This window comes from Miniopterus natalensis, chromosome 3 (assembly GCF_054644295.1).
Source record: "Miniopterus natalensis isolate mMinNat1 chromosome 3, mMinNat1.hap1, whole genome shotgun sequence".
NCBI lineage: Eukaryota > Metazoa > Chordata > Mammalia > Chiroptera > Miniopteridae > Miniopterus > Miniopterus natalensis.
This window is the reverse complement of record NC_142083.1, coordinates 2,551,704-2,838,030: the sequence shown is the minus strand read 5'-3', so window position 1 is coordinate 2,838,030 and position 286,327 is coordinate 2,551,704. Positions and strand designations below refer to the sequence as shown.

The window sequence follows — 286,327 nt, the reverse complement described above, 5'->3', positions numbered from 1 at the left end:
GCAGTTCAAAGGGCTTTCTCAAAGGCAAATGAACCTGAATGTTTTTCAAACACGAGTCCTAAATGTCCTCATAGCTGTATTCTTCAAATGTTGTCAGAACTAAGAGAAATGTGTCCCAGAAAGCTAATTATTTCCTGGTCTATAGACCAGATTCCATAAAAAGCAAGAGGTTCCCATATATTTTAAAAGTTTAATCCAAATCTTACTCAAAATAATTACACAACTCTCATATTTATGCATAAACCCAAGGTCCCAAGTTGGATACAGAGCATACAACTCAATAAATTTATCCCTGTTTCTATTTGGATAATAGCAAGTCCCTTTGATTCCATTAAAAAATACCAAGTCAGTAATTTTTCTGTGAGAGAGGGTGTGGAAAAGCATAACAAAGTGTGTGGGGAAGGATTAGTCAATGACCTTAGATGCATATCTGCATAACCCACGGACAACAGTGTTGGAGAAGGCCTGGGGGTGCAGGGTGGAGGGGGTCCATGGGGGTGGGTGGGAAGGGAACATCTGTAATACTTTTAGCAATAAAGATAAATTTAAAAAATTTAAAAAGTAGAACCAGGTTTCATCATCAGAAATTATGAAGACACAGCAATAACTCGGGAAAGGATAACAAGGCCCAGCCGCCCCAGCCACAACCATGGCTGGTGCCCGTCACCCTCTCTGCAGGGAGTCATGGAAAGGGCGCCTCCACCAGGAAGAGGCTGGAGAAGGGAGGCCCCTCCTACAGAAAAGGCATTTGCGTCCTAGGGCACAGGACTTGGTGGCAGAGCACAGGCCACAGAATCATGCCCCCACCCCGCTCTCTGACCCTTTGTACCCAAACACACAACCATAAAGCAGGCTCTGCTCCCGTTGCACAGCCCCGACGGCTGTCACAACTCACACGCCCACGCCCTCCAACAAGCCCGCGGGCGCTGGGCTTCACAATGGCTCTCATTTCAGGTCTTCTCTTCAAGTGCATAGAGAGGTAGGGACCCCTCGAGGTGTTTTCTGCTGGTGGGATCGGTGTCTTCTTGTGGGAAGCCGTGGGAAGGAGAGAATGGAAAAGAAACAGCACTTTTTATGTAGAATCCATGCAAACTACATGAGTTTTGTGGACCGAATTCCACTCTTTCAGGCATATCGAATTTTATAAACTATTTACAAACATGGGCACCGCCTCTAGATGAAGAGAAACCTCGTAAACCCAAAGAGGAGGCTGTTGCTGAACAGACTGTGACCTAGAGTGAGGAGCGCGAGTGGGATGGAGCTACATGGCCACTGGGGAGGCGGGAGGAGGTAAAACAGACAGGAACTGAGTTGACTGTGAGACAGTGAGCAGGGCAGAGTTGGAGAATGATGCCCTTTTCTGGCTGCGGCGAGAGAGTAGATGGTGGCCCAGACATTGAGTATGACTGTGGATGTTACAAGTCACTGGGAGACTCTCTCCTGGAGTGTTGGGTAGAAGGTTGAACCCATGTGTCCCTCCCTCTAAGTCCAAACCTCTGCCTCTCCATTAGCATCTGAGTCTGACGATTTGCATAAATGGGAAGAGGGGGAAGGGAGCAGGGCGGCCTAAGAACTGCAGACGCATCCCAGTCGGTTTCTCTCGCCTGCTCTTCACGCCTGGCCCAGGAGCAGGCGTCAGGCCCGGGAGCAGGCGTCGGGCCCGGGGGCAGGCGTCGGGCCCAGGGGCAGGCGTCGGGCCCAGGAGCAGGTGTCAGGCCCGGGGGCAGGCGCCAGGCCCGGGAGCAGGCGTCAGGCCCGGGGGCAGGAGTCAGGCCCGGGAACCGGCGTCGGGCCCAGGGGCAGGTGTCAGGCCCGGGAGCAGGCGTCAGGCCCGGGGGCAGGCGTCAGGCCCGGGAGCCGGCGTCGGGCCCAGGGGCAGGCGTCAGGCCCGGGAGCAGGCGTCAGGCCCGGGGGCAGGCGTCAGGCCCGGGAGCAGGCGTCGGGCCCAGGGGCAGGCGTCAGGCCCGGGGGCAGGCGTCAGGCCCGGGGGCAGGCATAGGGCGCAGAAACCCGGAGCAGTGCCACACAGGCAGCTACACCAGGAGCCCTGGCACCATAGGGGGAACCATGCAATGGGCATTTTTATTGTTTCCATGTGCACAGGAGAAATATTTTACACAGCGTGTTGTGTGGCCTTCCAGGGGATGCCCCTTCAGCCCGTGTCCTCTCAGAAAGCTCGGAGGATTCGGTGTCAGGACATTTTGCCCAAGACAGAGCTCAGCTCTGAGACGGGTGGCTCAGTACTTCCCAGCTCCCTCCAGACAGGCTGCGACGAACTCACTAATGGCTTTTTTAAAGGAAGCTGCTTAACCCATTTCAAAACCCTTAACAATCACATCAGGCAGTTTATGCTTGCGCACAAGGATGGCACGGTGTAGTTTTAAAATATTTCCTGCGAGTCCAGAGACACAGCGGCGCTGCCTTCCCTTACGTGCGGGTCATGGCACCCTGTCCAATAAAGGGAGCGGTGCTTCCTCAGCACGTGTTGCTCTCTGATGAAACTATGGGGCTCGTGATAATTAACATTTTGCTTTGGGGGCGAGTGCAAACCGCTGACTTATCAGCCCGTCTAGAATTTTGCCTTGGACGGTGTTATCGCCTAACGTCCAGCCCACTCTCTTTCCCCAGCGGCATTTTACCTGCTGGTCACTCTGCATCATTTGTGCCCTGCTGAGCTCTCAGCTGAATCAGAGGCCTGAAGACCTGGGAACTACATTTCCCGGAACCCCTGGCCCCTATTCCCATCTTAGGCCTGAGAAGCACTCAGGTGAGATTTAGAAGGAAAAAAAGAAAAAAAGCAGAAGCCACATTTTGGGTCCTGTGGAAGCTGGAGGAGAGGCCGGGGACTCCAGCAGATGGGAGATCAGAGCCTCCCAGGCGTGTTTCCTGAAAAGGACCCTTTTCGGTGCTGGAAGCAGCTGGGAGCATTGTCAGCCACTTCCTGCCGTTTCCTGAGGTCAGGAGGCACCCCTCTTCCTGACGTTTCTGTGTATTACGGGCCCCTCGGTTCTGTCTTGAATTCTTTGATGCCTGAAAGAGTGGCTCCTGTTCTCCGGGTAAATTTTCCTCTCAAAACAATACAAGAGGCAGGATCACGTAAGATGAACAGAACAACTACTTTCTTTTTCCTTGTACACTTTTTCTTCTACTGTATTCCTACCTTAACCCTAAGGCTGGGAATACATCCATCAGACATGGAAAAGACATTCAGGACTGGCCAGGAGTGAATGAGCACGGCTATGTATGTAAGAAAGGGGGGAATGTCACAAGTTAACATTATTAGCAGTAATAGTGAAGGCATTCAGTCTTTCAAAGGCAAAAAAAAAAAATGACATTAAGAAAAGCCACTTTTTCTCAAAACATGGACATTTTTGACACAGATGTAAGTGGACCCCTGCCAGATTCTACTTAAAATGCCAAATCCACCCGAGAATTGTGAGCTGGGTGTTCCAGGTCACTCCTATGCCGGTCACAGTGTCCTCCACAGTGTCAGACTTGAGTCCCCATTTGGTCCTTGGGAAAACGGAAAGGATGGGAAGTTTCACAATAACTGGGGCAGACAAAATGACAATCCCCTGACTTTCAATTTTACTTTTCATTCTCAAATTCCCATTTTAACAAGCAAATCAGAGTGAGGCCTTGTGTTTTGCTTCCTAACATTTATCAGCTTTTACACATTAAGAAAAACTGCAAAATATGAAGGCACATGGCTTATTTAGAGAGGTGAGCAAAATCATTTCTCTAAGAAGCACATGGCGTGTTTTGTGGTTTGGGTTTGCTGGTGTCAATTTCCTCCTAAGGTATCATCTTCTGCAAATCTTCTTGCATATTCTGTAAAGAAATTTTTTTTTCTCCCGAAGAGAAAATAAATACTAAGAATTAATACCAAGGAGTAAACTTTATTTCTTGCAATTTGGTTATTTTTATTCTAATCTCAAGTTTAAAAGGTAATCTAGCATATTTAATTTGCTCATGTTTTTTTTAAACTAAGAGTTGTAGTTGTTGAATTTTATACTCATTTGGGATAACAGGTTTGATAATGTTCTTGTGAGTCCAGTTTCCTGGCCTAAAATCAGATACATGTAAACAAAATGGGGGAAAAAGCATTAGACTCTTTAAAGCTTTCGAGATTTCCCACCACACTCACTCCGCTTGACCCAGCAGCAAGCATGACTAATGGAGGGAGTTAGAGCACCAGACATCCCGTCAGATCGCCCTTTTTAGGAAAGCTCCCTGCAGACTACACAGGAGGCTCTGTGTCTGCCCGGGAGGCCTGGCTGGTCTGAAAGGGCCTCTTCCAGCCCCAGCAGATGGTCTGCTTTCCCCACACTCGGCTCAGCGGGGAGGATGCAGCAGCCGAGGCCCGCGGCCTTCAGGCCCATGGTCCGTTCCAGGAGCAGGCGCTGCGCCTCCCATTTCTATGTTCACGTTCGATTTAATCCACCGCTTTGGGACCCAGGTAAGCACACGCTATGGATTAAAGTAGCAACTTGTGCTGCTCTGAGGGGCCTCTCCAAGATCCCCCAAGCATCTCCATGCAGAGCTGGAGGAAAATTCAAGTTCACCTGGATCGAAGAGCAGGTGACCTCAAACATCACCTTTTAGTGGGTGTTCTCCTACATCTCAATTTAAAGCTGCCACCTCCCCACCCCCAGCACTTTCTATCCCTCTTTGCTGCTATAGTTCACATTTCTTTATGTATGGATTGCTTTCTTACAGACTATAAAAGTCCTTTTTTATTAGCTGTTTCTCTCCACTAGAATGCAGTGGGACATGGATTTCCGTGTCCATGTTGTTCATTGCTGTGTCCCCAACTGCAGACCAGAGCCTGGTCTATAAGGTTGCTCGGTCAGTATCTGCTCAGTGACCCTTGTAAATAATCTTATACTGAAAATCACTGTAGGCAGATAGCATACGGCCCATGAGCCTGAGCAGAGGAGGTAGCACCGCTGGTCTCTTTCATGGGCAATTTGCTCGAGGCAGTGGCGTGGTGTGTTGTTCACTGCATGGTGCGTGAACGTAGACTGGTTCGGGCTCCAGCTCTGCAACGACTTGCCCCATCGCTTTACCTGAACCTCTGTTTCCCTCTGAGGATGAGGCTGGGGATGTCTTAGGGCTCCCCTGCGGCGCTGTTGTGAAGATTAAATAAAATACCCGTTGCGCCAATGACAGTGTTGCTACTAGTTCTGCTTATTTCCCCTTCATGGAGTCTCAGTGTGTGGCTGGGCTATATTCGCAATGTCCCCTTGCATTCGTATTTGACTATGGAAACGGCCGGTCATTGCGGTGACTGACAGCCTCCTAGTCCCCGCCTTTACCTCAGTGGCCAGACTGACACCCGTGATCTGGGGTCAGTGATCAAGCAGGAGGTCCCTTTCCTGGTGTCCTTTATAGCTCCAGAAAAGACTAAGCTCTCTTTCTAGTAACCACCTCTCCCAAGCCACTCCCCTACCCCCAAAAAATCTAGTTATAGAATCTAATAGACAAAAAAAACTTTATTTCATTGAGGCCTTTCCCTCGCCAACCACGGTTCTCGCTGCCACTCCAGGCTGGATCCCTTCTGGAATCTCCCCGAGAAGGTGCTCGCGCGGCCCCCGCCTCAGCCCTTGCGTTTGCCCTCCACGCTTCACAAAGGTCCGTCTCACACACGGGCAGTGTGCGCAGCTAGAAATCCCTTCCTCACAGGAGATTACATCTAGCTGCTGGGTTGGTCTGACCTCCTGAGTCACCAAATAACGTGGTTCACTTTCCATGTCACTCTCGTGGGATGTTTGAAGACAACCTGGAGTCCTCTCCCTCTGGTGAAACATCCCTGGTCCTGTGACCATTTCTCGTGTGGCAAAGTTTCCAGATCATTCTTCCCCTTGCCCACTTCCTCTACATGTTGTTGGCTCCAACAGCGACTGAATTATGGTCCCCGTGACATGGCCCAAAACTATAAATGTGGCATGACCTGCACTATGCCCTAGAATTCACCCATCCAGGACTGGAAATTTCACCTTATTTAAAGGCTGAATGGGCTGGGCAGACATTTCTAGAAACGACATCACAGTGTTGGCTCAGAGGGAGGCTGTGGTCAAGGAAAACCTCCAGTTGTTTCACATGTGCTGCTATTGACTCAGGTTTTCAGGACTCTTTATAAACTTGGGTCAGTGCTCAGATTTCTCCAGATGGCCCAGAGCTTTGCTGGACTCACACTTGACTTTCTTTTGGCAGCCTGTGCACTGTGCTCCAGCTAGAAGACTGTTCTGAAGAAGCCCAGACCTGGTGTCAGAAAGAGACAGACCTGAGACACACCTGAAGGAACTGAAGGGAAGGCCTAAGTTAGCATGAAGAACTTAATAATGATTATTCATGGTCCTAAAGGGATTTGGGGAATCCTACCATACAGAAATATAAAGTTCAAAATGTCTTCTGCCCAGTCATTCTTGCCCTTAAGTCCATGAATGGACTTCACAAAGTCACTGGCCATCCTCAAAGACACACAAACCCTAGTGCAAGTATGCTCATGAATTGTTCTGAGCAGAGCATCTGCAGATTTCATCAGACTCATAATGGGGCCCAAGATCAAAAGAGAGATTAAAACTGCTATCAACCCCCCTATCTTAGAGGTGGTTGAACCCTGGAGGTGTTAGAAAATTACCCAAGGTCACAGAGCCAATAGCTAATAAGGTCTGAACTCTAATCTAGGACACCTACGTCCCACCCCAAGCTTCCTCCGATGCCACATGTAATTGCAGGAAAGTATTACTAAATAAAAGGAAAACATCTATATACATGTATATTTATATACTATATGTAAATGAATATGTAAATTTAAAGCATGTATGGGTTACATGTCTTAAACCTTATGTTGCTCTATTTTATCTGAGTTTATCCAAATTTATTGAAAAAGATCTTAGGCATTGCTGATTGACCATGGACAAAGCTGAAAACATGGCAACAGATGCCATGGAAATAAGTAGGAAATAAGTCTCCTCGTAGCTGTAGTGTAATAGCCCTCTTTGTGCTTTGCAACTGAGGGCTTGAGTGTTGTAAACTTCAAAGCAAAATGTGTACTTCAAAAGATCAAAGATATTCTTACCAAAGGAATATTTAAAAATAGCCAGCTTTGTCTACTCCTGTATACGATTTACAGAGTTGAGAACTATAAGAATAGATGTCTCATGGTTTTAAGTCAAGGTGGCTGTCTTTTCTACTGGGCAGAAGTGAACAGCAATCCTGTAGTATTTGCAATTTATTAATTTAACAAATGCTGTTCAGCTAGAAGGTGAATTTGTGTGTCCGAGTTTGATTCTCATGCTGGTTTGAGTTTTTAAATAATATATTGCATTTCATTGTAAACCTAATGTTTCTATCACCCACTTTGAGATCATAAATACCAATAATAGTATTTAATGGTACCTTAAGGCATGTTGACTTTTAAATACTAAGTTATAGTATCACATAAGAAAAAAATGTTCCAGAAAAGGCTCATAGAAATATACAATATTTGATTTGGGAAAGAATTAATAGGTATTTCACTGTGGCCTCTTCCTTCATAAGTGAGGAGACTGATACCAAAAGAAATAATGTGACCCAACTTGCCAAGATTACAGTAAAAATTAATACCAACAATGAAATGGAAAACCAGGGTGCAGTCAAGAATACAATAATTCTAACAAACAGTTGCCGTTTAGTCTTTCAGAGAATACCTGAAGAGACAGAAATAATTATATCGGAAGTAGTGGTATATATGTATATACAATGGAATATTACTCAGCCATAAAAGATGAAATCTTGCCATTTGCCACAACATGGGTGGGCCTGGAGGGTATTACACTAAGTGAAATAAGTCAGATGGAAAACGACAAAAAAAAGTATGACTTCACGCATTTGTGGAACTTAAAACAAAAGGGAACAAATGAACAAGCAAAACAAAACCAAAGCGAACTAATAGATGCAGACAACAGTTGGGTGGTTAGCAGAGAGGAGGGGCTGGGTGAAGGGGCCAAATGCATAGTGATGAATGGAAATTAGATTTTTGGGAGTGACTGTGCCATAGTATAAATGGATATTGAATTATAGTGTTGTACACCTGAAAATAAATATATAAACAAACAAATACATAAATGATAAAATGGTTGGTGTTTATCTCATCTTAGTCCTTTATTATTTTAGTGAGATATGAATTATCCAAATCTTCAAAAAGGGCTTCCTTTTCAAAGGCGTAATTAGTGAAAACAGTAAATTTTTAGTCCTTTTGATGTTGGCTCGCACATATGTGCAAAGTGTCTGAACTGTGAGTAATCTCAGATCATATGGAGAATCATAAATTAGCAGCAGTGGAAAGAATGTTAGAGACTGGTCATCCAAACCAAGGGTTTCATTTTCCAGATGTGGCAACTGAAATGTGACAGTAGAAGTGACTGAAAGTCACCCTAGCAGTGGCCCCACTCACTCACTATCACGCCCAGAAATTTGTTTGGAGGATTTGCACTCCTTGGCCCCTCAGATATGGACCCTGTAGGAAGAGAGTCATCAAAATTTAAGCTACGGCTTCCGGTCCCTTCGTCTCCTGGTTCTAAGACACCAGGGAGCAGGGAAAGGAGTCATCCTCCTGCAGCAGTGTTTGATCTGATCTCCAGGAGCTGCTGTTGCACAATGAGTGCCTGGAAGAATGCGCCTGTCACCCAGCTGATTCACAGGCCTCTCCTAGTACGACTCCCTTGTGCAATGCTGATGACGAACGGACAGATGCATCAGCAATGGCCTGAAAAGACCATGGTGATCTGGGCTTAGACCTTTCAGGGATGAGGGTCTGGGTCACCCTACAGTTAATCCACTTAGAGAAGCAGAGAGCCAGGCCAAGGGTGAGAAAAACCCAGAATGTTCAGGAGAGGAGGGGAAAGTTGAATATCAGCTGGGGCCTCGAGACCAGCTCAATGGCAGAAGCATTACCCAGAATCCAAAGGAGGTATTCCCAGAACTTATGTGAACTGGGAGTATCTGAGCAGCTCAAGGGTGGACTGGGATGAACCACACAGATTGTTCCTCAGGACTGAAGCACTCGTTTCTCCAGTTTCTGGAACTGCAAGCTGGGCCCCTCCCCAGAGACGGACCTTAACGGAAGACACCCACCTTGCCCACCGTGATTCCCCTTCCCAAGGGCAGCACACATTCAACAGGGTCCATGCAGGAGTGTAAAGACCTGCTCCCCCCTCACCCAAGTCAGAACCACTCTGCGGGGCCATCCCAGCTCCAGAGTCCCGCCATGGCATCGGCAGAGGCCTCTGCTGAGACCTCACCACAGTCTTAAGTACTTACTCAGGATAGAAGTGTGAACCCAAGTGTCTGTGTTATATACAAGTATGTTTGGGGCAGAGGAGTGATTTATCAGAAGAAAATGGAGTGGAGAAGCTGAAGAAAAACAAGTGTGGACAACTTACTACCTGATTACCGATCCCCTCTGAACAGCATCTCCCCCCATAAAACATTCACCCAATTTGCTCAGCACTAGGAGTTCTTTTTCCTAAGAGAATCTACTGACCTCTCTGTATCCTTTCTCTCCTCAAGGTGGGCTGCATAGGGGGGAAGGAGGTGTTGTGAATCTCCTAATTATTAATAATGTCGTCTCCTCATACTAGTTTTGACCAAGGTTGTAGCAGGGACTTAAGAAGATAGGGCCTTGGTCATTTTGAGAAACTCTCATCAACCAGGGTCTATTAAACCCTAATGGCCTAAGATTTCCACTGTATGTGACGAATTAACTTATCTCCTCTGCATTTGGAATGGTACCAACTACTTCCATCCTTGGAAGAATTGAGAACAGTCACTTAAAGTATTGTCTGTACCCTTAATTCTCTTATGGAACTGGTTGGGAAAGGCTGATTTTGAGAGTAGATTGAGGTTAAAAGCAATAGGTTCTCTATGCAATCCATATCATCAGGAGTCCTGACTATCAAGTTGTCACAACCCTGAGTCCCTGGTATGCAATACTGAGCGCACAGCAGTCAATAAAGATTTGTTGAACTGATGAACACACGGCACAGTATCGGTGGTCCTATCCAGATAGATCCAAGCCCCAACATTCCTAAAGTAAGCGAACAGCAGAGAGCACCCGGCAAGGATTCACTTGTGCTTTAACGTGTGCCTGGAAAAGTGTTGGTGACACCACGGTGCTCCATCCCTCTGTCTCTGCAGAAAGGTGTAGCTGTGCACCTACCTGGAAGGTATAAGAGTTCCTATCAGACAAGGAACTCTCCAAAGACTAGAGCATGAGAAAAATCCAAACCCACTGGTTTGCTTTTAACATATACTTGATTTATTTTTACCCTGCAACCTACCACATTGTGGTGGAGGCAAGGTCAATGCTAATGACTTTTCTAGACCTTGCTGTTCCCCTGCCACCACCCCCCAGCCATTAATAGCTCCCAGCAAAACTTCCTGTTGTTTCATTCGTCAAATGCAGCTTGATGAGAGCGAGGTGGGGAGTGCGGGCGGCCGCGCTCTCCTCGCCTTTGATAGGGATCCATCGCCACACAGGAGGCCATGGTTGGCAGAACAAACCATGATGAAACCGTCAAGGACTCGCTGCCATTTCTCATCCTCTGTATTTTGCAAAGTTCTCTCACTCTATTTTTGAATCACAGCCATAAATATCCTTGCCTTCTTCCTCTACTGCTCTGTTCCACCCAGCCTGTGGGCCCTTGAACTTTCAAGATGACACGGACCTGCAACAAGTGGCACACCTGGGCTCCTGCTCAAATTCAACAGCATCGGCAACGACAGGAACAGGACGCCCGATGGAAGGAAAGGCTTGAGCAGTGGGCTCCTGGGAGGCAGCCAGGCCCTCAGCCTTGAACTGCTGCCCACAGCACCGCTGTCATAGCTGGACCCAGCAGGGTCCCCACACAGCTGCTGCCCTGGAACTTTAGAGAGGGGGATGTATTCAGACTTTCCAGAAAGTTCCACTTCCAGGTGGAAAAAACAACAAAAAAACATAGTTCTTTTCAAAAAGTGAAATAGACTGCAGCTTCACACATGACTCCTAGCTGTTTAAAATTAAGCTGGGAAAAGGAATTCCATATAAGAATATTCCATAGAACTATTTCCATTAAATTAGGACCTGGGAAATTCAATCTCCCCATGGAAGCCTCAGGTGGTTAAATAAGTGTTGATAAGCATGTTGGTTATGACGAGGCTGTCCCCATTACTACAAGTGCCGACATTACTTACTTTTAAAGTTGAATATTTGTTCAGAACAAAATGCTTTACTCACCACCCAGAGCCTCTGATCACCCCCTCTGAGTGCTGGGAAAGCGGCAGCGCTTGAGCTGAGAGAAGCCGGCACTCACACCAGGACACCTGGTGGGGTCCCCAATTCCACCCGTCGGCCACCCGCACTGGGCCACATTCTCCCCCTCAGTTGTCCAACTGCGATGACGGAACTTCATGGCCACTCCAAGTCCATCCTAGCTCTCAAATTGATGATTCCATGTGTCCTGGTAGGAACTGTATTTTTAACGTATGTCTGAAAATTAAACACGTATAATTAGGCCCATCTAAGTTAGCCCATTAAACGGGTGGGGGTTTCTCCAGGCCTTCTTCAGCCCTCCTTAATGAGATACAAATCCCAATGGGACAGGGTCCTTTCTGGTTTCTCTTTGCCTGGTCTTAGAGTCTGCTCTCCCGGGGATGTTCGCTCCTTCTACCCACAAATCCCAGCACTCTTATCTCAGTCTTTGACACGAGTTCCAATTGTGGTACTTAGATTATCTCCGAGGATAACTCAAACATACTGAGCATTTTTGTAAGTTCTAATTATTCGTAGGCTATTATACAAAGTGATGCAAACATTATATGTTAAATATTGGTAGTTATTCAGCCCATAAAACTCTATAAAATATTTGTAGTGGACGCAGCCCTCCTAAACAGGCGGCTAAAAGATTTTTCTTCTTTAAAAAAAATGTCCATGTTGGATGACTTGGGCCCCCACTGCTCAGAGACCTGGGGTGAATCTAGAGCCCACAAATAAGCCCTCGTGGTTTCTGTCCCTATTTGTTCTTTAGTAAAAGAACGACCATCCATCACCTAAGGCCACGCTTCTTACCCAGAAATGCTTGTAGGTGCATGTTGGAAAAAGGGCTGGCCCAAGCCTGATGTTAAACCTGATGCATCTCCCCACACACAAAATAATTCTCAGATTTCCTGTAAGCTGCTTGAGGATACACTCCTTGGGTTAAATTATGTCCGTGGTCCTCTTGGTTCTGAAAGATCTAAGGTTGAATCACATTAAATTGCCGATACACCAACTGCTTCTGAGGAAAAAAAAGGGGAGGGGGCAATTCTATGTGCTTCCACCCCATCACGAGTTGCCAGTTCCACCTGACTTGGCTAGTAGTGCGTGTGCATGTGTATGTGTGCGTGTGTGTGCGTGTGCGTGTGCATGTGCGTGTGCACTCTGAAGCCCGGTGCTAACCTTTCAGTGCTGATGGTGCTCATCAGTGGCACCTGCATTCAGCTCATAACGAGACCCAGGCCAGTAGCCAGGCCTGTGGTGCCCGCTGTTTGTGCGCTGTGCCTGCAGAGCCCACTTCTGCTTCAGGTGCAAGCCGCTTGCAGTTTCTTCTCAGGTTACTCAAAGTGACATTTATCAGCTCTTATATAACCCCAAATGCTTCCCTAATGAGGCAGCAACTAAACAAGCTAGGGCTGGGTTAATATAGGTAAGTCAACTTCTGGAATAGTTGCTAAATCAAGAAAACGGTGTGTTCGACCAGACACACAGGCTCTTAAAACACACTCCAGGAACAGACTCTGGGTGGGTTAAGGTGTAGAATAGCTGTTCCATTGTGTGATTTTTGTATCTGATCATGAAACATCTTGTTCAGCATTTATTCAGCCTTCCAGGTATCCTGTAACACCCAGTACCCGCTGTTCAATCATTGTTATGAATTTTCAAATCTTTAGAGATACCTACTTGTACAAGACTTGATATTAAATTTTTTTTTTTTAAATCACTAAAACAAATGGAATACACCTTTCTGAGTTAACTTAATGCCATTTAACTATTGTGACAATACTTGTCTATAATTACCCCCTTGTATCACCAACAAGGTAGTTGTCTTTACCCAGGAAGAGTAAACACAAGTGTTATGTTGAGAATTTCACACCGTATTTCCCCAAGGAAATGCCTTTCACAGTGAGTAGAGTCCAGGCTATAAAGTTATTATTTTTTTTTTAAATATATCTTTATTGATTTCAGAGAGAGGAAAGGAGAGGGAGAAAGAGAGATAGAAACATCGATGATGAGAGAGTCATTGATCAAGCCCGCAACCTGGGCCTGTGCCCTGACCCAATCGAACCCAATCGAACCCAATCGCCTGGATCCTAGGTCGACGCTCAACCGCTGAGCTGCCCGGCCGGGCTGTAAAATTATTAACTACTTTTATGGGTCTGTGTTACCAAGAAAGCCAGTGGCCCAGAATTCCTTTCTAACCTTCTCTGATTCCCTTAAGTCATGGAAAATTCTGGAGAAATTTGATAAATTTATTTTCTTAAGTAAAAGGGGAAGAAATGTAGAAGCTGAGACTTATTTTCCCTTCTTGGAAAGAGCCTTGAGCAGCATGAAGTTCTGTTTGGTGAGTCTTGTGTGAGATGGGAGAGAAAGTGTGAGAAAACCCAACCTTGCAGAACCAGAAGCCAGAGCCAGAGCCAGAGGCCACCAGGACAGGGACATCGCCCCTCGTTAGCTTATCTCCCAATATGAAAGGAAGCAGAACAAAGGCCAGGGTCCCCCCTCCATCAGTGACCAGAACACCAGCTGTGGAGGGGAAGAGACACAATTACCCTGGAGGAAGATTAAAAATAGATACTGCACCAGAAAAAGGTTTAGGACACTTACTTAGAGTTTACAGTTTAAAAAAAAAAAAAGCCTCAAAACTACCAAAGAAAGCTAGGTAGGAGAGGAAAGGGTAAGACACACTCAGGCAAAAAATTAAAAATAAAATATATTTATTCCTCATCTGAACTAATGACATGAAATTGCCAAGAGATGCTGAATAAAAGAAAGAAAACGTAAATGCATAGAAATAAAAACATAAAAACAAAATGCACCATGAAGTCTTTCCCCACAGTCAACCAGGAAAACAGTAAAGAGGAAACCTAGGTCTCAAAACCACAAATCAGCAAAATAGTCTTCTCCTGAAACTGCGCAAGTCCAGCAGAAAGCATCTGAGAGCAGGAGCCTTCGGAAGCTTGGCTGCCACTGTTCCGAGCGCAGATAAGATAGGAAGCCAAAGGAAGCCTGCTCTTCCCCCAGAGCGGGCGGTCAAGGTGACAGCGCAGGGCTCTGTTTATCAAGGGTGAGCAGAAGCGCCCGCCAGCCAGACCCCTGAGATGTCAAGGGCACTGGTCACCTGGCAGCCCGTGGGGAATTCTCGTTTCCAGGTCCCTCACCAGGAGGCTATTTTGTTAGCTGAGAATGAGGCCCAGGGGCCCCCACATTTTACACTGGCACCTGGGGTGATTCAGACCAGCTGGCCCGTGCGCCCCACCTGGAGAACACTGCGTAGAAATTGCTCTCGGATGCCCTGCTCCCGTGCTGTTCTGCACAGGCCCCCGTGGTGAGCTCCAGACACCCTGGTTCGCTCCCTCAGAAACAGGGAGGGCACACGTCTAGTTTCTACATGGGGGTCAAAGACAAAATTCAAGGTGCTTTCTAGCAATCTGTGCACCTACTAGAGGACTTCTCTCTGTGAAACCCAGAAACTTCGATTAGTTCACTAGACTGCTGCTTTCACAGATCCACAGGATTACTGGGCTTTGAAAGCCACTTTCAGGTTCCTTGAGATTCTGTAAAATCGACCTACGTAAGTAAATGTATTGCATGTTTCAGACGGCAGATAGGAGCTCTTTGTCCAGGTCGCCGGATGGGGTTTGTATACCTACTGACTTGATTTGAATGGGAATTTTTATAAATAGAATCTTTAAAAATTATTTCCAAATAATCAAGATCACAAAGAGAAAGAAAAAAATGGGGCAGTTCTATATCTTGTTTCTGATAACATTCATCTTCCTAAATCTTCTTCCTGCTCTATGACCCCAGGCTTGGCAGGTAAACGCCCCCACCAGGCACAAGGGCTGTTCCCATGAATTCATGTTGTGAGACTGAACCCCCAGAAAACTGCCTTGCATTACTGCCTTGAAAGGAGCTTGGGAGAGAGTGTCCGTTTTCAAGGGGCCCCATGCGTTACCTGGCTTCTCCAGCAGAGTTAAGGTATATAATGTTGCCTCAGATTAATCTACCTTTTCAGGGATCAAAAATGGCTTTATTATCACTCTTCCGTGTTTTTTCAGCTGTGGAATCTTACAGTTTCAGTGCTCTATGATCCGCGGAGTGCTCAGTGATTGATATTTTCCATAAAATAATATATAAAGTGTTACTTGACTGATAAAGTCTTTTTTTATGGCCACCATCTCCTAGCCAAGCACTTCAGTCTTTGTTTAATATAAGATGTGTTACATTTTTTATGTTATTGTTGGAGCCATGAATCATATTAATCTCTTTTGTCGGGGACCGAGGCTTATGTTTATGGGATAAGGCTTTTGTTCTACGTAAAATCACTCTTCCCATTCTCGTTTCCAGTCTAGAGCAGCTGCAGCAACTGTGCGGCCTGGATACTCAGAGATAGTCCTGATATTAAATCTTTTTCTCCCATTGTCAGACTCTATTGCATAACGTCAACCCACCCATGACAGATTTTTCATTGGAAATCTAATTACAAAATCAATATACGCCTTAAAAATGACTGATTTAATTTGAGCCTCTTGGGGAGCCCCCTACCCCTCTCCTGCTCTTAGGATCTATTTGATGGGAATTTGCTGAGGATGACATTGATCTAACCCTCAAGGCCATGGGACACTCTTGCTCTGTAAATTACATCATCTGTTTCCCGTTTCTGCAAGAATAGGGATTTCCTGCTGAGTAGACTTGCCTTGGTTTTAAAGCTCTCTTATCTGTTGGGCATGTATCTGCTGCTGCTCCCCTGGCAATTTTTCTAACTGTGACCTGGTCCTGACATCTGGTTTTCACCTACTCGCTTGTTCCTCTTACTCAGTTGCAATCTCCTTCCTATTTTTGACCATCAGCTCTATCCGTCCCCATTGCTCGGTCTCTGCTGGTCCAAGCTTTTTGCTTTCAATCCCTGCAGCACCCTCATCGGGGACTCAGCCTAACTCCCTCCACCTGCTTTCAAACTCTCCTTCACGCGGATTCCCACTCAGGCTTTCTCATGCTCTCTCCCCCCAGCCCCATAACACCCATTCCCTTCCTTGTAGCTCCTGTTCTAAACTTTGGTCTTCTCTTCCCTGCCACTTTCCCAATATTTCCCTGACAAATTTCTGACAGTTGAAGCTACTAGTAATACAAGCAGAGACCCTCTAAGAAATGAGTCTTCCAGGAGCAATAGATGTAAACTTGGGAGGAATGTTTGTAACCGCACAGAAACTCCATTTCTTTCCCATGGCCCTTTCTCCCCTCTGCCCATCCACTCTCTTTCTAAACCATAAGCCCTTAGGACATCAGCTTCTGGTCAGTGTCAAGCTGTCTTAGGAGCAAAGCCTCGGGCCTGTTGACCCCAGAAACAGAGTTTCAGTCAAGCTAAAGATAACATCTTGACCTCAGTTGTGTTTCAGCCCAAGCCCGGGAAATTTGAATGACCTAACCTTAAAGGCCACATCCTCGGGAAACCAGACAGAACAGTGCCAGGGCTTATGTCAGAGCCTGGTAGGATGGTCAGCTACTCCCTACCTGGCCCCAACCAATCAGGGGTTACCCATGACCCTTTAGTCACCGTGATTAATGATTTTCCCCATCCCCTGGAAGCCATCTGGGAGGCAGTTTCTTTGATACAAGCTCACCTGTGTCTCCTGGTTTGCTGTTATTTCCTCAACTAATAAACTCTTACTTTCTTGGCTGCAAACTCCTGTTCGTGCTTGATAGGGCTTTGATTCGAGCAGACAAATAGACCCCATTAGTCCAGTAACATGTTGATGATTGAATTCAGCTTCAAAAAATGGAGGCTACTCATGAATAAATTGAGGTGGTTTTTTTAAATACACAAACCAGTTTAATAGTTTGATTTATTTTTTAGCAAAAAATATCAAATTGGTGAAAAGACAGTAAAGTTAATTATTTAACTAACTTAAGGTTTTTAAACCTTAAGTTGTATCTCGCAATAAGAATCAGGCAACCAAGAATCAGTCTGATATAAGGATTTTTTTAAACTATTAAATGTTAGGCAAAATTATCAGCCAGAAATAGTAATCCAGGTGCTTCACAGCTTTCTAATTATAAATAGATCCCTATGTGCACATCCTGCTTCTCTGTCCCCTTTTCATTCCCTGACCACTTCTCGCCTGACCTGGAGCTCATGCCCAAAGCGTCGACGCTGACTCCCAGCCACCTCACACGCCGCCCAGGGACTGCAGGAGCGAAGGTGCCGCTTCCAGGGAAGAAACCCGCTCACGACAGAGGGGAGGCAAACTGCACTGGGAGTAAATGCAGGAGAGATCCACCGCCTCGCCTGCCTGCCCCTGGCTTCACTGGAAACGCACGTTTTTGGACTAGGGCTTTCTCTACAGGGCTGGGACTGCTGCTCAGGCAGTTGCTAATATAGAGGTGGTAGTTGAAGTCGTGGGGTTAGAGACTGTTTCTAAGAGACACTCATTATATGGCACTAAAAGAAAATCCATGTTGGATTAGTAGGAGATAAATTTGGAACAAGCAGGACTGTTTGTGGTCTCCCTAAAATCAGGGCCAGTTCTTAAAGTCAAAGAGTCAGTCTCTAGCACCCATACACACACAAATTCCACCAACCACTTGAATTCCTTACACACGTAAAACAGTACTGCAGATTTATACAAGACTGTTGAGGAAAGAGACAAAGTCAGGCCCTCATGAACATAGGTGGAGTTACGAGTAAACATTTGTTAAAACCCCTGTGGTTATCATGGCTGCAATTTTTGGACAACATAAATAAATATGTAAATATTTGGAACAAAAAGTAAATGTTCTTGAACTCTGTGGATCTTTATATATGCTCTGTGAATGCCGCACACACAACTACACAACTGTGTTCTTAACTGCACATCGATATTTAATAGCCTTAGCCCTCAATAAAATTATAGTATGGTTAAAACACGTCCCTGGCAGTTCAGAAATATGGAATTAAAACTACTTGGACGTCACTTAATCTAAAATATTAATTCGGAGATGAGGACCCTAGGAGTCAATAGAATGGCGCAGCATCTGAAATTTCACACAGGCCACTGACTTCTCCCTCAGCCCCCGTGACAAGTTCTTTATAATGACAGGAAGCAGCTGTCTTGGGGATTTTCCTCGGATGAAGGTCACATCTGCATGTGATTTGCATACGCTCCTCTGGCCTGGAGCACTGGCTCGGGTTAAAGTCCAGCCTTGGTTTTCACAGTGACAAGATACCAAAGGTTTACATTTTCCTGGTGACTGTAGCAGTGCGGGGCATTTATTGAACAGTAAATGTGCCGGGCACCGTGCTGGGCACCTGGCTGATTCCCTCGCATTCCGTCCTGGCAGCGCTCTTGTATGCTGGCATTGCTCTCCTCCCTTCACAAGCGAGGCCAATGAAGCTGAGAAATAGATATTATTCCCATATGGCTGAGGGGGTAATAAAATCAGAACTTAAACCCAAGTCCCTCGGACTACCAAGCCTTTCTGTGCTGCTTCCATCTCTGGGTCCTACTGCCAGGGCCCAGGGAGAGAAGAGGGGAGACAGACGGCCACTGAAACCAGAGCTGCCCACCCGCGGCTGGGGAAGGCAAGTCCACGCAAGCCCACCTGCTGCAGCCACCCGCACGGTTAGAACGACAGGCTGTGCTGTTCCCGCACTAACAGCCAAGGGCCTTGGTAGGAACGTCAAAGACGCTCCCGATGCGATCACCAGGTTCAGTGCCACCAGCAGACGTCAGTGGCCTCCGTCATCAACTTGACGGGCAGAACAACATGTCCTGCGGAGGAGTCCCGGTGATCCCGAAAAGCACAGATATGAATATGCGCTGTTAGCTTATTGAAATTACTTCTAATTTGGGTATTAAATATGGTCCAGGATGGATTTTTGTAACAAATCCTCAAACCACAGAGGATTAGGAAATGTTACCCACACGTCTCTGGGGACAGCTGGAGAGAAATGATGTTTGGGGCTTGAGCAACTCCTTTGACTTGCCCCGACTTCCGGAAGCCTTGGGAAATGGATTCCGCCTTAATAAATACCAGGTGTCAACTTTACGCAGAATCTGGAAAGCAATTAAGACTAGGCAGGATGGGATCCAAGAAGTTATTTTGGTTTGTGTAGGAGTTATGAAGTTCAGTTTGCCAATATTCAAAAGTATTGGAATATGGCCGAGGGAAGGAGTCATGTTTGCCCCCAGCCCTTCCACTGAAGTTCAAGAACTCAGTCCCCCTGAGGACATCAGGCAGCTGACATGCTGGGTTCTGACACTCCCTGGCTAAAACCCCTCAGTGGTTCTTAAAATAAACTCAAACCCTTCCAAGTACATTTTATGGCTCTTCCTTCTTGCCTCATCTTTATTTTTAGCCACTAACTCGCCCTACTGTGCAGTCACAGTCCATTTCTTTCCCTAGCCCATCTCTTCTCCAAGCCTTGGTTCATGCTAGTCCCTCTTTCTGGAACACTCCCTGCTGCAGCGTTACTCTCCCCTCCTATTCTCTCCATCCCCGCACGTCACCCCTGGGCAGCTGAGTCCCCCGCCTCCTTCAGTTTCCCTCGGACATCACTTCCTCCTAGGAGCTCTTCCCTGACTCCCCAAGTCCGGCTTAAGTACCTTCCTTGAAAGCCCCTACTTTTCTCTGTATTAAATATAATTCATTATAATTGCTTGTTATGTGGTTTCTTCTGCCAGCTGCAAGTTCTACAAAATGGCAGACATGTTGCCAATTAGCAAATATTTGTTGAGTGTCCACGCTGTGCCAGACATGTGGGGTACTGTGTTAAACTAGACATGTGAAATCCTATGTCTGCCTTGCCCAATACTGCATCCTACTAAGAAAAACATACGCCTTTGTTCTCAGGTAACATGTATTTACGACGGAAGATGCCTGTAGGGATATCATGGGTTTTTTCATTCCTTCTAGGGCAACTCCTAGAAGATGGAATCTGCTCTCCTGGAAGGTGGGGTCGGAGTGCCCAGAGGGCAGCCAGTAGAGACGGCCTCCTGCCCGGGCTGGATGAGCGGTGCCGATGGGGGAGTACTTTGGTGGGCCCTTGGACGACAACATGCCAAGCTCTATGCCAGGAATGAGAAAGATACTGTCCTTGACCTCTTGGAGACAAGATGCCTCAGAATACTCAGAGCGTAAATCCTGATGGCCTTGAAGGTGCTTCTTTTTTCATTAATAATTAATTTATTAGTTAACACTAACCCATTATGTGATTACTCTCCTGTATGACAGCTAATTTACTTAACAGAACTCATGATAGGGGATACACACTCCAAGCAATCAATGAGATTAGAAATGAAGCAGCCTGGGAATGTCGGCTACCGAAGGCTGTCGTTTCTACTCAGCACCCTTACAGTCTGCTGGAGACTCGCAGTGTAGGCCCCAAATCCCTGACCTTGTAACACCTGCACTAAAGCAGGCACCTCATTCAGTTATTCAGGTGCATTGATACGTGAGTTCTGGACACAAGTAAGAATGAAGTGAGAAGATAAATGAACCGCTCAGCACTCAGGACTCTGAAGGCCCTTTCTCGCCCGGGTATATTAGGGCTACCTTAGCAGTTCACAAAACACTTCATTTGCCAGGGGTGTCCCGAACTCGGGGAAGCCATTGCCACCTGGATGGCTGGGTCTCTTGTTCTCTGCCACAGTGAATACATCTCGTGTAAGTCAGTGTCTGTCCCCATGAAGCCCACTGTAGCACTTCGCATCCTCCCCTCAACCCAAGGCCACCGGTGAAGTGAAGGGGCTGGGAGACAGCAGACGGCAGAGCCAGAGCGGAGCAGAGTCGGACGCCTGAGATGGGAACGAGCGAGCCCACCTCCCGCCGCTGGGGCACCTGTCAGCCCGCGTCCACACAGGCAAATATACGATTTAGTAGCAGAAGAATGTCGGGCTTTCTAGACATTCACGTTAACCTCCTTTGCTTCTCGAATCTCTTTGAAAGTGTAACGAGAGGAAAGAGCGAGGAAGTTACCGAGGAGATGCAGGACTGGTCACCCACTGGGTAGAGCAGACGGAGTGGCTGCTAAATACCTTCGGGCAGAAGCCCCACAGAAAGTGACTCATTTCACTCCAGCCCCATGGAAAGCGAGTCATTTCCCTTCGCAGAACAGCCTGCAGGGGTCAGGGGTTAGGGCCACCAGCCCTCAGGGCAGGCTAGGGCCTCGAGGGGGCTTCACTCTGAAAACAGGTCATTCGCAGTGGACACACTGGGCAACTATTAATCATAGGAAAGGCCAGCAGCTGTCTGAGAAAGGAACTTAGGGCATCAGTGGTTATTATTTACATAATCATAACAGCTTTAGCATGCCTGCGTAACCGAAACGTGTGGGAGAGCTTTAGAGGGAGGCTGCAGACGGGGCACTGGGGGTGGAGTGACAGCGAGGGAGGGGAAATCGCCAACAACTACAAAGGAAGTCAGTAAATAACACTTGAAATGGATACTTCAAGAAATATCAGTCAGGAATCGTATTCCTAAATATGAAGGGAACAGCAGGGGGGAAAGCTGAGTTGAAAGTTGCTGCCTCTGGAACATGGGGTAGAGTAGGGCAGGGAAAGGAAGCGCTCTCAACAAGAAGCTTGGAGCTGTATATGATTTCTTAAGCTCTGTGCATTTGTTGCTTGGATTAAAAAAATAAAATAAAATAATTTAACCAAAAATAAAAGCACCTTTAAGCTTCCATAGTATTGGGGATGTCGGACAGGGAGAAATCTCGATTCCACGGCGTCACATACCCGGGACGTCAGGTAGGCACCAAGGAGATGCACAGCCCTGTCTGGGTTAATGTGTCATTACAACCACCACAATCGTTTTACCATAAAAGGAAGTCAGCACAAAAATTCAGGCCGTGCAAAGTTAAACCTGACTCTTGCAAACCTCAACAGAGTGCCAGAGGGACCCTACAAGGACAGTGTCTATCTTGTTCCTGCTGTGTTCCCAGTGCCTAGCACGGTGCCGCAGAAGTGGTTGCTGGAAGAATGTGTGGAGATTACAGAAATAGTACTTAATAAACTATTGCTGATTTAATTGGAGGGGGTGGGTAGGAAGGGAGGGAAGGTGTTTTAAGGAAGCCTCAACTTGCAAAAAACCAAATACGACTGGGAGCCATGCCAAATTTTTGCCCTTATAAGGAATCAAAACTAGGGTGAAGTCAGGGTCAAACCACTAATAAAGGGAAATGAGGATAAAATAAAGTGAGGGTGGTAAATAAAATCGGTGAATTTAATTTGCCTTTTGTATATGGAGGGGGTGGAGCTTATAAACCAAGAGGGCAATTCTTATCTCATAGATGTTAAACTGGTTGATATTTTAAAATATGGGAAAATAGTAAAGGTTTCATTATCCAACATGGATGGGCAAAAAAATGTATAAAAGTCTATGTCATATACGACACAATCAAATTCAAAATACAGTTTTGAAAAAAAACAGCCTTCCTTCTAAGTAGGAATACCAATGCTATGTTTAAGGTCATGTACTGGTCTGCCAGGGCTGCCATGATAATGTATCACCAACTATGGGACTTAAAGGACAGAAATGCAATTTCTCACAGTTCTGGAGGCTGGAAGTCTGAAATCAAGGCATCTGCAGAGCTGCTTCCTTCTGCAGTTGGCGAGGAAGACTGTCCCAGGCCTCTTCCCCAGCCTCCTGGCATCCCTGGCATTCCTTGGCTTACAGATGCATTACCCAATCCCTGTTGTCATGGTCACATGGCATTCACCCTACTTGAGTGTCTATGTCCAAATGTCCCCTTTTGGTAAATATACCAGTTACACTGGGTTAGGGGGCCCACTCTCCCCAAGAATGACCTAATTAATTACATCTGCAAGAGGCCTGTTTCCAAATAAGTTTACATTCTGAGGTAATGCAGGACATGAATTTGGGGGACACAAGTCAATCTATAGCAGAGAAGTTGTTTTTCTAGTCTACATTTTCTAGAACCATAGGCCTCCATTTGTGTCCCTAAGTATTTAGATTCTATGGCTTTTGTACATTTTATTATAAATCTCTCCAAGTCCTCCTTGGAAATAAACAAGCTAGACAGAGGGTGGAGGGCTGGGTGAATGAATATGTCTGGTTGTGATTGTTAGGCTGGGGCCAGCCCTGAATGCAGTGACAGACCTTGGGAACCAAAACTAGTAGAGTGAGGGTCTCTTATCTGGATAAAAGGGCCACAAGCTGGGGAAAGGGAGAAATCCTGAATCAAGTGACTTGGGAAAGGAAGAGAGTCCAACAGCACAGAAGCCAACTCACACAACAGAGATCACAGAATCAAAGAATCGGGCCTCACAATCGAAACAGGGGACAGATTTAAAAGCTAAGGCGCTTGCAGCACAGTGGGTGGACCCAGAGGTATTAAGCTCAGTGAAACAAGTCAGAGACAGACGAATGCCAGGCGATTTCACTTATCTGTGAAACCTAAAGAAAAATATAAGTGAACAAACAGAAACAGACTCACGGACACAGAGACAGACTTGATGGTCGCCAGAGGGGAGGGGGGTCAGGGAGCTGGGTGAAAAGGTGAAGGGACCGAGAATTACAGATTGGCAGTTACCGAATGGTCGGGGGATGTGAAGTGCGGCGCAGGGAACAGAGTCAGTGCTGTTGTAACAACTGCGTGCGGCCAGGGGGCACTGGAGGTAGCAGGGGGACGCTTGGTAAAGTTTACGATCGTCTAACCACCATGCTGTACAAAATAATATTGCATGTAAACTGTAATTGAATAAAAGGAAAAACAAAACAAAACAAAAGAAGGCGCTGAAAGTCGGTGAGAAGATGCCAGAACCCACCAGCCTGAGCCGGCAGCTGCGGAGCGTGGGCAGCGACCGAGGGCCATGCTCTGCCCGCCGTGGTCTTCACCTGCGCTCTGTGGTGTGAGGTGTGGACAGGCGAGGGAGGGTTACAAGGCCAGGGGAGTAATAATAACCACCAGAGTGGACGTGGCCAATTCCCTGTGTCACTTCTAGGGAGCAGATCATGGGTCCTGCGTCCTCCCAGCCCCCCCAAAATCTGAAGGTTTCCACTCATTCCCTAGCCCGCGGCCACTTGTTACTTTGAGCCCTTCTAGTTTATGTTTCTGCCTCTCCATCACTGGTGACCCTTAATATCATTAAAATATAAACATACCAAAGCTGGGAAGAGAGTGTGTGTACGGGGAAAGCGTGCTCAGCGAGGAAACGAGGCGTTTCCCTAAGGAAAAAGAGCAGAAAGAGACTGTCTACTGTCTAGGAAACTGGGAAGGAAAATATAGCCCTAAAACTAAACACAAGCTAATATTGCAATAAATCACCACACCCATTTCCAACTTCCATAAAGTAACCTTATTATGTTATAATTACACCCCACTTCTTTTACTAGTGTAGTTAAGATCTTCAAAAGACACCAGCCCCACAAGGCCATTCCTAGACTCTACCACAGTCCCTGGACCCAATTCTGAAACATGAGGGTTAATCAATTATTTGAGGAATGGCAGGGTCATCATTGACTTTAATTCTCAAGAGTGATTTTGTTAAAAAAGATGGTGGTTGGCTCAAAAAAAGGTTACTTTCAAGTACGTGACATTGTCATGAGTTATTTGTTCATGAACTACCTAAGTCTTTTCGATAGTAAGTGGAATTTCTTTTCCTATGTCTTGGTTTTTACCTGAAATTTCATTTTCTTACACCATTTCTCTGATCAGCTCCTCAATGCCTGCACTGCCTCCATCTCTGTTTCCAGGCCCCAAGACATATTACTACACCCATCCCCAGGACAACAGCAGCAGGCTCTGTAGTTGGCCTTATGGACAGTGGTAATGAGGAGTTAACAGAAACCACAAAATGTAACTGAAAGTAATGAAAGAAGATCTAAAAAAATGGAAAGGCATCCTGTGTTCATGAACTGAAAGGCTTTATATTATTCAAATGGCATACTTCCCAAATTGATCTATAAGTGCAGTAAATTCCTGTCAAAATTCCAACTGCTTTTTTTTGTATAAATGATCAAGCTGATCCTAAAATTAATATGAAAGGCAAAGGATCCTGGATAGCCAAACTAATCTTGAAAAAACACACAAGTGGAGGACTTGTGAGAAATTTCCTGATATTTGAACTTACTACAAAGCTACAGTAATCAAGGTAGAATGGGATAGATATATAGATCAATGAAACAGAACTGAGTATTCAAAAATAAACCCATGCATCTATGGTCAATTGATTTTCAACAGAAGTGTAAGTTCAATAGAGAAAGGATAGTCTTTCAACAGTGTCGGGAGAATTGGATATCCACATTCAAAAGAATGAAGGTGGGCCCTACTCACACCACATACAAAAATTAACTCAAATAGATCACAAACCTAGATGTAAGAGTTAAAACCATAAAACTCTTAGAATAAAACAGAGCTTTAAATTTACATAACCTTGGATTAGCATTTTCTTAGATATGACACTAAAAGCCCAACAACCAAAATTTGAAATTGGTCTTCATCAAAATTGCAAACTTTTGTGCTGCACACAACTTGCAAAGAATTGCAAATCATATATATATAATAAGGATCTAGTATCTAGAATATATATTGTATCCAGAATTCTTATAACTCAACAATAATAAGACAAATAACCCAATTTAAAGATGGGCAAAGGATTTAGAGACATTTCTCCAAAGTAGATATACCAGTGACCAATAAGCACATAATAAGATGTGCACCATCTTCAATTCTTAGGAAACTCCAAGTCAAAACCACAGCAAGATACTACTTTACACCCACTAGGGCAGCTATAATTAAAGCAGAAAATAGCAGCAATTAACCTCACTGGGAGTTTGTTGAGATCTTAAGGTGCCCAGGTGAAAGCAGAGACAAAGACCGTAGGAGGATCTGTCTCATCCTTGGTTTTATGGAGGACTCAGTACATTCCAGGACCAGGGCTTTGGGCCCAGATGTGTAAACATGAACCATGGGTTCTGTTAGCCTGTCTGTTCCAAGCTCTGGGTGTGCAGCCCGGGAAGCAGCTGCCTCAAGAAGCATTTGGCAGAACAACATTAAGAAGGGTTCAGGAAGCAAGACCCAAAATATAGCTTCTCTGTTTGACCTAGTTTCAGAAAAGAGAGGGGGTGGGGTTAGGATGTATGAAAACGGTCTTGGCTCTGCAAGGCTGTGCTCAGTGTACTTCATTTCATGTAAAGAAATGAACTCATATTTACACAGAGTCCATCCTCTGATCATTTTCTGTTACGATATTTTAAAATATAGAAGACCAGGAAATCATAGGAATTATTTAACATTGCCTTATCGCGTTCCTGTTTACTCCAGAGACATTTGACATAATGGTTATTTTTGCTCTCCTCATTACAGTATTTATTTCATCAAACACATGGTCATCGCTTTCCATCCTCTGAAAGGCACTAGTGTGGTTTGTGCTCTTAGGCTCTGACCTTTGAAATAATTCATAATTGAACTAGTGAATGCTGTTCCCTCATTTGCCAACCTCAAAGCTAGCAAGGCACGGCTAGAATAGTCTGTGACCTATAAGAAAGAATTCTAAGAAGCTTATAATTATTAGAGAATGGTACTGTTTCAGCCAAGAACCAGACACTGAACGTCTTGTTCTAGAGGAAATAAATAATAGGAATAAAGAAATAATTCCTCTATAAATGTCCCTGTGATCCACAACTAAAATGAAACTTTAACTCAAGCAAAAACCAGTTCATTATTTTTATATTTAATATATTCCTACTATCTGCCAGATAATCTGCTCAACACAGAGATGCAGAAGTGGGCAAGCGCCTCACAGCTTAGTGATGGAGACAGACACGCAAACACAGGAATCTAAATTCATCCTGATAACTGTAATAACAGAGCCACATGCGCGATCCTGAGGAAGAGAATGTTTTGTTCTGTGGGAATGTCGAGGGAATCTCCCCCAGGGTTAAGCTTCCTAACTGCAGGCTCACAGGGCCCTGGGACGGCCTTTGGTAGGGGTCACATAACACACGCACGCCCATGTGTCCGGCGGCCACCTGAATAGTTCTGCCTCCTCCGTGAGTATGTCTGTCCCGCTGGGTGCAGGCCTGTCTGCCCTCCCCGCTCTCAAACCCGCGGCGCCCAGGGTAACGCTGTCGGTTAGTGTCGGTTAAGGACCGCTGAGTATGTGCGTGAGGAGTGTTCCTACAGGGCACCAGGAGACCCGGCTCAGCTGCTGGAAGGAGATTCGGGGTCTCAGGAGAACTAGGCAAGAAGGGGGGTCACTGCAGGCAAAGGGTGAGAGCAGGTGCAAACGATGGAGGCACGTGTGCTTGGGGCTGGGGTGCGGCCTGAGGTGGGGTTTGGACCGCATGTGATGGGAGAGAAAGGAGCGCAGAGAGGGGAGCTGTCACCTGAGCAATCCCAGCTTTTATCTCAGGGGAGATGAGAGGTCGTCACTAAGCCATTCTAGGCAAGTCCGAAACATGGCTGGACTTCCCTTTAAATCTCAAAAAGACCGATTTTTTTTTACAGTGTCTTGTCCGTTATGATTTCTAGGTTGCAAGGAACAGAAGTTCACTTGGGTTAACTAAGAGAGTTTATTACAAGAATAAGCATGAAGGTAAGGGAACTTTCTGTCAACAAATAAACATATTATGGAGAAATACAAAGCCATATACAGATGATGGGTCATACAGTCATACACTTGAAACCTACATAATTTTATCAGCCAATGTCACCTCAATAAGTTTAACGACAAAGAAAAGAAATACTGGATGTTTTCCAGATACACTGGGTGTCTGACTTTGGCAAGAGCACTTCTGCTGATGTGGGAGCAGACACCTGACTGTAAGGGAGGCTGGACAGGGGAGGGAGACGCGGAGGCCCTGAAAGTGAGCCACTCTCACGGGAGGCTTGGAAAGAGAAAGAGCTTCCAGGCCAACGCCGTGCTGAGAACCTGTGCTTCAGAGAACCTTTCTAACTCATAGCAGCGAGGGCAAAGTGTTCAACACGCAACTCGACTCAAATACAAGATAAATACCTATGTGACTGAGAACCGGATTGGAAACAAAGAGTAGTGAAGGGAGGCTGAAGTCTCCAAGTTCGGGCTTCTGCAGTTGCGGCAAATAATTCAGCAGTGCTGGCCAGGTGCCCCTGAGCGTAGTCCCCTCAAGATGGGGGGCGAGTTTCCATTACCGCTTAGAGCTGTGCATTCGGTGAACTGCCCCCCACTACAAAAAGAAGCCGGGGGGAAATAAGAGCTAACAGCTTGCTGAGCAGAGCTGAGGGTGTACAGCCACTGTGGGATCAAGGAAGCTTTGGGAAAAGATAAGACAGTTTTATTTTCTTAAACTCAGTCGCGGTGCCTTCAGGCTTCAGCCTGGATGCCCCCTTCTCCCAGTCGGCCCACGAGGCAGGAGCTTCAAACTTTAATTATAACATTTAGCCCTATACTGGGGATTCGAAGTGTGCAGAGGCAACTGCAAAACTTCCAGAAGAAGAGGGTGAGAAGTGGAGGGTGGGGAGGAGTATTGTGCGTGCGGCAGAGAAGCAGAGACAGACGGAGAGAGATCTTCTCATTCAAGAAAAACCAGCCTACAGAAACCCCAAACCATATGGAAACATCTAATGCTAAAAGTCATGGGTGCAAAATCAACAATCAGCCAGTGGCGCTCCTTTATATGGTATTTACTTGATAGAACAGACTGAGAAAGGCTTTTTAAAAATGGTGAGGATGTCAAAGAGATAGCTGAAGATGTGATTTTTATTTAAATAGAATAGAAATATTGTTGCACAGAAACAAACACGAATATAGCAAGATCAGAGAGGTAGATAGATGAGGTAGATGATGACATGATAGATGACAGATAGAGAGATGATAGATAGATAGATAGATAGATAGATAGATAGATAGATAGATAGATAGATAGATGATAGATAGATAGATGATAGATAGATGATAGATAGATAGATAGATGATTAGATAGATAGATATAGATAGATAGATAGATAGATAGATAGATAGATAGATGATAGATAGATAGATAGATAGATAGATAGATAGATAGATAGATAGATGATAGATAGATAGATAGATAGATGATAGATGATAGACAGATAGATGATAGATAGATATAGATAGACAGATGATAAATAGGCATGCCAATTATAAATCTTGGAAATGAAAAATACAGTAATGAATTTGAAAATACCATACATAACTTCCAGACAAAACATCCCCAAAACTAATGAGCTAAAACACAGAACTTAAGATTTCTAGTAGGAAGAAACAAAGATGGATCAGAAAACTAGCTAAGAAGCTAGACTGAGACGCTCCAAAGTTACAGAATAGGAGTTCTCGAAGGAGGAGAAAGAAAGGGAGCAGTAGAGATGCAATATTTAAGGAAATAATTATTAAGAAGTTTCTAGCCCGGCCGGGCATGGCTCAGCGGTTGAGCATCAACCTGGGATCCAGGCGATCAGGGTTCAATTCCCGGTCAGGGCACAGGCCCGGGTCGTGGGCTCGATCAATGACTCTCTCATCATTGATGTTTCTGTCTCTCTCTCTCTCCCTCTCCTTTCCTCTCTCTGAAATCAATAAAGATATATTAAAAAAAAAAAGAAGAAGAAGATTCCAGATTTACAGAGGGATTAGGTTTAAGGGACCCCCAGAGCAGAGAATTAAATAAAAATACAGCTGCACTTGAACACAGTATAACAATCAAGACAGATGACCTTAAGCGAGCAGAGGGAGAAGAGTGATTACTTGCATATGATAATAACTCTTACAGTAGATTAATTATCAGTATAGTACAGGCCGGAAGAAATTAGGTCAAACCTCCAAGTAGGCGAGGAGCCCAGCCAGCCTGAGTGGTGCCAGGTGGGCGCTCTGTCCTGCCCAGTCGTGGTAGAGGGTCATACAGAGCGCCCAGAGCACCCAGAGCAAAGCATAGCCGAGTCCTGCTCAAGCTCAGGGAGCCCTTCCCTGAGGGCACTGCGGGCCCCAGCTGGTCCCGGGCCCTGGAGGGAGGCCTGGAAGGCGCATGGTAAAGCAGGACTCTCTGAGGGACCGGGCCCTGCTCTCCCAGGCCCCGAGGCAATACTCTGCAGCAGGCACAATGCTACAAGGTGATGCTTATGAATGACTTGATCCAAGTCACAATGGCCCAGCGAAGAACGTTCATTAACAACTGGGGAATTGATCCAAGTTCCCAGTTCTGGTGGCGCTGACTCCCCCACCGAGGTCCTGGCCTCAGGTCGGTGGGGGCAGTTGGAGATCTGCTCCGGCTTGAGCCCCAGAAGATATGAGATGAAATTCAAGCCTGAGGGTGGGCTATAGAAAGAGGACATTCTCCACCAGCCCCATTGCTCTTACGTTGCATTATCACAGGATGTTGATGACTGCAGTACTCACGTCCACGACGCCAGGGAACATAAAATAATTCTTACCACATCAATAACTGCTATTTAGTTGCTTTGCCTTCAAGAAGTTTACAGGAAGATTTAATTGAGTGAGAAGGCTTGACAAGGCAATACATTTCTGAGAAGTTTTAGCATTCTGCAATGGCAACCCAAGGCCGAATGCCAATGGTCTTATCCTCAAATGAACTGCAATAACTTCCCTGAAATGCACTCCTTGGAATTTTCAATTCTTATGAACTAGAATGTATCATTAAAGAAAGAAATTAGCACAGTGTGCGGGGCTAGCTGAAAATCAGAAAACTCCCACTTATTTTTAAGTGCAAATAGACACAAGGGGAATAGAAGAGAACTGACATTATCCTGAAGTCCATTGAGAGCTTGCAACAGATCAGACAGTGTATCAGACAATTTTACTTTCAGCATTGAAGTCAGAACTCACAATGGCCCAGCGAAGAACGTTCATTAACAACGGGGGGATTTCCCTTTGAAAGGGAGGGCAGCAGTGTTCCCCGTGAAAGGACTTATCAAAAATGGGTATGGAGATATAAACAGCAAATACTTTCCACAGCCTGTGGCCAGACTCGTGGAGAGCTTACCTAAGACACAATCAGGCCCCAGGGGTGACTAAGGCTCTTCCAGCTACCTGATAGCTTGTCCACCATTGCAGCAGGTCCTCTGTGCTCTCCCGTTATGATGACTCAGGTATATCTCGTCTCTGTTTTTGTGTCTCATTTTCTATAACCCAAATAACATTTGCTATAGGATTCAAACTCAAGGGAAAAGTAAGGGACAGTGAAACCTATTAAAGAGATCTGGAATGGGAGTCATTCCATGTGATTCAGCATCTAGGTATTATTCCTGATAAACTGAATGTCAATTTACTCAGCTGAAAAATGGGTATATTTATATGTATCATGAAAATTGTTGTATATGTGAGGCACAACTTTGTTTTAGTTTTTGCATAGCACCTGGTATAAGGCAAGATCACAACGTATAGGGTCACTTATTTTTATTGCTATTTGTTGGATCAGGCCAATCGTCTAACACAAGGGTTGAGAGCTACATAGCTGGATATCTTCCAGATTATTGGCCAAGTTTTGAACAAGTGTAGGCCGATCACTGGTGGTCAGAGTAGGAAACACCGGGCTAGCAATGCTTATAGAGTTGGGATGCCTAACAGAGTTCTGGAAGATTTAAGACTTGACCCTACAGTGGGCTGGCACCAGCTTGTAGTTTCGCCAGTTCACTGCAGCACCTCTCAAGGACAACCGGTGGCAGACTTGCCCAGCTCCAGTGATCCCTTTACAAACACTCTGTTTGCATAATAATTCACAGTTAAATGGTTTTACTGTAAATCACCCAACACTAACCTTTCTCTTTGAAAAGAGCCCATTAATGGACAAGGTCCCAAGAATGAAACAGCGTCTCTTGCCAAATCTGACACCCACTCTAACTTGACAAATCCAAGCTTTGAAGGCAACCTAAAACATTTGGGACTTTGTGATCACTTGCCCATGGCCTAGCCCTAACTTCCTATGTTGGAGGGGAAAATTAATATTAACCCTCATTTGAAAATCCCCAGAGATTTTGCAGATACCGCAAGTCCTCTTCAAACCAAAAGCTGGAAGAACAAGCATAAATAAACCAAACTGCGTGGGATTTGTTTCCTTTAAAATGTACATTCATTTTTTTTTAAGTCCAGGGAAAGGTCATTGGAAAAATTCTAAGAGTTGTACCAGCCAACAACATGTACATCCCATGGGATTGTGCGAGGTTCTGATCCCCGCGTGCACATGTGCACACAATACTGTGATTGTCCTCATTGCCTTACAGATGTATTAAGCAACAAAGGTCACATGAAAGGCCTTGAAGACCTAGAGTGTGGTCATTAGTATAAGAAACCCCAAAACAGCTCACCTAGAGTGAAACCGAGGTCAACCGAATAGCACAGTGACCTCATACATCTCACCTCTTCTCTTCCGAAATCAGGAGCGAGACAGAGGCGTTCTCCAGAGCGGCGCCCTCCAGTAGGACCGTCTGCAATAATGTACATGTCCCCATTCTGTGGTGCCCAATGCAGTAGCCACTAGTCACATGCGGCCAGGCAGTAACTAAAGCATGGCTGGGACTGAAGAACTGCATTATTTTATTTAATTAATTTACATAGTTTCCTGTGGCTAACAGCTGTAGTGAACAGTGAGCTCTACAGAGCAGGAGTATTCTTCTCCTTAAATAAATCTCTATAGTAATAGGAACTAGCAATAATAATAGAATCACCTAACATTTGTTAAGCACCTAGGGCTTTACCTGTGTGTTCCTCACAAGCCAATTTCCAACATCCTCATGCCCTGAGTGCTGGTACAATTACTCTTGACAAGATCCTATCCCAGTGCAACTGAAGTGACTCTGGTCATAAGTAAAATGACAGGCACTAGACCCAGGAGGGCAGAACCCAGGAGTTGGCGGCTGAGCTCAGTGGACCAGATGGGAGATCCCCGGTGAGGGTACAATGAATCAGAGAGAACTGTATGGGCCAAGTGTGGGAGGTGGAGGGTGGACTCATAGGAGTCAGAGGTGCCCCTTGTAAGACAACAGGTTGCGGGTGACCTTGGTGTGGTCCCAGTCCTAGCTCTAATGATGGTAGAGCCCTCTAAAAGGGAGGGGTGAAAATGGGTAACTGACAGTAAACCCCCGGAGTGTGCTATAACCACGGGTTTGCACCAGCTGCTGGGGCCGGGACAGGAGTACTTCTGAGTGAGGAAGAGCTTGCTTTCGGGGCTTTGGGGAAATACTTGACTCCTCTCTTTCTCCCACACCGCTCATCTGACCTCCTCAGCAAACACTATTGGCTCTGTCTTTCAGATATATCCAGAATCTCACCACCTCCATTGGTCTGAGCCACTATCTTCTCACACCTGGATTATTGCAATTGTCTTCTCATTGCTCTTGTCCCCATTATAGTAGCATCTCAGAAAAGCGTACAGAGTGATTCTTGAAAAAAAAAAAGTCAGACGACGCCACTCTTGCCCAAAATCCTTCGCTGGCTTCCATCTCTGGATAAAAGCCAAACCCCCTCACTGGTCCGTGCGACCCCACACAGCCTGATCTCACCTTCCCGCGCTCTCTGCGTCAGTCACTCCCCCCTGAACAGACTGGTCCCCTGAACATCCCAGATGCTCCTGCCTCGGGGACCTTCGCCTCTAACTGTCCCAGATTCCAACACACACCTGCTTCCCTCCTTTGCTTTCACGTCGTCCTCACAGTGAAGCTTTTCCTGGTTACCCCACCTTAACTTCACGACCCAAATGCCTACTACCCACTTTTCCCTCTACTTCAGCTTTATTTTCCTCCATAAAACTGCCATAATCTAAAATACTATTTTACGTATTTTTTTAAACTTCCTAAATCGAGAAACAAGATGGCCCGTAGGTAACAGCTGCCCCGCCGCCTCCCGCAGCCACATCAAAATCACAACTAAAACACAGAACCACCGTCACTCAAAACCTCCTGAAATCTGGCAAACAGAAGCCCCACAGCCAGGGAGCTGAGGAAGCACCGAGACCGGAGGAGGGGCGGGGACGCGGGCGGATCGGGGCTGAATCGGAGACGCGGCCGCGGGCCCAAACCCCGTGCGGCGGGTAAACCCGGGAGGACATCTCAGCGACGGGGGTTTTCGGAGGAGCGAGGGGGCCCAGCCCCACAGCAGGCCCCAGCCCAGGGCTCCAGGTCGGGAAGAGACGTCCCCACATCTTCGGGCTGTGAACCCAGCGGGACTGTCCCTGAGGGTCGCGGAGGCCGCGGGAGCCCCAGCAGCTCCTCTAAAGGGCCCGGCGCGGACTCACTCGGACGCTCCCTCTGAGCCCAGCGCCGGGAGCAGCCGGAAAGGACCCGGGACACTCGGGGGGAACTAACCTGCCTGGGATCCGGGCGAGAGGCGGAGGGCGGCTTCCTCCAGGCAGAAGGGCTGGCGGAGGCCATGGCTCCTGTGGCGAGTCCTCCCCGCACAGCCGGTAGGCGGGCGCCATGTTTGAGTCGCCAGCACCTGACTCTCACCTTTGGCCCCGCCCCGTGACTCCCGGAGGCCCTGCCCCTCCCACCTGCAGCTCATCCGGGCCATTTCCAGGGGCTTTTCTGTGCACGTGGCCTCTCGAGCCTCATGCTTAGGACTTTCCTAAAATCTCTCAAACAAGCAGCAGCTGCCCCATTCGGCTTGATAAGCGGCCCAGGCCTGGCACTAGCGGCAGCTGCACTGGCTCATAGCTGGGCCTCTCCTGGGCACCTCCAGGCCCAGCACAAGGAGCAGCCAACTACGGTTTGCTGTGCAGCTCATGCTGGGTGGCCCTGGGCAAGGCACTGGCACAGGCTGACTTTGCACCTCCCGGGAGGCCCCAGAGACAGTGCACCTGGTGCTCAGACTCGACCTCGCTGGATCACAACCCCACCACATCCACGAGTGACACTCAAGGGGGGCACTTCGGGAACCAAAGCTCCACTGAAGTGAATCCTGCTCCATAGGGGTGTCTCCAGCACAGCAGCCCTTTGGCTGTAGCTGCAGCTGGTCCTCACAGTTGACTGGCCTGGGGGTCAATTCCTCTCAGTGATGCCAACAGCAACCAAGGCCCAACTGCAACAGGACAGTGCACACAGCCCACACAGGGGAGCACCTAGAAGGCTCAGCTCAGGGGACTGGGGAGGCTGAGCCACTGGACCCTCCAGGACACCTACTGCACAAAGCCACTCTACCAATTCCAGGAGACATAGCAGCTCTACCTAATACATAGAAACAAACACCTGGAAGCAGCCAAAATGCGGAGGCAAAGAAACAGGTCACAAAGGAAAGAACAGAAGAAATCTCTAGAAGAGGAGATAAATGAAATAGATCCAAGCAAGCTAACAGATACAGAGTTCAGAATTTTGTTTATAAGGATGTTTAAGCAGACTATTAGGGAAATAACTGAGAAAATCGATAACATAATAAAGTACAAATTTGAAATGAAGGCTACACGAACTGAAATAAAGAATAACTTACAAGGAATCAACAGTAGAGTAGAGGACGCTGAGAATCAAATCAACAATTTGGAACATGAGGAAACAAAAAACACCCAACCAGAAGAGCAAAAAGAAAAAATAATCCAGAAATATGAAGATAGCATAAGGAGCCTCTGGGACAACTTCAAGAGGCCCACCATCCATATTATTGGGGTGCCAGAAGGGAAAGAAAGAGACCAAGAGATTGAAAACCTATTTGGTAAAATAGTTACAGAAAACGTCCCCTACCTGGGGAAAGAAATAGACTTACAAGTCCAGGAAGCACAGAGAGTCCCAAACAAGAGGAACCCAAAGAGGCCCACAGCAAGACACATCGTAATTAAAATGCCAAAGGTTAAAGACAAAGAGAGAATCTTAAAAGCAGCAAGAGAAAAGCAGTTAGTTACCTACAAGGGGGCACCCATACCACTGTCAGCTGATTTCTCAACAGAAACCTTGCAGGCCAGAAGGGAGTGGCAAGAAATATTCAAAGTGATGAAAAACAAGAAACTACAACCAAGATTTCTCTACCCAGCAAAGCTCTCATTTAGAACTGAAGGTCAGATAAAGAGCTTCACAGACAAGGAAAAGCTAAAGGAGTTCATCACCACCAGACCAGCACTACAGGAAATGTTGAAGGGTCTTCTTTAAGAAGAAGCTAATGAACAAAAGAATCTGATGAACTAAATAGATCCAGAGACACTGACACAGGCAACAGACGATTATATTTCAGAGGAAAGAGGGAAGGGGGATGGAGGGTGGGAAAAGATTAACCAAAGAAGTTATGTGCATATATGCATAACCCATGGACACAGTCAATAACGGGGTGAAGGCCTGGGGAGGGGGTGGGAGTGAAGTGAAGGGGGTCAATTGGGGGAGAAAAATGGGACACCAGTAATACTCTCAACCATAAAGATAAATTAAAATAAATAAATAAATAAATAAATAAAATTTTAAATAAATAAATAAATTTCCTAAATCTTTTCATTAATAAAAGCTTCAGTTGTACAGAGGACTGTCTTCTAACTTGTTCATTATTGTATTCCCAGCACATAGAGAATTTCCCAACAGGTAATAGCCACTAAATAAATTAATACAATGAATTAATGAAACTTTCTGGATGGAGATTTGATTAAAGAGAAGTTGATAAAGCTCTAAAAGTTTATCGGGATAAAGTTTGCATGCCTTTACTCTATTTCACTTTTCTCAAATGTGATTTCCCAATTTCAATTCACAAGAAGTTGGTCCACAGCCATATATTGTTTTTAAGAGAATTTCTCTCCACTAAGGGTGCATGGGTCTGGTTTGGCCACACACTTGAAAAATGTAGATGCAAGGAATTTATTGCTGGAAGGGGCCTCGGGGAGCCCACTCCAGTGGCCCAAGCTATGTTCCCACAATAATTAGACCAAGTTTTCCCACCATAATTTTGAAGAATGCAGTATTTTTTTCCAATTTGAAGAAATGGAAAGTTAGGAGAAATAATTTTCTCAAATAAATATTCTTCTCTAACAAATTTCTCTTAAGATACTGTACTGTGGTCACTTATCAACTAGCAAATACTAACAGACAGTAACAACAACAAAAAACAATACATAAGAAGCAAACATGAAAATGGAAAAACCAGAAAAGATTTTGCATGCAAATGGTGCTGATTATATTTTGCCTCTATATAACCATATTTCTATGAGTACAATTTCCCCAGACTGTCTGATAAGTTGAAGATGGTGTTTCCATGGTGTTCCCCTAGAAATGTATGGCATCTGGAAACCAGAATTTGAATTACAGGTTCTCGTGTCCTACAAGTCTGAGAACAGGTAGTCCAGTCCCTTAATCCCACAGACTCTGCAATTTACACCCGAAAGACTTGCCCAGACTCACATAGTTAATGACAAAAGTAGATAACTTGATAAATATTTTCTGCTTCCCTCTTCCTTCCTTGTTTCATGTCTCATGGATTCAATGCACTTTTATAAGTTCCCAGCACTCACTTTGTGATGTGGGAATTAGCTAGTAAAACATCTGTCTGTTGAGTGGGGTGGAAGTTCCCTGGCACCCACCTCCCTCTCTCCCCCAAACAGGCTTGTTTTTCTACTCACTATGTAAGTAACAATCTTTTAAAAGGAAAGTTACAGAATTACTCAGAAATAGAAAGAGAAAGGAAAAAGTTTACATTTTCTTTCAGACATGGTCACAAGCTAAAGGCCCATGAACTGTTTCCAACCCCATACAGGTTTTCCTTGAACAATTTGGAAGGGGTGAGGGGGCCAACATATAAAAATTAGATGATTCCTAATTTTAATATAGTCTAAATTTCCGACTTCCTTTAAAACACTGGGAGGTATTGCTCTACTAAGCCCACATCCTTGATCGACAGCAACCACTCCCTTTGTCCAAGGCCTAGAGTCTCCCAGTCACCCCAGTTCTCTTCACCCTTTTCATCAACAATGTCACTTTCCATCTACTATCTAATTTTATCTGCATTTCTATTTTATTATAGTAAAATATTTCTCTGTCCCCATGTCACCATCAAGATTGAGAAGAAAAGCCCCAGTCAGTTTTGCTCAGTGGTTAGAACATCAGCCCATGGACTGAAGGGGACACACCTCGGTCACAGGGTCAGTCCCCGGCCCTGGGCCGGGCACTTGAGGAAGGTAACCAATCGCTGTGTCTCTCTCACATCGATGTTTCTCTCCCCCCCCCATTCTCTCTAAGAAGCCATGGAGAAAATATCCTCAGGTGATGATTAAAATATATATATAGAGAGAGAGAGAGAGAGAGAAAATAAACTGAGATGGTAATGAATTTTTTTTAATGAGAAGAATCACATTTATTTTGTGGAAATGAAGCCTGATCCTACGTGTGTTTTAATATGCACATGATGTGTATCTGAAACCAACTTAAGATGGACATTTCTCAGACTCCAGGCCATGGCTTTATTGAGTTTGTGTTTTCTGTCTTATAGTCATGGTTACTGGCTCCCTTCATAGACAGTAACTGAAAGCCACCAGCTTCCTGTTTGCTTTTCCTCCTGAAGAATACTCATTACTAAGGCTCTAACCAATAGTAGACATGTGTGTCATGCCTAATGTCTCAGAAACTTCCTTGCTCCCCGCCTCCCCACCTAAGGACACGCACAGATACTTGTAAACTACATGTTTAAGGAAACGGCTCCAAACCCTTCTTTGTGGAGGAGTCAGTCATTCTTTTCAACATTCCTGGGCTCTTGCCCCAGGGGCACTGTGACATGGATTAACCTCCAAGCCATGAAGTGGCCTGGCCTTTCACTAAGACAGCCAGACTTTGACTTTTTGGTTGATAAGATTTTCCTTTGTAAAATTTCAATTTTTAATTTTATGAGATTGGCCAGTTAATAAGGAAAACAGAAGAGACAGCCAGAGAGGATCAGAGAAGTAAAATGAGAATTTGTGGGCCGTGAGAAAAGGGATGAGTGTCCCTAATCCTTGCTTATGTGGCCAAATGATTGCTCCCTTTCAAAATATATGCATTAGCTAAATTAAGTTATGTTGTTATAATCAAAAGAGAATTATTTACTTTTTTCTACATTTCAGGGAACTGACTTCTGCTAAACAACTCCTACCTGAGTTGGTGGTCCCTTGTCTGATGTGTTCTTCCGCAGCAGTTCATGAGACCAGAAATCTCCCAGGGTGCCTGCACGAGGCTCCCATTGATAATATTGGTAAAGTATAACCCAATAAGTGGGGAAACATGCCAAAGTAACCCGAACATGGTTTAATCAATTTCTTAGATATAGTTTTTTTTGCGTTGACCCAGTGCTGTTAACTGATCAGTTCTGAACAAGTAATGTGAGAATGCAGTGTTGGCATTTTTAAAAAGGCTCAGAAATTTTCAGGGCTCATCCTAATTTGGAATCTAGGTTAACATCTTCAACAGTGACTTTCAGACATATTTGGTAGTTTCTGCTGTTTTTGCCCAGTTTTGTCACGAAGCTGCACAGTTCTTTAATTGTAAGATACACACACACAAGGCCAGAATTCCGGGGTTTGTATCAACTTGCTGACAGAGGTTCATTCACAGCTCCCTCGTGTCTTTGGACATGGAGGCATGGACGCATACCAGACTTGTGATTATCTGGGAAGATCTTGAGGCTTATCTTCCAAAAATTCCTGCCAAGACTTAAAGTGCACTTTGTAATTCCTGTAACTTGAGAACTTCCTGTAAATCTGGACCTTCATTTACACCAACATGTGGACAAATATGGGCAACCTATGACTTCACTAAGCTCAGGGCAGATCAGAAACAGGAACCGAGTCTCCATTGACTCAACTCACAAGTGTGGTTTGAATTGGAATATCTCACTTCCCTGAAGATCTATTCTTGTGTAGTTTGGATTTTTCCTTATGATTCTTTAATTTGTGATGTCATTTTCTAATATTTGTAAGAAACCCCCACCTGCTGGCATGGCTCAGGGGTTGAGCACCCACCTGTGATCCAGGAGATCATGGTTTGATTCCCAGTCAGGGCACATGCTCAGGCTGAAGGCTCAATCCCCAGGGGGGAGTGTGCAGGAGACAGCTGATCAATGACTCTCTCATCATTAATGTTTCTATCTCTCCCCCTCTCTCTTCCTCTCTCTGAAATCAATAAAGATTCATAATAATAATAATAAAAAGAAACCCCCATGCCATGATCGGAGGGGTCTGACAAGTTGGTTCTAACAGCTCCCCTTAACTCAAAAAAAAATGTTTTTATGTCAACACATAGTTCAAATCTCTTTAACATGCATTCACTTCTCACCAGCTGACTGGACAGAAATAAGCAAATTGTTCATATTCCTCTTGCAATTCCTACCTACCCTGGTCAGGTATGGTCATCAGTAAAAAACTGTCTGTACTGTTGATAATTCCCTTGGCCATGTCATGAAATGAACCTAACTTGGAATGCTCATAGCAAGACTTGCCTGATAATCTGGACACTGGGCACCCACATTCTTTGGGGACATGTGAACAAACTGTTGAAAACTTCTTTGGTCTCTTTCATCACAATACTCCATCTCAAGGAAGTAAGAATCAGTGTCCCAAAGTGTGACCAAACCTCTCAGCATTTTGCTGACAGATGCTTAACTTCATCATCCTGGCCTTAAAACATTGCTAAAATTTCAGACAGGCTGCGCCGGGAGTCAGGTGGCCACGGCTGATCCGACTGAGAATGCTTCTTTCCCTCCTCTGCTCCTCTTGTTTCCCCCAAGTGTGTGGACCAGTTTCTTGCAGGCTGTAACCTCATTCGCCCAAAATAGAAGCCACAGAGAGAAGTGCTACCTCATACGCCAAAAGTTTCCTATTGCCTCCTCAAAACCAGCTCATAGGCGCCTAGGCAACCTGAAATTAATAAACATCAATACAGCTTTGCCCACAATCCCTAACTGATTCATGACTGAAGTGACACTTGGCAGAAACACTATTTCTATTTTATTTTAAAAATTTTCATTATTATTTTTTGTGGTTTGCATTGTAATAAAAAATTTATCTTTATTGTTGAAAGTATTACGGATGTTCCCCTTTTTCCCCTCCACCCTGCACTACCCGCTTACCTCAGGCCTTCCCCACACTATAGTCTGTGTCCGTGGGCTGTGCATAGAAGCATATAAGTTCTTGGGTTACTCTCTCCCCACCCACTCCCCCACCCCCGCCTTCCCTCTGAGATTAGTCTGTTCCATGCTTCCATGTCTCTGGGCCTATTTTGTTCATCAGTTTATTTTGTTCATTAGATTCCACGATTTGTTCCTTGTCTTTCTCTGACTCACTTAGCATAATACTCTCCAGGCCCCTCCAGGCTGTCCCAAAGGGTAAGGGGTCCTTCTTTTTCACAGCTGCATAGTGTTCCATGGTGTAAGAAACACTATTTTGAAACCAGCTCGGCTGGTATGTCGCTCTGGGTGACCTAGGAATTCTAATCTCTCTCTGTATTTTCTCTGGCCTGTGATATGACCCATCCACAGCTGTGTTATAATGTAGAAATTTATCTTCCACATTGGATTCTGTCTTACTCTTTGCCTTTTGTGTTGACACTAGTTTAAATCATAATGGTTCATTCTCATCTTGTGAGTTTCTTTACTATTTTCTCTTTTGGTCTTTACTGTTCTTCGGGTTCTCCTAACTAGTGGGCCCAGCCCAAGGGACATAGTTAAAAATTTCTATAATCCACAGGCACTTCTTGAGAATCTATGGAGAAGATGACATGGGAAATGGACTTGAAGGATAGTTGAGATTCTAATGTGCAAAGATGGGGAAAACGAAGGTTGACTTTTCTGTTTTCAAGAGTCCCCCAAATAGGCAGTGCTCCTGGGTGGGCAGGAAGTGGCTTTATTTATGAATTGTCGGGCTCAACTTGTAAACCACAGAACAGTTGCACACTTCCCGGCAGGACTTCACGGGTGTGGGTGGCACTTGTGAAGTGCAGCCCTTATCTCTCAGTGAGGAGCTTGTCAACCTGGCTCCTGCGGCTTCTCCCATAGACGGCACTCCAGAAAATGCCAGCATCTTGGTTGTGCAATCGGCTGTCCAGTGATACCCTAAACAGAGGAGGGCGTTTTTATGGCACCTACAAAGAACCACACCGTTGCTGATGTGGCAGAGGCAGAAGGAGAGCAAGGGGAAGAAAAGAGTAAAATCATTTTTTCTGAATTCTGAGGGTAGTGAGAACAGAAAGCTTGCAAGGAAGGTTCTGCTAAGTTAATGATTCAAGAAAGATGAAGAATGAAGAGGAAGGATGTTCGGCTTCGGTCTTATCTCCCTCCATCATTTACAGATGGGTTTCTCAGGTCTCAGCTTGTGTGTCAGCCGAGGGGTTTCAGCTCCTGAGAAGCCTCCCCTGACCTTCTGGCTGGGCTACGCGTCCATAGCACGCGCTTTCATGGCCCGGCTTACCCACAATTAGGTCCACGCAAACACTGTTAATAACAGGGATCGGAAGTGCCTTCAGTGACCAGTGGAAGCAGGTACGGTCAGTCTATGCAATGAAATATGGCCATTAAAAATCATGTATATGCCATTTTCGATGGCATAAAGATATGTTCACAATAAAACGCAGGTTACATAGTGAAATTTCATAATGGAAAAATAGGTAACGAGAACATAGTATGCACAGCATGGTCACGCTATTGTAAATATCCCTGTGGACACATACACATCATAAGTTTTAAAGGCTTTAAAGGCTTTAAATGTTATTAGCAGGTTATCCTTTGGTGGCAAGACTACGTATTATTGTATTTTTATTTATTATCTAATATGTGTTCTTTGTTTAGTTATCATATAATTTGTATAATATTTATTGCCTAATTTGCACTTATGTAGATTTCTTTTGTCATGAGGGAAACAATAAAGGTTATTGAGGTGAACATTTCCTGAGCAAAGACTTGGTCATCGAAACAATAAAGTGTGATTTATTCAATAAAAGCACAGGAAGATTCCTTACTCCCCATCACACTAGATGGAGCACAGTTTTAAAATAAAGTACTATAGGCCAGCAGGGCCTGGCTCAGCAGTTGAGCGTCAACCTAGGATCCAGGCGATCGGGGTTCGATTCCCGGCCAGGGCACAGGCCCGGGTTGTGGGCTCCATCCCCAATGACTCTCTCGTTATTGGTGTTTCTATCTCTCTCTCCCTCTGCTGCCCTCTCTCTGAAATCAATAAAGACACATAAAAAATTTTAAAAAAATAAAATAAAATAAAGTACTATGAGATTTGTTTATTTTCTGTGTAAGATAATAAAAGGTCTTTCCCTTCCCCTTTTTCTCTTAGGAAGGCTAGACCAGAGGTAATCCTCACAAATAGACATTAAATGGAACCCACAGGTCCTCAAAATATTCCCGAACTTGGCGCTCGTTTCTGAAGGCCAGACGTGTTTTCCGGACCCTTCACGTCAGGGTTCTAGATCCTGTCCAGCACGAAGCTGAACTCTGTACCCAACCCCACTTCACGTGGCTGGTTTTCCTCTAAATCCAGCTAATGGGCCACAAACAAGAAATTGGAAACCAGCCGACTCAGAGATTTTCTTACTTGAGGCTTGGACACTCCGTTAAACAGCCACATTCGTTGGTGCGATTTTACTCCCTCCAATTAGAAGGAGCCGTTTAGACACAACTCTGAGATGAGAAGTGCATCCCGACAAGCCGGAGGGCTCCAAACTCAGACTTACCCAAAAAGTAGAGAAGCCACAGTTTGAAAGGGAAGCTGGTGCTTTCATGCAAGGACACTATTGCTAAAAAAATAAAAATAAAAAACTTTAAAAGTCTGTTGTGAAGGGGAGATTCCCGAGGCCTATCGCTGAATTGTTACCTGTTCTTGTGTTTTAAAGGTTTAACCCTTGGATGCACGTACCTACTCTGACCTTTGAAAGTGACTTCCTGTGATGCAGAATCCGGTGCCCGACTGGGAACCAGACGACGCCACCACCGTGACGAAGCGCTGCCGCTCAGCCCCCTCCTGTCCCCGCGCCGGGCACCCGCCGCTGACCGTCCGCGCCTCTAGGCCCCTGGGAGGGAGACGCGATGTGACAGGGACGACTGAGCCCCTTGTCCTCCCTGTTCCCCTTCCCTCAGCCTCATGTGTTCATGCCGGGGCTCGCTTTTGTTTCATACTCACCTCTGCAATCACCTTCGATGCAGCGCGCTCCTGGGTTTATTTTTCCCGTCCCGCTTTGGGCCCTAGCTACACACATTCAGCGGCCCTCTTGCCCACGGGCGTCCACACTCACGGTAACGCTTGCTGCGCCTTCTCATAAAACTCAGGTTTCATGTAAACTTAGGTTTCTACTGTGTGAACATCACAAGCCTGGCTCTCTCTCAGTCAAAAAATAAATGTCATTTCCTCAGACAGACCTTTCCTGACTATCCAAATGAAAGGATGAAAGGAGCCACCAGCTGCTCTGTTATAATTATCTGGCCTAACATTTATTATGTTACATGTTCTCTCATTTATTCATCTATTGTTTATTATTAATCTCTTCCCAACAAATAATCAGCTCCACGAGGGCCAGGACAGGGTCTATCTTATTTACTACCTGAGAATGACTTGGGATAATAAAGCTAAATAATCTTAAATCTGTATCTAATCCTGCCTTACAATTGCAGACTCAGTCAAGGCCAACAGGGGAACAGATATAATTAATCACTCTTATTGACTTACAGTTCAAAAAGCAAAACTCTATTGTAACATAGACTATGGTAGATACGTTCATGAACAGCATGTTAAATTTTAGTTCCAGAAAAAGCACTATAAAATAGCAATACAACGTGGATGGAGTGAGCTCCTGAGTTAAAATACAAACGCAGCCCCTTGTCCCAGGAATGACGTTGGGAGGAAACGGGTGAGTGAGCAGGATCCAGGCCTTCATTCTGATTCAGAGAAAGTGCAGGTTGAAGGTGCACCTAAACCATGGAGATGATTTTTTTCAATAAAACTATTCTTAGCACTTATGAAATATCAATCTCTATGCCTGGACGTTTTCCTAACAAAACCTGAAGTGTTTTCATTTGACAGCGACGCGTCCTATCTATTGCAGGTTGTTGGATTTCCTGTAAATGTAGCTCGATAGAGCCAAACGATAAGCCACATTCGGGGACTGCCAGTTGTTTGGTGTCACTCTGCATTTCAACAAAAGCCATTACATCCTGTGTGACAGGAAAATGGGTGGAGGACCTGGTCTGTCCGACTTCCAGAAATCCTTGTTTACAAGGCCGACTCTCTGCCTTGTTGTGTGGCTGCCCCACACTTCTTTCAACAGGTCATGGCTTCTTTCTAGGGGCGTTATCTTTATAAAACACATTGATAATTCTTTCCTTTTTATGTAACAAAATACCTAAAACACACACATGCACCCTCATCAGCGCTGAAGACTCTCATTCAAGGAAAAGTTCTAAACTAGAGAAAAAAATAATATTAAGTAATAAATATTTTCTGGTGGCTTATAATGTTTTGCATGTAGTGGGTAGTCCCTCAGCATTTATTAAGCCACTGAATTAAGAAATTAAAACACAGACTTCCTATATACTCTCTGCTGTTTAAGACCTGAAGGCTTCTTGTAGGCTCCTGAACAATAACTATATCTTTACCAGAAGTGGCAGATCCTACTGATAGGCAGACTTCAGGGATTTGTGGACTGCAAACCAAATTTAACCTCACCAGGGAGCCATTCGGCCTCCGGCCTCGGTGGCACAGAGCTTCTGCCCGACCCTCAGCACCTCCAACTGCCTCCCCTGGCGCTTCAGTCTTTGCCAGCCTCACCCGGGAGAAACGAAAGCACCGCTTCGTCATCTCCTTGCCCCCCAGACTGTTCACAATGAAAACGAAAGCCCCAGCTTCCTACCCCTCCTGCTCAGCTACTTGGGAAACACTCCTGTTCCTCCTTTGTGCCCCGGGCAGGCTGGGCCCGTAGGAAGCGCTGATCCGTATCTGCCTCCGCTGGCTTGTCTGCTGGCTGACCACACGTCCCCTAACAGTCCCACCCTCGGTCTGCCCTCCAGGGTCCCTAGCCCCACTCCAGCACTTACCCCAAGACTCCACAGCACGTGTTTATAGAGGAGTCCGTAGCATTCTGAATTTAAAGCTAAGAGGGCTCCAGCTGAGGCCGTGTGGCCCTTCCCGACATAAATCTTGACAGACAAAATAAGACTCTGGGCCATCGAGCTGTAGACTTTTAAGGGCAGCTCATTAAAGAGCAGAACGATCCAATATCCGTATTTCCTTTGTTTGTAACTTTCAGATTTTCTTTGTTAAGCATTCTCTCATTGTTATTTTCTTCTTCAGATTTCACACTGTATTTTTTTTGACATCTGGGAAAAACTGCAGAAGGACATACTGTGGTAACAGCAATCACAGCACCGGTCATAATTTTCTCCACATTTTGAAAGTATTTAATTCCTGGAAGAATTGGATCAATGGTGTCATTCAGTGAAATGCAGCAGCTCATTTCCATGTGTTGCCTACAGTTTTCTCCTGGCTTCCTAGAGAACTGAATTTAAACAACCTATGAAACATGGGAAAATAAGGTTCATCAATAATGTTCAGTAATATTTAATTATCTTCGTTTTAGTCCATGTTTACATGATACCAAACAGATGCATTTTTAAGGATGATTCCAGTGCATTTTGGCAAGAAGGTTTTTTCCCTCCGAAAATGAGAACCAGAGCTGCTCACAAATGTCACACAGGAAAGTCATATCAAATGTATTTTTTCATCATATTGAGGAGTGTTTATGGTCTGAATCTTCAGTGTTAGTCAAGATTGAATATTGAACTTGATTTCAAAGCATTTTCATTGCATAGCAACACAATATGTCAGCGTTTTGGAGCCTTCTAGTTTGGTGGAAAAGGCATGCGAGGGCTGTGGGCACAACCAGAGTCCCCGGCACCTCTGAGGAGCTGCTTTTGGCCTTGGAGTCTGGGCCAATCTGATCACCAAAGTCCGGATCTAACTGAAGCTCACCGAGAGGCCTGCAGCCACCAGAGCAGGTCGAAGCCAAGCTCTGATGCGGACCCCAGGAACTCTCCTCCGAGACCACAGCCCTGACGTTGATTCACCCTCGTAAGTTAACTTTGGGACTGAAATTGGAGGGCCTGTTAGAAAACACTCCTCACCCCAAGCACCCCCCCCAAGAACACGGAGTCTAGGGGCTCAGAACAGGGACAGAGGGAGGACTTGCCTGCTCTGGCCAGGTGACCCCACCGACAATGGGGTTCCTCGCCTCTGGGGAGGCGTCTTCACCAAAAAGTGCAGCCGGAGCTGTGACAGGTCAACTCACCTGGCGAGTTCGGCAGCCAGACTAAGAGAATGAAGCACTGGCTGTGGAGGGTGGTTACTCTCCAGTGCCCCCTGCCCCCCCGTGCCATTCTCTGCCCTGTTCTACTCTGCTCTGTGACTGGCATCGCCCGGGGCCCCTTACTCTCAGGAGGGTTAGGCCAACGGGATCCTTGGGCAGGACACTGGGCAGCAGAAAGGAGTCTCCCGGTGCCCTCCCTGGGCTCTCTCCCCACCCCGCCCCACTCCTCTGGCTGCCTCCTCTACAAGGGCAGCTTCTATTGGGCACCACTCCCTTCCAAGGCTCCCACGCTCAGCGCCCACGCCCGCTCCTTCCCTTGCGCCCGCAGGGACGGGAACCGCTGGGACCCACACGCCCTGGCTCCTGGGCCCCGGCTGCGCCTGTGAGCGGCCCCTGCTAGCTCCGCTCCGGCTCCGGGCCCGCTGCCTCTTCCGTTACCTTCTGCGTCGCGCTGACAGGTCGGGAGGCAGACACGGGCACACTTGCAAACATACACACACATGTGTTTACGTGTGGGACTCGAGAGGCCTCGTTCCTAGTGAAGGAACCTTGATTTCCACAAAAACTAGCTAAAGCCTGCGGGAACTTTCCCTGGAAGGAAGGCAAGAAAGGGAGGCGGGGAGGGAAGGAGACGGAGGCAACGTTTTCTTTGCCTTAGTACAATTTTATTTTTTCGCTCTTGATGTCTGATGTGTGTTTAAATAATAGATTCTAGTTCAAATAAAATAAAGTTAGGCATATTTTTTCATCAAAGGAATGCTAGTTCTCAAATCCTTCATTTAGATTTTTAAGATTTAAACTAAGATTTCTTAATTTAGCCAATTAGGAACAAGGGGCAAACTTCAATGCACTGTTTCCAAGTCAAGAGTTAGTAACACCTGACCAAAATACAGTTATTTAAAAGCTCTGCACCTATTTAGGTAGAAAGCATGTCCTGGTGCCTCAACCACCTGTGTTATCCCTAAAATGCAAGACAATATGTTTTGCACACTTGCCAACATCAACTTATGACAGCGTGAAATGAACAAAAACAACCTGGGTGAGCATTTAAGAACCGTTAGAATTTTAAAAATCACTGCGTTCATTGTTGAAACTTGTATTTATTTCCCTTAGAGCCCATATCATTACAAGATTGGTTTCCTAACTGAATGTATTCCAAGGTTGGCTTTATCTTATAAAAGCTTTCGAGATTAATAATCGGTTCTCGCATTGCCAACGAGAGCCGACAAACATCATCACTGCCACTATTGTCATTTCTTCAGGTTTTCAAACGCCAGTTTCATTCCCAAAGCTGCTGACCTGATGTGCACCATGAGCAGGAAACAGATGTGTCCTAAAGATAGTTTTCTAATATTTTGTGTATATTTACTACAAACAGACAAAAATTAAAATAAGAGCTTAACATAAAATAAATTCTCTGAAAAATGTTCCCAGATTGTGGGTGTACAGAATTTAACAACAACAACAACAAAAACAAACCTTCCAGGGTTAGGTTTCAGTCTTTGCAACCCATTTATTGTGTGGCTCTGAGTTTCTGGAAACTAAAGTGAATTAGAAATGCCCACCCAGCCTTTCTGATGGGAAAAATGTGAAATTCAAATGTAATGATAATAAAAAATTCTCCATAATTATAAAATATCATACAAATACAGTCTTCTTCTGTGAATATTTACAAAGTGAAATGAATGTTTAACTCCTCCTAAATTTGGAAAAAGACTGAATCTTTGCCAGTAATGGCAAAAGACAAGGTCACTCTGAAGCCTTAATATAAGGGCAATAGAGGACCCAAAAGGGTAAAACAGTGCAAAGACCCACCTGTATAGCCAGGTAGGTGAACACTCCTAACCCCACCTTGTGTCTCTGCCTAGACCGTGCCATAGTGTGAATGATGCCTGGGATCCGTGTGTGCGTGTGTGTGCGTGTGTGTGTGTGTCAGCGTGTGAAGCATGCTCACAGTCCCACCTGCGTTTTAAACGTTAGGAGCCAACCAGACTCAGTTTCCTAACTTGATTAGGTTTTGACTGAAGAATTGTTAAGCCTTCTATTTTTTTTTTTTTTTAACAATTGTAATAAAATCTTAAGACTCCCCTGGAATAGTGTCCTTTCAAGTCTCGATGTCATTTTGCCGACTTTGAATTCCATTCAATTGCTTTCTAAAGAAGAGTTAGCATAATTCTTAAAATAAGCAACCGGAGTTCATTACAGACCTTGGGAAGTGGCTTACTTGCTGGGATTTATTTCCAGTGTGTCTTCCTGTTTTCAAGCTCAGGACATCTAACTTTATTTGCATGTTTATCATCACAGTGAAGGGCAGGGCTGAAGCAAACGGGGGGACCTTTCTTTGCGCACCCACCTGCCCACGTCTCACGCTGCTGTCTGGAGCCTTTCCCACCGAATGTGCCTCTATGTTTTGTTTTCTCAGGTACCTCATGCAAGCGCCTTAAAACTTTGTGATCAACAGAGATATTCTGAGTGAGTTTTATACTATCACTGGTTCTAACCAGTAGATGTTACAGAATCAGTGCCTCAACCAACTACTATCACCAAACAAACCATATTCGTTTCAAAGAAATCTGGTGGCTGGTTTCTGTTTTATAATTATTGTCAGGGTAGCATTGCAGGTTGCTCTCCAGAATCTTTACACACATCGACTTGAGAACTGAAACAGGACATAGGATTTTTCACTTGTTCCCTTGTTATTTCTTTTACATAATTTTTAAGTTATTTTCTTTGTAGTTACCCTGGGGGTTACTGTTAACATCTTAAAACAATCTAGTTGGAATTAATTTCAAGAGTATATAAAAATTTGCTCCAATATAGCCCAATTCCTAACCCCTTCCTTTGTACTACTATTGTTAATGCAAATAATGCTTTAATAATGATAAGCTCACCAACATAATTTTGTAATTATTGCTCTGTATAGTTACTTTTAAATATGATAAAAGAAAAGAAACAAAATACACATGAATTCTTCAGGTTATATATGTAATTACTCTCACTGGTGTTCTTTATTTCTTTTTTTTTATAGTCTTCACCCAAGAATATGTTTTTCATCAATTTTTAAAGAGAGAGAAAGAAACATTGATCGGTTTCCTCCCATAGGTGCCCCAACTGGGGATCAAACCCACAGCCTATGTATGTGCCCTGACCAGGAATTGAACCCACAACCTTTTGGTGCACAGGATGGACAACATTCCAACCAACTGAGCCATCCAGCCGGGGCTGTTCTTTATTTCTTCAAGTGAATTTGAGTTACTGTCTAGTGTCCTCATTTAAGAATCAAGGACAGCTTTGTTATTTTTTTTGTTGGTTTGTTTTAATATGTGTTTATTGATTTCAAAGAGAGGAAGGGAGAGGGAGAGAAAGACAGAAACATCTTTGATGAGAGAGTCATTGAACAGCTGCCTCTTGCAGGCCCCCTACTGGAGATTGAGCCTGAAACCCAGGCACGGGCCCTGTCCGGGATTCAAACCTTGATCTACTGGATCCTAGGTCCACACTCAACCCCTGAGCCACATCAGCCGGGCTGCTTTGGTATTTCCTGTAGGGCTGGTCTGCCAGCAATGACTTAGTATTTCTGTATGTGGGAATGTGGGAATTTGTCTTTCTCTTTTCAAGGTTAGTTTTGCTGGGTATAGTTAATAGCCTTTTTCTTTCAGAAATTTAACTGCTATCCTACTCCATCCTGGTCTTCATGATTTCCAAAGAGAACCCAACAGTCCATCTCATGAAGAATCCCTTGCACACGATGAGAACTTTTATCTTATACTTTTATTATTCTCTCCCTTTCTTCAGTGTTTTCAAACATTCAACAGTTTGACTAGATGAGTCCAGGTGTGTCTCTCTTTGGATTTTTTATTTTTTTATTTTAGTCATTAAACTTCTTGGATATGAATGTTAATATTATTCACCAAATTTGTACATTTTCATACATTATTTCTTCAAATATGCTTCCTGGCCCATTTTTCCCCCTCTTCTCCTTCTGGGACTTCCATCACTCACAGGTTGGCCCATTTGATGGTGTCCCACGGGTCTCTGAGGCTCTGTGTATTTTTGTTGTTGTTGTTTGTTATTGTTCTATCCTCAGACTGGACAACCTCTTCAGGTTCACTGGCTCTTTCTTCTGCTAGTTCACATCTTCTGTTGAGGCCCTTCTAGCAAATTTTTATTTCGGCTGTTGTATTTTCAACATTATAATTCCTATTTTTACTGATATATATTGTTTATTGATATTCTATACTTGGTTTTGCATCATTCTCACACTTTTATTTAATTCTTTGGGTATAATTTCTTTAGTCCTTTGAATATGTTTATTACTGATTTGAAGTGCCCTCCAGCAAGTCCACCACTTAGGATTTCTAAGGGACAGTTTTCATGACTGCTGTGTCCCTGTGTTTAGGCTATACTTTCCTGTTTCTCTACGTGTCCTTTTCTTATTGAAACTGGACATTTAAAATATTGCAATATAGCACTTCTACAATCAGATTCCTCACTCCCTGGGGTTTGTAGTTATAGCTGTCTGGGTTTTTGTTGTTGTTGCTGCTCCTGCTATGTGTGTTTATTGAGTGACTTCCCTGGACTAATTCTGTAAAGTCTTCATTCTTTGTTTTTTTATGGCTGCTGAAGTCTCTCAATGATTAGCTTAATGGTCACTTAATGATTAAACAGAGATTTTTTTAAAATGCCTTGGAACATTAAGTCTCCCAGCCTTTGCTAAGGGCTCTCTCCGCATGGGAGGGCACCTCTTCAATGCTCCAGCAGGCAGCTTAAACTCTGCCTTAGCCTTGACTTCCTGACTCCTTCAAGGTCAGCCAGAGGTGAGAGATGGGGGTCTTCTCAGAGAATGCACACAGCCCTGCACATGCACATGTTTTTCTAGATTCTCAGGAATATGTGGAACCTTTTCAAGTCCCTTATGGACATCTGATTGTCCAGTTTTTTCCTTTTGTGATTTTTTTGGTAAGCTTGTTGTTAGCTTCACTGGTATTGCTACCTCTGGCTATTAAACAATGGCCATTGATTTAATTTTTTCTTTACAAATGCTCTTGAAACAGGGCTACTTTCACAGTGCTAGCTCTGACTCAGCCCAAATGAAGACAAATCTTGAGAATGGAGCTTTTTAGGGAGATGCCAATCAGGACAAATAGTGATGAGGCCCTTGGTTTGAGGATTTAGGGAGGTCAAAGACTTCTGCCCTCTACAGAGGCTGCTGGACGGCCCACTTGCAGTTATTCTAGTGATGAGGCTGTTTGCTTGCAAGGTAGCACAGAGTTAAGAGGAAGGGGATTGAAATAGAGCAAATTAAAATGCCAGTTTGTTGTGATCCAGCTGGTTTTCTTGATTTTTACAATTTTTGCAAGTCTTTGTTTAATCCCAGAGTTGTGAAAGAGTTGATTTTGGCAAACTTTTGCCAATGTTCTCATGGCTTTTATGGAGCAGCAGATTTCTGCAGGTACTTACTCTGTAGTCCCAGAAATCCTTCCCCCCTCCCCTGTTTATTTTAATATTCCATTAATATGTCTATTACTATCATCTATACAAAATGCGTCTTTCATTAACACATTTTCACAAAATAAAAATACCATATTTACTCAGAAGAGTTAACTTTGATCACCACAAAGTAGAAAATTCTAATTCACTTGCTAGCTTTTGGTAATATAAAATATAAAACAATCTGAGCACTAAGTATTGTTGAGATGATAGGAAAAATCTAAATATTGCTACTCTAGATAGATTGAATTTATGTCAAAAATTTTTACTCTACTTGTATGTGTGTGTTTAGGCGGGGTGGTCATTGTAAAAATGAGTTACAAGATTTTGTATGATAGAAACATAAATATCCAGTTATGATATAGTCAGGTGCCAGATATATGTAGTTTGCAATTTCCCAGGCCTGTTTTCTAAGCACTTTTTAATTGAATTTATTGGAGTAACACATTGGTTAATAAAATTACATGGGTTTTAGGGGTACAGTTCTACAACACATCATCTGTATATTGTATTGTGTGGTCACCACTCCAAGCCAAGTCTCTTCAGTCACCACCTATCCCCCTTTTACCTCCTATACCTCCTCCCACCCTCCTTTCCCTCTGGAAATCGTCACACTGTTGTCTGTGGCTAAGAGTTTTGTTTGTTTGTTTTTGCTTAATCCTTTTATCTTCTAAGCACTTTAGTGTCTAGTTTTGCTAAGCACTGATCATGATTCCTAGACTAATTTAATATAATTTATTTTTTATAAATGTATAAGGGGTGCATTTTGTATGTCCCAACTCAAATAAAAATTTTAATCTAGTTCCAGTCAGCCCCCTGTAAGCACAGGTGTGCTGGGCGGGAGTGGCTATTTTCCTTTCCACATTAGCACTGTCCTCCAGGTACCCAGAGCCCACCTTCGGGTGTTATAAGTGGCCTAGATGGTTGACAGTTATGGGTGGAGTGACCCCGGCCACACCCAGGACAGGACAGCAGCTGGGATAGCTGGTGGGGGCCTTTTAAGTCACTGAGTCCTGATAGGTGCTCGGCTCTGCTTACTGGTCGACCTGTGAAAAAAGGGCAGGCACTGAACGGGCTCTGGTCCAGCTGCGAGGCGCCGGCAAGTGCTGGTTTGCTTTAAGAATGAACTGGGCCATGTCTGGATGCTCTCCGCCTCTAAACTGCAGTCACTCTAGGTCCAGATCCACCCCATCATAGGATCCCCCAATTTCTCTCCGCTCTTATCACTTTTATGATTCTTTTCCATCCATGGAGTTCAACAACTTTCTGTAGCTCTTTGGAAAGGAAAACGCATTCCTTTGGTTATATATCCTTCCATTTTCCTTTTCTTCTCAGCAGTATTTAAATTGGGAGGGTGCGGGGAATAAAAATAAAGTCAACCCGAGAAAAAGACAAAGGAAAGAGGAGCCCCTGGCTCTAGCCTCAGGGCCGCCTACACATTCTGTTCCAGGAGCGGGAGCAGCTAGTCAGGGCCTCGTGTCATGGAAAGTCCAAGATCTCCTCTGTTCGTGGTCTTCGCCCCACACGACAGACTTGGATGACTGTGAGTTCATGGCTTCCTTCATACCAGGAATCAACTTGGGGACCAAAATGCTTAAAATGTCCAATATTGACAGTATATCTTTACTAATTTTTTAATATATATATTTTTTTATTTTAGAGAGAGAGGGAGGGAGAGAGAGAAACATCATCGGCCACCTCCTGCACACCCCCTCCTGGAGACGAAGCCCCCAACCCGGGTATGTGCCCTGACTGGTGATCTCCTGGTTCATGGGATGACATTCAACCACTGAGCCACACAGGCCAGGGCTTTATTAATTTTTAAATATCTATTGTATGGTGTCCAATGGGAGTATCTAAAACTTCTTTAGGCATCACACTAGGTGTCTTTATTTTCATCTTTTTTAAATTTTAAAAGAATCACCAAGTATTATTTTTCTAGACTATTTGTGCTGTTTTGTCAGAGACAAATGTCCAACCTCCCACCTTTACTCTGGCAGTGGATGTATTGTACCTACTGATAATAAATAGTAATAAACTTCCTTACAGAAGCCATTGCACAGACATTCGGGGGGCAGAAGTTTCACGGTGTCTTCACGGGTGTCATACATTTCGTTTCCTCTGCTACAAAAACCAGCTGAAATCCAGCCACTGCAGGAAATGGGGAAGAGCAAATAGTAAAAGCAGAGTAGAAAACGTTTTGAACATGTCCATCAGAACTGTGAAAATAGCCTGTGCTTGTGAGGAGTCCACATTCCCCGGCACCCTTCTAAGAGCCTCTCAAGTCTGGTCCGGGCCCCACGTGCCTGACGTGCCTTGGATTCCATCCCACTGGGCCTGTCACAGCGCCTCTGCCAGCGGGCCTGTCCCCGTGTTCTCTGCCTGTGAACTCGGTGCCACCCTCCTGCGGAGCGAAGGTCCAGCCGCCGTCTCTATGAACCCCGCCGTTCCCTTCCTGTTAACTCAGTCCTTCGGCCCAGGGGTCATCAGGTGCCATTTGAAAGGCCACCCAGGTAGCCTGTCATTTCCTGGAGGAGAGGGCCAAGCCCGGTAACATCCCTGGGTCCCCGGGAGGTGCGCGGCTTCCCCTGTACAGAAGGAACGCCGGAGCCGAATGAATGAACTACGTGGGGCCCATGCTGCGGGAATGAAAGTGAGCAATGGACTGTCTTGGGATCGCTTATGGTCTGGTGGAGCGATGAAAAAAGCCACATAATTGTAAGACAAGCTATTTAGTGTCATTGTTTTAGCACCAAATTATAGACACGCTTTCTCTTTATGTATTTGCTTCTTATTAAATACTAAAGAGTATTTCCCCACATACATATTTAGTCACTCAGTCCTATTCCAAGAAATACCAGTCTTTTCAGTTTGAGTACTAACTAATAATTTATTTGTTGCAATCCTACTTGATTTAGAGCCTGCCTGCTTGATAAATTGGTTAAAGAAAAATAACTCAACCTGTTCAAATAATCCTAGAATTTCCTAACGGCTAAAGTAGGATGAATTCACATTTCAAATCAGGGGATCTAGCGACCCAGCTAACGGGCTGCTGCTCCTCAGCAGCTCCTGTGAGTCAGATGCCACGGAGGGAAGGCTCCTGCCAGGGCACCACCCTGGACTCGCTCCCCACCGGAGCCGAGTGTGTCACCCACGCCAAAGCCTGCCAGTAAGTTTAGGGAAGTTTCCTGCAGTACTAATGACTGAACTTCACCAGGATGCTAAAAGTTAAATTCTTTTCATTAGTATCCGTTGCCCAAATGTCTTTGGACCAGGTTTCTGGCACTGACGCATTCAGGAAATAGGGCGGGAGGAACACCTATTTTATATTTTAAGTGAAAAAACACTCACAAGAACATTACGCAATAACCAAAAAAAAAAAAGTTGGTTGGTGGTGAAGCTCAATCACATCTTGTGACTCTGTTTTGGTTATGGGAGAAGCAATCTCAGGTTCTAGCCCTGCAAGTAATATGGTACTTTCACCAGACTGCTTAATGTGACAGGTTTAAAATGATGTCACATGTCAATGTTAGACGTGAGGACACAACCGCTTGTTTTCTGCTCCTAATTACAAGTGGAAGAAATTTACGGACAGCAGATTTCAGTAGAAAATCAACTACCCTACTCATTTTTGCCCTGGAGTCCCGCACACAGCAGGAGTTTACATATTATGTAACTAGACTAAGCTACCCCCATGGGTTTGCCCTGTGAGTTACTGTCACAGTCCTTGGAATGCATTCCCCTGAATGCGTACATAGTAACATTTAGAAATCTGAATCTTTACGAAATCTTTCTAAAAACAGAAGCCGCTCCAGACAGTACCACTTACATTTAATACCTTAGAGTCGGGAGGGGGGATGAAACACACTTTTTAAAAAATATGTTTTTATTGATTTTTGGAGAGAGAGGGAGAGAGGAAGATAGATATGAGAGCCGAACACTGATCAGCTGCCTCCTGCACGGCCCCTACCGGGGATCGAGCCTGCAACCCGGCATGTGCCCTGACCGGGAGTGGAACCAGTGACCCTTCGGTGTACAGGACAACACTCCTACCAACCGAGCCATACTGGCCAGGGCAACGAGCACTTATTTTAAATGTTTTTTTAATTGATTTTTTTAGAGAGAGAGGAAGGGAGATGGAGAGAAAAACATCCATGTGAGAGAGAAACATCAATTGGCTGCCTCCTGCACGCCCCCTACTGGGGCTCTAGCCGGCAACCTGGGTATAACTGGGAATTGAACCTGTGGCTTTTTGGTGCATGAGACAATGCTCAGCCAACTCAGCCACACTGGCCAGTGCATGGGACAATGCTCAGCCAACCCAGCCACACTGGCCAGTGCATGGGACAATGCTCAGCCAACTCAGCCACACTGGCCAGTGCATGGGACAATGCTCAGCCAACTCAGCCACACTGGCCAGTGCATGGGACAATGCTCAGCCAACTCAGCCACACTGGCCAGTGCATGGGACAATGCTCAGCCAACCCAGCCACACTGGCCAGTGCATGGGACAATGCTCAGCCAACCCAGCCACACTGGCCAGTGCATGGGACAATGCTCAGCCAACTCAGCCACACTGGCCAGTGCATGGGACAATGCTCAGCCAACCCAGCCACACTGGCCAGTGCATGGGACAATGCTCAGCCAACCCAGCCACACTGGCCAGTGCATGGGACAATGCTCAGCCAACTCAGCCACACTGGCCAGGGCTGCACGTATTTTAAAGGTAATTCTCCAGCAACAGCTGTTTTCTCCATCTCCACATGGCCTCGATTTGACATGAAGATCAATAAAAATTGCCGTAAGATTCATAACACATATGAAAATTAACATTCACTTTAGCCACAGTAGTGGTGGTCATCACCATTAGTTTGTAAGTCCTAAAGGAGATCAAATGCTTATTAACCCCCCAAAAGACAGGGAAAGTTCCCAGTAATTAAAACCTTGGTCATATTATAAGTATGTTTTAACCCTACTTTATTTCAGTAAGATATAACTTTACAATTTCTCTTTCATTTCTTTCCTTCAATATATTGCCATTTCCTAGAAGTCCATATATGTATACACATATGTATGTGTAAATATATACATATACATATACACACAGATATATGCACACTATTATCTGGTCTTGAAAACTGAGCAATTTAGAGAAATTTCTCTGCAATAAAAAACAATATTTTAGAATTAAATATTTATTGCAGTTTTAAATATCTGAGCATTAATCCATTAGTCAGTATTTATTAATTATTGTGCAAACCCTGAGGGCCATGCTGAGAAACACCACACCTAAGTGAGACTACAGACAGGCGGGTGGGATGCACCCACGAAAGGGATCCCAGCAGAGCTGCCCCAGGAAGGCGCAGCAGGAGGCCGGCTGGGGACACCTGGTTACAGAAGGTGGGAGAGAGCCCCGAAAGCCAGACTGGGGCCGGAGAGCACTGAATGCCGGCGAAGAATCCACAGGTAACGACACTGAACTATGAGCCACTTTCCTAGAGGTCCATTTGGGCAGTTTTGAAACTAACGCTGAGAAATGAAAAACGAATGAAAGCTGGAACCAAGGAAAAGAGAATTTTCAACATACAGGGCGCCCCCCCCCCCCAAATGTACACACCCTTTAACAGCTGACAGCTCAGCTTTGAAAACGAGAAGCATTTTAATAAACTGCCTTTTATAGTCGGTCCAGGCGTGTGCGCCTTTGGGGGAACCTGCGTGTACCAGGCAGCGAGTCACCTCCGGCAGGTGAGCGAGGAGAGCGATTCCTTGGCTGGCGGCCTTGGCACCTCTCGGCGAGGCCCCCCCGCTGCCGATCCTCATCAAGCTTCTCCCACGCGTGTCCTCTGTGGGTCACGCCCGTGGGCTTCTCCCCTCCCTTCCCGGGGGCGCCGGGACCGCGCGCGGCACCTGCGCTTCGCGCTGGGCAGCCAGGGCTCCTTTGGGGGGCGCTCGCGCCCTGCTGGCCCCGTCCCGCCGGGGAGACTCGAGTGGGCCTGACGGCCGGGCCCCGCGCCCTCAGCGCGCTCCTTCCAGCCTCGGAAACGCTCGAAGCGAAAGGGCTCGGGGCCTCGGGGCCTCGGAGGGGCCCGCGCTCGGCGGCGCCGGCGCGTGGACCTGGCTCCAGACTCGGGAAGTTGCACAACTCAGCAGACGAGGCCCCGGGGCCCCAGGGGTGGCCCCAGACCGGCCGTGGCGGAGCCAACTCGGCCCCGCGGCGCAGGGGGGAGGGGGGAGGGGGGCAGTGCCCTGACTTGGGGCGCTGCTGACGACAGCCCGCTGCGAGCAGGGGAGACGAGGCAGCGCCCCGCGTCCGCAGGAGCGCCCGTCGCCGGTGCACAGACACCCCAACTCCGCCGGGACAGGCGGCCCAGCGCACCCCGCATCCCGGGGGCGCTCCTGCCGCCCCGCACGAGCTCCGCCTCCCTGCCCCGCGGCCCGCGCCCCGCTCCCTCGGGCTCAGCGCGCCCGGGGGCCCCGGGGGGGGATCTCTGCGGACACCCCCGTCCTCCCGGGGCGCCGCGAAGGCCGCGCTCGCGCCTAATCGGAAGCAGAGCCCTGGGGGCGTGTCCAGGGGGTGCGCCCCCTCCCCGGCCCGCCCCGCGCGGTGCGCCACGGCCGCCGCCAAGTCCCGGCGCGCGCAGGACACGGGCCGAGTGGGAACCCGCCGCCCCGCGCAGCCTCGGCCGCCCGCGCCGTGGGACCCGCCACGCGCCGCCCCTGGGGCCCGAGCCCCGCGCTTTCCAGGTGCCCTCCCTGCCCGAGCCGGGGCGCGCGCGGGGTGCGAAGGCGGAGCCTCGGGGCTGCGACGTCCTCCCCAAGGTCCAGCCCGCGCCCATCCTCCTAGCACCTTCGGGAGCCCGCACGGCCGGGGATCGCCTCTCCGTGGAAGGCAGATGTCCCTTTAAGGTTTGCTCCCAGCGGGCGGACTTTAGCCTAAACACCGGCCGCGAACTTGGCTTTATTTGTCCATGTCTCCGACCGAGCCTGGGAGGCTGCCAGGCGCTCCAGGGAGCAAACGCGCGAGGGGGCGGGCGGCGTGGCGCTGCCCGGGGATGTGACCGGCGCGCCGCGGACCTAGAGGCGCCCGCGGACGACTCGGGAGACCCGTCGGCGGCGGCTGCGCGCCCGGCCCGCGGGGCAGCGCCTGAGACCCGCCCGGATCCGACCGTCCCCGGCGCTGCGGACATGGCCCCCCGGCGTCCCGCCCGCCCGGGGCTCGCCGTCGCCTGCTGCTGGCTCCTCACCGGTGAGCGACCCCAAGGTCCCGGAGCATCCCCTGCGCGGGGCGCGGGGCGCGGGGCGCGGGGCTGGGGAGCGAGGCGCGCGGGGCGCGGGGCATGGGGCGGGGGAGCGAGGGGCGCGGGGCCGGGGAGCGAGGGGCGCGGGGCCGGGGAGCGAGGGGCGCGGGGCCGGGGAGCGAGGGGCTCGGGGCCGGGGAGCGAGGGGCGCGGGGCGCGGGGCCGTGGCCCAAGCAGCCGGGCGCAGCCGAATCCACTGCGCGGCGCCCGGCGCGTCCCGGCAGGTCCCGGGACGCGGAGGAGTCTCGCTTGCTTTGGGCAGGAATTAGTTTTGCGGTCGTTTCACAACCCTCCGCCCCGGCGGCGCCGAAGCTCCCGAGTGGACGGACTGTCCGGGTTGGGGCTGTTCGGCCGGCGCGCGCTGCGTTGCAGGGCTCGGCCGCGGGCTCCCCTCCTTCCTCCTGGAGGGAGGTGCCCGGAGGGCGCCGGGCCCAGGGCGACGTCCGGCCCTCGGGTCGCTGCAGGGTGGGCAGCACCGGCCCCGCCGCCCAGCTTTCGGACCTTCCCGCTGCGCCCGGGACGGGACGTGCGGGTGTCGGCGCCCGGGGGCGGGGCCCTGAAACTGAGGAAGGAACCGTGGGCATCTGCTCCTGGGCGACGGCAGGGCTGGCTCTCAGGGAAGGCAGGACAGAGCACGGTTACCTGCCTAGAAAGAGGTGTTTCTGAGGAGGGGCTTTAAAAGCACAGCGGAGGCGCAGAGTTCCATGCGCTTTAAGAAAGGCTGGAGCCTGGTGCTCTGGACACCCCGAGGCTTCCCGGGTGATGAGCCCGCGGTCCGAGCTTCCCCGGTGGCTGGCGGCCGAGGCAGGGGAGGCAAGTGGGGCGGCTCTGTGCTCTTCAAAAAGCGACCGGATGCGTGGTGTGATGAACGGGTGGCTTCCGCGTGTATCATCAGAATCGGGTGGTTCTGCGCCCTCGGCCGGCGTGCCTGTTGGTGCGGTTCGTTCAGCATTCTGCTCCCTAAAGCAGGGGCGATCGGCCGGGGACGCCTGGCCCCGACGGCCAGCCTCGTCCACTTTTATGAAGGTCACTTAGACATGGATTATTAGCAAGCAGAGCTTTATTTTTTTTCAGAGTGAGATGGAATAAAGGGAGTTCATTACGAGCTAGTGTCTCTTCATCCAGGCATTTCCCACTTCTCAGGAAATGTCCGAGAGCCTGAACAGCGGTGCCTTCGGAACCGCTCAGAGCGGGCGAATGGTTTAATTTATCAGCTGCTGTCCTGCCCTTTCTGCGTCTGGCCTACAGTGCTTTCTCGGGCTCGCATTTTTTGGAGGTCGCTTGCCTGTTTCTGTCGTACAAAACCTGAGCAGCTTACAAACTATTCAGACGGTGTCTTCTTCATTCCACCGGACGAGCCGTCGGTGGCGCAGAAACGATCCAATGATATCTGCACGTCCTCTGGAAAGACAAGGGCCGGACCGAAAACACATTGGTTTCACTACTGGTTACAACAGTGAAGTTACAATTTCACACAGATTAGTTACGTATAGTTTTGTTATTTATCCAGGTGGTTATTTATATACCGATATATATATAGAAGCATTTTTAGGTTCCACTACCCTCTCTCTCCACGCCGACAGCTGTCACAAGTTGCGCACCGTGGGTTTGCGGCGGCTGCTGGGATAAAATGTTTTGCTGGACCCAGGGAGGGACGTACAGGAACATGGCGCATAGATATTTTGAAATTATAATATTCGTTCCTTTTGTGTGTGTGTGTGTGTGTATCTATATTTTACTCAACCCTATTGAAAGTTCGAACTTAAAGGGTAGCTGAGCAGCATCGGCAGTTTCCTCATCTGTGCTATATTTATGCCTGTTTCACAATGAGAGGATCTGAAATTTGGCTATTCGTTCTTCTCTTTGCCGGTTTCCGGTCAGTCACCACGTTGTCAGCTTCTTGGAAACTCCTCACCCCTACATCGCGTCCACACCGGGGCTGGGGTCTCGTCGGGAGCCCCCCCGCTCCTGCAGAGAGCTCTTCCCTCCGGCCGAGCCCGGCCTCCAGTCTGTCCTGCTCACGGCAGCGCTCATGACTCCGTAGCCTTTAGTCAGAAAGCTCCGGTGGCTCTTTGTCATCCTCAGATAAAATCCAGAATTCTCGCCTGACCGCTCAGGGCTTGTCCTGACCGCCCTTCCTCTCCCACGACCCTCCTGTCAGTTTGCTGTTGCTGATGTAACAAACTGCCTTGGGTTTGCTGGTTTAAAACAAGACAGATTTCCTACCTTCCAGCTCTGCGGGGCAGGAGCCTCTCTGGGCTGAAATCAGGGTGTCGGCACAGCTGTGTCTCCTCGGGAGGTTCTAGGGCAGAATCTGCTTCCAGCTTCCAGAGGCCGCCTGCATGCCAAGGCTTGTGGCCCCATCTGCCACCTTCTAAGTCAGCAGAGTGGCATCTACAAATCTTTCCTCTGACTCTGACTCCACTGCCCGCTTCTTACAGGAGCCTTCTCATCACCTGAGGCCCACCTGAGTGATCCAGGATAGTCTCCCCGTCCCAGGATCCTTAAGTTAGTCACATATGCCAAGTCCCTTTGCCATATAAGCTAACATATTCACAGGGTCCAGGGGTCGGGGCACGGCCATCTTTAGGGACCATTGCTCTGCATATTAAAACCCCTCAGCAGCCGGGCGGAGAGGCCCAGCTGGCGGAGCGTGATCCTGTGCACCAGAGGCTGCTGGCCGGACTTCCGGTCGGGGCACACACCTGGGCTGCAGATCCCGTCCCCACTGGGGTGCCTACAGGAGGCAACTGGTCTATGTTTCTCTCTCTCTCTCTCTCTCTTCTTTCCTCTCTCTAAAAATCAATTTTTAAAAAGTTTTTAAAGAAAAAAACCCTGACATAAACGTCCCATGACAGCAGTCACACTTCTTTACTTCGCCCATATTCCTCCTGCTGGTGTTGCTACGGTGGATACGGCCTCGACGTTGTACCCATCTAGAAGGGATCTCCACCCTGCCTTCCCACCTCCACTGGCATCTCAACAAACCTTCTCCGGCCTTCAAAACCAGGTTCGCATCACAGCTACAAACCGCCACCTTCCCAGTGAGCTCGCCTTAGGTTTAGGACTGTCTTGTCTTGGTGCTTTCCAACATTTAAAAATGATTCCTTAGGAAAGATGTCCTCCCTTATGTCCAGATAAAGCCTTCGTTGTTATTGTCTCTATGCCGAAGTCCCAGCAAAAAAACTTGTGGCACTTATAAAGGATCTAACTGGAGACAGTTTAATAAAGGGACTGTTTGCAGAGGAGCTGAGGAGACGGGAGCCCACACAGCAGTGGAAGAAAAGCCATTACTGTCCCTGGCCCGAGGAGGGTGCCCTGCCGGCTTGACCTAGAGCTCTAGCTATGGGAGGGGGGCCTTGGGCAGGAGCTGTGGCCCCTGGAGGAGGAATGAAGCGAGTGGCCGAAACTGAAGCCCAACAGGGAGGGAGCAGGGGAAAGAAATACCCCTTTCCCCCCATTCTCTAGTGTTGAATCCAGTCCTCCCACTGGCCATGTCCAAATGGCAGACTTCAACCTCCCAGGAGACAACGGTCAAACATACAACAGAGTAAAACTAACACAACTTAATGATGAAAGGCACATTTCTGTTGGCAACATATTACGCACGAGCCCCTGGGCCAAGAACTTTGCATGTATTACTTCATTTCAACCTTAGAAAAAGGGAAAACTTTGGAACTATTATCCATATCATATTTTAGAGATGAAGGAACCAAACAAGGTGAAATTAATTTATCCAAAGTCGCACAACTGGTAAATGGCAAATCCTGTGCTCAGCTCGGATCTCTGACCTCAGCCCTCATGCTCTGAAATAATGTGTCATCTAGGCTGTCTAAATGGAAGTCCATTTCCTGCTCGCTCAGCCCTCCCAATGTTAAATCCAAGAACTGTCTAAGACTCTGATAAGGCTCTAGTTAGTGATGCAAGTGAGTCTGTTATTTTCATGACTTTAGGGATATAGTGGAATTAATGACGTCTTACCCTGCGTTAAGTATAACTCAAATGGGAGCCCTGCCTCTGGTTATTAAGAATATAAATATAGAATAGCCCCTACTAAAGTGACAGTCTCTCCTTCCTAGAAACATTTTAGCCAGCCTAGAAGTAAGGGTCTTCTCCTGTGACCTTCTCATGACCTTCCTCATGGCCAAGATCTATTCCAAACGAAGCCCAGTGAGGCCACGGCTGAACATGGGAGGAAGTCGGCCACTTACCTGGAACAAAAATGTGACCTCCAATGGCGTACAACGGATGGTCAGGAATCACTCAAGATGGTGAAACCCTTTGGTCATTATAACATCTGTAAACACAGCAATAAACTCACAGGGCTCTTGTTAGTTTGCTGTTTAGTAAATAGGCAGGGAAAGTACCGATGACATACTTACGCTTAACTAGGTCGCCTGGCTCTCTTCCCTGATGCTACCTTGGACCACAGCTGGAAACTGTTGGTCTGACTTCCGTAGCTGGATGACCCTCTGCCTGCGTTTCTCCACCTGAAACCCAACAGACTTCCCATTAGGTTTTGAACTTGATGAATTTTCATACGGCCCTTAAAACATCTCATAGGATAAAGCAGCTCAAGTTCAAAATACAGGGCGAGGCAAACGTAGGTTTACAGTTGTGAAGAAGAGAAACAGAGTTGATTTTTGTGTTATATTATTTTCCATAGGAACAACTGTAAACCTGCTTTTGCCTCACCTTGTATATTCAGAAAATTAGGGATTAAACTGCTTTTCTTTTCTTTTTTTCTTTTTTTTACCTATACTGTTCATCTGTATGAAACACAAAATAGGGTGTTTGAATTCATGTTAAAAACTTGAGAAGAGAGATGCTTGGGGTTGTGCCACTGTGCTCGAGGAGAACGCTCTCCCGTTCCGAGTGGTCTGGGACTGAAGACCTGTGATTGCTCTCAAAGCAGGTACAGCGTCCAGACGTGGGAATGAGCAGAACATGTCCCTGCCTGCGCGCCTGTTGAGCTCCTCTCAGCTCCTGTGTTATGCCAGCTTCTCTGAGGTCCCTGGGCCTCTGCCTAAGTTGCTCACATTGCTACTGACCCTCAAGTCCCCCCACAAATGTCATTTCCAAGAAACCCATTGGACTAAACTGGACCCTCCTCCCCATGAGACCCAAGGACCTTTGCTTCTATAACATACCATGGTATTATAATTAAAGACCTAGATGTCTTCCCAGCTTGAGGTACATTCTGTGAAGCCAGGCTTTGTCTGTTAATTCTCCTTAGCATCTAAGAGTAAATTATTGAATGATTCATGAAAGAATAGACTATAGACAACTCGTAAAATACCTAAGGGATCAGATTGTCTCCATTAATTATATCCCCACCTGGAATATATATATATCTTCCCATATTTATACCTAATTGAATGGAAGCTACCATCAATTGAATGATGCACCATAATTTAATCACTACTAAGAAAGGAAAGCGCTGCCAATCCAATTATAACTGCAAGACCATTAGATGCCTCCCAGTTCCAGAGATGTTGCAACGCAGGAAAACATGCATCTGATCGTTACCATCAATGGCATACAGTCTACCTACGTGGCCACTTTGTATCACATTTCTTTGTGTCTTTAGAAACGGCATCATAAGATTCGAAACACACTCCTTCTGGGTGCAAGTGGCATTGCGTCTGGATACAAAGACTCAAGCACTGTCCCTCTTAGCTCTTGTCCAGAGCCACGCTTGTATCTGCTTCGGGGGCTAACTGCTCCTCTGGCCCCAGCAGCCTCACCAGATCCCAAGAACAGAGTTTCCTCTAAGTCCCTTTAAAAGGAGCCTCAGGGGAAAGGAGACAATAAGCAAGAGACGGTGCCAGCTGCGCAGGACGATGACTGGCTTTGGCGAGCCCTGGCTCTCTGTCGTGGTGGTGGGTCACGCAGGGCTGTGTGTGTCCGAAGGGACCTAATGCTCATCTAAAGTCTTCTGTACTTTGAAAGGAAGAGTCAACATCAACTATGTCTTAAAAGGAGATTAACACGTATATGCTGGTTGGTGTTAATTCGCTTTAGCGCTAAAACATGAACATTGTTTTATCTAAAGAGTAGATCTCTGTCTGCAGAACAAGTCAGAAATCTGAATTGAAAAATCGCTGTAATTCTGATATGGAAAGGAATGGAGACACTTGCTTTGTTTGTGTGAATTAGCTGAGATCTGCTACAGTAAATGCAAATACTTTAATTTCAGTAGGGCAGCTAAATCACATTAGAAGGTCAAATGATAAAGATGACTGAACTCTGCATATTTTACTGTAAATCCTATTATCTAAATACAAATTACAATGTACTCTCAAAATTATTTTATTAGGTATAATTTTAGTTTGCCAAATTTGAAAACACCTGGGACTTGGCCAGTCCTTAAATTTATATATTTTGTCATCTTTTTGGTAAAATGGCCCTGTAATATACAGGGATGCATCCAAACGGAGACACACCCACACCCACACCCCACACACACACTTTTGTGGATAAGATTTTGTTTATTTGGTAGGAGGTTTTGTATTGTTTGGTGACAATTGCAAGTAGGTATTTTTAATCACAGGAAATTTAGTGAGTACAATTCCTTAAAGAGAAAAAACACGGAAACTTTCCCTTTAGCTGAATAATCCTCCCATCGTCCCTGTAGCTTGACTTGTGGAGGTCACAAGGGCATCTTTTTACAGTGTGAGGTTAGCACATTCTCTCTAAATAAACAGCTGCCTTTCCTGCTAGATATTCATAACTAGAGCTCTGGCTACTTATTCCATAAAGACCATTTCCCAAACCATGTATAATAACAGCAACTGTTGTTATACATTATTTTAAAAGATCTCGGGGTCTTTCCTTCCATAAGATGTTTTTAAAATAATCATTTTTCTATCCAAGAATGGATATCTCAAAAAATTGAAATAGATTTCTAGAAACTTACCCTAAGAGTAATCTTCTTTTTAAGTTTTTAGTAACATTATAAAGCAGAATGTGGCTTCCTAATGGTAAGATGTCAGGGACAGACAAGCTACCAACTCTGAATTCAAGGAGCACTAAGGACCGCTCCTTCTTTCATGTAACAACTGTGACGATGGACCGGGCGCTGTGCTGGGTCCCAGGAGCACAAAGACATAAAAGCTGGTCTCGGCCCTTAAGAGGCTGGAGGTCCAGAAAAGCAACTGAAAACAAAGAACCTGTGATGGGCAGAGCCTCAGAGGTGCCCTGAGGAGGAAGAGGATGACGTTTAACAAGACAGCCTCAAGCAGTTCGCCTCATAATTTAAATAACATTTTTTAAAAGAGCCACAGGATGAATGGACAATGCAGGTTTTCCACAGTTGTTTATTTAAGAGCAGTTCTTAGCTTTATAGAAAAGTTAAGCAGAAAATACAGAGCTCCCATATAACCCGCCCCCCACCGCACATCCATGCTTTCCCGTTGCTACCTCCTGTTAATGAGATACATTTGTTACAACTGATGAACCGATATGGCTACATTATTTTAAACTAAAGCCCCTAGTTTATATCTGTGTACCTTCCTGTGGATTTTGACACATGCATGGCGCAGATCCTCCATTACCGTGTCCTACAGAATAGTCCTACTGTCCTAAAAACCTCCTGTGCTGTCCCTGCCCATCCCTCCCTCCCTCCCTCCCTCCTCCCCTCATGCCTCCGGCAACCGCTGCTCTTTTCTGTCTCCACAGCTTTGCCTTTCCCAGAACGCCACGTCGTCGGCATACACAGTACGCAGCCTTTTCAGGATGGCACGGTTACGCCCTTTGCTTCCAGTGTCTTTCCTTTTCAGCTCACCCAGTCATGCTAACAAAAGGGCTCTTGCCACGATCATCGGTGATACCAGCCGCCCTGATTCAGGCCTCAGTGTGTTGACCCCTGAGCAGCATCTGACACGAGGGTCGCTGCCTTCCCAGGACTCCCCACTTTCATAGTCTCCCCTCCACCAGACCACCTGTTCCCTCATTTTCCTTTGACAGTTTCTCCTTAGCTACTCAGCTTTGAATTCCAGCGATGTGTTGGTGACCTCTGTGCGTAGCCCCCATGAACTCTGGGCCCCTGGGCCATGCCCAGCATCCGGTGCCACCGCCACAGCTCTACCTTAATGTCCTGCGGTCACCGCTCACGTCGCATTGCAGACGGATTCTATCTACCACACCCTCCCCGCGCCCCACCCCGCGCATCCCCACGCCACACCCATCTCTGTGAACTGTAATCCCGTCCTTCCAGTCTCTGCTACAAAATATTGGTCATAACATTTTAGAAACATTTTCTCTTGTATTCCACGTCCGATCTGTTAGCAAGTCTGCATTAGCTCTGCCATCATAAAAGTGCTAGGCGACATCCTCTCTCCTTCAAATTCTACCACCCAGGCCCAAACCACCATCTCCCGTCTAGGTCACCCACACGCTTTCGATGTGGAAATATAGGCGTATTTTCCTAAAGTGGAATATTGGGTTTTTCTCAAGGGTTATAATGGCGACCTAGGCTGGGCAAAAGGAAAACTGCTGAGAAGGAAAATATAAAGACTTTTAAAACGCGATAAAAGAGGGAGGAAGGCCGCGGTGCCTCAAATCCTCTGGGATGGTTTTGTTCAGATCCAGACCTGAAAGGAGACAGTTAAGGGAAGTGGCCGTGGTTTGGAGGTGATTTCAAGAGCCCACCTGTGCCCTGCAGGCCTGGGAAGAGGAGAGGGTGTGCCCTCAGGCAGGTCCGAATTTTAATGCTGGTCATGTGATTTTCAACTACATTTCTTAGCTTCTCTGCAACCCCTCTTCTTAAATCTATAAAATGAGAAAGACAAATATTGACCTTGCAGATAAGGGTTGGAAAGAACATAGGACTATTCAGTGAGCGGGAAGCTCTTCAGCGAAAACCCAGCATTTATTAAGCTCGTACTGTGTGCTGCCCCTGGGATTCTGTGGGCTTTAGCCGTTGGCTGACTTTGGAGGGAGGCGCACTGTATTCAGAAAGGTGACCAAGGGGAGCCTCAAAGGACCTCTTCTCCCTGCCTCCCTCTGCCAGGCAGGAGTTCTTCTCGGTTAATGGGCACCTTTTAGAAAGATGCGGTGGCCTTTGGAGAGGCACGGGGGCTTCACACACTGGCGAGGTCAGGTCCCTGCGCAGAGAGAGCGGCTGGACCCCTGGCCGTGGCCGGGGAGGCGGGTGCGTGGGACTCGCTGAGGGGCCCTGCGGGCCGGGAAGGCGGGGGGCACGGAGTAAACGGGCCCTCATTTGCACTAGACCTTCAGAGGGGACCACTCTGTCCCCCGACAGCCTCTGAGGACGACCCCTGAGGCCTGAGCCCAGGATTTGTGCGGAAGGCAGGTTCCTCCCCATCCCGGCCTCCCCGGGTCAGGGTGACGAGCCTTCCATCCACGCCACGCACCGTCAGCCCGGAAAGGCGACGGCAGGGGTGTGTGCGGGACTCCTGCGCCCTCCACCCCGTCGGGACTCTCCAGAAAACTCTGCGGGGCTTCTTCCGTCCGCCGGTCTTTTAAGGAGCAACCCCGGCCTCTCAAACCGCCCCACCCCCAACGCGGGTCGCTGGACTCCAGGATTTTCTTTAAAATCGATTCTGCAGCGGTCAGACCGCGGGATCCTAGGGGATCCGGCCCCACCCCAACCCCGCCCCAAACCTCGGCTCTCAGCGGGCCCCGACAGTCCCGCCCGAGCTGCGGCCGCCAAGCCCCCAACCTCAGCCTCCCGCCCGCGCCCAGCGGCGGGGCTGCGGCCGCCCAGCCTGGGCTCCGGGACCCCGGCGCGTGGGGCGAGCGCCTGCCCCGTGCACCCAGGGGCCGGGTGCACCGGGGTCCCCTCCGTGCAGCGCCCCGGGCGCGCAGCCTCCCAGGGCGCGCGAGGCGCGAGCAAAGCCTCTCGCGCAACTTTGGGGTCAAGTCAGCACTTTTGAGAATTTCTTTTCGTTTAGGTTTAGGGCTGAGATTAAACTGACCCGAAGGGAGGAGGCGCAGAGCGGCAGCCGCGCGCAGCTTGGAGAAACCTGCGCATTTCCACGGACAGGGAAACTTTAGCGAGCGCCGCTGGAGCGCTAACAGACCCGAGGACTCGCGGCCGGGACGCGCGGCTCGCTTAGGAGGCTTACGGTCCCCAGCGCCTCCCCGCGTACTGCGCCTGCGCACGCGCCAGCTGAGGCCCCGCCTCCTCGCTCGACGTCAGACGTGCGCCGGGGGGCGGGGCGGGGGACGCGGCTGCGCATGCGCCCTCATTGCATCAGCCGCCGGGTCGGTGCTGCGGCGGGAGCCGGGGAGCCGACCGCGTCCCGCCAGGTGTTCCTGGCGCCCTTGGGTCGCGGCGCGCCCGAGGCTGGGAAAGGTAGGACTGCAGCGAGGGTGCCCCTGGCTCCTGGGGCGGCGCTGGCCCTGCCTTCCCTCCACCCGGCGCCTGTAGGAACCTCGCGGACAGGCCCCGCCCCTTCCCGGCGGGACTCCGGGTCCCCTCCCCGCCCCCGCCCCGTGGGGACCCCGCGGGGCCCGGAGCCCCCGCCGGGACCATGAAGCTCCTGAGGAAGGACATCGAGAAGGACAACGCGGGCCAGGTGACCCTGGTGCCCGAGGAGCCCGAGGACATGTGGCACACCTACAATCTGGTGCAGGTGGGCGACAGCCTGCGCGCCTCCACCATCCGCAAGGTGCAGACCGAGTCCTCCACGGGCAGCGTGGGCAGCAGCCGCGTGCGCACCACGCTCACCCTGTGCGTGGAGGCCATCGACTTCGACTCGCAGGCCTGCCAGCTGCGGGTGAAGGGCACCAACATCCAGGAGAACGAGTACGTGAAGATGGGCGCCTACCACACCATCGAGCTGGAGCCCAACCGCCAGTTCACGCTGGCCAAGAAGCAGTGGGACAGCGTGGTGCTGGAGCGCATCGAGCAGGCCTGCGACCCCGCCTGGAGCGCCGACGTGGCGGCCGTGGTCATGCAGGAGGGCCTGGCGCACGTCTGCCTGGTCACGCCCAGCATGACCCTCACGCGCGCCAAGGTGGAGGTGAACATCCCGCGGAAGCGCAGGGGCAACTGCGCGCAGCACGACCGCGCCCTGGAGCGCTTCTACGAGCAGGTGGTGCAGGCCATCCAGCGCCACATCCACTTCGACGTGGTCAAGTGCATCCTGGTGGCCAGCCCGGGCTTCGTGCGGGAGCAGTTCTGCGACTACATGTTCCAGCAGGCCGTGAAGACGGACAACAAGGTGCTCCTGGAAAACCGGCCCAAGTTCCTGCAGGTAAAACGCCTCCCCCACGGCCCCACCACGGTGAGGGCTAAGGATGGGCAGAGGGGGTTGCAGAGACGGTTCCCGAAGGGGAGAGAGGCCTCATGGGACTGGGAGTGTTACTGAGAGCGTGAGATTGTTACATAGTAGCAGATTCATACAGTAACTGTGGCTCCAGCCCTTCAGCACAGAAAGCCTCGTAGTGCTTTCGGCTGTAGGTCCTTGGGGGCTGATTAACAGTAACGGGAGCTCTGAGAGGTTCCTCCACCTAACCTTTGTGTTGTGGTTCCAGGTGCACGCCTCGTCCGGACACAAGTACTCCCTGAAGGAGGCCCTTTGCGACCCAACGGTGGCCAGCCGCCTTTCGGACACCAAAGCCGCCGGGGAGGTGAAAGCCTTGGACGACTTCTATAAAATGTTACAGCACGAACCCGACCGAGCCTTCTATGGGCTCAAGCAGGTGGAGAAGGCCAACGAGGCCATGGCCATCGACACGCTGCTCATCAGCGACGAGCTCTTCCGGCATCAGGACGTGGCCACCCGGAGCCGGTACGTGCGGCTGGTGGACAGCGTGAAGGAGAATGCGGGCACCGTCAGGATATTCTCCAGCCTGCACGTCTCCGGGGAACAGCTCAGCCAGCTCACCGGAGTGGCTGCCATTCTCCGCTTCCCGGTGCCCGAACTCTCCGACCAAGAGGATGACTCCAGTTCTGAAGAAGATTAGCGACGGGAGCTTACAACTGAGACAGCCGTGTGCCTCCTTGATTGCTACCTTTCCTCAGCATCCGTGTGGCGGAGAGAGCAGCACGTTGTGATTCTTACAGGGACCGGTCACACTAGGTAGTCTGTGGCTGGCAGGACGTGTTTAAAACTAAACAATAAATTAAAGGGAAATAATGCCCATGTGCTACCATTTTTATTAATTAGGATAATTTTGTCTAGGAATTGTGAGTTGTTTGCAGCACTTAGAAACATTCTGTGTATTTAATAAGAATCCCTAGATCTATTTTGGGGGCTAGATCATAAAATCCCATAGTTCATGCTTTCAAGTAGTTTTCCTTAGGAAAAGCATTTACTGTTTCACCATCCTCGGTTTACATTGTTTGATTTCTGCATAGTGTTCTTGCACTGTGTTTATGATTCCTTTCTCCCCACTTGCCTTACACTCCTTTAAAAAAAAAATTTGCTATTTTAAATGATAGCCAAATAGCAGACTTTTTTTGGAGACAAGTTTAAAATGTTTTTTTCCTTAAGAGACTTGTTAAACCAATCATGTAAAAATGAAACTCTTGGGTTTCCTTGAATTAATCATATTTGCATCAGAGGACCTCCTAACTAGTTCTTTTTAGATCATAGATCTTTGATTGCTTGGGATTGTCAAGGTCATCTGTCTGTGGTGCCCTTATTTTTACAGTGAGACTACCGTGTGTGATTTGCTGTTAGAGGGATTTGCTGTTAGAGGACTAATTAGTGGCAAAGCTGGAAGGAGTCCCCAGGCTGGACCCTTTCTTTGCACTGCCACACTGTGTATTTATTTTTTGGCCTGTCATAGTTACACTTAATGCTGTTTCTGTGTGTTTTCATGTTGTTACTGGACTTTCTCTACAGCCTATTTTATGAAGTTTTTTTGAGCATTAAGGAGGGACTCTTGGAATGGAAATGCAGCTGATTGCAGCTTGACCTTTTATAATCCACATCTTAGCAATAATTAGGAAAAGCCTTATGAAGAAAGAGTGATAGTTTGTTTGTAACTCCAGGATCAGGGGCAGTGGTGCCTACTTCAAGTACAGATGGATACTAAGTAAACTTTTGATTATCAGAGGCTGGGTCTTTCTGCTGGTGTAACAGGTTTTGGGGATTATTTTTTATAAACTTCCCAACTAATCAGAACATTTTATTTGTAATTAGGAATAGATACCTCCAAATGCTTTAAAGTCACATATTTACATGTCTACATCCTAATATAAAAATAAGTCAGATTATCATTTCATTGTAATTCCATGAATATTTAACTTTAAAATGTATTAAAAGTATGTTATTAAATAACTTGGTAGGAGTGTATAAACAAAGCCACCAAGGTTATTAACTTTAGAACTCAATTGACAATGAACCCTATTCTCAGAAAGAATCTGGAGATTTGGGGCATCTGTTGCTCTATCTGTGCAGTACTGGTCCTTCTTAGCTCTGTAATCTCCAGTCACAGAACCCAGGGGGAAGAAAGCCTAGGATAATCTGACCAATCCACTTTAGGCCATAGGTTCTCAAATTTAGCTGCTTGGGAGTTTTGAAAACTCAATAATCAGATTGGACCTTGGACTCTCTAGCCTTTCACCCCTAGAAATGCTGTTTTGGTTTTTTAAAAGCTCTCCAGGTGATTTCAGTAGGCATGAAGGCCGAGAACCACTGATTCAGGCCTTGCTATTCAGGTGTAATCCCTGGGCCAGTAGCACCTCCTGAGAGACTTCCAGAAATTGGAATCCAGGTCTACCCCACCCGACCTGCTGAGCTGCAATCTATTTTAGGACATCTCCACTTGATTGCTGTGCATAACGGTCTATAAAACTTTAAAAGAAAGCATGTTTTTATGTCTATAAAGTATTTAAACTAGCTTTAAGAATTCCTATTTTTAAAAAGATACATTTTATACCATTACCAAGAATTTAAACCTTCCTAGATGCATAGGTAGAAATGTCAAAATAGTGATAGGAGCGTATAAAATAAAAATTAATTCTAGTAATTATTTGTTACTCTTCTCTAAAGAGCAAAATGAACCCAAATTGTTTGGAAATTGTGCTCATCAGTCTAATTCCAGCTGCTGTTCCTGAGTAAGGAAAGATCATGTGGTGACAAATGGAAACACCAGCAGTAACACACCTCAGAATAATGCAGTGTTGTACTGTAACTTTCCACTTAGACCGTCAGGTCCTTGTAGAGAAAGATTTGATACCCCCACTGGGCACAGTAAATGAGAAGCTTGCAAATTTGTTTCCTCTTACCCTAGATGTGATACATATCAAATTACATTTTGCTGTTCCTGGTCAGCCATTTATATGTTAAACATTTTACTAATGTGATGTCTGGAGTCTTGATTCTGGATTTCACTTTCATTGCTTCTTTATATACAAATTGGACCTTGTTCCTCCCAGATGCCACGAGAGTAGCTTTGTAAAGTTGATTTTTCTTTATCTGTACTTACTTTCTGTCACTAACCAGAGTTTTCTTTTCTAAACCTTATGGCCAGTTCTGTCAACCTCAAATGATCTTTAACAGAAGTGAGTCATGATTTCTGAAGTTTATATATTCCAGAGCTGAAATTCTCTTCGTTGCTAACAATAAAAGGATACAGATGAAATGGTGTATATGATAATTCTCTAAAGTAGAAGCTGTTACTTGGGAAAGGAGTGTTGTTCTTTTAAATCAGGTTTTCCAAGCAAGTAAGGCTGGGTTTATGTGTTCAGGGTCAGAATCTGTTGAATTGCATATTGCAGAGGGATGTCTGAGGTGATTCTGAGGTTTGCAGGAGAGAGGAAACCTGTTGCCTATGGTTGGGGTTTATAGATGGGTTGTCCATATTTATATTACATCAGTCATTAAGGTAATGCATTTAATTTCATCCATTTTTTTTAGTGCTTATGAACCAAGCACTGAGCTGGGTTTCAAAAAGACAAACATGAACAGTCACCGTTATGAAAGAAACTACAGAAGTGTGTAAGAGGGCGCAGTGTTGTAAGGAGTCACTTTTGAGAGGAACTGTGGCTCGAGTCAGTAAATTTACTGAAAATAGTAAAAAGAAACCTGGAGAGTTCATGGCCCAGCGGAGGAGGCCAGGGCAGGTGTGCTAATCACCTGCGACCCTCCTGCCGCAATAGAAGGTGTGGGTTTGACCCTAGTGAGAAACCTCGGAAATGGTGGAGCTGGAGAAGGGCATGAGACAATGCATTTCATAAGTATCAGTGTCTGGCAGCGTCAGGGTGGGCTGGAGGGGGCAGTAAGACTGGCTCAGAGAATGCCCACTGGAGAAATCCAGGGGGAGTGACAATAGTCCTCTCAGCAGGAGTGAACAGGAGGAATTGGGGGCTAAGATCAAAGGGACCTGGGCTGCAGGTGGTTGGTAGAGGTATGGAAAGAGTGGAGTCCAGGGAGGAATCTCAGGTTTATTTATGTATTTTTTTAATGCTGGGGGAGATGGTGGCCCAGTTCAGAGAGGACGTATAGGAAGAGAGGCTGGCTTGCAAGGAAAGCTGCATCCAGTGTTGGGTCTTTGGTTTGAAGGGCTCTCCCCCCAGACTTCTGTACACTCACTGCCTGTTCCCTCCAGGTTTGTGCTCAAATGTTTTCTCAATGCCATCTTCCCAAACCAGCCTTTTAAAAATGTGTAACTTCTCCAAGATTCCTTTCCTGCTGTCCGTTTTTAATCTGAACTGCTTAGTTGTTTGGCTAATCATCTCTCTGTAACATAAGCTCCATGGGGATGGAGATGATGGTCTGTTAGCTCCATTGCTGTATCTCCAACACTAAGAACTAATTCCTGGCACAGAATCACAGAGGAGAAAGGAAGGGTCTACCAGGAATTAGTCCCTCTAGAGGAAGAGAGCCAGGCACAGCACATGGAGAAAGCGCAGTGTGTAATCTCTGTAAATACAGCTCGACCCCGTTAACTGTTATAATCATGCAGCTCAGGTGTTTATATAGCTCAGCAACTGGTATGGCTGGATACTAATTTCCCTCCTGCAGACCTCTCCGATGTACTAGACATATACATGTAGAATAGTAAAGTATTGATTTCATAGAAGTTGAGTTTTTTTTCAAAGCTCTTAAGATAAAAAATGTCTAAGTTTTGGATCGAAAGCCAAATTTCTCTTGTATATGGCTTTTAAAGTGGTCTTAATATATGTATATGTTTACCAATTTAGTGTATGAAAAGTTCCAGTTTAAATATATATATAAGGGATGATGGTTGAATGTCTTAGAACACACTCAGCATCCCCGTAGCCCAGGAATGGTTAGCAAAAGCTCCGTCTCATCCAGGCCCAAGAGTTCCTGGCGCTGGAGCCTCAGGCCTCATGCTCCTTGTCCCTTGAGGGCCCCCTCCCTCTCCCTCCCCACTTCCTCTTTCACTCCCCGATGGAACACACGTCTCAGAATCGAGGCATAAATCCTGCAAAGCTTTATTTATAGTCATCTGCAAAACTGATTTTGATCAGCCCATAGCTTTGTTGATGCACATTTTTCAGTAAATGAGTTCCCGGGTAGTGAAGGGCAGCTGAAAAAGGAACGGTGATTTCAGATCAAATTTTAAAACCCTAGATAAAATGCTTTTCTTCCTCTTGATGTGAACCTGCTTCAGCTCCGTGCTGTGGCTCAGTTTATGTGTTTTGATACAGTAAACAGTATTTTGGAAGGAGATACAGTGTTTTGGAAAAGGGCTACTCTGGATTTTCTTATGCACTGTGCAGTTTGCTGATGGATGTCAGTTTAGAACTTCAGTGTGCAACTGTTACTGGGATACAAGTATACTATTTTGTGTATCAAGGATGCCTTACTTAGAAAAGATTCAAAAGTCAACAGTGCAGCCAGCTAGGAGGCTGGACGATCAGATAGATCTATCGAATGGTCTTGGAATTTAGCAGGGAGAACAGTCTGAGGAGTTACCCGGTGTAGGCATCAAGTAGCTGGTAAACTCAACTAGGACTAAAAAGACATTGTCCGAGTTCAGTAAGAAGATTGTTAGATTAGAGAGACCATGAGGAAAACATTGGCAAAGGGTATTCGTTAAGGGGAAGCAGAGGTGATAAAATCTCGTTCAGTGTGTTCTTGACGTAGCAGGAATTCTTCCTTTTTAGGGAGAGCTTGGCAGAGCACCCCCTTGTCTCCATCCACATTCTAGAATGTTCTTTATAGATTTCCAAGTGTAACTACCTGTAAGATAGCCCATTTATTTTGCAGTATTTATTTTCTCTATAGTATTAAGAAACATGTTAGTATATTCTGTTGAGAAAGAAGCTGGGATATTGTGAATTTATATATTTAAATTGAGAATTTAATGTGTTTCCTCAAGTAAAATCCACTTTTGTGGGTAATCCATTAGTTGCATACAAATTTGAGGCTCTCTTTTTTGTTTTTGACAGTGACTGTTTTAATTCTGTGATAACTGGCATTGATACGAGAAGGTCTCACCTTTGCAGCTGCAGTTACCGACACTTAGGACAGATTGTGAGGACTTGGGTTGTCAGCCGCCTTTAGGTCCCGTTTCCTTCCTCCCTTACGCTGCCCACGTGGAAGTCCCGTTCTTGGGGGTGCTAGTGGGATGGGCGTGCCCATCTCTGTAAGGCAGAGACTGGGGGGCTTAGACCCTATTCCCACAGAAGTGCCACCGTTGGTTCTACAGGACCAGTCCTGAGGCCGAGTGGCATCTGCCAGGCAGCAGACACCAGAGAGAAAGCCTGTGGCCCCATGGCCTGGCCCTGCACGGGGTGGGCGCCACGGTCCCGGCTCCAGGCACGGACGGCGTCTTACAGAACAGTAGGTCAGGGCCTGGGGTGAGCGCTTTAAAAATGAATAATTTCATTGTTTGAAGAGCCCTGTCCTTCCTGTTTTCAAATAGGAAAACTGAAATTGAAAGGGGTTCAGTAATTCCCCCGAGACCCACAGGCCCGATCAAGCCGCTCCCTAAAAGACGGGAGGGTGCCAGCCACCCCTCGGTCTTCAGGCGAGCAGGTCAGCGTGCCAGAAGCAAAATGACTTGATGGCGCTGAATTGTACGTAACGGGCCAATGATGGAACCGCTCTGTGTGGGCTTGTTTGCCTGCCTCTGTTATCTTTCGCCTCCCGTGAAGGGCCAGAGCGCATCCGGCGGCGGGGGACTGTCCCGGGAGCAGCTGAGGTCAGAACGGGCGCAGAGACTCGTGCAAACCTGCGTCCCGGGCGCAGCCCTCGGGCCCGCACCCGGCGCCTGTGTCATCGCTTCAGCCTCGCCTTTCGCGGGCTCGTCTCCTCTGTTAATTCTCGCGTCATTTCCACAAACACGTGTTTGCTGAGCACCTCAAGTGGCAGGGCCTGTGCTTCCCTGGGTTTGCCGTGACAAAGGAAGAAAACGTCCCCTGCCTTTACTCGGCCAAGTAGATACCACAGGGAGATGGTCACACGTGGCCGCACTGACAGGGAGGTGACAGCAGTGAGAAGTGACAGCTCTGGATCCCTGACCGTCAGGGGCGAAGTCAGGGCTTGGAGCACCTCCCCAGGGCCGGAGGCCCGGACGGTGTCACAGTGACAGGTGTTCACACCGAGGAAAGGCTGAGTTACGTTCTCTGTGTTCTGGGGAAAAGTCAGGGAAATACAATGTCTTTCAAAATAATTTTCCTCCAAAATTATTCAAAGATAGTGCTGCTTTGCCCTGGCCGGTGTGGCCCAGTGATTAGAGTGTCAGGACCGAAGGGTGTCGGGTTCGATTCCCCGTCAAGCGCACATACCTGGGTTGCAGGTTAGAGCCCCGGCCCCGGCGGGGCCACGTGCGAGAGGCACCCAGCTGATGTGTCTGTCTCACAGCGGTCCTGCTGTCTCTGTCCCCCCCCCTTCTACTCTCTCTAGAAATCGAAGGAAAGAATATCCTCAGGTGAGAGTTAACAAAAAAGACGGTGCTGCTTCAGGAAACCTTCACCCAGCATGGCGTTCAGGCGGCCGGGGGCTCACTGGGCCGCAGCTGGCGCTGGGGGACTCGGATCCCTGCCGGACGGGAGTTCTTGCTAAGGAAGGAGCCCTTGCAGCCTGTTCGGGGGGGAGGTCCCCTGAGTTCAAGCCTAAGTTCCAGAAGCTTCATGTCTGGAATTTCTCGGCGAGGCCCAGTGTAAACACCGACGGGGACTTTCTGTCTGACACCGCTGTGAAAAATTGCCCTTTGGATATAAAACATTTTAATCTTGTGCTGCAGCTCATTGATCTTGTGACCGTAATATTGTTGACAGTGGTAGGAATCGCTTTTTTTGGTTTTGGATGAGGCGGAGGAGAGGAAGTTTGGAAACACTGCAGCGCGGCTCGGGGTCGCTAAGAATCATGAAGGGCGTTGCTGTCGGGACCCTGCGGACCGCCCGGCCGCCGCTTCACCGGGGAGGCGAACAGGCCCGGCGAGCGGGGAACTCACTCGGAGTCCCACAAATGGGGGTTTTCCACGCGTCTGCACCCTGCTTGACCCCCCCGTTACCATTCCTTACCCGTTTTCCTGTCACCGAGGCTCATTGGGAGGGGTTGGGATAGGGAAGTGGGACCGAGATGGGAACTTAAAATGCCCCAAGCCCTCCGTGTTTACCCGCTCATTCTTCCTCTTGGGGTAAGACGGGTCCTCGGCAGCACCGCGGAGACCCACGCCCCGCGCTGCGGGCCCGCGTCCGTTCCTTAGGGCGGGTTTGCCCTCCGCTGGAGAAAGCCTCTGCCCCTGCCTTCATTCTCCCCTCAACCGTCCGCTTAGGTGCCTGCGCTGTGCCAGGCGCTGTGCCAGCCCCAGCGATCACAGACCCTTCCTCCCAGGGCCACCCAGTCCAGGGTGGCAGCAGACGACCAGCATGGGACCCAGCCGAGGCTGTGCCGGCAGAGGGAGCGGGACTGCGGGGGCGCAGAGGGGCTCCTGACCCCGCCTGGCTTCGCGGCGGGGCGTGCTGTCCGAGCTGAGGGTGACGGTCGATCCCAGCCCCACACACCTTTTACTGCTTTCAGAGAGGTCAGGCAGAGGGACCTGAGAGCATTCCTCTTTCAATGCTCCTCAAAATACTTGGTAACATTTTTTTTCTGCGTCACAGTCCCTGTAACCCCTGAGCTCTCTAGATGCTCAATATTTACAGTAAAGAGTCAACAACCCTGAGAAGAGACATCAGGGAGAAAGGAGGTTACATCTCTCACCCTCCAAAGTAAGTGAAAAAAAAGCACAAGTGGAACCAGAAACGTGGACCAGGGACCATGACTGAAATGACTTAGGAAGACTCTGGAACCTTCCTATTTCTCACATTTTGCTTATCTTCAGTGTCTCTCTCACAACAAACTCTTAAACCAGAGAGGAGAGCTTGGTTGCCTCCCTGAGGACAGCAAGGAAGGGCCCGGTGAGGGTCAGGGTTATGGACACGGTGTCCCACTCCACAGCCATCCTTGGCAAAAGGCCGCCCGGGGGGGGCAGCCACCTCGGGGACGGGAAGCAGGTCCCGGGCCCGCTGCCAGGGGAAGGAAGTGACAGGCAGCTGGCCGGGCCGGGCAGCCCGAGGCTGGGCCGACTGGGAAGCCACCCTTAGACGGGGAAAACCCTTAGACTGGACCCGTCCTCTCGAGGGGTGCGTTTCAGTTAGGGGCCGGCGTGCCCCCGGCTGGTGGGAGGAAGGGCCTTTTCCACCGAAGGGGCCAAAGAACGATACCTTTCCTCAGGAGAATGCGCCCCGGGAGCAGCACTCTCACCCTGTCTCAGCCCGAGTGAAAGGGAGTGGAAAGGCACGTGGAATGTGGGCAGGTGGGGCGCACTGAGACTAAAGTACTTGTCAGTCAATGAGTTATATGTTGCTTTTCAAATGAATCTGTTAATTGTATGCCTAGATCTTCATGTTAGCATTTTCCCTGTCTTTCTGGGAATTATTTTCCCCCTTATCTCTGGCTCCTACGCTCTCCCTCTGTCGCAGCAAAATATAGTGGGAAATGGAGCGAGTAGACAGGAAACGGAGAAAGACCAAACCTTTTCACAGTGGTTTGCGGTGGGTCTAACACGCTTCGGTTTGCATTTGGTGCAGTGATTCATGTGCGTCCTAGATGCACCAGAAACGCTCATTGTCAGCATCGGGAGCGAGAGGCAGCCGAGCGTGATGTTTGAGCCCATGGAACAGATGTTGCACACCCAGAGTTACAATGTAACTCTCGCAGGCCACTCAGCACAGTTACTGAAGATGGTATATCTATAAGCATTTGCACAGCCGGATAGGAACCACGGCAGGCTGAGGCCAGGCCCCTCAGCGGGTTCTGTGGCGGCGGCCGTGGCAGGCCCACGTGAGGACCTGCCCGAGCCGGGAGAGCAGGGTGCGCCGGGCCGCGGCGAGGGCGGGGAGCCACGGCAGCCCCCAGCCCGCGTTTCCTCCTCAGAAGGACAAGGAAAGATGTGGCCTTGACTCACGGTCCCTCTGGCAGCTCTCTGACTCCACGTGGCGCAGCAGCAACAATCGCCTGTTATTTTTTAAAGTTGTATCTTTCCTGCAAAATAAATCATCAGTGACTCTCAGGTTTTAAAAGGAATCTGCCCTGCGCCACGTTCCACGAGCTGCCAGGTTTTTGGTTTGGCTGAGCTGCCTGCTAAAGAGCAGACTGCTCGGAAGGGGCGAATTCCACAGCCGCGGGTCATTTATCTGGAATGCTTGGCCAAACGCTGCCGTGTTTTAAAGTTGCTGGGGACCTTTAAGCTGGGGCCGCAGGGGAGAGACAGTCGTTGAAAGCACTCTGGCGGGAGGTGCACAGAAACCCCGAGGTCTGCGTGTGTTTGTGACAAGTTCGCCACATTCCAGCCGCATGCCAGGCTGCCGGCCCGGCCACTTCCTCCCTGGTATGCGCCTGCCCTATCGACCTCGCTTGCCGTCCCAAAGAACCAGGCGAGGAGACAACACCGGTCTTTATTTTTTCTGGAATGTTCTTTCAGTTCACTCAGTGGTTCTCAACCCAGGCAACACATAAAAATCAACTAGGGAGTTTTAAAATCACAGGGATGACTGGGCCCACCTCCAAGTAAGCCAGCATTCTGGGGGAGGGGCCCCGGCATCTGTGCCTTTGGAAAGGTGGACTTAGCTGCAGCCAGGTGAGACCCTGGGCGTCATCACCGAGAGGGCAGTGGCTCTAATATGTTCCGTGGCCACAATACCGGTCAGCTGTCTGGGGAAGAAAAAGCAATAGGCATAGGAAAAAAGTGTGAAACTGTAGATTAATTGATTTCCACTACTTTTAAAAGGCAACTTTAAAAGTTGATGAGGGGAATGTACTTTTTTAAATTGAGTTCGTTGGTGTGACATTGGTTCACAAAACCATATGGGTTTCAAGTGTACAACTCAGCAAAACATCATGTGCACACTGCACTGTGCACCCATCGCCCCAAGTGAAGTCTCTTTCGGTCCCCATTTCCCCTCCTCTGCCCACCTCCCGCTAGCCCTCACCCCCTTTCCCTCGGACTGTCACCACACTGTGGCCTGTGTCTGTGCATTATGTACATATGTTTTTTGTTTAATCCCTTCACCTTCTTTTATCCAGCCCAGCTCCCCTCCCCTCTGACAGCTGCCAGTCTGTTCCACGCATCCAGGCCTCTGGTTCTGTTTTGTTTGTCAGTTCATTTCATTCATTAGATTCCACATATAAGTGAGATCATGGGGTACTTGTCTTTCTCTGACTGGCATAATAATCCCCAGGTCCATCCACGCTGCCACAAAAGGTAAGATTTCCTTTTTGGCCGAGTAGTATTCCATGGTGTGAATGTCCCACAGCTTTTTATCTACTCATCTCCTGATGGGCACTTGGGCTGTTTCCAGATCTCAGCTGTTGTAAATTGTGCTGCTGTGAACATCGGGGGGCATATACTCTTTCTGATTAATGTTTCAGGATTCTTAGGATATATCCCTAGAAGCAAGATCACTGGGTCAAAAGGCAGCTCCATTTTTAATCTTTTGAGGACCCTCCACACTCTTTCCCACAGTGGCTGCCCCCGTCTGCACTCCCCCCAGCAGGGCACTGGGTGTCCTTTCCCCACACCCCTGTCAACATTTGTTGCTCATTGACTTGTTGATGGAGCCACTCTGACAGGTGTGAGGTGACACCTCATTGTGGTTTTCATCTGCATCTCTGATTAGCAACGTTGAGCATTTTCTCATGTGTCTCTTGGCATCTGCAGGTCCTCTTTGGAGAAGTGTCCACTCAGGTCCTTTGCCCGTTTTTTAATTGAATTGTTTGCCTTCCTCTTGTTAAGTTGTATGAGTTCCTTATATCTTTTGGATATTAACCCTTTATCAGATGTGTCGTTGGCAAATATGTTCTCCCACACAGTGGGCTCCCTTTTCCTTTTGTTGATGGTTTCTTTGCTGGGCAGAAGCTTTTTACTTTGATGCAGTCCCATGTGTTTATTTTCTCCTTTGTTCCTCTTGCCCCAGGAGATGTATCGGCAAACATATTGCTACGAGAGATGTCTGAGATTTTGCTGCCTGTGTTTTCTTCTAGGATTTTTGCAGTTTCATGACTTACATTTTGTGGTTTCATGTCTTTAATCCATTTTGAGTTTATTCCTGTGTATGCTGTAAGTTGGTGGTCTAGTTTCATTTTTTTGCATGTATCTGTCCAATTTTCCCAGCACCAGTGACCCCATTGTATGTTCTTTCCTCCTTTGTCCAACATTAAATGATCATAAAGGCGTGGGTTGATTTCTGGGCTCTCTATTCTGTTCCATTGACCAATATGCCTGTCCTCTTGCCAGTGCCAGGATGTTTTGATTCAAGTGGCTTTGTAGGATAGTTTAATATCTGGTAGTGTGATCCCCCAACTTTGTTTTTCTTTCTCAAGATTGCTGAGGCTGCTCAGGGTCTTTTGTGGTTCCATGTATATTTTTGGAATAGTTGCTCTAGTTCTGGGAGATATGTCACTGGTATTTTAATAGGAATTGTGTTGAGCCTGTAGATTGCTTTGGGAGGAATGTCCTTTAGCTTTCATTTCTCAGTGTGGGATTCGTCTATACCTCATGTATCTTCGACTTGCTGTAATAAATTTACAATTAAGCCTGATCTTGACCAATTGGCAAATGTTTATTGATGCCTTTTGCATGCAGATACATTGCTGGATAAGGCAGGGTGGGGGTAAAAAAAAAAAGCAGAGAAACTGGTTCCCACTCCTCGGAGGATGGGACTTATAAGTCTTGGATGCAAGAATTACGTAAAACCGAACAAGGCGACAAAATCGTTATTTTCACGGTCACCGTTCAAACCCCAGCTTGGCCCCCGGCTGGGAGAAGCAAGGGGTGGTTGTGAGCCTGGGACCCCTGTCGGCCCGACTGCAGGGCTGGACGTCCCATCGCTGGTTCACTCACCGGTGGGACTGTTCCTATCTTACATTTCTCGTCGGAGCGGAGATGCCAGTTAGGAAAACCTTAAACCGCATCTTTTTTAGGCTTCATATCTGCTGGGGGGAAAAAATTACCTAATCATATAAATTTGATAAATAACTGCCATTTTATTTTTCCTTTCACGTGACCTTTTTCTGAATACTACTCCCCTTAACTCTTAACCTCCGCTTGCTCATGGCTCCTGAGATGTCTCCCTCGCCACCGAGAGCTTAAGGGCCGTCCTAGTGTCAGATTTAAAGCGGTGGCTCATTTAAATACTCAGCTCTCTCAACGGTCAGCCTGGGAAGTTCCTGGCGAGAGGCCGGGGCTGGTGCTGGAGCCCGGTGGAAGGGCGGGGGCCGGGCCTTCCTGAGGCCGCCTCAGGCCTCCTGCGTCTCTCAGCTCCCATCTCCGCAGCCGACGCTTGCTTCTGGAAGGAAGGAGAAGCCGGGAGAGGAAGGTGATCCTGCAACTGCTCATCCCCAGCGCACGACTGTCCTTGGCCTGAACGTTGTTTCTCAAGGCAGCTGTCAGGCGTCAAGCGCGAGGGGAGAAGCTGGCAGGTACACGCAGATTTCCTGTTGGGCAGGCCACGCGGGGAGGCCGCGGACATTTAGAAGATCGAGGCCCACTGGGGTTTTTCCTCTCCCGCCGTTAGATCTAAATGTGGACGTGCGTCGCAGTTCCAGCTGTGGGACGCACGGCACATGCTCCTCTCGGCCTTCCCGAGGTTGCCGGTTTTAGGGGTGGGGGTGGGCAGGGTGGATGGAACGCAGTTATTCTAAAGAAATAATTTACCGTTTATCAAATGCAAGTTTAAGTGGCACCGAGCAACCCCGCAGCCTCGCGGGCACCTTCGCGCCGCCGGCCGTGACTGGCTGCGGGGAGATCTTCGCTTGCCTGGGGGTTGGGAGCGTCACCGGCGAGTGGATTCCTGCGCAGGGCTGGTCTTGCCCCGAGTTTTGGAGCCTTTGTTGGAAAAATGGAGAAGGGCCAGTCTCTTCTCCTGTGTTTGGAAAACACTTATCCAAGCCTTTCAGCAACAGCCTTGAATGTAAATGACCGTCTACCTAGCAACCCTCTTTCCCAGATGACTTTTATATCCTGAAGTCCTGAGGCCGTCACCCTTCTCAGTTCAGTCACCTGTTACCCTAAGAAGGTGCCTAACTCTACCTGCAGGACCTCTTTGCAGCAGCAGCAATGGTTACGATGCAATTTTTAAACCTACTCCTTTATTTTTAATTTCTAAATTAACAGTTGATGTAGAACATTATATTATTTTCAGGGTTACAACCTCGTGATTGGCCGTTTATATAACTTACAAAGGGATCACCCCAGTAAGTCCAGTGCACATCTGTCACCACTCATAGTCTTGAGGATGTGATTGACTGTTCCCTGTGCTGTTTCACACCCCGGGAGTATTCTGTAATTCTGAATTCCCTCGCCTTTTTAATCCACCCCCCAACGCCCCTCCCCTCTGGCAATCTTCAAATTGTTCTCCGTATTTGTGGGTCTGTTTCTCTTCTGCTTGTTCATGTACTGTGTTTGTGTACTTCTTAGATTCCACATGTAAGCGAAATCACCTGGCTTTTGTCTTTCTCTGACTTATTTCACTTAGCATGACGCCCTCTAGGCCCATCCATGCTCTCGCAGATGCCAAGGTTTCATTGTTTTTTTTCATAATATTCTACTGTGTGTATGTGAAACTTCTTCTCTACCCATCCGTCTACTGATGGACACGTGGCTGCTTATAAATAATGCTGCACCGAACATACGGATGTACGTGTCTCCTCGGATCAGGGTTTTGAGTTTCTGTGCCTGTCGCAGCCTTGCAGAGAAACCAAACGCGTCCTCAGCGCCCGCCGATGCACTTCACAGGCAGACAAAGTATGGGGAGCGTGCTCTGCGCCCCGGTTAGACGGTAGGTCAGATGCTGGCAGAGCTGTGGCTCGAAGAAAATGTCCCCTAACTTAAGAGCGCTGTGTTTGTTTTATAGTCTCCTACTCTGCGGTCTGTGGCTTAATTCCTTTCAGCCCTGACCGTGTTCTACAGGTTAAAATATATATATATATACACACACACATATCATTTACCAAAATTCATTTACGTAGGTACGTGACTCGTCCAGATTTCAGTATCTATCCTTATTGTGTTTTCTTCTGTCTCCCCTGAAAGAGAAAACACCTGGGAGGTTTGCTGTCTCTCCGTGGGCGGATAAGTAGCCAAGAAAACATATTGTCCTCTTTTGCCCAGTGGCAGTGGCAGGACGCCCAGTGTGTGGAATGCCCCTTGCACAAGCCTGCGGTACCCACAAGGAGAAGGTGTTTGTGAATTTTTTATTTTATTGTTTTAAGTAGGAAGAATAAAGACTGCATGCGAATCTACGATTATCTCAGAAAAAGAAGTTTAATTTTTAAAAAGCTTTGGTCGTTTGATTAGACCAAGTAGTTAAGCTGCTTTGTGTTTTTTCACGTGGCAAAACACACATGAAAACTTTACCATTTAACCACCTAACGCTGCTATTCGGCCGCATTCAGCACATTCGCAGTGTTGTGCCACCACTGGGATTATCTAGTTGGACACCTCCTTTTTCACTCCCCCCGATAGAAACCCCACACCGCGAAGCAGTCACTTCCATTCCTCTCACCCCACAGACCCTGGAGACCACAGGCCTGCTTTCTGTTTCCCTGAATACGCCGGTCCTTTCGTTCACGCCCCTGGAATCGCGCGTCGGTCACCTTTGTGACCAGCTTCTTTCGCTTGGCTTCCGGGGTCCGTTCATGTCGTAGCCTGTGTCAGGATTACCCACCGGCATTTTTTAGAGCTGAGTAATATTCCCCTATATGGATATATTCCCCTATATGGATATGTCACATTCTGTTCATCCGTTCATCAGCTGTTGGACATCTGGGCTCTGGTGACAGTGCTGAGATGAACTCCCACGCACAAACGGCCTTGACTGGGTCCCGGGATCGAGCCCGCAGCCCAGGTACCGGCCCTTGACTGGGAATCAAACCTGGGGGCCTGCGGTCTAACCACTGAGCGCACCGGCCGGGGCTGTGTTTCTCTTTTGAGGAACCGCCACCTGGTCTCCACAGTGGCTGCACCTTTCACACCCCCACCAGCAACGTGTGAGGGTTGCAGTGACCACAGACCCTTGCCAAAATTTATATTCTATTTTGTACTTTTCTATTGTATCCATCCTAGTGGGTGTGAGGTGGTATCTCACTGTGGCTCTGACTCGCTGTGTCCTGGTAATTAGTGATGTTGAGCATCTTTGTACGTGTCTTTTTTGGCCACTTGTGTAACTTATCCGGAGAGATGTCTATTCAAGTCCTTTGCCCGGTTTTATTTGGGTTGAGTTTCTTCTTATTTTAAAAGGAAATGTGCCCACGGGGGCTTGAGGTTGATGGAAACGTCCTCTTTTCAGACCTGAGTGGCCGTTACCTTGGCGCCTTCACCGTGTACCCTTGTGTACCTTTGTCAAAAATCAGGATGTGTGCCCTTTTCTGAATTTATTAGTTTCCTGGGGCTGCCATATTAAATTACCACCCACATAGTGGCTTAAAACAACAGAAACTTTGGCCAGTGTCCCAAATCCAAGAGGTTACACACACTGGCAGGAATGTCGAGAAAAGGGAACCCTTGTGCGCTGTTGGTGGGATCATAAATTGGCCCAGCCGCTGCGGAAAACAGTCAGAGGTTCCTCGAGAAACTAAACGCAGGATTAACAATCATCCGGCGACTCCACTTCCGGCAGTATATCCAAAGAAAATGAAAACATTGCGTCGAAAAGATGTCTACAGCTCCATCTTCATTGCAGCGTCACGTGTATTTACAAGAGCCCCAGAGTCCGTCAGCGGGGGATACGGGCCACAGAAAAAGAGGCGATCTTGTCATTCGTGACAACGCGGATGGGCCTGGAGGGTATTGCGCTAAGTGAAACAAGTCAGAGAAAGACAAATCCTGTACGACCTCGCTTATATGTCCGATCTTTAAAAACAAACAAAACGCCCTAACTCACAGAAGAAGAGATCCCAGTTGTGGTTACCAGAGGTGAGGGTGTGGGGAGGGGAAATCGGAGGAACGTGGTCAGAAGGTACAAACTTCCAGTTATACGATAGATAAGTACTAAGGATGTAATGTTGAGCATGGTGACGATAGTTATCACTGCTGTGTGATATAGATCATGTGGTTGAGAGTAGATCCTAAGAGTTCTCATTGCAAGGAGAAATTTTTTTGTGTGTGTATACAGGGTGTCGCCCAAAAATGTATACACATTTTAATAGCTGGTTGCTCAATTTTGAAAATGAAATGTATTTTAATAAACACTGCCTTTATAATTATTCAAAGTGTGTGTCTACACACTTTGGGACATTCTATATATATATATATATATATATATATATATATATATACACACACACACACACACACACATATATATGTGTGTATATATATATATATATATATGAGATGATAGATGTTAACTAACTTACTGTATTAATCATTTCAGGATTTCTGTGTCAAGTCATTATGCTCTATACCTTACACATACACAGTGTTCAATGTCAGTGATATCTCTATGAAGCTGGAAAAAATAAAAACCCTGAAATTTATTCTTTCCCAGTTCCGAAAGCCAGAAGCCCCAGTTCGAGATGTTGACGGAGCTGGGCTCCCCCTGAAGGCCCCAGGGGAGAACTTTGCTCACCGTTGCCGGGTGTGGTAGTTCCTGGATTTCCTTGGCAGCCCGCGGCACCTACGGAGCCACCTCTCCAGTCTCGGCCTGTGTCCACGGCACCCTCCCCTTGTGTTTCTGGTTCTAGCCGTCTTATCTCTTTCCTCTATCTTACAATTGTTGGCCACCTTAACTGCAGGACAATCTCATCTTGAGACCCTTAACTTAATTGCGCCTGCAAAGATCTCTTTCCAAATGAGGTCACATTCGCAGATACCGGGGTTGAGACTTTGGACATCTTTTTGAGGAGACACAGTTCATCCCACTACACTGAATACAGTGCATGTCATGTTTTATTTTTTATTATTATTTGTTTATTTTAATCATCACGCGAGGATGTTTTTCCCATTGCTTTTTAGAGAGCGGAAAGGGGGAGGGAGGGAGAGAGAGACATCGATGTGAGAGAGACACATCGATTGGTTGCCTGCCGCTCTCACACCGACCGGGCCCAGGGATGGACCCTGCAACCAGGTCCGTGCCCTTGGCCAGAACTGAACCCAGGACCCTTCAGTCCGTGGGCCGATGCTCTAACCACTGAGCAAACTGGCTAGGGCCATGCTTTGTATTTTAAATAAAAGTTTTCGAGTGTGGTAACCTGAGTTTCCATGTCTAAAGATCTGTGTGTTAAGGGGAAATTTCTTCCTATACAGGAGAAATTCTCAATCAGTGTTTGAAAAAAGACCTCACTAATTATGACACTGAAAATAACTTTTCAAGTAAGATTTTCAAAGGACACAGATGTGTTTTTCTCTTTGTTTGAGAGGACGTTAATGGGAACAGTACCATATTTGCATATAGAGAGAATACCTTTTAGGAGACTAAAGAGTTTAGTGGGGTTTTTTGTTTTTGTTTTTGTTTTGTTTTGCCAAAAAGGGGACTCTATTAAAATGTCCAGAAAGCAGTTTTTTTGTGTGTTCACAGAGTTACCCATGGCGAACTCTTGTTTTTTTTACTTTTGCCCTTAAGTCATCTATAAGGTTGAGATTTCGATCTTTTGACTTGTGATCCTAACTTTGGCCTGGTGTACCCCTGGCTCGGGATTTGGGTCATAAAGAGAATATTATGCCCCGCGTAGCCCAGCAGCTCCGTGTTTTAGTGCAACATGTAGCTCATGATTAATTTTGCCGGGATGTCATTTCGTGCATTAGTTAAATAAACATGTAAGTGAAGGAATCCTTTCTTCTCAGATGACATTTGATTCAATATGTTAAAAGTTATTTGGGTTCCTAAATATGGAAACTCCAGCAGGGTGTAGCAGTTCTGTGAAAAGCTGCCTCAGTACCAGAACGTACAAACTTAGGAGCACGGACAATGGCCTCATTCAGGAGACCGAAGGCTTAGAAGCCGGTTCTCTAGACCCTGCGCTATTCTGGAATCTTCTTTTATTTTTCCTTCCTCTTGGGTCGGACTGAAGCAATAGATGAAAGGCTTCGATTCACCGCGTTCTCAAATCGTCCCCACTCTACGACAAGTCTTTAGAGGTAGATTTGGGAAGCTTTCAGACGCAGGATTGAACGGAGGTTTAAAATAAGTCCTAATTATTCCCCAGAGAGTATATCTTTAAAAAAGTTTATTTTTCCTTATTTGAAGGGTATTTTTAAAAATAATCTAATGGTCATTTTTAAGTCGATCAGAGTTTATCCAGAAAATCATGACTTGTTGGTAAAGGTTAAAAATGAAGGAAATCCAGTTTTTGAAATTTCTCACAAAGCTCTTTTTGTACCTTTAAAATAAAGCGCCCGCGCAAGTTATATTCCTGATCTTTCATCATCAAAAGGACGGAACAGAGTCGCACTGAGACGTGAAGGAAACATGCGTTGGGGTCGGGTTATGAAATCACGCGGGGCACAGCCCAGCCCAGGTGCCCCAGGCGGGGGCACCGTGGTGGACGCAGGGGCACCGTAGCGGACGGCGGGCTGGGGCGGGTTCAGCCCTGCTGTCCTCATAAGGCCAGCCCGACACAAAGCTGCAGTTGTCCCGAGGGGACAGCATCGCCGTCCTGCCCTTGGCTCTCAGTCACACGACTGCTTCGGACGTTGCCTGGTGGGAGGTGTCAGCCGAGGGCCTGGCCCGGCGATGACGGTCAGTGTGCAGTCTGTGTCCTGCTCTGTTTTTCCGTCTGGTGATCCTTCTAACAGCCATCGAATTCGGAAGGCTTTTTCCCACTTGGAATGCACAGCCCTCGCAGGAAGATTTTTTAAAAATATTTACTCACCTGCCTAACCAACTAAAAGAGGGGTCCTGCTTTTGCCTAGTGCAAGTTAAGTCCCAAGATGCCTATTCCCAGGTTTCTTTTAGCTAACGCAGCTTTTCAGCAATTAAACAGGAAAGAAAAACAAACAAACTGAGGTTGTTTGGGTTTATAAAATTGGCATCCAAATTATAATAGTCAAAATTACCGTAATCGGTTACGGCCCTGGGGAATTTTTCTTTCTTTTTAAATCTCCGGGTAGTGATTTGTTGTGCCTGCTTCTCACAGGGACTAACGCCCTTGGAGGTCAGGGCTAATGCTTATTTCCCCTTTCAATCCCCGTGGCTCTTCCACGTTTGCTGGCACGTGGTGGGTTCTTTAGTCTGTGCTGGAAGAATAGAACATATTCATAATGTTGCCACATATTGTCGCCACATTGTTGCCACATTGTTGCCACAGACAGACACTCATCTACAACCTGGTCATCTATCTACACAGCAGGCCCGCCCGTTTTTTCTTTCTTATTCTGTGTCTTTCTCAACTTTTTAATAGCTTTGGGGGGACAAAAGTAAGAAGGGAGCATTGAGCCACGTCACTGTAGCCACTGGTTTTTTGTAGCTTTCCTGCCTCAGTGGCTGGGTCGCTTAAAATCATGGCAGCGCCTTCTGAGCCCTCAGTTAGAGTAAGACAGGTGCCAAAAGGAGGGAGCGGCTGGCCCCAGGTGAAATGGGAGGGGCAACTGAACCAGGGGCGGGTGCCCCAGACCTTCCAGCTCTAAGTTCCTGCGACTTATCATGAAGCCCGTCAAATGCTGGGAAGTCATAATTAATTAAATGCAGCTTCTTTTGAACTCAATAGTTTGACCTAGATAATTCAAGTGGATTTCTCTTACAGAAATTGCAATATATGACCAAAAATTACAGGCACTAAATTAGAATGAAGCAGATTTAAATTCTGAAACATATTCTAAATAGTAAGACCTTTTCTATTCTAACAGAAATGTCTATCTCTTATCATCTATAGCTATATTGTCTTCTCCTGACCCCACTGCCCTAAAGAGACTAGTTTTATTGGGTTGTTTGGTTTTGGTAAGCTGTCAAAGGCTTGAGAGTTGGAGTGCTGCCGTGTGTGATTCCAAGAGACAGAAGAGACCGTGGTCTTTGAGAAAAGCAGTGAAAGGGCATCTCAGTCGGATGAGCTGCTGCGCAGACCTCGGGGGCCTGACGGCTGCCTCGTAACACAGTGCGCCCCGTCGAAGGCCACCTGCCCGTCCCGGCGTTTTCATCAGAGCCTCTAAGTTCCTATGACTCTTCCTATAACTTCGCTGGCCTTGGAAGAAAACGCATAACATTACGTGACGTATGATGGGCTCCCGAAAGCACTGTGGCCGCGTATTTTCTGGGACAATGTTTCCTAGTGAACACGCTCATCCCAGACGCTTTATCTTTCCTGAGACTTTTCCGTCTGACTTTACCACCTTGATGCTGGCCAGAGATGAGTCTTCCGCAAGCTCATTCAGTAGCAACTCACAGTTCTTGGGGAGGCCATTGCGGAAGGAGGTTTGTTCTGTGTGTGATCAGAGTTACAGGTTAGAGCCAGCGTGTTTCGTTGCAAGGATATGCTTACAAGTAATATTCCTTTAAGTAAATCGAAGCTGTTCTTCTGATAAATGCTTATATAAATTAAAATATAAGTTAAATCTGTGACTTGGCCATTGAAAAGGGAGGTGTGTTAGTGTAGTTGAACTGCACCGTTAAAGCAAAATAAATAAGTAAGCAGACAATGTCTGGGTAAAGGAACATGGAATTGCACATTCCCAGGAGGAGGTAATTAGACCGCCTAAGAAACCTTTTGTGAAACGAGTATTATTCGTATCAGATTTTCATTCATTCAACAAGGTCTCCTGAACATGGGCTACATCTCGATGACTCTGTGGAGGGTAGGCTTCCCCGAACCTGACGACTGTGACTCAGTGACTGCAGCCCTCTGACGGGACGCAGAGGAGCGTGCGACTGACAGGAGCCGGTGGAGGGGTTCCGCGGGTGACACGGGAGCGGGTGGAGGGGTTCCGCGGGCGACACAGGGGAGCGGGTGGAGGGGTTCCGCGGGCGACACAGGGGAGCGGGTGGAGGGGTTCCGAGGGCGACACAGGGGAGCGGGTGGAGGGGTTCCGCGGGTGACACGGGAGCGGGTGGAGGGGTTCCGCGGGCGACACAGGGGAGCGGGTGGAGGGGTTCCATGGGCGACACAGGGGAGCGGGTGGAGGGGTTCCGCGGGCGACACAGGGGAGCGGGTGGAGGGGTTCCGCGGGCGACACAGGGGAGCGGGTGGAGGGGTTCCGCGGGCGACACAGGGGAGCGGGTGGAGGGGTTCCGAGGGCGACACAGGGGAGCGGGTGGAGGGGTTCCGCGGGTGACACAGGGGAGTGGGTGGAGGGGTTCCGCGGGTGACACAGGGGAGCGGGTGGAGGGGTTCCGCGGGTGACACAGGGGAGCGGGTGGAGGGGTTCCGAGGGCGACACAGGGGAGCGGGTGGAGGGGTTCCGCGGGTGACATGTGGAGAGCGTGGAGGGGGTTCCGCGGGTGACATTCAGGAGCAGGTGGAGGAGGTTCCACAGGTGACATGTGGAGAGCGTGGAGGGGGTTCTGCAGGTGACATGCAGGAGCGTGTCGGGGGAGTCTGGTGGGCGTGGCAGCTCTGCTGTCCCCGCTGCTTCTGTCTTTCTGCCCCCCTTTATCCCATCACTTCCATTCGGGTCACCTCGTAACCTAGCCCGGCAGCTGGAGCTCATATTGGTCCACTCTGTCGCCGTGATGGGCTTGAACAACAAAATCTAATTTCCTCACAGCCTGGAGGCTGGAATCCCAAGATCAAGGTGCCGCGGGGTTGGTTCCAGGCGGTGCCCCCTCGATGGCTCGCGGACAGCTGGCTTCCCCCCGTCCTCGCCTGGCCCGTCCTCGGCGTGTGCGCCTGCAGAGCCTCTGGGGTGTCCTCCTCTTGGATCAGAACACTGTCCTGTTGGATTAGGGCCTCACCCCTGGGACCCTGTTTCACCCAATCGCCTGAACCCACACAGTCGCGTCGGGTGCTAGGGCTGCGGCCTTGGACCCGGGAGGGAGCTCTGCCTGCGGCGCAGGGTTCACCGCTGAGGGCCGGGGGCGGGAGGCGGACAAGGAGCTGGGAGGGCAGGAGCAAACCTTCCGGGCGTCAGCTCTGCGGGAGGTCTCCCCGGGCGTCTCCTGTAAACCTCCCCTTGCTTTTCACTCAGCGCTGTAGCCACAGAACCACACGTAGCCACACGCTGCCTTCAGCCGCGGGACCTGCTGCCCTGGGCAGAGTAGAGATTTTATTGCCAAAGACAAGGAAGGGATGGGCAGGATTCGGCAGCCGGCCTCGTCCTACCCGGAGCTGCGTGAGGCCTCGGAGCTGAGCTGAGCTGAGCTGAGGCCCTGGCTTTGGGCAGTTTCCCGTCCAGCGCGGGGATGGGGCGTGTAGCCAGTCACTGGGCTGTGAGGCCACATGGCCTGTGGGGTAGCCGGGCGCCGGTCCTGCGGGAACGGAGACGGGATGGCGATGGGTAGGGGCGGCTGGGCCGCGTGGCCACGGGGTGGACTTTGAAGGACGTTCGGAAGCTCTTCAGGCAAAGGAGTGATCCCGGCGGGGACGGAGCCGCACCGGGACCCGCAGGCACGGGGGGGGGGCCGCGGGACAGGGAAGGTGAGTGAGCCCGGCTGGGATGGGGTGAAATGGGATTTGGGGGGCGGGACTGTTCCCCGGGCTCTGGAGAGCCCCCCAGGAATAAGACGGTGTTATAACCAGATGCGTGTTTTTTAAAATACACTTTTGGCAACAGAAAGGAAAGTAAATGGATGAATTCATAGACAGGTGTGTGTGAAGCTTTCCGAGGGATTAGACCCCGCTGATGTCGCAGGCGAGGTCTTTGTTGTTATTTTGGACTCCGTTGCGCTAATTCCTGCCCCTTCAAAGACCCAGATAATAATTAAGAAGCAGGGAGCTGGGAGAATGCGTGGACGGCGAGGAATGGTGGGGGCCGCGCTTCCCCGAGTCGCGGCGCTTGAGGGGCGCTGTCCAGCCCACACGGCCACTCGCCTGCCATCATCCCGCCGTATCCTGCTAACGTCGCCGACGACTGCGGGGCTCCGCGGCGTTGTCCCGTCGTCTTTATACGTTTATACTCTCGGAAGCAGGTGTTGAGCCCACCTCCAGCGCGCTGACACTTCTAAACTGAGCGTTGACCTGTTGTTGTTGTTTACATCTCCCCTGAGTGCCTCGTATTTTAAAATAAAGATGGCCAGTGGCAAGCCAGCTAGTTAGCTGACTTACTTCCATATTTCTTAGTTATAATTCCAAGGAAGTGATTATGAGTTCCTTTCTTAGGGTAACTCTGGTTCCATGCCTTGGGGGGTCTGCACTTCTCCACAGAGGCAACGGACCAACCGTATGACTAGCACGGCCCTAGGGCCTGAAATAAGAAATCAGAATGTGGACAAGTGCGGAGGAAATTACAGAAAGGGGCTGGTGGGAATTCTAGCAGTCAGTTCATTTTCAGACCAGTGTATCTGTTTAAGCAAATTGCGAACTTTGGCCAAGCATGGTGTTGATCTTATTTCCAAAATCCGTGACGTTTTGCCCTTCCCGGTTCATCCGAGTGCAGGTAGGAGACTGCGGGCCCGCAGCAAACTGCCCTTGGCCAGGCCCCACCAGGCTGTGGGCCTGGCCTGCCCCTGACGTCATCTATCTTAGTCAGGCGTCCTTATATGCCCTGCTGCCCCCTCCCCTGATCCCAGTGTCAGTGCAAGTCGAGGGGTTGTAGTAAATAGGAAATGGGTAAAGATAAGTAAGGCCCTTCGTTCAAGCTCTTTTATTTTGTGCCTCCTGGCAGCTCTAAGAAACAAGCGTGGCATTGCGTTTGCTCTGATCTGTTTGTTAAAAATTATAAAATTTATAGGGCAAGCACTTAATGAAATTAAAAAGAATTATAGAAGCTATAGGGTGTCAATACATTTTCAAACACATAATAATCACATAGAGAACCTTTATAAGCTTTTTTATCATGAAATACTTCAAGCTAATAAGAAAATTAAAGGAATGACAGGACAAACACCAATGTGCCCAATACTCAGCTTTCTGAAGCCTAAGCGTTTCCCCATGATTGTTCCCTTTTCATAAGAAATAAAACACCATCAGGATTTTTGAGAAAGCCAAATAGTGAGCAGATCCCTTCCTCTCTTGAGGTCAGAACCTCTTGGGGATTGACCGAGAACCAGCGTGGAACGCAGCTGCCCCATTGACCGCTGGGCGAGGCTGCCTCCCCCCCGGCCCAGCTCAGAGCCAACGCCTGGGACACAGAGCGAAGCTTTTGCTTTTCTGTAAAAGGCTCACTTCCAGGAGACCGTGAATAAGAGAGAAGACTGGGCTCCTGGGCAGCTTCTCCTTCCAAACTCAGGGATCGGATCGGTTCAGTGCGAAAGGAGGGCGGGCAGAGAAAAGACAAGGGGCGTTTACAGCTTGCGATGCTCCCTCCACCTGCAAGGACGCAGCAGGAACGAGAAGGAAGCATTTTCCTCTGAAAACATACAGAGTTCAAGCCACATTTTTTATCTCCTTCCAGAACCTATTATCCGCCTTCCCTTCCCCCCCTGCCCCAAGGTAACCTCTCCCCGAAGGTTAAGACCCTTGTTGCTAGAGTTGGGATGCTAAGTACAAGAAGGCTTCCATTGAAGAAAAATACTGGCTGCCAGGTTGAGGGGATATTAACGCTAACATCTGTATTTACTTCCATTTCAAGATACCCTAGTAGACTAATGGAAAGAATGCACAAGATGCTGCTGCTAGATAGAAATAAGATTTGGAGCCAAGGACGTTCCTGCTCAGCTTATGTTCTAAGTCCTGAGAGATCATGATGGTCTTAGCAACAATTATAGCTGAGAAAACAAAGTTTAGAGCTATCTCAAAACAGAAGAGAAAGCATCAAGAATTATCTGTTTCCCCTGTAAAGAAAACAAGCATCCTCCTGACCCTTGCCTTCTGAGACATTTCAACATTCCAGGCTACTGAGAATTTCCTTCATCTCTTATAAACAAACCCCACGGTCCTTTAAAATGCTTTCTGATTTATTTCCCTTTTTTTTTCCCCTCGTAAATAACAACTCGTATTCACTTAGCTTACACTATTTCCTCTTGATAAACTAGACAAGTTTTAAATGGAACAGAGGTACCAAAAAGCTCTTGAATGAAGAGCACGTTTGGTCCTGAATGACATAATGGAGAAGTTCTATAATAAGTAGCTAGGAAGGGAGAAAAGTTGTTTTTAAGTGGCAGTGTATTATTAGGGGGCAATTCTAAGCCATCCAAAAGAATTAGCCTATTAAACGGTACGGGAGAATCAATAATGACATTTCTTAGTGTCTGGAACTTAAAATGGCCAATTGAAGTCTCGGTTAACTTAGGATGAGCAATTTTCTTAAAGGTTTTGTTTTTGGTTGGGGTTTGCACAGTATTGCATTCTGTTAGCTTCACGACGCCCTTGAGGTGTTAGTGTTAATGATTGACCGCTTGCATGATGTTAAACCAGAAAGTATTTAGGGAACCGTATTGCATCCAAAAGGAATGTTATAAATCTGTATACTTTGCCTCCTGCTCCTGAGCAATCTGGCAAACAAAAAACAGAGAGAGAGAGGTGTAGGCAAGGTAAATCGCAGATCCCTTGGGGTCCATGGAAAATGAAATGGAGGTGGACTTTATTTTATGTGTTGACTGTGTTTCTAAAACCTTGCATAAAAATCATAACATTAAAAACGTCTAGGCACATCCCTCGTTGGAAAAATACTGTAGCTGACTCAAAATGCCAGGGACTATTTTCAATCTAAATCATCGCAACCTGATTGAGCGGATATTTTTTTTTCACTTTTTGGAATTTCACTAAGTGAGGAATGTCTAACATACTTTATAAGTGATATAGTGCAGTACAAATGACCACATTTTTAAAAAGCTTTAAACTTTTACTCCTCAAATTGTAATAAATAAGTGCTTTCAAATAATGTATATTTGAAACTTTTATGATTTTTTCTATTTCCAGTTTATTTTTATGCCTAAGTGTGTTTTCACTTAAACAATTTTAACCCCGCACTCCAAATTTTACAATGAGAGTGGCTACTGGCTCCTTTAGTAGCATTGTGCATTAGGAAGCTAGATAATCCCTTTTCTCTCCATTTTTGAGATATCAGTGGCTCAGCCTGAGTCAAACCTTAGCCAGCTGCCATAGTCACTCTGTCCTTTGATGTCCTGCAATAAAGGACCTGAATAAAAAGTTGCACCTTTATTAACAGGGTCTTGTCAATGAATTTTATAACGTACGTGAGCCAGGAACGCATTGCCCGTCCTGAGGTGGTTTCCGCCGGTGAACACAACAGGCAGTTTCATGGGCCGGGAAAGCAGAGAGGTAGCGTAACCAGAGATACGAGTGACGTTCAGCTTCCTAATTTTCACTGGACTTGTTCAACCTAGAACCCAGCCCACAAGCGGAAAGGAGGGAGGAAGGTGCACTGCGCCCAGGAAGGCCTGGAAGCGTCTGACGTGGTAACAACGTCTCCTGCACCTGGGCACGCGTGTGGCCTTCAAATGCTGACACTTAGACGCCCCAAAAAATAGTTTTATAAATGGTGCAAGAGAATCCTGCCTGGGACTGGAAATGGCCAGGGAAAGCGGTGGGTGAATCGGGATCATTTCTTTACCTCGCCAGCTGCCTTGGTGGCTTCCCCGCCCTCCTAGTAGCTGTGTGCCTGCTACCAAAGTAACCCTCAACCCGTCAGTGTCCTCCTGTCCCTCTCGGAAGAGAGTCCATGTAAATAAATAAAGCTCACTGAAAAATTTCCATTAACAGAGGTGCAGCCTTCCTTTCGAGCCTTCCGCGGCCCAGGACTGCCTCTCGTGTGCCCGGCCAGACTGGGTGGGACGGAGCCTGCGCGTGCGGGCGCGTCGCCCGCCTTCCCGTGCCCCGCGCTCCCTGCCGCGTAGTCGCGGGTCCTCAGGAGCTCAGCTCTCTGGCTGCCAGGCGGCTGGGAGCAGCGGCCTGTGCTCTGGTTGCTTGCGCAAACACGCCCGGCATGCTTCCTGCGGTGGGACCCGGGACCCCCGACGTTCTCAGCTTTTTCATCCTGTAAAACACGGAGCCAGGATGACGCTGATAGGCCGGAGGCGCTGGGCCCCCAGACGAGGAATTTCAGAGGAAGGGCCAGCCCGAGGGGAGGGGCAGAGCCTGCAGTTATTCACGGTGGGAGTATATGGGAAAGAGCCGACGTCTGCAGATGCTACAAAGGAAAATAAACACTGGGGAACAAACTTGTGCGAAAACTTTAAAGGGGGATTTTTCACAAAGGATGTTTGGGAAACACTCCCTTAGAGTCGAATATTCTGGGCAGCTCTAGCAAGAGGGGACAAGTTCTTACAGCCAGAGCGACCTTTATACTGGAAGTCTTCGTTTCTCTGTTTATCCCGTCCTGTTCCATCCAGAAAACTTGTATTAAACACCTACTGTGTGCCAAGAATGAGGTCTCCTTGCCTCCTTCCCACCAGCCGTCTACACGCACACACTCACTTTCAACTTCAAATGCCACTTGTAAGAACTGGAGGCCCGCAGGCCATTAGCACTGGGAGTCAGAACAATCGGCTGACTCCACCAAGCCGCAGTGGAAACGCAGCTCCTCGGATGGGACTTGGAAAACGCTCGCACACCGAGGGCTTGTTTGGATTGGCTTTGCTGGGCCTGCTGGTGGAGGTAGATATCTTGCTGACATATTACATCATTTCTGATGAAAGAACTCTGAATGGTGAGGGTGATGGAGCCAGACTTTTTCTTACATAACTGCACCGGGAAATTCCAATTGTTTGAAGGAGACACTGAGTTGGATGTGGTACTTTTCCCAGAAAATACAAATTCCTGAATTGGAGATTCTGATGTCATTTCCAAACAGGCGTGTGGACGCCACGCTCTTTGCTCAAGGCTCTCTCTCGGATTGTCTTCTTTCTGTTCTATATTTATTTCCTGGGTCTTCGCCACTGCAGTTCTTTGGCTGCTCCGCCTCGAGGTTGCAATTCTGCAAAAATAATCATCTCAGAATTCAAATAAACAAGAATGGCTGTGGCACTGTAGTGTTTTTGGATAGATTCGGTTACACTTTTTTAAAATGTGTTTTTATTGATTTTTGGAGAGAGAGGAAGGGCAAGGGAGAGAGAAATGGAAACATCAATGAGAGAAACATCATCAATCGGCTGCCTCCTGCACACCCCCTACTGGGGATCGAGCCCACAACCTGGGCCTGTGCCCCAATCGGGAATCGAACCCTGACCTCTTGGTTCCTGGGTCAATGCTCAACCACTGAGCCACACCAGCCAAGCTCGGTTACACTTTTGATCAGATTTTATCTTTGAAGGCAACCGTGTGCACCAAAATTGAGATCTGACTCACTCAGCCTGTTAAGAATCAGTAAACTAACGAAGATTTCAGACTCACAGCACTGATATTACAAAGCTGTTTCATTGTTTATTACAGAATGAAGGAAAAGGCTTCCAACTTTCACCAGTTTTATCATTAAAATGGTTTCCTTCCAACCCCCTGGAGTGCCTCAAAGTTAAATATATTTCATCTAAATTTTAAAAGAAAACAAATAGTAAACTGGAGTTATTCAAAATACCTAATGTATCACAAGGTAACTGTAGTGCACCTGTGCCATTAGGAGTTTATGTCCATTCGAGCAGCAGTGGATGGACTCTTCCCCCAGGTGCCCAGGAGGTACCAGTGCCAGGTTTGGGGAGACGAGGCCCCTGCAGCTCCACACCACGGAGGTTGCCCTGCCCAGGTGTGCTCCCTGAGTCTCAGGTGCTGAAGACAGTGGCTGTTAGTGTGGCCTAGATGTGCCAGGAGGGTCACTGCAGGCTGGCTCATCCTGTCCTCGGACTAGAGCTTATAACTCTCAGTTGGGCTGGAGGTGAGCAGACTCTCCCTACAGTGAGAGAAGCCTGGACTCACTATGACCTGAGGCCTGAGATGGTATCAGAAGTATGCACCCCTCTCCAGGCCCTGAGGTGAGCCTCCAGGGCACCCGGCTGCAGGCTCAGGCACCACCTGCTCCCTCCTGGGCCGGCTCCTCCACCCCGAGGCCTGGCGCCCTCACCTCAGGCCTTTGCCACATGTCATTGCTGCAGGCTGCAGACACAGGAAGCTTGCTGTGGAAATGAATCAGGGAGCCCACGTCCTGCCCCCCCACCTCCAGTATCACATGCCTGTGTCACTTTTTAAGATATGAGTGGTCCTCAGAATGGGGGGAAATGCTCTTCCACAATAAAATTCAGCCACATGTGGTGAAGACCTGGATTTTGCCCATGAAACCTGTTTGCTCATTTATGGAGCTTTCTCTAGAGGGGCAATGCGTAATTTGTACTTCTCACTGCAACCAGTTCCCGGAGGCATTGTAAACTCACAGTGGAAGGATAAACTGAGGCTTGTGGGGGTGAACTCACTTGCTGAATTCTTCCCAGCAAGGCTGTGAGAGCTTCTAAAACGGGAGTGCTGCCTTTTTACAACTTTTCAGCACTAGGGTCAGCATATATTCAACTCAGGGTGAAGACTTGATTAACATTTGTGGACTAGTGGGATAAGTATGAATAACTGAATAAATAGGTTTAAGCCCAGATCCATATATCTCTAAAGACCACCATCTTTCTACACTACCAAGGAATTGGCTCTAAAAACCATTAATAAACAACAATAACACAACTATTATTATTTCTAATCTTACTATGGTATCATTTCACTCTATTAAAAATAATAAATATAACGTTAATTTCATGATTTAGCCCGTTATTTCTGGGTGGGATAAGCGTGTGGAAGTTGTTGAAGGAAAGCAGTCACATTTAATATGCATCCCTCGTCATCATTTATTGGACACCCTCTCGCCTTGGGCTTGGGATTTAAAATATTCAAGATTCCACTGGCCACTCAGTACTGCAGTCTGGCTATTACTAGGTCAGAATGTCTGGGCCGCCCTGGGAAAGACGGACTTTCGTCACTGAGAAACAACCATCAAACAGGCGGCAGTGACCTTTCTTGGGACTCAGAGGATGTGGAGGAGGGAGGCCTTCCTGGCACCAGCGGGTCAGCACCCCCGGGAGATGCCCAGACTTGGCCCCTCATTCGGCTCTTCCTGCTGGTCCCAGCCTCCCACTGCAAAGCCACACGATGACCAGAGCTCTCCTGGGCTCGCTGAGGGGCCTGTTGACCTGGGTTATTTTATTTGTATTAATCTACCTGACTCAATAGCGCTGTAGTCACAGGGAGTCTATGATGTGGCAACAGATGACCAATGCTGACGTCCTGTCTGTGCCTCTACCACAGCCTGGTGCTGGACAAACCACTGAACCCATCTCAGGTCCAGTTTGCTAGCACAGAGAGTAATGACCGCTATCCTGCCCAACCTCCAGTTTATTGACTAGCTCAGAGCCGTTACTGATATGAACTGTTTGCAAGCAGGAAACCCCCCAACTCTGAGCTATTTCTCTCTCTGTCTCTCCCTCTCTCACTTAGATGACTTGCACATCCAGCTCCATCCTGGGGTAAAGAAACGGCACCGAGTGACCTCTTTCCCAAGAGATACCCTCCAATACCACCCGCCTCGCCTTACTCCTCTGTTTCTCGCCCTAAGATCGATAGCAGACGTCTGTGCCCATGTTTGAAGGGGAGCAAGCTTTTTCGTTTCTTTCTGCCTGAGGACACGTTTGAGCTGGTCCCTCGTGCGGCTCTGTCTAGAGCTCTGGAGCCAGCACCTCTCCCTTCAGTCCATGTCCCCTGAGTCCAGCATCCTCCAGCCAGGGCGCCTGCAGCCGAGGCTCCCCCTGAGTCTGCTCCCCAGGAGACGGGATTACGCGGCCCAGCAGCAGCCTCTCTCCTCAATCCTTCCACTAGCCCTTCCCCGGGTGGGGCCACGTTATAAGAGCTGAATCAATAGGAATGACCTGGGAGCCCTGTGAAGTGGGGGCGGATTTCCCTGCCATCCTGAGCCTCCTGCTCCCCTGCTTGGGGGTGATAGTCACGGTATTAAATTCTTGGAAAATTATATGAGGACTATGTGAAAAGTAGCACATAATAATTCCGCAGTCTTGTCGTTATTAAGGAAAACGATCTCTTTTTTGGCGGTACACGTGAAACCAGAATTTGGTTCTGACATATGACTATTGTCTGTGTTTAACTTCCTGTCATTTTCGCCTTCCGTGGCCCCCGAAGCCACCTCGGTTCCGTTTGTTTGTTTTTTGTTTGACTCGATCGAGGATAAGTGTGATTTTCCTTTGCTTCTGGTACATCAAGTTCCAAGACAACTAGTAAATCAAAACGAACATTGAACCCGAGGCCCTGAGAGGCCGCTCTTACTGTTTATGCGTCCTTTACGTCCCGAGAGCACAGTGTAAACTATGTTTTATGTCACCTCCTGTGCTCCAGGCCCCTCGCCGCCTCCCAAACGTGGGCACGGTGCCCGAGAATTCCAAGGACAGGAAGTGACAAAGGGGCGGTCACACCGGACATTCCACAGGGCGCGGGGACTAGACAGAGGGCCCCACCAGGAAACCGAAAGCTCGTGGTCCTCCGTGAGGGGCCTTGGGGAGAACGTGTTCCAGCGAGAATGAGCCTGGAAAATCCCTCCAAAGGCACCCCGTGGCCCTTGATTAAGGACAGTCCCTTCCCTTGGTGTCTAAAGGGTGCTGAGGACTTTTAGTGCAGGGAAATCCTGTTCCCCACATCAGCATGGGGAGGAGGGGACTGTACTGAGACGTGCGCCTTGCGGCCCTAACAGGACTCAGACCCCTGGGGATGCTGGTGGGTGTAGATACTGACTCAGGAGCTCTGGGGGGGCCCAGACTTTGGAGCCCTCAAGAGTGACAGAGATGCTGTTGCCTCAGTTTCCAATCATCATTTTTGACAAAACCTTTGATGGTGGTGTCCTGGTGCTTATCTATAGGACAGTGGTCCCCTGCGCTGGTGACCCTGGTCTTATGGGAACCGGGCACTGTCTGGAGACCTTTCTGATCTTCATGGCTCAGGGGGTTCTCCTGGCATCGGTGGCCGGGGGGCCAGGGATGCTGCTAATACCCCGCAATGCACAGAACAGCCGTCGAACCAAATGCTTCCGTGACCCGAAATGTCATCAGCAGCAAAGTTTAGAAATCCTGCTGGGGAAGTACTATGTTGTGTGTTTCTCATAGCAAAAGCAATTTGTTGAAAGTGTTCAAAAATAGAAATAAAGCTGTGAGGGAATGGTGGGGGCATAGACTGTTCAGCTTGGAGTGAAGAGTGAACGGTGTTTAAAACTGTCTTCAAGTCTACGGAAGGCTCTTGTGCAGAAGATGGCAACCAGCTGCCGGCCATCCCCGTGGAAGAATTCGCAGGAAATGTACATAAACGGGCCTTTCCACCCGCCCGCCCTCTGTCTGCCTCTTCCACGCCAGCCGGGCGAATCTCTCCGAGATCTGCTACCATATTTGTCTTGCGCTCTGTCTTATTACAGGCAGAGACCGTCCCAAATCCTCGGGACGCATTTTCTTCTCTCTGCCAAATCGCACCCCTCCCGCCCCGTAACCGTCTCCCTCGCAAGTTTCTGTCTCCATACAATCTTGCTGAAGTAAAAGGCCGTCCCTGCAGGTTGGCCTCAGCTACAACTGCCCCCCCCCCTCACCACGCCGCCTTTCGTTCTACCAGCATGTCCTCGCCCATCTGTGCGCAGGGAGCTGGGCTGTTCTGAGCGGGAAGAAGGCAGGCCAGCGAGCAAACCCCCACTTTTAAGAATTTTCCAGCCCTAGATACAGAGAACAAATCGATGGTCGCCAGATGGGAGGGCGGGTGGGGAGCTGGGTGAAAAACACTGGCTGGATTCAAAGCACAGATTGTCAGTTATAAAAATAGTCACGGGGGTGTGAAGTCCAGCACAGGGAATGTAGTCAATAATATTTTAATAACTGGGTATGGTGCCAGGTGGCTACTAGATTACGTTATATATATGCATATACGTCTAATCCCCATGTTGTACTCCTGAAGCTAATTAATAGTGTATGTCAACTGTAACGGAAAAATAAAAATAAATTTAAAGAGAATTTTCTAATCTGGGAAACATCTCACGCAGCTAACCTCACTGCGTCACTGGCCTCTTTCCCCTGCAGTTCTCCTCGGCTGCTGCGTGTCCTTCAACGTGGACGTGAAGAACTCGGTGACGTTCAGCGGCCCGGTGGCCGACCTGTTCGGCTACACGGTCCAGCAGTATGAAAACGCCGAAGGGAAATGGTAAGCCGGGCGCTCGCGCCTCTGCCCCTGAGGCCGCTTGCGAGGTCAACAGCCTTGTAAACAGTATCTGGCTACGGCCTGGTTTACGACGCGAGCTCGCTGAACAGAATGAATCGCTCAGAGCAGGGAACGCAGCCCAGTCACTCGGGAATGGGAGCCGAGGGAAAGAGAACGCCCGCGGCCGCGCTGCAGGAAGGGCCGGTGCTGTCGGGGGAGGCCTGGCTCGGCGACCTGGAAGGTCCTGGCCCCAAGCAGCCTGGGCTCTGCCACCCGGCCGTGGCCGGGCCTTGCTGCTCGCACAGGGCCGGAACCGCGGGCAGGCCTGGGAGGCGGCCCAGGCGCCGTGGGCGGGGGTCACGCCGCTCGCAGCCTGGTGTCGGGCTCATGCTTTCAGCGCCTGGCTGAGCTGCGGAGTTTGATCTAGGACTTACAATGAACCTTCTGAATTTCTTTCCATACCTTTAAACACTATAATATTGGTGAAGTTCCCTTTAGGTACGATTTTTATGACTTTTTAAAATTATAGGACTTTCGGGTGTACAACACTATAATGCTACCTCTGTATGTGCTACAAAGTGACCGCCTGGCTCTGGCCGGTGCCACGCGGTGGCTGGGCATGGTGCCCTGCGCCAGCAGGTTGCCAGTCAGTTCCTGGCCGGGGCCCAGGCCAGGTTTCAGGCTCGGTCCCAGTGGAGGGGCCTGTGGGAGGCAGCCGATCGATGTTTTGTTCTCACATCAGTGGTTCTCTCTCTCCCGCCTCCAAAAGTCTAGTTACTCGCATTGCCATGCAGTTGGCCACCTTCACCCCCGTTGCCCACCCGAGCCCCCTTCCCCTCTAGTAACCACAGACCTGTTCTCCTGTCATGCTCTTATCACAATAATGATCATGATGATGACAATAATAATAACTACAGAGCAGGAGGAAACCTTTGGAGGCGATGGACATGTTTATGGCATAGACTGTGATGGTTTTATCTCCAAGCTCATTCAGTGGCATACATTAAATACGTACAGCTTTGTATATTCATTCTTATTTCAATAAAATGGCTTTTAAAAAGTTATTCCCCAGGGAAATGTAACCACTTAGGGTAAGAGCTGGAAGTAGAACTCAGGTCTCTCCATGCCCAGTCTAGTGCTTTTTCTTTATCAGAACTATATTGAAAAGTAAATGTTGATAATCACTATATTTGCAGTATCACACTTTCCTCATTACTCTCTGTGTGAGACTTTGTCAGTCTTTGAATGTATATGGATGTCAGATACTTTAATCCATTTCGACATTCCACGTGTACAGTGATTTTACGGGGAAAAGGTGTGAAAAATCAGGGCAACGAAAACAACGTGGCCAACTAAATTTAAAAATAAGCAAACGATAAACATCTAAATATCCAGAACTTTCAGGGTGGCCTGATAGCATCATATTGTTCCAAAGAGATGCAGGCACTGCTAATGCAAAATAAATCCCAGAAACATGCTTGATGTTTGGTAAGTGTTGATGAAGTCTGGTAGGATGTACTTTAAGAAATGGGCTATAGAATAACTGACAGATTTGGGAGAACACGAATTCTGCTTTTTTCCTCCAGAGGTGGGTGCCTTTGTAAATCACATTTACTGCTCATGTTTTGGAAGCTCATCAGCCTCAGATTTTTTTAAAAATAACCCTGCCCAGCCGGTGTGGCTCAGTGGTTAAACAGCAGCCCATGAACCAAGAGGTCACCAGTTTGATTCTGGGTCAGAGCACACGCCCGGGTTGCAGGCTCAATCCCCAGTAGGGGGCGAGCAGGAGGCAGCCGAGCGACGTTTCTCTGATGTTTTCTCTCTCCCTCTCCCTTCCTCTCTCTCTAAACATCAATTTTTTAAAATATGTATTTTAAAAAAATTCATCCTGACCCATCTTACCCGAAGGAGTATGCGTTGGCCCATTGCAAGCGTAGCCTGTGCACGTGGAAAGCATTGCTCTGATCATTTTGAAAGAGCTCAAAGTTAACCGAGAAGGCAGCCCGAGGCCCGTGACCCTGCGGAGGGCTGCCGTGAAGTGGCTCCCTCTGCGTCCCTGGCTCGGAACCCCGTGCTCTCGCCGCGGGATGCGTTGCATCTCTGACGGAGACCAGCTGTTGTTGGTTATGGAGATCACGCGCCAAAGCAACTGAGGAATCACAGTGTGGTTCAGAAAAAAGTCACAAAGAGCGTAACTGGTTTCATAATTTTGCTTCAAAGAGGAGAAACTTAAATGTGCTGAGCGCCACCCAGGCCTCCAGATCCAGTGGTAATCACCAGTATGGCAAGGCCTGGGCCAGCTGGGAAGCGAGGGACGCTGGAGCGGGCTCTCCCCTCTGCTGCTCTCTGCTGCCCACCTCCCCGGGAGGTGGACCCACCCTCTGCATTGCCTTTCCCATGACCGTTCTGGGGGTGTCAGTGGCCTCAGTGGGCTCTCATGATAGATTTTCATGATGCGGACACCTTCCGAGCCAATCTTCAGCCCAGTGTCCATGTCAAACTCTGCTGGCTTCATGCCTTTTCCCTAGAGGACTCTGCTCTATGCCAGGCGAGGGTTACTGGTGGACGCGGGTGATTACGTCCTGTTTCCCATGTATATACAGTCAGACCTTGGTTTTCGAATGTCTCCCATCTCAAACAACTTCGGTACTCGACCAAGTTGTTCACGGGAAAGATGTTTCTGTTGTTGAACAAACTTCGGTTCTCAACCTGACAACCCGTTCAAGCTGATACATCAGCAAGAGAAAAAGCATCTTTCAGGCTACAGACAAAGGAGAGAATGTACCAGAATGAGTCCATTTACTGCTAAACCTTGAGTTAACATCTCAGGAAATTGTGCTACGAATATTTTTGGGTTTTTTTGTTTTTGTTGCTAGTGAAATGGATGATTAGCACAATTTTAAAACATAAAGAGGCCATCAAGGGTGCTTATGTTGCTAATGGTATGAAAGAAACAATAATCACAGGCAATTGAAGAGGTAGAAAAACTGTTGTTGACCTGGATAAGTAAAAAGCAGTTAGCTGTGACTGCAAATGAAGATGCCTCACGCTGACCTCCGGAGAGACACCCCTGGAACGAGTGCTGAAAATGATTTTTTAAGGTTAGTAGGGAGTGGTTTGAAAACTTAAACAGTATTTGTTTAAAGATTAAACAGTACATTAGACATGAACTGTATGTACGAAAGGTTAAAACAGGGACTCATTTGGGGGTCTGGAGTGAATTAATTCAATTTACATTATTTTTAATGGGAAAAAATGATTTGGTTTTCAAACAAATCACTTCTCCAACGGTCTTCCAGAACAAATTAAGTTTGGGAACTGAGGTTTCACTGTATGTTTTAAATAAAGCCCATTCAAGCTTGGGGTAAAAAGTCTTCTTATTTATTTATTTTTATTTATTTATTTTTTTAACCATCACCCAAGAATATGTTTTCATTGATTTTTAAAGAGAGAGGAAGGGAGGGAGAAAGAGAAACACATCAATGGGTTGCTTCCGATGGAACCTGCAACCTGGGTATGTGCCCTGACCCGGAATTGAACCCTCCACCTTTCAGGGCACAGGATGAAGCTCCAGCCAACTGAGCCACTTCAGCCAGGGCTAAAAGACTTTTTAAAGGTTCTGTCAAATTTTCTCCTACATATTTTAGCATAATATTTAGTTTACATTGCTTATGATACCTTTTGAAGTTGAAATTTTCTCTTTGCCAAACTTGTCATTTCTTTGGCTCCCCTCATTCCCACGCTTCTACCTGCCACGACCAACCGAGAGCACAGCAGCTAGTGGGGCCATCGCAGGGCTTCACCCCCGAAGAGAACCGAGCACTTAATTCACTTTGTAAAACCTGGCAGGCGGGAGGTGCTTGGCGCTCCAACAGTGGCTTGGCTTGGACATCAACGAAGGGTTAGGTGAAAAGAGTGTTCATGGAATAATATAAACACAAGACAACAATCTCCAGGAAGCTATTTTTTACAGAGAAAAAAACATAAACACGAAGGAGTAGTCAGAGGCCAGCTACTCTGCAAATAAACATAATAGTGCTCATCACGACAATGATAATTAGCCAACATTTCTCAGTTTACCCAGTTTTATTATACTTGGAGCTGTTTATGGAGATGCTTTGCTCAATCTCTGGGTTCATCGAGTGTTTCTCTGGAGATCAGTAATGAGATCCAGAACGTTCTTTAATCTCAATCTGCTGACAAATCATTACAATAATTTCAAAATGAAGAGCAAAAATCTAATAGAAATAACATGTAATGAGTTAAAGCAATCTGCATTAAATTTTAAAATAACAATATCCGTAGTTCATGAAGCAATATGCCTCAGGCCTTCAAACTGGCCCCGAGTCTTTGGGTGGATATCACTCTGACCATCTTCATTTTCTAAACAGGAAGCTGTGAATGAATTGCCCTGAAGGTCCTTGTAGCTGGTCGCATGAGTCTAAAAATTCCCAGATCTGCCTTATTTAGATTCTTTCTCTCTCTCTCTGTTTTTTTGTTTTTTGGGGTTTTTTTGAGGAATGCTGATATTTATTTTGTATTATTTTATTTTATCTTCCCATCACCGTTTATCCCCTCTGTGTCCTCTTCCACCCTTGCCCTCGCCACCCCGCAGATTCTTAGACTGTTTGACACAGTCATTAATCATTCATTTAATAAATGTTTACTGAATGCCTGTCTTGTCCCTGGCACTGGTATTGGCACCCAGGATACATGAGTGAGTAAAGCATGAAAATTCCTGCTTTCATGGAGCTTATATTCTCTTGGGGAAAGTGGGGAACAAAAAATAAGCAGCAAACTTAAGGAGCAGGTAGGTGCTATCACAGGTCAGAAAGTGGTAAGTGCTGTGAGGAAAAAAGAGCAGGATCCTGGGGCCTGGGGGGCGCTGGAGATGCCTGAGGTCCCAGGAACACTGTGTGATAGTGTTTTAGGGCCTTGCTACTCCCCTGACAGCTCACAGGGCAACCTGGGGATGAAGCAATAAGATAAATGTGCTTCCAGGGCTGCGGGTGGTGTCAGAACAGCCCCAGGGAAACACACAAAATCCCCTCACATGCTCTGCCCGTTACCCCTCTCTCTCCAGCCGGTCCCCACTCCCAGGCTCCCTGTCTCGGTCCTGGCCTGCGACCCTCCGCCGCTTCCTGAGCTCTCGCACCTCGGTCATTACCCAGGACACACAGCAGGCCGCGGGCTGTTTCCAATGACCCCCACACTCCAGGGGTTTCTGCTGCCCTGGGATCAAACAGAAACTCCAGACCCGCTCCCTTCCGTCCACACGCACCGTGGCCGGCCTCGGCCTGCCGGCTTTCTGGGGGAGGCTCACCCCGCGCCCCAGCCGCGCCTCCCCGTCAGCCTCCACTCGCCCCTTCCACGCTCTGTCCCCGCCTCCTGCCTGACCTGTCACTCCGCCGTCACCACGCCGCTCAGGACGCACTTTGGCTGCTGATACGAAATGTTCCCCCAGTGGATGGCCCATGTTTTCCAACTAACCGGCTCTTCTCTGCACGCTTATAATTTGTTCTACCCGGACAAGGGAATCTTAGGATTTGAAGGACCTTTGGAGGCCTGTCTTCCACCTGCTGTAGGAACAGCTTCCCGACACCCCTGACCTCACCTTGGCCTGAGGGGCGGCCTGACCAGGGCCCGGGGAGGGGGAGATGGAAGGAGGGAGGAAGGGAGGGAGGGAGGAGGGAGGGAGGAAGGGAGGGAGGGAGGGAGGGAGGGAGGGAGGGAGGGAGGGAGGGAGGGAGGGAGGGAGGGAGGGGGGAAAGCACCAGATTAAAACTGTTTTCTCCCCGGACACTTAGTGGTTCAGAACCACGATAATTTATCATTCCTCGAGATTTTGAGGATCTCGCAGGCATGCCCTGCTGCCTCGGGGACCACGTGAGTTCATGTTCAAGCAGCCGGTGCCTCGAGTGGGGCTGGAGGGTGTGAGTGATCTGGCCCCACGCCTGGCGGGGCCTGCGCCAGCTCCCGCTCCCCGGGCCCTCAGCGTGGCCTCTCCTCCACTCGGCTGCCCGGCTTCCTCTCAGCGCCAGGTCTCAGATTTCCAAACCTGGGGACTTGGTCTCTGCAACACCTTTAGGTCCCAGCATTATTCCTGCTAATTCTATAAATCAGGCAAACCCCAGTTTCAACAGGAGGAGCAACAGACTGCGCCTCAGGGAGGGGGGGGGGGCAGCTGACATCAGCAGGGTGCCTCACTCCGCACCACCTCCCGCACTTACAAACCTCTGGACAGCGGGCGCCCAGAGCCCCGGGGAGCCCGCGGTCTCCCCTCACTCCCGGCAGCCTGCCTTTCTGCACCCCCCCCCCCCCCCCCCGCCTGCTCAGGGCCTCCCGGCCTCTCTCCCGGCCCTGGGCCTTCCCACCCTTCTTTGCCCGTTTCCAGGCTGCTCTGCGCTCATTTCCACTCAGCCCAGCCCCCTGGCCGTGTGCCCGATGCAGAGGCTCAGGCTTCACCGCAGGGCCCGTTGCCCCCTTTTCAGCCACATTACTAGCGGTGACGTGTGCCCTCCAGCGTGGCTCCCGGGCTCGACATCCTTCCCTTTGGCGGCCCCGTGACACCGCTGGGCCCTGATTCTGCCCCTTCCTCTGGGCCCCTCCGACCCGTCTCCTTCCTTTGTCCATTAAATAGTGTTATTTCCCCAGGTGTCGGCCTTCAGCTCTCCCCCTGCTCTGCTCTCCTGAGGGGTGACGTTTATTCTTGGGGCTTCCACCACCTTCACGTATGTTCCACGTGGTCCGTTAGCTGTTCCCCAGCAAGACCGAGCGCGGCCGCCTTCAGAAGTGAGCGCCGTCTGCTCTCCGTGGGCCCCTCTCCCTTCCCCCTCGCTCCTTTCCCGCCTCCACACCCGCCCCTTCTCGGAATTGCCTCCCCGGGGCTCCCTGAACCAAAGTCCCTGAGGGCTGCCTTGGGAGGAAACCAAACTCCAACACCTTACAGCCCAAATATTTCTAGAACTGGTCACCCCTTCCCCTCCGCTTCCTTAATTCAGGCCCCGTTCTCCTCTGGATAATGTGAGGAACTCCTACCTTCGCTCTCTGAGTCTAAATCCCCCCGCTCCCCAATTTGTTCACTGCACTGTAAGCAAGTAAGTTCTATAAATTGCCGTTGGTCATGTCGCATCACCCCCTTTGAAAGCTCCGACGGTTACCAACCTCCCCCCGCATGAAATAAACCCCGAGTTCTGAAAGTAGACGACAGGACTACTCAGGATCAGAGCTGTTTCCCCTCCAGACACGACGTCTGTCCCACTGCAGGGAGCCCCTGGGCCCCTCAAAGGAGCAGTGTTCTTTCTCGCCCCTGAGACCCGCTGAAGCTCAGACCTCTCAGAACTGTCCTAGTGCGTTTACAGTTCTGCTTCCCCTCTGCGTTTAAACAACCTGAAAACTGTGTTTCATCCACTTTATATCCCCAGGGCCTGGCAAGATGCCGAGCCTGTTGAATGGTCTCAATAAACATCAGTCCATCTATCTGGCCTCAACTTAAAGACTTTTCCTTAACAGCAGGCTCACTACCCTCCTCTAAAATGTTTTAACTGTAAAAGTAATGTAATCAGTCACATTATAAAAGGCTTTGAAAATGTCTAAGAGGAAAAAAACTTAACCATAACCTTCTTAGTATGATGTGTTATGTTTTCAGTGTGCTCCCTTTAAATCTTCCATAGATGTAGTGGTTCCATTGTCTGAAAAGGTATCGTAAAAATAAAAATAACCAACATTTAGATAGCACGCCCTGTGAGCCAAATACTTTTCTAGGCATTTTATACCCATGAACCTTTCATTTCCATGGTGATCCTGTGAGGTAGCTACTGTTATTATTTCCATTTTTCAGATGAAGGAAACAAGGCGCCAAGGGTAACTGACTTGTGCTAAACCACACAGCTGAGTAAATGGTAAAGCGTGGTCTGAACTCGTGAAGTCTGGCATCAAAGCTCCGGCCGTATTTCCTGGAGAGGATTACATTATGTGGCACATGGGACGCACTCAGAACTGTGTGTGGACAGTGGCATAAAGTCATTAAATGCCAGCTGTGGTCATCATTGCCATTATAAGGACCGCACTGAATATAATTTGTTACATTTCACTTTAAGTTATAGGTTATCATTAAATGAGGTGGGTTTGACCTTACATTAGGCCAGAAATAATTTTTTTAATCCTAGCATGATATCTTATTACCTATTATTTTTTATGACTATACAATATCCTCTAGAATAGCCCTGCAATAATTAATTAGTTGTTGCTGTTGATTATATTTCTTTTAATCTTCCATTACTAAACATCGTACTTCGAGCGTTATCTTTATGCATTAATCTTTCCCCCTTAATTTAGGTCCTATTTTTAGGAGAAATTCCCCAGAAGTAAGAATTACGTATTAAAAGGCTTAAACATTTTTATGGTTATTTATTCTTATCAGAAATGGCTTTGCAAAGGCCTTATATCATAGCTATGTTTTAGGGAGCCTGTTCAACAATTCAGTATTTACAATTGTTATAAAATGTATTTCCATTAATACTGGCTTCACCCAAAGGACCTTCACAAAATAAATCCCATCCCTTTCCAATATGACAGACTTTCACATATTTAAATTTTTTAAAATGTTTGCCTTACCCACTCTGTATAATCTCTCAACTCTCCTTCTGACATTTTTTGTCCGTGCGAAACATCCCATCACTCCCTCGAGCATCTCTGGTTCGACAAAGTTACCAGACGTCACCCAGAGTCACAGTGTCCTCAGTGCATCCCACTGTGCCTCGGCCCCCCGAACCTGGAGATTCCCAGCAGGGCCGACAAGCTTTGCACAGAGGGGCTAGCACTTTCCTCCACCCGGGCGTCTGTTTGCAGCCGCGCAGCCTGGCATCCCGTGCGCATGCCTGGCACTAACATCCACTGTTGGCATTGGGTACTTGCTGCCGACCGAATCCCCTACGATGTTTGCACAAGAACTCCTATTAAGTCGGGCTCCCCACATCCTGGACGGATGTCGATAATAGCGTGCAGTTAAGTGAAGTTATTTAATAGGTTTTCACATAAACGTTAACTAGTTTGTTTAAGTTTCTTTTCCCAGCATGCTGAGATGCTTCCGGATGCCCAAGTGGGCATATCGGTTTACTTGAGGGGGCCTCTGTGCTCTCTGCCTCTTCATTCGAGACGTTAGCAAAGATACAGGCTAAGGCATCCCCAGCACAGCCTGGTGGCACAGGATTGGGGCCCTTGGTTACCAGCAGCCAGTGTCTGTGCCTAGAGCTGCTTCACCAGCAGTGGGCCGGCGGCTGGGAAGCCACCCACGTGCCGTAACCATCGGCCACATTCATCCGTCCTATTTCTTCCTTTCTTCTTTCTTTTTTATATGTTTTTATTGATTTCAGAGAGAGGAAGGGAGAGGGAGAGAGAGAGAGAAACATCAATGATGAGAGAGGCAGTGATGGGCTGCCTCCTGCACGCCCCCCGCTGGGGATCGAGCCCGAAACCCGGGCACGTGCCCTGACTGGGAATCAAACCAGTGACCTCCTGGTTCACAGGCTGATGCTCAACCGCTGAGTCACACTGTGTGGGACACTTTGCTTATTTTAGGTGATATCAAATTAATAATAGAGGATGACTATCTGATTATGTCTGTGGGAACTGTTCTCAATTGTCTTAAAAGTCATAAAATAGCTAAAATAAGATGGTTTTTATTGTTCTAAAGTGTTAATCGAGTTGCTTACCCTCCAGGGTGCTCATTGGGTCTCCTTTGGTTGGCCAGCCCAAGAACAGAACCGGGGACGTCTACAAGTGTCCCGTTGGGAGGGGAGAATCTTTACCTTGCGTAAAGCTGCATCTACCAGGTACGTAAAGTCAAAACATTAAAGTCTGGTCCTAATTTATGCCCAGTGTTCTAACTGAAAATAAATTTCAACCAACTCAAGAAAATAGTAAAAGTATCCTATAAACACTCTTCAGTTCTTATCCTTCAGACTTACATAAAATGACATTTTGCTCCCCTCTGCCCTTCATTTGCTGTAGAAATTCACTGTAGGATAGCCATAGATTTAGAAGGTCTTACTAGGTTTGTAACTTTTAACTGCCCCATTGTTCAGCGCCCTTTGTAAACCAGTGGTAACATGAAACAACTGTTCCAAGTAAACCTGCCCATCACATTTCCTCCACAAAATTTAACTCAGTGTTTGTTTTTTAAAAGAAAATAGGACGAGAGGAATTGTAATAGATAAGTTTTAAAAGAGAAGAAGCATAAGGTACGTTTATATTGAATATAGATATTTGATAGAAACGTCACTGTAGTTAGAACATAACTAGAAAATTCCTACTAGAACTATCCAGGAATTAGAAACATCGGTGTTCTTTACAACGTTAAATACCATGGAAATGATTCATAACTTTCAGAGTTATTTTAGATATTGTGCTTTTAGCTCTCTTTTTTAAATTTCCTATTTTTTATTTATTATGAACATTTTTTCCTTTACAGTCATGAGGGTAGTTATAATAGCTGCTTTGTTTTTTTTAATTCCTTTTTTAAATATGTTTTTATTGATTTTAGAGAGGAAGGGAGAAAGAGAGAAACATCAATGAGAGAGAGAGAGAAACATCGATGTGAGAGAGAGACATCAATCGGCTGCCTCCTGCACGCCCCCTACTGGAGATGGGGCCCACACCCCGGGGGGCTTGTGCCCTGACCAGTAATAGAACCCGAGACCTTTTGGTGCGCAGGACAGTGATAGCCATTTCCCATCATTCTAACTTCTGGAACATCTCAACATCACTTTCCATTTGTTATCTTTCTCATGAGGTTGGGTCACATTTTTCTGTTTTTTATGTTTAGTAATTTGGGATTATCTCCTGGATTATACTTTTGAGTGATAAGTGTGGAGATCTAGCTATTACATGCCTTTGAATAGACTTAACTTTTGTTTTAACAGGCAGTTTATTGGCTGAACTCGGTTTCCACACTGCAGGGGGCAGCTGGGCTGTGGGAAGCTTACCCTGCACGCCCACAGTCCAGGCCATTTGGGCATTTGGACAGAATATATGTGCATATGTTGGAACGCCCTTTTGTGGCTCTGCTTCCCACGATACCTCCCCTCGCCCCACAGTTGCTGCCCTGGCCCCAGTTTCTGTCCTCTGTTTTTTCAAGACCAAAACCTCTCTTTGAGGTTTCGCCACTGACGAGGGCCTTCCTTAGGGGATCACAGACACATGCAAAAGCAGAACACTCGCCACTGCTCTTCTCACAAGCGCAGGCCACCCTGCGTTTCTGCCTGCTCTGGGTTCCTTCCCACTGCCTGCAGCTGATTGTTTCATACATCATTTTTGCTTTCCCCAGAGGTTACAGATTTTATTTGTGGAACAGTTCTGACGGGAGCTACTCCTCCATGACTGGAAACTGGGACAGAGTTTCAGTAGTGGCTGGAGATTTCAGCTACATCGAGAACAGTAGGGACAGACTGACAAATGTCAGAGGGGAGGGGTGAGGGGACTGGAGGAAAGAAAGTGAAGAGATTAGCTAAAGAACATATGTGCACAGCCCATGGACACACACAGCAGTGTGGTGAAGGCCCGGCAGGGGCTGGGTGGAGGTGGGAAAGGGGATGGGGGAAATGGGGGGGCATTTGCAATAATGTCAACAATTGAAAAAATGCTCATAATAAAACTTTTTAAAAAGAACAGTAGGGACGTATCTGCTGTAGTCCCTGATGTCCCAGGGAGACTCACCTGGGCCAACCCCAGTATGAAAGCTCTAACCCAGGTTACTCAAGACCTGTTCCAGGGGCTTTCACTGTGAATCCCACTAAGCTCCGGGACAAAGCCCGGCGTTCAGACGCAGCCGGCGCTGTGGCCACTCAGGAAGCTCTGCTCCCACTCCTCTCAGTCTATATATAGATGGTGGGGAGGCAGGAAAGACTTCCAGGCACGCACAGCGGGACGAGTCCTTCAAGCAGGTCCACACTCGGGGAGTCAGGGCCTAGAAGCTTTGCTTTTCCTGCCCAATCTTTTGTTTTGTTTTGTTTTAATGTGAATAAGTAGAATTTCTTGCCAATGTTGGCGGTCAGCATGCTCCAGGACCCAACATTCCTAGCTGGAATGTCAAAGATAGTTCATCATGTCTTTTTATTTTATGTCCGAACTTCCTGACCACTGCTCTAACCTTGCTCCAGTTTTCTTTGTAACCCTCACGATGTCCCCATGATGTTAAAAAGGAACGGTCAGGAAAACTGCATGTGAGTTTCCTTTCCTGGTCTTCTCTCCACTGTCCCTCTTCTTGCCAGAAGTCATGCTTCATCGTTGGTCCCTTATCACATGTGGATATAACGTGTAAGAAAAGCGTGTGAGTTTACATCATGTCTATAATATTATGAGACTAGAACTTTTATTTGTTTTAATTAGCAAAAATGTGTGAAAGGCAATCCCGCGTGCTGTGCCCTGGCAGCTCTGCATTCTCTCACAGTTCTGCAGAAGTATTTGGGACGATGCCCCAGATAACGTTTCTGGGCCATAAGCCATGTTTTCAGCCGCGGCTTGTTCATCGTGTCCCGTGGTCACACGCTGAGGACTGTTTGGTTGAGTGAGAAGGTTGAGGCACGAAATGAGCAGAGCAAACAGAATGTGGTGATGAGAGGACTGTTCCACTTTGTTTTCCACCTCCATAAACTGTGCTCTGTTTTCAGTTAATACATCGATCCCCAGCGTCACAGAAGTAAAGGAGAACATGACATTCGGAGCCACGCTGGTCACCAACCCCAAGGGGGGGTTCCTGGTAAGAAAGCTCAGGGTGGCGATGGTTCGTGAACCAGGGACGCCACCATCGTAAGGCTTTGTCAGGTCCGTTCTACGGTTTTTAATCTTACGGTTTTTAATTGTTTTTGATTTCTCAAAGGCGTGCGGGCCCCTCTATGCCTACAGATGTGGGCACCAGCACTACACGACCGGGATCTGCTCCGACGTCAGCCCCACGTTCCAGGTGGTGAAGTCCATTGCCCCGGTGCAAGGTACAGGCCCCGCTCACCCTCCTTCCTGTGTGACCTCGCGGGGGCGGAGGAGACGTGTATCCACAGGAGCCTGCCAGAAGCCTGGCCCGTTTTCTCAGCTACTAGCATGACCAATTTAGGCAAATGCTTGCTTTGCCAGTATATCACCGAACCTCAGGGCTATTTTTGGAACTGATATTAATGTAAACGGCCTCTACAGAACCATGTGTAAACATCACAGCTGAAGCTGCCACAGTGGTTTTAGTTAAAGGGCTAGGCTCTGGGAGGCTGGTAACCTCACTTGAAACACGCACAGAATGAGAACTGTTCTGTACGATTCATATGGAGAAAATTCCCGAAGATAACTCAATGTTAATAAAGTGAGGTGGAGGGGAGGTTTACTTGGTACGACCTCCAAAACTGTGGGTATGGAATGCAATGAATATCACTTTTGCTTTAAAAAAAAACACACAACACACAAAACATTTTATTGATTTCAGAGAGAGGAAGGGAGAGGGAGAGAGAGATAGAAACATCCATGATGAGTCATTGACCGGCTGCCTCCTGCGCGCCCCCTGCTGGGATCGAGCCCGAAACCCCGGCCTGTGCCCTGATCAAACCGGTGACCTCCTGGTTCGTAGGTCGACGCTCGGCTAGTGAGCCCCTCCAGCCGGACTCACATTTCCTCTAAAACTGTTTTTTCTGATCGTAAAAGCCATGTGTCCACTTTGTAAACCATCCGTTGATGCTTCAACGTGAGCTTCTGTCGGCTGGGAGACACTTCCTGAGGCCTGGAAAGAGGCTCCACGCTTGCTCAGTGGGCTCCTTTCTTGCAGAATGCAGCACACAGCTGGACATTGTCATCGTGCTGGATGGTTCCAACAGCATCTACCCCTGGGACAGCGTCACCGACTTCCTGAACAACCTCCTGGAGAGGATGGACATCGGCCCCAAGCAGACTCAGGTACGCAGCTCTGTGCTAAAAGTGAAAATGTACGAATTTTTAACGAAACAAAATATTCTGAAAATAAATCAATTAGTAAAGCTAAAATATATAGAAGACATAAATTTTGCCAAAAAGATGGTAGTTGGAGATTGCAAATTAGCCTCGACCCAGTGAAATGCCACACGGCTGAGGCCCCAGGCCGCGCAGGCCTACAGAGAGCTGGGCAAAGCAGAAGCATGCGGATACGCTACAGAACAGAGAACGTGAGCCCAGTGTGAGATCACTCCAGGAAAACGGACCTTTTCACATCAAAAAGTGTAAATTTTCCTAAACGCAAGTTTCTTCTCTGCCATTGACCTTCCCCAGTGAACAGCCAGGGGCTGGGAGAAGCTGGTGTCTCCTCCCGCTACGGGAGTCAGGTGGCCTGCGGCCTTTAAAGGCCACTCAGAGCTGTGACTCACACGGCCTCCTGGTCCACACAGACCCTGTGTTTTCCCTCCTGGGGACTCGCTCCCTTCCTGTGCTCTCCCTCCCCCTGTCCTTTCTCTCCTTGGTCAATAAGATTCCACAGAGCCATGAAATTAAGGCAGAAGACATCTTAAAGGTCGTTTAACCAAGAGTCTGAGTTTGCGGAGGGGCCGTGAGAGGCCAGTGACCAGTTCAAGGTTCATGCTTGCTGACCACAGACCAGCGCACAGGCCCCGACTGCAGGCAGGCCTCCCTCCTCTCTGAGATCTCTGCTTCTGGGGAAGGTCCGGAGCTGTTCCCATCTGCCCGCCTGAAACAGGAGGTCTCTGGTCCCTTCCACCTTGTCAAGAGGTCTTCATGGGCCAGCTGCTGGGCTGAGACCAGCTGAGAGCCCCTGGTGCCCCGTTTCCTGCAGGACACCCCCAAAATCCAGCTGCTGGATCTCAGCTCTTCCCTCTCTTACCCCCCCACCTGCTTTCCTCCCTCCTACTTCATCCACACATGTACCTTCCTTGCCAATTGTTTCCTCCCAAAGCTAAAAACAGTCTTGGAACATTTTTAAATGTCTAGTATTTTATAGTCATCTGAACATTTGATTTTACCTTTAAATTCATTGATCTGTTTTACCATAAAAACTAATCCCTGTGCAGCTCTTTGTAGAAACCTGTGCAGCTCTGACAGGCTTGAAGCTGCTGCACAAATTCAGGGAGAGAACTGGCAAGACTTAGACTTGGGGTCACGACTTCTGCAGGGCTTGGGGTGGCAGTTCAGCTGCGCAGGGGAATAAATAACCACCAGTTGCTTACCTGCTCAGCCATCCCGCCATGATTTTCCTATATCCAACTGTTAGAACCGCAATTAATTTTACATCTCCACAGCCCGGCTAATAGGGGAGCCATTCTTCCTCCCCCCAGAGGAGGTCCAGCTGCCAGGGTGGGCTCCGGGGGCCCTGCCTTTCTGAGAGGAAGCAGTGACTTTATCCAGAGGGATCGGCAGCCTGGGGTCCAGTACTCCGAGCGAGGGGAGGGGCCTGGACTGACTTGCACACAGAGGGCCAGGTCACACTCTGAGTCCCTGACCCCTTTCTACAGAGAGGGAGACCTTGGGGAGCAACTGTACACAGGTATTTGTAGGATCTACAGAGTTCACCTGAGGGAACCTGCTCCCTGACCAGCAAGGAACTGCTTAGATGTGGGATCTTTTTTTTCTTTCTATTTATTTATTTATTTAATTATTATTATTTTAATCTTTATTGTTGAGAGTATTACAGGTGTCCCATTTCCCCCCATTAACCCCCTCCACCTCGCTCCCACCCCCTCCCCAGGCCTTCACCCCATTATTGACTGTGTCCATGGGTTATGCATATATGCATATAACTTCTTTGGTTAATCTCTTCCCACCCTCCACCCCCCTTCCCTCTTCCCTCTGAAATACAATCATCTGCTGCCTGCGTCAGTGTCTCTGGATCTATTTAGTTTGTCAGATTCCTTTGTTCATTAGCTTCTTGAAGAAGACCCTTCAACATTTCCTGTAGTGCTGGTCTGGTGGTGATGGACTCCTTTAGCTTTTCCTTGTCTGAGAAGCTCTTTATCTGACCTTCAATTCTAAATGACAGCTTTGCTGGGTAGAGCAATCTTGGTTGTAGTTTCTTGTTTTTCATCACTTTGAATATTTCTTGCCACTCCCTTCTGGCCTGCAAAGTTTCTGTTGAGAAATCAGCTGATAGTCGTATGGGTGCTCCCTTGTAGGTAACAACTACTTTTCTCTTGCTGCTTTTAAGATTCTCTCTTTGTCCTTAACCTTTGGTATTTTAATTACGATGTGTCTTGCTGTGGGCCTCTTTGGGTTCCTCTTGTTTGGGACCCTCTGTGCTTCCTGGACTTGTAAGTCTATTTCTTTCCCCAGGTAGGGGAAGTTTTCTGTAATTATTTTTTCAAATAGGTTTTCAATTCCTTGGTTTCTTTCTTCCCCTTCTGGCACCCCAATAATATGAATGTTGAGTGTCTAGAGTTGTCCCAGAGGCTCCTTATACTATCTTCATATTTCTGGATTCTTTTTCCTTTTTGCTCTTCTGGTTGGGTGTTTTTTGTTTCTTCATGTTCCAAATTGCTGATTTGATTCTCAGCATCCTCTACTCTACTGTTGATTCCATGTAAATTATTCTTCATTTCAGTTCCTGTAGCCTTCATTTCAAGTTGGTACTTTATTATGTTATCGATTTTCTCAGTTATTTCCCTAACCATCTGCTTAAACATCTTTATAAACAAAATTCTGAACTCTGTATCTGGTAGCTTGCTTGGATCTATTTCATTTAGTTCCTCTTCTAGAGATTTCTTCTGTTCTTTCCTTTGTGACATGTTTCTTTGCCTCCGCATTTTGGCTGCTTCCAGGTGTTTGTTTCTGTGTATTAGGTAGAGCTGCTATGTCTCCTGGAATTGGTAGAGTGGCTTTGTGCAGTAGGTGTCCTGGAGGGTCCAGTGGCTCAGCCTCCCCAGTCACCTGAGCTGGGCCTTCCAGGTGCTCCCCTGTGTGGGCTGTGTGCACTGTCCTGTTGTAGTTGAGCCTTGGTTGCTGTTGGCTTCCCTGGGAGGAACCGACCCCCAGGCCAATCAGCTGTGAGGACCAGCTGCAGCTACAGCTGAAGAGCTGCTGTGCTGGAGACACCCCTGTGGATCAGGATTTACTTCAGTGGAGCTTTGGTATTCACCAAGTGCACCCCGTGAGTGTGTCACTCGTGGATGTGGTAGGGTTGTAATCCAACATGGTCGAGCCTGATCACCAGGTGGACTGTCTCTGGGGCCTCCTGGGAGGTGCAAAGTCAGCCTGTGCCAGTGCCTTGCCCAGGGCCACCCAGCATGAGCTACACGGCAAACCGTAGTTGGCTGCTCCTTGAGCTGGGCTTGGCGGTGCCCAGGAGAGGCCCAGCTGTGAGCCAGTGCAGCTGCCGCTAGTGCCAGGCCTGGGGCCGCTTATCAAGCTGAATGGGGCAGCTGCTGCTTGTTTGAGAGATTTTAGGAAAGTCCTAAGCATGGAGCTCGAGAGGCCACTTGCTCCGAAAAGCCCCTGGAAATGGCCCGGATGAGCTGCAGGTGGGGAGGGGCGGGGCCTCCGGGAATCACGGGGCGGGGCCAAAGGTGCGAGTCAGGTGCTGGCGACTCAAACATGGCGCCTGCCTGCCGGGTGTTCGGGGAGGACTCCCCACAGGAGCCATGGCCTCCGCCAGCCCTTCTGCCTGGGAGGAAGCCGCCCTCCGCCTCTCGCCCGGACCTCAGGCAGGTTAGTTCCCCCCCGAGTGTCCCGGGTCCTTTCCGGCTGCTCCCGGCGCTGGGCTCAGAGGGAGCGTCCGAGTGAGTCCGCGCCGGGCCCTTTAGAGGAGCTGCTGGGGCTCCCGCGGCCTCCGCGACCCTCAGGGACAGTCCCCGCTGGGTTCACAGCCCGAAGGTGTGGGGACGTCTCTTCCCGGCCTGGAGCCCCGGGCGGGGGTCCTGCTGTGGGGCTGGGACCCTCACTCCTCTGGGAAACCCCCGCCTCCGAGATGTCCTTCCGGGCTTAGCCGCCGCACCAGGGGTGGGCCCGCGGCCCCATCTCTGGGATTCAGCCCCGACCCGCCCGCATCTCCCCCTCCTCCCGGTCTCAGTGCTTCCTCAGCTCCCTGGCTGTGGGGCTTCTGTGCACCTGGATCTCAGGAGGCTCTGAGTGACGGTGGTTCTGTGATTTAGTTGTGATTTTGATGTGGCTGCGAGAGGCGGCGGGGACCAGTTACCTGCACCGCCGCCTTGTTCTGGTTCCCTCTCAGATGCGGGATCTGTATGTCGCACTTCGCTTGCGTCCTTCCGTGTGGAGCTTAGTCCCTCCCAAGTTTCATTTACTCGGCTTTTCCTGCGGGGTCTCGGTGGGGCAGCTCTGAGCTGGGGCGCGGGATGATCCTGGGGAATGAGTCGCGGCCGCTGCCTCCGTGGGCTTGTGTGTAATGCAGCGTTTCTCCAACCGTGGCTCACGGGACTTCCTCAGCCGCCCCCCCGGTGCCGGGACTGTCCCCCGACTCTCAGAGCTGCGATCTCTGAGGCTGGGGCCGTGGAGCCTGCATTTTAAGTAAGCCACCCGCGTAATTCTCAAACAGGCTAAAGCTGGAGAAACACTGGACTAGAGCATTATTATTACACTGGGGGGCGGAGTGTGCGGGCCGTTTTCAATTAAAGCGCCCACTTCTGCCCTAAGATTGGCAGTAGCTTCTGGAATTTCTCCCCCCGCCTTCCTTCCCTCCCCACCCCCATTTTCCGTTTCCGACAGGGACGCACAGAGAATTGTGGGAGACCCGGAGGGCCTGCAGAGAGACCCGGGCAGCGCTGGGTCGAGGGCCTTGGACTCCTCGCTCCCATCAGGGGTAGAAAGGCCTTAAGCGTGGCGTGGATGGGCTTGTGGAGAGGATGTCTCTGCGCAAGGAGCCTAGGGAGGGAGGCTTTGTGGGTGTGCAGTGAGCTTGACGCGTGTCTCCTGGAGTTGGGACGCACAGTGACCAGCGCCTGACTCCTGCCTAAAGTGCCCGAAGGCGAGACTGCAGCTGCCCAGCCACTGGGGACAGGTCAGCCAGAGGCAGCTGTGCTGGGGCCGGGCTGCCTCCCGAGGTTGTCAGCATGAAGAATGCTCATTCCCAGGGCCCCGCTGGGTCCTGCCCATAGCGCTCCTGCAGGGGTGGAAAGCAGGAGACAGCCCTGATCGCAGGGGTTGGGGGTGAGGGAGGGGAGGGAGGTCCCAGAGAACCCACAGACAGGCGTAAACATCTGGGCCCGTGTCCTCCTCAGGAGGGTGCCGGCCAAGTAGGATTTCCGAGAGCCTTGCTTCACCTTCCCGCCTGTCCTGCACAGGTCAGGAGCTAATCCTCGATCGGCAGGCAGAGGAGCAGGGAACAGCCACGGCACCCTTTCGTGCCAGCAGCTTTCCCACCTCCTGACAGGGAAGACTCGGTTAAAAATCAGCACTAACAGCCCGGGTGGTTAGTTTTGTTTTAGTTTAGGCTGCACCCTATGAAACGGTTGCTATTTGATCATTTGTTGACCTACAAATACAGCAGCTTCACGTGGTACAACCGACATTGAAATATAGGGCTTTTCAATTGACAGATGTTTTAAAACTAAGGATAATTAAGTCATAAGACATATATCTCTACATCCAGGGATCATAGAACTTTACCCTAAATAAGTTTTTTTTGTTTGTTTGTTTTTAAATATATCTTTATTGATTTCAGAGAGAGGAAAGGAGAGGGAGAGAGAGAGACAGAAACATCAATGATGAGAGAGTCATTGATCAAGCCCACAACCCGGGCATGTGCCCTGACTGGGAATCGAACCCCGATAGCCTGGATCCTAGGTTGACGCTCAACCGCTGAGCCACGCCCGGCTGGGCCTAAATAAGTTTTAAAGGGACACTGGACCACAAAACATTGTGTTCTTATTACAGTTGGCCCCCCTTATCCACGGGGGTGCGTTCCAAGACCCCCAGTGGATGCCTGAACCACAGAGAGCCCCAACCCTATACATATATAGATACCTGTGATAAAGTTTCATTTATAAATTAGGCATAATAAATCAACAACAATATAAAATAGAACGGTTATAACAGTGAATTGTAATGACGATATGTGACTGTGGTCTCTCTCTCACTGTATGGACTCGCCTTTCACTTAAAGGAGCACTTTCCGGCGTCTCTCTGGCAGATCTGAATCCCCAGCATCCCTACTCTTGTGCTTCGGGGCTGTTATTTTTAAGTAAAATAAGGGAGACTTGAACTCAAGCACGGAGTTACCAAAACCATCGGCCTGACTACTGAGACAGATATTAAGTGACTCACAGGCGGGGAGCGTGTGGGGGGGCTGTGTGCTCCCCACACAGGGATGACCCTTGTCCTGAGTGGGATGGAGCGGGGGGGGGGGGGGACAGGGGTATTTCATCACACCACTCAGAACGGCATGCAACTTAAAAGTTAAGAATTGTTTATGTCTGGAGTTTCTCTTTTAATATTTTCAAACCACAGTTGACCAAGGACTCGGGCTGCTGTATTCTTGTTTGTTACATTGGCTACATTTACATTTGTTACATTTACACACTTGGTGCAACAGAAGATGGGCTGTGATGCCTCTCCTCTGCTGTGAAGGACTGTCCCGGAGTGATTGCAGACACCGAAAGGCAGCCTCAGAGACGGGGCACACTCCCGGAAGTGACTGTCACCTCCGAGAAAACAAGGGGGGCGGCAGGGAGGGAGGGGAGCAAATAGGAAAGCTCCCATTAAAGTTTCCATCTGACAATTCGTGTACATGGCCACATGCAATGCCGGGGATAGGAGCCTTCGTTCTACACACGGAAGTCCCCCCTTATCTGCAGCTTTACTTTCTGTGGTTTCAGTGACCATGGTCAACCATGGTCCCAAAACATTAAATGGAAAATTCCAGAAATAAACAACCCATAAATTTTAAAGTGGGAGCCGTTATGGGTTAGTGTGATAAAATCTGCCCCCGTCCTGCTCCGTCCCACCCGGACATGAATCATACCTTTGTCCAGCGTCTCCACTCTAAGGGATTTTGAGAGAGAGAGAGAGAGAGAGACCCCATTCACGTAAATAGTATTACAGTAGATGGTTTTAATTGTTCTATTTTATTACTAGTTTTGTTGTTAATCTCTTAATGCACCTAATTTATGAATTAAACTTTATCGTAGGTGTGAATGTATCTATAGGGTTCAATACTCTCCACGACACCCACTGGTTCCGCATCCACTGGGGGGTCTTGGGACCTATCCCTCATGGAAAAGGGGAGACAACTGTGGTTACTCAAAGTTTCTTCCATGTGTCTGTGTGGTCCCATTAAGACTTTTGCAAACACAGTCAAGGAATTTCTGTAAAACAATTTTTTTACCGAAGACAGAGTAAAGGCTATAAAACTGCCTTTTAAAAACCTCCTATAAAAGAGGAACCTGAAGCACTCCAAGCTTGTCATAAAAGATACGAGGGCGTAAACATTACGGAGGCCTTATTGATCCCCGATACCCAACCATAACACTGCCTTCAATAATAAATGAAAATGATGTAAATATGCCGAATCCAAGTGCATCACCCTAAACAAAACCAGTAAACCGTGAGCCTTGACATAAAAGTGAAATATACTAATGGAACAATGTCTAGATTGGTCCCATCAAGAGCGCAGCATAACATTAAACCAGGCAAAACGCAGGAGAGAAATTAATTAAGCTTTAGGAATATTATTTATCTTTCTTTTTACTGTACACTTTACGGTCGTTTCCCAGAAGCCTTAAGTCTGAGCCTGGTTCACTGTTTGAGCTCTGGACAGAAGCCTGGCCGGGCCATGCGGCCGTATCCCTGTCCATCAGGCTGTCGTTCCCGAAAGTGGGCGCCGGTGAGGGGCATCTACCCCCCCCTGACCCCCTGGTCTCCATCCCTCCCACCCCCATGCATCACTCACCTGAGCTGCCCTTCCAAGGAGGAGCTCAGATCCTGGCGTTTCCCTTGATAAAGACCTACTGTTGTTTTCTGCTGAATAATGACCCATCTCTCCAGGGGACTAGAGGGCATTTGTCCCCTGGTGCCTGTCATCCCTGCTGCCTCCTGCCTCCCTGGTGCCCACCTGTCTTCTTCCGCAGCCCCTCGCCCTGGCCTTCCCCGAGCGCATCGCCCTGTGCTCACCTGACTCCCTGCCCCCGGCGCCCACTCCAGCCCAGGCCCCAGGTGCTGCGGGAACGTCCTAGACTCAGTTCAGGTGTCACTTTCTGCCATTTGCTATGATTATTCCACCCCACCCCGTCCTTCCCAAGGAAACCCCCTCCCCTCCTGTTCCCTGGGTATCTGCACACCCTCCAGGCGTGGCCCCATCGCCCCTGTGCCACTGTCCCGTGCACGTGCCGTCTCCCCAGGCGGCTGTGTGAATCCGCGATGGCGGCGCCCAGCCTCGACCCTTTCATCACGGGATGCAGCCCAGAGTTGCACCTGCCGCCTAGCACAGAGGCGGCCAGCCACTTACGCTGGGAAAATGTCATTTCTGGACGTTTCATTTATCTTATGTTAAAAATCGTTATTGGAATGGCCTCCATCTCTCACGCCGCTTCATGAGGTTGCCGAGCTCGAAGGTCCTTGCTTGTGGGCACCACCCCCAGACTCCCCTTGACATTCCGTTTCAGGCTTTTCTTGGCAGGGGTTCACTCCTCGGCCCCGTTCACCTGTGTCCTGGCTTCTCCCACAGTCTCCTTCCCTCCCCACAAACGTGACCGTCTCCCCGCCTGCATTTGCGAGCGGGGATGTGTTTCATCGCAGCGTCTTCCTGGCGCTGGCAGGACTGTGTCTGTCACCCGTCGAGTTTACGTACGTTCCCGAGCACACGCTTCGCCTGCCCGGGAGCCAGCCCGTTTGTGTCTTTGTTCACAGTGACAGGGGTGAGGCCTGGGTCAGCTGGCAGCCTCGGCATGGCCTGCGCGGCCACTCGCCCGGCTGGCAGCCTGTCTGTCCCACACGCACGCCCTGACTTCATTCCCTTAGACGCGCGTTGCGAGGCTGCTGTGCCAGGATTTGGGTAAAAGGAAATATAAATATAAATTGGCGAGACCCAAAGCCTGAGCTCTTGTCGGGTTAAGCGGTCGTGCATCTTAGAAAACCCAGAGATCATCATGGTCTTAGGCCGTCTTTCCTCCCCCAAGGAGGCCACCGATTTGGTAAAGGGAATTGTTGAATGGAAGCCAGAAACGTAGCCCGTGCCGGGCATCCGGACACAGGCACGGGATTGATGGTTCGGATTTAACAGGACAGGTGACTGTAATTCTAAAGGAGTGGACAGCTCCATCCCTTTCCCTTTCACTCAGTACGTTTTAGAGCCCGTTTAAGCGCAGTCTGGCCATTCTGCGTGGCTGTGAGTTTCATGAGAGGAAAACAGGGACCCCTTCCCCCCGCGGCTTCTCCCAGGGTCCCCTTCCGAGGCCTCGTCATCACCACCCTCCTCTTTCTGCCCTGTCCCCAAAGTGAAGCAGGTAGGTAATTAATTCATGTAAACTCAGCAGATACTTATGAAGCATTTTACTAAGTATTATGGTAGGTATCTGGGCGGTATAAAACAACAACAAACAAAAACACTCAAACTCTTCTGATCCCCAAAATCTTCCAACTTAGAAATGAGGTAAAATCTTATCTTTGGATCCCTGCACTGCATGGCAGCAAATTAAAAAAACACACAATTAGTTAATCATTACGAGTAGGTGAGTGTTCCTATTGTAAAGCAGTGTTTTCCAAACTGTGTTGCTTGAGGTGTTGGCTGTGTCTTCCACATGCAAAATATCCCCTTAAATGAGAATAAAGTGTGTCTCCCAATTCCTGATCCGTGATGCATGTTCTCTCTTTCAAGACTGAGAACAGTTTCAGGAGAATCTGCCTGTGGCCTGGAGTAGAGCAGCTGGGGCGGGAATAAGGGAAGCCTTGCTCTTTTGCACCATTGCAAATGTTTGGCTTTTTTTTTTTGCTTAATGTAGATAACAGGGGGAAAAAGACAGACCGAACACAGACAGAGACAGGGCAGGGCTCCTGCTGTAAAGACACAGGTTTCGCTCCGTGTTCCCTGTTGCTTTCCAGGACGATTGGGCCACGGAACCCTTTTAAAATCATACCCAGTAACATTCGGAAGGATGCTTGTTCTCCCTGGGGAGGGGAGGGGACAGTAGCTCGGGTTTAGCTGAGGGAGAGTTGAAAATCTTGTTTAGGTGGACGGGCCCGTGAGCGCGACAGGCCTCTTGTTCGCACAGCAGGACCCTTAGCCAGCCGGGCGCCTGGTTCGCCCTGCCACCCGGGTCGGTCTGGCCCTCTTTGGCCTCAGATGGTGATTGTATACCTGACCTTCGTTCTACTAAATCAGGAAGCTCAAACCCACCTCCCAGGAGGCAGATGCCCCCGGTTCGTTTGTCTCTGAGCAGCTCCTGTTCCTGCTCCTACATGTGACTCCTGCCCCCTGTGAGTCTGCTGTCACTGACCCGTCCCCCTTTACTGGCGTCATAGCTCCTCTCTTCGTGCTCTCTCGTTTTCAAACATTTTTTAAAATATTGTTTTAGCCCAGTCGGGCGTAGCTCAGCGGTTGAGCGTCTACCTAGGATCCAGGAGGTCAGGGTTCGATCCCCGGTCAGGGCACAGGCCCGGGTTTCGGGCTCCATCCCCAGTTGGGGGCGTGCAGGAGGCAGCCGATCAATGACTCTCATCATTGATGTTTCTCTCTCTCTCTCCCTCTCCCTTCCTCTCTTTGAAATCAATAAAGATATATTTTAAAAATATATCTTTTTAATTTATTGTTTAGAGAGAGAGAGAGAGAAACATCAATGATGAGAATTGTTGATCGGCTGCCTCCTGCACGCCCCCAACTGGGGATCGAGCCCGAAACCCGGGCCTGTGCCCTGACCGGGGATCGAACGGTGACCTCCTGGTTTATGGGTCAGTGCTCAACCACTGAGCCACACCCCATTCCCCCATTTAAGAAAGTCCGCATCTCGCAAGTCGCTTCTCTTCGCTGCACCCTGGCTTACCCATTTCCATGCAGCCTCGAGCCTTCCCACCTCCCTGACTCGCCCCAGCTCCCTCCTTAACCCGCCTTCTGCTGTCCAGTTGCTTCACGTCAACTGTGATGATCGCTGGTTGTTTTCTTTTCCACAGTTTCTTTAACAATTTAAATTCTTTATCGCCCCAACACATTTTTCAGGCTCAAGGCTGCTTTGCTTTCTTCAAATCTGCCTAAGCCCCGCCGTCTGTTCTTTATCTGGGTATCGGGAGGCTGGCTTCTCCCCCTCGCAGACCTCTCAATGTGCGACGATGACCGTGTTCGTGGTCTCCCCCCCCCGGGACGGTGACCGTGTTTGTGGTCCCCCCCCGCGGACGGTGACCGTGTTCATGGCTCCCCTCCCCCTGCGACGATGACCGTGTTCGTGGTTCCCCCCCGGACGGTGACCGTGTTCATGCCCCTCCTCCTGCCTCCTCGCAGGGCGCGTCCACCTCTGGCTCGCTTTGTACCTTGTTTATTTCTCACACGGGCCGATTCTGTTGCATGTGCACATACACACATTGCGCTGGTCCAACGCTATGTCATGCGCCTTGAAGGACAGGCTGAGCTGGGCTGAAACTATAGGGTGCCCCACAGCAGTGTAGACACGCACTTTGACTAATTATAAAGGCAGTGTTCATTAAAATACATCTCATTTTCAAAATTGAGCTACCAGCTGTTGAACTGTGTATACATTTTGGGGGGACGCCCCGTATTTGTATTGAGCTGGGTCTCAGCAAAGCATCGCATATGTTTGTCTTGTCAGATTACCATTTTCTTGTGATGAAAATTCTTAAACGGGCCCTTTTCTTTGGAAGACACGGGGGCCTCACTCCGTCTGGTTCCCAAGGTCCGGTATCTGCCGGGGACCAACCCTAAATGTCACTTCCCTGAGGTTTGCGTTCCCGCTGCCCACTCTCAGCTGCTGCTTGTCAACCCTCCCCCCGGCTCTGTCCCCTGCTGGCTTATGGGAAATGTCACAGTCATGTGGTAAGAATGCGGGGAGGTCAGCTGAGAGCGAAGCACAGCGGTGGGAACAGATAAGAGACTAGCAACAGCGATGACATAGCCCGTGCTCTTTGCCCCTGTAGAGCCTGGTGCAACTGAGGGATGAAGCGTGGGCACAAAACAGCTAGGAGGGACGCAGTGCCCCGGGCACAGACCCGTCCGTCCGCTTCGGGCTTCAGACGGGAAGATCAACGGGCCGTCCCGGCAGCTGAGAGGGCAGTGTTCTGTGAAACTGGCATCCTACAGAGAGATGGAACCCGCGTCGATGGGGACGGGAGGGGGGTCTGGTGGGGAGAGAGCGCACAGTGGGGAGTCCTGAGGATGAGGAAGGGTGGAGAAGGGGGGGCCAGACTGGTACGTGACTGAGGGTCGGGGAGGAAAGCTGCATTTTAACCAACAGGCCTAGTGTTTCAAGCGGCAGCTTGAGGTCTGATCTATTTTCTATTTTAATTAGAATAAAAATTCTCTTTGAAAGGATATTTCAGAGTCATTGGTGTCAGTCAAGGAGGGGTATTAGAGATTTTCAACAAGGAAGTTAAGTGGTGAAAACAGAATTTCAAGACCGTTAATCTACCGTTGACTGATACGTAGACGGGACAGAGGACTCTGCAGGCGCGTCTGTCTCCTCGAAGCTTTGTGCAGAGCAGCCCTCGCAGTCCAAGGGCATTAGTCTCCGAACTGTGGCAGGTGGAGGCGCTAGAAGCAGCGCCTAAAGCAAGGGTGAGGGAATGGGCCTTATGCGTGCTCTTACGTCTTGGTATTTACAAAGAAGAAACTTGTAGACGTGAGATAAATGTTAAGTAGACAGATACATGGATAGATAGACAGACAGATGGGATATAAAGCAATGGCCTCTGACTTCCAAGGTGTTAAATTTTTTGCTCTTCCTGGGGTAAAGATAATTTGTCCAGATAACCAGTAGTTCACAGCAGGCCCTGTGAGATATAGAAAGAGTGCTGTCCATGTAGAGCATTACGGTGCAGAGCAGCCTTGTTTAGCCGGCGTGGCCCCCACCTCTCCTCACAAGCAAGCCTCTTTTTTCTGAGACGTTAACAGCTCATGGCTAGAATTTGATTGAACTCAGTGCATGCGGGCAACGTGCACCTGCTAGTAAGAAGTAGCAGGACCGTTGAGAGGTTCAGGGTCAAGGTTCACGGTTGTCACTTTTTTTTTAATATGATTTTTTATTGATTTTATAGAGAGAGGAAGGGGGAGGGAGAGAGAGGGAGAGAAACATCAATGAGAAAGAGTGATCGATCGGCTGCCTCCTGCACACCCCCTACTGGGGTCAAACCCGAAACCCAGGCGTGTGCTCTGACCGGGAATCGAACTGGCGATCTCTTGGTGCACAGACAGATGCCCAACCACTGAGCCACACGGGCTGGGCCTGCTCCTAACTGAAGCGAGACAGTCGATAGGCGGTGGGATTCTTGTCTGGCAACAGTCAGTGTCACAGACGCAAACCCAGGGAAGGAGATATTTAGACTTTTAGACAGAGTTGGAAGTTCGCCAGGTAAGTCAATGGAAGGGAAAAAAGGTTGAAGGAGTTAAATGCTTGCAAGTAAATGATTATGGTGACGGACCGTGGAAACTAGGATAGGTCCGGAAAAGAAAAGGTAGAATCTATGAATTAATTGGGAGTCTCGACGCGGTCAAGGAATGAATTGGACACACCAGGCAAATGAGCTGAAGTTAATGGCAGAGGGAAGATCGCTGGAAGCTGAGATTGAGGTGCAGCCGTTTTCCCAGATGACAAAGTCAATGATATGACCTTGGGAGTAGGGAACCCAGGTGAGCTTGAGGAAAAGATCACTGAAGCTGAGGACTTTGTTTTTAATCAAAGAAAAACAAAGGGAAATAGGAACAACGCTGGCTCTGCAAGGCGTCCCGAATGGCTGAGCCATTAACTTCCAGGCGGCATTTACTTACCCGGGGGCCCAAACCAGGCAGAGTGATTATCTAAGTAACAAGATCATTTCACATTCATTTATACTGGACGGTGACCTGCACAAAGACAATGCCAAACCTACATGGTTCCCTCGACAGTAATTCGGAGTCTCCCTGGATTGCTGATGAAAAGCTGTCAGGGTCCCTGGGGAAAGAATTTTAATTCTCCCCAGAGAGTCCTAGTGGCATTGAACCATAAGGCAAGGACCAGCCTGAACGGGGGTCTCGGGTGCTCCCATCACATCGCTTCTGTGTGTTATCAGCAGGTTGTATCCGACCTTGTTTACAAAGGGTCGTCTGCCCATCTTTAGTCCACCCCGCTCTCCCCTCTCACAGTGGGCGATGGGTTTTTAAAATGCAGTCTCCTTATTTATAAAATATGGATGTAATTTCTGTAACTCTCATATAAATAAATTAGGAAAGAACGTTTTAAAGGTTGTTTTAAATGGGAGGCTCTGGGGTTTGTTTCTGCAGAATAGGCTTTGGTTTCCAGGAAGACCCAGCTTTGCATATGTATCTGTAAGTCAGACCCCTGGTCGAGCCTGGAGGTTTCCGACGAGGGTGGTATCAGCAGGGGCCTCCGGGAGGTCGGACGCAGCGTCAGGCTTGGAAGTAAGACCGGCTCTAAAGCCGGCACCCAAGGCGACTTTCCCAGGGGGCACACTGGGCGGCCGCCTTGCAAAGACGGCAGCCGGGTCTCAGCTCACAGGCCCTGCCCAGGAAACACAGCGCCCAGAGTTGCCACCTGAAAGAGACGCCCGCTTGGGGAAAGGGATTTGCAGAATCCCTGATTTGGGGTAGGGAAGTTAGAGAAAAAGTGTCGTCGGGCACAATTCATGATGTAGGTCAGTTTTGAGGTCCACACAACCTTTAGAGGGGGTGGGAAAGAGTAAGGGCCATCTCGGGGTGGGGAGAGAAACGTGGGCCAAGGGCACCTGTGTCTGGGAGCTTGTCACCTTACTTACGGTTTTCCTTTAAGGCGGCTCTGCCTGTATCACCCACCCTGTGGGAGAGGGAAGGAAAGGAGGGAGGCATTAGGAGAGGGAAACAGAGAACAGGGGAAGGGGCGGGAGGGGGCTGAGCCCCGCGGAGCCTGCAGCGGTGCGTCCCCTCGGCCCACGATCCCCGCTTGCTCCTCTGGCCGCCTCTAGCTCCGCTCTGCCCTGAGTCTGGTCCAGGCTCACCCACTGTCTTCCCGCTCCTGGGACCACACCTCCCTCTTCCCCGTCTCAGCTTCTTACGTCTACAGTTCCCTCCACGGGCCCCACCCTCCCTCCCGGCCACCACCCGGGACAGGCCTCTGCCCTCCTAGCTCCTAGTAAGGTCTCAACTGAAATATCACTTCCCAAAGCCCTTCCCAGAGCCCCCACTTTAAACCACTGCCATAGGTTGTACTTGCCGACACAGCTTTTCCGTTGGCATTGAACGCGTATTTGAGGGACAGCGTTGCCGGAGCCTGCCGGCAGTCGAGCAGTAACCTGATTGAGGGGGTGAGGATTGGAAAAGAAAGACAAGAGACAGGATGGGATCGGGAGGGCTTCAGTACGTGACTGAGCCCCGAGTTTATTTTTCAGCTTGTAATTATAGCACACTTAATGCGGAAGCACATAAACTTAGTGACCCTTGTCCCAATTCCTTCTTTTCACCCTGTTCCTTGTTCTCGTACATACATCATTGGTAGCTGGGACATGCTGCACTTCTGACCCAGCCACGGTTCCTGGACCAAGGTACTTTCTCATACAAGCATTGTTAATATTGGCCTCATGCTGAGCTACTCCTCAGACAAGCATTGTTAATATTGCGCTAAGCTAAGCCCTTCAGGAGGGGGAGCGGGGGGAGCAGGGCGAGTGCTCGCACCGCTGCCCACCACTCGGGTCAATGCCTCAGAGATTTCTCTCTCGATGACACTAGGGCAAGCGGGCCTCCCGGGTCTTTTTCCCAGGGCAGCACCTCGCCCGGCGGGTCCTCCCCGGGGGGAGTCCCGCCGGCTCCCCACACAGCGTGTGTGCTCTCCGCCCTGTAGTCTAGAAGCCCCGGGAGAACAAAGGCAGGGACCGGGGTGTGACTCCCGTGGCGCCCCCATGGCCCACCCGAGCCTGCAGTGAAAACCGCTGCAGGGACCAACCAGTCGTTTATGTTTAATAACCACACTTCGTGTTTGTTCTCTAGGCTCTGACTGCCCACAAACGGCAATATTATTGCTGTCAAAGTAGAAGGATTTAGGTTCTGGTAGGTTTTTTTAAATTAAATGTATTGGGGTAACATTGGTTAATGGGATCAAAAGGGTTTCAAGTGTAGATTTCTATGCACTGTGTGCCCACCACCCACAGTCCAATCACCTTCCTCACCGTATATTAGCCGCCTTCACCCCCTTCCCTCGGGCAGCCACCACACGCTTGTGTCCACGAGTTTCAGTTTTATATCCCACATGTGAGTGACACCACGTGGTTCTTAGCTTTTTCTGTCCGACTTATTTCACTTGCATAACATTCTCAAGGTCCATCCACACCGTCGCATGCAAATGGCAGCGATTCCTCCTTTCTCCTGGCTGAGTAGTATTCCTCCGTGTCCACGCCCCACATCTTCTCTACCCCGTCCTCTATCCCAGGACACCCTGGTTGTCTCCGTGTCTTGACCGCCGTGAATAATGCTGCAGTGAGCACAGGGGTGCGCATATCCTTGCGAATGCATGGTCTAGAGATTTTCTGGTGGATGCACCGAGAGGGGTCGCTAGGTCATGGTGTCCTCATAGGTTTTTTTGTTTTGTTTTGTTTTGTTTTATTTATTTTTATTTATTTATTTAATTTAGTTTTTGTTTAAAATATTGCAGATGTCCCTTTTTCTCCCCAATGACCCATTCCACCCCCCTCCCCAGCCCCTCTCCCCACCATTGTCTGTGTCCTTGGGTTGTGCATAGATGCATATAAATTCTTTGGTTACTCTGTCCCCCTCCACCCACCCGCCCTCCTCCATCCCTCTGACATTCGTCAGTCTGATCCGTGCTTCCATGTCATTAAATCTATTCTGTTCATCAGTTTATTAAGTTCTTTAGATTCCACGTATAAGCGAGATCATGTGATGTTTGTCTTTCGCTGCCTGGCTTATCTCACTCAGCATAATATTCTCCAGGTCCATCCATACTGCCCCAAAGGGTACGCGGTCCTTCTTCTTTACAGCTGCGTAGTATTCCATGGTGTGAATGCCCCACAGCTTTGTTATCCACTCATCTCCTGAGGGGCACTTGGTGCAGCCAGTGTGGGAAACAGTATGGAGGTTCCTCAAAACATTAGAAATGGAGCTGCCGTTTGACCCAGGGATCCCACTCCTAGGAATGTATCCTAAGAACCTGAAACACTGATCAGAAAGAATATATGCCCCCGATGTTCGTAGCAGCGCAGTTTACAACAGCTAAGATCTCATAGGTTTTTAAACGGATCTGAAAACCTCCAAGGGATCACATCTGAGCTGCAGGTTTAAACTGAAGCAAGTGGACACTGGGCCTGGTGCTGGATGGTAACTAACCGCGGCTTGGTGTTTCAGGTTGGGATTGTACAATACGGGGAAAACGTGACCCACGAGTTCAACCTCAACACCTACTCATCCACGGAAGACGTTCTCGTGGCCGCGAATAAAATAGTCCAGAGGGGCGGCCGCCAGACGATGACAGCGCTTGGGATAGACACAGCAAGGTACCCAGTTAAAAAGCGGCCAGAGCCGGCGTCTGTACAGGAATAACTGTCCAGGGCCCCGCCGCCGGGAGTGAACGCTTTCCCTGGTGATGTCCAACACCACCTTGGCTGACGCGGGACTGGGCCCTTCAGCTCATCGTTACGGATTCGGGCTTTGCTCTAATACAGTCTCAACAGTCTTCTTCTCTTTCCTTTCATTCCAAGGGTTTAATTGATGGAAAATTGATCAAAAATCCCAGTAGTCTACTGAACCGTGTCTTTGGGCACTAAAACATAACACAAGTGACCCTCTCCCCTTTACCCTTTGTTCCCAGCCTCTAGGGTAATGTTTCGCGCTCTTCTGCTCCATGTATATGCGTATTCTGGTATGTCTGTGATTTTCTGGTGCCCACTTGGGGCCTATGGAAGCTCTCAAATAGGAGTTTCTAAGAGGCAGAAGTCAGCATTGCCTCGTTTGGGATCATTCTCCGTGCGAGACTGAAAGAAGTGGAACGGACGTCATGTTCTCCACGCTCTCTCCTCCTCTCTTACTTTCTCCAAACTCCCTCCGGCTTCCATCCCTGCCTCACACCCCCTCCCGCCCGGAGAGCTCGTAACCTGCTCTGGGGCGAACCGCCTCCTGAAGAGCCCACAAAGCCGCCCTTCCTCGCAATGCAGAGCCTTGTCTTTTCTGTATTTTCCCACCTCCTTCCGCTCTCACCTCTCGCTGTTTCTCACCCGAGGCACCCTCTGAGCGCATAAGCTTCTGAACAATCAGTAAACAGGAGCAAAACCACTGGGAAGCTGACAAGTCGTTAGACGAATGTTAGTTACCTTCTGCCTTCAACTTCTGGGCTCTCCCTGACTCTGCAGAGCTAAGCGCCCCTGCTGTCCCTTTGCCCGACTGCTAAGATTAGTGTTTAAAGGGGATTAAAAGAGTTACTATGGATACTCCAAAGAATATTGGATATTCAAAAATTTTTAATTTCATGTGCAGCTTTAGACTCACTGATGCTAGAAAAGCATGTGGTTCTAGTTACATGGGGCCCAAGAGAAACTAACCACACACAGCCAGGGAGCCGGTGCGGTTACCTCCCCGACCCGCAGGGCGCAGGCGCAGGGCGTGTGGCTCTGTGTACTGACTGCCCCTCAAAGTGCTGGCCGAGTGTGACCGCACCTGCGAGCCCATCACAGCGCCTTTGAAAGCTCCGGGCCTCTGGGGAGCTGTGCATTTCCCAGAGGCAGCCGCCGGGAGTGAATATGCATCTTTGAAATCTAACTGAAGCACTGTTCTGGCCGGGCTGGCTGCTGCATAAATACCATGTCCCTATATGGGGCTTGCCCGGGTGGCTCGAGGAGGGGAGGGTCCAGCTGCGGGACACAGGGAGCACTGAGTTTTGTATATAAATAGAACTCCACGTGATACGACTAAGTAGTCTTCTTGTCCGTTAGCTTTTCATGTGTAACCGTATTTTTAATTGCTATGTATTGCTTTCAGGCAGGGCCAGTTTCAAACACTATTTTTATTTTTTTTAGAATCCTTTACTTCCATGTTCAGTGTCTCCCAGTTCAAAATATGTCTGTTGTCCCCTTATGCTTGCCCCAAATTTCCTTTCTTTTCGATAAGTTCACACCTTTACTCGTAAGAACTGGATCCTCCTATCCCAATGAGAGGGATTCTCCGGGATGTTTTCATGTTTAAACACACGCAGGGAGGTCAATGTTTAATTTAAAGAAAGGATACTGGACGGTGATGTTGGGGGTTAAGGGCAATTCACTGGAGATACTTGAATCAGGAGGGTGTGCCCGGGAGTCGGCCGGAGGCTACTCCACGCTACAGAGGACGAGCGCTGGTCTCAAGCCGCCAGATGTTCGTCCAGGGAGGTCTGCTGGTCATCTCCCTCGGCCGGGGTTAGCTCAGCTACGGCCTGGATCTTCTAGAGAATTAGGAAGTTGGGTGATCCCCGAAGGAATTAGAACTGTAAAGAGGACTGAGTTCCATGATATTTCTATCTGAATACTATTCTATTTAAATACTAGCCTTTCGAATCTCTTTTCACCTTTGCCTGGGCATGTAAAGGAGTCAGAAAGTCTATTTGTATAGTGTGGATGGCGGAGATACACAGGTCCCCAATGGTCAGTTTTTTTTTCATATTATTTTCTTTTGATAATTTTAGGAAAAAATGAAAATGTAAAAATAATGCAGCAAAATGCTATGTATAAATCGAACAAATTCAAGATGGATGTTAATATCTTGGCTTTAAGCCCTTTTTTTTAAAGTCTTTTTTAAAAAAATTGGTTTCAGAGAGAGGAAGGGAGAGGGAGAGAGAGAGAAACATCAATGATGAGGGAAAATCATCAGGTGGCTGCCTCCCACAGGCCCCCTGCTGGGGATGAGCCCACAACCCCGGCCTGTGCCCTGACCGGGCATCGAACCCTGAGCTCCTGGATCCTAGGTCGATGCTCAGCCGCTGAGCCACACTGGCCAGGCAGCTTTAAGCCATTGTAAAGGAAAAATTATCACGAAAACAACCCCGTCTTTATTCCTACGTCCGAGAGCCCCTTCGCGCACATCACCAGGATCCTCTCTCCCTGCTCAGCAAGTACGGCTCCTGTGCATTCTCTGCGCATCTGCCCAGCGCTAGTGTACTTTGTGCAAACCGTTCGGAAGGCTGGCTTTAGGGGGATGTTTATTTGGCATAACCCGGACTCCAGCTGCCCTTCCTCGTGACCAAGTAGAATATGTAAATGGACCATTCAGTGTGATGATCGCTGCCTTTTGTACCAAAATATGAGAAATATGGCATAAATCCTTTTATTATTTCAGACCTAAGTAGAATGTACTCGTCTCTTCCAAGACCCGGGAGAGGAAAGTGAGTTGAATAAAAGAAGGTAATAGAGCCTGGCCAGTGTGGCTCAGTGGTTGGGTGTCCACCCCAAGAGGTCACAGGTTTGATCCCCGGTTGGGGCTCATGCCCGGGTTGTGGGTTCGATCCCCAGTCAGGGGCCTGCAGGAGGCAGCCGATCAATGACTCTCATCATTGATGTTTCTGTCTCTCTCTCCCTCTCCCTTCCTCTCTCTGAAATCAATAAACACATTTTTTTTAAAGAAAAGAAAATGACAGGGGGGAATGTGTGTGTGTAGAAGACACAGAACAAAAGACATTGTCCATTTCCCCATCTTTTATCTCCACAAATGCCTGTTGAATCACATCAAAATCCGTTTCTTTGCCCGTCCGTTAAAGCATTTTCCTTTCTCTCGAGCTACCTTTTCCACCCCACCCCCAGCAGCCTGTGTCCTAAGACCCAGTTCAGGCCAAATCTTTCACAGCTGCCCCCTCCTTCCCTGGCCCTGCCACTGGGACCACCGCCATCTGCAATTTTTATTCCTACATCCGATTCCACCCCCCACACCCAAGAGCGCCCCCAGGCACAGCCGCCCAGACACCCCTTCCTTCCACCTCCCCCCCAGCCCAGCGCACCTGCCAGCTGTCTAAGCAGGTGGGGGGGGGGTATGGGGGGGGGGGCCTAGAGCAAGAGCTTCGGCCAAAAGCCAGGAAGGGGCCTGTGGAGCGAGGGAAGGGCCCTGTGGAGCGAGGGAAGGGGCCTGTGGAGCGAGGGAAGGGACCTGTGGAGCGAGGGAAGGGGAGTTTATGGAGCAAGGAGAGTGTTTCACACCTGACCTTCTCTAAGTCTGGGATCTGCTCCCGTCACACCCGCCCTCCGAAGTGTCCGCGGGGTGAAACGGTGCCGCCTTTTGTACCCGGGATGCACGGGGATCAGCAGACGGTGCTCCCCAAGGCCTGGAATAAATCTCAACCTGGTGCAAACACTGGCCACCGTGCCTCCCTCTCGAACAGGGGGCGTCAGCGTGGACCTCGGAGGGAGCACGGGGCTCCCCGGGTGCGTTTCCCCTTTGGTTGTGGCTCTGCCTCACCTTGGGCGGCGTTTCATTCGCTTCTCCTTTGCCTGCGATCCTTTCAGGAAAGAGGCGTTCACGGAGGCCCGGGGCGCCCGGAGGGGCGTCAAGAAGGTGATGGTGATAGTGACCGACGGGGAGTCCCACGACAACCACCGGCTGCAGCAGGTCATCCAGGACTGCGAGGGCGATGGCATCCAGCGGTTTTCCATAGCTGTACGTACCGGCTGGGGGCTCAGGCTCGGGCGTGGGGGGAGCGCTGTCACCTGGGGTATCTGCTGAAGGTCACGGAAACAGGGGCGAGACAGGAAACTTCTCCACCTGGAGGCGAACCTGTGCAGGCAGGACGGCCGGTCCCTTGTGTCCTCGGTGCCGGCACAGTGCCAGGCCAGAGACTCTGCAGCCGCCACTGAGGCAGAGGAAGGGGGCCGAGGAGAGGGGGAAGGAGGGAGAGCGGAAGGAAGGGGCCTGGCGTCAGGCTGGGCAACGGGTAGGCCCTGCCTGCTCACCGATGATCCTTCCTGTAGCCTGGGAGGGCGGAAAGTCAGGGCCTGAGTCTCGTTATCACCTGAAAGTCAGTCCACCGTGATCCGCCCACACCCACAGCCTTTGAGGTGCAGGAAGGAGGCATCACCTAACCCTTGTCTCCCCTGGACGGTGTGCCCGGGGCGTAGGGGAACTGCCCCGCCACGGTCAGGCTTTCTTAGGGGTCCGCAGCTGTGGGTGCTCCTCTGCGCACCCGCCTCTCGGGTGGCTGGGAATGGGGAGCACTCGGGACATGCGTGTCGTTGCCTGAAGCCTCTGCGCAGAGCCAGGTCCACTCCATTTACCTCCCCGCCCGTGCAGCCAACGTGGAGCCGCAGCAGCTGCGAAGCATGTCTCCCTGCCAGTGCGTTTAAGCTGCACACGAAGAGCAAAGGGCCGGCGAAGGAGCCGTTCCCATCGGGGCACCTGCGCCAGCCAGAGCCCTCCGCTGTCGGCAAACAGCGCGTCTCTCAGAACGCCGGGGAGAGGCTGTCTCAGTGCTTTCTACCTCTGATGAGTGATTGTTTTCCTAAATCAACTTCTGATCGTTCTGGGACATCAGTTGACTTTGTCTTCATGGTTCCCCCCCATGGAGAGGGACATTCGGGAAAAGAGACTTTCAGACGTGGAGAATCATTTACACCCCTGCTTGCCTAGCGCTCTGTGACTTACAGGGCTCCTTTGTTTGTTTCTGTCTGTCCCGACCTCCCTTGTTCCCCGGGGCTCCCCGAGAAGGGTAGCTTTCCTTCCCCCATCCTCTGAACGAGGAAACCGAGGGGCAGCGGGGCCCATGGCTGTGAGCCAAGTCTAAGGACTCCCCCCACCCGCACCCCCTGACTCATCACATGACCCGCTGCCCTGGCTTCCCTTCGCCAGGCCCCAGTGTCCCTTCGCGGCCGCCCAGCCGTCGGGGTGGAGCTCAGGGTCCTCGCCTGTCCCACGCACGCCCTCAGCCCCCCAGAGGGCACCCCAGCCTCTCCACCTCCCCAGGCGTCGTGCCAGAGAGAGAGGCCAGCGTAGAGACAGGAAGCCTGCGCCAGCCTCACATCGGTCGCGACCTGAGCAACGAAGGGCTCGCGGCGTTTTCAGATGCGCTGAGCGGAAGGGTGGGGTGGGGACAGGCAGAAAGACGCTTGTTCAGATTCAGCCCGCGGCGGTGGTAAGGCGTCGCCGCTCTGAGCTCCGGCTTCCAGGCCCGTAGATCGGGGGACCATTGGTTCCCTCTCCGCCGGCCTCAGGTGAAGAATCAGTGAGGTGAGGCCTGCGAGGGCATCTAGGGCAGGGCAGGCGGGCAGCGGGCGCTGCTCTTTCTGAAGGACCTTTGTCTCAAGGCGTTTGCAGCCACGAGGTAGTAAAATCGCCGTGTTTGAGAGCTAGAAGGATCTTGGAGATAAGATCAGAAACCTGCAGAGACCCCCCCACAGGCGGTAAAATCCACCCACAGGTTGAGAAACCTCAGCAAGCGATCCGCCTTCCTTCTGACCCTTCACTGGGCTGCAAACAGGGACAACCGTCGGCCGAGACATTTCCCTTTGCATCTGGAGTACGGGATAGAAGCATGAACGCGTCACTGTTTCTCTCTTTGCCTTTGCCGTTACTTCTATCAGTTACCTTCTGCCAGGTATTGATGAGTTCGTTCTAACCTCTGGCGCTGTAACCACCCATCCTCTTGCGTGGCTGAGACTGATTCCACGCGGCCCGGGCTTCCCGCTGTGGGGTACCGTCCGCAGTTAGAGCCCGTGGCTGGTCTCCTGCATGCCAGCCAGGGCGTGCCCACTGCCCCAGACACCTGGGTACCATCGGGCACCATCGGGCACCGTCGGCTCGGCTTCCCGCAGAGGACAGGCTAGCATCCCAGGTGTCAGGGGCAGCCCGTGGCTGAATTAACCATCAGCAGCATTATTAGCACGTTAGGAAACCGTCACTGGAAAGAAAGTACCTATCAGTGACGACTTCTTAATCAAGCGACCCTTCTATCGCTTTTACATTGTATCTGGCTACATGCGCGGTGTTTCTTGCCCCTGAATCACTATGTTTCCCTTCGTTGGGTCCCTAGTTCGTAATTCATACTTTGTCTCCCATCTGGTCACAAAGAGGCCTTATACTTGCATTAATCTCCCTGGAGAACCATAAAATCATGAGTTCCTTTCCCACGTGAATCAGGGAATTACCTTTTATCAAACTCCCCTTCAAAATGGTATAAGTAAAAACGTATAAGGAAATAGAAAATCTCACTGTAGCAATAACAGCTCGTCGTTTTCCCAGTTCATACTTCCTTCCCCAGTGAATCCCGTACTGTTTCGGTTTGCGGCAAACTAGGAAATAAGACAGCGACATAGGTGTCCTTCCTCTCTGTGCATCCCCACGGGTTTCTCCAGGTTCACCCGGGCTGCTCGTGGTCAGGTCCACCTGGGGACTGGCCCGTTATCCGCTGGAACGCTCCCCTCGCTCCGTCTTTTCTGACCCACCATTTGATCCTGAACACCATAGAGATGTGTGTTTTTTTGGCGGGGGAGACAGCACCCAAAAAGGACTGGCTACGAAAATAGAAGCCCTGTGATAAAACCGCAAACATTAATCCCTCAGGTTGGGCGCGGGTCCTGAGCGGGTCCTGAGCGGAGAGCCCCCCATCCCTGGGCTCTGCTCTGTCTCCTGAGACCATTAGACATCTCTAGCAAGAGCCTGCTTTAGGTTCAGATTCTAGTCTTACCTGATGGATGGGACTCTAACAGCTGTGAAACTATCACCTACAGCATTCAGATGAAAGTTAGAGAAGTTAGAAATATCTTAGAATTCCACTCGTCTGCACTCAAAATGCAGTCGCCGTGCTCCGTGTGCGTGAATTGGACGCTGCGCATCTGAGACACCTGCCTGGGGGACCTGCAGTTCTAGCAGCTTTACGCATAATCACTCGAAGCTGAAAACAACCCACATGTCCTCAGCAAATAAATTGTGGTGAAGCCATGCCGGGGAAAGGATTCAGCAATAAAAAGGGCTGAACTTCTGACACAGGAGGCAGCGTGGATGGCGGGCTGTCGAAAGCATTATGCAAAATAAAAGAAGCCAGACACGCAAGACTACATACTGTTGATTCCTTAAATGTGACGTCCTGGAAAAGGCAGAGCTGTAAGGACAGAAAATAGATCCGTGTTTGTGAGGGGTCGGGAGGGGGGGGGTTGGCTACAAAGGAGCAAGAGGGAACTTTGGGGGCGACGGAAATACTCCGTGTCTCGATGCGGCGGCGACACATGGTGTAGGCTTGTCAAAACCCAGAACTGTATATCTAAAAAGGGTGAACTTTACTCTATATAAATTAAATCTTACTTTAAAAAGGAATCTTACTTTACGATAAACCTTACTTTAAAAAGTAAACTAAGTGTCCAAGAAGACCTTCTAGGACATCTAAATAATTATAGTTAACGATAACAGATCATTCCTCTGTAAAAAAGAATGTCCCTGTCTTGAGCATTTGGTTTCAAACAGGAAGTCTCACTTGTTTAGTTTCCAGGCTGCCAAGTTAGCTTGCTTCTAGTCCAGTATCTGTTTAAAATATATACGGATCGGACGGCCCCTGGGTAAGATTTTCAGGAAGAACTGCCTGGGCAGGATCAAGCATCTCATTAGTTAACTGCTTTGCCAGCAAACGGTGCTGGCACTGGCTAGAATAATACCAGAGACGTTCAGAAGCTGCCACATGACTTTTGAGCTGTCAGAATTTCATGTGCAGCTGTTAATAACCAGGTACACAGGAGTGCAAGAGAAGAGACTTTCGCAAGCGTACAGGTTGTCCTTAAAGTTTCTTACACCGATCATAGTATGAAACAGTTAACGTTAAGGTAACTACGAATCCTGATAACTACTCTCCCGAGAAGGTCCAAGTACATAAAACTGCATTATGCTCAGATACTGAACAATCTCTAGTTTGCCAGCAAGACGCTTGAGATCCTTTTTTGATTCAGAGAATTTAAACTGTATTCTTGCCGTTTCCGCTGTGTCTTAGATCCTTGGCAGCTATAACCGAGGAAACTTAAGCACGGAAAAATTTGTGGAGGAGATAAAATCCATCGCCAGCCAGCCCACTGAAAAACACTTCTTCAACGTGTCCGATGAGCTGGCTCTGGTCACGATTGTCAAGGCCCTGGGGGAGAGAATATTCACCCTGGAAGGTAGGCGAGGGGGCTGTGCTCCTGATTCCGCGCGTGCTCTCGGCAGCCCAAGCTCGCTGTGGTGGGGTTTCGGTATCCATTCCTGCCACGTGGCTAGTGGATTTCACCGTGCGCAGTAGCCAGTGTGGAACAGTGTCCCTTTCTATACTCTGCCGTTGAGTAGACGGCAGCGTCACACAGGCCCAGTCTGCTGGGCGCTGTCTCTCTGGGAGGACAGGCGGTGCTGACCTGAGCGCCGAGAGGACAGCGGTCAGTGGGGACGCACGGGAACAGAACTGTGGCTGTGTGTTCATATCTTTTCTGTGACACATGTTTAGAGAATGGAGACGCTAGCCCAAGTTTTGTTTTTTTCATTTGTTTCATGTTGGGCTTCTGGAGGACTGTTCTTGTGCAGTAACTTCTTTTTTTAAAAAAACAAAAACAAAACAAAAAACTTCTTTTTTTAATGCTTCTATTGAGTTTTAGAGAGGAATAGAGAGAGTGAAACATTGAGGAGAGAGAGTCATTGATCGGCTGCCTCCTGCACGCCCCTGACTGGGGATGGAGCCCATAACCCAGACATGTGCCTGGCCTGGAATTGATCGGTGACCTCTTGGTTCCTGGGTCAGTGCTCAACCACTGAGCCACACTGACCGGGCTGTGGACAAGCCATTTTTAAGCGGCTTTGGTCTCACAGCAGCCATCCACTGTCATTTATTCACAGGACGGATCACGAGCTTAGCTCTCCTTAAGAAAATGAGTTAGGTTTCCAAGTCCTTGTGCACTTTTAATTTTTTAATTTTTAATTAACACCGGCCGAGATATGATAGGAGCAATCTGTAAAGACCATGTAAAAGAAAAATTACTGGGTTACATGAGATAGTTAAACACAATACAGTCTCATTTCTCATCTCATCTCATGAAGCCAGTAAACATAACCGAAGGCTTGCAGGAATGAAGCCTGGACCGGCTGTTGGGTGGAGAAGGGATCATTTTTCCTTAAGTGACATTTGCAGATGGTTTCTGACCTGGGCACACCATGAGTTAAAGGCTGCACCTGCAGTGCCCAGACACTCCAAGAGTCTCTACATTTAGGAACGAAATTATTTTACGAGGAACTCTTCAGGTTAAAAGTGTCTCCCACACCTGTGTGGCTACCAAAAGAGGGTTTTGACTAGCCTATGTCTGGCTCTCTTTCCTAATGAGACCAGAAAGGGCTTCATTCCCTTGTTGACTTGGGAAATCTCCGTTTCCCTTCAACACTTACCTTTAGGTAGGAAACAGCAACTGTGAAATTCCTACTTGCCGAGCACAGCGCCACCTGGTGACGGGAGGGTGCCGGCAGCCTGCCCGATAAAATCTGCAACGGGCCTGAGGTCTCCCTTTCCCACCAGACTTTGGGAGAAAGGCAGAATTCCCTAACCCGAGGCTGCGCGGTGGTGAGAGGGGCTATCTCCCACCCTGACGGCCCGGGAGGAGCTGGCGGCCGGAGGCTCAGGGATGGACAAGGGGCTCTTCCCGTAATGCCCCTCCAGCGGGCAGATGGCAGAGCTTCCTGCCCTCTGTTCTCAGCCGCCGGCAGCCCCGGAGGGCGCTGGAGACACGCAGGTCTCTCTGCTGCACTTACAGTTGATGTGGCAGCGATAAACCAGACAGCGCCCTCACGTACTGTGGACTTAAAGGTTTCGGTTAAAGTTAGAGTGCATCTCAGTCAGTTAGATCAGAGGGTAATGCGTGAGATGAAAATGATCATCTGAATTCTTGATTGATTTCCCATTGACTCTGGTCCTGTAAAAAGGCGGCTGCTGATGAACTCGTTAACAAATCTGTGCCAGGAAATAACTAGTAAGGGAGTCTGACTCCAGAAATTTCATTGTTCTCATTCCTCCATGAAGAGGCAAACTGACATTCTTAAAATATGCTCTATTTTTAACTTATCTGCAAGGCCAAGGAAATCAGGAACTCCCCACGGAAAGCCAATAAATCAGCATTTCCTCAGTCCCCTCGGAGGCCGGGGCTGTTTGGGGAGCAGCACATTTCCATGCAGTGCTCAGGATTATCTCTGCACTTTAGTAAAGACCTTCAGAATGGGCACAGGATCGTAAATGTGTGTGTGTGAGATCGAGTGGCACATGGCCTGGAGCCCTGTCAGAAGGCCCCCTCCTGACCTGTGAGTGATACCCACAGCCGGAAATTAGAGCAAATACGAACCCAGAATCCCCACCCCCTTCATCAAGCAATGAGATTCTGAGAGGGTCTCTAGCCAGACATACAGGTTAAAATGTGAATGACATTTTCACAGCCCTGGAAGTATCAGGTTAGTTCAGCCTGATGTCTCAGCAGAATTCCCGGGGCGACAGGATGAGACAGGGGTTTCCCACTACGGGACTTTCGGCTTTACCTGGTGGGTATAAAGCACGGTGGGACCTGTTGGCAGCTAATGGGTATGGACACAGTGTGAATGGAGATTCCCACCAACTGCAGGGAGGTGAGACAGCCCTCCTGCAAATGTGCCCTCTCCCCAGCCCTGCCCAGGAACTTCAGACGGTGAGATGGGGCTCGAAAATGCCTTAAAGGTGTTGAAGTCCTGCTTGGTAAAGACCACAGGCTGCAGGGGTCTCTGTCTTCCGCAGATGGGCAGGGTGCTAACGGGCCTTTCTCTTCCTGTCCCAGCCACAGCCGACCAGTCCGCGGCCTCCTTTGAGATGGAGATGTCACAGACCGGCTTCAGTGCTCACTACTCCCAGGTATGTCGACCACCTGTAAACGAAATGGCTTTTTTAATTTTTCTTTCAAGAAAATAAAAGCTACTTCAAGAATGTGTTTCAAGAATATAAATTTTTTTTGAGGTTTCCTCCCCAAACCACATTACAAGCGCGACTTGCGGTTGGTGGCCTGGATGGCCATTCAGACCGTGAGGACGTTTCTAATCCAAACAGGAGGACGGCGTTCACAGCCTCTTATAGGAAAACGCGTGCTCTCCCGCAGCTCACTACATGCTTCTTAATAACTGTGAATCCGTGCGAGGTCCCCCTTACGTAGTTATACATCCGGCCACGTGAAATACTTAATTTAAAATATTTGCTAAGGAGAAGGAATGTGTCTTTTTCTCAGTGTTGAGATAGTCAGGGTTTTACGAGAATTCCACGCTCGTGACGTAGGGTTCTTGGCACCCATGGCACAGCATCAGGAAATGTATCCTTTGTAGCTGATGGAGAAAAGGCAGGATGGTCCCCGCACAGCGCGTTGACATTTCAGCGTGCGACGGTGCCACCGGGGACCTCGGGCAAGCCTGCTGCCCTGAAGATGGAGATGGCGGTGACGGCGGCTGGCCCACGCGGCCGTCGGAGGACCGCGTGGGTTAACGGGTGTACGGCGCGTGGAAGAGGGCCCCTCGCGTTGCTAATGTTTTCTCTTTTCCGATGCCAGGACTGGGTCATGCTCGGGGCAGTCGGAGCCTACGACTGGAATGGAACTGTCGTCATGCAGAAGGGGAGTCAGATCCTAATCCCCCAAAACACAACCTTCAACGTGGAGTCCACCACGAAGAACGAGCCCCTCGCTTCCTATTTAGGTAAAGTGGGGATGTAATTAGTAGAAAGTTACTGGGCTTTGATTCTGTGTTGTTTTAGCTTTAGTATCATTTGCTTAGGTTTATATTGGCTCACTTCCAACTATGCAGGGTGGCTTCCAGGGGTCGCTATTTTGCAGGACCTGTGAGAGTCCCTGGTCTCCGAGCAGCCGAACGCAAAGCCGTTCTTTCTCAGAAGGCTGCCCAGCGCAGGCGTGATTGAGCCTCGCGTGTGCACTTTTCGAGGTCTCCTGTGTCTGGTGCTCTCATTAACGTCAAGGAGAGCTTGGGACCCGGCGGACAGGAAACGAGGCTAGAAAAAGAAACCTTGACCCAGCCGATATCCCGAAGATCAGACTCCCGTTTTATTTTGTTGTGAGAAAACCACTCAACATAACTACTCTTTTAGCCAATTTTTAGGTGTATATGATTGTTGACTATCCATAGTCTCGTTAGTTTCTTTTTATGATCCCTGATTCTGGAAAAGAAACTTTGGATTTGTTTTGTCATATAGCATCTTCTTTAATAGCTCTGCTCAACAAGACAAATATCGAGCTCAAACCCAGCGATGTAACACCATCTCATTCTCCAAAGACCTACCTGCATGGGTCTGGTATCACCTCATGCTAGATCTGTACCAGGCAGGGGGCTGTCTAGGGGACACCCGGGGACTCTTCTATCACTGACTGATCTCAGTCAACCGCTGGAAGGGCCTAGCAGGAGAAGGAGCCCCCAGGTATGGTTTCCCAGCTCTTTCCTCACTCAGCAAGTATTTTGGAAATACCCTTTTGCCCGAGAACTGGTGCTTGGCTCAGGATGCAGGGTACAGGAAACAAACACCTCGCAGGGCTCGTGGTTGAGCATGTTAGCTCTCCTCTCCGAGATCTTTCTGTCCTGAAGGCATCTTTTTCTCTCTCCTAGCTTCCTCCTGCTTTAAGAGGGGGTAGCAGGTATTTAGTGGTAGGTCCCTGCATCTCCTGTTCCAGGGCACATGTTAAAGCTGTAGAGGAAACGAAACTTTAAAAGAATAAAGGCCCGAGGTTTCTAGAGAAATAAAAATATATGATAAGCAGCAGATATAACATGAGTGCTAAGACCCCGTAAGACGTGTTGAAATGAAAGAATGAAAGTCTGGTCTATTTCTTATTAAAGTCCTATTAGATTCCGCTCCGGCGAGAGAGCAGTTAGGATATTCACGCATTGTTCTAAGGCTCACACTTTACGAAAGAAAGTGCCAAACTGAGATACGTCGATCTAAGATTATATAAAGGATTTGGAAAGTCTCCTTCTACCTGTCCCTCTCCCCAAAGAACTTGAAGAAAATGATTGTTAGAAAGCAAAGTGTATGTCTTTTAACTATGTGGAGGGTTGTGATGTAAAATGAAGGCGTTGGGCTTAAAATTCGTATTGAGTTTTAACATTAAAGGAGATCTTAGCATATGGTGAGCATCTGATTTTCCAAATTAAGAAACTGAAGAATTGAAAAATTATGTCACAACTGCCTATGGCCATCTGAAGCTGGAAGGGAGGCCCCGATTCCTCCTCCGGGGCCGATGTGGCTGTGCCACGCGCCTGACCGGGCTGGTCGAGGAAGCGCTGATAAGTAATGAGTGCCTGCAACGTGCCCAGCCCCGAGTTAGGAATAGGGGGTGCCAGATAAATAAGGTATATCTACCCCGTCAGTGAGGAAGCTACATTTTTGGAAGAGAGATGACAGAGGATGAGCCAAACCATCGTGGTTAGTATAGTACATACTGTGGCATAGAGGACCCGCGAAGACCACGGGAGGCTAGAGCGGAGAGCTTCTAAAGGTCCTTCACACCTAAGATCGTACGGGGCTGTTTTATGGGAAATACTTTACAATCAAGAACCAGGTTAACCTGAGGCTCCTTCCTGTCCCAGCCAGAAGAACCCCGGAACATTTATCCTCATGTATGATGGTGGCATGTAAATTAGTGTGGAATTTTTTAGGAAGATCATTCGACAGTGTGCATACAGAGCCGTAAAAATGTTCACACTGCATTGACCCTGAAAATTTTTTAAAATATGTTTTTATTGATTTCAGAGACAGGAAGGGAGAGGCAGAGAGAGAGAGAGAGAAACATCAATGATGAGAATCATTGATCAGCTGCCTCCTGCATGCCCCCTACTGGGGATCGAGCCTCCAACCCGGGCCTGTGCCCTGACCGGGAATCGAACCAGCAACCTCCTGGTTCATGGGTCGGTGCTCAACCGCTGAGCCACGCTGGCCAGGCAAACCTGAAATTTTACTTCTGGGACTCTAACCTAAGGCGAAAAATACAGTTCTTTAAGAATACCAACTGAACAATGATTTTCCTTTATAGTTATTCATGAAAATGGGGGAAATAGTATATCTTAAATGTCAAAAAATACAGGAATAGTCAAGTAAATGATAAATCCACTTAATGGAACCCAGCAGAGTAAGGACTATAAAGCTGCTGCTCCTGTGGTACCCAGACCTGGAGTGGTGATGTCACTGGGCGCACAGTCAGGCTCCTCTGAGGTCACGGGGACTCGAGTTTGTCTTCTGACTGTGCCCTGAGCTGTGACTTTAGGAAAATTACTTTTTCCTCAAAAGCAATTTGCTTTTTTCTGATATGGAAATAATTACTATATGTGTGTGTGTGTGGTAATAATATATATGTATATATACATATATGTAATTTGGATTAGGAATATTAATTAGGAATATTAATTAGGATTATACCTGACAGGCAGTCAACACTCAATAGGTGTTGTCTGGTTTTTACTATTATGTAGTGTTATATAATAAACATTCCTCTTACTATTGCGGTAGGCAGCGTAATTGACCCCAAAGATGGCCATGTCCTAATCCCCGGACCCGGACCTCATATGGCAGAAGGAACTTTGCAGATGTGATCAAGTTAAGGATTTTGAGATGAAGACACTCTCCTGGGTTATCTGGCAAGGCCCAGTCTAATCTCAGGAGTTCTTCAGCTCAGAGAGTCTCTTCTGGGCATCGTCACAGGGAGATAGGACTATAGCAAAAAGGTCAGAGAGAGGCAATGCTGTGAGCTTTAAAGATAAATGACCACATGGGTGGTCTCTGGAAGCCGCAAAGAGAAAAGAAATGGATTCTCCCTGGAGCCTCTAGAAACGGACACAGCCCTGCCCAAACCGTGGCATTGGCCCAGGGAGACCCTAGGTCAGACTTCTACCTCTGTAAGGTAATAAATCTGGGATGTGTTAAGCCACCAAGTCTGTGGTAATTGGTCACAGTGGCAATAGAAAGCCGATACACGTATATTGTATATAATACTGACAGTAGCTGACCTTAATACTACTACTAAGCGGCACTGAGTGCAGACAAACTTACAGCACTTGCATGAAGTCCATGTGTGTGACACTGTCGCTTGGGAAGTTCACACATTTTAATTAAGAATGTTACAGTATTTTGGTATACTGCGCTATCGTTATCCGATTAAATTCTTTAAAAATAAATATTCCTTAAAAAATCCTCAATTCCCAAAAAGCTTGGGTTCATGGTGGCTTAGAGCAAACTTAGAGAGCTCACAACTTAAAGATATCCCAGACAGCAACAGAAAACTAAGAGAGCCTTCATTCCTGACCAGTGTTCATAATACATGACTCCTCTCTGCCCTAAAAGGGAGCCTGGGGCATGTTGTCTGCGATCTAAGACGACATTTATTCTGTTTCAGAAATCTTCTGTGAGCTTAGTCACAGCTTAGCACTCAAGACGTTATGCCTACATCAAGTTTAATGTATATAAAACGTCTTTCAAAATAGAAAAAAGCATCCAGAAAGGGGCAGTATTCTAAAATGGATCTTAGCGTATTGGGTGCCGACTGTGAGGGGCGAGAGCGTGTATCTGGCCTCTGTCCTTTGGCAGGTTACACCGTGAACTCTGCCACCACCCCCGGAGGACAGGTGCTGTACCTCGCGGGCCAGCCTCGGTACAACCACACCGGCCAGGTCATCGTCTACAAGATGCAAGGCGGGGCCGTGAGCATCCTCCAGACCCTCCGGGGAGAGCAGGTGAGCTTGGAAGTCATGGCTGTAAATCACTCCGTCCATACTCTGTGTAGAGTTAACTGCTTATTGTCCTAAACTTAAAAAATAACAGTAGCCCATATTCAACCTCACCTGAGATCAGGGTGTGCGTTAGGCCCTTGGAGGCATGGGAAGTATCTGTGTCTTTGGCCTCAGGAATATTTCAGTCAGATGGGGTGGAGCTAAGATGTACGAAGATGAAAATACGGGTGTACAAATATTCATACAAGGAAAGAGCAAAACCGTTAGGAAGCGAGGCTGACACTGGCACAAGCAGTAATTCAGAAGGTGGAGAGATTGTTTTTAGCTCAGGCTGGTGCAGAAAGTCTTCGTGAGAGACAAAACCTGGGCGCGTCCAGAGGGGAAGCGAGAATGCAGACGGGTGGGAAGAGCAGGGGACAGGCCAGGTAAGGAGAACTCGGTCCCTGATGTGTGAGGCGTCCGGTGACAGACTGAAGGGTTAGGGGTTGTCTCTTGGTTGTAACTGGAAATTGTTCGTAACATGTAAAATCGGAAAATTCTCATTAAACAACACTGAATAGTAAAGGAGTTTAAGAAGTTACACACGCAATATGCAAACATACGTATAGGTAAAAATATTTTTTAAAGTGTTTTTAAAACAAACACTTTTGCTATTGCTGATTATAACTGAATCATAATACTTTGGGTCATTTTGATTCCTTTTTTATAGTTTTCTGTATTTTCCAAGTGTTCTATAATGAGAATTTGTTAACTTTACTCTGTAATCCTCGTGGGCCAAGGGGGGTTCTCCCTAGACTGCCCCCCCCATCAGCACCATGCGCACACACACACACGCACACACACACATGCACACACGCACACACATGCACGCACACACGCACACGCACGCACACACACACTCGCACACACACACACACGCACAGCACTGGGAAGGGAAGGCAGCCTTCCTCCACCAGGGGTCCCCAGCAGCCCCGCAGGAGCTCAGCTCGGGTGCCGGGAGGCAGAGGTCAGGCAGGTGAAGAGCCAGCGTCCGTCAGAGCACCCTGGACGCATGGGCATTGCCGGCAGGTTCCCGCTGAGGGCGTGCAGCTGTGGGCGTCACTGGCCTCCGGGAAGCCCAAAATATGTCGCCTGTGTCAGATACAAATACAGTGTTCGAGTCAGAGGTTAATTTTACCAGTCGTGGCAATCCTACAGGTTTCCAGGGGGCAGAGAGCAAGCCAAGGGCAGACTTTCACAGACCAGGTGGGAGGGTTTCATTAGCCCTTTGTCACATGTGCAGTTGGGAAGACACGTCGACAGTAAAAACAGGATATTGCTGGAGCTCAAGGGTGAGGCCGGAAGAGCCTGCAGTGGCATAACCACAGTGAAGTGGCGCAGGGGCCTGGTGGCCTCAGCGAGGAGGGGTTAACGGGGGGGAACGAAGGCATCGTAGGTCCCTTATCACCGTTAATGGTCTACAAGCAGGAAGCGTGCACCTTTGGGAAAGAAATGCTTGTGGAAGCCTGAGGGGAGCATCACAGACGATTTAAATTGTGAATGACTTCATTTCAAGCCTGGAATCTGGGAGAAATACGGCACCAGGATTAGACTGTCAGCAACTCAAGCAGTTCAGATATTTTCACCCACTTGGAAGTTGGTCTTAGGCATGTTTTCTGTAACAGTGAACACAATTCCAATGGCTGCAGGTGCCAGGTGGGCAAAGTCCATGAATCAGCTGCCGAATAGGAATAGGAATCAGTGGGGACCACGGGCCGTCTGAAGGCTTAGCTCCCACTCTGCTCCGGGCGGCTGCAGCCATACGGGAACGAAGGCCCGAAGTTGCCAGACCTTACAACGTTTTAGTCGCATTTTTGATGAATTTAACCTTTAAAAAACCCTTTAAACCCTTCATAAGCCTGAGAAAAGGGTATTCAGAAGTCAGTGTCTAGCAATTGTCTAAACGTCTAGCCGTGTCTGGACGTGTAGACTCGGAGCCTTGAGAGGGAGGAGAGAACGGATCTTCAGTTTGTGGCAGGGGAAGAGCTGGGAAGGACTGTGTAGGGTGAGAGAAAGGGGCGGAACGCAGGTCTGAGCCTAGTGGAGCCAACACGTCGGGCTGGGGGAAGGGAAGGGAGCCAGCAAAGGTGGGAGGGAGGGAAGGGCAGTCGGGTACATGGCAGAACCCAAAGGGCAAAAATAAAGCCATGGACGCGGAGACAGCAAGTGTGAATAAGGACTTACCAAGAGCGTCAACTCTGGGGAAGGCTGGCGCATTTAGACAATGAGGCCTGAGTCCCTGCGTTTCCCTAAGATACATCCCTACCTTTAAAGAGATGACACATGGCTGCAAGGGGGCGGTCCCTGCAATCCCATCATAGTTTTCTGTCCCCCACAGCTGCTGGGACAAGACCAAGCCCTTTGGTTACGCAGACAGTCTCTAGGCCTGTGGGGTGAAATATGCACTGCCCCGTATTCCCACACGTTCCGCTCCTCCTGTATTTCAGTGCATATGTTCACATCGCTGCATCTCAGCATACCTGAGGCCTTTCCGAATGCCTTCCATTGTTGAGCTCATTTTGTTTCCTTTGAAAAAAAATAAAAATCATTGCAGTATTACTGACCGTTCCTGATTTGTGGAGAAGGAATAGGTTGGGGGAAACCTAAAGGAAGTCATTTCTCTTAAGCTACGGACTCTAACAGCCGCTCCTCCTCCTGGAGGGACCTGACGGGCCGTTGGTCTCAGGCGAGAGCCGGGAAGAGCTGTCAGGTGGCACCCGCTTCCACAGCTCCCCTCCTCTGCCGGCCGAGTCCCAGACGCCCCTGGGTTGGCGTCGGTAGAAGAAAGGCAGCTTTTAGCTTCCCGGGGAATTCGGAGGCTCACCACACGGCTGTTTGGTTTGGTTCTGTCTTGTCCTAGATCGGGTCCTACTTCGGCAGTGTCCTGACAACAGTGGACATCGATAAAGACTCTAGCACGGACCTGCTTCTGGTGGGGGCCCCCCTGTTCATGGGAGCCGAGAAGGAAGAGCAGGGGAAGGTGTACGTGTACGCCCTGAACCAGGTAACGGGCGCGGGGCTTCGGGGAACCAGGACCGTCTCCTCCGTTCTTCTAATTTCAAAGAGAGGACGTGGCACTAGGTTTCCACTCACTTTGGAAAAAGGGGCAGAGAGGGTTTCAGGGCCCACTCCCACCTCGGTCTCTAAACGAGCGTTTCGGGTTCTAACACAGACGTTCAAACCGCTAGGGCTTTTCTGCTTTGAAAATGTGAACTATTCTTTTTAAACAGGATAAATATAAGTCTCGCTACACTGCCCAGGGAACTGCAGGCAGCCAGTCCTGAGCTCTGCCCGGGGTGTGGGGAGCCTCGGCACCCCATGGGGTGGGCTGGGTGAGCCGGGGGTTGGACAGACGGGCGGGGAACTTCAGGCAAGGACACCGGACATTTCCAGCAAACTCCTGAGGTCTGGGAATACTTCGCTGGGCTGGAGTGAGATTCTGTTTCCCACCCCTGACTTGAGACCTTATTTGTTAGGTGAGATTTCTTCATTAAAATAGGTGTGTTTTGTTTTGTGTGGGTTTTTTTTGGTTTGGTTTTGTTTTGTTTTTGCTGCTAACAGCAAAGTCAATATTCATCTATTTGGTTTTTAAATTTTAAGAGTCTCTCCGCATTAATTATTTAACTCTCGAATGATATGCTTTTCTTTCCACCCTTTTTGGGGGGTCTTCCTCCTGCCAGCTTTTTGGGTCCTGTACTGTTTTGTCCCCTTTCCCAGGAAAGTGTGTTCCTCGCTGTCCATCGTTGCCAGTACTTTCTGGCCTTCCTGAGTTTTTGGCTTTTTCACTCTGGATAGGTTTGGGAAACGTTTGCTTTCGAACAGAGTAGACCTTCTCTTTAAGGGGAACCTGCAGAGGCTTTTCTACGAAGCACAGTGCTGGGCGAAGAGAGCACAGCCGCGGGAACTGAGGGTCTCAGATTCCAGTTCTGCTTTGGAAAGAGGCTGGGGGCCGCGCCTCGGCCGGTGGCATCGAGAGAGCCCGTTAAAGCCCCGTCCTCCCGCCCACACTCCTGCCGCCCGTCCTTTAAAAGCCCTGGCCTCGCTCTCAGAGGGCCCGGCCTCCGAGGCATTTCACCACCGCTCCGCCGGTGTGGGAACGTCGCGCGTGGTCCGGCCCGCGCCCGATTCCGCGCCGCGCGGCCTCAGCGCCGGGCGCGTCCTGCTTGTGTCTCCGCCAGACGCGGTTCGAGTATCAGACGAGCCTGGAGCCCGCCCCGCAGACGTGCTGCTCGTCGCTGAAGCACCGCGCGTGCCCCAGGCGGCACCGGCGCGAGCCCTGCGGGGCGCGCTTCGGGACGGCCATCGCCGCCGTGCGGGACCTCAACCTGGACGGGTTCAACGACGTGGTGATCGGGGCGCCGCTGGAGGACGACCACGCGGGCGCCGTGTACATCTACCACGGGCGGGGCCGGGCGCTCAGGAGGCAGTACGTGCAGGTGAGTCTGCGGGCACGGGGTGCTGCTGCCCGGGCGCCCCAGGGGTGCTCCAGCCCGGCCCGCCCCAGGGATGCTCCAGCCCGGCCCGCCCCAGGGATGCTCCAGCCCGGGCCCGCCCCCAGGGGTGCTCCAGCCCGGCCCGCCCCAGGGATGCTGCAGCTCAGGCCCCGCCCCAGGGGTGCTCCAGCCCGGCCCCGCCCCAGGGATGCTCCAGCCCGGCCCGCCCCAGGGATGCTCCAGCCCGGCCCCGCCCCAGGGATGCTCCAACTCAGGCCCCGCCCCAGGGGTGCTCCAGCCCGGCCCCGCCCCAGGGGTGCTCCAGCCCGGCCCCGCCCCAGGGATGCTCCAGCCCGGCCCGCCCCCAGGGATGCTCCAGCCCGGCCCGCCCCCAGGGATGCTCCAGCTCAGGCCCCGCCCCAGGGGTGCTCCAGCCCGGCCCGCCCCCAGGGATGCTCCAGCCCGGCCCGCCCCCAGGGATGCTCCAGCCCGGCCCCGCCCCAGGGGTGCTCCAGCCCGGCCCCGCCCCAGGGGTGCTCCAGCCCGGCCCCGCCCCAGGGATGCTCCAGCCCGGCCCGCCCCCAGGGATGCTCCAGCCCGGCCCCGCCCCAGGGGTGCTCCAGCCCGGCCCCGCCCCAGGGGTGCTGCTGCCCGGGCGCCCCAGGGGTGCTCCAGCCCGGCCCCGCCCCAGGGGTGCTCCAGCCCGGCCCCGCCCCAGGGGTGCTCCAGCTCAGGCCCCGCCCCAGGGGTGCTCCAGCCCAGCCCCGCCCCAGGGATGCTCCAGCCCGGCCCGCCCCAGGGATGCTGCAGCTCAGGCCCCGCCCCAGGGGTGCTCCAGCCCGGCCCGCCCCAGGGATGCTCCAGCTCAGGCCCCGCCCCAGGGGTGCTCCAGCTCAGGCCCCGCCCCAGGGATGCTCCAGCCCGGCCCCGCCCCAGGGATGCTCCAGCCCGGCCCCGCCCCAGGGATGCTCCAGCTCAGGCCCCGCCCCAGGGATGCTCCAGCCCGGCCCCGCCCCAGGGATGCTCCAGCTCAGGCCCCGCCCCAGGGGTGCTCCAGCTCAGGCCCCGCCCCAGGGGTGCTCCAGCCCGGCCCCGCCCCAGGGATGCTCCAGCCCGGCCCCGCCCCAGGGATGCTCCAGCTCAGGCCCCGCCCCAGGGATGCTCCAGCCCGGCCCCCCCCCAGGGATGCTCCAGCCCGGCCCCGCCCCAGGGATGCTCCAGCCCGGCCCCGCCCCAGGGATGCTCCAGCCCGGCCCCGCCCCAGGGATGCTCCAGCCCAGCCCCCCCCCAGGGATGCTCCAGCCCGGCCCCGCCCCAGGGATGCTCCAGCTCAGGCCCCGCCCCAGGGATGCTCCAGCCCGGCCCCGCCCCAGGGATGCTCCAGCCCGGGCCCCGCCCCAGGGATGCTCCAGCCCGGCCCCCCCCCCCCAGGGGTGCTCCAGCCCGGCCCCGCCCCAGGGGTGCTCCAGCCCGGCCCCGCCCCAGGGATGCTCCAGCTCAGGCCCCGCCCCAGGGATGCTCCAGCTCAGGCCCCGCCCCAGGGATGCTCCAGCCCGGCCCCGCCCCAGGGATGCTCCAGCTCAGGCCCCGCCCCAGGGATGCTCCAGCCCGGCCCCGCCCCAGGGATGCTGCAGCCCGGCCCCGCCCCAGGGATGCTCCAGCCCGGCCCCCCCCCCCAGGGATGCTGCAGCCCGGCCCCGCCCCAGGGATGCTGCAGCCCGGCCCCGCCCCAGGGATGCTCCAGCCCGGCCCCCCCCCCCAGGGATGCTGCAGCTCAGGCCCCGCCCCAGGGATGCTCCAGCCCGGGCCCGCCCCAGGGATGCTCCAGCCCGGGCCCGCCCCAGGGATGCTCCAGCTCGGGGCCCGCCCCAGGGATGCTGTAGCCCGGGCCCACCCCAGGGATGCTCCAGCCCGGGCCCCGCCCCAGGGATGCTCCAGCCCGGGCCCGCCCCAGGGATGCTCCAGCTCGGGGCCCGCCCCAGGGATGCTGCAGCCCGGGCCCGCCCCAGGGATGCTCCAGCCCGGGCCCCGCCCCAGGGATGCTGCAGCTCGGGCCCGCCCCAGGGATGCTCCAGCCCGGGCCCCGCCCCAGGGATGCTCCTGCTCCAGCCCCTCCCAGGAGGGTTTCGTGGGTCATGCCAGGCCCCACTTGTCCTGCCTCCTGAGTTCTTTAACTTCTTCCTTCTGACTCTATTGGGAGACTAGATTTCTAATTCCCTTCTAAGTTATCTTTATAGAAGAATGACTTTGCATTTCATCCTTTCATGTAGTTTTTTTCTGTTATTTGCCAGCCTCCATAATCCTCTCTTTTAAAGTGGTACAAAACACACACACACACACACACACCGGAAGGGCACTTTGAACACTGCTATTTGACACCTGCAGTGTGCCTGATTCCCAGAGCCACCACTTTTTGAAGGCGAGAACAATAATGATATGATTTTTGCCAATAAAGGAGATGAGATTATTGATTTTATATTCAGTACCCATTTTGTTATAATAAAGCTGCATTACATTTTTATTTATGAATTAAAAATGGTATATTTTATCAAATGAGTTTGGGTTTCCAAAGGTTTATCATTTTCTCACAAGAGATCCCTCTTGGAAAAAAATAACCTGAATAATTAAACTTAACCTGCAGGGGATTTCTGTTGTTCTCGCTTTAAATTTATGGTCAGTTAATGGCTCTAATCCACAAATGTAATTTTTTCCTGTATGAGAAAAATATAAATTTACAATAAGTGTTTAATGCAGTATAAAAACAGCAGCATTTAAAGGAATTCTTCTAACATAATTGTCTGGTTTTAAGTAACGGTAGTCAGGTAGGCATCAGACAATTACTTATAGGTAAAATGGAATTTACTGTGTTCTAGGTTATATAACAAGAAAAGAAAATCGGAACATTAATTATTTCTTTTTGTGTTTGGTTTACTCTCTTACGCGCTGTCGTGGGGAGAATTCTCAGGATTTATTCACACATTGGGACCTTGTGCTTAACATTTGGTGAGGTCGTAACCACAGTAGTGAAACAACAGAATACACCAGATCCGTGTGATAACGCTGTGTTTCTGTTAAACATCACAATACTATTTACTTTACGGGACCTGACGGACTCGGGGTCTACAGGAAGACCCCTTCTTGTGTCCTACCTACCACTTCATTCCTTCAGTATGAATCCTGCAAATTTAATGGAGCGGCCTTTGCAGTAACAATGGGAGGATTTTTAAATCATTGATAAGTGGAAAAGAGTTATCATAAGCAATTTAGTGTGTTAAATGGTGGTAAATATAGACGCAGTTTTAAACAACAACAACAAAAGGATATTAGAGTTGAGCTGCTTTAATTATTGGCAAAAGCTTTCCCAAGGGCAGGTGAGGTGCTCTCTCGCTTCCATGGCAACCAGAGGTGCCACTCTGTGGGGGGTGACCCAGAATCACGATGGGTCCACTCCTCCAGAGCCAAGGAGGCAGGTCTCGCCTGATTTGTTTGTGGGAAAAAATGAAGAAATGCTTCCCAATGAGCCACAAACACTTAGGCATGAAAAATGTTCCCTTCCATTTGGTTTGCCTTATTTGGCTCCTTTATTTATGATTTTAAGTAGGAAATAGGAGAGTGAGAAGACCCGGGGTTTAGGGAAGGTCTATCTGTCCTGTCTCCTTGCTGTTGGGCTCTGTTAAGATGTCACCAGCTTGACCCAAAGCTGAGTCAGGAAAGCACAGGTGTCAGACGTTACGTGTGGGGATGCGCAGAATCGGCCTCTGAGGACTCCCTGTTCGCCCGCGCCCTCCAGCGTTGTGGGCACACGTGAGAGGAAGGGAGTCTGTCTTGAAGATCAAATATTGAGAAATGTATTTGGTGGACAGTGTTGTTGAGACCCAGCCCCAAGTTCAGCGAGTGAACTGTCCCCGACTGCTCCTGGTCCCCCACTGCTCCTGTGATGTGTTTTCCAGGTCCCCGCACCTTTAGAAGCTCTGTGTCATGGGACTGGGCAGGAGCTAGAATGCAGAGCCAGTTGCAGTGTTTTCCTGGAGGATTAGACAAGATGACCTGATATGGTTTTTTCCCTCTCTCTGGTGTCAGTAACCCCAAAATGACTTTGTCTGTGCTATAAAAAGGACTTCCTTTGGGAACCTCTGAGTAGTTTCTCTTGTCCCCGTGTGAGGGGCCTCTTGGGCAGCTTTCCAGAAGTCCTTCCAGTTTGATTTTTTTGTTAACCAGTCCAAGTTCGCAGATTTATTCAAAGCTGTTTTTGAAGAGCCTCTTCTGACATACAAACTCTCGGCTGGGATTTTCACAGCGTATCCCGTCAGGTGGAGATGGCGAGACCCTGAAGTTTTTCGGCCAGTCCATTCATGGAGAAATGGACTTAAATGGTGACGGTCTGACTGATGTGACCATCGGGGGCCTCGGGGGCGCCGCCCTCTTCTGGTACGTATTTTAATAACACCCAGTGAACCTACTTCACAAATAGTTCCAGCTCAGGAGGAAGGAAGCTTCTATCACGCCAAATATTTATTTCCCCTTGTGATTCATTATTCAGGTAAAAATTACGCAGTTTGGTGAGATGGAGAAGTCAGTAAATCATATTAAAGGAACAAGTAGAATCAACCCTTAATTTGCTCAGTTCTTTAAAATGCTTGCCTCCCCAAATTAATTTCAATTAATTGTAAAATCTAGTTAATGGTCAAATGCATATATTAAGGCCATTTTACTTATCTACTAGTAAAATAATTTATTAATTGATAGCATTCATAACTCTAGCTTTAAGTAGTTAAAACAATTTCTAAAAGGGTTCTATTTGAAAAAAAAAAGTGGTTAAAAATATGAAGAATAACATTAATGAGAGCCTTGTATGAAAATTTCAAAAATGCTACAGACTCATTAAGAAATGACGACTGCGTTCCTTTCGGAGGTTCCTCTCAGAGGCTGCTCCTGCATTTGCCGTTTTCCAAGGGCCACAGCTCAAATAATCAGCATATGAATGCGGCATATTTTGGGTGGCACATCCTGAACCCCTGCAGTCATATTTCAGGGAGGCACATTCTGCTGCCCTTTAGAAACAAAAGCCTACGATGGTTCCAGGTCAGCCCGAGTGTCCTCGGAACATCAGATACAATCTCGTGTGTATTAAATTCTCTAGAGAAGTGGAGCTATAGGCCGTGCTCCCCACAAAGAATGCCCCCCTCGATGCGCTCACTCTGAGCTCCCCGAGTGGTGACATTCGTCCCACGTGCAAACGTGGGTGGGATCACCGCTGTCTGTGTGTTTCCAGGTCCCGAGACGTGGCTGTAGTTAAAGTGATCATGAATTTTGAACCAAATAACGTGAATATCCAAAAGAAAAACTGCCGCATGGAGGGAAAGGAAACAGTATGCATAAATGCCATGGTGTGTTTTGATGTGAAGTTAAGGTCCAAAGAAGACACGGTTTACGAAGCTGGTAAGTGCGATGCATACGTGTAAGTACTTTAGGGCAGGGGAGAAGTACAGTTGCCCCCACGTGAGGAATCCGTGGGCGCTGTGTTCCCCCTGGGATAGGGACCTGCCCCTGTGAACACACGGAACCTGGGAAAAACCTACTGCCGAGGGCATGGGCGATGGAACCAGTAAGTCTGGGGCAGAAACTGTGTGTGGCTGTGATGCTCTCAGCATTCCAGGCTTCCCCTGTAGCTCTACAGTTACTATAAACAATCAGGTGCTTAGAAAATAATCAGAATAGAGAGAGACAAGGAGAGGGAGGGGGAGAGGGGAATGAAGGGAGAGCGGTTAGGCCTCGGCCTCCTTCCTATGGGTTTTCAGGAAGAGGCCTCCCTTCCCGTCCTGTCCTCTGCTGGGCAGGCCTGGAACTGCAGGGGACCCCAAAGCTGTGCCACCCGCCTTCCCAAGGTCCCTTTGCTCCCCTCAGGTGACCCTGGCTCCTGAGAGTCAGACGTTCAGGCTCATCACCGCAGCCGGGTGTCCCCTCCTCCCCACGCACTACACTTTCGGAGGCTTAAAATAAAAAAAGATGTTGAAATACGTTGGAGTCAAAACTGTGAAGGCCGTTGGCTGCGGAAGAGTAATTTACTCTGAACCAAATATGAGTGGAATGAGGAAAAACCTTAATCTTTGAAATCTGTTTTTCTCAGTTGCTCTAGGTGCATGTTTATGCCCTGCCATGGTCCTCTGGCTAAAAGGCGAATGAGGCAGAGGAATGGAAAATAGTAATTTACAGCTTCACATGTAACAGCATTTCAGCCGTATTTAATTTTATGTAGTAACTTAGTGATCAGTTAAGGAGGATTGTCACCTTCATGGAAATCCTAAGGTTTAAGTTGCTTTCCTTATGGCGGTTTGCTTATTTCATTAAACTTATTTAGTAAGCTTATTTTTTTATATGCTTTGAACATAGTCTGAAATGACATTTTTTTTTAATAAAATAGTTTAAAATGTCATTAATGTATATATTTGTCTCTATTGATATATAGCATAATCAATAGTCTAAGCCAGGAGTGGGGAACCTTTTTTGTGCTAAGGGCCACTTGGATATTTATAACATCATTCGCAGGCCATACAAAATTATCGCCTTAAAAATTAGCTATGAAAAAGGCTCCTAGATTTATTGAATTTCTAGTCCTGCTTGCAGTTGCCTTGACAGGGCCAGACCCAATGATTTCTCAGGCCATATACAGCCCGATGGCCAGACGTTCCCCACCCCTGTTCTAAGCAGCAAACACAGACATGGCCAGGAAGGCAGGTGATACGTAGGAGAGAGAGAGAGTGTGCATGTGTGTGTGTGTGAGAGGGAGAGAGCACATACATATATATTACAAATAAGTGCAATTAAACATTAAAAGTATAGTGAACCACACAGCAGCTCTGGAGTTCCTCCGGGTTGTCTCCGTGGCCGTGAGGACCACTGTGTAGGAGTGCAGACTTTCTGAATAATAGGAGCTTTTGGTTGATTGCTCAAGAGATTTCCTATGATGCTAATTTAATAAGCTGGGTCATAGGAAAATCGCCCCCAGAAACCTTCCCGCCCATGGTGGTTTCCGATTTTTGCAGACTTGCTGTACCGCATCACGCTGGACTCCCTGAGACAGATTTCGCGAAGCTTCTTCTCGGGGACGCAGGAGAGGAGGGTTCAGAGGAACATCACGGTTCGAGGCAGGAACTGCACGAAGCACGTCTTCTACATGTTGGCAAGTAAATCATATGCTAGCGCTGCCTTTTCCAAATCCAGAGCGAAGCACAGGCGCCTTGTTTCCGGTCGACCAAGTCCTCCCTCGAAGGGCCCATCGCGGCAGAAACTTTATTCTGTTTGTTCCCTTCTATCAGAAAGTCACAGGCGTGACCTGCTAGTTTCCAAGTATAGTTTATAAAACTATCTCTCGCCTGCCCTGTGTCATCAGATGGCCGCGTCTTACGCAGCAGTAACAGGCACAGTGAAGGCGTCAGTAAGGGCCCCGTCTCTCCATTCATTCTTTCTTCTACTTGAAAACGCTTCACGGCCATGGGCTTGTCTGTCCGATGTGGGTGGTAAATGACAAATGCCCTGAGGGGGACTATTGGGCCATGTGCTTTCTGAGGTCTCTTCTTGTCCCAAATTATGTATTTCATTCTTTGACTTGAAATCGAAGGGGAAATGCCTGGTCTTTTCTATCTCCTGTAGGCTTTGAGCTACCTAAGTTTCTTTCTATTTTAGGGGATGGGGGAGCCTTGGGGAGCAAATTATAAATCTCTAGAAATTGCTGGTCAGCTTGTTTGAACCATTTTAAATCTGTTTTATTGGGTCGCCATTGATGCAGGCAGCATTCCCAACTAAGGGTAAGAGTTTCTGAAAGATTTCCTTTTTTTTAAAAAAAAAAAAAAAAAAAGAGCAGAATGGATGTGATGGGAAAACACGGATTGTAGTAACCGAGGTTGAAACTTAGAGACTTTTCCTCGGTGATTTTCATGTCAATATACCCTATGCCATATATCAAAGTCGACTTACTCTCAACACTAAGATCAATCTGTGATTAGAAAACACACACGCTGGAGTTGTCCTTCCTATATGAGTTCGTCAGGACGGAACACTTAGGAGTTGCGACTTAGATAACATGGGACGGCATGAAGCCGGATGCGACATTGCCTCCAACCTACTGAAGGTCACAGTCGTGTACATTTCTCCAAAAATTAGTATGTAGTAAAAGAGATGAACTAGTTCCCTAATTTCCAAAATTCTTTGGATCCTAATGGACACTTTGACATTTGTTCTGGACTCAGCCAGGATGGAATTTTATCGGAGTGATTTGGGCAAAGTTGTTTAGTGTCTAAGAGGATCCGTTTTCCATCTGTAAGATAAAGGCCCCAGGAGTTGCTCATCTAGGAGGACCACGGGGCTAACTCTCAGTAATGTCCCAAAGCTCATAATCGTGGACAGGCCATAAATGGTGTTGTGACTGATGATAGTCCAGACAGTATGGGTCGTATTAGCACTATTGACGTATCACCCACATTATACAAGTCTCACAATTCAAGAGAGACCGTATACTAATGAAATGCAACTCAAGTTAAAAGAAGGTTGCTCTTCTGGATTTGGGGGACTTCCCTAGAAGTATTACATAGTGGTTTCTAGCTCGAGGTCCCTCGAGAAATGGCGTGTTATGGAAGTAGCTCCGAGTGGTTCATCCCGACCTGGGGAGGACAGCACATTCCGTCCCAACATCAGGCCCTCTGAGCGGCGGGGGGGTCAGCTGGTCACTGCCGAAGCCTCCGCCTCCCCGCTGTGGCCTGGTCCAGGCAGAGGGCCGTCCGTCTCCAGCAAAGCAAGGCCCGGTGAGGTCATATGTCAGACTGGGTGCACAGAATGTCCCGGTGAGGCTGACCCACGGGGGCAGAGGAGGGAAGTCCCAGCAGGGCCAGGACCCCAGGAACTACAGTACCAACGGTCTGTTTACGTTTCTTCCTCCAGGACAAGCATGACTTCCGGGACTCCGTGAGGATAACCTTGGACTTTAATCTCTCTGATCCAGAAAATGGGCCCATTCTTGATGATTCTCTACCAAATTCAGTGCATGAATCTGTAAGTCTTTCTTTTCTTTTTTTTTGGAATACCTACTTGTGAATATATTCAGAAAAAAACTTGAAATACATAAACAGACACACACATATACTGTGTATAATTGATTTAGTGTTATACAGATGTGTGCACGGCAAGGTACAATGTATTCCATCATTCCAGCAGGTACACACACAGACAAATCAATTATATTAAAATATAATAAAAGATCTAGACTCCTGTAGACTTTTCCCAACTTACTTTTAAACTTTTGACTGTTGGAGTTTAAGGGAACTTGTAAATGACACCTGTTTTTACCTCTCCTGAATTCAGAACGAATTGAAAGAAAGGCATGGGGTGGCCAATTGGAGCTCCCTCTTAGTACTAACGAACACTAGAATACTTGACTGTTTTTTGAAACTATTCTAGATATAAAGGGTGTTCTCCTACTGAACCAGACTTAGGCCGCAGGTGACCAAATGGGTCCCCAGCAGTGCTCAGCAATGCCGGGCCTTGTTCATGGGGACCCACCTTGTAGAACGTGCAGAATGGAGGCGCAGGGCAGAATGTGTGCTTCCCTGGGCACAGCACTGCCCCCAGAGCAGGAGAGATGGGCAGGGAGGGCCCTGTGTTCGCCCAGGTCTTGCCCCACATTCAGAGCCCACTGCCCCACCCCAGAAAGAGTGAGTGAGCCACAGAATGGGGGGTCCCCAGTGTGGCCCCAGCAGGGAGACGCTGGGGACAGGGAATCCGTTCTCCCCAGGCCTCTAGCTTCCACTCCCTCCTTCCTTCCAAACCTGCTGGTTGAGCGTCTCATGCACACCAGGCTCAGCACTGCACCCTAGCCTTGGAAGCAAGGATCAGGTCGTCATCAGAGCGTGTGCCGTGAAGGGAACATCAGGGCTCCAAAGGGCCTTCTGCCTGGCTTGGGGTGTCAGAGGGCACCCCCGAAGTCCAGACCTGTGGGATAGGACGCAAGCCGTCCCGTCTAGTCGAGTGTTCCGGGCAGAGGGGGGTGTGAAGGTCTGAGGCACAGGGATGCCCACGCCAGCCTGGGCAGGGCAGCTGAAGAGGAAGGGCGAGGGCCCAGGTGGGCTGAGGCGCAGGCCTGGGCGGAGCCAGGTCGTTCTCACTGGGTGCCCCGCGCGGAGTGTCACCTGTGGACCAGCAGCGGGAGGCCAGCGAGGGCTGTACTTGGCGAAGGGGCAGCCCTGGGCGTGTGTGACCCTAACATCGCTTCAGCTGCCCTGGGGGGGAGCGAGGGGAGCGAGGGTGGATCGGGAGGAGGGGGACCGTCGGGGTGGTGAACAGGATGGCGGGGGGCACTGTATGAGGAGAGTCACGGGGAGCTCCCGGGTGTGCGGCTGGACCACTCCCCCCTCCCGACTGAACCCCATTACGGTCCTAAGGGTTCGATTCTTTTTAACGGAAAAGTCATCATTGGAGTCGAGCAGGAAAGTGTCCTCTCGTAGATTTAGACCTCAGTGCCCCCGACGTGGGTTTCGAAGCTATTCTAGTCCAGCCAGCTAAAGCCAGCGAAAAGCATCGGGGACAACTGTCCACTCTTGGAAGGGCTGGAAGAGTCGGCATCTAAAAGCAGAAGCGCACTCCTGTCCCCTACAAGTTATAGGGACAAATACAGCACAGCGTCTCGTGATTTCTGTGATGAAATCTACCCTCTTGGCGAGTTGCTTATCTGTCAGTAGGTCGTTTTTGCTCAATCATGCTTAACTGAATTCTGGAAAATGCTTTCCCGGGACCACCCAGATCCCCTTTGCCAAGGACTGTGGACACAAGGACAGGTGCATCTCGGACCTGGCCCTGGAGGCGTCCACCACGGAGAAGAACCTGCTGATTGTCCGGTCCCACAATGACAAGCTCAACGTGAGCCTCACGGTCAGAAACAAGGGGGACAGTGCCTACAACACCAGGACCATGGTGCACTATTCTCCAAATCTCATTTTCTCCGGAATTGAGGTAAATTCCAGCTTTTCATTGACTCATCCTTGGAATACTGGCTCGTTGAACCTACTTTCCTTACCACTGAACTAATTTCTTTTTTTACCCTCCCCCGAGGACATATTCACTGATTTTAGGGAGAGAGGAAGGGAGAGAAGAACATCGACGTGAGAGAGAAACATCGATTGGTTGCCTCCCACAGGCGCCCCGACTGGGGATCAAACCCGAAACCTTTTGGGGTACAGGGCGATGCTCCAGCCAGCTGAGCCACCCAGTCGGGGCTGACCTAATTATTTTTATTATATTGATTTTATAAGAGAAAGCATTTTGTAGAAAATGTGTGCTCGCTAATGATGGAAACACCAACATTTTCTTTAGAACTTAGTTTTGATGTAATTCTCTAGAGACGTGTGCCTGTTCTTGGGTTCAGTATGAGACAAGGGTCTCTCGGGCACCAACACTGTGCTTCACCGGATCCTTAAAGCCCCGAAGTTGAGACTCAGTCGAGAAAAAATAAACATAACAGTTCAACTCAAAACAGCTTAACAGACGTGCAGAGAGGGAGCAGTGCAGGTGTTGAACAAGAAAACATTTACATGCAGAAAAGAAAAACCAAGACGCCACTTCCCCGCTTTCTATGTAAAATCCTTACATTGACAAGAGTTTTGGGAAATGACGATGTCCCGTTGTCTTGCTAGACGTTTAAAATTATTTTAGCAATGACATAGCTGCATAGGATGTACAAGATGCTGTGTCCGGAATAATTAGCACCTGCTCCCAAATGTGAACTGTGCTTTTAATCCCAGTCTCTGAATGAACGCCCCTGAGTGAACATTCTGTGTGTATTTACATAAATGAATCGTAAATGAATTAATTCATATTATTCATCTTAAAAGCCGGTGCCGTTATTATATATAAGATTGAATTCTGTTGTCCAGGTCCTATACATTTATATTTTCACTGATGTTTTTCTTCATCTGTTAGTAACAGAACTAAGACAGGCTTGGAAAACGTCGTGGTCAGGACCACGCATTTCCTGACAGGAGTGCGTTATAAACCCAGGCGTGCAGAGTGGCGGAGGGAGGAATCACTGTGTAGTCATGGCCTCCTCGGGCCTCCTCGGGAGCCGAGGGCAGTGCGCAGAGCCAGCGATGCGCCCCCGCTTCTGTCCACAGTAACGGCAGTGACCGTGGCGCCTCTCCTTGGGCCGCGACATGCCGGGCTCCCCTGACTCTGTTCTCGTCAGTTCTGCTCTAAGTAGGTTGCGGTCGAGCAGAGACCCTAACCCAGAGTCACCCTTCTCCTCCGCCTTCTGACAGTCCTGTAGTTGCAGTTTACAGTCAGTGGCCTGTTTATTAATCGGGCAGCACTGTGGTCGCTCCTTGCTGGTGTGTAAAATGAGGAAGGCTCAGTGGAGGGGCGTTGTGTATTTAACAGGAGAGACTATATATAACCAACCCCCTGAAAGAGAATCAGGAGCCCTGACGTGATAAAGCTACGAGTGGAGTCGGATTCAGATTCACACCTGGGCGCCCCAGGGGAGCCCATGCTCCCCCCCGCTGGGCGAGGCCCTCGAATCGCTGCCAGCTCACTTCGGGCTTCCGAGCCCCCGTCTCATCCGCATGGCCACTCACCCAGCCCCCCACCCCTGGGGTGGGTGCTGGGGCGTCTCCCATTCCCAGGGGAAGGGAGATCTGGACAGAACAGGGCAATGTGTCCGTCCTTCAGGCCGCTTAATATAAGTGCTGTTTGCAGATTCCCGTGGGCCGTGGGCCAGATGATCCCAAAACGCTGTGACTTTCCCGACTGAATTAAAAGACAAATCTTAACAAGACCGAGCGCAAGGCACAACCAGGAAAATTCTAGAAGACCCAGGTCAAGGACTTCTTGGGTCACTACGTGCCAGGCTCCCCTTGCCCTGTTCTCATCAGTCCTGCTCTAAGTAGGTTGGCGGCCGGGCCCCGTAACCGTCTCCCTTCTCTTCCCAGGCGATCCAGAAAGACAGCTGTGAATCCAACGACCACATCACGTGCAAGGTTGGCTACCCGTTCCTGAGGAGAGGCGAAATGGTAGGCAGGTCGCACAGGACACGCGGGCGCGGGGTGTGAGGAATGAGGGGCTCGCGGCCAAATAAATCATCCCCCGGGGCCTTCGGGTGCCCCGTGCAGGCCGCGTCTCCACGCTGAGCCCCGAGGCTCAGGCCAGCCATTGCGCGAGTCAAACTCGAGCACCGGGACAAAATGACACACCTGGGGGTGACTCACCTGAGAGCCGGGCAGGCAAATTCCCGCGTTGGAGGCCCGTGCAGCAGGCCTCTGGCCCGGGGGGAAGAGCCTTCCAGACGGGCCGCTGTGGAACCTCGAGTGGGAACCCGGCGGCACTTCTCCCCCTTTACTAGGAGCCTCAGTGGGTGTAGCTCACATACCCTGCAATTCGCCCCTTTAACAAGGACAGTTCAACGGGCTTGTTGTCCACCAAATTGTGAATTGTGCCACCCCCACAACCCATCTTAGAACATTTTCACATCCCAGAAAACCCTGGACACGGTTCCGGCTGGGTACTGCCCTCTTCAGGGCCCCTCCCCGAGCCCCGGGCAACCGCTAAGCCACTTTCCCTGTCCCGGGTTCGCCCGCCCTGACCTTCTGGGTAAATTAAGTCGCACCACGTGCGGTCCTTTGGGACTGGCCCCCCTCGCTCAGCGCCGCGGACCAGCAGCTCATTCCTTTGCATTTCCAAGCGCATTGGTCGTGCGAACCTGTCCCCTCTTGTTCCTTCACTCACCCGCTGACGGGCACGGAGGCTGGTTCCACCTTTGCCCACTGTGAACAGTACGCGAGGAGTGGGTGCGCGCAGGTTCTGGGGTGGACGTGTGTTTTCAGTGCTGGTGGGTGTGAGCCGAGGGCCGGAATCGCTGGGTTACGTGGCGACCGTGCGCGACATTTTGGGGAACTCTGCTGTCGACTCCTCTTCAAAAAAGTCTAGCTCTTGGTCTGCGTTGGGGTGTTTGCGAGGAATCGTGCATCACGTGCACGCTCGGGCCTAACTTACTTCTACAAGATCACCATCATAAACAACATAATTACGAAATGATCATAATTAAAGTCTCCTTAATGTGAATCTTCAAATATCAGCAGTATAGAAGTAAGCCACCTGTCCCAGAGTGTCAGGATAACAGAAACATTTTCCAGTTTTTCTGAGGTATTATTTCAACTAAGCAAACTTTTGTCAGCAGAACTCACGACTTTTTAAGTCTCCTTTATTCTAAACAGCCGAGTCTTCTATTTTGTTTTACTTTGTTGTTCCTTTCCCTTAAAGGTCCAAAACTTTTTGCACTATTAATGGAACCAAGGACCTTTCCCTCTATTTTACAGTAAATATGTATAGATGGTTGCTGATCTTAGAAGATTTGTATTAAGGAGACTTTAATTATGATCATTTCGTAATGATGTTGTTATGATGGTGATCTTGTAGACTATGGTAATATAATAAAACAGATAGGCTGTACCTTCATGGTAATCGTTTATGGTTAGTATAAATTATTTGTATTAATATAATTTGAATAAAGTGATTAAATTCAATGTTAATATGCAAGCATATCAAGTTTCACGTTGAAAAGTAGGTGAACATCATATCTTTCTGTTTTTGAGATGTGCTGAGTTTTTACTTTGTAAGATAGTATTTCTTAAATAACTTCATGATTTGAGTTTAGACAGTATCATTTACGTAACTGAATATTCTAATCAGAGTGTTTTCTTTATCTGGCCCTAAACTAAAGATGCATATTTTTATTTCGTAGGTAACTTTCAAAATATTATTTCAATTTAACACATCGTATCTCATGGAAAATGTGACCATTCATTTAAACACAACAAGGTTGGTTCTGCGTGTGCCTGTGTGTGTGTAATTAGCGAAATAAAGACATTTTTATTTGACAGAAACAATTTAACCCTCTAACTGGATTAAACCATTTGCTCTGCAGAACATGTTGTAACCACACATCACTTATATCTGCCCAACTGCATTTAAATTCATTTGACAGTTACAGGCTCTGCTAATCTAAAGACTTTTACCGGCTGCCCGTCAAGGTCGACTGAATCATTAGGCAGATTTAGTTTTATGATATCTTTCAGTAGGTCAGCAAATTTTATCCAGATCAGTCAAAGCTTCTGAAAGGTAGCACAGGACACATAGACTAAAGCAGCAAGAGGTTATAAGGAAATGGAAACGGTGGCTTAACTGTCTTCTCAGCATAAGAGCATTTAACCAGGCCCATCTCTGACCTCCCTCCTCACCCCATTGAAAAAACAAGAATTGAACTCCTTTGTGCTTTTATTTCATTACCAACTTAAGCTTCCCTCCCCAATGCTCGGAAGCACCTCTCAGTAGCCTGGCGTTGGCTGATTTGCCTGACTCTGCTCTGCATTTTCCAGCGACAGTGAGGAACCTCTGGAAACCCTTTCCGACAATGAGGTCGGCATTTCCATCCCCGTGAAATACGAAGCCGGAGTCCAGTTCTCCAGGTAGGAGCACACTGCCTTTATGTGTTCCTGCTGACCGGGGGGTCGGGAGTGTGGTCGCCGGTCCCTGGCCGAGGGCATCAGAGCTCCTCAGTGACTTAGAGAGGCAAATTCTCAGGCCCCACCGCAGACTACGGACTCAGAAACTCTGAGGGTGGGGCCCAGAACCCCCCAGGTAGTTCTCACGCACTCTGAAGCCTGAGAGCCAGCATATTAAATCATCTAAAACATGCGGGGCCGGTGATCAGAGATGCACCAGAGTCCAGTCTCAGATCCAAGTGCAAGCGAAGACCCAGAGCCCTTCCCAAAAGGCAGTGTTCCCAGAGGTCGCCGGCATGTTCTTGGCTGTCGTCTGTATACTTTTTGCATTCCTTGTACATATTTGTTTAGCTGTGCAATGCAAAAAGTGTGAGAATCAGTGTAGCCCTGGCCATGTGGCTCCGCCGGTTGGCATCGTCCTGGTTCGATTCCCGGTTGGGGCACATGCCCGGGTTGGGGCTTGATCCCCACCAGGGAGCGTGCAGGAGGCAGCCGCCCGATCGGTGTCACACTCTCACAGAGGCCGCCCTCTCTTCTCCCTGTCTCTCCCTCTAGAAACCAATGAGCTATTCTTTTTTTTAAAAAAATAATTATGTCAAGTTTAGTTTAAATTTCTTATCACTTTAGTCATTTATTTTCTATGGCATTTTCCTTTTAGTGGTAACAGACCACAAAAAATGAGAGGATTCTAGGGTATACGTGTAGATTTTGCTTATATTTCTTAGCCTTTAAACTTTATTAGCTATTTCCTATTTTGCTATATCAACTTCTCTTGGGGCACTGACCCTTTTCCCAAGAATTTTTCATTTATTTAAAATCAAATTTTGGCAAATACTTATAAATATTTCTTAGTTGTCTGTATTCTATTTTATTTTACTGAGTTCATCCAGAGACCATGAAGAAGTTGTGTGGAAAAGATTGAATGTTTAAGTTTAGCAGTAAATGTAGAACTTTAAACAGTGAAAAGGTAATAATTTTTTTAAATCTATTTAAAATTCAGCATTACTAAAAATGCTAAGTTTTAATCTGGCTGTTCACTAAATGTAGGTGATATTAGTGAATTCACGGAAACCTTTCACTTGCTAACGATGTGGTTTTCATTTGAGAAGCTCTATGGCATTTAGCATTTTAAAGCCATTGAAATATCAGTGACTGTTGAACTAAATTATGTGTAACCTTCCTCAGCCTCCTCAAAGATTTAATTTTAGGCTTCGGGGTAAAAGGATTTGCCTCTGACTTGAAACCTCTGTAACTGTTTTTGGGGGGTTACCTGGTCTGAAGAGAGAGAAAGTGTGAGTCCAAAGCGAAGCTAAACCTCATGGTGTTTCATTTGTCTTTCCTTCGGCCCTTCCAAGCTCTGCCAGCGAGTACCACGTTTCCATCACGGCCAACGAGACGGTCCCCGAAGTCATTAACTCCACCGAAGACATTGGAAGTGAAATTAATATCTTCTACTTGGTAAGAAATTACCTTAAATTAGTACTGCGAGGAGTTATTTGTAAATTTATAAATTTAACAGGAGTATTAGCGAACATGTGGAAACAGGTTGATTCAGCAGATTCTATATATCAGCATATTTTTACTTATAATGTCACTATTTTAAAATAACCTTATTCAGCCCAGCCGGGCGTGGCTCAGGGGTTGAGCATCGACCTAGGATCCAGGCGATCGGGGTTCGATTCCCGGTCAGGGCACATGCCCGGGTTGCGGGCTCGATCAATGACTCTCTCATCATTGATGTTTCTAGCTCTCTCTCTCCCTCTCCTTTCCTCTCAAATCAATAAAGATATATTTTTAAAAAATAATAATAATAACCTTACTCAGATTGATCATTATATTTGGAGCAGTTTTAGAGACTGAACTCTCTAATTCCTGATAATAAAACACAATTAATTAGAATGATTTCCTAGAAAAAAAAAAAACTCTGAAACCAAATAAATGCTACCTATAATATTTACATTATTTTTTTAGTATGACTGAGTAAAGCAATTTAAAAAATATAATTCCAACTTTCAGAAAGTGGCTATTTAAAATCGCCCTGGTGATATTTTCCTTTACCCAACAAATAGACGTGTGTCTCGGGGTGCTCGCTGCCACGGTTTATATGAAGTTATCTCCTGTAACTTACGTTCTCACTACCACCTCTTCAGTAGTGTTTTTCATTACAACAGCTTTCTTTTGGAATCGTTCATAGCATGGTAAACTGACAAAGAAAAAAAAATAATAATTCTGTTTTTTCTTAAGTCCTGGTCCTATTTGGGGAGTGGAGGGATGAAGGAACAGTCCGTGGGTGTGCCTGGTGCACTGATTGCTGACCATCCCTGTCTTTACTTGTCCTAATTATGATGCCAGTTCTCTGTACAGTGTCATAAACCATCTGCATGCATTTTGGGGATTCAAAATATCGCCCAACCGCATCATCAGCGGAGCGCTGACGTCCCGCGTGAGACAGAGGGACCCTGCTGAAGGTGGAAGGAGGGATTACATTTCTTTTTCTCCCCTGTAGATTAGTAAGAGTGGACACTTTCCGATGCCAGAACTTAAGCTGTCCATTTCCTTCCCCAACCTGACATCCGACGGTTTCCCTGTGCTGTACCCAAGCGGGTGGTCGTCTTCCGACGTAAGTCCCGGTGCCGCGAATTGTGCCACTGTTGTTATCTTTTCAGTGTGTGTTTGTTTGTTTGTTGATTTTTAATTTATCTTTATTGGTGAAAGTATAACAGGCGTCTCCTTTTCCCCCATTGACCCCTCCACCCCACTCCCGCCCCTGCCCAGGCCTTCACCACCCTGCTCTCTGTGTCCCTGGGTTATGCATATAAACATAGAAGTTCTTTGGTTAATCTTCCCACCCCCTCCCGCCTTCCCTCTGAGATCCCTCCATCTGTTCCCTGCTTCTGTGTCTCTGGATCTATTTTGTTCATCAGTTTATTTTGTTCATTAGATTCCATATATAAGTGAGATCCTGTGACTGGCTTATTTCACTCAGCACAATACTCTCCAGGTCCCACCACGTCAGTTTGTATTGAAAACATTCTGTTTTGTGAGCCACTGTGATAAAGAGCTTTACCAAAGCCACATGAGAGACATTTAGAAATATTTTAAATAATAATAACCTCCACTCCTCACTTAGTAGGTGTATCAGTTCCCTGCAGCTGCCTGGTAAGAAATCGCCCCAAACCGGGTGGCTACAGGCAACAGACACATACTCGCTCACAGTTCTGGGGGCCTGAAGTCTAAAACCAAGCTGCCCCCGACGCTGGTTCCCTCTGGGGGCTTGGCGGGGGGGTCCCTCCGTGACGCCCTCCTAGGCTCTGGCTGCTGCCAACCCGGCGCCCCTGACCTGGGCAGCCTAACCCCAGCCCCTGCACCTTCCCGTTTGTCTCCTTACGAGCACCCTCACCAGGGGATGTAGGGCCCACCCTAGATCCAAAATGGTCTCACCTGGAGACCCTGAACTCCATCAGCAATGAACCTGTTTCCAAATAGGTCACGTTCACGGGCTCCAGGTGTTGGGACTCGGGCATGTCTTTTCGGGTCACTATTCAATCTAATTTAATTCGTTGGAGGTGCTCAGACGGCTCTAGAGAGAGACGTGTTAACTGCTCCTCAGCGTACGGGGCTGCCCACAAAACAGCACAACACTCACAGCAACAGCGATATCACACCTTAGTCCCCTAAGCACCCTTAGGTGCTCAGTCCCTACAGCCCCGAGTGGTCTGCATGGTAGCTCATGGGTACGGTTCAGTCTCTAAAACAGAAAGTCACAAGTCTTCTTTTCAGAGTTGTTGTGTTGTTTTTTAATTTAAAATATTCTCAGAAATCAAGAAATAGCAACAGTGGTAGTTGGCTTATGATACCTAATGGTTTTTCTAAAGGCAAAGAAAAGATAAACCTCTGGCGCTTCCCTCTAATCCAAAACACCAGGCTTGTGAGAATCTACAAAGAACAGAGTCGCGCTTTTCCTCCTACTTAGGATCCTTCTCTGTCCTGATTTCTCTGTCTCGAGGGTGTGGAGAGTCCTGGGCGAGCAAAGGGTTCATTAGATGGAACCTAGGCCACAACCTAAGAACCGCTGCTCGATAAACGCGGCGTTTTAGCACCTGCAGGGCCACTTCCTTCCGTCTCCTGCGTGGACCACGGGTCTCGCCCTGGTGTAGACAGACTCCAGGAATGTTACTGGAAAAACGGTCACATCCAGATGAAAATCTCTTTTTTTGTTTCATGAACCATCATCTGAGCCATCGTATTGAATAACAAATGCTCACTTTCATTGTCAATAAAGTTTCAATTTTTTTCTCTCTCTCTGTATTGTGGCAATTTACAAAATAAATACCCTTAAAATAAGTGTATCTCTATGTCAGCGACTTGCAACCTTTTTCATCTCATGGCACTTAAACTAATTACTAAAATTCTGCAGCACACCGAAAATGTATTTTTTGCCCGTCAGGGGAATTTTGATTCACTCACACCATTGGCTATTGTGTTGGCCGTTGTCATTTTTTTTTTTTTCCTGCTCATCAGTTTATTAAGTTCTTTAGATTCCACGTATAAGTGAGATCATGTGATATTTGTCTTTCACTGCCTGGCTTATTTCACTTAGCATAATATTCTCCAGGTCTATCCATGCTGTCCCAAAGGGTACGAGATTCTTCTTCTTCACAGCTGCGTAGTATTCCATGGTGTGAATGTCCCACGTTGTCGTTTTTTATTGACAATCTGAGGGGAAGGAGGTCGGTGCCCCCCACTAAAGGGTCAGGTGCCGCGTGTTTTAAACACGCTCGCGGCGCGCCATGCACCTGCCCCGCGCAGGGGTGGGAAACCGCCGACTTGTGCAGCGGTAAGTTCTGCCAGCGGCCTTCCTTGTCCACAGCAGCCTCACCACCGCCTGTCACAGCTCCAGAGCATTGCCTGGGGGTGGGGCACGTGGCAGGAGCGAAACCGCTTCTCCCGCGCCGCACACTTGGGCAGCGGGATCTTTCTGTAAGTCCGTGGCTGTCATTCGCCGAGTCTCCCTTCGTGGCCTTGCACCAGATCGCTCTTCCCTCCGACATGGGGCTTTCTCTGGCTAAAGAAACGCTTTCATTTCTTAGAACGCAAACTGCGGACCCACCAGCCTCCAGGATCCTCTTGGCATCAACTCTGGGAAGAAAACGATTGTACTCAAGTCTGAAGATCTGAAACGAGGCACAATTCAGGTAAATTCAGAAAGCCGAGGCCTGCGCTGACCTTGCCCCGCGCTGTCCCAGGGAGTAAGTCCGATGCGGACCTAAGGCAACCGCCCCGGGCTGGCTCCCCGCCCTGTCGCCTATCGAACGCGGGCGAATGCCTGACACGCCCGTGGCCTTCCAACAGGACTGCGGCACCTGTCGGCCTGCCACCATCACCTGCAGCCTGCTCCCTGCCGACGCGAGCCGGGTCAACCTGTCGCTCATCCTGTGGAAGCCGACGTTCGTAAAAGTGAGTGGCCGCGCCGTTCCGTGACACTGTGGTGTCAGCAAACGCCCGTGGGTTACTGAGAGCGTGCGAGCGGGGCTGCCGCGGACAGACGCGACTGGGAGTCTAAACAAAGGTGGTCCAGGCCCAGCACTGCTCAGCCAGCCCTTCGGTCTCATTTCCCTTCCCTGTTACTGTCCTCAGAGTCCCTCCCAGGCATACGCGTTCTTCCCGCCGGCCTCTGTGTCGCACAAGATAAGTGCCTGTATGATACCAAAGTGTGCGCTTTTCTTAATACTTTCGAGCTCAGTTTACGGACCAAGAACCCTAGAGAGACAATCCTTGGCACCATTAACAAAGAGCAGAGCTAACCCAGATTACGAGCTCATTGTATTAGGTCAGACTCTCTATAGCTGTGTCCATATAAATAGATAACACATTTATATGTCCTATGTATACGTATAGGGGGGCATTTTTAACACCTAATAAAGTCAAATCCAGCTGATAACAAACTAGTTTAGAACTTAACCCATTGTATTTTTTTGTAGTATTTCTTTCTCTCTTAGAAGGACTTAATTATATGAAATTTCCATTTTTAGATTTGTTCCTATTCCGTTGCTATTTTTGTGAGTCACAGATTGTCGAATATTGGCAATTTCATGTTTAATCCTAAACAAACTCCTATATTCACCTCGTTATCGGAGGAGTGTAGCTACTTTGTACCGAGCTACACAGAAGGTGGGCAGGGCTTGGGGTTTGTTTTTCCTAAGGATAAACCTGAATGGAAATTATTTAGAAAAATTTCCCATTCGCTAACAAGGCTCCAAGGGAGAATCTGCGTGCAGGGAGGCAGGGCGGGGACGCAGTCATCTCTTGATACCACCAGTTCCATTTGGATGTTACCGAACCAGTGGTTTTACTCTCTCAGAAAAGGGGGAGGCAGTGCCTAAGGGGGTCAGATATATGGTGATAGGAGAAGATTTGACTTTGGGTGATGGGCACCCAACGGGATACACAGATGATGTTTCTAGAAATGGACACCTGAAACCTATGTAATCTTCTTAACTAATGTCATCCCCATAAATTTCACTTAAAAATTTGTTATTTGGAAATAAAATCAAGCTTACAGAACGTTGCCCACAAAAAACTCTACTACGCGAACATGACCAGCTCTCGCTGCCATTAGCATAATGTGTTGAAGCTGAGTCCTGTCTGCTTTTCAGACGCGTTTTTCCAGCTTAAACCTGACGGTGATGGCGGAACTCCGGAGCGAGAACGCGTCCCTGGTGCTGAGTCCCAGCAACCAAAGACGACAGGTGAGCGCGGCTCGGACGCAGGCCGGAGACATTGTCCGTCTCTCTCTGAATCTGGTGGCACGATGCTCGATGATTGCCCAGAGCCCCTAAGCAGTGCTGGTCCTGCTCCCCGAAAGCGAGGGACACTCTTGCTTCAGATTATACGCGATCGGCCTCAGGGTGACTTCAGTCTCACTCTTTCTTCTCTGTAAGAAACGGGAAACCGTGACATTTGCCATTAACGAGCCACGTCTGGCCTCACAGCCTCTCAGGGTCCCAGTAAGCGGCTGTGTTTACTTTCACCTTGACGACAAATAACGAATTCGTAATTCCCACCTTAGGAGCCGAGATGGTAAAATGCAGCTGACACCTGAAGAGCAGATTTGAAAAGCAGTTTCCTTACAGAAAGTGTCTTTATACTCCACAGAGATACATGTAAATTTTCAAAAGTTTCCTTCATGGAGTCACTGGGAAATTTGAAACAAAAATGAAGTTTTAGCCCTTAATACAAACTCACGCTAAGTCCTTGGTATAAACAAAGCGGTTTGGGACTTGTTATAACATGAAGTGGAAGCATTTGTCATAGATGCGGGTACGTCAGCATAATTCCCCTCATTTCATGGACAAGTTTAGAATGTTCCATGTGGATCTTATGTCAGAAAATTCCATTTGGAATCTACCTAACATTCACATGTTGTTTTAAAACTTCTTATTTCATATTATTACTTTGTTTAAATAATTAAAATGTCAATGACCTCATAAATATTCACTCTCAAAGAATATATGTATATAATATGTAGAACATATGTGTATAATACAGAGAATATATGCATATAATACATAGGATATATGTATATAATATTTACCTATTTTATAAACAGCACTTAGCCTGACAAACGCAAACTTGTTCCACACAGAGGGCAGCCAAACTTTCGCCAGTAAGAACTAAAAAATATATGAGTATACATTATATTGGAAAAGAGTACATTTGATTTCTAAATGTGTCTTGTTAAAATTTCTATAATTAGCTTTAGTTTCCCCAAATGTTCACTTAACATTCCCCATAGACCTATTAATTCTACATTTTATCCTAAAGGGAGATATACCCGAATTGTTAAAATAACTCAAAATGATCGTTTGTAGTTGTGTGACCTTAGAGAAGCCACAGGTCCATCCAGACCTCGGTTCCGTAAGTCAGGGAATTCTCTGAGTGGTGGTCCACGACTGTCCCGACAGGCCTGCACTCCTGCCGCTCTGTGTCCTGAGGCCCGGCGGTGACCTACCCAGAGCGTCCGGTCAGCAGTCTGTGCAGATATCTCCCTGTTGGTTTCCTTTTGGACCCTTCACCTTCCCTCTCGGTGAAGGACTTGAGATGATCCCTGTCAAAGGCAAATTCAGAAGCTCGAGCTATTATAGGTCATCGACATCTACCCTCAGTTATTTTTTTCTCAGGCACCTGGGGTATGGGACACAGAGCGGACAAGCGTCCTTGAGGTTGGGGACCACACCGAGAGCCTGAGTAGCTGGGATACTAGCAGCTGCCCACCTCCAAGTTTGGCTTCAGTTTAAGACCTAAGTCAGAGAGTCTAAGTCAGCTGGAGGGGACAATGCGATATGATAAAAAGCACGTCGGGCTGAATGTATTTGCAAAAATTTATTTATATGTACACTTGAGATGTGTGCATTTTCATGTATGAAAATTATGCCCCAGTTTGTAAAAACTAAATAGAGAAAGCGCATTAGAATTACAGTTATCGAAAGAAGACCTGCTCGGGTTTTTATGTCACAAACCTGCGGGGAGATTCCGGCTAAACCTATGCGATCGTTAGGACACGTTCCGGTTCCCCCCGAGCTGAATTTGACACGGTCGCGGATCTGGAATACATGAGGGGCATCTCTAAACGTGAACCCCGCGCCTTCCCCCGTGCGCGGCCCGAGGTTCAGTGCTCGGCCCGCACGGATGCAGCCCGGGGCCCCTACGCGTCCTCGGTGCTAACAGCCTGTTGACTCATCTCCAGCTCGCGATCCAGGTCTCCAAAGACGGGCTGCCGGGCAGGGTGCCGCTGTGGGTGATCCTGCTGAGCGCGTTCGCGGGCCTGCTGCTGCTGCTGCTGCTCATCCTGGCCCTGTGGAAGGTGAGCGCGGGTCCCTCTCCCCCTCCCGCGTCGGCAGCGGGGGCCAACGAACCGCATGCAGCGGAAACGCTGAAATAGAGACGGATTGATGAAAGGAAAACTGGGTATCTCAAACCCTGGGCACGGCTTGATCCCGTTTTTGTAAAAGAAAAAAACAAACAGATCTAGAAATCGTGGGGGATCCCTCTGGAGGTTGGGGTGAGAAGGAACATTTACATTATGTCAGGAACGCTGGACAATTTAAAGCGAGGGCACATTTCTTCTGTAGGCAGCGGGGAAGGTCAACTCTCCCCTATAGAGAAAGGAAAGGATGGGTTCCTGTGTCTGAAAATATAGAAGCAACAGGATCATGGTTGAGCTGAGCCTTATTCTAATCACCTAGCTCTGTGTGTCTTGAAAGTCAGATACGTGTGTAACGTATAAACAAATACACCACGTTCTGTGCAATGGTTTTGTGCCCGGGTGGGAGATGAGAATTTTATTAATTAGTTGATGGGAGGGAAACCTGACAGGTACACCGGCTCCTATTTCAAATCCTCTTGTACAACTGGGTAACATCTGCCTTCTGTCGGGTAAATCCCTATACTTACCCAGATCTGTGGCTCACACAGAGGTATGCAGGTTTTATGGGACTCTTAACGGTATCATTTTTAAATAAGCAGAGCTGAGATGATAGCTTTTAAGATAAATTTAATAGAGAATAAAATCCCATAGAAAGTTGAATTTAATTCGTTTCCAATTAAACACCAAATTGGCATTTACCCTATAGTGTAGCAATTATTTAGTTAAATAGCTAAACTATATTAAAAATACGGATTGTCGCCCAGCCGGGCGTGGCTCAGCGGTTGAGCGTCGACCTAGGATCCAGGCGATCGGGGTTCGATTCCTGGTCAGGGCACGTGCCTGGGTTGCTGGCTCAATCCCTGGTTGGGGGCGTGCAGCCGATCAATGACTCTCATCATTGATGTTTCTGTCTCTCTATCCCTCTCCCTTCCTCTCTCTGAAATCAATAAAGATACATTTTTTAAAAAAAAACCATAACAAATAATAAATAAATAAAAATACAGGTTGCGGATACATACTCACTTCCCACCCCCAGTATTATTTTGTGCTGGTTCAGGTGTAGAGCTTAGTGGTTAGACAGTCATATGCCCTATGAAGCGTATTCACAGCCGAGCAACAGAATTCTCTTTTAATCAACCAGCTTAAGTAACACATTTCCCTCCCATCAGATTGCCCACAGTTCCGATCGTTTCTGACTCTAACGATGGGCACCTTCCTGCGGTTTTTCGGGGGGGGGGTGACTCCCGGAGGAGAACAGGAACAGAGCCACGAGAAAGATGTAGCTCAGCACAGAGTCCACAGCTTTAGTCCAGCAAAGTCTGGGAGACGGAACTGTCCCGTCTCAAGCCTCCGGCTCGTCTGTAATTCCTGGCCGTGCCACACGGTGGTGGCCGAGGCCCGGCTTAGTGGCGTCCGGGTACACTTGACACCAGACCGCGGGCCCTCGGTTTCCACGCCTCTAACAGACAAAGCGTGTCCTCCTGATCGCCTTCAGGGTGGTCTGTGCCGGGCACTGCCCTTGCCTGTAGTTTTAGGAGGAAATTCCTCTGCCACATCCCTGGAAAAAAGATGTTGGCAAAGGAGAGACGGTGTCAGCTAACTGCGGTTTGTATGTGTCCCAAAATATTCTCCCAGAACCCTTTCAGCTAGTTGACTGTATGCACTAGTTTTTATTAGGAGATGATCTATTTAGCCAGTGGAAAGGTTAAAATGAAATAGCAATTTGATAAATGCCATTTCTTGACATTCAATATTTCTTAATAGGTCAACGGGAAAAACACACCTCTCAGTTATGTTCATTATTTGTATGCCCAGAATCGTTAGCATATTATTAAATTAATCTCTATTCAAGGAGATTAGTGTTTATTACTTAAATTCAAGTAACTAATTGTGTTATGTTTGGTATTTTCTCAACAGATTGGATTCTTCAAAAGACCACTAAAAAAGAAAATGGAGAAATGAAATATTTTGCAGGAGAAAAAATAATTATTCAATGATCTGTCCTCAGGTTTGCCTCAAATATGTGACAAGAAATTTTTAACTATAATTAAAGACAGTCACATAAATTTATATAATCCATCAGGGTTAATCTCTTGGAAAATGAGAGATCAAGCAAGATCCAAAAACAATGCCATATATATTTTATAAAATGATGAAAAAATATTTTTAAATAATTACTCATTTTTGCTGAGTAAGCAGAATTACAGTGTTTTGAAGGTGAAGAGCAACCTGTACAAATGTTTGTCTATTAAATCACCGTTCAAGTATGTAAGGAACGCATGGAAAGATTTTTATGATCATTGAGACATTTACGTTCAGAACAATCAAGCTTTTTCTATTGATTCTGATCAATACACATTCAGCATGAACATCGACATTTGTAAATGCTAAGAAAGAAATTACCTGAAAAAGCTCACTTTCCCCAATTCAAATGAGAAAAATTTCCCGGTTGGAGTATATATATATGGACCCAAATAGGATTAAATCACAGAATAACACATTAAGTAGCTTTGCCTTGGACGCAGTACTTGGTTTTCTTTCCAAAGCGTTTGGAAAATAGTGCAATCGAGCTGAAATCCTATCTGTGATGGAAAATCAAGACGGACTTATCGAAAGCAAGTGCACTGAATGGACTACTTTAAGCTTTTACAAAACATGCTTAATTTTGATAGCGAGCTTGAAAGCTCACGATGCTTTTATACTGAAAAAGACACAGAGAGCAGCTTCCTGCGCCGACAGCGACTGGATATGAAAAGCCAGGCCGCCTGTGGGACTCGCTGAGGTGGGTTCTGAAGGGGACGTCGCAGCGCAAACAAACGCCCCCGAAAGGCCGGCTGTCCTCGCTGGGCAGCGGAGTGCCGGAGGTCCCGGGACGGAGCCGAGACAGCAGGAGTCCCCCCGGCTCCTCGGTACGTGTTCGTGCCAAGCCTCAAGCTGTGAGCGTATGTTTATTTTTAATTTGTGAAGGTATTTAACTTGCAAGCACCCGTTCTTCCGGCTCCGCGTCCTGCGGTGGCACCTCGGCACTGGGACAGACCCCTGCAGTGTCCGGAGGGCGCGCGTGTCTGCAGCCCCCGCCCGGGGAAGCCGCCGCCAGCCCCGTTCCCGCAGTGAGCGGCCCGAGTCGCGCTCGGCTGGGGCTCCGGCTCCCAGGCTGCGGCCTCGCAGGGAGGTGACGATGAACGCGTGGTGGCCGCCCCGGAACGGCTGCTGTGAAAGCTGCCGATGCTCCCTGAGCGGCTCCTCTCCATCCGACTGCGTCGCAAGACCGGCTCCTGTGCCCACCCGGAAAGCCCTGGGCTCTGCTTTTCCCAAAAAGCAGCCAATCCATGGAGACCCGGAATGCCCTGGGTTTCATTTTTTAAAACTGATTTCCAAGGAATTAGCTGAGGGCTCGGTCGGCCCGCCCACTGGCTCTCCACACGGACTCCAAGGTCCTGATGGCCGAAGCCAGGCGCCCGGGAGCGGCCGTCCTCGGCAGCCAGAAGGAAGGGGAGAGCTTTCCCGGGAGCCGGTCCCCTCGGCCGCCCGTGGCCGGGCAGAGCTGGCCGCTCTGGAATCGCCTTCATTCCCACGGTCTGCCTCCAGGCTCAGAAACCATTCTTTCCGCCCAACACAACTTTCTTTGCCCAACGAGACTCAGGCCTCGTATTTGGAGTCACCGCGTCACCCAGTCCCAGTGCACAGCCTGCTCGGCAGCTCTGCTCCGGCCTCTGTATCCTCGAAATAAATCGACAGGTGACGTGAAGTTCACACTCGGCGCCCGTGACTCCAGGGGAGTGGTCCCCGACCAGGAGTGCGCACACTTACACCAACCTCGCTGTAAACACGAAGGGGGATGGAAAGCGTGGTGTCGTGAATGTCTTAGAAAAGAGAGGAAGGACTGTTGGGCCAGATCACATAGCTACTTATAAGCCTGGCACAATTTTTAACCCATGTCATTTCTGGTTTTTAAGTAGAATAATTAATTACGCTGATACCCCATTTCCCTAATATGATAATTTGTTGAGGTTTATGTGTGTGTCTGTGTGTTCACGTTTGTGTATATAAATATACATGCACACACACAATGTAATACAGAATACCTCAGTAACACCAAACGACAGAGTTTACAAAAAATAAGCACAGAAAAGCTACACCAAAGAGAAAAGTCGGGTTCATCCACCCGGCACAGAGTTTTCATTCTCGTTAACATTTACCTTGAGAGTCCAGGTCTGCGACTAAAAATAAGGCAGCAGATCTCCCAAATTATCTTTGTACAAACATTCTAAAACAGGCGATGACTAAGAAATATACTAAACGTTATCACTTTACTGTAAGGTGTTTAGTAAGAAAGGGAGGTGAAACTTAAGCCTATTTATTAACTTATCGGCTAAATTAAATTGGAAAATACTTTCTTTTTTGAACTTTGGTGTTTTTTTAAATTATTGTTTACCCTGTGAACTGAAGTATGTATGAAGTCCCTTTCCTGACCAAGCCTACAGTGTTATAGTGGTAAACTATTTAACAGTTCTCTCTCCAAAGGGGAAAAACCCTGATTTGCACAACTGTCCAATTTCCATGTTCTGAACAGTCTCCCCATGGCCATTTTCAAGCTCCCAGCATAACCCTAACCGGCTTGCAAAATTCCTGGAAATTTCTCCGGCAGCTCCTGTGAACCAGTGTGAGCTAGCCTCAGTGCATTATTCAGATTATATGATGATAAATAGATGATAGATTTAACACGTTGTACATATATACGTATGCAAACACACATAATATAATTATATTTCAAACGATGCTTAACCTACTGATCCCGAGCCCAGCTGCCATAACCCTACGTAGTTCCCTGTTCTTCTATTTTAATTTCTAAAATTATAACTTTCCCTTGATACTAACAAACAAAATGCTATGAACTTTCGGGAGCAGTTGGAGCCAGAATGTGTGGAGGCTGACGGGAGGTCGGAGCTGCACAACCGCGGGAAACTCCCACCTCCTCCCGCAACGCAGGCCCGGGCGCAGCACTGCGGACGGCGGGTCTTTGTCAAGATTCTTAACTTCTCTGACGACCTGAACTTCAATGATCCAGTCGATCCAGCGTGTTCAGTGATTTTCTCTGAGCACTAGATTCATGGACAATTTAATCTTTGAATGTTTTCTGTTTTAAGTGTCCTAGAGATGAGGCTGTGGAAGGAGATATATTTTACAAAATCTGATGCCGACTCGGCTGTAATAATTTTACCTATAAATGCACATAGCTATGCGTCCGCTCTTCCCTTTATAAAACCAACACGTGTCTAGGCCCCACTGGAAAACAAATATTTGCACCCACAGCAGGGCGGCTTCATAGTCTTGAGTAAAGCTGGTGGTGGTGGAGGCTGTGAGAAGCCCTGGCCCCCTCCCTCGGCATCCCCCCCCCAGGGCCGCAGCCCAGAGTGAACGGCCGGCCGCCCACCGCGTCCCCTGCGCTGTGCTTCCCACGGGATCGTCTTCGTGAGACGTGATGAGCTGCGTGGGAATGAACCACCTCTCTTCCCACGACACAGAGAACGAGGGAAGGCCAAGCCCAGAGCGCGGCTGGTGTGCCCGGCGGTCACGTTACTGTTCAAATAAAGAGGCTGGTGGCAAATCCACTTTTAAAAATTAATACCTGACGCACCCTTCGTTTATTCTGAATACTGCTCGGGGAGATTTGCCCCCAGGGGAGATTTTGAGGGGGGGCAGAATGTGTCTGAAACTCGTGCTCTGTTTGCTGGGAAGACGCGCTCCGGGGAACTGCTCATGGATACAGGGTTTCTGCCCTCGGTCCCCGTGACTCTCTAAGGCGTGGCGTGCTGTGATGCAGTGGGGACAGAGGCAGGGCTCACAGAGGTGGGTGTCTGAGAGACAGGCCACAGCGGGGCTCTGTCAGTGTAATGGGGGTGCAGCCCTGCCCTGGGGCTCCATCAGCACCGACAGTCCCACCCTCACTGGGGAAATAATACCGCAAACAATGGAAGCCGGGCTTGGACGTCTCACAGCGAAGCTGTTTTTAACTAAAACATTAGGACTGTAAACACCAGGCTGGTTTAATGCAAACACGGCTTCCAGGTGGGCCCCTGGGCAGCCCTCCCGACCCGGCCGCCCTCCCTAAGCCCTTCCACACCCGCGGGAGCCCTGCCCTGCCTACCGGGCTCCAGGTGCCCGTCCCGGGGACAACCGGAAAGGGAGCCGACGTCCAACGTTGGGACCTGATGACCCGTCAGCGTCTCCCATCCTCACATTAAAAGTCGCCCTTGACTGTAGAAATTCCAAGTAGGAGCCTTAACTCCAGGGCTTAACTGAGGGGAGTGGACCCTCTGCCCCCGCAGGGGCCCGAGCTTGACTCCGGAGCTCCCTCCCTGCCCACATCAGGCCGCACATCGGACACGCGCACAAGCACATCTTGCGGGGTGTTTACCGTCCAAAAATATGCAGGGCTGCCTGTCCCGTCGGACGCCAGACGCCCTGCATGAGATCAGCTTTATTTTTCTCCTTTTTAAAAATACATCACAACCTTTCACCGGTCGCTAATCAGTTCAGGACTTCCCACGAGGCTCCCTTGCGTCTGCCTCCAGCACAGGCTGGAGAATTTGTTTCAATGCCCTGAGCTCGGGCAGCAGGCCCTGTGCCGCGGTGGCCGGTGGCCTCTTCTCTCCTCTGCGGGGAGGGGGGTGGTTTTGATCCGGGTCCCTCCTCAAGGCTCCCCTAAGCCTGTGCCCCCCCAGGACCTTGAGTGGTGGCCCGCTCTTTGCTGAGACTTGGAAATCCCTTAATTATCTGACATCCGTGGAAATCACAGCAATAAATGAGGGAGCAGGGACACTCAGGACTACAATTATGCTTGAATTTACCCTATTTTAAGTCACACCTTTAGGAAAAAAAGATTCGGCGAAAATTTTAAGAGCCCCTCTGCAACAGACGGAGTCTCGTCACTTAATATTTTACTTGGGTTTGATCAATGCGTATAGATTGGGGACTACATCTTAAAAGGCAAGCTTCCAAATGACACAGGACAAGAGACAGATGTCCCCTCGAACAATCCCTGTTGACATTGACTGTCCTCACTGGGTTTTAGGAGGTGGAGAGAGATCGGATGGGGAAGGGTGAGCTACTTTTTCTCCCCTCCACGGAGCCGCCAAGCAGAAGGGAGCCCCACAGGGATGCAACTGTGGCCCTCTGAGGTCTTGCCCCAGGGGCCCGGGACCCGGTGGCCGGTTGCTGTCCTGCCCCAGGCGTCTGCCTCTGGCCAGAAAGAATGAAGGGGGGGAGGAAGCTCTGGGTCTGTTACGGGGACACCCTTCCTACTGAAATGCTGTAAACGCCCTTAGGCCCCCGTGCCCCCCACAGCCTAACACGGCCGCTCTCGCAGGTGAATGATGAAGTGAGCAAGAGCAAAGGCCTGTTCCCACCTGCCCATCAGCCAGGGCTCACTCCTGGAGCCGGACCCACTTTGCGCTCGGTGAAAACGGGAATCTGAAGCAGCCGCAGCTCTGACCGCCCCCACCCAGGACCACTTCCCGCGGGACGTCCCGGCGCTTGGTGTTTTATTTCCGAGACGCCCCCGTCTATTCGGGGTGCGACCCCCGTTCCGCGAGGCTCAGCAGCAAACTGGCCTGCAGGGAGCTCGCCGCCCTGTGTGTTGCTACTGTGAGGTTGTAAACTGTTCGCGGGCAGTGGAAAGACTTGTATTCACTTTATGAAAAAGAAAAGCACTGTATGTAACGACTCCCGCCCTGAAAGCCGCGTCGTGTTCACGGCAATAAACTTCCCGCGTGGCCAGCAGCCCAGTGCACGCTCCTTCCTCGCGCTCCCCCGAGGGGCGCGCCGTTTCCGCGGGACTTTCTGCTGGACGAGCTCAGCAGAGGAACGTGTTTGGGTCGAGAGCACAGAAGGGCGACCTTTGTTGACCCCAGTAATTCGTTAGGTACCTAATTTAAACCCATTTTTAAAGGAAATCAGTTATCAGGTAACAGAGATTTAAACGGATAAAATTAGAAAGAGCTGAGCGAGCGAGAGCATTGTGAAGGCCCGCGTGGGCTGCATCCTGTGCCTGGTCCCAGGTCAGGCCCCAGGTTTTTTTTACAGTTCGCCCTTATCTTGAGCATCAGCCGAGTATTTTACGTCAAGGTAAACAGCATCCTGTCCTATACGCCAAATAAAAAGTGTCTCAAAGAGGACCGTGGTGGCTGTGATGTTAGGTCATGAATTTTACCCGAGACTAATATTTCTTTCAAGGCTGCAGCTTTTTTTTTTAGTTCCTTAGTAGGCTGTCACTTTACTGCTCCTGAAGGAAAAAAAAAAGTGAATTAAGTCTGTCTGTGGTTTTTCCTGTGCACAGTACAGCGGTGTGATTAGTCTTTTGCAAACTTGAGACCCAAACCACAGGATGCATCTTACTACAGACCTTCTCCTAATGAGATGGTTTAATATGAAATTCTCTGCCGTAGAATAAAAGGTAGGACCCCACAGTGTGCAACAAAAAATACTAAGAAATAAAAAGAAGTTATTCTTTGTTCAATCTATAGTTTAAAGAAATAAAGTTATTTCACATATAAGAGCTACCAGAAAATACAGCAACAGTTGATAGTAGTAAGAACACGTGTGCCTCCTGTCAAACATTTTGTCTTTGAACCACACAGCCTGGCCCGCGAGCCAGGAGGTATTTTCACAGAAGCGGCCGACCGGGTCATGAAGAGGGAATTTGCAAAATCCTGACGCTGGTGCGGAGCAGGACACGTCCGTCCGGGTGCCCTGCCCTGTCTTGCTCCCTGGGAGGCAGGTCGCCGGGCGGAGAAGGCAGCGGGTGCCGGGGGGACCTGCGAGAGGCGCTGTAAATGCCCGCGAGGTGTCATTTGTTAAGTCTACACACAGACACAACATTGGCCTTCCCATCCGTCCTGGAGCCTTTGTTTACTCTAATTACAAAATCAACGTGATGACCAGGCCTCGGCCTTCGGGAAGGAAGCTGAGGTGTGTGCGATGCGGGGCTGAGCGGATTCTGACCTCGCGGCGGGAGAGGGGACCCTGGAAGTCCTCCAAGGACACAGAAACCCTAGCTTTATACTTGGGTTCACTTGGATGCCCTGCACATTTTCAAGGGCTCGTTAGTACCTGAAGTTAAGCCTCTGGGGGGGTTAGAGCAGAAGCGTGGAGCCGCCCCTCTGAGACGCGAGCCTTGTATCAGCGGGTAGGGCCCGACCCGCACACGCTCCAGGGGCGCCGGCCCAGCTCCTCCCGGGGGCCGGGGCACTGAAGGCAGGGCCAGGCTGCCGGCCGCCTCACCATGGCGGCAGCTTGGGCTCTGCCCGGGCTCTAGCCGGTGCTCGACGGGCAGGCACCGGCCTGGATGGATAAAAGCGGCACTGAGACGCCTTTGGGCTCGGCCTTCAGTCTTCAGCGTCCACTTGGCTCCGCTGTTTAGCTTTTGTCGTATCTCTCAGCAGGATACGTGTGACATAAATTCCCTCAGACGCCACCGTCCCACGCGGCCTTCCGAAGGCGAGGCCGGGGACGCCCCCTGAAGCGCCACCCAGAGCCGCCGCCCGGCAGTACTGAGCGGCGCTGGAGGTCCCCCAGCCCGGGACTGTCACCGCCCTTGACGAATCGCCCCCCTCACCTGCGGGGCCTCCCGTTTCCCTTCCCCTTCACTCTCGGGCTTCTCTCTCGGGCCTTTCCAGCCCCTTTGCAACAAGCATTCTCTGCTGTCCCCTTGCACACGCTGGTCAAACCTTTGTTTCACTCCCGCCGCTTTTGCACACCCCGCCATCCTAAGGTGGGTAATTCTGCCGAGACTCCGATTGGTGTGGTCGGCAGCACCTTGATTTTCCACCTTTTTTAAAAAATTCTCACCCGAGGATATTTTCTCCATTGCTTCCAAACAGAGTGGACGCGAGAGAGAGAGAGAGAGAGAGACAGAGACATGGATGTGAGAGAGAGAGAGACATGGATGTGAGAGAGAGAGAGACATGGATGTGAGGGAGACATCGATTGGCTGCCTCCTGCACTCGCCCGATTGGGGCCGGGGATCGAGCCTGCAGCCGAGGCAGGTGCCCTTGGCAGGAACTGAACCCGGGACCCTTCAGTCCTCCAGCCGACGCTCCAACCACTGAGCAGAACCAGCCAGGGCTCAACCCTCTGAGATGGGCCACGTCTTCATGACTGAAGATTGTACGTGTAAATGAAGTCATTTGTGTTTTACAGGAGCTTACAGCTGGGACATCGACTAACATATGTGCTCTAAGCTGGAAGAAGACAGACGACCAGTGTCCCCTTCAAATGATAATCAGCATCACGAAAGGTCTCCCAGAGCTCCTCACTCCCAGCAGCCTTCCCACTCGCCTTGCCGCCGTCAGTGTCACACGACCATTCCTAGTTTCGAGGGAAATAGAAATTTTAACTTTCAGCTTCTACAATAGAAGGAAGAGACGGGTTGGGTGGGAGGGGGCATTATTCAATCAGTGTCCACTCAGATAGCATTTCAAATACAATCAGCATGACCACTACCTCTTTGAAAGGTTATTTTTGTATGAAAGGAACTTCAGGCCAGAGAGGATCTCTCCGAGCATTTCCAATTCCAGAATTCTATGGAGGTACCAAGGAAAAATTAAAAATATTTTCCAGGATGATTCAACACATGTTCCTCGTAATGTAATATAATATGACTCTATGTAGAGCCGTCCTAACACTCATCTAACATTTAAAATTCTAAAACCATACATCACTTTAAATTATTTAAGACATTACTCATTGATTGAAATACAAATTTAACAGACATTTATTAAGTATCCGCTGTGTGCCAGCAATTTAACACCTGAAAGTGAGGACCATCACCATCCCTCAAAGAGACATCAAAAGACGCCCTCTGTCCGGGCAAGTTGCCCTCTGACAGGTCTTTGGAAAATGTTTTCTGCAGACTCTGAACTAAATATGTTGACTCGAGCTCCAGTCTCCCTTTCTCGAGGGTTCCCACTCATGACATACTAGATGCCACCCTTCTCTGAACCCTACAGAGGTGCCTGTTGCCCCGTCCCCATGGCTCCAAGCGGCCCTGTGATGTCACACAGGCATGTGTGCATGCCCACCTCCTCCCGGCCGGCTGAGGGTGTGACTGGGCTCCGGTGAACAGTCACACAGGTCCCTGGATATTCTGTGACCCGCAGGCCGTCTACCTGCTCCTGCCCTTCAACGGAGCCCCCCTCATTCTTTCTGGAAGCTCCCACAGGGCTGTCTCGTGCTCACGGCTACAATTGCCTGGCTGCCAAGTGGTGTCTGCCACGGTCTCCCCTTAGTTTCTGCTCCGGGCACCTCGGGTTGAGCGTCCCGGACAGGAAGGTCTCTCTTCCCTTCTGAAACCCAGGTGGAAATACCTTCCTCTGTCTCCCAGTTAGTCTCAGTTATTCCGGTGCTTTTAATGCAGAAACAAACAAACACACAAACAAAAACAAGGTTTCTCTTAAACCATCTGCAGGAGCCAGACCCTTCTCTGTAATTAAATTGTCCTTTTATCAGAGGCCGGGTCGTTGCTTATCTGTCTCCTCTGCGAATTCATAAGTTCCCCAGTCCTGCCTGCAAGGTGACCCCGGTAAATGCCACCACCCTCCAGGTCCTCGGAGCCTGAGTCCACGAGGGGCCCTGGCTCCCTGAATCCCCCTCGCCCGCAGCCCCCTGAGGGCAGGTCCACTGTCCCCTCCGCTTCCTGGGCCGCAGTTGCCACACAGGTGCTGATGAGCGTGACCTGCTGCAGAGGTGACCGGGCCTGGTCAGAAGGAAGAGCCACCTCCCCTCGCTGCGCAGAATCCAGAAGCTGGCTGAAGGCACAAATGAGAATGACGCAAGGTCTCCCCCGAAATGCTGGCTGAGCTGCGTTCGAGGGCACTGTCGGTGGGGGGTGGGGGCACCCTGAGCGGATGGAAATAGTACTGAAGAGCCTGCCCAGACGTCCAGGGCGCCTGGCTCTTGGGGCACCTCTCTCTCCAGGGCGCTGTGGCCTTGTGGTTAAGTATAATTTCCACTGACTATGAAGTCAAAAGTCCCCTCTCTTTACTCAACTTCTGGTCAGGCAGCCAAAGCTCTTTCACTGAAAGTGTCTTTTAAAGCTGTGATTAAATATGAATAATTAGTCTCGCTCCTTTCCTTTCCGGGCATCCTGGCATTAATATCGGCATATGTTCTCCTGTAATTGCATCCTGAGGCCCAATTCCACCGCAGCCACTTTCCGGTGACATCTCTGTGGCCCAGACCTTACCCCACCTGTCTCCCTTTCTCCAGACTTATGCTTTTTTTAAAATATAGTTTTGAAAATTTTAAGTCTCGCTTATTGAGGTATAGTTCACACACAGCGAAGCTTATTCCTTTCAAAGCCACGGTTACATGGGTCCTGAGGAGCGTGTCTAGTCATAGAAGCGCCTCAATCCAGATGTAAAGTATTTCCATCCCCCTAAAAGTTCCCTCCCCTCACCCCAGCCCTCGGCCCTGCGCTGGTCTCTGTCCCTTCCGCTTGCTTTTTCCAGAATCTCACGCCAGTGGATTCCTAAGCTGGGTGGTCTTCTGTACCTGCCTTCTCTCCTTTACATACGTGTTTGCGGTGCACCCTCATGTGGCGCAGATCAGTTGCTCATTCGTCTTCACGGCTGAGTGCTATTCCACCGCAGGGGTGGGTTTTGGCCATGAACAGGTGTTATTTTGTTTTCCTGCCTTTGAAAGCTGTGCTTGTGGCGAGCTAGAGGGAATCGCATTTATATTACAGTTGTTTTATTGGGGTTTTTTTTGTATTTCCTATCAGATACTGTAAGAGAGGGAATGACATGCTTTGTATTTTTTTTAGAGGTAACTTTTTAATTAGCAAAATGTCAAGGTTGATTTAGTGTGGGAACCGCACTTGGCAGCTTGGAAACTAGTCTGTCCTGCTGGGGAGGGACACTCACTGGTAAGGGTACTGGGACCCAAAGGTCTGCATAGTGTTCATTGCAATCCAGTGTCAAATAATATGCAAAGGCTGGTAGTTTTTTCTCTGACCTATGTTCTTCCAGCTTAAGGAAAAATAAAAGCCTGTTTCTAAACAGATGTTTAACCTCATGAAGGACTTTTGTCGTACTAATCCACGCCTGGAAGTGTATTTGTTTCATCGACTATTTTAATAATTTATGAGCTACGGCCCACCCCATCGCAGAAAGTATTTAATGACCACAGTAACCCTGTCTCCTGAGAGTTTAGAAGAATATTTTAAATTTTGTATCTTTGAGAGTTCACACTAAACGCTGACGAGTCTTTGGCCCATGGAGGAGCCCCCGCGTGGGCGCTTGGTCAGCTGTGGGAATTTCCCAACAGGGTCAGCGGGCTCCGTCCCTGTTGAAGAAGGTAAATCCCGGCCACTTCCCGTCTTCCTAACTCCACTGAAAGGGCAATTTACTTCCTCGGTAAAGTTTTTATGAACTTTCCTTTTTTCTGTAATTAATGAGTATCGTAGAGTGTATTCGTGCTTGCTGGGGGGCGGAGAACCTTCTTGAGACCCAAATAAGTGCTTGACTTATTGCAAGGTAAGAACTGCATGGAGAGAAAGCCTCGTGCCCAGGCTGCTCGGCGCACGGAAATCCACCGCAACTGCAAAAACGCGGCGCCTTCTGGTCGGCTAGATGTTATCGCTGTGCGTCTTCAATCACTGACTTTATCAGAGTGTGATAATGCTCGCGGCAGCTTCCAACCAAGAAACACAGGCGTCTGCAACCCCATGATTGCTGACGCTCCCCCTCCGGAGAGGATGTTAGCGGCAGCTTTCCCGTCTTACGGATGCGGCTTCCCAAGGCCTCCGCGCCTTCAGGGGCTAGAAAAGAGCAGAAGCGCGTGGTGCTTTATAGGCTTGGATTAGTGTTTTTGTTTATTTATTCTTATTTTTTAAATATATCTCTATTGATTTCAGAGAGAAGAAAGGAGAGAGAGAGAGAGAGAAACATCAATGATGAGAGTCATGGATCGGCTGCCTCCTGCACGCCCCCGACCGGGGATGGAGCCCGCAACCCGGGCCTGTGCCCCAATCGGGAATCGAACCGCGATCTCCTGGATCCCAGGTCGACGCTCAACCGCTGAGCCACGCCCGGCCGGGCTTGATTAATGTTTTTAAAGAAGGAGGAACTTTTGAAATTCAAGGTAAAAAAACAACCTCACGACCTCTGTGGAAGCTCAGCTCCGTGAAGCTCAAAAGAAAAAATAAAAGGCTGCGTGGGGGCGGAGGCAGTTTCCGGCCACCTGGCCGCAGGATATTCCCACCGCAGAAAGAGTGGGCAGCCGGCGTCTGCAAACACGCACATCTTCCGATTACTGGGAAACAGTTTTTCTAAGCTTTTCCATGTTGTTGTTAATTCATGTCATCATGGTAGGTCGGTGCTGATGAGGAAGATGTCTGTACGCTCACTCGAGGCTGCTCTTTACTGCAGTGGACCTGGCAAACCTTAGAGCCTCCCCCCGCATCTACAGGCCTGGTATTGGCCAGGCTGAAACGTACGCAGGTCCTACATTCTGCACAGACGCCTAATGAACCTGTGTGACTCTTTTCCCTATAAACCGGTTTAGAAGAGTGTGATCTGGCCCATCATCTGGTGGAGAGAGAATGGACTCTGGGGTTTGGGAGACGTGGGTCCACGTGGCGGACGACAGTCAGGCCGTTCTCTCGCCGCCCCTTTGCGGCTCCCCACCCTGAACAGTCTCATGGGTATAAGCAGATTTTCAATTTCTGTAATAGTTTAGAATGAGAAGAAAGTTGTTTTCCCCTTAGATTCCAAATAACTTATGTGAACGATTTTAAATGTAATTCCCACTGTAATTAACATGCACAAGTAGGATAAAATGTTAAGCGAAAATAGGCACATAAATTTTGTCACAGTTTATAGAACATTCGCCTGCATTTTTAACCATGTAGAAATAGCAATAGTTACCTCTGAAGATCAACATGAAGAAAGTTAGATCTGCAGCTGGCCGATCTAATCTCGGATCAGCACCGGTGCGGCACCTATCTCCAAGGTCATCTCTGCAACCCAAAGTGACGCGTACAGAAAGTCCTGCAGCTTCGCAAACACTGAGAGCCAATCAGAAAAGCACCTACGGAAACCCTAACTTGGGGGGGGAGTTGGAGTAGGGGGTGGAACTAGACTATACCCCAAAATAAATGGCAACTTACAGGCAGTAATAGATCGCATACCACGCAGATGTGTGTAACCCGGGGACTCTCGGGCTGGCGAGTGGGACACCGAGGCGTGCGGGGTTGCACCGTAGTGTGACACTGAGATTTCTCTAGTGTAGATCCCAAGGCCAACGTCTTTCCTCCTGATCTCCTGTGGGTTACTAGGGTGTTGTCTCACAGATTCGGATGAGCCGCAATCCTGTCCTGTCATCCTTCCCAGAGCTCCTCTGCTGCCATGAAGGCCCCAGCTGTCCTCCCAGACACCGCGCACGGTGCCCAGGTCACAGTTGTCTCCTGCTCTTGGTATTGATCCCTTGACCAAGCTCCATCGTGTAAGGGAGGAAAAACCTGTTCTCGCCACCCTCCCAGGCTCTCTGGAGGGGACCCTGGGAATTAGTCTGACCAGAGACAGGGTAACAAGATAAAACAAGCAGAAGTTCATTCCTGTGCGTGACGAATACACGTGGGGTGAGTAAGGCTCAACTGTTGGTTCCAAACTGGCCACACACGGCGAGGGCAGGTTTGACCAGCAAGAGAACTTATTCAGGGCTCGCCCTGGGCGACCACAGGACAAGCAGGTCTCCGAATCTGCAATCAGGATCTTAAACGTTTACGCAGAGGCCTCAGGGAGGTCAGCCACGAACCGTCCAGATGGTTTCAACGACACCCAACTCTCGAGGCGGAGGCCTTTCAGACAGCTTGGGCCACGGGGACAGGGAGCAGAACATGTGTTCCCAGGACTGGGGCGGGGTGAGGAGTCTCCAAAGGCCCAGGTCCACCTCCAGGCCGACTGGCTGTCACAGCCTCTTGATGACCTCCTGCAACAGAAGGGGGCTTAAAACTTGGGGCTTAACAACACCAAGACTTAAAAAAGAGCAGTAATTCTGTAGAGAAATGGCAAGACAAAGGAAAAGTGGTTTAGGCTTTTAGGGGTGGCCTACTACGGAAAGCAAGTACATGGGGAAGGTAAAGGAAGGTAAGAGCTAGTTAATGAGGCTTGTTGTGTAGATTTCTCAGGTGATTAAGAATTGTCCTGCCCATCGGATAGAGAGAGGAAGGGCAGGCAGGATTGCTCGTGTCTGTTTATCCCAATTGCCTTTAGCGCTAAACAATCGTAACGTCAACGTGGCACATTTGGGGGGTGGCCCATCCCACAGTGGGTCCCCTCCTCTGGTTCATGTTCTAGTAACATCTGCTGAGATGGGGCGTCTACCTGCCACTACACTTGGGTCACAATTTCACCAACAGGGAGCACTGCCTTTTGCTCCACACCTGGGATGACACTACTATTTTACCATTTCGCTCTGTAATTATTTTAATATGTTTCCCCCCTGGGATTTAGAGCTGATGCCTGGCTTTGCTCAAAGTCATCCCACGCCCCTTGAAAACCCCTTGTTTCTTGGATTAACATTTTACACCTTGACTATCCGCTAGGTGATTCCTTCCCCGGGTGGGTCACAGTTCAGCTGGGCGTGCGGATCAGTCTTGACCCTCAACTTAGCTTCCTACCTCCCTGCTCTGCAACCCAGCACCAAAATATGTATGCGTGTGCAAACACACACACTCCTACTCAACTGTAGGAGTGTGCTTTTAAAAATCTTTTCATATTATTTAAAAAGTTTTCAAAGTATAAATATAAAATGTCGAGACATCAAATTATACAATTTAAATACATACAGTTTGTCTTATGTCAATTACACCCCCGAGGCAGCTCTTAAAGACAAAACAAATATCATCACTATTCAAGTCTTGTACTTAAAAATGCCTGTAACTATATGGCAGGGCTTGAGTCGGGCCGGAGCTGAGGCTTAGTCACGCATGTCATGTGGAATTAGGCAGCTGGGGAAGGAGAAGGCGGAGAATGGAAAGGAACAGAAGCCAAACTGCAAGGAAATATGCGGGGAAATTCTGAGCCAGGCTTTGAAATGGAGCCAAGGGTCGGGAGGAAATCGTGTTTCTGGATGCAATGTGCTGAGTTATTTGAATGCTTTGTGGCCTCCAGCTTCCCTGGAGGCAGGAATCCACCCTGGGGGCAGGGGGTGGGAGGGAGGGGTGGCTACAGGTAAATCTCACGGGTCAGAGCACAAGCTGGGCAGAAGCAGGCCTCCTGGGGAATCCCTCTGCGAGACTCACTCTGAGGGGACCAGCAGCTTCCCCCTGTGAGCGAGACTCACATGGGGACCAGCAGCACGAAGTCTGAAGCCACCAGGAGTTGTGGAGACGGGAGGGACCTCTGGCCACCTAGGGGTGGGGAACCTGATCTCTGAGCCGCCACCCAGGGAGGAAGAAATCGCTCAGGGGTGGAGAGCCTCACGGGTACAGGTGGGACCCGGAGAGGAGGGCTGGGCACTGGCAGGAACAGGTCCCATCTGTACTAGAGACTGCGAGGCTGGCAAGTTTCTGTTAACAATGTGTGACGGTCACGACCTCACAGGCCACACTCTGAGAAGAAAATGAACCAAAGTACCACAGCCGAGCACGTGGAAATGTACGGTTTTAAGGGTTTTAAAAGCGTTAGGTCCTGTCCAGCCGGCGTGGCTGAGCAGTTGAGCATCGACCTAGGAGCCAGGAGATCGCAGTTCGATTCCAGGTCAGGGCACAGGCCCGGGTCGTGGGCTTGGCCCCCAGCAGGGGGCGTGCAGGAGGCAGCCGATCAGTGACTCTCATCATTGATGTTTCTCTCTCTCTCCCTCTCCCTTCCTCTCTCTGAAATCAATAAAGACATTTTAAAAAAAAAGAAAAAGAAAAAGAGAATAAGTCTCATTTAAAAAAAAAAGTTAGGTCCCCTCAAATTTAAGCCGTGAAACATCTTGGTTCACCTTCAGGCCCGGAGGTTTCTGAGGTATAAGCTTTGCCTTCCATGTAGCTGCGCTTTTATAAAGGTTTGTTCCAAATCTAAAGAACATGTTTCTAGATGATCTTTCCTTCCACCGAGTGGCATCCATCAAACAGAATTTTGTACTCTCTGCTCTAACGCCCGCCTCGTGATTTCAGCTAGAGCAAGACCCTAGGACAATATTTGGTACCGGCTTGAAGCCGGCTGGGTACAGCAGTTAACCTGCCGGTCCTCGCCGCAGAGCCGAGACCACTTCCCTGCACGTGGAAGGGGCTAAATAGACGTGTGCCAAGTGAGTGAGCAACAAAAGTGAAGTCACTGCGAGATTCTCAACTTAACCCGAGTGAAGGACCAGGTTGGAAATGGTAAGAATTTGCGAGAAAGTGGGGTGGGAAGTCTGGAAGGGCATCATGCAGGAAACTCAGGGACAAGCACCCGAAGGCCAGGAGCGGACTGACGCCGGAGAGCCGGGAAGAGCAGCACCGCCTCGGCACACAGCGGGCGTCCACGCAGAGAAGACGCGGATCCAGACGGACCGAGATTCCTGGCGGAGCGAAAGCTCAGGATCTTTGGAGGCTCCGCCGTCTTCCCTGAGCTCCTTCCTTTGATGTGTAGACAAAGCCCACTGCCTGCCAGTCAAACAAACCCTAATGGCGAAATTGGCTCTGCCTGACTTTTTGATGTTAAACATTTGAAATGCATTTCCATCTAATGAGACGGGCTCCAATTTAACCGGCGCAAAGGAAATGACTTCAGATAAAACGGGAGCTCGTGTCTCTCCCAGGGAGCGCTGAAGGTCAGATCGCAACGTGGTCGAGAAAGGAGGGGAGGCGGGGGCTTGGCCTCGGAAAGGAATGGAAGCTACTGGAAGAATCAAAGGTGGTCTCTTCTCGGCAGGGAACTTTAAGAAAAAAACGTTCATCGCGAGTGGTCCTATGGGTGTGTCCAACTAAAAAGAAGACTCTGTCCTGAGTTAAAATTCGGTCTCAGAAAATCAGGGCCGGATGTGCAGGTGGCGAGGGCGGGACCAGGTGTCAGACCTGGGTTCAGCAACCTCGGTGCTTGAGTCGGGGCTGAGAAAGAATCTGTATTCCAGACTCAAGCTATAGGAGGAAGTTTACTTAGAAAGTCACAGGGGTAGAAGGAATGGGCTCAGGTAATGGGCTCACGATACAGCAAAAGAAGGGCCCTTGGAGCTTAGGAGAGAGAAGGAAAAGGTAGGCCCCTGGGGGAAGACCCGAAAGGCTTGGGAAAGGCATGGGCGTGCTCCCAGGAGAGCCCCTGGGTCCTCTGTCCTAAGGGCATTTTAGGGGAGGTCCCCGGGAGGATCTCAAGAGATTATTCCGCAGCTTTCCACGTGTGTTTTTCAGGGCCCTGGTCTCTCCTGACTGATTGGTCGACGCCAGGGTGGAGGGTCATTAGTCAGTGCAGCTGGTCCTGAGGTCCCTGGGGGGCCTCACTTGTCGGGTTTTGCTGCTTTCCTGGGCCTGGAGCTGAAACACAGCTGAGGCCGAGGCGTATGTGATGCGGGTCAGAACCTCGTTGGCCTGGGGGCTTAATGCTTAAGAGCTATTCTCTGGCCCCCTTGTTCATTCCCCTTCTAAGGGGATCTAACCCGCATGACTAGAGATGTGCCAGGGGAGGGTCTGAACCGCATGACCAGCAATAGGAAAGGTCAGGGGAGGGTCTGAACCGCATGAACAGCAGGGGGAGGAAGGGTCCTCCTGGAGGCGAGGTCCCAGTTTTGCCAGTGTTGCCAGTTGCTAGGCACCCGGGGCTTTCCGCCTTGGCGAGCTTCTGTACCCGGCCCGTCCCTGCTCTGCTCATGTCTGTCTAACTGCCTCCCACACAGCAGGACATGGACACCAAAGGCACGTGCCAGTTGAAGATCCGGGGCAGTGGGAGCGGTGAGGATTAGCGTGGAAGTGGGTGGCAGAGAGGAGGCGGGAGCAGGCGCACGCGGGAGGCCACGCAAAGCTCAGGCCCGCTCCCCGGGCCGCACAGAGGGAGCTGTGTCCTGGCCCTTCTGCCTCCTCCGCAGGTCCCCGGGCCCAGGCTGTAACTCATGTCTCTGGATTCTCCGAAATTTCCTTGCCGCCGCCTTTCAATGAACTATTCTTTGCCTTCAGTTAGTTTAAGTAAGACTGATTCTTTCTCCCCTTGAAAAGTAACTGATCTCCAGCAGAACCTTCCAGGGAGGAAAGTAGCAGCGAGCCATGCAGCTGGCTGGATCCCCCCTATGACACATTTCTTAGAAAAATAAAATCTAAAGTCCATATGAAACAATGTTTCCCCTTCACTGAGCTTTTCCATGTTCTCAGAGGTAAACTTCTCAGCCTCTTCTTTCCTCTGGTTCATCTCGCTGAATTAAGACGTTAGCCGTCGGCTGAGCAAACGTGTCCATTCTTTCCTGCGAGCGACACTTGCCGAGCACCTGCTGTCAGGCCCTGAGTTAGGGACTGCGAGTGAAAAGTGAATGAGGCGTGTTCGCTGTCCTCAAGGATTTCCCGTTGGAGAAACATATATGTATTCAAGGTAAGCTAGTGCAAGGAATAAAACCTGCCTTAACTAGATTAAAAAAAAAAAAAAAAGGGAAAATATTTGGAGGCTACGGGGGCATCTCATGGAAGTAAAGGTGGGAAAGGCAGCCGGATCTCACCAATGGCTGGAAACAAGACATAAAAATAGAAATGAAAGCTCTCTCTCTCTCTCCCTACCCCACACACGCCTCAGGTTCTTGGTCTCTGTTTTGTATAAGAATAGCCACAAATTGGCATTTTCTAGGCTCATGAAAGAAACTGGCCGTCAAGTCAACACGAATTCCTGGTCCCTGTGGTCAGCGAAGACTTTCTATTGTCTCTATACCCTGAACACAAATCCCTGGGAGAAAACCAGATGGATCCAGCTTGGATCAGGTGTCAACCGCGTGACTGGGAGGACAGGGCCATGAGTCAGTGACTTCTGCAGGGGGACCAGGCAAACCCAGCGTGAGCTACGGGCAGAGGGGGCAGGCTGTTCGCGTGTCTGCCACATGCATACATCGTGGGGACGATGGGAACCAACAGAGACAGCCGCCCCCGGTAGGGCCGGCATGCACGTATGAATGAAAAGTGGGGGTGCACAGGTGAGTCCTGGGAGCTGGGGAACGGATTTTACTCATTTATTTGTTTTGTTTGTTTTTCAGTTGAGAGTCTCTCTTTTATTTTTGGACATTACGCAACTGAACCTGTGCCTGGAGACCTGTGGGTGAGTCAAGCACAATGGGTTCTGAGAGTCACCCAGCCTCATCGCTGATTTACTGAGTAACGTTGGAGGAGTCACTGGTTACTTCATTTCAAATTTTCCAGGACTTACATGGAATTTCACATTCTTTACCCTTTTCAGGTCTGGGGAGAAGACTATGGAACTATTACGAAGTCCATCTCAGCTTAGTAACCGTTTGGGGGAACTCGTTTGCAGGTGTAGGACTGAACTCTTGTGTCATAAACATATACGACTTCAGAGATCGAGCATTTGAGTGAGGAGTGGAGTATACCCATGTCATTAAACTCAAGGCACACCCTACATAATACATATAAAAGGAAGATTTTTTATTAAACTAGGAGAGTCAGGAGCCAAGAAAGAAGAAAAAGCAGTTCTGAATAAAGGGGATCGGAAAGGCCGGAAACAGATAAAATTCGATCGGAGCCTTGAAGTAGACTTTTAAAAAAATGGAGAAAAGGGAGAAAGCCATTCTAGGCATAAAAATAGCTGTGGAATTGGCAAAGGATGGGAGGTGCAGTCAGTGAAGAGATCTTGGCCTGAGTGTAGCATACAAGGGGGATGAGAGGGGGAGACCAGGGAGCCAGCCTAGGGTTCAGTCGGGCGTTTAAACGCTCAGGTACTCAATTTATTCTGTAGACTTGGGGAGATTTTCAGCAGACCAATCCTGTATTTTAGAACAAGAACCATGACAGGCATGTCTCAAAAACAAACAAAGTGGGCTTTTCATTTAAAACAAGATAGCGGATTGTATGTGTTGCCAATGATAAAATTCAAGCTTTCTGATGAAAATTAGAATTTGGGAAAATGCGGATCCACCAGCAGGAGCTTGACAGTTCCCCTATATGGAAAGATTTTCTGGTGAGATAGGTAGCAATATGATTTTTTTTTTATATTGTGTCATGAAATGTGTCAACAGTTGGAAGATCTGTTTATCGGTAAACCAGTATTTTCCAAATGACCAACACATGAGGGGACTATATCTTGTATGGGTAAAAGAGTTGTTAAAAGTTCTCAATAGGCCAGTGAACTTCAATAAACTAGATGTTGGAAGTTATAACTACTGGCCAGCCCAGGCAAGCATGCTCCTTGCAGTCTCCCGTCTTCGGAACATAACTTCTGCCCGCTGTTCCCACGCGCGGAGCCTCTTCAAGGCCTCAGCCTTGGGAGAGTAATGTGTTATTGAGACCATTGGACAGCATCTATGACTGAACTCCATTCAGAACTCTAAACAAATTCTTAAGACTGGCAGGTGGGTGCAGAGTTCCACAATTATGTCCTGTTTTTCCAACCACATATCTGTGTGATACCAGATTAATTCACATAATTTCACTGAAACTACATATCACAACAGATTGAATGCAGAAGCGGATATGAAAATCCAAGTGTTTATTTTTAAGCAGACATTAGAAAGATTGGCAGGCCCTGGCTGGGTAGCTCGGTTGGTTAGAGTATTGTCCAGATATGTCAAGGTTTCAAGTTTGATCTCCAGTCATACAAGGAGCCACCAATGAATGCATCCGTAAGTGGAATAACAAATCTCTCTCTCTCTCAAATCAATTAATAAAATTTCTTAAAAAGATTGGCAAAAATGTAAAACAATGCAATTCTTATGAATTATTTTATCTTAGGAAATAAAATTATTTTACATAAAGTATGTTTTTACGTTAACATGTAATATCCTTATTGTTATTTTAGGGAACTAACACATAAATATTGGAAAATTTACCCATTTTGATTTCTTACGTGGTAGAAATAATCCACATAAACAAAACTTCTTTGGGACCCTCAATATTTTTTCCAGCCATATTGAGGTGTAACTGGCAACTAAAAAGTTTATATATTTAAAATGTATAAAGTTATGGTTTGATATATGTATACATATGAGGTGATTACTACAAACAAACTAATGAACACATCCACTGCCTCATAGTTACTGTGCATCTGTATGTGGTGAGAACACTTAAGAATTACTGTCAGCATAGTTTAAGTATAGAGTCGGTATTATCAACCACAGTCACCAGAACTTACTCATCTCAAAACTGAAAGCTTAGACTCTAAGACCAACATCTCCCCATTTTCCCCAGCCCCAGCCCTGGTAGCCATTCTATTATCTGTACTATGAGTAGACTTTTTTAGATCCCACACGTAAGTGAGATCATACAGTATTTTGTCTTTATCTGGCTTATTTCACTTAGTGTCAAGTCCTCCGGGTTCATTCACATCATCACAAATGTTAGGAGTTTCTTCTTTTTACAGCTGAGTAACATTCCATCACACACACACACACACACACACACACACACACACACACACACACACACACACACACTCTTCCAAAGATCCTCAGTATTTCAAGCGCATAAAGAGCTCCTGAGCCCAAAGCGCTTGAGAAGCCCTCCTTGGTCTTATTCCTGCTCCGATTGCCGGGTCCAGCACATTTAGGCCGAGGCAGGATGGTCGCTAGGAATTTCAAAGCAGGTGTTCTCACAATGGCCGTCGCAGGAACCCTTCAAACCCTTAAATGTGGAGCAAGAGTCAGCTCTTTGTTTCTTGAAATTTGACACTTGAGCCTGCCCTGGAAAAATATAACTCCTGATTTCTTTTGTGCCGCATGCCACCACAATGCGGATTTGTCCAATTCTGAGCACAAAAGCAAGAAAGGGTACATTTTCCTCCCTGCACCCCAACACAAAGCAGAAATTCCTGTCTCAGAAGAAGGAACTAGCCTGCCTCCCAAACAAGGTCCGTTCCAAATGCTTACTCACATTTCAGTGAGTCAAAGGAAACAGACAAATATTCATCTCCCGAAGCCTGGCCGGCTTCCTGCGGGGAGCCCTCGAGAAGAGTCTAGGGTGGGTGTCGGGGTGAGGGAGCGGCCACCCAGCCACTCACACACAGGTAATACCTGGAGTCTTAGTAATCAGGTGAGTGCCACAGGCAGGCCAGATGCAAGGCCCTGGAGTGCTGGTCGGATTAGTAAGTCAAGTTAGTCAGTGACAGATAAGAAAACAGGAAAGAGCTGGGGGCTGTACATTTTGGGGTCAAAGGTTTGAGTATATGGCCATGATTATAAGCAGTAATATTTGATGGATGCCAGTTCAGTACTTTAAAATTTCGAGACTCCAGCCCTGGCTATGGTCAAAGGGAGCATTTGATTTTCACCAATTAGTTATGTTTTTTCGACCTTGAATAACCTTGCTTTCCAGCAACAGTATCCTAAGCATCCTGTCCTGTTCATAGGACCGGCTCCATGAAGAGTTGGAATGGTGACACTACTAATGGTCAGACTAGTGGCTCTGTGAGTTTAATTTATTAAAACACTGGATTGCTTCACGAGACTAGTCACTGGGAGAACTCAAGTTCCAGCAACATGCTGGGAATTTGTGGGTGAACTTTTGGAGGAAAACTCAAGTTTGAAGAAAAGTGAATGCTATCCTGTGTCCTAGGTTGGTCAGTGACAATGTCACCTACGGTCACAGAGTGTTCTCTCCAGAACAGACCGACTGGATGGGAGGAAATGGCCACAGCGCAACAGCCGAGGGGGAAGGGTCCCCAGTTCATACATGGCTCTCTTCTCGGCTTCAACTTAGTGATGAAGTCAGCTCCTTGCCATCTCCGAGGAGAGGGGTGGGTGAGGGCACACACTCACACACAGACACACACACAGACACACACAGACACAGACACACACATAGACACACACACAGACACAGACACACACACACAGACACACACAGGCACACACACAGATATACACAGACACACACACAGACACACACACAGACACACAGACACACACAGTGAGTGCATGAGGATACACAGAGACAGACACAGACACAGAGACACACAGTGAGTGTGTGACACACACACACAGTGAGTGCTTGAGGATACACACGCACTCACACACACACAGACACACACACTCTCACACTCACACACACTCTCACTCACACACACACTCTCTCACACTCACACTCACACACACTCAGCGCCCGCCTCGGTCCCCAGCACAGCCCCGCCCGGGCGCAGGCTTCCTCCCGCCGGGCGCGTTTCTAACCTGGTCCCTGCGCCTAATTTAGCCGGTTTCTCCGCCCGCTCGGGGAAGGCGGGCCCCCCTCCGGGCGCAGCCCCAGCGAGCGGGACTCGGGGCTCCGGCCCGGGCCCCCCACCCCGCCAGGGCGGCCGAGGGCTGCAGAGGGGCAGGGTCGGCCCGGGGCCGGGGCTCCCGCGGGCGGCGCCGGGCTGCGAGGGGCGGGGCGGCGGCCGGCGGGTGCGCCCGTCGGAGGTGCGGGCCGTCGGGTCCCCGCGGGAAAGGTGGGCGCCGCGCCGCCAGCACCCCCACGGCTTCCGGGCCCCGGGGCTGCGACCTGGAGGCCGAGCGGAGGTGCGGTTTCCGGGGGCGGGGGCCCAGGTGCGGCGGGCGGGCGCGCGGGGCGGGGCGGGGAGGGCGCGTCCGAGGCCGAGGGGCGGGCGCGCGGGGCGGGCCTTGGCGCCCCGGGAGCGGCCCCGAGACTTTTCCCGGCTGTCGCGCAGGCGGGAGACCAGCCCTCGGGACGCCTCTGCGAGTGTCGGGGTCCACGGTCCCCACAGCCTGCGAGCAGCTGCAGCCGGGCAGGCGCGGGATGCGGCGGGGACGCGCGGGGACCGCGCCCGGGCGGCCGGCGCTGCTGCTCCTCCCAGGTAGGCGAGGCCGCCCGGGCCGGGACTGCGGCCGGGGAGGGTCGGTCGCGGGCACCGGCAGCGCGCCCCGACCTGCAGGGACCAGGCTCCCTCCCGGTGCCCCACGAAGCCGGGGCTCGCCGTCTGTTGAGCACCCTTCAAAGTCCAGCGCGCCTGCACGCACAGTGGCCGCCCTTGGGTGCCCGGGAGGGCGAGTCCGGCAGCCGGGCTCGGGCAGGTGCCGGGTGCCGCGCCCGCCCGGCCAGGGCTCCGTGGGTGCGGGAGCCGCCCTCGCCCACGCTGGTGGCCCTGCGGGCCCCGGGGCCCGGCGCCGACGTCTCCACGCGCGGCTGTGCCGAGGCCCGTTTCCTCCAGCGGCGCGCGTCCCTTTCTCGCCGTGGGGGGCGCAGCAGAACCGAGGCCCCTTGAGCGCTTGGCCGAGGGGATTCTTCCTTCCCTCCTGCCTTCCTCTCATTGTTCCGCGAATGTAAACTCGGGCCAGGAAAAGTTCTTTCCACTTTCTTGATCTTGGCGCCGCGATGAGAGAACTGACGGGGCGGCCGCTCCAGCTGCGGGGCAGCGAGGGGGGGGCCCGCCTGACTCCTCTGGCCCCAAGTGGGGAAGGGGGGCCCGCCTGACTCCTCTGGCCCCAAGTGGGGAAGGGGGGCCCGCCTGACTCCTCTGGCCCCAAGTGGGGAAGGGGGGCCCGCCTGACTCCTCTGGCCCCAAGTGGGGAAGGGGGGCCCGCCTGGCTCCTCTGGTCCCAAGTGGGGAAGGGGGGCCCGCCTGACTCCTCTGGTCCCAAGTGGGGAAGGGGGGCCCGCCTGGCTCCTCTGGCCCCAAGTGGGGAAGGGGGCCCGGCCTGACTCCTCTGGTCCCAAGTGGGGAAGGGGGGCCCGCCTGGCTCCTCTGGTCCCAAGTGGGGCAGTGAGGCGGGGGTGCTGGCCACCGCGCCCCCGCATCTCCCTCAGATCTGCAGAGCCCGCGACACTCACTGAACTTCCCTTTCCTGGGGGCGGGGGAGGGTCATGTTTGCATTTTGTCCTGTGTTCAGCCATCAGGACAAAAATAGGGTCTCTGCTTCTCAGGTGTGTCACAAAGAGGATGAGTATTTCAGCTGCCTCCCCTGAGGCCTCAGCCGCCCACTGTTCTTTATGCGCAGGAACCTAACCCACAGACCAGGATTCTCTCCAGGTGGGAGACAGAGAAACAGTCCCACCATGCCCACCATCCCCCCCACCATGCCCACCATGCCCACCATCCCCCCCACCATGCCCACCATCCCCACCATGCCCATCATCCCCACCATGCCCATCATTTCCCACCCCCCCACCATGCCCACCATCCCCACCACCACCCCCCACCATGCCCACCATCCCCCCCACCATGCCCACCATCCCCCCACCATGCCCACCATGCCCACCATCCCCCCCACCATGCCCACCATCCCCCCACCATGCCCACCATGCCCACCATCCCCCCCACCATGCCCACCATCCCCCCACCATGCCCACCATCCCTCCACCATCCCCACCATGCCCATCATTTCCCACCCCCCACCATCCCCCTACTATGCCCATCATCCCCACCACCCCCACCATGCCCATCATTTCCCACCCCCCACCATCCCCCCCACCATGCCCATCATCCCCACCATCCCCACCATGCCCACCACCACCATCATCCCCACCATCCCCACCACCCCCACTATCCCCACCATCCCCACCACCACCATCATCCCCACCATCCCCACCACCACCATCATCCCCACCATCCCCACCACCACCACCATGCCCATCATTTCCCACTATCTCCCCCATCCCTACCATCCCCACCATTTCCCACCATCCCCACCATTTCCCACCCCCACCACCATCCCTACCATCCCCACCACCAGCAGGAACAGATCATTGGATTTCCTGTCCAAGCTGTGTCTGGTGCTCACAGATACCCCCTCCTGCCCCCCTACCCCCCCAGTGTTCCGAGGGGCCTCCCACCCTCATCTAGGGGTTTCAGATAAAGCCTGATTCACGTGGGAAATCAGGCCCTGGAACACCACAACCTTCCCCAGAGCTAATAGACATTTAATTCCAAGCTTTTCATCTCTCCTAATTATCCACTATTAACAGAAGCTATGGAAACATAACATTTTTTTACCTCGAGGTGTCGGGGCTTGTCCGTTAAGGAGCAGTGAGCGTTACTGAGTGGAATGCGTTGCTGCGAGGCACGCAGCCGGGTACCGGCTTTAAGCTGGAGTTAGTTCAGGAGGCTGGGGACAGCTCAGTGCAGGCAGACAGGCAGAGGCGGCTTACAGGGAGGATCACAAGGAGCTTTGCCATGTGTGATTATCAGTCGCGGTTCCTAGGGAGGCAGCATCCTCTTGGGGTACCATGAATACCCAAGATGAAGGTGAATCATTGACACCTCTAGGTCAGGGACAGCTGAAATGGCCTATGGCATTACCCCAGCTATGTAACACCATCCAGGATTCATCATTACTATACACACATAGTTGTTTATAAGTTATACACGTGTATGATTGTGTAATATAAATACATCCCAAAACTAAAATGTTAAAGGTATATGTGTGTATGTGTTTATACATCTTGCATTCCCCCCAGCGTGCATGCCAACCCCTGTAGACAAAGACACCCTCCGATCTCGTTGGAGCACTTTGATTCAAATTCTCTTTCCAAACCTTCTTGTGGGCATTTAAGAAAAAGCAGTGCTCACGGTTTAGTCCCATGTTTACTGCCTTTCATTGGCCATTCCTTTGTTTAAGTGATTGTAATTGAGGTGGTGGTCAGCAGGTTTGAGGATGGAGAAACGGGGCCAGCCCTGGCCAGTGTGGCTCAGTGGTTAGAGTGTCGGCCTTTGCAGCCAAGGGTCTCGGGGTCCAGTGCAGGTACCTGGGTTTTGGTTCACTCCCCGCCCCTGGTTAGAGCGGGTGTGGGAGGCAACCAGTTGATGTGTCTCACATTGATGTGTGTCTTTCTCTCCCTCCCTCTCTCTCTCTCTCCCATCTTCTTCCCTCCCTCCCTTCCACTCTCTCTGGAAAAGCTATGAAAAAATACCCTCAGGTGAAGATTAACAGAAAAGAACAGAGAAGGAAAGAAAGACCGTAAGAGGCCTAGATAGTCCATAATAACTGATAGGTCCGGAGAGGCCAGGGAAATGTCATTTTTAAATGCAGGACGTGACACTGGTGCATCACTAGGCCAAGCAGGGGTGGCCTCCCCCCCAGTTCCAGGTTTCTCCTCACTATCTGGCAGCCACAGCCTTCCCCTCTTTAATATATTTTCAAATCCGCTCCCTCATTTCCCCCGGCTGTGAGTATGGCCATTTCTCTCGTAATCAGCCGGCCCTTTCCCTGTGTGACTTGGCGGCTCCTTCCTCCTGAAGCTCCCTCCGCCGGGCCGCGTCTTGCCTGCTTTTCTCTCCCTCCCGGCTGTTCCTTCCCAGCCTCCCGGGGCTCCTGGGCTCGCCGGGCCCTGGCTGGGCCCTGGCTGGTGTTCGCACAGCTCCGTTCCCGCGCAGTTACGCTCGAGGGGGCATCCGGGCCAGGCCTCCCCGACTTCCTAGCAGTGGCCCCACCTACATGCTGCATGACCACGTCCAACTGCACGCGTCCTCGACCGAAGCCAGCCCGTCCTCGGGAACCGGCCCTTCTGTTGTCTGCTGCCGTTTGGTGGCAGCTTCCCACGCAGGCTCTAAACCAGGACCCTCTCCCTGTTCTCAGCCTCTCCACGGACCCCCACCCCCCAAGTTCTGCCCTTTCTCCCCAACTCATGCAGCCTGTGCTGCCGTCCAGCCCTGGGTTTCTTTGTGTCTGAACTACTGTCGTTTTTACACTGTTTTCCTGTTTTTGTCTTATTTCTGCAGTCCGGTCTCCTCATGGTCACCTCATGGTCTTTCTAAACGTGGACCTGTATCTGATCCCCACCCCCACCCCGCCCCGGCTTCAGACGCTTGGTGGCTCCCTGTCTCGCGTAGGGTAAAGTCCAGATTTCTTGGCAGGTGGGAAAAGCCTGGTGCCATCTAGCCACAGCCCGTGTGCCCAGCCTTTCCTCTGCCACACCCGTCCTGCTCACACACACAGGCACTCACACCACACGGATGCGCACACAGTGCACGCCCCGGAAGCCATATGCCTACGTCTACCTCCTGTGTTCCGAATGCCCCTGACCGTCGGGCATGTAGTGTCAGCACATTTTCCAGATTGTTCTTTTTGCATTGGGTGCCTTGTGCTTTTTCCACTCTTCTCTCATTCCTTTGTGACTCACCATTGTCCTGTGTTAGAAGAGGCAGCCCCAAGCAAAATTATAAAGTAGGAGCCCTGGCTGGTGTGGCTTAGTTGGCTGAGCGCCATCCTGTGCACCGAAAGGTTGGTGGTTCGATTCCTGGTCAGGGCACACGGGGGGCTGTGGGCTTGATTCCCCGGCCGGGTCATGCAGGAGGCAGCCGATCGATGTCCGTCTTTTGCTTACATGTTTCTCTCTCTCCCTCACCCTTTCTCTTTCTCTAAAATCAATAAAAAATAAATAAAGTAGGGAAGTTGTTCTTTTATAACGAAAATGGAAGTTTGAGGCAATCTCTCCTTCCTGGGACCCACCCCAAACCCAGGCCACCCTCTGGTAAAGTAACTGCCCTCCCCCGTGGCTCCCCAGCGGCCACTCCCAGCCTCCTCTGAGCTTTGCTGCCTTGCACTGGTTCCCGAGCCTCTGTGTGATTTACATGAATGGACTGGAGCTCAGGATTTAGTATTTGAAAACAATTACTCACATGTGTCTGATGTTCAGCCAGGTTGGAAGTAGCTGCTGAAATATTAGCACCGCGCCTCCTCTCTCCCAACAAATTAAAATTCCAGCGTTGCCTGCATCACCTTGTAGCGAGGTGGCCACCGAGACAGGTAGGTTTCAACACCGCTCGGCAGTGAATGCCGCAGGTTGAGTGAATTCCCCGCAGAGCTGGTGATGACGGCTCCTGTCTCCCTGTGCTGACGGCCTTGGGCATATTAGAGGGCGAAGTCAAGAAATGAGCTCTCTGATGGAATTTTAGACATTCCGCAAAATAAAGACACACAGTCAGTGTGTCACAAACAAAGACCTTCAGGAAAAAAGTAGGGAAAATATTGGGGAGCAAAAGCATCATCCTGACATCGTGTAAATACGCCCACTAAAGTCACAAGCTGTCGCCTGGACCGTCGGCCCTGCTCGAGGTGTTGCTGAAAGAGTCAGCGTCAAAGAGCAGGAAGCAAAGACCCGGGTTTGTGCTGGTTTGTCTATTTCATTTGTTATGGTGACTAATGATTTACCTGAAAAATGCTCGGAAGAAGGGCTCAGAGAGAAGGATCTTGACACCACCAATCCCGAGATGACGCGAGTTGTGGGAGCCTTTGAAAGTGCCTCCTGCAGGTGGCCCCCGGGGTGCGCAGGTGACCTGCCTGCAGCGAATCCCACGGGACCCGGCTTTGGTCAGGTGTCTGTGCGGTAACTGCTCTGTCTCAGGCAACGTGCTAGGCCCAGTGTGGAACCGCAGAAACGTGAAACATGGTCAGAGAGGTTCCAGTCCCCTGGAAAACAAGTCCACACGTGGGGCAGGGACATTGTCGCAGCCCTGAAGGCTCCTGACCAGTCTCGGAACTGCCAGCCTCCTCTCTGACAGAAGTCCAGTCCCTGGGTGAAGCCCCTCCTCTGTTCAGCCAGGAGGTCGGGACAGTGACGGTGACTGGCTTGAGCCGGTCCTGGTGGCCCTGTGCCTCCCGCCGGGGCCTGATTTGGACTTGGGCATGTAATGCAGTTTTGGCCCATGAGATGTGGAGGGAGATCTGCTCAGGGACTTGGGGGAAGAAGCTTCGTTCCTGAGAGCAGCGCTGGTTAAGGACCATGTTGTCAGGTCCAGATGTGAGCTCGGGACAGCTAGTCCTCTTGCCACCAGGATGCCAGCCGGCTGGAGGACGAGGGCATACGCTGCCCTCCTGCAGAGACAGAAAGAAATGGTCCTTGATAGTGTCTGAGTTTCGGAATTTGTGAAATTTACAGCCATCATCTCTCTCGGGGTCTTGAAGAACTTGCATCTAATTTAAAATGTAGTTATGATGTTTTTGTTACTTTGTTTTATTGCCTGTGTTTATAACATCGGGGTGCGACGGAAGTTCCTATAACATAATAGATGTCATAGGGCCGCACATGATTAATTGCGGAATGAGTGGTCCAAAACTAAGTGTGGATTCAGAGGATGGGGACAATCACTGTGACGCGTTGAAGAAGGAAGCATCCGGAGAAGGCTTCCTGGGGGAGGAGGGGACCGCAGAGCCCTGGGGGATGCAGGGGGAGGGGACCGCAGAGCCCTGGGGGATGCAGGGGGAGGGGACCGCAGAGCTGAGAGGCCACGAGCCTCCCACTCTCCCGTGTGGCTGCTAAGTTGATGAGGAAGCCGCTGTAAACATTTTTGTTTCAGTACATGCTTACCACCCTGAAGTGGCTGTGCTTAATAAGCTCAGTGCTGTTTTTAGGCTGTGTATCTGTAAATTATTCCAGTCCATAGGCTGTTTATCTATAACATATTCCAGTTCTATAGGCTGTGCATCTATAACATATTCCAGTTCTGTAGGGTGTGTGTCTCTAACATATTCCAGTTCTGTAGGCTATGGATTTATAACATATTCCAGTTCTGTAGGCTGTTTATCTATAACATATTCCAGTTCTGTAGGCTGTTTATCTATAACATATTCCAGTTCTGTAGGCTGTTTATCTATAACATATTCCAGTTCTGTAGGCTGTTTATCTATAACATATTCCAGTTCTGTAGGCTGTTTATCTATAACATATTCCAGTTCTGTAGGCTGTGCATCTATAACATATTCCAGTTCTGTAGGGTGTGTGTCTCTAACATATTCCAGTTCTGTAGGCTATGGATTTATAACATATTCCAGTTCTGTAGGCTGTGCATCTATAACACATTCCAGTTCTGTAGGGTGTGTGTCTATAGCATATTCCAGTGTTGGCAGTACAGTTAATATCTCTGCTTTAATCACATTTTCCTAAAGCACACAGCTCTCCTGGAGCTGTAGATTTATGTTTTTCCAGTTCAGCTTTTAGTTTCTTATTTCTACCCAGATAATCAAGATCCTCAAAATCATCTCTTTAGAAATCATAGCCCCTGTAGCAAGGAGAATTACTGTGGGCTTTCAGAGGTTCTCTTAGTAAAATAGCAAAGCCTTTTATTTTATGTCACTCTGTGGTGTTCTGAAGTGTTTTTAAAACATTTTCATTAATCATATAAATCAGAAAACAAATTAATGTCTACTCCTAGTTTGGTTGAAGTTGTAATCAGCTTATATTGAAGCGTTTTATCCAGTCTGTGCTTGCTGGCTCCTGTAGGAGTAAATGGCATTTCCTAACCAGTACGAACTCGACCCTGCATAGTTTGCTACTTTCAGGTCCATAGAAATTGGGGCTGTTAACACTTTTCAAATATATTTTGCTTCCTTTGAGAGAGATGCTCGTTCCGTTGCCCGACCATTCACAGAAACTGCGGTGACAATTCCTGTGTCATTGGTGACTAAAGACAGTTTTCACGCAGAAGTCGAGCATCACTCCCGATCCCTGGGCGGCTTTCTGTGTAAAAACGAGGCTAATGTTGAAACAGAGCCCCAGAGAGAAAGGGGGACGGACGCCGTGTGGTCTGTGCGGGACATTATTTCATTGTGTTTGGAAAGCACCAGCCAAGCTGCTGCGCCCGCGGACGCCTTAGCCACGGGCGGCTGTCATTCCCCGGTCGTTTGAAGGTGGCCTTTGCCCGATTCCGGGTGGTGGCTGTCATCGCCGTGGGCACCACGGACGCGGGCTCCGTCTGGGCAGCTCGGCGGGGCGACCCTGTTCCACGCTGTGCCAGCCCCCAGCGCCTTCGTCCGCGTGGCTCCTTGGACGCTTGTTGGAATACGGGCACTGAGCCCCCTGGGCCGTGTGACCGTTCAAACCGTGCTCCCAGTGCCGGCGCACGGAGTAAATATTCCAGAGCGATGGGCGTGGCTGGCGTGCGCTTATTAACCCTTCCCAGGGGGGAGGAAAGGAGAGCTCAGCCCTGGAAACCGGGACCCTGTGTGTGACCTCTGTGGATTTCCTATTTATACGTGTAAATGTGATTTTTCATGGGCGGACTCACCGTTCACGTGCAGGTAAGCGCTTTGCTGGGTTTCCTTGGTGTCTGCTGTGCAGGTCTCCCCACGTGGCCTTCTCGTGGGTAACTTTAAGGCGTCCCCACCGCCCCGCCCCGCCCCGCCTGGCGGCCAGCTATTGTCTCCGTGCTGGACGTGAGGTTGCTTCCTGTGGGCCTGTCCCCTGCTGTCAGGAAGGCGGCTGTGAGTTCGCTGCACAGGAAGCTGTTTCCTCTCTTCCCTTTTGGGTGGTTTCGGGCCAAGGCCAGGCGTACTCTCAGCTCCTGCTGCGTGTATCCCACAGCGTGCTCGTGGGGAACGCGGGGGCTTCAGTTCGCCATCGTTGGAGTTTAGGGCATTGTTTGTAGTTTGATGGATGTGAAGTGCTGCTTCATAGTTAATTTCATTGTCATTCTTTCTGTTCATCACGGTACATTTTTTGTCACCATTTAAAAATGCTGCCTTTTGAAACCATGTGCGGATTGGGAGGTTTTAGAATTTAGGCCCAGAAGAAACCTCAAGCGATCATCCAGCAAGTGCCTCGTTTTTATAAAAACCAGCGTTTGAGCTGACGAAAGCCCAGGATGCCAACCTGGCAGGGTGCCCTTTGGGATTTCTTCTAAACACCTCTCTGGCAAACTTCCCCTTGCCCCGTCCCCACAGGCTGGTCACAGTCCGTTTCGCTTGAGGAGCGGCTGTCCTCCAGTTAAATGTCCTTATTTCCCTGGTTAGAACCCTTTGGGGGAGAGAAGATATTCTCTTTGCCAGAGGCTTGGCTCCAAGTAACGGGGTTTGGAGATTGTTCCGGTTAGCTGTGGCCATGTAACCAGTCACCCTAAAATCAGTGGCTTCAGACGACAGCCATCGTTCATTCTCACTCACGGTTTCGGAAGCAGGACTATAAGAGTAGCTCACCTGGGCAGGTCTGACTCGAGGTCCCTTGTGTGGGATGTCAAAGGGTCAAAGGGCTCCCTCTTCACGTGGCCCCATCCTGGGGTGCCTCCTGCGTGGCCTTTCTAACCTGGACTCAGAAATCCCGCATCTGCGTCTATTCATTGTCAAAGCCCTTAACAGGTCCCGCTGGGTCCCGGGGAGGAGGCGCCCTCTGCCTCGAGCCCGGCAGACTGTCAAGAATTCCCAGGCAGGTTTAAAACCACCGCAGTCGCCGAGCCGACCTGATGGTGCTCCCAAGACTGTTCACTGCTGGGATCCGAGTGGCTCAGCATTGGCGCTGTGGACATTTGGGGCCAGATCATTGTTTCTGGGGGCAGGGGCTGGGGGAGGCACCAGGGGGCACCTGTCCTGGGTATTGCAGGATGTTGAGGGATGTTGGGGGCATCATTAGACTCCAATCACTAGACGCCAGGAGCCACCCCCCCACATGCAGCGTGACAACCACATTGACTGTCCCTGCGTCACGGGAAGAGCGCCAGGTCTGAGGAGGGAGTTAAGTGCCACTGTTCCGGGAGACTGGATAAGTCACGGGCACACTGTTCCCCCCGGGAGGATCCATTGGGCGTATAAATGAAAAGGTATTTTGCACATTGTGAAAGCGTAGACGATATTATTTTTTAAAAAATCCATAAACTGGGTACTCGTTACTTTTATCATCATTCGTTTTTGAGGGACCCTATGGGGTGCCTGTCCTATGGCGGGAGAGTCAGGCGGGCAGGGGGCTGGTGGGAGCCAGGGCGGCCCCTCCAGGGCCCCTCTTTCCATTCCCGTTGTCACCTGCGCAGGAGAACGGTGGCATCTAGATCCCTCCTGAATGTAACTTTTAACACTCAAAACAAAGACTTTTAAAGAAAATTGTATTTTTCTTTGTTTCTTACTGAAAGCAAGGGGAATGTCCCACCACGGGACCCCAGCATCGGTTGTGAGGGTCACTCTGTGCTTTTGGGTCTGTCCTGCCCTCTTTTAAAGCAGGGTCTCCGTAAGCCAGACATTCCGGAGCTTGGCTTGTCCACGCTGGGTGGTCATTGCCACCAAGCCTCCGCTTTCTGAGTTCAGTTGCTTTATTTTTGCGGGGTGAGGGGCGGCCTTTCTACGCACCTTCTGCCTCGCTGTCCTCTCCGCGGGGCAACGGTGCCCGCGCCTGAGACAGGTGCGTCCGGGGCGCGGCTGTGACCGGGGACCGCCTTCCGCGGCCACGCGTATTCTGGGAAACAGCGGCTTGAGAGTCTGAAGGCTATTTTCTGAGTTTCCAAGTCAGGGTCTGAGCAGCCCCACTTCCTGCTGCTGCGGCTTCCTGGGGGGCCCGAGGGCCGGTAATGTTTTCTTGGCTTTTGCGGTGTGATTGTGAGCGTGGCTCAGCAAAAGGCAGGGAGGCGGCGGCCTCTCCTCCGCCGCGTGGCCTCGGGGCTTCGTGGAAACTGCCTCGGGGCGTTTGGCGTCGGAGGAGAGGGAGCTGTGCCTTTCCGACTGTCTCAAGTAGTAAGCCGCCCGCAGAAACGCGGAGTGGTACCAATAGTAAAACGCAAAACAAAAGGAGTTTTTCCTTCGTGCTCCTGGTTCGCGAGGCGCTGGGTGGAGAGTGTCCCGGGCGTTGTCTGGTCACGAGGAGGGAGGCACGTGTACCGTGTCCACTGCAAGGTGAGGACGCCGTGGCTCCTATAGGGTGAGGGGCGCGGTGCCCAAGTCACAGGGCTGTTCTTGGCGCTGGGATACACTGTTGCTCTTGCCCAGTATGTGAATTTTTTCAGTGTAAAAACATACGTGCACTTGGCGCCCTGGCCTGCTCCTGCCACCCCGTTACCCCAAAACGCAGTCAGTCTTTCTGTTAGCGCCCTATACTCGATAAAAAGCCAGTGTCCTCTAAAATCCTAAATAGGAGATAAAATGTCTGTCTATTTGTATCCATGTATGTATGTACACATAGTATATGTGTTTATTCATCTATCTTTTAATGGGGACATCTGTGACATTTGATTTTGGGTTTTGAATCTGCAACTCCATTGGTCTGAAATCACTGAGGAAAGAGGGTCCCACCAAGGCCTGGGTGACAGGAGATGGGGCCACCGGGAGCCCGGCCACCACAGGGATGAGGGAGGGCAGCTCTGATAGGCCCGCATTTGTGATGCCGAGATGAGAAGGCGGTGAGCGCGAGCGTGACGCGCTCCGAGGAGAGCGTTCCCGCAGAGGGAACACGTGCAAAAAGCTGGGGTCGGCGAGTTGCAGGGAGAGCCGGGAGCCCAGCCGAGTGAGTTAAAGGGCTAAGGGGCGGGGGGTGACCACGCAGCTATCGAGGCAGCCGAGTCCCACGTGGAGGTGGATGCCGTAGTAAGTCATGCAGATGGGATCGAGGGAGTTAGAGGAAGGCGCGGAGGTCGGGGAAGACCCCAACCGAAAGCCCGGAGGGAGGTGGCCTGTGGACAGAGGTGTAACAGAGAAATACTGACCGCGGCTAGGCCTGTTGTTTGATGCGCTGTCTCAGGGTATAGGAGGCCCATCTTGTTGCTCAGCAAGTCATCCAACAGGCACTGCCTGGCTAGATGCACAAAAATGCTGCTGAGTTTCTGCTTTCACGGGGAAGGAATGTAGGAAGGAAGTGACCCATAGACGGTGAATGGAGGAGCTGGCGCTCCTAGTGGTCCCCCATCCTCTCAGCCATTGGGACATGGCGAGTCGGCCAGATGACGACTCACCCTCCAACGTCCTTCTATAAAAAGGGGACCTGTTGAGCTGTTGGAAAGCACTGAGTTATGGTAAATGGACCTGAGAAGCGATCGCAGCGGACTTTGCAAATGTTCACTGTCCACACGATCAAAAACGTGAAAGGGCTCAAACCACCCAACCCCGTGCATGGTCCTCCAAGACTTGATCCTCTCACGTCATCACAGAAAAACCGACACACAAAATATGCACCTTAAATGATATAACTGGCATTAGTGTGTCTCTCCTCTGTGTTTGCATCTGTGCACCTGGGTGTTGGTAGAATCATCTTTGAAACTCAGAATAGCCCATTGAAACCTTCTGGCGTGATCAGGGTCCTCCCTGTCCCGTCTGCTGGAGCTGCCTCAGCAAAACACCACACACCGGCAGGGGCTTCCACAGCAGGAGTTTATTTTCTCTCCATTCTGGGAATGAGAGTAAGAGCGAGGGGCCATGGGGTTGGGTTCGGAGCCCTCTCCCCCGGCCTGCGGACCGCCGCCTCCTCGCTGTGCCCTGTGGGCGCACACACCGCGCCCCTCTCCGCGCAGGGACGCCGGTGCTGTCCCACGAGGGTCCCCCCTTCTGACCTCCTTTAAGCTTCATTTCCTCCCTGCAGTTCCTGTCTTCAAATAGTCACGCGAGGAGGTAGGCTCGCAGCGTCTGAACTGGGGAGGCACGCGGTTCACTCACGGCACCCCTAAGGCTTAGCAACATGCCAGCGGCTGTTTCTGGCCGCGGATGTGCTGCAGCCTCTGATAGGAACGCAGAGTCACCGTCCGATGAGTGACAGATGCCGTGGAAAAAGGCAGCAACCGTGAAGCGGCAAGCTGTGACCTAGGTGTCAGCCGGAGTCCCTGCTGCTTAACATGGAAAGGAGGCGTGTTCGAATCCCTGTTCCACCCCGTGGGAAAATTTCCCAGGGTTTCTCTAGACATTCGAGAAGCGTCACCTTCACGGTCACTTAGTCCCCACCATCCTGGCTACAAGTTGTTTGCTCTCCACGCTCTCGGGCCCGGTGTGCAAGCTCACGCCTTGGTCTGTCACCGCTCCGTGGACCCTGAGAGATGCCCTGAGCGTCCTGAGTCAGAGACCAAGGACGGTATTACTCAGAGTACAGCGGCCCACGTGAGCATGAGCGAGCCTGCGTCAGCCCCGTGCTCCCCACGCAACCTCACGGGCGCTGCGTGAGGGGCCCGGTGACGCAGGCCCACCCAGCAGGTGCACCGCAGGAGGGGAGCCGGGGCCTGGGGAACCTGCTATTTACAGCCAGGAGCCGGCCAGCCTGCTCTTAGTCCCGGAGGGAGAAGCTGCGACACCCTCAGGCTGCTGGCTGCGGACACTCCCCTGAGAAATGGCCCTGCGAACGGCTGCCAGGATCTTACAATATTTTGTACCCATTGTGTTGAGTTGAATGGTGCACCCCCCAAAAGATATTTCTATGTCTTAGTCCCCAAATCTGTGAACATCACCTTACTGGGGGTAGATGGTCTGTGAAGACCACCTTGTGGAGCCTGTCGGTAGAAACCCGAATGTCGCAGCCCCTTCCGCTGAGTGCTGTGAGTAAATGGGGACGGTCACTGGAAACGGGAGGAAAGGTGATCCGGCTACACAGTGGCAGGAGATGTGGCCTACAGATGCTCGGACAGTGGGCCTTCTAAGCGATGAACTTAGAGATTTAGCTGAGGGATTTCCAAGCAAAACGTTGAAGGAGAAGCCGAATTTTCCTTGCTCAATGGAGTAGAATGCAGGAGGAAAGAGATAAAAGAACAGTAGTCAATGATTTGAGAAATTCTCGGCCTATCTAAATTACAAAAAATAAAAAAGCTAATAAAAAAGCTAAAAAAGAGCCATTGTTGGGAAAGCGTGCTCTGAAGAGGCCAAGTGTGGTTGGAAGACACGGTGCCGAGCAGATTGGCGTGTGATTCGTGGGTCCTCTGGGCCCCTCCCGCAGGCAGCGGGATGGAGTTGCCCAGGGAGAGCTGCAGAGGGCTCGCTCTGATGGCTGGGTCCCAGGGCGTCCACGGGAGACCTACCCGGCTCTCAGGAATGTGTCCCAGCAGCAGTGCTGCCAGCTTGGACGGGAGGGGACGGGAGCAGAGGCCCACAGGGCTGCCGCGGGCCGAGGGGACGGAGCCGTGGGCCACAGGCCACATTTGCATATTTTCTCTGTAACCTCTGTTGTTCAGATGCACCGCCGCTCAGTTTTACTTTTAGGGAATAAAATGCAAAAGAAGATGAAGTGGAAGTTTAAGCAGAGAACTGGGATGGACGTTCAGGAGACACGTTTCTAACCACCAGTGTGCTGTCACCCCACTGTGTGGGCTCAAACATGCCGTTGAAGTGTGTTACCAATTATTTAACAACTCGCAGAAACTTGGGGAGGTGACGTCAAACTGCTCCCCCACTTTTAAGATATCTAACGCTGGAGAGACCGTGCACATAGTGAGCTCATTTCCCCTGTTAATTAGACCCTGGCAGGTCGCGTAAGGACAGGGAATCGTGATGGAGCTCATTCTATCACGTAGCAGCTAAATTTTATTTTATACACACACACACTCACACACACACACACACACACACAGGCCTGAATCTCTGCGACAGAGTGGTGGGCACAGGATGTCACTGCTGTCAGGAGAGGGAGCACATTCCCTGGACCTGCTGGAAACGGGCCTCAGAAGCTGCAGGGGTGCCAGCAGGAGCAGGGACATGGGACAGCCAGCTGGGTGTCACAGCGGCAACAGGAAGGTTCAAGTGTCACCAAGACACAGGGGACGCTCTCAGGGGACAGCAAAGGAAGGGTGCGCCCAAGAGTCCAGGGGAAACGCTCTCACCTAAGTCAGGTACTGGAGAGATGGGGTGTGATCCGTCCTGGGGCAAAAATGTCCCCCCGTTGGTGGGTCTGGGAGCCTAGGAAACAAGTTATCTGCTCCTAAAATACGGCGGTGTGACAGGCATGTCATAGACATTTCTGTTTCAAAAGGGAGAAATTAGGAGGAATTTAGGGGCCTCCGGTACCAAGAAAGCTGAGCATGGCAGGTGGAAGTCTCCTGGACGCGGCCCGACTCTCGCCCCTCGTTCCCTTTCCATTAGAAACAAGGATTTTTCAAAACTGCCCTTCAAGGCTTCATCCTTCTTGGTCTCTTGTTTTTGAAAATAATGATCGTTTCTTTGGAAGCCTCCAAAAGCAAAACCTCCTTTGACAGTTGCCGCAGGAGTTAAAGAGAAAGGACACTTTTCCCTACATTTTCACCCTCAGAACGATCCTTTCTGAAGGGAAAGGATGCGGTTGGTGCTCCGGGAGCTGGGGTGGCCCCCCTCCTCTGCTGCCGTCAGCCGCGCCGGTTCAGGACACATTTCATGGGGCCCGCGTCAAGGTCCCCGGGGAGGTTCAGCAGGAAGAGAAGACCCTGCCCGCGGTGGCTTGGAGTCGCTTTCCGAAGTTACCTAGAAATCCTTGGAGGTGGTATGTGGTTAAGGGTTCAAGCTCTTGAGTCAGACAGCCCTGGGCTCAAACCCTTACCCCTGTCACTTTCCACCTGTGAGACTCACTTATTTCCAGAAACCTCAGAGATCTCTGGAAACAATTACGATGTCAGCAACCCTCTCTCAGGGTCGCTGTGAGGATGAGTGATAATGAATGATGCATCTGAAGTCCTACAAGTTGTTTTGAAGGTGGCCCTTATCTTCGATTTATATTCACAAACTGTAGACATGGACAGTGTTTTATTTTTCTAACAGGAATTCTAAGCTGTTGCATGGCCTACAACGTCGGACTCCCAGAGGCGAGGATCTTCTCGGGCCCTTCGGGGGCCCAGTTTGGCTACGCGGTGCAGCAGTTCATCAACCCAAAGGGCAACTGGTAAGGACACTCTCTTCTTCGTGATTTCAGTAAAAACATGAGATAGGTTTAATGTTGGACTGAAATTGCTTGTTCATGTTGGTTTATGACTATATTATTGATGAGGAAGCCTCCAGTATTTTTCAGTGAAGAATTTTTCTTTGAGAGTTGATGACTCTCGGATTGATGATTGATGGGGTGGCCTGATGCTACTTTCTAAAAACCTAGATTGAACATTTTCTCTACATATTCATAGCAAATTCATAATGCCAGCTTTGACCATTTGATAGAAGATAGATCTATTTCCATTTCTTTTTTCTGTAAACTGGTATCCATTGTGCTTTGTAAATGTTCAAGTAGCTGTAAATGTTCAATAGCCCCTGGGCTATTTCTAGCCGGTAGAATTATTCCTAAATTGTCTCCTTCAGCAAGGTTTGTCTGCTGGTTTCATTCCAAGCCAGCCTTCCCTACCTCATGTGAGAAGGGTCCTCACAGCATCCGTGCAAAAGTTACAAAGGTACCTTTCTCTAGTGCATTTAGCATCTTTTATTTTTTCCCAAAATGCCCCGAGTTTTTTTTTAATGCCATGTAATAATTACATTTATAAACCATGGATACATTTATAGACAACCACCTTCGTGGATATGGAAATAGATACCCCCATTGCTGGTTCCAGTTTCCCATGGTAATTGTGGGAATAAGCCCAGATGATTCTGAAAGTTGTCTGTAGGCAGAAGAGCTGTGGGTCCACTTCTCAGAGCTGCTGCCCCCCGGTGGGCAGGAGTCCTGCCTTTGGAACCTCACACCCTGCGGCGCAGGAGACTCCAGACTCACCCTGGAGCTTCCGGTCCGGGGTCCTCTAGAGCTCTTTGCAATGATTAAACGGGCTGTTATGGGCTTGTCAAATAAGAGCTATAATTTATAACCTTTTTTTTCCCTGTGCGAACTTAAGTTTGATGCTCTGAAAAATGAAGTCAAAGAAACATTTAGAATCCAAATGATTCATATTTGGGAGCTTGTCTGTCTGCGATGGGGGAACGAAATGAAATTATCACTAGAGAAGGCGGTGTGTCTCCAAAGGCGTCTTGGAGGAGGTGAATCATGAGATAGGTCTTAGGGGGTGGAGATGAGTAGGCTGCAGAAGAGTGGTCACCAATGCAAGGAGACCTGGGAAGCAATGTGTGTGGCAGAAAGTTTGTCAGCCATTTGGAAGGATAAGGGCAGTCTGGCCGGAAACCCAAAGAGTAGCAATTACTGTCATTATCTGGGATAAGAGAGAGAGAGAGAGAGAGAGAGAGAGAGAGAGAGAGAGAATCCCTAACAGGTATCTAATTATGCTTTGAGAACCTTGCTGGGACAGCTTGGCCTTAAACTTGAGGTTATTCTTTTTAAGTGACAGTTTTTCTGGGACAGGGCACCTCTGGGTGAAAGGGTCACCATCAGTCATGGATGCATTAGAGACTATGAGCCTACCAAGGACAGTAAGGAAACTCAGTCACTGGCCACGTTGCAGCTGGGGGTTGGGTTAGACCAACAGGAATAGGAAGTTGGCAGGAAGCCACCAGGCAGAAGCCTGGGAACAATGAGAGGTGCCATGTCCCCTTCCTCCCCACAAGGCTCCCTCTGGGCAGGCGAAGGACTGTTAAAAGGCCAGTGTGTCAGCCGTTTGTGGTGAGACTCTGGTGCTGACAAAGTTATGTCAACACCGGGGACACCAGCCATTTCTAAGTCCTGCCTTGGCCTTCTCATGACATTCCGGAAAGATGTATAAACACAAGACAGTGGCTGTTAGGAAACAAGGTACCACTGTTATTGGGGGGCTGGTGCTCTGAAAAGCTTTCTGGTAGGGCCCAGTGTTGGCCTTACTGCCCCCGAGCCTGTATGTAACCGCCAGCTGGTGTGAGCGCCCCCACCACACAAGAGGAGGGAAAGGTGAGCACCCCGCTGACCTGAGGGCCACACCCTGTGGGGGTGTCAGCAGGAAGGAAGGAACAAAAGCTGGCCTGCTGGTCCAGCTCGTCCTTCCCCTGGTCTCGCCGTGTAAAGCCGTGGAAGGGGCCGGGGCACGGGCCTCATCTCCTAACCCACTGCAGGCGGGCACATGCGAGACGCAGCGTGCCCACTGCAGACCCTGCCTTCCAGGAGCGGGGAGTGGCGTCGGTCAGTGAGATCTACGTGCAGAGCAGGCAGCCACGAATAATGCCCGAGACGCATGAGTGCCGCCCGTCTCCGTATGCGTTACGTTAGTGTCACTCACTGTGTTAACTCCCTATGAAGAGCTCACTCTCTTCCCAAGGCCGGGGACCCTAGAGGGGCATGGTCCCCCTCTGACCTCTCTCTGTGCCTGGCCCTTGCCCAGGTGACATGCCAGGTGAGGGTGGGGCTGTGGCAGGACCCAGGTGAGCGGGGGTTTCCACTCCAGGGCTGAGTGGCCTCGATTAGGACCAGCAGCCTTCATAGCTCTCAGGCTCAGGCTCAGGGACCTCCGTGAAACCCCGAGTCCAGAACTGCCTGTTTGTGTGCATAGTGGGCGCTGTGCCCTCCTGATTTATGGCAGTTCCATGGGCATTGTGGAAAAAGCAGGTGTGGGAGGGGCTGTTTAAACATCCACTTTCCTTCTGATACCAATCAAGTTAGTTTTAGGCACAGAGAGTGACACTGCTGTGAAGTCCTTTAATAACTGGCAGTCCTTTTCGTTTAGACCTAATATCCATAGTACACACACACACACACCTCTTTATTTCTGTTCCTCCCCAGCTGCTTGTTGGAAGCTGCTGCTTTAGCATTTTCCTCTGCTCTCTCCGACTTTCTTTATAGTCTCTTGCTGAGCCTCAACTGCGTCTCTCAGCCTCTCAGTCCTTCCGATGACTCTCTTTCCGTTCTGGTCGGAGTTTTCTTAAGTCACACTCATCTATCTTTCAAGTACAACTTCAGCTGTTCCCCACGCCCATTTCCAAAAACTTATTACACTGAGGAATTTACTCTGGAAATAGTGGTGACGTAGCTTTGAGAATCTGGAGCCTCTTGGATGGTCACAGATGAGCTGGCTGGTTTTCAAGGCAGGTGAATACCCAGGCAGAGCCCCAGAGCGGCCTCCGTCCGTAGTGAACTCGTGGTCTGCTGTCCCTCCGCAAAGGCTGAGGGTCGTCTTACGCACAGAATGCTCAGACGCAGGTGATGCAAGACGCAGCGCTTATCACCCACGACTGCACAGAGGATGGGAGGTGTTCAGGATCATTTCCTGGAGGCTGGTGGCAGACACACTGGGTCTGTTTGTCTTACCGGGAGGCCTATCCCAAGAACAATCTGAGCTCATTTTATGACTCAAATTCGTTAGAACATTGCAGTCACTGTGTGACCAGGCCTGTGTGGGAGTGGGGGGGGGTATTTCCAGTTGCAGAAATGTGTTCTCTTGTTCCAGCGACGGCTGGTTATGCTTAATCCTGAAGAGGCCTGGAGTGAACACGTGTCATGGCCAACAAAAAATGTATCTCCATATGAGCTCACATCACAGTTTCAACTTTTTAATTAAGAAGACATTCAGTTAAGCTCTGTGTGTGCTATAAATACACCAGATTGTCTGTGACAGAATTTTAGATGAATAATAGAGAAGAAGCATTCAGTTCTATGACGGACATCAGAGACTGTCATAGGGGATGTTGGTCTAACAGTACCTGGTATTTATCGGGTCTTCTTCCTTTGCCAAACACATAACACTCAAAATGTTTCCAAGAGCTTTGTAAAAATCATTGCCCCCTTTACAAATAAGGGGACTGGGACTAAAGCTAAATAGTTTGCCTAAGATAGGACCGAGCTAATAAATAATCAGCCTGGGATATATGATGCAAAACGGAGATAAGAGATTCCAAATGCACACATTTTTATAAATATCCAAGGAAGAGAGTGACTGAATGTAGCTGGCATTTATAAATAATATTAAAATATAATTTTCATATAAACTTTATAAAGTGATTTCAATTTCAAATAACGTCTGTAGTAGAGAGGGCATCTTAAATATCCCTGTTCTGGCTCGCTTCTTCCTTCCTCCCTGCTGGGCTGGTACTGTGTGTACCCTGCACGCACACACACGCACACGCACATACACACACGCACACTCTTCTCGACTCACCTGCGGGAGGGAGCTGCTGCTCCCGAGTGTCTGGAGGAAGACCGTCCACGGCCTTCAAGGCCCTCGGGCCTCACCAGCCAGTCCTAGCTGCCCCTGCGCGGACCCCCGGACGTCCGTCTCCCGAATAAAGTTCACGCACAGGAGCGAGTGGGGCTGACACCCGCCCGCCTTCCTGGTGGCCACGCGTCTGAATGTTTCTGCCCATCTGATTTCATCGGGAGAGGGATCTAGAGGATGCTCCGTGGCACGGGTGGGACCTACCTGTCATTTGTTTGTGCCCACCTGGTAGGCAGACCTCTCCCCTGGAAGGGTCCCGAGGGAGCTTAACCTGAGGACACACCCAGGCTGCGCTCCCTGCTGGGGACGGGGCAGTCGCCACGCTGGGCTCGCGGAGACAGACGTCTGAGGGCAGCGCAGTTAATGCCGTAAAAGGGTTTATGAACCAAAAGCAGTTTAGAAATGTTGTTTCTCTTCCAATTTTTATTCTTGATAGAACAACCGTCTGCCAAAGTACCTCCTTGAAAGCTACTACTCATGGGCTTTGATTTATAAAAATGCAGTGGCCTCAAGATCATCTCTTGTCTCCCCACCGGGGCCCAAGGATTCGGAAGTTAGACCCTCTGAAGGGTCTAAAATGGAGCAGTTCGGCTTTCGATTGTAACTTCAGGAAAACTGCCTGTCGGATGAGTCAGCATAACAGAACCAGATTTTATTGATTTCCTTGCCTCCAGGCAAGGGGGAAAAAAAGCTACTTCCCAGGGTGTTTCCGAGACAACAATTAGCTAAGATGCCGCAGCAATAAGGAGGTGGGTGGGCTCCGCCCCATCAGGGCTCGGCCGCCCCCCTCCTGAGGGAGCCAAGAAGCCCCAGGCGGTGTAATGAGCCTTAGACACTAAAATTGCCCGTCGCGCACACCAGGGTTTCAGTGTTGAGCTGATAACAGCGGGATCTCCCTGCCGAGAACTAACAGTGACCCGCTTCACCCGCCTTCCTCCTTCCCCGAGGCGCCAGGTCTCCGCGGGTGAATTCTTCCCGCCCTCGGCTCCCTTCGGGTTGCAGGCAGAAGCGGGCGCCCTGTGAAGCTCACCGACCCCGTGTGTTGTCAAGGGCTTGGAACTGAACTATATAGGAGCGACATTTACGTTTCCCTACTACGTAGGCTTTGAAGTTTCTCACACTGATGTGGGTTTCTGTACAATACGCTTGTTATCCAAGTAAAATATCCCCTTGGGTGCCTCATAGACACACCTGAGCTCCTCCTACCTCAAAATCTTGCTCACCTGATAGTATCTCCCTTGTCTGATGTTGGCCACTCATCCCTTTCAGTTTCTTAGCCAGAAACCCTGTGATCATCCTTGACTCATTTCCTTTATTTTTAACTCAAAAATTAACCTTCAAGAAATCCTGCTGTCCCCACCTTCAGAGAGAACCCAAAATAAGGGCATTCTCCCCACCCCCGCTCTCCCATCCCTGCAGGCCCCTCGCTCGCCCTTGGCCTAAATTACTGCCCTTGCCCCCGACTGCCTCGCCTTTGCTCCTGCGCAGTCGTTCTCAAGAGAGCAGCCTTCAAAATCCTTCTAAAATTCGTCAGATCCCATCACGGCTCTGCTCAGAGCCCCCCGGTAGCCTTCTCATTCCACCCAGAGGAGAAGGGAGTGTCCATGATGTCATCCAAGCGTCTGTGGTCTGGTCCCATCCCCGACCTGACCTCGTCTCCTCCCACTTCCCTTTCCCACGCTCGGGTCCAGCCACAGGGCCTTAGTACTCACTGTTCCCGCAGCCTGGACTACTTTTCCACCAGAGCCTCGGGGTTGCTCCTTTAGCTCCTCCGAGTCTTTGCTTAAATGTCACCTTCGGGGTGAGGCCTTCCCTAACCATTCTAATAAGAGCCCCAGCACCCCACACTCCTGACTCTGTCCCGTTGCTTTTCCCACAGAGTACCAGTTGCCATCCCCGTATGTTTTGCTAAGGTATTAAATGCCTTGTCTCTCTTTTCCTCCGAGAATGTAAGCTCCGCAACGCCAGAAAGTTTTCAGTGGCTGACTCACTAATGTGTCCCCAGTACCTGAATGGGGTCTGGCCCACAGGAGGTCAGGCCCCACGTGCAGCCCCCCGGGTTGTGCGTGCGCCTGCCAGGGCGCACCGTTCACGGGGGAATGGCGCCCCCTGGCGTTGTGCAGATGTCGGCCCTCGGGATCCCAGTGAGCATTTGTTGAATCTAAGAAAACATGTTTTGTCCTGTTAAGTCCCTCTGTCGGTAATCCCTGGAAAACTCGCTGGTATTGAAGGAAAAAGGAGAGTTTAGAGGCTCCCGGACAAAGGAAGGTATTTATAACAGCCGGGCTGTGGCTGTGAAACGACCCAGGCCCCCGTAAGTGCTGTTTACCAACGTGACAAAGCCTCTCGAGGTCCCGTGGAGGTGGGCGCATTGGCTCCGTTTCGGGACTCTCCATAATCACTGTTTTGCCCAAGATAATTGAACGGTAAGCGCTATTTTGGGCAGGCTTGGAGGAATTCCCAGTTCACTGCAGGCGAAGCGGAGCTGACATGTCGGGACTGTGTCGCTGGGGACCCAGCCACAGCTGTCCACGGGGCTCGTGGGTCCGCCTGCGATGGGGTGACGTCCACGGCTGGTGGAGGCTCTGCCACACCTCGCAGGGTCTCCCCACTCGCTTACCCCGTCCCCACCTCCGTCACAGTCTCTCCTGACGAGCCTCCTCCCCTACAGTTGTCTCATAAAAGTTTACGGCTGAAACACCAGCCTCCCTCATCTTTTGCCTGACGAATTTAGCAATGTCGCAATTCCTCAGCGCAGCAGCGTGATGCCATGGCCTTTCCTTGTAAGGACAGGCTGTGAGGACGCAGGAAGCAGGGTCTCACCCCGGCCCACGGATGACGGTGACGAGGAGGGTCTACTGGAAACACTGCCGACGAAGGAGGTAGTGATGGTCTTGGAAACTCTCTGTGGTCACTGGCCTGACCTGCGGGCTACTTGCCAGTGCGGCTCATGATATTTGAAGGACCTGTCACCTATGACGAGTCACCAGATGGCCTGGTTGACACTGTTTTCTAGCATTTTGTGGTTTTGTGTTCAGGGTTTAAATGGCATAATGCTGGCAGATACTTATGGGTTCTGGGAGGATTTCCAGCACTTTCAAATCTTTCTGGTTTAGTGGCACTTGCCTCTGGCCTGACGGGTGGGGGTCATGCTCTCACAGGGGCAGGGGAGATGTCGGATCCCCTGTGGCTGCAGGTGTCAATCCTGACTCCTTCCGTGGGCTAGGAGGAGGTGTCCGGGAAGTGGTTGGTCCACAGGAAACAGAAAGTAGCCCTTTGAGCTTTGTCATCTAGAAAACAAGTGGCTGGTCACGAGTCTTTACCTCTGAAAGCCCTGGGGGATAAATGGTCACATTTTAGACAAGAAACACTTAACTTTTGCTCCCCAGTGCATTTCTCTGGGCCGTGGTGGGATGGACAGGAATGACCACATTTGGTACATTCCGAGCATCCCCCGTTCTTACCTGCCTGGCCCACAGTGTGACTTGTTCCTACAGGATGGCCTTGGCGGGGGTCCCCCGCCCCCACCCCTGTCTGCAGCTCCCCCTGCACCACACGGTCACAGCCCCACGACAACAGGTGCAGCCTGACTCTCAGTTTCCAGTTCTCCTCCTGGGTGGTTCTGGAGCCCGCCCGCTGTGCAGATAGCCCTCCCGGTCCGGGCCCAGGCCAGGCCCTGCTGCCGCTGAGAGGAGGGCAGCAAGACTGAGGGTGAGGCGTCCGGGCTCCAGAACCAGTTACCCTGGGCTCCCACGAGGGCCGTGGCTGCGAGGAAGTTGCTGTCTCTCTGCCTCAGTGGTTCCATCTGGAAAATGGACACAAACTCATCTCAGGTTCGTTTTGTACGTGAAATCAGATGGTGTTTGGGAGCCTCCCACGCACTACCAGCCGTCGGGAGATTTGCTGGAGTGAGCATTCGTCCCCAGCACGCCGAGGGCAGGGCCGTCTTCGCGTTACCCTTTCTTGCTAGAAGGTGGCCTTTCCTGCCCTCCCGACCCCACAGTCAGCTTTTGTTTAAAAACACCCCAGTTTGCTGCACGGTGGGTGTGGCCCAGACGGGGGACGGCAGCCGGAGCAGCCGTAAGAGGATGCCCTCCTCTCAGCTTGGCCGAGGCCTTTTTACCTCTCATTTTTTTTTTAACTTTAACTTGGACAATAAGAACAGAATTTAAAACTGTCATGGATTTTGTTTTTTAAAAAGGCAAAAAAAAAAAAAATTCTTCTTAAGTTTTTTTCAACCAAGAGAGTTCTTTTCAATAATAGTGTAGAATCGTCCATTCTTTGTTTGTTCATTTAACTTTTCATTCATGCGCTCAGCAAGCAGCTTCTTGGGGCTACAGCACAGTTCCTTGTCCTCGGGCATTTCCTCTCTCGTGGGGGATTGGTCAGGAGGCAGGCAGGTAATGTGATAAACACGGGCCAGGGAAAGTCAGAGGGAGGCTGGAAGTACTCAGCAAAGCCACCTTGCCGTATGCGGAAGAGCCGGGGGACTTCCTGGAGGAGGCGGTGCCTGAAGGGAGGCTTCACTAATGAGTAGAACTTTGCCAGGCAGGTTACAGACGGTGTGAAGGTTGGAAGCCAGAGAGGCTCTGATTTGGTGGAGGAGCTGAGCTTAGAATGACAGACATGCGGAGTTTGGGAAGGTGCATGGGAAGAAACGGGCTTGGAGAGGTGAGCCAGGGCCCTGTGTCTCTGTGTCTTTCTCGTACTTTAAGACGTGTCCTCCCCACAGAAATCAGAGGTGATGCTGTGCAGGCCGCTGTGGGATGAAGACCGAGGCCTCGGGCAGAGGAGCTGAAAGATGGTTTTCACAGTCGAGTCTTCAGAAGTTTCCCGATTCCCTCTGAGTGTCATGAATCTGAAGAGCATGAGATAAGCTCAGATATGCATGTCCAGCCTGGTGCTAATTCTCTCCCACCAAGAAAGTGAATATTGACATTAATATCCAACATTTAGATTTCCTTTTCAAAAGCCTTAACCCATATGCCTGGTCTTGCTGTAATCCTGTCTACAATGAACATTTTAATAGGTAACTTGTGCTAAATGATACGCTCGTAGGAAGAAAACTCTTTCAACTCTAGCCTTAATCACAGTATTAAGTGATTAAAGTATTCAAGAATGCGCTATAAAATATTGTTCCGAGAAGGATTGTATAAGGTGACGAGGGGAGAAACTCATCGCCGAGCCATTGACCGTCTCTCCAAGTGATCTGTGTCTCCCCGTTTCCGCGGTTCCTTGCTCCCCGTGCTAGGAATGCTGACGCCACCCCCACCCTTCGACCATTTTGATACCTGTTCCAGAGGGAAACCTCGTCATATCTCTGCATTCATCTGTTACTGTTTTAGTGGTCACGTATTTTAAACAGTTTTACTAGGTTTAGGAAACAGAAGCGTGCCTGGACTTTTTTCATCTGCTGTAGCACTTCGCCTGGGGCACACGCGGTTTAATTGATAGTGATAAAGCATTTAGACAAACGGCTTAGGAAAGGACTTAAGTTTCATTGGTGGATAATCTAATCCTCCCCGACTTCGACAAAGCAAACGTGCCGAGTATACTCCAGACACTCCTCCTTAGTAACTGGGTGCTGCTGAGGAACCGCACCGCCTTCTGAACATTAGGCTGCGCACGCAGTCTCCTGTCCCTGCCGCTGCCGTGAGAAGTGTTGGGCGAGGGCCCTGCGGGGAAACCTGGTCTCTGCCTGGAGAAGCCCTAGAGGAAGCGGAACCAACCGACGGGGAGCCCGAGGCCCAGCCCTGACCTCCGCAGCCTCTATTCCGGCTGTAGAAATGGCTGCTCTGTATTTCTTGCTAAAGATCCCCTCATAGAAACACCAAACGTAAAGCCACTTAGAGAACACATCTGCTCCCTAAACCACAGGAAAGTTCTGCCTGGCCGGTGTGGCTCAGGGGTTGAGTGTTGACCCATGAACCTGGAGGTCACGGTTCAGTTCCCGTCAGCGCAGAAGCCTGCGTGTGGGCTCGATCCCCAGTAGGGGGCGTGCGGGAGGCAGCCGATCAGCGACTCATCACTGATGTCTCTCCCTCTCCCTTCCTCGCTCTGAAATAAAAATAGATAGATAGATAATTAAATAACATGAAAGGCCTTAGGGCATAGAAGGCGCTCAACAAACGTGAGTTTTTGCTTTTGGTTTTAATTCTGCTCCCTTCTTTAGCGTTAGGCTGACCACTGTGTCAGCCTCAGCCACCCGTGGCCTCTAGCGTCGGAAGTGTTACCTGTCCGTATTGATACGCGTCAAGAATGAGGTACCCACTGAGTCTCAGAGACTTGCTGTGGGAAAAGTAGAATTCAGATAGCTCACGAAGGGCCTTATACTGATCGCATGCTAGTTTTGATATACGGAGCTAAATAAAGTATGTTAATTTCACATGTGGCTTTTTATTTTATTAATGTAGCTACTAGAAGGTTAAAATGACCATGTGGCTGACTGGTGGCTTGCCTTATGTTTCCATCGGTCAGCTCCACTTAGAGGGACCCCCCAGGGTGCGGGCATGGGGCAGCCGTATTGCCGGCACCCGTCAAGCGTCTCGATCGGCCAAGAGGACAGGAGAAGATCAAGCTGTAGCTGAGCAGATAGGAGCTAGTCACTCCTGGAAAATGGAAATTAAATGTGTTTTTCCACGGTCTTGCAGTCAGTTTTCTCTTTAAGACGTGTTAGCTAACATTTCGTATCTAATGAAAACCAATTCTGGTGCCTAGGTTGCTGGTGGGCTCCCCCTGGAGTGGCTTTCCTGACAACCGCATGGGAGACGTGTACAAGTGTCCCGTTGATCTGCCCTCTGCCGCCTGCGAGAAACTCAACCTGCAAAGTGAGTTGTAATTAGCACTGTGAGTTCTTACAAATAGCAACCCGATTTCTTATATACATGATTGAAAAGTAGCAAAGCCAATCACAGTTCAGTCCTAAAGAAATACAGCTATTTTGCGCCTTTATTTCTTTTTCTCAGTTATATTTGCCCCGATTGAATCCAGATTTCCAACTTCATTTGGAGACTTGATTTAATGAAACGCGTGGGAAACGTGCTCCCTCCTGGACCACCTACCCCCAGGTGGGAGCCAGTTTCTACCTGGACCACCTACCCCCAGGGGGGAGCCAGTTTCTACCTGGACCACCTGCCCCCAGGTGGGAGCCAGTTTCTTCCTGGACCACCACCCCCCAGGGGGGAGCCAGCTTCCACCAGCGTTCAGGATCATTTTGCTGATTATTTACAGAATCTGAGGCTGCCCAAACCTCTCTCTCCTCAAAAAAAACCCTGAAAGTATAGAGATGTCAGTCCTAAGACTGATTTCAGAGATGCTGTGTCCAAATGACTTCATTCTAGTAAAAATCTCCGGGATTTGGAATTACCTGTAATTGTTTGGAATTGCTGTTTCAATTACCCACATCTCGGACGCTTTCTATTAATGCAACGAGGTACTAAAAGTTACTGGAAACCGAAATGAGTCATGTTTCTGCACAGCACTTCCTGATGCAAGTAAGATGTTGCTAAATTTATTCATCAGCATCGTTCCAAAGAGCCAGCCCTGAGGCGTCACAGGATCCGGAGGAACTTGGGCGTGGGTGGGTTAGTAGGAGAATACAGTGCTGTGGAAATCGAGGGACAGGAGAGATTCCGGAACCGTGACCGAGACTTAGAGACAGGGCAGGAGTGTTTCTGACACACCTCTGTCTCCCTGACTTCCAGCATCATTTCTGCACACAGTAGGGGCTCAGGAAACCCATTTTCAGTGACGCGGGACGGGTGTCAGTCGTGTGAAATGCTGGAGGCGGAGGGTAGAACCATCAAGTACAGGTGATGGCCTTACTGAAGGAGGGCGGTGGCCACGTGGATTAGTGCTCCCCAGACACCTGCCACACTCGCCATAGATACAGAACACGTATAAATGTAAAATCTCTAAAGATGATAAACACACACTAGGGCTCAAAAGTTTTCTTATACCCTCCCTAATGTTTCGTATTACCGCTAACTTCTGAACACTCATCCCTAACGTATACATTTTTAAAATTATGTACATGTACTGACATGTACATAATTACTTTCCTAAATAAAAATAATGCATTTAAAAGAATAAAACCGTACACACAGAAGCTCGGTTACCTTTCTTTCCGCACCGTATCACCGTGTTTCGTGACTTTCTTGTCTGGAGCGTGCGCCCAGCAGCGCTGAAGGGAGCGTGTGGGTCACAGAGAATTGGGGAGCAGGTGTGCAGTGAACGGGATGGGGCGTGGAGGCGGCCTCCAGTCCAGAGCAGAGTAGTGAGGAGAATTGGGGGCCCGCCGGGGGGCAGCAGGGCTAGAGGGTTTCCAATCAAAAGCGGTGGCCGCGTTTGTAGGGAGAGTGGAAGGAGGCGGTCAGGAGGGAGTGGCCGATAGTCAGGAGCAGAGTTAACTGGGTGGAATTAACGCCACTGCTCCCTGGGAGATGAGTCTTAGAAAGAAGGCTCCCTCCTCTAAGAGACGAAGGAAGGAGAGTTCCCGGGACGACCCAAGGTAAACCCGGGAGAAGCTGAGCTTGCACTTCGAGTGTGACTGTCCTCCCTGCAGGAGACGCGTTGTCCACGGAGAGGGACGGGCCCCGGGTGGAGGGCAGAGGCCGGAGAAGGACAGAGCTTTGCGTCGGCCGCCCTGGGGCGAGGGGTAGAGGAAAGCAGCCCCGCTTGCCTGGCAGGATCGGGGAGCTTGGCCAGTGATGCCAGTGATGTCAGCGATGCCAGTGATGTCAGTATGTCAGTGATGTCAGCGATGCCAGTGATGTCAGTATGTCAGTGATGTCAGCAATGCCAGTGATGTCAGCAATGCCAGTGATGTCAGCGAGGACTGAGCGATCGGTAGCTCAGGGATGGGGGGGGCGAAGCTGGCTCAGCGGCAGGGAGGAGTTGGAGAGATTCGTTATTCGACATGGCTGGCCTCGGGGCTCCTTATAGCTTTGAGCCAGACTCTGCCATAGGGGATCCTTCCGTGACGCTCCAAGGATATTATTTCTCATTCAGAGAGAAGCATTAGTCACCATGACCTTGGAGAGAACAGGGATGGCAAGCTGGAGACCAGTGGTGTCCTCAGATGGGTTTTGTTTGGCCAGCATTTAAAAAATTTTAAATTTAAATGCCTGTAAGTTATGCTCTCTCCAGACCCACCCCCCAACAGCTTAACACCTGCAGCCTCACATGGGGACTTGAGCTGCGGGTCACTGGAGGCCTCTCATTTCCCTGCACTTGACCATGTACCTGAGCTTAGTTCAAATAGATGACAATGAATTCAATGCTACAGATCAACGTGAGGGCGATGGGTTATTTTTTAACAGCTTTAAGTAAATGGAGAAAATGGAGTCACATGTCTTACTTTTTCCCTTGAAAGCTTCCGTAAGCATTCCCAACGTGACTGAGATGAAAACCAACATGAGCCTTGGCTTGACGCTCACCAGGAACCTGGGCACCGGAGGATTTCTCGTGAGTGTTCACTTTCCAAATCCCCATTCTTCTCAAGGACCCACGGGGCCAGCGCTCCTCACCACCCCTCCTATCGGCTCCGATCTTGAGGTTTAACTGCTAGAGCTTGCTTTTTGATGAGTCACCCTCTGTGGCTGTCCACGTGAAGTAGCACCCCGTGGATGAGCAGGCTTCTTAAGATACTTGGAAAAACCGTTGCCCAGAATGTTCTGAGAAGGGGGAGCGAAAGGAACAGGATTCTTTGCCCCTGGGAAGGGTGCCCGGTCTTTGTTGATAACAGCAGGACCCCAGGTCTCATGCCTCCTCCCTGCAGGCACCTGCAAGATAGGTGCTGCTGATCCCCCAAACGGGTTTCACAGCTAAAACCTACTTCTGTTTTCAATCATTTCCTCTAACCTTTGGCTAATCTGACATTAGTTAAGGCGTGGCTCGGTCTCTCCTCTTATTTCACGTCAGTGTTTCCTCTCGTTTACTTTCTAGAATGCTGTGGCAAGACATCACACGTCAGTGAGCTAGGATGCCTTACTGAACAAGTGCTCTGGGCCAGTCGATTGGTTAATAACTCACATATCCGAACACACGTTCGAGTGAACTAGAGAGTTGATATATACAAGTAGAAGAAAGTGGAAACTTTCTGAAAGAGGGAAGAATTTCTGAGCTTACAACTAACTCAAGAAATAATATAGGAAATTGTTGAAAAGATTTGACTATATAAAAAATTAAAAGCATTGCACACACGCAAAAGGAGTTGAAAAGCAAATAAAAAAACGATTTCACATTTCCACCAGCTCTCACAGGTGTACTTAGTTGTATCTTTGTGTTAAAATGGTCTTGGAAAGCTTAACTTAACACACTAACCTAAAAGCCTATGAGTGTTGCTGGATTCTTCTAAATATGGAATCAGTTTTGAGCAATGTCATTCCACCTTCACCAATAGATATTCACATCCAGACAGACTTTGCACCACTAAGTGGATCGAGTATTGCTTATTATATGTGTTGCATCAATGTGTGGATGAAGGTTGCGACCCATCTCACCCTGACACCCCAGAGTCCTTGTGCCAGGATTGCCTTCACCCTTTCTCTGCTGGTTTGTTTTTAAAGTTAAATAAATTCAGAAGAGGAAATATATTGAGACACAGGGATTACAGGATGTGCTTCAGGAAAGTTTTTAACCTGTAACTTCAGATAGAGTAAAATAAAGGTGCAAGAGAATTTGAGAGATTAATTTAACCATGTAGGAAGCGGAGAGGGAGGGAGAGAGGGAAGCAGAGAGAGAGGTGTCGGGGGCGGGGGAGAGAGGAAAAAAGAAATAAAAAAGCCAGTTTTCTTTACATACCTAAGAGATCAAAATTTTAAGATACTCTTAAGAATTGTGTGGAAAAGGCTGACAATCATCACATTTTTCGGAACCGTCCTCAACTCTGGGCTTGAAGCAGGAATGCGGTCCTGGCACTGGCGGCTGGCGTGGCCTGATCTCAGCTTCTCAGTGCTGTTTTCCATCGCTTTCAAAACGTGGTTTTCAAATACTTCATGAGTTATTATTTTTCAAGATGATTATTAAAAAAACAACTCGGGGATGGGACTGTAGGCATCAATCATTGGTATCTGCTATTTGGTAAACTACCAAAGGCATCAGTTATGGTTTCCCCTAACTAATGGGCTAAAGGAATCCTTTTTATAGGCAAAACCAGCCCCGCTCACGGAGCGTGAGAAACGACCGCAGCTGGCGTCTGCTCCCTCGAGCGCCCAGCAGTTAAGCTGGATCAAATCCATCCCTTTTCCTTCTTCCGACGGCTTTCTGCAAGACGCACTTTTTGGTTCAGTTTTAATAAGTGGTCCACAGCTTAATGGTAACCTTTGTAGCTGTTTTTTAAGATCTTGGCTACACTTCTCTTGCCCATTTTTTCCCTTCCGTCTAATGATTTTCATATTGTTTAAGCGAACGTTGTCCTTGCGAGTGAATCGGGAGTTCTTGGCATTCAAGGCCTGCTGAGCGGGGAGGTTGGGGACGGGACTGAGCACACGGGATGTGGGCAAGAGGCCTCGGGCCAGCCTTGGTGGCCGCAGGTCTCGGGGAGTGGATGTGGGGGGCCCTGAAGTCCTCAAAGAAATGCCCGCTAGCAAAGTGTAAAAACCACTTTGCTCAGGCAGCTCAGGAGCTCATCTGTGCTTCTTTAGCAGAGTGGGTTTTTGAAACGGAGTTTTCACACAAAATGCGTCCTCTCGGGCCCTCCTGGAGAGTTCGGGTGGTCTGGCCACTGCTGGGTGGAGCTGGGTCGCTGCCCCGTGCGTGTAGGGGAGCGGCCTCCTCGCCCGCCCCGCGTCTGTCCCGGCCGAGCACTCCTCTAGGTTTCCGGCCTGGCCCCGGGGGACACGCGGGCTTATGGTTTCTGCCAAATAGTCCCCATGGAGGGGACGGGAGGCACCCGGTGTTCCAGAATGGCACCGACGAGCCGCTGCCAGCCCCAGGCCACTCGCTGTCTGCGCAGCGCTGTTCCACCTGCCTGCAGGCCCACGTAGCCGCCACGTTAGAAACCGGAGGCGGGAGGATCCCCATTCGGCGCGTGAAGCGCCTGAGACCCAGGCGGCGGAGAGACGAGAGGGGGGCTTTGCCCTCATTGCCTCCGGGCGTTCCCTGGGACAGAAGCACCCTTCTTCTCCAGCGTGCTGGGCGACCTGAGGGCTCCCCGCTGTGCTGACACCTGCCCCGGCCGGTCCCCGGGCGCCCCCCTCCCCGAGGCCTGCCGTGGGCACAGCGCGTCCCGCCCCCGCCTCCCTCGGGTTTGCCCGTCGCAGTGTCCTCAAAGGTACTGCTGACCTGTTCGCTTCAGGTTGACAGTTCCTAGTATCCTGCAGAACAGAAGTGACTTTTGAGTTTCACGGGTGGCGAGGGAGAGGCCTGACGGTGTCCACGTTTCGTCATCGTTCTCACTGGGTTTTGGTGTTTTCTTGAAGACGTGCGGCCCCCTGTGGGCACAGCAGTGTGGGAGCCAGTATTACACCACCGGCGTTTGTTCCGACGTCAGCCCCGATTTCCAGCTCTTGGCCAGCTTTTCGCCCGCCGTGCAGAGTAAGTGAAGACTGGGGGTCGGAGCGGCGCCTTCCCCTAAAGCAAGGGGGGCTTTCGTCAGCACGGCCGGCCCCTCAGCGCATTCTCGCGCCCTGTCCTGCTGCCGCGGGAGGTCGGGCTTACCGTGGCCGTGTTTCTCCTCTCCTCTCCCCCGTGCAGCGTGCACTTCATTCATAGACGTGGTGGTCGTGTGCGATGAGTCAAACAGTATCTATCCCTGGGAGGCAGTGAAGAACTTTCTGGAAAAATTTGTGCAAGGCCTGGATATAGGCCCCTCGAAGACACAGGTATGGACACCAGTAAACATATGTTAACCCACAGCTTTCTTGCTCAGTGTCGCCTTACGACCTACATGGGACCTTTGCGTGAGTCCTGATACGCGGCCTCTCCCTAAATCTCCCGCTTCTCGCCCGGAAGCTCAGGGCTGTCATGGGAGCCTTCCTCTCATGCTGGACTTCGGAAGCTTCCCAGCTGCTTTGGGTCCTTCCCTGGCTCTCCAGTCTTACAGCCTCTCCTAAAACGACGGGTCTGGTAACAGCATATTTTCACCGTCCAGCGAAAGCAGCGGATGGACCTCAGACAGCCAGGCCCTGCCCCCCGCCTTCCTGACGCGCTGACCAGCGTTTCCCAGACCCTTGACCCCCAGCGTCTCATCGCCACCTCCGGCTCCTGGGCATCGAGGGCGGTTTCAGCCCCAAGAACAACGACAGCTCGACCCCCTTGATCTAAGGATCAGGGTCGTGGCCGAGCATCCTGTTCAGAGGCTTCTCTGCCTCTCGGCTCTGAGATCAGACTCTCTCGGCGGCATTTTCTCTGACGCCCAGCAGCTCCTGCCTCAACTGCGCAGGTGGCGTCTCTGCTCCGACGGGGGTGCTGAGAGGAAGCCCAGCACGTAGACACACCCCAAGTGACCGCACTGATTATTAGCAATAATCAGCCGTCTGGAACTCCTAAGCTCGGCTTCTTATGTAATTATCCTGAATTGATGAGCTGTTACCTGCCATCCATGGCTGCTCGTAGTTAATTTACATGTTCACATCCGTCATTAATTAGAAAATGTGTATCATTTTTATCTGTTATGGACCTTACTAAAATATTTATCCACGTTAAGGTATTATAGGGCCGTGCTTAAAAATTTACAGCTATTACTCTTGAGAACCAAGTCGCACACGGTAGCACATTGACTTGCTTCTCCAAGGTAAGGACTGTTCTGAGCACTCAGAGCCCCCAAAAAGGAGCCATTTATTTCATTGGGAGAGAAACAACCATTCTTACGGAGTTGAAAAGATTCCCTAAGCTCTCGGCACTTTTGATTTTTATTTTATTGGGTCATATAGAAATGATTTATAACCTAATGACAATCTTCTTGAAAAATATATGTTTTTATTGATTTTAGAGAGAGAGGAAGGGAGAGGAGATAGAAACACCGATGAGAGAGTCATCGATCCACTGCCTCCTGCACGCCCCCTAGTAAGGATCGAGCCCACAACCCGGGCATGTGCCCTGACCGAGAATCGAACCAACAACCTCTTGGTTCATAGGTCAACGCTCAACTGCCGAGCCACACCGGCCGGGCTGATGCCAACCTTTTAAAGGACGTCTGCTCTCTTGCAGGTGGGGCTCATTCAGTATGCCAACAACCCAAGAGTTGTGTTTAACCTGAACACTTTTAAAACCAAAGCTGAGATGATTGCAGCAACTTCCAAGACATTCCAGAACGGCGGGGACCTCACGAATACGTTCAAAGCCATTCAGTATGCAAGGTGAGCTTCGACGCCGTCGCCAGTATTTGGATAAAGTAGACATGCTTATAAGTAAGAAAGAGAAAAGACAGAGAAAAATGCTCAGCTGGGACCCTCGCTTTATCAGAAATAACAGAAGTATAAATATTCTATAACTTAAACACTTTGAGGAGGCAGTAGGACGTGATGTTTAAAAATCTTTGATTTCTAGGGCCTTTGTGAGCTATTACGTGATTTTTTTAAAGATTTTATATGGCATAATGAAATGAAGTGAAAAGCCCTTAGGTTAAAGCGGCGGGAAACGGAGCAACCTGAAGTTATTTGTTAATACTCCACAAGGCCCCAGACACCTGAGCTCAGGGCACTTTAGCAAATCGGGACGGGCCAAGGAAGCGGAACCCTGATGACCTGGAGTCCGAATCCGGTGGGGCTTAGGGTGCTCCTTGCAACCCGGGGCTGTGATTTTACAGCCACAGGGCACCCTGCTCATCCTTAGCTCAGTTCCTCTGCGTTCTCAGCACCACCGACCTAAACCTTCACTCCGTTTTAATCAGATACCTTTACAAAAACACTAATGCTCTCCTGTTGTTAAAAAGTAATGAGAGCAATAAGCTCACCTCCCCGAACCCCACTCCCTGCCTTTTGCCTCTTGTGTATCCGTCCTTCCATCGCCTTAATCTCCCAGTGTCTGCCGTCCCTCCCGCCGCTCCCTAGCAACCCTGCCGCTGCCACCAGGCAGGCAGGCGGGACCCCCTTCAGCACCGGGCGGCACAGCGTCCCGCCCAGGCCCGGTCCTTAGCTCCCCTGAGCGTCTGATAGGATGAGCTCCCCCCGTTACCGTAACCCCTGCCAACCTTCTGTCCACAGTGTTGCCCCTTCTGCTCTTGTCCCCTCGCTCGACAGAGCCCGACAGAGCCCTCTTTCCTTGTGGCCCTTTTCTCTCGGGCACGGTGTCCGCGCTCCTGGCATCGGCACCGGCCCAGGCGGGTCTCCCCACGCTCCGGTGTCAGCGCTGCCCCGACCTCACCCCGGAGCCAGCTGAGGCCCAACCTCTTTCTTTGGAGCGTGGGGGTCGCTTTTCAAAATCAGAGCATGGAAACCCCCGGCTGCATTCCTTTCCCTGCCCCTGCTCGTGACCCCGGCCTCTCGATTCACCCCCCGCCGCCTCCAGGAGCGACCGAGGCTTGACGGTGGCTTTGCTCCTCCGAGGCCCCCATCTCAACTTCAGCCATCGGCAGTGAGTCTTTCGCTTCATCTGCCGCAGGGATTTCGCGTACAAAGCATCCGCTGGCGGCCGGCCAGGCGCCACCAAGGTCATGGTGGTGGTGACCGACGGCGAATCCCACGACGGCTCCATGTTGAAAGCGGTGATCGCTCAGTGTAACGACGACAACATCCTGAGGTTCGGCATCGCGGTGAGTGGGCCTCCTCTCCCCCGTCCCACGGCGGTGGGTGGGCCTCCTCTCCCCCGTCCCACGGCCGTGGGTGGGCCTCCTCTCCCCCGTCCCACGGCGGTGGGTGGGCCTCCTCTCCCCCGTCCCACGGCGGTGGGTGAACGTCCCTCTGCAGCATCGTCCCCCAGGCCCCTTTCTCGGTGGCCTCGGAGCCGCCCGTGAGGGGCAGTGTTTGCGGGGATCTGCCGCTTGCTGTCCAGGCCCGTGGGCGCGGGTGCAGGTTCCCTTCGGGGGCCCGTTATGCCCAGGAACCGCCTAGAGGGTGCTAATAGCGAGGCTGAAGCTCAGCGGTAATGACTTTTTCTTCTCCCACCTCTGTTTTCAAGGTTCTTGGCTATTTAAACAGAAATGCCCTGGATACTAAAAATTTAATAAAGGAAATTAAGGCAATCGCCAGTGTTCCCAGCGAAAGGTACTTTTTCAACGTGTCCGACGAAGCAGCTCTGCTAGAAAAGGCGGGGACGATCGGAGAACACATCTTCAGCATTGAAGGTAAGGACTCCTGGCAGCAGTTTCCTTTCAAAAACCGCTTCAAGAACTTCTGATTTTGTGACCGCGTACTTGCTCTATGAACGTTAACCTGTGTACCTTGTATGAAAAGAACTCCTATGAATTGGTAAGAAAAAAGGCAAAGGGCATGAATAAGTATTTTATAAAAGATAAAATACAAATGGCCAGTACACATAGGAAAACAGTCCCAATTTCAGTACTTATTTAAAAGTATGAATTAAGTCACTGTTACTTTTTGTTTAAAAGATAACAAAGATTAGTAATGTTTAATTCTGGAGAGATTGTGGAGAAGCAGAAAGCTCATAGACTATTGATAAGATTATAATTGTATAACATTTTCAGGGCAATTTAGTAACATCTATTATAATTATAAAAAAGTTTTACCTAACTGTAAATAGTTTTCATAATTGTAAAAGCTTTACTTTTTTACAGTGACATAATTTCTAAAATTCTTACGTTTGTTTACAAAAACATGAATACTTTTAAAATTAGAAAAATATAGTGAAGATCTCGAGGAAACGTTTACCGGATCTGTAGTAACTTACTTATCTGGCCTTGGGAGGCCCAGTCAGTGCAGAAACGTTCCACGTTTCAAGACCTCACTTGTGTGGGGGCCTGGAACCCACTTCCCACTTGGCGAAACGTCCCCCGTGACCCAAAGCCTGGTTCCTGGTGCTCAACCCAAACAACTTAGCCGTAAAAAGCATAGTTTATTGAGCCCCTACTATGTGTCAGGTACTTCTCCTGAATCTAGGTCCGAGGGGACTGTGTAAAGTAAATATTCATCCCTCAGTCATATCTTAATCTCCGGATCACCCACTGGAAAATTCTACCCCCAAAAATCCTATTGCTTCTTCAGCACGCCACGGTGCTCCTAAGGTGTTTCAATCATCCTCAAAATCTAATATGTCCTGAGGAAATAAAAAATTGTTTGGCCACCTGTCGTCATCATTTTGCTTTGTGGTGGCGTGAATATGAACAGCCGTGGTGCGGCCTGAAAGCTAACTGCCAGTGATTTTTCATATTATCTGCTAGAATGGGGGTTTTGGGGAACGTTGCGTTACTTTATCAAAAACTCTCTCTCCTCATCCTGTATAAAAGATTACATCTTCTAAACAAGTGACTGTGTCACGGGGTCCAGTCGTCTTCTCTGTATTAAAGTGACACTCCAGGAATTTAGGTTCGTTTTTGAGAAGCTTTGTGAAAGAACCACTTTAACCACAATGTATGGGATGGGTGTACCAGCGGCGTCTCACAGTGCTCGTGGAGGCAGAGGCGCCACACGCGCTGAACTAGGACAGGCGTCCCAGTTGGCTAAATTTCCACTCAGTCTGAGTCCTGGTCCCTGAAGCCTGACCCTGTACCTCTCCTCAGGCCAGCAGCCGAGCTCCCGCGGGTCTGAGACGTGCCTCACACATCGGCACCTGTATCGAAAAGCTGAAAGTTCAGATCGTTTCTTAACTAATTTTAATGATAAGATTTTTTTATAACAAGCTATCATGCCAGTGTTCATGTTACCCCATCCCCTATATTGAGTGTTCTTTGATATCAGAAACTTCATATCCATAAATATAATCATGCGTAATCCGTATCAATGACTGCTTCAAACTCTACCTTGGAAATACTGCGGATTTCCCTGTCTGTTGGAATACGTACTCAGTGATTTCTCCAATGTGCCAGCCTACATTTTTGAGTGAACATCAGAACATTGTGTGTGTGGGGGGGGGGGTGCAGGCGTGTGATGGAAAACTTGATTTAAAGTTGATGTTAATGACATAATTCTTGAAACTGCCATTTCCCAGGCACCGTTCAAGGAGGAGATAAGATCCAGATGCAGATGTCACAAGTGGGATTCAGTGCAGATTACTCTCCTGAAAACGTGCGTATATCAGATGGCTTCCAGCCGTGCACTCATTGGGCTTAAACACTGTGGGCGAGGCCGCCTTGTACATAAAATGCAAAAACAGCCATGTAGTGGCCAACCGTTCTCACCCCTAGTCATAGTCGCTGAGTTTCCTCCTGCCGCTGACTTGCCACCAGAACAGGAAGGTTGGCCCAGCCGGTGTGGCTCAGGGGTTGAGGGTCAACCCAAGAGATTACCAGTTCAATTCCGGGTTGGGGCCCGTAACCAGGTTTCAGGCCTGATCCCTCCCTGGGGGCATGCAGGAGGCAGCTAATGGATATTTCTCTCTCATCGATGTTTCTATCTCTCATCTCTCTCTACAATCAATAAAAACATATTTTTAAAAGATAATAATAAACATGAAGGTTAATGGTGCCTTCCCTTCCCTATTTCACAGGGATTTTATGTGGAAAAGAAATGATAATGTACAAGAAAGCCTTTGAGCGCTCCAGGCACAGGCAGTGTGTTAATTCAGGGTGTTATCACTGCAGGAGTTTCCTTTGAACCAAGGAACTAATGGACCAGTTTGTTTAAACAGACTCCTGTCACCACTGTCGCTGTTGAATTCCCAGTTGTTGTGGTGTCTCTTTTCCAAGAGCAGGGACAGAAAACAGTTGAAAGAGTGAGGAGCTGGGGAAAATGTGAGGTGGGGAGTCTTCTTTGCTCAGAGAAATCCATTCTGCTCAGCAGCACCCACCTCCCAGGCCTCCAATTCCACCTCCGCTCGGGATGGGGTGGAGTCAAGGACAGAGGGACAGAGGTGCTCAGGGAACAGCAGGAGCTCGGAGGGTCGGGTCAGCAGACACACCTTGTATTCCCTCTGGAGTCTATAGAGGCGCTCCCCTTTTCTGGATCATCAGTCGTCAGAGAGGCTCATAAAGTTCTAGGTCTTCCCTGAAAAACAAATGTGGACGAACCCCCCCAGAGAACGCAGAGCACACGTTCCTGGGGGCTCGCTCACTCCCCGAGCTCCAGCTCTACCCGACTGAGTCCCGGGTTTATGACAGTTTTTCACATAATTCCGGCGTCTCTTGTTCTCAAACACATCATTTCCCGATTTGCTATTTTATTTTATTTATTTAATTTTTTTAAATTTATCTTAATTGTTGAGAGTATTACAGGTGTCCCTTTTTCCCCCCAATTGACCCCCTCCACCTCGCTCCCACCCCCTCCCCAGGCCTTCACCCCGTTATTGACTGTGTCCATGGGTTATGCATATATGCATATAACTTCTTTGGTTAATCTCTTCCCACCCTTCACCCTCCTTCCCACTTTCCTCTGAAATATGATCGTCTGTTGCCTGCGTCAATGTCTTTGGATCTGTTTAGTTTGTCATATTCTTTTGTTCATTAGCTTCTTCTTGAAGAAGACCCTTCAACATTTCCTGTAGTGCTGGTCTGGTGGTGATGAACTCCTTTAGCTTTTCCTTGTCTGAGAAGCTCTTTATCTGACCTTCAATTCTAAATGATAGCTTTGCTGAGTAGAGTAATCTTGGTTGTAGGTCCATGTTTTTCATCACTTTGAATATTTCTTGCCACTCCCTTCTGGCCTGCAAGGTTTCTGTTGAGAAATCAGCTGACAGTCCTATGGGAGCTCCCTTGTAGGTAACTAATTGCTTTTCTCTTGCTGCTTTTAAGATTCTCTCTTTGTCTTTAACCTTTGGCATTTTAATTATGATGTGTCTTGCTGTGGGCCTCTTTGGGTTTCTCTTGTTTGGGACCCTCTGTGCTTCCTGGACTTGTAAGTCTATTTCTTTCCCCAGGTAGGGGAAGTTTTCTGTCATCATTTTTTCAAATAGGTTTTCAATCTCTTGGTCTCTTTCTTCCCCTTCTGGCACCCCAATAATACGAATGTTGGGCCTCTTGATGTTGTCCCAGAGGCTCCTTATACTTTCTTCATATTTGTGGATTCTTTTTTCTTTTTACTCTTCTGGTTGGCTGTTTTTTGTTTCCTCATGTTCCAGATTGCTGATTTGATTCTCAGTGTCCTCTACTCTACTGTTGATTCCCTGTAAATTATTCTTCATTTCAGTTCCTGTAGCCTTCATTTCAAATTGGTACTTTATTATGTTATCGATTTTCGCAGTTATTTTCCTAATAGTCTGCTTAAACATCCTTATAAACAAAATTCTGAACTCTGTATCTGTTAGCTTGCTTGGATCTATTTCATTTAGTTCCTCTTCTAGAGATTTCTTCTGTTCCTTCCTTTGTGACCTGTTTCTTTGCCTCCGCATTTTGGCTACTTCCAGGTGTTTGTTTCTGTGTATTAGGTAGAGCTGCTGTGTCTCCTGGAATTTGTAGAGTGGCTTTGTGTAGTAGGTGTCCTGGAGGGTCCAGTGGCTCAGCCTCCCCAATCACCTGAGCTGGGCCTTCCAGGTTCTCCCCTGTGTGGGCTGTGTGCACTGTCCTGTTGTAGTTGAGCCTTGGTTGCTGTTGGCGTCACTGGGAGGAATTGACCCCCAGGCCAATCAGCTGCAACTACAGCCAGAGAGCTGCTTTGCTGGAGACACCCCTATAGAGCAGGATTTACTTCAGTGGGGCTTTGGTGTTCGCCAAGTGCGCCCCTTGAGTGTCCCTCGTGGATGTGGTAGGGTTGTAATCCAGCGTGGTCGAGTCTGACCACCAGGTGCACTGTCTCTGGGGCCTCGGGGGAGGTGCAAAGTCAGCCTGTGCCAGTGCCTTGCCCAGGGCCACCCAGCATGAGCTACACAGCAAACCGTAGTTGGCTGCTACTTGTGCTGGGATTGGCATTGTCCAGGAGGCCAACCTATAAGCCAATGCAGCTGCCGGTAGTGCCAGGCCTGGGTCGCTTATCAAGCCGAATGGGGCAGCTGCTGCTTGTTTGAGAGATTTTAGGAAAGCCCTAAGCATGGGGCTCGAAAGGCCACTTGCACAGAAAAGCCCCTGGAAATGGCCCGGATGAGCTGCAGGTGGGGGGGCGGGGCCTCCGGGAATCACGGGGCGGGGCCAAAGGTGGGTCAGGTGCTGGCGACTCAAACATGGCGCCTGCCTGCCGGCTGTGCGGGGAGGACTCGCCACAGGAGCCACGGCCTCCGCCAGCCCTTCTGCCCGGGAGGAAGCCGCCCTCCGCCTCTCGCCCGGATCTCAGGCAGGTTAGTTCCCCCCCGAGTGTCCCGGGTCCTCTCAGGCTGCTCCCGGCGCTGGGCTCAGAGGGAGCGTCCGAGTGAGTCCGCGCCGGGCCCTTTAGAGGAGCTGCTGGGGCTCCCGCAGCCTCCGAGACCCTCAGGGACAGTCCCCGCTGCGTTCACAGCCCGGAGGTGTGGGGACGTCTCTTCCCGGCCTGGAGCCCTGGGCTGGGGCCCAATGTGGGGCTGGGACCCCTCCTCCGGGAAACCTCCCCGCCGAGTTTCCCTCCCGGGTTTACCCCGTAGCACCGGGTGTGGGCCCGAGGCCGCGTCTCGGATTCAGCCCCGACCCGCCCGCGTCTCCGCCCCTCCTCCCGCTCTCGGTGCTTCCTCAGCTCCCTGGCTGTGGGGCTTCTGTGCAGCCGGATCTCAGGAGGCTCTGAGTGATGCTGGTTCTGTGTTTTAGTTGTGATTTTGATGTGGCTGCGGGAGGCGGCGGGGACATCTGTTACCTACGCCGCCATCTTGTTTCTCTCCTGATTTGCTATTTTTAAATGCAGGTATTTTTCAATCCCAAATTGTATCTTTGATGCTTCCTAAATACCTAAGATCAAACATTTAAGAATAATAAATTCCACCCTGCCCAGCCCCGCGTTCTTCGAGGATTCGTAGGTTTCAATATCCAGCCTGGCTGGGGTCCCCTGGGAGCCGCTCGTCCCTCTGTCCTCCCCACACCGGGGCTGACCCAGGGCAGCTTCCTCGCATGAGACCCACTCTCACAGCTGCGGCACCTTTTGTAGTTGTGCTGTTTGCAGAAGGATGGAACAGGATAGAGATGATGGAGGAACATTTGAGAAGCAGTCAAGACGGACATTGAAAACAGAAGCGTCAGGATAGGGCGTCCCACGACGCGGGGGGTTAGTGGCCCCCAGCAGCCCCCACCTCCCTTCCGCCGTCAGCAGCATCCTCTGGCTGCCTCGTACCCAACCCCGAGCTTCTCTTAGGAATCCCTGAGACGGGAGGCTCCCTCCTGACTGCCTTCCACAGGCTCACAACCTTGCAGCATCTGCAAATGGGCACCTCTGAATGGAAATTCGAATACAGCTCTCTGCTCCTCCTGATTATAGCTCATGATAAAGATGCATCTATATAATGTGATACTAGATGGAGCCCGAGGTAGCATAGCCCATGGGGAGGCTTGTTTTCCAGCACAAATATGTCCAAACAATTCTGAGATATACCAACAGAGATGTGTACACCTCTTCCCCCTTGAACCTAGACAGTTTGTTTCAACATTGCGCCTGCCTTGAATTCTCATGTGTTGAAGGTGATTTAACCTTCATTTCTCCCCGTATTTTAGGATGTTCTCATGCTGGGAGCAGTGGGAGCTTATGACTGGAGTGGGACTGTTGTTCATCAGACGTCTCACAGACACCTGATCTTCTCTAAACAAGCCTTTGACCAAATCCTACAAGATAGGAATCACAGTTCGTATTTAGGTAAGTGTGGGCGGGAGGGCTCAGCCAGTGTAAGTCCCCTTCCCTTAAACCAGCCGTGTTGAATCTCAGGACCCGTTCAGCCCTCGAACTCTCATCTACATATTGTATTTATTACACAGGATTTATGTTCCCTCTTTGCCCATCAGGCCTTTGCCCATAGCTACGTAATGGAATCTCTGGATTTTACTCACAGTCTCCTCTGGCTGTTCAGTGGTGGTTGTTCCTGTGACATGATTGTGTTTCTCCAAAATGGAAATAGTTCCTAAAAGCCAGCACGGCAAGTGATAGTCTGATATGAATTTAGCTCTTAGTCTATTCCTGTGATAAGCAGCCACCGGTTTTGAACACTTCCTATGGGACAGTTCCTGCTCTATCAGCATGAACATTTAAATCCTTCCAGCAACCCTTTGAGGGACTCGTTAAAGAAAGAATTGTCGCCCAGCCAGAGTGGCTCAGTGGTTGAGCATTGACCCGTGAACCAGGAGGTCACGGTTTGATTCCCGGTCAGGGCCCGTGCCTGCGTTGTGGGCTCTATCCCCAGCAGGAGTTTGCACGAGGCAGCTGGTCGATGTTCCTCTCTTATCAATGTTTCTACCTCTGTATCCCTCCTCCTTCCCCTTTCTCTAAAATCAATAAAAACACTTTAAAAAAAGACATACTTGTTGAGGGCCAGGTTCATGAGGGGCTGATGGGGACCACCCAGAATCTGGGGTCAGCTTTATGGGTCGATGCCCCACCTAGGCCGGGCAAAGGTGCTGGTCGGAGGGCAGGAGCAGGTCATCTTAGAAACAGGGAGACACGGCCTCGGCGACCTGCTCGGGACACGGAGCTGTGCACCACGCTTAACGAGAAGGGGCCTCTGCTCTCCTGCACAACTCGGCAGGCCTGCCTGGCTGAGCATCCCATGGACCTGCTGTCTCCTTCCCTCCCAGGTTACTCCGTGGCTGCCATCTCCACTGGAAAAGGGGTCCACTTTGTCGCGGGCGCTCCTCGGGCGAACTACACTGGCCAGATAGTGCTGTACAGCGTCAATGAGAACGGCAACGTCACAATCATCCAGGCTCACAGAGGCGACCAGGTAAAGCCCATCGTTTAGCAGGTGAAATCAATTTTAGGAACAGCTGGGGCGGGTGGGGAGTGGAGAGTTGGTGGAAATTGTAACTACCATTTATTGAGTGTCTACCCTGCAGCTGGCTCTGTCATCTGCGTTACCTGGAATATTCCTTAAATCTGCACAACAATACGGAGACCTGCTGTGTCCTTTTGACAGGTTCCTGAGAGACTGACTGCCTCTCCGGATCACATAGCTTTCAGGGGTTGAGCTGTCATTCGGACCCAACCTGGGGTGGCCTCAAAGCCGGTGCTGTTTGGCTACGCCCCACTCTGTATTTTTGACTCCCAGATTGATAACACATGGGCCTTATTTAGCCGTGATGACGGGCACCCCACCACTGCCTGTAGGCAAGCCCCCACTGGGAGCCGAGGATTCAGAGGAGAAATAACAAGAAGGGAGGGTGTCCTGTCGCTTTGACCTTGCTGAGAGTCAGGCAGGGCTCTTCTCTGCCACTGTCTTCTGACGTGTTTCAGAGATTGTCTGGGTCGCGGCCCCCAGCAGAGGTCAGCTGATAGACCCCCGTGAGCAGTTTGACCCGCGAGCCAGGCCCCAGTGTGAAATGTGTTTCACGGATCTCTGACAACCAACGGAAGGTTTTCCTCACGTGGGAGAAACCGACTCTCCACAGGTTTCTCTGCTTTGGGACTGAGTCTGGTCCCTTTGCTCCTCTGGGTTTTCCAGGAGTAAGAAGACCCAACCGAGTCTTTGACTTCCTGCACCGCGAACCAGCTCTGGTCACCTACTTCCCCTTCTCTTTAATATTTTTAAAAGGATGCTTTTATTTTGGGGGGGGGGGGGGGGAACAAAAAACAATGAAAGTGTTACGGAATTATTTCTCATTTATTTCCAAATCCTTCCGAGGTTTTCGCGGAGGCGTAGACGGAACGTTGAATGGGATGAATATTCAAATCCCCAGCCTCTCTCACCTCACTACCTGCCCCTCACCCTCCCTCCCGTCCCTCTGTCCACCGATTCCCCCCGGCCCCAGACCAGGCCTGGACACCTCCAGCGCTCACGCTTTCCCGCTCCTCTCCACTTGGAAACCTGGACGGCGACTTTTAAGATGCAGTTCATACAATACTTCATCTTGCTAAGCCTCCCTGGCTCCCTGCGCTCCGACTCAGTATTTGGCGCTCTCCTCTATTGTAACATATTTTCCATGGACGCACAATATCTGTTCCACTTCTCCTCCCCCCTTCCTCTGTAGCACACGCCACACACCTTCTAACTGGTCTTTGACCCCCCCCCCAGCATCAGGAACACCTGGCCTGTTTATAAAATACAGTTTCCTGGGTCACATCCTAGGCATGGGCTCAGCATCCCTGGAAATGGGTCTCAGGAATCTGTATTTTTAAAGATATTTTCTTGGTGGCTGGGGGCACTCTATGGTTTAAGAGCCAAGTATTAGATGGTGACACAGCCTGAGAGAAGGAATTGTGTTACCCATCTTTATGTTCCTAGCACTTTACAGGTGGTAAACGCTCACTTTTTGTTTGTCAGGTGAGTAAATAACAGTTGAGTGCAATACTAGGAGTATTGGAACCCGGGAGTCCTAAGGCTGCTGTGCTTCGTTGCTCTAGATCGGCTCCTATTTCGGTAGCGTGCTCTGCGCCGTCGATGTGGACAAAGACACCGTCACAGACGTGCTCCTGGTGGGGGCGCCGACGTACATGAACGACCTAAAGAAGGAGGAAGGGAGGGTCTACCTGTTCACCATCACAAAGGTAAAGAAATATTACGCCGACTTAGTTTAATATGTATTAGTGTTGCTTAATTAAACTTAACCTGCATTTCTGCATTTGATTAGAGAAAATCTGTTATTATTAAGTGATGATTTTCATGTATAGTATGGCTTGTGTTTCCTCATTTGGGGGACGTCACCATTCAGTTATACTTTTTAAAATCACATTAACCTAGAGCGTAAGCTAGAGATTTATGTACTGTGCACTGACGTTTTCCATGAAGCTTTCTCTTACACAAATAAAGTCGTAAATGCACATCACTTTTTAAATACACACACGTGCACACACACGGCATCTGTGTCCTTCCCCAGTGTCTCATCCAGTTCTTCTGTGCTGTAAAGAGAGAGCAATGAGAGCGCAACATGACCGTCTTAACTTTTTACAGGGAGACGGGCAACTTGCTCCAGGCCCTTTGGAAACCTCCACAGCGCCCTGGGTGCTTTCTGTGCTCGTTGGCAGGAAATGCCATTGCTCAGTGTAACATTTAGGTATATGTCCAACTCCTGAACTTTCCAGTCCTTGCGCATAAAGCAGCGTATTCCAACATGGAAAAACAGTTCCTCCCACTCGTAGGCTGAGCTCTCTAAATCCATACACATAAATATAGTGGCGCAGAAATTAGGTGACCACAGAGGGGGAAGGTGGGAGAGAGAAGCTCACATTAGCATAGTAGATACTGTGTTTAGCTGTTGTGGTCATTGGCCCTCCCTTATGTATTCAAATTCATGTAAAAATTAGGCCTTGAGCAGAAGCACTTAATTCTGAAGCAGATGAAGAATGCATAATTGAGCATTCAAATAAGGGACGCGCTTAGCAACTTGGTTGAAAATTGACCAGATCCCAGTTTCTTAAAAGTTTCTTGCTGGTCAACCATCCTGAAGTGTCATTCGTTGCTGGAGGCGAGGAGATCTCCTAATGCTTCCTCAAGCTTAGTAACAAGTTCATTTCTGGAAGATTATTGTAGAGAAGAAAGAATTAGCACCTGGTGTCCCGGTCAAGGAGCATTGCTTTCTTGTGAAGTCCCGAAATATCCCCATTCTTGATTTCAAAATCTAAAACAAGCAGCTGCGTCTTTTACACAGAAATGTCTTCTCTCGGGGGGGAATTATTTAGTGTTTCTTATAATGGGATACAAACAATCTCATTTTCACTTCCTAGACCATTAAAATTATGCCACGGTTCAGTAACTTTTATAGAAAGATCTAAAGTAAGATATTGTATTTTATTTGGTCTTTATCTTAATTTTATTCAAAATATTAGTAGATTTTCACCAGGAACATTTTAAGTCAGAAGGTTTAGAAACAGGTGAAGATCTCAGTACTGAGGGAAAGAGGAGAGAAAGGAATGGATCCTTTTACGTAGGCTGTGTCGCTGACGTGAAGAGAACTGCCTTGTTTTATGAGCAGATTCCCATGACCTTAGTTATGAAAATTCTTTTATAATTCTCATCGTAAGTGCAGAATTTTGAATTCTAGCTTTCCAACCCTGTCTACTTTTACCAGTTTGCAAATCAGCTTGGCCACCATTGGCTGTGAATTTTAATTATAGAAGCTGTAAGGTTTGCGTCAATCACCCTTTTCCCCCTTTTCAAGGGCATTCTGAATTGGCACCAATTTCTCGAAGGCCCCGAGGGTGTCGAAAACGCTCGGTTTGGCTCAGCGATTGCCGCTCTCGCGGACATCAACATGGATGGCTTCAATGACGTGATAGTTGGGTCCCCTTTGGAACATCAGAACTCCGGAGCCGTGTACATCTACAACGGTCACCAGGGCACCATTCGCACAAAGTATTCCCAGGTAACCCCTGCGCTTCAAGGTGATGAATTTACATGTGGGCATCCTCGTGCCGGAGCCAGAAAGTGTCATGAGGATCATGCACTGCGCCCTTCTTATCTCATAACTATTCACTCAATCAGCAAATATTTAGTGAGCTGCTGCGGTGTCAGGGCTGCCCTAGACTTGGGGAATGTCGCAAAGCACAGGACAGACCAAATTCCGCTCTTCGTGGATCTTAATTCTCGTGGAGGAGACAGAGGGAAAAAATATAAATGCTATAGTGTTCCGGATGGTAGTAAATGATAAGGAATTTTTTAATGAAATAGGGAATGAATGTTCAGGGTGGGAGGTGTCCGGTGTTTGAGAGGGTGACCACGGAGGCCTCGCTGAGGTGGCAACTTGGAGCAGAGACCTGGGAGAGTGAGGGAAGATTGGAATCGGGCCCTGAACCTGCGTCAGCTCCTTCCCCGGCCACCGATCCTTCACTGCTTCGTGCTGGTTTGTGGTTTTATGGTAAAAGATTCGTGGTGTTCCTCTGATGAAAATATGGCTGCAAGAATGAGAAAGATCAGATGAGATCAGATGAGATGAGATTGAAACGCCAATGGCAGCTTAGGGAAAATACGGCAGCCTGGGGAGAGGCCGAGTAGAGAATGTGACAGTGCCCCGTGGAAGCTGCCTTTTTTCTGTCCCGACCGTCACGCCCTATAATTTCGTGTCCAACGTGCCCTTTCAGAAAATCCTGGGATCCGATGGAGCCTTCCGGAGCCACCTCCAGTACTTCGGGAGGTCCTTGGACGGCTATGGAGACCTAAACGGGGACTCCATCACCGACGTGTCCGTTGGCGCCTTCGGACAAGTGGTTCAGCTCTGGTGAGTGAGCGAGCGAGCGAGCGCGGCCGTCGCAGGCAGCGGATCCCACCCGGCCCGTGCGCTGGAGCAGGTCGCCGTGTGGAGGCGCGCGTGGGCTGTCCAGGCCGCTGTGCCGGCCTGCGGGGGTGCCAGGCGCCTTGGCGAAGATCTGGGGCACTGCTCTGCCGTGGTTTGCATCAAGGAAGGACTGTGTTTTCCCTGTTGGGAGAAAGGAAAACGCTTGCTTCCCATTAGATTCCCTTTTGCTCTCCCATTTGTTTCTCCCTCCCCTCTGTGGGGAGCGGCAGACGTTCCTAGAAATGGGATCCAGGGTATTTTGGAAGATGATCTTCCCAACAGCCTTCGCTCAGCCCGCGGGAAGGCGGCTTCATGAGAAGGCGCTAAAAATACCGAGCGCTCCGACCACACAGGGAAGCGCGGCTAAGGGCTGCCTCCTAAATGATCCGTGGTGAGAAAGAAGCCATTGTGCAGGCTCGGGGACCTCCCACTGAACTCAGGCGGGGCTAGAGCAGGGGGACAATGAGGGATCCAAGGGCCATGTGGTTCAAGGACAAAAATAAGTGTATGGGGCTGGGGAGGAAATGGAACCAGAAAGAAAGCGGGAATCTGATCGGGAGGCCCCAGGAAAATACAGTTCAGCCATTCATACACTTGCTTCTGCTGAAAATTGTGCTTTAAATGTCCAACTACATCAAGAACAGGAAAAAGCACCCAGGAGGTTGTGTTGGTCCTGGGTTTAATGACACTACGGACAGCGTGTCACTTGAGCTTTTGAAGGACAGACTGCACTGTTTTAACGAAATCTTCATGTGAAAAAGTAAAACCCAAGGATCGTACTTAAGACGTTAAGAATAAGAAAACATATTTACTGAATAAAATCAGTTAAAATCCGTTAAGAGTAGCATACCACTGGAAAAACACTAAGTGTGATAACATAATTATATGGCTGATTTTTAAACAGTAAGCAATTAATCCTTCCCTGACCATGGCCATAGCCACCCTGGCAGGTGTCGTCCTCGGCGGCCTCTGTTCCTGCTCCACTATGACTCTCTAATATAGTCAGTGGTGGCCAGACTTTCCTTGGAAGGGGAATTTGATTTTTTAAACCAGCCAAACACATGAAATCAGTTACTGTCGTTCAGCCGAGCTAGGTTAGTGCCCCTTTGTGGTCACACTCCCTTAAGGCACCAAGACTGGCTTTTCTGGGTGACTTCCTGAGAATAATTTTAAAAAAACAAGTTTGCAAAATAATTTAAATCAGTGCTAGCTCTACCAGGACAAAGGCTCGGCTTCTCAAAGAGGCTGACCTGAAGGAACCCTCTCTCGGACCTTGTAGACCTTGTAAGTTCGTGGCCACCTGCATTCGTTCTGAGCTGTTTATCCGCGAGCCTGAGGGATACGTGGTTAATTATCGAAATAATTTTTCAATGGACTCGGTCCTGAAATGGAAAGAACATGCTTTCTGTCTTCTCGTAGTACTTTTAAGAACAGGGGATTACTGATTTCCACTTGCTTCTTTGTGACTAGTCAAGGGGTGCACAGGGGGTCGTTAGGATAAAGTTAAAATCCACTGGCCAAAGTGAGGAGACCGTGGGCTCTAATCTCTCACTAACTGTGACTCTGTCCCCTGGTCAGTTACCAAACACCTCTGCGTGTTAGGCTTTCTCACTGATGAATGGAGATGACATTAGTCCCACCCACTGCACAGCATGTTGTAGAAGCGACGAGGCATGTGAATGGGAAACCCTTCAGGCGTCTGACAGGCCGGGGCAGTCGGAGTCTGCAGCCCCCCTGAGGTGGCCTCCTCGCCACTGTCCTGCAACAGGCTAACTGCCAGCACCCTGGTCCCATGCCACACCTCAAGGAATCGCTGCCAGTCACCGAAGTGACAGGAAACAGCCACAAGCACACACCCCAGCCCTGCCTCCTTTGCCATCTGCTGTCTCCCCATCTTAGTGAGAAAAACAAGCCACTGCGTCCAGCTGGAAAAACAGCGGGGACCGTGGCCGTGTGGCTCCCTTGCAGAGAGGTTGCCGACTCGCCTGCGCCCATGCACACGTTCATGAAGCAGAAGCTATTAAAGGCGGGACACGCTGGCGCCCCAGGCGCGAACACACACATCATCCCTCCCGCCACCTTAGAGCGTCCAACCCACAATGCCCCCGCCGGGCTCAGACGGGTGGGGAGAGTGGCCGGGTCCTGCTGGCACTGGCCCCGGGTGAAGGTCAAGACAGGTGCACTCGGCCATACGTCCACGTGTGCGTTCCCACTGTGTCTTTCAGGTCCCAGAGTATCGCTGATGTGTCTGTAGACGCTTCATTCACACCAGAAAAAATCACTTTGTCCGACAAGAACGCCGAGGTGCGCCTCCGACTCTGCTTCCGGGCCAAGTTCAGACCCGCCACGCCCAGGAGCCGCGTGGGTGAGTGGCCGCCGGGTACCGTGGGCGGAGCTGGTTTGCGCTCCGGCTTCAGGCTGAATGTGACCCACACGTCGTCTGCGGGCGGAGAAATCGGGGCATCACGGGCACACATTTCTGTGGCCACACAGCAAGGGGCTGGGGATGGTTGATTAGGCAGGAGGCTTGGTGTAGGTCTTCCTCTGTCACCTCTAGGAGGCGGCCCAGGGCTGTGATGTCCATGGCACAGCCCCGGGCCCTCTCCACTCCGTCCCCCAAGTGTCTCTTGCCCACGGGTCCCTGCTTCAGCCTCGGCTCGCGTGGCTCCCACCCGGCCACAGCCCGCATCAAAAGGGAGCTGTTTTCCGGCTGTGCCATGACCTGGGTAGGGTTGTCCAGTGCTGGGGCCAGACGTGACCCTGTGCTTGAGGAATTAGTCAGCATGAAATCATGAGAAAGTACAAAAGGATGTCATTTGTGCCCAGGGTTGTCAGTTTGCTACATAATCCAGAGGAGTGAGTACAAGTCTGAGACGTGTTCCATCAGAAGGAGGCAGTGAGTTAAGCCTCGGGCACATGTCAGCAGGAGTTGCCACGGCCTCTCTCCTGGACCCGCCGAGTCACCTCTCGGGCCAGGCTGAGGTCCGCGTCCTCTCTCAGGTCTCCCCTCCTCTCACCGGCCGCGCGCAGCGGTGGGTTTCACACTCGGTTCAATGACCGTCTTTCTTCTGCTGCTGTTTCCTGGGCCCGAGTCCCCCTTCCATCAGTTTTTGGCCCTAAACTTTAGAAGCTGGTAGTTCCCACAGGTATTTCATTCAAGTGCAAACGAACTAACATAATCAGACAGACTTAGGTTCTAACCCTGACTCCCCTGTTTATAGCTGTGTGACTTTAGGCAACTCGTTAAACCTCCGTTTCCTCATCTATAGAACAGAGATGATGATACTAAGCCAGGGCAAAGGAAATGAAAAACCAATGTGACAAAAAGTGACTCCAGTGGCCAATATCTTAAACTATTGGAACCGTCAACTGACGTCTGCTGACTGCATGTCCAAAGCCCAGAGAGCTGGCGCTGTTCATGGCATCAACTGTCTTATCTGGGGTTACTCCAAATTATTTTATTACTCTCAATATTTTAAAGGTTGAATAGACTTCCAAAAATATTCATTATGCGTGTTACCTTTAAAATATCTATTAGAAATGTTGTATAATTTTTCTTGCTCCAGTGACTTAAGGAGGTTAACAAAGATGGATAAAATATAAGAGAATCTAATGAACTAAAAATAAGTGGTAAAAATAACGCAAAGGAAGAGCAGTGTTCAGTGTGGACACTCAACAACTGTTTCCTTTCTACCTCATCGTGTTACGAATGATGCTTGGAAGGCAAAGTCTAAGGGGGGGATTTGGCCAGCTCCATTCAGTGGATTTCCTGGGGACACGTCCACTTTCCTTCCCCTGCTTCCAGCCACGTTTCCCTGAATCACGTTTCTCTGTATCCATGTCACATACCAGAGGCCAGAATTACAAATATCACGGGCTGTCCACGGCTCACAGTCCATCAACGTAAACACCATTTTTACAGTTTCTCTAAGTCCGAGACTTCACCCAGTAAAACACAATAAGATGGGGATGCTTTTTCCTTAAAAAAAAAAGTAATAACGTTTGTATGACCTTTATCACAGCCATCACATACAACATCACCATTGACGCGGACCTGTATTCGTCCCGCGTGACCTCCAGGGGGTTGTTTCAGGAGAACGGTGAGAGGTGCCTGCAGAAGGATGCGATCGTCGGCCAAGGACAGACCTGCTCTGAGTTCTTCATCCACATACAGGTGAGGCCCTGGCGTCCCCCTCATCTCTTTCCTCTGTAGAGTCTAAGAAATGGGGAACATCTAAAATAGAGACTCAGAGGTCAGAAAGTGCCTGTCTTTCTAATGATTGCTTTTCTTGTCTGTGAACAGGGAGCCAGTTTCCTTTGCTAGTGCATGTGGTCACATTCCATTAGTAAGTTGATAGCGTTGAATCTTACCTGGGACTGCAGCTAATAGGGCTAAAGATACGACTCTTAAAGACGCCGAGGACAGAGTGCTTTATTAGGTGGTTACAGGGAGAACTGTTAGGTCCCAGTAAATTGTATTTTGACATTTTCCTACCATTTTTAAGGAACTGAAAAGAACCATGGCAATTGGGTTTTCTTCTTTTAAAGACATCTTTATTGATTTCGGAGAGAGGAAGGGAGAGGGAGAGAGAGAGAGAAACATCAATGATGATAGAGTCATTGATCAGCTGCCTCCTGCATGCCCCCGACTGGGGATGGAGCCCACAACCTGGGCATGTGCCCTGACCCGGAATCGAACCTCAATCGCCTGGATTCTGGGTCGATGCTCAACCACTGAGCCGTACTGGCCGGGCAGCAATTGTGTTTTCTACTATTGGATTAAACTCACATAGGTGAAGGATGGTAGCCTGTCAGGTGGAAATGATGTGCTCTAACCTTAGGCCATAATTACTCTCGTTTAAATGGATTTTGAAAATCTCCCAAATAGGAAAAGTGCTGCTCAGGAGAAAACTCCCAACAGGAAATTTATTTTACGAATTATATGAGTATTTCCCGCAAGACCACATAATGGTGTTTGAAAGTGTAATTTATTCAGGAAACCATTTTTGAAAGAGCTGTTTAAGAACTTTTCTAGAAATGTGGTTCTCAGAGTTTAAGACGTGTAAGAATTGCCAAGAAAACTTTTACAAAACATTTATTCTGGGCCCTCACTCCCAGAAATGTGGGGGTTGAAGGTCTGGGAAATATGCAGGTTAAAGGGGCACCCAGATATTCCTGGGGTAGCTGGACAGGGCAGAGACCACGTCTCCAGAAATGCTAAGTATAGAAGCTGAGAAAACATAAAGTTGGTGCTTCGATGCATTAAAATCAGTTGTTTATTATTGAAGTTAAAGGTTTCTTATTTGCCAAGGCCTGGACTTTTTTCGTTGTTAAGGGGCCAATTTTACCAGTCATTTAGGTGGCGAACCTTTTTTCTGCCAAGGGCCATTTGGATATTTATAACATCATTCGCAGGCCATACAAAATTGTCAGCTTAAAAATTAGCTATGAAAAAAGCTCCTGGATTTATTGAATTTTGAGTCCTGCCTGTGGTTGCCTTGGCAGGGCCAGCCCCAATGATTTCTCAGGCCTTATGTGGCCCGTGGGCGGGAGGTTCCCCAGCCCGGATTTAAAGGAATGAAAGCTGATTTCCATTCTCTCCTCTCCCTGAGCTGAATGGTGGAGATTAAGCTTGTGGTCCACTGTGGGGCACGAGGCAGCCGGCTGTCGTTCAGAGAGACCCTCCTGTTCCCTCTCGTGTGCACTTGTGGCGTTTTCAGGTGTGCGCTGTCTGGGTCGGCCAGGAGGTGCTGGCTCAGGTAACTCGCCGTATCTGACACCAGCCGCAGAGTCCGACCTGTGTGCCAGCCTGAGGCCGCTGAGCAAGCGTTTCCTTGGGGTCCGGAAGCCAGCCTGGTAGCCAGGCCCCCACACGGGCTCAAGACAGGAGCGATTCCTGCCTGTGGATGGGCTGAGCGATACCCAAAACTCACCGCTCAGGAAAAGGCAGACTCGGTTTCCAGTGCTTATCATTCGTACGTTGTTCTTTCCGGACAGGAGCTGGGGCGATGTTTGCGAGGGGACCCTGGGTGACACTCGCAGCCCTGTGTTGGCATTTTTACACTTTTTCATTAGATGGGGAGTCTCGGGAACCAAGCGGCCCGTGACTCACTGCCAGTCCTCCACCCTCTCCCCTGAACACAGAGGGGGACGGGGTGCTGGGTGGTGTCCGCTCCGTGACCGTGGTGTGAGCCGCCCGTCGCCTCATCTGTGCGAGGAGAGGGCAGCTCCTCGCTGTGGGCTGGGCCGGAAGCCTGGGGCTTGGCTTCGGATGCGGATGAGGCCACCACCTCTGTGCGCTTTAAAGAGCAGAGTGAGGCTCTGAGTAGAGAAGGGAGCCCTCCCGTCCATCGCCTGACAGCCAGCCCCGAGCCCCATCCCTTTGAGGCCACAGGGCTCCCTTCCAGAGGTCTGCTCAGGACACCTGAGGACTCCTGGGTCTCAGCAATAGGAACTAAAGGGACACGAAGACCAAGAGCCAGGGACTGACACAGACTCTGAGCATTAAAACTGGGCACACCGTCTAAATATTTATGACCCCTTACGTGTACATAATGAGATTCCCGATGAGCTTAACTAAGAATGGCTGCTTCAGACTTTTGCCAAACCCCAGTCTTTAAGTTCCTCGGTGGTGGAGAGGCGAGGGGCGGAGTGAGGGCCGAAGGGGCGCAGCAAGAGTCCCGAACATTGTACACGAGGCCGTGGTCGCTTTTGTTCTAAAGCTTCCACGTGCTAACAGACTGACTCCATGTCTGTGTGTGCGTGTGTCTAGGAGCCCTCGGACGTGGTCAGCCCCTTGGACCTGTGCCTGAACATCAGCCTGGCCAACCCCGGCACCAGCCCCGCCCTGGAAGCCTACTCGGAGCCAGCCCAGGTCTTCAGTGTAAGTGCCCCCTGGCATCCAGCCCGGCTGAGCGAGGCTCAGTCACTGCTTCTGAAGACACTCAGGACGCGGCCTTTGGTCCATTATAATTTTCTAAATGAAATGCAATTACTTATGTGTACAGGTCACTAGCGTGTAAGTTCCAGGGAGACCGAGATTTTGTCTCCGTTTACCGCTCTTGTCCAGCACCGGGCCCTCCACAGGTGGTCCGCAGGGGTTTGTTGAAGAAATAAGTAACAATAAACAAACACCCTGCGCTCGGCCCACTTGAACTATAGAGTGTTACCCACACCCGTGAAGTTCCCCGTTCGCTCCCACCCCCAACAGGTGCACATCCCTCTTGCTCCCCAGGCAGTCCTCCCCGTGAAGTTTGCATTCATCCGTGCTTTCCCTGCCAATGTTCCTGAACGAGCATATGTTCCAAAAGCCTTGTTTAGTTTGGCACGGTCCCGAGCTTCCTGTAAGTGGGGTGCTGCTGTGTGTCGTCCCCCATCCGCGTTCCTAAGTGCCCGTGTGTGGGGCTGTTTCCCTTCCATAGATCCCTTTCCACAAAGACTGTGGCGACGATGGCGTCTGCATCTCTGACCTGGTGCTGCAGGTCCAGCAGCTTCCAGCTGCGCAGTAAGTTGTACTTAAAAGCTCAGCGCCGCCCTGGCCGGGTCTTCAGTGGGTTGAGTGGCATCCCGCGCACCAAAAGGTGGCAGGTTCGATTCCGGTGAGGGCACGTACCCAGGCCACGTGTTCGATCCCCCCCATCGGGGCGTGTATGGGAGGCAACCAGTCGATGCTGTTTCTCTCTCTCTCTGCCCTTCAATCTAAATAAAATAAATAAAGCTCAGTGTAAAATGTAGAAATAAAAGACATTCGATTGAGTTTTTCAAGCGAATGTTTATGGAGATTGTTTTCTACAAAAGAAATATCCGTAACTGATAAAGGACTTTAAATTCTAAATTTCAATTTCCACCATCCATGCAGGTGTAAAACATTAAGAACGTTGGTATTCGGATGGTTCCTGCCCCTGCAGTGTACTTAAAAGCAAAGTGTCCCAAATAAATGAGAAGAGGTGTTTTTGAAACGAGTGAAGTCTTTGAACACTGGCCCCTTTTAGCCCCGTAATGACTTTTTTCCAACTTTTCCCCTTTTTTTAACAGAGAACATCCCTTCATTGTCAGCAACCAAAACAAAAGGCTGACGTTTTTGGTAACACTGAAAAACAGAAGGGAAAGTGCCTACAACACCGGGCTGGTGGTGGATTTCTCGGAGAACTTGTTTTTCGCGTCCTGGTCCATGCCGGTAAGCGTGGCGCCCTGCGCCCTCGGCTTCCTGTCAGCCGCCGTCTCCCCCCAGCTCGGACCCCGTGTCCTCTGCGTGTGAGGGAAGCCCTGAACCACGATCCGCGCCCTCCGGCCTAACCCCATGGCTCCCAAGTAGTTAAACCACGTGAGAACATCGCCGGGCTCTGCGCCCAGGCCGGTCCCGCCCCGCAGCCCAGGCAGTTTTCCTTTTGCCCTGAGACCCGGCCGCCGTGGCCAGGTCCTCGGCAACCCCTCAGCCACCTGTGTGGTGAGGCTGCCACTCGGACGCCCCAGCTGTGGGCCTGCAGTCGGCCACGGGCCGCCCGGCTGCCAAGATGACGCATTCCAGCGAGGTCACTTAATCGTGTTGACTTGATCACTAAACCAGGAGCCACTTGACCACGAATGCCCCGGCCCCTCAGCCGTGGAGCAGTGAAAGGAGTGCAGGGAAAAGCTAAGATTTTCCACGTTAGCTGCCCACTCGATGAGGGAATCCTAAAGCGGTCCCATCCCGTTTAAAGTCAATGCAAATTTAATAGATTTAGTGTCCTACCCCTAATCTGACTTCCCTGTGCAAAATGACAACGTATTTTAAAAGAAAAAACACACACAGGTAAACTAAAACAGAGTCTTTACATTATTTAAAGAATATAAATAAACACCAACATGTGATTTTTCTTCTCGTGAAACTACACATTCAAAATATATTAAGGGAAAGGTACGAATTAAAGACAGCATTTCTGATTATTGGATTAAAGTTATTTTGTGCTTATTAAATATAAGACCAGTGATTTACTTCGGAGGAAAACTCAAGTATTTGATCTCTCCTTTGGCTTGTTTCCTGCTTAGCAACAAAAATAGTACATTAGCCACCTGGACAATTCAGGATTTTTCAAGTCGTCAGGGACAAGGGGTTACTTCAGTATGAACCGGCCTTCCCGCTGAAATGCCCACGTGGCTTACACGCCGTTCAGCGTGGGTGTGCGCGCCCCACTGGGCATGTGCGACTTGCTCACATTTCCTTGGTCTCGTTCAGGTGGACGGGACAGAGGTAACCTGCCAGGTCGCCTCATCTCAGAAAGCCGTTGCCTGCGACGTGGGCTACCCTGCCTTAAAGACGGAACAACAGGTACAAGTTGCATTGCGCCCTCAAACCCACGCAGGCCCTCCGCAGCGCAGCGTTAACTCACCCACAGACCGTCCTCCCCACCAGGCGTCACCCTTCAGAGGCAGCACAGAATCTGGCTGCTGCTCAGAGGAAGCGTTTAAGATCGGAAAGTTCTCTTTAAGTTACGAAAAAAGTGGGATTTCCCCGTGCAGTTCATTCCAGAAAGCACACGCACTATATGCAAAGTTAGTTTTTTCTGAGCTCGTTGACCGTGTGGGTTATAGTGCTGTGAACAGAGCCCCGGGGAATGGCCTGTTAGCCCCCGATGAGCAAGTTCACATGGCGCAAAGCTTCCGGTCCAGCCAGGCGTGCGTGCCTGTGCCGGAGGACGCGTGCCCGGTACGGTTAAGCCCCCCCCTGTAAGGGTGAGGCTGCTCGGCGAGCTGGGCAGATAGGGACACCGTCTGCCAGCGTGGAAGCTTGCGGCTCGTACGGCTCAGGGTCTAACCGGAGTGAGTTTGCTCTTGGGGGAAACTTTTATTTTTTTTAATGCCGTCCCGATTCTGAGCGTCACACGTTGATGAGTTTTAATTCTGTATGTAGGTGACGTTTTCTATCAACTTCGACTTCAACCTTCAGAACCTCCAGAACCAGGCATCTGTCAGTTTCCGAGCCTTAAGGTAAAAACGTAAGAGTCACGAAGGGGTGGCGTTCCCAGTGTTTCTCTTCAAGTAATTTCCTGACGCTTGTCTCAACAGCGAAAGCAATGAAGCAAACCCGGCGGATAATTCGGCCAACTTCACGATCCCGCTGCGATACGACGCCGAAATTCACATCGCGAGGTAGGAGGAGCGGCGGGCGGCCTGTGACCCGGGCGTCACTCTGGCTCCCGACACGCGTGGCCGGTGACTCAGCAAGCCCTCTGTGTGCTTATTCTTAGCTGCAAAATGTGAATTCGGGTGCCTCCCCTTGCCAACTGCAACACGAGTCCAGGACACACTGGTCCCCAGGGGAACCTTGGGCATCTCCAGGTCATTGACCAAGAGTAACAGCAGGAAGGCAGGGGAGTAACCCTTCCGGCAGGGGCCGAGGGGACAGTCCCCACAGGCCCCAGACCAGCTGCGAGCCCCCCAGAAGCAGAGCTGGGGCCCTGAGAGTCACCACTTCCGCCTTCTCCAGGCCCCTCTCCCACGGTCCACCGGGGTCCCCAGCAACATCCCTGTTCCTGGACATTTCAGCACAAGCACAGTGCTTTGCACATGGCGGGTCCACCACAAGTATTGAATCTAGTTGCAAAAAATGAGTTTCTGGGTAGAAAATTCCTGACATCACAGGAAGAGTTTCTTTCAGCCAAGAGGAAGTGAGGCATCCTCCAGGCAGGTCACCCACCGGGAGTGCGGACCGGACCCCCTTTCCTCGCCTGCCCAGAGCAAGCGAACCTGAGAGCACAGCAAGCAAAGCTGAGAGCACAGCTGGGTGATACAGGTTCCCTGGAATTGTTCAGAGGCGGGTGTCTTGAGATGTGAGTAACAGGTAAAGGCCACAGGTGCTGACAGGTTGACACCACCTTCACTGCCACCTGGAAGCGAGTGGTTTCACGGACACAGACACACTGGGGCCCAGCTATGCGGGGACACAGGCGACGGGTGACACCCACCTCCATGCCAGGAACCAAGGTTCTCCGCCTGGCCAGGCTCCCTCCCAGACACGCCAGTGACCCGTGGACAACCCGCAGCAGAGTGTCCCCAAGAAGCCAGGCTGCCAGTGTCCGGGGCCAGCCGAGTTCTCTGGCTCCCGCTGCTTCGCTCCAGCCCCTGGAAGCAGGGACTATGGAGATGACCCAACAGACCACTGAGTGAAAACAAAGAGGAAAGTATGTCTAACGCCCGAGACACATGAGCAAGCGGGAAAAGAATCTGCTGTATCCAGCGAGTGGCAAACAGCAGAAGCAGAAACGAAGTCGGGTCCAAGTCCTCCGTCCCTGAGAAACTCATCAGTAACTGCAGAGCGGAGGCCCCTCGCTGCTGCTGCAGCAACTGGACACTAAGCAGCCGAGCTGACGGCGGACATCACCTGAGGGTCTGTCTCCTGCCCACATCGGCTCCTGCTCATCCTGGAGGCTTCTTAAAGCGGCCTTTTTATGACTCCCCCCTCCCACCATGGCCAGTTTTTTCAGATATTTTACCATGAGATAAACATAAGATTAAGTGGCATTTCAATAACATCTTACTGTGTATTTTTGTTGGACCCTACGACAGTCTGATGTTCTTTAAAAAATATGATACAGTTTAAAAAATTAATATGAAGAATTATGAAGAAAAGCTAAAGTGGCTCTTAGTCCTACCACCAAGGCGATTCCTCTGGGCGTTTTTTTTTTTTTTTTTAAAGAAAGATGTTAAATGTTGATGAGTAGAAAATCCAAACGTTAGAGAAAGATACACAACGGAAAATGGAATCACCCCTCCCACCGCCTCAGCTCATCCCATAGACGACTAACTCCACTGTTTTGTGAATACCTTCCAGATGCAGGGTTTGTTTTTCTACCAGGATGTAAGCATCACACACACACATTATTTACCCAAACGGAATGATAACATTTTTCTGCGTCTTGCTTTTTATGTGAACCTGGAGAAATTCATACCAGGACATACAGATCTAACGTGTCTCCTCCTGGCTGGATTGTAATTTGTGTAAACCGTTTAATATTAATGAGATATTTGGGTGTTCTGCATTTTTATTTTGGTTTGTTTAATCATCAAAAGCAATGCTGGTGGGGAAATTTTTTTAAACAAATACCTTTGCAAACTTTTTCGAAAAAAAAAGTCCTTCCCAGTTATTGAGCGTAGCCCTCAGCCACCGCTGAGATACTCTATAAATGTGAGGCCACATTGTGCAAATGTGATGGGTGGACACAGATGACAGTGGAATTATTTCTAAAACAGAGCCCTCCGAGCATAGCTGTCTGCTATTATAAATATATCGACCAACACTTAGGTGACCCAAGGAACACTTAGGTTACAAATGGAAAAAGGTTGGCTCTGTTTAAAAGGCAAAAGCAGAACATATTAATCAGCTTGGAAACTGGCCGTCCTGAGGGCTCCACAAAGACCTCTGGAAGGCCGAGGAAAGAATCCCGCACACGCCAGGGTTTCTGTTTCAAAGCCTCGTTCCCATTTTCCATGCACGGCCCACAGATCGCTGCCCCCTCTCACATATATAACCTTGACAAATGCCACGTCTAGCTCAGACTCCGCTGTGACGTGTTTTCCTTTTTAGAATTTGGAAAAGTGTTTTTCTAAAGGAGGCATAAAAAAAGAGAAAGGCAGTATTTTCCGTAAAGAAATAAAAAAATCCTCTATCTCAGGAAATGTCCACTATAATTTTGGGGGGCATAGACTCAACACCCTATAATTAGGATGGATTACCTGGTGGGAATAAATATTGCTTCTCAGTGTCCTGCCCCTGCTCCCTGCCCCCACCCCCAGTGAAGCTACCCCGGTCGGTCCACCCTCAGAGCCCCAGAAGCGAGAGAGGGCAGGGAGGGTAGCCAGTTACACTCCAGTGTGGCTGGGCCCGGGGGGGGGGGTTCCCCCAATGTGGTCGTCACTGCACCTGAGAACCCCGGGAAGCAATGCCCCAGCCAAGAGGCCAGGTCGGTCCGGTGCCTCTGGTCTCATCTGATAAATCCTCTGGGTCGGCCATTGAAGGGTGATCACTACACTAGCGATGGAGACAGACGAAAGGCATTGAGACCCAATTCAGACCAGAAGCACTGAGTTGTCTTGGGACCAGGGAAGGAGGCAAGAAGGGAAGGTCAAGGAGGGCACCTGTCCTCTCTCACAGGTCACAGGCCTCCGGTGCTGAGTGGTGCCGGAGCCCACGCCCGAGGCCCATCACTACGTCTCAGCCACACCCAGTGGGCGATCCTCTGCTGATCAGTCCATCCGTCCCTCAGCAAGGACTGAGCGTACTAACACGCCCGTCACTATAGCAGCAGTCGCCATACGAGCCCACTGTCAGCTCTAAAGTAACCCATGGGTACCTAAGTTAGAAACTTGACGGCGGCAGGGAGAGGCCCTGCAGGAAGGTCGTGAAGGGACGTGCTCTGAAAGGGACCTGGTTTAGCCTTAGCCATGCCCACTGAACCCTAGGCTCATAACAAGCCTTTATTTTTATTTCGCGTTTTTGTATTTAACGTAAACTGCTTTGCTTGTAACCTAAGCTAGGAGATATTTAAGTAAGAGAAACATCAAGCGTCAAGAACAGCAGAACTAAACTCTCTGGCTTTGCAAACATCTCCCAACAGGTCTACCAACATCAATTTCTACGAAGTCTCCGCAGATGAAAATGTCCCTTCTGTTGTGCACAACTTTGAAGACATCGGTCCACAGTTCGTCTTCTCCATCAAGGTTGGTGAGCGAGTCAGAAAGATGGGAAATCAGGAGGGAGAGGAAAGGAGAAAATTAGGCAGGAAGAAGTTGAAATATACCGGTGGTCTCAAACTCGATCAGGCATTCGCTCGCCTGGGCTCCTGGTTTAGGCTGTGTCTAAAAACATGCATTGCTCACAAGTTCCCGGGGACACTGATGCTGCTGGTCCGGCTGCTGCACTCTGAGAATCGCTAAGATAGACCACAGATGAGTGAACAGCTGGGCACTGTGCACAGCCATGTGTCCCGGGTGAGGGATAACTGATATATTCTGAAAGTGTTCAACATCGATCAACAGAATGTTACTATAATGGTATTAGTGTGGGCAAAAGTCTCTGGGATATAAGTAATTTGCCAATTTATTCTTAGAGACCCCTTCTCTTTGAGGAGCTTATCATTTGTGTACAACTATGCATTTGATAGTCACGCTAGGTAGTATCTAGAGATAAATTTATATCAGTTTCTATTGTCTATTAGTATAAGCAATTATTAATCTAAAAATTGTCATCAATTATGTAAAGAGAAGTTAATTTGTAAGAGGAACTATTTTATAACGTAACATTACAGAAACTTTGGAAAGTAAAAAGGAAATTCATTCACCACCCTAAGTATACAGTTTCCTTTTGTAGATTTCTCACTAGTCGGTTATGTGGTTGCAAGCCTGAAATTTGGTGATTCTTTAAAAAAAAGAAAAAATCAAAGAGCCTTGATTTATGATCCAGATACTGGAATTTATGAAATATGCATAGTGCTCGGCAACTGCCTCTTGAATGAGACATTGTGAATTAGCGGTAACATCCGTAGAGTTCATAAGTACCGGCCCCTGCATCCAGGGCTCTGCCTACGGTGACCCATCTACGCCCAGAGCAGTCATGAGGTTGGTAGGATTACTATTCCTATGAGTGTTACTTAAAATGTGTAACAGCCAGGAGGACACGCGCACTGCCAGCGTGAGCAGACTCCCCCCCAGTGAGGACGGGCGCTAGGCCTGCACCCCAACTGGGTCGCTGATTTTCTCTATTTATGAGAAAAAGGAAGCGCAGAGAGGCCCAGCACCGTGCCCAGGGTGGGACTTCATGCCCGGGCAGCCCAACTCCACAGATGGTGGGTGTTTCTAACCATCTCCTACGTCACAGATTTTTGGCCAGTTAAAATTGTAGATGTTGAGATTTTTCAAAGAAGGGAAACAACAGAGCTGAAAGTGTCACTATGACGACTGACTCACTTTCTCGTGGACTCAGTCGGGCCACTTATTCATTCCCTTCATTCGCACAGAGGTTATTGCAACACGTGTGTGATGTGGCGATGAAAAAACAAAACCAAACCAGATTGCTTCCTTCCGTACTGCACAGGTGACCACGGGAAATATCCCAGTGAGCATGGCATCCATCACCATCCACATTCCCCAGTACACCAAAGAGAAGAACCCGCTGATGTACCTGACGGGGGTGCACATGGATCAGGTAAGGGCAGCCACATCGCCTAGAGCAGCCTGCGCCTTGCACGTGGAAACCAGCCCGGTAGGCAGGGCGGTCACGTCTGACAGGTGGAGACGGAAACTGAGAAGGTAGCCCCTGTGGATCCTGGGTGCCGATGAGCTAAACGTCCATTTCATACTAGAAGCAGGGTGGTAGTGTAAGAAAACGAATGCCTGAGTCTAGGTGGCAGAAATTATTCCTAAGGCCTTGGCCAGGTGGGGGTCCCACCCTCAGAGCCCTGTCCCCCGAGAAGCTAGCTGGCTGGGGAGGGAGAAGTTGAACCACACAGGAGACAAGCTGTCTACAGGCCGCTGGTCGCTGGTCTTCGAGTCATCGGCCTGACTTCCCTCCCGTCGTCCTTGGCCCTGGCTGCTCCTTTTAATCCCTGGGGTCACTTTCTGAATGAGAGCGATACCCAGGCCCACCCCAGACTATTGAATCGGAATCTCTCTGGCTAATCCCTCCTGTGCTTGTCTTTAACACCCCCCAGGTGGTCCTAACATACCTGGGTGAGCAGCACTGACTTCCAAAGGCCCACATTGGCCCAGCATCCTCCAGCACTCGCTGGTCCTAATGTCACCCCTATGGGGTGCGTAGGTGACGACAGGAAATCATAACCCCAAAATGCTCACAGAAGAGAACCCTGAGTTAAATCACTCGCAGTCTGTCTTTACTGCGAATCTGGCTCATTACCGATGGGCCCTGAGAACCAGCAGCCCCATAGAGTCACGCAGGAGCGTCTGAACACTCGGGTTCACGCTAGTGAGGCCGAGAAGCGTGGCGAGGTCCGCAGTGAGCTAAGAGTCCCCGTGGCCTCACACGTGACAGTAGGTTCCCAACAGGTTGAAGGACACCCCAAACTGCTTTGCTTCCTAAGGCTGATTCCATGTCCTCTCTGCAGGCCGGCGACATCAGCTGCAACGCCAGTGTAAATCCACTGAAAATAGGGCAGACCCCTGCCTCTGTGTCTTTCAAGAGTGAAAATTTCCGGCAAGTCAAAGACCTGGTGAGGACGGGTTATCGTGGCAGCGGTTTCCTGTTCCCCCCGGGGATTGACTGATCCACCTGGAATTCGGGGCGCAGCCCCAGCCCCGCCCCATGTCATAGCTTCTCGTTTCCCGTTGGCGGCCGGTGCCAGTCTGGGTTGAGGCCTGCACTCTCAAGTCCGGATGAAATTGTTTTGTTTTGTGATGGATGGAGAGACAGGAACATAGCAGGACGAGCAGTTTCCTTTTATAAATAATTATAGTGTAATTGCCGTGTCGGTGTGGCTGCACCCTAACATGTAAAAATTCCCCGTAGAAACTCATCTCGGGCTTTGCCAAAATATTACACCTCTCAGCGTTTTTCTTATTTTTGTGGAAATGTTTTGATTTTGTAAAAACACCAGTTGCTAAGTGGCAACAGCATAAAACAGATAGGACAACGGAAAAAAGCTACAGAGAAACGAAAGTTCCCTGGAAATTTAACAGCTGACCGCTCAGTTAATGCCCAGCCTCCCCCGTGCGCCTCGGCGTTAATCCACATACAGGTATATGTGTACACGCTGCATAAACGTTACGGGCCAGTACGTCATAGGCTTTTTAAAATAGACTTTATTTTTTAGAGCAGTTTCAGATTCCCAGCAAAATTGAGTGGAAAGCACAGAAATTCCCATATACCTGTTGTCCCACATAGGCACTGCCTCCCCCACCGTCAGTCGCCCCCACCAGGGCGGTGCATTTGGGACATTGTCGTCACCCCAGTCCATAGCCTGCCTTAGGCTCGCTCTGGGTGCTGTAGATTCCGCTGGTTTGGGCAAAGGCGTAATGACCTGTGTCCAGCATCATTATAGCCTCACACGCAGTAGTTTCACTGCCCTGACTCCTCTGTGCTCCACCTGTTGGTCCCTCCCTCCCCCAACCCTTGGCAGCTACTGATTCTTTTACCCTCAACCTTTTTTACCTTAATCTAAGGAATGTCTCTTTGTCAGTTACGTTTAATGACTCGGTTGTGCTGCCTTTTGAGTAGGCATGTTCAATAATTTGCTTAGCTAGTACATTGTTGAGTAACGCGAATTCGTTTTTACTGTTTTCCACTGTTGGAAATAGTGAGTAAACAGTCCTGGTGTACTTTCCTCCCCACCTTTACGGCTGGCTCCTGAGGCCTGCCCACAGTGGGAGCTGGCTGGGCGGGGGCGCACCTACCCGATGGGAGGGCCACGAAGAGCTGGAACTAGCGATAGGCCGTGAGGCTGCGTGTTCCTACCCCCTTCCCATGCTCATTCCTTGGAAAGCCCGCACTGACCCTGTCTCCTTTCCCGCGTTCCCACCTCAGAACTGCAGGACGGCCTCCTGTGGGACGGTCACCTGCTGGCTGAGGGACCCGCAGGTGCGAGGCGAGTACCTCGTGAACGTGACCACCCGGATTTGGAACGGCACCTTCGCAGCGGTGAGTATCGGCTCTGTTTACTGGGTTTATCGCTCGTGAGGAGTCGTAAGACTTCACCTCCCAGAAGTTCTTACCCTCTGGCAAAGGTAGTGTTCCGGCTGATGTCCCCGTGCCCAGGGAGTCGAGGCAGTTTCACCCTGGCGAGCACTGTGCCTCCCCAGCCTGGCCATGCCTCCCAGTCGCCTGCGTGCTCGGACAGCACCTGCCTCTAAGACTCCGTGCCAGCCTCCTGCACAGAGTCCTGGGCATGGTGCCAGGATGCCCGCTGCTGCCCTGGGGTGCCCCGGGGTGCAAGGTCCCTGCTCCGTCTCCCTCTGCATGCTCTCGACACCCTTGGCTTCTTTACACCCCCCCCCCATGCCCAGAGCCAAATGCACAGGGCCTGTCCCCCTTGGCGAGCCCCCAGCTGACCGCCTGATCGCGCCCACGGGGCAGATGAGTGTAACACAAGGACTCCTCTCTGCTGGAGCGGGTACCCCGTCCCTCTCCGGTTTCACCCTTCTCTGAAAGCCGGTGTGCGTGCCACTTTTAGTCATTTCAATCTCATGAAAAGATTGAAGGATGCGCCAAAACCATGTCAGTGTGTTTTTCCACTTGGCGGGTGGAAGCGAGTGATGTCTGCGTTCGGCAGAGACCTCGGGAGCTGGAATTTCAGTCTGGAGAGAAAACGGGAGGGGGTCAGGTCTCCTTCAGTCCGGCTGCGTCAGGGGCTCCGACTGGGGCAGCGAAACAAATCGTCAGAAATCTCCAGGGCGCCCATATACACAATAAATCAGCCCTCAGTGCTTACCGCCGGCCTCTGCTCCCACTCCGTACCCATTCCCTGGTCTCCCCGACGACCCCCAGGCCCGACTCTGGAGCTTTATGTCAGACCAGAGAACTCAGCTCCCAGTGAGCGTGTCCCTGGAAACAAAATATAAGCAATATTTGTGGATAAAGACATCGCAGACAGAGGACTGGCGAGGGGCGGGGGGAAGAGGGGCTGGGGGTCAGCGAGAAGCCGGCTTCCTCCCGCTCCCTTTCTTCATCTTGCTTTCTCGTTAGTCGCGTCCGCTCCCCAGCCTTGCGGACCCCACGCTTGCCATGTTACACTGTCGCCCCAGCTGCTCGGCCGGTGCGCAGCGTCACCAGCTGGCCCCCGGCCCCCTGGGCTCGAGTTACGAATGTTTTCATCACGGCCCCGCCAGCTGGGAAGGAGAGCCGGCCGCTGCAAACCCGAGGCAGTCGGGCCGCCTGGAAAAGGCATCGGGCTTTCTGGAGTTTGGTTAAAGCGACATTATTTTAAATGTCAGGCTTTTTAAAGCACCTGCCCAAACGGTTTCAGGAAAAAACAGCTTCGTTTCTGGGAACGGAGCTCTGACAGGTGTCAGACCGGGGCTTTCTCAACGTGGCAATGATGGTGACACTGAGAAAACAGCCCCGAGGGTGGTCACTCATCAGGTCCTCAGGTCTTCCTCCTTCGTGGAAGGTCGGAGGTTGACCTCCACCTGCTCCCACCTATTTCAGCAGCAGAGCGGATGTGCTCTGACCCCGCCAGGAAATCCAGCCTAAAGCACGGGCCTCGGTTCCTGCATCAGATCCGGTCACGCACCCCCTCCGCCTCTCTCCAATGCCCTGCAAACCAGCTTCGTTACCAGCAGTGTCATCACCAGGTGGTTGCCTGGCCTCCAAGCTGACGGCATGGTTGGCCGCTATCCGCTGAGTGCTAGTTACTTCCCTGCCACGGCGTGTTAGCCTGCAGCGAAGTCTGTCCCTGTGCGAGGGGCCTGCCTCGGAGGGCGGATCATCAGACTCTCTAGGAGATAATTGCATCTTTAGTCTACATTCTACAGGGACTGTGAAACCAGCGTTCCTTTAACTGATGGGAACGCTGTGAAAATATGTTGTATGTTTTTAATGACAGAGAGGAAGGGAGAGAGAGAGAGAGAGAAACATCAATGAGAGAAAATCATCCACCGACTGCCTCCTGCACGCCCCCGACTGGAGATCGAGCCTGCAACCCGGGCATGGGCCCTGACCGGGAACCAGCGACCTCTTGGTTCCTGGGTCGATGCTCCACCACTGACCCACACCAGCTGGGCAGATAGGGTTGTTGTTTTTTTAACATTTAAACCATTATCAATACTCTTAATGTTCCCCCAGTTAGATATGTTTCAGAGGCCAGAGTTAATTTCTGATGCGATCTTCCATGTTGAGAACACGGAGAAGGGAAGTTGGAGACTGAGCCCGAGGAGAGGAGGCACACTGCTCACTTTTGGGAAGTGCAGTCTCTCTCTCTGGCTCCCAGACATAGTTCAGCAAATGGCCTCATGGGGTACACTGAACCCTGGGGCCCAGAAACCCAAAAAACAAAGTCCTGGCAGCCAGGGCAAGTGGGGGCCGTTCTCAGAGTGAGCACTTTCTACTTTGAAGTAAGCATCAGGCCCACAGAGGAAAGAGTATGCACGTCAATAGTGTATCCACTGAAAAATGGAGTTATTTTTACAACTGGTCCAGGAATGCATGTAAAGCTGTTTCATATCAGTTTACTAGAAATGTGGGCATAAAATATATGTGCTTTCTATATGCCTGCCCCAGATCCAGTATTTTTTTAATATGTTTTTATTGATTTCAGAGAGAGGGAGAGAGAGAGAGAAACATCAATGATGAGAGTCATTGATCAGCTGCCTCCTGCACGTCCCCTGCTGGGGATGAGCCCACAGCCCGGGCATGTGCCCTGACCGGGAATCAAACCTCAATCTCCTGGGTCCTAGGTCGATGCTCAACCGCTGAGCCACTCCGGCCGGGCAGATCCAGTATTTTTTTATAGAAAAGCTTAGATTGGGAAACTTGCAGTGATTAGTCACGTGACAGAGCGTGACCAACTCTTCAGGGCGCCCGCTGTGGACGCGCATGGTGGAGCTCAGTGTGGTCTTGAGCAGTGATGTTTCACCCTTGTACCCAAAAGGAAAGATCACCTTCCCTTTCCAACCTGCTCTTCCATTCCTGCATATCACTTACTCAGGTAAACAGATAAAAATATCGAGTCGAGTTTGCTCTTTTTATTTTTCTATTACAGCCCACGCTCAATATCACTGTGTATTGGTCTCAGGTGCGCAGCATAGTGGTCAGACCACCATCTACTTTACAAAGTGTCCCCCCCAATGTTCCCAGGACCCGCCTGGCACCGCCCCTCGTCATCATAGTGTTACTGAGAATATTCCCTGTGCGTGCTTGACATCCCCGTGACGGTTCTGCAGCTGCCAGTCTGTACCTACTAATCCCTTCGCCTTTTTCACCCAGCCCCCCGGCCCCACTCCCGTCAGCCATCAGTCTGTTCTCTGTGTCTGAGTCAGTTTCTGTTAAAAATATTGAGTTTGCAGTTTTCCCTCATGCCGCAAACTTGTTTTTAGAATCTGTGCTGTGGTCTTTCCCAGTCACAAACGTCACATCTAAACCTTGCTTTGCAATCCTGCTTAAGTTAGAATCACCGGGAGAGATGTCTGGACCTGGCCCCCAGAGATCGGGGCTCAATTGCTCTGGCAGGGCCGTCACCCGCGTGTGGAAGTTCCTGGGTGGGCACTTGCCATGTGTGGGCCTGTCACATGTCACCGGTTTCGGACACTGAGTTTCTGGAATCTTCAGATAGGCGTTTGCTTTCCACACGGAAGTTCATAAATAGCCAGCGGGCCAAGTTTCATGCGTTGACTTCTGGGATGAAACATTTTCTTTATTCTTATGTTTCAGTCGAACTTCCAGACGGTGCAGCTCACGGCATCTGCGGAGATCGACACCTACAACCCGCAGATCTACGTGATCGAGGAGAACGCAGTCACGGTGAGCACGCCGGCCCTCCGCCGGCTAGAGGCCCTCACCGGCGGAGTCGGACGGCGCTCCATTCTGACCACTTAGAGTAGGTGCAGAGTAGCCCCCTGGGACTCCAGAAATCTGGCATGGATTACGGTGAGCTTTCCGAGGGGTGTTGGCAAAGCTGGATCTGAAGCGATGACCCCGCGGGAGTCCCGACATGAGGGGCCCCCTCCGGCTCTTGCTGTCTCAGAGCCTCGCCCAGGCCTCCCTCTCCTCGTGCTGACACAGAACAGTGCAGACCTCGGCCCATAAAATCCAATCATGCTTATTTGAATCGTCTATTAGAGTAATTTTTAAAGATGAGCACTGAAGTTTGCTTAATAAGCAAGGCATTTATTAGAGGGCTTTTTTTTTGTAATATTCCTTATAGCTAGACAGTGACACTGAGTAAAATGTCCATTTGTTAGGGCTTCCAGCCTAGAAAGCTATAAATGCTCCCTTGATTAAAATTAAAAAAAAAAAAGGGGGGGGGGTTGCGAAGAAATGTCCTTTTAGAGACGACAAAGGCTTACTGTTGTGAGAGCTGGCAGGGGACCCGGTCCCCTTGCGGTGACCTCTGGGTAGAATACGCCTCTTTCAGACACAGCGGGATCCCCATGCCCGGCGGCTACCTGCTGGGGCCCTGAGCATTTCCTCCCAGAGCTTTTGTTAGAAATTGGAAGGCGGTTCTAGACTCTTCCCCCAAGGCCAGCTTGGCCTCGGGTCACTGCCACACCTACCACTTGGCTATAAAGCCAGTGGCCGTGAACTCTGGGCCCCTCTGAGAGCTCGCGGGGCAGCTGCCCCATCTCGCCCCAGGGAAAGGGGTTCCGAGTACAGAGGATGCTTTTCTGTTTCTGGACCCTCCACCAAGGGCCACGCCCTCTCTGGGGGGCTGGGGTGTGGAAGATCAGAAATAGAACCGAAGGAAATGTGGCCTTCAATTTCCAAGGCTAGGACCTTAGGTGGGGGTGGGTTGTATTTTTTTAAGTTCACTTTAGAAACAACGCCAGGGCCTTGGCTGAAGTTTGTGTGTGTTTAGTGTTGGTTTTGTGTGTGTTTTTTAAAGCCGTGTTAAGTAAATGTATTCATTGAAATTCAAATTAACAATTTCAGTGAACCCTTTAGGGAACTTTTCTTTCCCTGGTTTTCTCAGAGCAATACCAATAAATATCAGAGGTCAACGCTTACTTTCTCATGTCTGTGAGAATAGTCTTTGAATCCAAATAACAAGTTGACATGTCCCTATAGGTACATAAGTGACTCTGAAGTTTATTTGAATCCCAGGCTCATTTAATATCGGACACAGTAATTTTATACCCATGGGTCCCTATAGCTCCATGGGCCCTGGGTTAGAAAGTTCTGGAGTAGAGCCAGCCGAGAGATGACTGCCGTTAAGCATCTATATGGATTTATAGTTCCTGTAGTCCTAAATTTACGAAGCCTTATTTTAGTTCTTGAAGATACAACTGAAAAGAAATACAGGCACCGAAAGGCCAGATTCCAGTTGAGCCCAACTCATAGATTCTGTGATGAGAGCGGGACTCTGCCACTGTGAGTCACTGGAAATCGAGGAAATAAACGAGGCTTTGTCCCCTCCGCTCTGAGCACATGTTTTGTGGAGGAAACGGTTGTGACTCTTTCTACAATGAAAAAAAAAGACTCCACAACTTTATTATAAAAATCGAAGGCTTGTCATTTTATCACAAAGTCAAAAAGATGGCCGGGCCGCAGACATAAAGAATCCGGGCAGCCCTGGCGAGGCGTCGCGGGTGGTGGGAGCATCGTCTCATATGCCCAAAGGTTGCAGATTTGATGCCCGATCAGGGCACCTACAGAAGCAGCCAGGCGGTGTTTCCCTCACATCGATGTTTCCCTCTCTCTCCCTTCCCCACCTTCCTCTCTCTCTCTCAAAAAATAATCAGTAGGAAAAAGAATCACAGGGACCCTCAAGGACAATTTTGTCTCTGAAAAGGCCCACCAGAGCCCTGACATCTATCTTTCTACTTTTGTTTGTTTTTCTTTCTACTTTTTAAAATAAATAGTTTTTATTGATTTTTAGAGACAGAGGAAAGGAGAGGGAGAGAAACATCAATGATGAGAGTCATTGATCGGCCGCCTCCTGCACGCCCCCGACTGGGGATCGAGCCGGCAACCGGGGCATGTGCCCTGACCGGGAATCGAACTGTGACCACTTGGTGCTTAGGTCGGTGCTCAACCACTGAGCCACACCGGCCAGACCCTTTCTGCTTTTTAACAGTGAATATCAAATAATCCTGAGCGGGAGTTAAGTGAAATCAGCATCTGAGGAGCCCACTTCCGAGTTGCTGTTTCTGTTGTTCAGTCTCAAGGGATTTGGGTGGCTGACCTGGCCTCTGACTCCCTCCCTGAGACGGCGCCAGGTGCTTCCAATGGGTGGTGGAACTGTGAGCAAGAAACTGAAACGGCTGTTTCATAAATAACACATCTGAGATGGTCAGAGATGACGTATCCGCTAAACGCCGATGCATTAGGAGGAAACTAGAAAACTGTCCCTTGCTGGACTTGGCAGGCGCATTTTCTCTAGAGATTGACTGCGCAGGGCTCAGCACAGACCTGAGCAAGCCCGTTGCCTTTCCAGACTGCCATGCATAAACTTGGAGAATTTGAGTCCTGGTTGGTGTGGCACAGTGGTTAGAGTATCGGCCCTCAGCCTGAAGGGTCATGGGTTCGACTCGTAGTCAAGGACACGTGCCTGGGTTGCAGGTTTGATCCCTGGTCCTGGGAGGGGTGCAGGTGGGAGGTAACCAATCGATGTGTCCCTCTCACATTGATGTTTCTCTCTCTCTCCCTCCCTTCCACTCTATTTTAAAAAAAAAAGAAAATATATGCTCCAGAGAGGACTTAAAAAAAATAAAAACAGCATTTCTTAAAAAAAAAAAAAATTAGAGAATTTGACTAGACCATCTTCTTTTGGCGCTGACATCGGTTAACTCAGTCGGCGTGTGTTTCTGTTTGCAGATTCCCATCACGATCACGAAGCCCCACGAGAAAGCCGAAGTCCCGACCGGCGTCATCGTGGGAAGTGTCGTCGCCGGAATCCTTTTGCTATTGGCTCTGGTTGCAGTTTTATGGAAGGTAAGGAAAGTTTTCACATCTAAAAACACGGGGCTCCGGGGGACCTCTGTCTTGAATCTCCTGACCAAGCAGCAGCCGTAAGCTTCACACGGGACCGGCTGCTTCACGAGAGGAAAGACAATGCGAGTTCATCCGCCAAGTCTCACTCGTGTCCTTGAAAGTAATCGGGAGGGTTTTCTCTCCTTGGCCCTGTCCCTCTCCTTTGGCCACCCCACCTCCCCTTCATCCAGACCCCTCCATGCTTTGTTCAACTGCAAATACATAGAACCTGCATAACTGAATTTGGCACAGTCCAGGCCAGCCCCCCGGGGTCCCTCCCTGAAGGTCAGTGCCTGTCAGTCGGAGCACCAGCCTCCGCAGCGCCCCGGGGATGCCCCGACGTGCTTTGGGGAAATGGCAGGAAGGGGTGTGAGGCCATAGATGGTAACATTTCACATATCCCACAGCTCGGCTTCTTCAAGAGAAAATATGAAAAAATGACCAAAAGCCCGGAGGAGGTAGACGAGACCACGGAACTCAACAGCTGAGAGCCGCGGCCGCCTCCGAGGGCCAGGCCACCTCCCAGCCAGCGTTCGCTGCCGGCGTGGATTTTTCTTAAATCCCAGTGTTTTGCAATGTTCTAGGTGAACTAGTTTAATATTTTATTTTACGAAAACTGCAGGTCAGTTTGGAAAAGTGAAATTGGGGGTGGGGTGGGGTGGGGGTGGATAAAAGTTATTTTATATGGAGAGTGCTTTATGCTGGCCGGTCCAGAGTTTACACTGCAACGTGTACCGTGTCAGAAAGGGAAAATGTGATGAACATGACACGTCGTAAAGAAAAATGCAAACTTTATGTTTTTTGGGGGGGGGGAACCCCAGTTGTGTGAAATGATTGTTTTTAAACAGTAATGCAAAGTGGCATGTTTGCTGTAGATACAGAACTAGTTTGGATATTGATGCTGGGGAAACACAACACCCCAGGCCTTCAGCTCTCCTCGGAGGCTGGCACGGAGCTTTCTGGGGGTCGCGTTTACGGACCGAGTGAGACCAGCAGCTGCCCCCCAGGCTGCCTCCTCTCGCTCATGCCCCTGTGATGTGCGAGGAGCCAGAGCCGCCTCCTGCCGGGGAATCTCCATCGAAGAGGTGGAAGATCAGAGGCCGGAGCGCGGACAGCGGGGTACAGTCCTGTCGGCAGGAGGGCCAGCCTGTGTCGGAGGAGGAAGCGGGAGGTCTCCTCTCCCCTTAGGCTCAGGGCCTGCTGCCTGGCTGCCCGGCAGGGGCCTGGTGACTTTTCAGAAGATGAGTAATGTCTTTGGCATCTCTCCACCTTCCACACTGAATGAGCCCCACCCCCTGGAGCCCCGTCTTCTGGAAGGCCCCCCGAAGCCTGCTTCCCCTCCGGTGCCCGCAGTCAGCCACTTGCATTGACCTCGTGTTTGGACGCGAGGGCAGTGGCTCCTCGACGGGGGAGAGGAGAAGCCGTCTGTTTAATGCACACGCGTGAGTTTCAGGGACCTGTTTCCATTTCTCACTAAACAAGTAGGAACAACACGCCCGAGTTGGAGCTAATTGTCGGAGCTCCAGGCAGTGTAAACAAGGCAGAGTAAGCTCTGTCTCGGGAATTTGCGAGAAGGTATGGAGATGCTGGACGTCACCAAATCAGCAGGCGTGCCTCCGCGCTCGTGTGTCCCTGGAGGACTGATCCCCAGAATGACGCTCACTTGGCAGGTGCGCCCACAAGCTCCTTAGACTCCTCTCTGGTCCGATGGGGATGAGGCCCTGTGATCCCTATTTTAACGAGCCCCCGTCACTATGCCGGAAATGGACCCCTGGCGGGCCTCCCCCCATTTCTCCTGCACCTACGTTTCTGGCTCTGAGCCCACACAGCCTCTCAGGATGCAGGGGGAGAGGGCGTGGGCTCAGCAGAGTGACAGTGCCACGTCGAGCCACAGGCCTGCAGCTGTCGACGCCAGTGTCCTCGTGGTAAAAGGATGGGGAGATGGGGTTGGAGCTCGGCGGTGAAGCTCTTAGATCTAAATGTCTAGGGTCTGGACTTCTTATCGCACAAACAGATGATCCTCCAAGAATCTGACTTTGAGAAGCAGTCGGGGGTGACAGGTATTTATTTGCCCGTGTGTGGCTGGCCCGGCCTCTGCAAAGGCCCAGCGCTGGGCATGCAGGCCAATGACTTATTTTGTATCAGACAAAATGAAAACTAAAACAGCCATAAAATGTCAGGGGTTAACAGCAAAATGCCACGGTATTCTCTAGGTAGACGTGCTAGAGCCCAATTCTTACAGCAGCCGTTTGGATTAAACCTGTTTCACTCCGATAAAATTGTTATGTTAAAAAAGCATCGAGGAGACACTGATCAAAAGGTGATAAAGGATATTTAACACGCGTGTAACTGCTGTATATACGCCCACTAGTCCTTCGAGGTGCTGCGTGAAGGATTATTTTACTCTGCCCCACCTCCCTCGCCAAGCACTAAACTGAGGCACTACACGCGGCTCGGACGAGACTTCGGAAACCTGCCCTCAGGGCGGGCTGCCCCGAAGTGGTTGGATCCTGTAAACGAACTGACGCAGCCGCTTGTCTCCGCACCATTTATCACACGGACAGGGCGTCCCCACGTTGGCACTACTGACATTGGGGCCCGGCAAGTCTTTCCAGTGGGGACTCCCTGCACGTTGTGGGATGTTCGGCTGCACCCCTGGTCCCCCCGCCGGGCGCATGCGCTCCCCTGGGGGTGGCCATCAGGAACCGTCTCCGGGCCTCCTAGGTGCTCCTGACCGAGATCCGTTGCCCTGACAACACATGGTCGGAATCCATGACTCGAGTTATCCGATCGGCGCCCCGAGGCAGAGGCTGTCTCTCAATAGAGGCGTATTTCTCAGGCACTCTCAGCTTGCACACGGAAACAACTGCACACGCACCGTTTCAGGACTGCGCCCTTCCTGTCCAGCAACACACCCACTGTCATCAGTTTACAAGTCTGAATAGCTAGAGGTAAAGGCAAAGAAGGGGCTAAAATTTGAAATAATAAAACCATAAACTACTTTGAACCTTAGAGAATAAAATGTACCTATTATGTAAATAGAAAGAGATGGTGTCATATGTAACTGATTTATTTTGGCAGGTGAAGTCAAAATGTAAATGTATATATTGCACAACTATATTAGAATTGTATATTTTTAAATACAAATTGTCTCGGATACTCTCCTTTCGTACATAATGTATAAATCTTTAAGATGTAATAAGTACATTGTTTTTGATTAGCTAGTTTTCGTCTTGTCTCTCAACCAAAAATATGGAAATGAATGTATGTTTGTACATAAAGTTGTAGAATTCACCCAACTTCTGAGAAACAGAAATCAAACTTGGGGAGTCAACACTAGCGACTTAAGAGAATCAGACAGAAAAGTGTGATTTAACTGTAAACCACTCTTTCCACGCCGCATTACTGAATAGCATTAAAATCATCTTGAAAATAATGCTGTTTCCTTGGGATTTTGAATTTTACGGCCTATGCATCGCACTCTGTGTATCTTACGCACACGTTCCTGACTCAGGAGGAGAGAGGCTGTGTCATCTCCCCCGTCACTGGCAGTGAGCACAGATGTCATCTCCCCCGTCACTGGCAGTGAGCACAGATGTCATCTCCCCCGTCACTGGCAGTGAGCACAGATGTCATCTCCCCCGTCACTGGCAGTGAGCACAGATGTCATCTCCCCCGTCACTGGCAGTGAGCACAGATGCTCGTAGGCACCTTAAACTGCCTCCACAGCTTAGGGTCCAGGTGCCAAGCTTTGTTCCTTGTGGTCCCCAGGTATTGGGACTACAAAGTGCCGATCTCACGTGCCACCCGAAACACTGAATTCCAATCAGCAGTTTAACAAGGTCCCCCGATAACTCGCATCACATTCACGTTTGAGACCCACTGCTCTAAAGCACAGCTCGTCACTTCAAACCAAGCGTGTTCTGGGAATAACCTAGAGCCAGCTTCAGAAACGCTCAGCTGCGGGTTGTGTCTTAATTTCGGCAGCAGGCAGGATTTAAACACAGGGCATCCCAGAAAAACGTACGCACACTTTAAAGGCTGGTAGCTCAATTTTGAAAACTGTATTTTAATAAACACTGCCTTTATAATTATTCAAAGTGTGTGTGTGTACATTTTGGGGACACCCTATATTTTTAATTTTAAGCATTTTAAAGACGCATCTCAGGCTCGCAGACCGGCCACCATGGTACACGCGGCACACTCACGCCCAGGCCGGAGGTCGGCACTGCCGTTTACACTGAAGCACAAACCTTCCGTATCAGGCGAGCTCACGCCTTCCCACGCCCGTTCCGGTAAACCGAGTCAGGACGGCAGCTGACTGCACAGCCCCCGCCCAGGAGGTGCGTGTGGCGAGCAGGGCACGTTAACACGACTGGGGAGCGAGCGTCCGCTTCTGTTAGTCGTCAGGAGCAGGTGAGAAGAGCTGAGGACGACCTGCGTTCAAGCTGCCACTCTGTCCCAACTGGAAAATACGTTTAATTTATTCACTTTTTAAAAATTAATTCCTTTTGCTTACTCCCATCACCTCTTAAAACTACAAACAGCATTTTTTTAAAACTCCCTTGTTCTACCTTAACCCTTTACTGTTCTAAACAGGTACCAAGTAAAGATTAAAAATCATCTTACTCAAAATCAGGGACTGGTTTTCACTGAAGGCCCGCTCCAACCTCACTTACTTTGTTTGAAAAATGGCTACTAAGCAAACTGCACTTTTGGGTTCTGTGCAAAATAAATTTAACCAAATAAAATCTAGTTACTCAAGGTGCTCTGACTTTAGCCCAGGTTCTACTGCCCCCTGCTGGGGGGATGACCTAACTACATCACAAATCGTTGCCGCTGAAGTCTACTGCCACCTGTCGGTGGCCACACAAAGGAGTGACGACGTCACTGACTTCCCTACGCTGTACTGGACGTCCCCGTGACGTTTACTTTATAACTTAAATCTGCACCTCTTGCTCCCTTCACCTATTTCGCCCACTCCCTAACCTCTCTCCTCTCTGGAAACCTCCAGTTTGTTTCCTGTATCTATGAGCCCGTTTGTTCGTATTTTAGATCCCACCTGTAAGTGAAATCATACATGATGAACATATTAACAACAGGGGTCCACAATCCTAGGAGTACCGACAGTGGACCTGTACCCCCATGCCGATGTGCTTTCAG

The 286,327-nt window shown here is 49.7% G+C and overlaps 3 protein-coding genes across 3 annotated transcripts; all 3 read left to right on the top strand.

Moving 5' to 3' along the window:
* Window positions 1-59,748: 59,748 nt before the first annotated feature.
* Window positions 59,749-188,128, top strand: ITGA1 (integrin subunit alpha 1). Its single transcript, XM_087815266.1, has 29 exons — window positions 59,749-60,183; window positions 105,684-105,804; window positions 115,522-115,634; window positions 118,470-118,558; window positions 118,679-118,790; window positions 119,606-119,733; window positions 137,246-137,394; window positions 141,358-141,508; window positions 145,818-145,983; window positions 148,636-148,709; window positions 149,392-149,536; window positions 153,426-153,571; window positions 156,468-156,611; window positions 157,786-158,043; window positions 162,338-162,468; window positions 163,313-163,479; window positions 165,084-165,220; window positions 166,975-167,085; window positions 168,829-169,038; window positions 171,009-171,089; window positions 172,817-172,893; window positions 173,451-173,540; window positions 174,932-175,034; window positions 176,083-176,196; window positions 178,667-178,771; window positions 178,929-179,033; window positions 180,233-180,325; window positions 182,323-182,439; window positions 184,420-188,128. The coding sequence occupies exons 1-29, from the start codon at window positions 60,123-60,125 to the stop codon at window positions 184,462-184,464; spliced, it is 3,543 nt and encodes a 1,180-aa protein (XP_087671392.1). The 5' UTR covers window positions 59,749-60,122; the 3' UTR covers window positions 184,465-188,128.
* PELO (pelota mRNA surveillance and ribosome rescue factor) lies at window positions 70,460-74,800 on the top strand. The gene is made up of 2 exons (XM_016198668.2): window positions 70,460-71,460; window positions 71,741-74,800. Exons 1-2 carry the CDS (start codon window positions 70,735-70,737, stop codon window positions 72,170-72,172), a joined length of 1,158 nt encoding a protein of 385 aa, XP_016054154.1. The 5' UTR covers window positions 70,460-70,734; the 3' UTR covers window positions 72,173-74,800.
* Window positions 188,129-208,301: 20,173 nt separating the features above from the next.
* On the top strand, window positions 208,302-281,831 carry ITGA2 (integrin subunit alpha 2). Its single transcript, XM_087815265.1, has 30 exons — window positions 208,302-208,454; window positions 223,981-224,101; window positions 234,984-235,093; window positions 237,640-237,731; window positions 240,689-240,803; window positions 240,963-241,090; window positions 242,418-242,566; window positions 243,810-243,960; window positions 244,326-244,491; window positions 246,312-246,388; window positions 250,858-250,996; window positions 251,929-252,074; window positions 253,691-253,834; window positions 255,445-255,648; window positions 256,364-256,500; window positions 258,783-258,922; window positions 260,580-260,731; window positions 263,330-263,440; window positions 263,979-264,061; window positions 264,592-264,733; window positions 265,772-265,864; window positions 266,447-266,523; window positions 266,602-266,685; window positions 270,150-270,252; window positions 271,625-271,735; window positions 272,652-272,756; window positions 274,067-274,180; window positions 277,907-277,996; window positions 281,009-281,125; window positions 281,572-281,831. Exons 1-30 carry the CDS (start codon window positions 208,397-208,399, stop codon window positions 281,650-281,652), a joined length of 3,540 nt encoding a protein of 1,179 aa, XP_087671391.1. The 5' UTR covers window positions 208,302-208,396; the 3' UTR covers window positions 281,653-281,831.
* The last annotated feature ends 4,496 nt before the right edge of the window (window positions 281,832-286,327 follow it).

What these genes read in the sequence shown, in the direction of transcription:
- ITGA1 (XM_087815266.1), top strand. Translation starts at nt 60,123, where the DNA reads ATGGCCCCCCGGCGTCCCGCCCGCCCGGGGCTCGCCGTCGCCTGCTGC. An exon ending in GGGGGCGCCGCCCTCTTCTG is followed by an intron (nt 162,469 to 163,312) that starts GTACGTATTTTA and finishes GTGTGTTTCCAG; the next exon opens with GTCCCGAGACGTGGCTGTAG. An exon ending in GCGGGTGGTCGTCTTCCGAC is followed by an intron (nt 176,197 to 178,666) that starts GTAAGTCCCGGT and finishes TTCATTTCTTAG; the next exon opens with AACGCAAACTGCGGACCCAC.
- PELO (XM_016198668.2), top strand. Translation starts at nt 70,735, where the DNA reads ATGAAGCTCCTGAGGAAGGACATCGAGAAGGACAACGCGGGCCAGGTG. An exon ending in ACCGGCCCAAGTTCCTGCAG is followed by an intron (nt 71,461 to 71,740) that starts GTAAAACGCCTC and finishes TTGTGGTTCCAG; the next exon opens with GTGCACGCCTCGTCCGGACA.
- ITGA2 (XM_087815265.1), top strand. Translation starts at nt 208,397, where the DNA reads ATGCGGCGGGGACGCGCGGGGACCGCGCCCGGGCGGCCGGCGCTGCTG. An exon ending in CAGATTACTCTCCTGAAAAC is followed by an intron (nt 246,389 to 250,857) that starts GTGCGTATATCA and finishes CCCGTATTTTAG; the next exon opens with GATGTTCTCATGCTGGGAGC. An exon ending in AGGCTCACAGAGGCGACCAG is followed by an intron (nt 252,075 to 253,690) that starts GTAAAGCCCATC and finishes TCGTTGCTCTAG; the next exon opens with ATCGGCTCCTATTTCGGTAG.